This window comes from Cimex lectularius, unplaced genomic scaffold (assembly GCF_000648675.2).
Source record: "Cimex lectularius strain Harlan isolate CLEC.00 unplaced genomic scaffold, Clec_2.1 scaffold209, whole genome shotgun sequence".
Taxonomy (NCBI): Eukaryota; Metazoa; Arthropoda; class Insecta; order Hemiptera; family Cimicidae; genus Cimex; species Cimex lectularius.
The window spans coordinates 25,474-310,168 of NW_019392784.1; the positions used below are offsets into that span (position 1 = coordinate 25,474).

Genomic DNA, 284,695 nt, shown 5'->3' on the forward strand with positions numbered 1-284,695 from the left:
TCCCCGCCCTGGATCTTTTGGTACTTCTGGACGATCTTACCTTATAGACCCTGGATATCTTAAATAGACTCTATAGTATACTTCCAAAATGATGGGACAACAATCCAAATTATCGGCAAAAAACAAACTTACAATTGTAAAAACAGCATATTGGGTCATAAGGTATTTCTATACCTGTGGCAAACTGCTAAACCTTCTGATATCCAACGTCTCCAATCCTTTCAATCAAAGTCCTTAGTTCCAAATGTTGTAAATGCTCCATACTGTGTTGCACTAGGTTTGCAATACTACCCTCCACAATGATCTTAAAATCCCAGTTATCTAAAAATTTACCAAGCTCCACGGTAAGCTCTCCCATCCCCCAATAGTTAACCCAAGCCTTGTCCAACAGATCCCATCCTTACAATCCTATAAGGTGTCTCAAGCAGAAATGCACACATGACCTCCTTTCTGAGAATCGAGATAAACTAGTGAAGTAAAATGGTTGAAATATTTGCCTCCCTCCTTTCAAATCAATTATGTAAATAATTGTAAATACATATGTATCCTTAAATTACATGTAATTTTAAAATTGGATATGTAATAAAAAATATAAAACTTTTACTTACTATTAGAATTTAACAAACCTTATTTTAAACATGCGTCTGTTATGAATGTGTTATTGAACTTAAGCTTTCAACAGGTGACCTGCGTAGTCTTTATAGAGAAGGAGAACAACGCATACGCAATATCAAACACTTGGGGCCGCAAGTGCAATGATGTCCTGTACTACTCAAACAAATTAGTCCCCTTCCTCGATGTCAATGTCTTCACCGGAAAGGATTCATGGTCCTTTCTCTGCGAGACGATAAGGACTTTGGTTTCCTTCGATTGGGTTGTCTTTGCCAACGACGATCTGTTTCTAATTCCGGAGAATCTTAGGTACGCCCTCATCAACCTAGATCCCAAAAAGCCATACTATTTTGGCCATAACCAGATTTTCTGGGGGGTGGTTTTCAACACCAAACAGACGGCTTATGTCCTTAGCAAAGGTGCAATCTCACTCCTATCAGCGAGGTTCAATTCTTCTGCTGCTTGTCTTTCAAGTGGGAAATACAAAAACAATGAAGACTATTTATTAGGTAAGCGATATTACATTTCACATTCTTTGTCTAATTGGGTAAATGCGAAATAAAAGAGAAATGTGTGATGATTAGTGACTGTTAGTCGATGATTATTCGGAGATCGTGAGATGCGGTCTGGTGTGACGTAGGTTTTAGAAAAATATTTTCTTTATCGTTCTAACGTTTTGATCTTTATTGAGATCATCTTCAGGGCCTGGGATTTACAAACATTGATTAAATTTAACAAATACATATAGGATGTGGAAAAAAAAGTGAATGCAAAAAAATATTTTTTTATATTCACTCAAAGTATTTCTATATATATATATTTTTTATTTTGCATTGTATAAATTCCCTTTTTTTTCCACATCCTACATGTATTTGTTAAATCTAAACAATGTTTGTAAATCCCAGGCCCGGAAGATGATCTCAATAAAGATCAAAATGTTGCACGCTAGAGAAAATGTTTTTCTAAAACCTACGTCATACCCAACCACATCTCACGATCTCCGAATAATAAAAGAGAAAGGTGGAAAAAAAAACAGTGTATATAAATAAAATATTCAAAATTGAATTTAAATTTTTTAATGATGATGATCAATGATCATAAAAACTAGATTAACTAGGCACTTTTATAGCCATAGAAATAATCATCTCATTTGTCTAACTATTTAGTTTTGCATTTTTTAGATTTTTATCTTCACTTCTTATTTTTTCTAACCAATAATCCAGTAGTGTTTCCATCATATTTTTAATGATAGCCTTTTATTCTTGTCACTTATCTGGCATTGTGCTTAGTTTTTACATTTATGAGTAAGATTTGATTGCAAAAGAGTATTTGTACAATTTAACACCTATAATGTTTTCAAAAAAATGTTTTAAAAAAATCCCTCAAATCTTGGGTAAATACTTCTAAAACATTATAAAATGATTTAATTTTAGGGAAATATTTGCGAGAATTGGGTGTTTTGGCATCAGACTTACGGGACGACGAAGGCTTGCAGAGATTTCATTACTTCACTCCCAATCAGTTGATGGCCCCTGATTACAATTCGGTAATTGAAAAGTATTCAAGGAAAAGTTTATTCCCTGTAATCCAGGTAATAATTAAAAAAATTATATGTCAAACTCAAAAATAACTAGTATTTTATTCCTCAGGGTGATAAGTGTTGTAGTATAACATCTATCAGTTTTAAAGGTACAGAAGGTGATAAAATGTTCTTTTACCGTTATCTTTTTTATAACGTTCAAATTTTCAATCAACTTGGGGGACTTGGCAATAATATGACAAAAGCAACTAACAATACGGATGAAGTAAGTTTAACAAAAATTATAAGTGAAAAAAAATATATTAATTAATTTTTTTACCAGGTGTGGAAGGAGTTCATATTGGAGAAAATGGGTTCTAATTTCAACCTGTCTCTCATGACCGACAGACGATACTACGAACTGAGCAAGCTCATTGAAAATGCCAAAGATTATAGTTCCCTTATCAAGATGGAAAACGGAAAATTAAAGAAAATCAGTATCGACTCTCTCGGTAGGACTTAACAGTGCAATTATACTGTTTGCGTTGTACTTAACATTGTTCAGAAAAGTGCTTTCTGAAAGAAAAAAAAAATAGGCATTGAATCTCCTATTGTTTATAAACATTTCAGTGCCAAATTGATATTTAGTATTACAGGAACGTTATTCTGTTACTGTTGTTTTTGTTTCAGTATTACTTTAAAAAAATCTACTCAAAAATCACCTAAAGAAATTATTTGAACTTATTTTTGTAAATAGTTTTATCAGAATAAAAATCTGTCATAGATAATGTAACGTGACATGCAGTAGTGGAAAAAATATTTGTACACAATTTTGCAAAATTAATCAATTTAGCTAGTTCATATTTTATTTGTAGCTTCATCATCTTTGATCATCCTTGAATTGGTATTCTTGCCAGTATTGTCTGTCAGGTGTGTTTCAGCATTTTGCCATTTTGTTCTTAGAACAGAGTCATGGCTTCGCAGATCTCAGCAAAATGTATGGCCGTCTTGTCGTTTAATTATAATCACATTTCTAATTTTGTCGTATTCACTTGTATTTTTTTATCAAATCCTTTTCTAACATCACACTTTTGGTTCGGTAAACACTATGCTTCATTTTTTTTCTTCTTTCAACTAAAAGCTATCTATACCTACGTTTTTCTACCACTACCCAACTTCACTCGTAACTTTAGGTCCATTTGTGTACTATTATGACTTTCCTGGGTCCGTCGCTTAGTATGTTCAACAGCCGGAGTGAAAAGCTTTACTCTCTTTCCCACAGACAGAGGATCTCAAAGCATTTAGGATTAAACAACTGCCGAGATCTCTGAGCATATTTTTAGTATGCTCAGATATGCACCTTTGCTCTCCTACTACTACAACAACTGCTTTAAGAAATGTATAGTTCAATCAAGGCTTCCATGCCTTGATCCAATGCACCCGCGGTTTCATTCCCAAGTCATGTAGGCTGGCGTTTAGGTAAATGTCATGTTTCAGTAGATTTAGGTATCTTCTAGATGCTGTCATTTCTGAAGTTTCTTACAACTTATTATATTATATATTTATAATGGGAACTACAAGCTCTAGGGTGTGCATACATTATTTTCTCCTGTTGTACTTTTACTACGATATTATATTACCAAACCACTTTTAAAACATAGGAAGAAAATAGAGTACTAAATTTTTCAACTTTTTTTTACCATTGTATTCTTAGGTACTTCCTTCTGTAAAAAATGATAAAATCAATATAAACTGGTCCAGAAGTATTAAAAATATTGAGTTTAAAATATTGGCATGTTGTACATAGCACGTTTTGAAGAAAAATCTAGTAAAATAAAAACTGAATTTTCAAAATTTTACTTTCTTAATAAAAATTGCTTTTATTACTAAGTAAATTAACGTGTGTGCCACTTACATTATTTTCCTTTTGTTTTACACCACGAAAATTTGTTTCCTGAGTAAAACAAATCATTTAGTGGAGAGGTGCATTGTACAAAGGAAATGAAAATTCAGTTGTATTAATGTAAATATGTGTTTCATCATGCATTAAATTTCTACTCCATTGTAAAAGAAATTATAATTAAAAAAAAAAAAATTAAATAAAAAAAAAACAATTTATGCTTGTAAAAACAAATCAAACTATTTTTAGATTCAATCTTTTTCATAAGTAATTGATAGTTAAATTGAACCTAACAACCTTTTTATTGTAATTAAAACAACACATAAAATATAAGTGAATCAATAAATAAGTTAGTCCTAGGCCAAAAACTTGAAAAAAAAAGCAAATTAACTGAGGTCATGTAGTATTAAAAACTTTAAAGCTCAATTTCTCAAAAGTATCAAACAATAGATACAGAATTATTTCATAGCAGGGCAGAAGTGGTCCGTAATATAATCCAGCGTAATTGTTAATTATTCACTGTTAGTATAGTCATATTTTAATTAAGTCTAAATTTTGTGCTGTAAGCAAATTTCAGGCAAGAAAAAACTTTGTTCTGCTAACCTTTCTGCTTCTTCTTTGAACCTCCATCTTCCACAAAGGCCAATTTTAAAATGAAGTCAGATTTTTAAAAGGTTTTGGCTGTGATTATAGAAATTTCGTGGATAAGGTTTTTCATTATTAAAATAAGTAGTTTATACAGCCTAATTTCTATTGTTTGATTTTCAAGTAAATTTCTTTTAAGGTGATTATTGAGTTTTTAAATTTATTTTATAAATGTTATGCGCAAAATTCTCTAATTTTTAAACAAATCCAAACCACTTCTTTTATTCAAAAGGCTGAAGGTATTAAATTGAATGATAAAAAATTGGCCTTTTGATCAGTCGTCAGCATTTTTCTCTCTACTTCCATTATTGTGATTATTAAACTATTTAAAAAATATATTTTTTTAAAATTAAAAATTCTAAGGGGATTTTTTTAAAGAATGAATGTCAATGTGATTGTATTATGGGTATACATTTGGGCCTTTTAGTTTTTTAATTTTCCACATTCAAATACCAGAATTTCATTTGCTTTCAAGAGAAAAGAATGTTTTACTAAACTACAATTAAATTAAGGTTTTTAGTTGAGATGAAAAAAAGTTAATGGCACGAGCGGGATTCGAACCCACGATCTTCGGCTAGATACGCCGCTGCTCTACCACTTGAGCTATCGTGACCTCAATCCACTCGGACATCAACTTCCTATCTCAACCCCACCTTATGAGTTTTCCCTCCTTTTAGTTTTACTAAACATTTACAGTATAGTATAGTAAATCTAACACCAAACATTCCAAATAATTGGATGAATTGTTCATAATTATCAACCTGTTTTATCCCTTAGTTGTTAATTTTTTTGCACGGTCAAATTTATAAAAATAACACCTAATTATTGAATACATATCACTGTTTTTTATGTGCCTTACATGAAACCAAAAACAATTATTTGTTTAGCAATACTTATTTGTTATTTTTAATTATTTTCATTGCTTGTTCAATGTTTAAGCAAGAAAAGAAAGGTTTTTTTAACTGCACTTAGGTTGTCTTTTTGATCAGTTGTTAGGTTGAAAGTATTCAAATGGAAGAACGTGTGATATCAATTTCTGTGATTACTTTACAAAGAAATTTGTAATATTTTATAGATAATAAAAGGTTAAGGTTAATAGTTTATTTGACTCAATCCTCTCTTTCCAATTTTCAGGATAAAATTGTGGCAAAAAATAAATAATAGGGGCCACAAATAATAGTTTGATAACGCAGATCATGGAATTTTTTTCATTATAAGTGTACATTTGTAAGTATCATCATGAGTTGTTCAGTGATGATTAAACAGCTTTACAGGAGTTTGACTATTCTCTATAATTTTTAACGTTTTATTACTAAATTATATACAACTATTATAAAACTAAATGAATAAATATAAAATGTTTATATTTTTGTTATATACACTGCTCCACAAAAAAGTGACACAAGTTGAAATTTGGATTTTTTTAAATTTGACACTGTTTTGGCCATAATTTTTGTTTTTGCTTTAAAAATGATTTAATAATTATAATTAAACAAAATGTGTTGGTTTTTGCCGCTGTTTGTGAGGCCAAACTGCTAAACCCCCCCATAACGTAAATCAATTAAAAAAAGCATTTACTAAAAATGCCTTTATTCACTGTTGTTTTGGTGACTCGAAATAAAATGATTATGAAAATGTTCATAATCAGTGAGCAAGTTGCCTGGGCCATTGCACTCCTTTAATATGAAAGAAATCGCATTACACATTTTAGGTTTGCCTGCTGGAAGGAGGTCAAGTGTACTGGGAGATACAAGTTATACTTGGAGACCAGTATCAGATCACCCAAGACCCAGCCAACGACCGATTTATCATATTGCACACTCTGAGAAATCACTTTTCCACTGCTGAAACATTTCCTAGACTTTGAACCGTGCACAATGTTTCTGTTAGCGCTGAAAGGAGACTTGCAGAAATGAGTCTACATCATGAGCAACTTGTCCAGTGCTTACTAGAGACTTTTGTTGGACCCAATTAGTTTGCAAGGAAACACTGACAGTGGATAGAAACTGAATAGAGGAATGCCATGTTTTCAGACAAGCCCGTTTTCTCTTCGTTCACCAGAAGAGGTCTTTCGGAGGTGGTTTAACTATAATGTTGAGTGGAATTTCTTTGAGGCAAAAATGTTACAATTGGATATCATTTAATATGTTTAATGTGATGCCGTTTGTTTGTTATTGGCAAGAAGTTCTTGTTTTTGCATTATAATCCAAGACTGTTGCTACCACAGTTATCCAGTACCTTCGAAAGGTCAATATCCGAACTATAAGATGGCCAGCCCATATCCCTGATTTGAACCCCATTGAGAACTTTTCGGATCAGTTCAGACATTGGATAAAACAAAGAAAAAACCCTCATACAACCTTAGCTGAGCTGAAAGTTTCATTAGACGAGATTTGCGATGAAATTCCTCAAGACGTTGAAGGCTTAATTATGAGTATGCTGAGATGTGTGTAATAATTGTAAGAGGAATAACACATACAATTAAAAATTTTTGTTTTTATTTCTGCACTAACCAAATCTTTTAATAAATACCTGAATTGTAAAAAATTTTTAGCAAAAAGGAAGAAACTTAAAAAGATATGAAAATTCCAAATTGCGCTTTTTTGTTTGAGCAGTGTTTCAGCCTTAGAATGGTTTTAAAAACAATTGTGATTTACATTTATGCCTGAATTCTTCTATAAAGAATGAGTTTTTCATGAGCTAGGCTACTTCCTTCGAACTCTTTCTTCCAGCTCGGCACCATGTCTGGCCAAGTGCGGGCTTCGACTGGAATGCTGAGCTTGTCCAGAAGTTTATTCGTCAACATCGGAATCACCGGCGTTAACGCGATACTGCAAATTCTCAAACATTCCAAAGAAAGGTGTAGGACGCAGTCCAAGTGTGCACTGCACGATGGGTCTTTGCGTAGCTCCCAAGGCTTCATGGATTCGACAAAGCAATTTGCAGTGTGAAGGACTTTCATGACCAATGCGATTCCTTTGTAAAAGTTTAATTCACTGTAATATTCTCCGACTTCATCTAAAGGGCAAAAAAAAAAATTATAGTGATTTTTAATAATGTTTTACAAAAGTTTTTATCATCACCTTGTAAAATTTCCAAAAGAGATATCAGTTCAGAAGCTTGCATTTTGCAGTATTTATCAAAATTGTTTCTATCAAAAGGCGGAAAAACTTGTTTCTTGTTGACAGCTGATCCTGTACTTCGGCTTAAAAGATTACCAAATGTGTCTGCCAACTCTGAATTCAATACTCTGAATATTTTCGTTTCACTGTAATCTAATTAATTTTGTTTTTTAAATCGACGACAATTTTACAAGGCATGTAATTAATTTTAAAATTATTTACTGCTGTCTGAATGTGGTGTTCCTTCCCTTAGTAAAAAATATCGTACACCGGAGATGCCAAATTTTTCTGCACAAATTCTGGGATTAATGACATTTCCTTTTGATTTGGACATCTTTTCCCCTTCTACTGTCCAATGTGAATGGACGAGAAATGACCTCGGCATGTCTAACTCAAGTGCCGCTAAAAATGCAGGCCAATAAATTCCATGGAACCTAAAATAGAAAAATATTTCGTTTATTTATTTATATTAAATTTCATAAAATTGACAGTTATTACTTGAGAATGTCCTTTCCCAATATTTGACAAGTGGGGGGCCAAAGATGTTCCCTAACTGTTAAGTAATTTAAAAGAGCATCAAGCCACACATAAATGGATTGTTCAGAATCGCCAGGCACTTCGATTGCCCAATGGACCCTTTTCTTAGGCCTCGAGACTGACAGTGGTTGATCCATAAGCCCCTCTTTGAGCCAGGTGTTACAGAGATCTTGAAACTTTTTTGGCCTGATGGATTCACCTAGATTTTCAAAATTACACTGACAAAAATTGAAAAACAAGTAAATTTTTTTTACCTGAGTTGATCCAAGTTTTAACTCTGTCTTTGACCCTAGGAAGGTCAAATTCATAGTTTGCCTCTTCGACCCAATGCACTGGCCTCCCGGAATCAACACTGTAAAAGTATTCGCTGTAAAATAATGAATTTACATCACAAAACACATTATCAAACCTGACAACTGAATTTTCCCCGTTTGACTTTACATGAGTCACTTGAGCTTCGGTAAGAAAAGCCTCATCAGCATCACAATACCACCCTTTATAAGTGCCTTTTCTTATATACCCTTTTTTATCAAGGATTTTCTAAAAAATTAAAATTATACATGTACTTATTTTTAACTGTAAAGTAGGATGAAACATGATCATGAAAAGTTATTGTAATATGTGAATAATCATAGATGATAGTGTATATATTCTAATATTTAAAAAAAAATGTATATAATGAGATTGTACATTAATAAAATTGTACTATGCACAAATAAGCTATTCAAAAGAATTTAGATGAAGAATTGAAATCTTCCACAATAAAAGAACAAAGCTGATCAACCCTGAGTGCAATTTTTTAATCTAAACAGTAAGAAACTAAAAATACAGAATTGTGTCGCTCCCAGCATGGGATAGTTTGCAGAATGTACAAAGATAATTATTTTCTATTTATATTTTTTTAGGGAATTTCCTTGCTGTGGTGGTCTGCCACACACATTTCACCATACTGGTCTTCTTTGAGAAGTCATCGCCTCGTAGACCTCAACACAATGTTTGACCCTCTTTGCCTCTAATTGCGATTAAATTTCTAATTGGTTGCTATACATGAAACAATATTTGTTTACAAAGCTATGACTATTGTCTGACTGTCAGATTTTACTGTTATTTTCCTGCATGTCTATTATTGAAGTTCTCTAGATATAGTTCTGATGATGGTGATAATTAGACCCTCTATAACCCTCTTTTTTACTTTTGAGTACGAAACTGGTCTACCATTTCATTATCTATATTTTATATTAATAAATATATAAGGTTAATGTTAGAATAGAGGTATGCTGGGCGGCAGTGCAGCATATCATCTCAAGGCTCTACCACTGCTCCGCCAAGCTGGGTCGGGGCAGAATATCTAGTACCCTCTGACCCGGATTCTACACAGAAGATATGCATGTGTGATTGGGTTTGTATGTAGGAGTATATATGTATTTATTGTGCGAGTGAGTGTGAGAATGACTAGTTTTAGGGAATGGAAGGGCGCCGAAATGACCAAAGAAATCATTGGCGCCCGATCAGAGCCGCTCAGACACCAAGGTGGGTGCCTCTGATCCATCAGGGAGAGGCCAGAGGCCTCCTAGGAGGTCTTGTAATTCTAATTCTAATAAATATATACCCAGTAATGCTGGACAGTATCTTTGTGCTTTTGGTCCGACGTCCTTATAAATTGATTGTACCCGATTGCAAACTCGTCGAATAGATTTCTATATTCCGCAGATATCTGGAAAATAGTTTTGTAAGCATTGTTTCATTGCACCTTTTTATTTATTTATTTTTTTGTCATTTACTTTATCACAGTACTCGAGAAGAGGTAGACCTGAAGCTGCAGCGGCCTGTTGGACCTTTATTCCATGTTCATCAGTTCCCGTTGAGAATACGCCTTCTTTGTGACCGAGCAAGAGTTGAAATCTGTAGTATGCATCTGCCAACAACGAACTGTACAGGTGACCCATGTGCGGAGCTAGAAATTGACATGCGTTGAACAAGACAAGGATCATTTTAGACCTTTTTTAATGATTTGACTTTGGTTTTTCTTCAAACATCATACTTATTTAAAAATACAGTTATTAACAATAAAAATATATAAATATTTTTTTAGTTAAGAACTTAGAAAAATAAATTTAATTTAAGGCTCACAAGCGTTGACATAGTAAATCGGAGTTGTCACGAAACAGTCTGATTTAAAACGTCTGGGGTAAACATATAAATTTATTTTTTTCAGTAAAAGTAATGTTCTCATGTTCCTTGAGAAGAATAATAAACAAATATGACTGGTTTTGAGGCTACTTGGACGTAAGTTTAAGAAGAGGTTCTATCCAGTTGGGGCATCAATGATCATGATGACAAAGCAAAGGCAAAAACTACACTATAAATGCAATAAAAAGTAAAATTGAAGCACTTGATTAAGGATCAAGGATTAAATTACTAAAGAATGTGTACTACACAAGTTTGGTTGCTAGTAACTAAAAGTAGTTTTGTAATAAAATTGTAGTATTGCAGCACAAATAAAAACTGTGGTGTTTGTTTTATTTTTTTACTATCAGAAAATTGTATCTTTTCATATTTCAATAAAAAATACTAATAATAATGCATTGATTTTCTGGTCTTCATCTATAATAAAGCTTGGACAAATATTGGCTATTGTGATTAATCCTTTTTCTCCCAGTTATGGTTGAGTAAATAAAGCATTTTCTTACTCTTGGCAAGAAAATTCCCTGATTGGATTATAGCTTAAACAAAAGAACATAATCACTATAATGGAAAATGTTTAATATTTCAAAGGGCCAACATAAGAAGGATAGTTAAGTTCAAACAGGATGTCTAGATTCAACTCAGAAATAATGGAAAATTCCAATTAAATGGAGTAAAATTCTCAGCAACAGGAAAGGTACAATCATCAATGCAAATAAGTACAGGAAGCGTTCGATGGCAATCCGATAAAAGTTGATGACTATGTATATTCTACAAAGTAGACAGGGCTGTACATCCTTTAATGTATGAGTATTAAAGGACCTAGTTGTAAAATGGGCAAATAGCAAATTCGTAGATTAATTGAACACCAGTGTGTCATGTGAGTACAGAACAGAGAATTCAAGAGCTTTTGAAAATTGCAGCAGGATTAAATCAGTTGAATTTTACATTCATTATTCATGAATTTTATTTCATTTAAGGTTTATTTTCCACAAATTTTACTTCTCTTCTTTTGTATTTTAGCAAAGCATAGTCATAAGATGTCACATCAGGGTTATAAGCAGGTTGTGGCAAATCACTGATTTCTACCATTGCAAAAAATATTCTTCTTCCTTGATACAATAGATTTTTCCTTTGATTCTTTATAACAGTTCCCTGTGTGTTATATGTGATAGAGATACAACAGAATGAGTTGAAATAAATAGACAAAAATGATTGTATAAATAGATAGAAGGTTAGATAGATTACTAGACAAATATATAAGTAGATAGATGGATAGACATATAGATTGATAGATAGATAGATAGATAGAGAGAGATAGATAGAGAGAGAGTGAGAGAGAGAGAGAGAGAGTGAGAGAGAGAGTGAGAGAGNGAGAGAGAGAGAGAGAGAGAGAGAGAGAGAGAGAGAGAGAGAGAGAGAGATTCTGTAAGGAAGGAAACCCAGAGTTATGTATGACGTATTTGTGTGTTTTGTTTTATGTGAATTTGCATGATTTCATGAGTTAGGAACTTGCAGAGACCCAAGCGATTCTTAGCGTATATCAGCGAATTTGTTTTTCAAATTGCTCAAAAATAAAATATTTTGTATATATCTCAAAGTTAAAACTTTCGTCACCAAATGACAAACACGAGCTATTATTAAATCTCTAGTTTAGCCACTCTTTTGGTAGCGTTTTTCAAAAAATAGATGCTTTTCAGTATGATTTTGCACAAAAATTAGTAAACTTTGGGATTTAGAGGTTAATTTTTGCATGTTGCTTGATTGGTGGCATTAGATGCACGAATTCATAATATTTGACCAATGAAGGCATCTGATCGAAATTGCTGAAGCAATGTAATAGAGACTAAACAATTTCATTAGTATCAGAAGATAATTGTTTTCAGGCAGAATCGTAGCAAAATATAAAACAATTTGAAATACACAGATGTTTCAAGCTTTTTTTGCGTTTTTAGAGTTTAATGATTTTAACGATCGTGTTATGATGATAACAAAAACAGCATGGAAAATACTATTATATTTCTAATTCTGTTGTTTAATGGCTGAGTTTTTGTTATTGTAGTATATAATACTACTGCTTACAATACTTTTTCTTAGATCTATGAAATTCTGACTACAATCTTATTACTTTTTTTTGCAGGTTTACTTAGCCAACCCAATTTCTTCAAATAGTCGGTTCAAAGTCGGTTTCGAAATTTATCTAGAAGTAGGTCATAAGACCATAATTATATAAATAGTTTTAATTTTAGGCCGATTTGAACTAAAATAATTGTCGCAGTATTGACGACTTCCTTTTTGGATTGTCAACAATCTTGAACAAACAAGTAGGCAAATATGGCCATTTTATCTCTTCGACGGAGCGATAATGACGAAAGTACGAATTGTGATAGAGCCCGTAATCGGACATCCCGTTATGTCAGAATTCCTCAGTACTGATGATTTGAATTTTGATGAAAAGGGACAAAAAAAGAAAAGATATACATCAAAAAATAAGATGAAATATTAAAAGAACCAAAAGGGAAATTTATAATATACTGATTATGGCAAGTTCTCTTACCAAAAATTTCAAATTTGAGACATTTATTATACAAATTTTTTTTTGCAAAGTCTTCGAATCACCTTTTCCTTTTAATATTTTTGCCCTTGGTTGTTCCCACCTACATTTGCATCACTTTTATGTTTGTTCTCACATGAACATTGTCATTTTATCGTAATTATACCCCCGAGTTCTATAGTATACCTAATTCTTGTTTCTACCTTTACACGTTGTGCTTTTACACCCCAACACGTATTGACTGTTTATTTTTCTGTTTGCTAATTATTATACATCTTGAAGGGGGGGATTTTCTCAGGCGGTTGTTTCGAGAAAGAGAGAGAGAAAGAGAGAGAGAGAGAGAGAGAGAGAGAGAGAGAGAGAGAGAGAGAGAGAGAGAGAGAGACATAGATAGGAAGAGATACAACAGAACGAGATAGAGATAGATCGAAAGATTCAAAAGGGGTTGATTGTGTAAAAGAATGTGAGGATTGAAAGATACGGGTATTTAGCTTAGTTGCTTCTAATACAGATTTCGTAATAATAAATGCATACTGGTTGCGACTGATAAAACTTGTAGACCTACGGCTGAAGATTGAGACATGCTGAAACGCGGTTGTCAGACATAATCAGATAAATGAAACATATCAGAATGATTAACGCGCAAAATTTTAAGATTTGCTAACTAAAGTTAAAATTCAATTGTGTGATCTAACTTGTATTATATTTAATAATAAAGTGGAGGTGTTGTCGGTCTGGGAGTAATCGTCTTCAATCCTTTTAAAAAGATAGTTCCTACTCACAGTAAGTTGTTTTCCAACGATCCGGATTTCGAGCTTTTAGCTCATCATCAGGTTGAGGGAGTTCTACAACCTGATGATGAGCTAACAGCAGGGGTTTTACTAACGACTTTTCTCAGAAACTTTACCAAAAACTTTACTGGCAGTTTAAGCAAAGATTTAATCAAACCTTTTTTTTGTGTGGAAAGTTTACAATTAATGATGGATTAACGAGTTACTTTATTCGTATATTTAGCAGGTATTTTACAAACGACATTTTCAGAAACTTCACGAATTACTTTACTGGTAGTTTTGCAGAAATTTTAACAGCAAATTTTTAAGAATTTACCAAATACGTTACTGGAAGCATTCGCAGGGGTTTTACTAGCGAATTTTCTCAGAAACTTTACGAAAGACTAGGGTTTAACCAAAGAATTAATCAAATCTATTTTTTGGAAAGTTTAAAGTAATGGTGGATTAATGAGTTACTTTACTCTCTTTACTCTATGCTTAGAAAGCATTTTACAAATAACATTTTCAGAAACTTTACGGAAGTCTCTACTGGTGATTTTGCAGAAACTTTATCAGTGACTTTTTAAGAATTTACCAAATACTGTACAAGTTCCGCAGGGACCTTTGTAGGCACTTTATAAAAATACTTCCTCAGGGACTTAACTTGTCGCCTCACTTACAGTTTCTGTCTTTTTCCTCAGGGCAACAGATACTTAACGAGCCATGAGAGTTCAGTATACCAAGGGATGTTTCAAATAATTAATTATGACTTTCTAAAAAGGTTGAAGGAGTTCTACAACCTGATGATGAGCAAACAGCTCGAAATCCCGATCGTTGCAAAACAACTTACTGTGAGTAGGAACTATCTTTTTAAAAAGGATTAAACACCGCACTCACGCCACCATTCAACATTTCTAGTAGTCGTCTTCTGTAAGGAAGTGTTACATCTATATAATACTTCAACTTTGGTTTTGATCTTTCTTTATATTAGATTGAAAAAAGATTTCGTGGGTCTTCAAATTTTCTGAACTAACTGCATTTTTTTTCCACGGTAAAGGAACCCTGGAAACATTTAATTCTGACAAATGTGACCTCCGTTGCGATATATCAGAAAAAATAAGGTGTCGATTCTGAATTAGGCTTAAGTGGCTGGTCCGACCCGTATTATTTCTCCACCCCACGTACGGGTCACATGTGGGCGCCCATTCAAAACTAGATTAAGATCTACGAATATTTTCCTTCTGGGCACACACTCAGAATCTAACGCTAAAACAAGCAAACTAAGTTTGAATATTGTCGCTATTTGTTTTAAATACAATTAAATTGATTAAATAAAAAAATCTTGTGTTAAGCAAATCTCTCTCGAAGATTCTGGAAAAGGTTGTTTGGAACTATGGTTTATAATTTTTTGTCACCTCGATTTATTTAAACGGTAACCTTTTCCAATCGTGAAAAAAATTGACTCTAGGGCTTGCAAGATGTGCTAAAAATTGAAGATGTTATAGGAGGAGGTCTTGATAGAAAGGTAGTTACTGATTAAGTTCTAACGTAGATGTATTCAAGTATTCATTAGCCATAAGAAAAAATTATATTAAGTTTGTAATTTTCAGCAGTTGTCAATTAATTTGAAGGTTTTTGTGAAATGCACACGTTTAGAATTGACCTAAAGGATGTTTACCTCATGACCAGAATAACTTTGAATTTTAAATAATAATTAATTAATTATAGATAAACCGATTAAAATACGGAAGGCTATTACAGGGTTTGCGGGGATTTGACTAACGATTTTTTAAGAAACTTCACGAAAGACTTCACTGGCAATATTACAATAATTTTGCCAGTTTTTTAGAAACTTTACCATTTCGTACTGGTGGTTTTGCGGGGATTTGACTTATTTAGAGACTACTAATGACTTATGGTGAGTTTAGCAGAATTTCACCATCGATTAATTTAGAAACTTTACAAAAGACTTTAAAGGTGGCTTAAATAAAGACTCGTCAAGATATTTTTAACAAACTATAACAAGGCCATAGATTTTTTTAACTGTGGAATATTACAAGAATTTGACCAGCTTTTTTAAAAAGAAACTTTACCATTCTTTACTGGTGGTTGTGCGGGAATTTCACTGATTTTACGAGCTTGTTTTTAGAAATTTTACCATTCTTTACTAGTAGTTTTGCGAAGATATTACCAACCTTTTTTTATAGATTTTACGACTCTTTGTTGGTGATACATTAGATACATTACTCGTAGGTTCATCAGGGTTTTTAGAAACGTTAACTAAGACTTTACTGGTGGTTTTGCGGGGATATGGGTAACGTCTTTGTTAGAAACTTTACGAGAGACTTCACTGGTGATATTACAATACTTTTGCCAGTTTTTTTTAGAAACTTTACCACTCTTTACTGGTGGTTTTGCAAGGATTTTACTAGCGACCTTCTTGTTTTTTTTAAGAAATTTATGAAGACTTCACTCGTGATATTACAAGAATTTTTCCAGCTTTTTTTAGAAACTTTACAATTTCGTACTGTTGGTTTTGCGTGAATTTGACTAACCACCTTATTTAGAGACTTTAGAATGAATTTATGGTGGGTCTAGCAGCGATTTTATTAAAGACTTTACTGGTGCACTATATGAAAAAAAATATTAGTTCGCAATTGTCAGCAATGGTCGATAAATTATTGAAAGTTTTTATGAAAATCGCACGTTTAAATGTTTACCTCATGACCGGAATTTCTTGAATTTAATTGGTTAGAATAAATTTTAACAAAACAGTCATTATTATTTCAATAAACATAACTTTTTAAAGACTGAGCATATTCATATGTTACTTTCTTTTATTTTTTCCATTTGTCCATACTGTAGTTATGCCCTGAATAAATCTCACTCACTGATTTAGTTGTCATTCATCTACGGCTGAATATAAATGTTAAAAATAATTTCGAACACGCCTGTTAGAAAATAACAGCTCAGACTTAGAGAAGAGACTTAGCTGGTGAAAAAAAATGTAACGCTCCTCGTTTGGAATCGTCGGGTTTAAAAGGAAGTCACGTAGAAGGAAGGGAGGGTGAGATGGTGTTTTATTAAGTTAGATTACATGTTAAGAGCCGTCTATCCTCTCCTCCGCGGTAAATGGAAGCGTTTACTCCCGGCTACTTCAATCCTCAGCTCTGCCAGCAATGAAAAACTGTTCCCACATTGTTGTCTTGTTGAGGCCCCAACCCGGAAACGGCTCGTTTTCTATGTAGGACCCTTGTTTTGCCAGATAGACAATCTCACAGCAACAGCTCCCATCCAAAACTGGCTTCCTGAAGGGATCATCTGCTAGCATAATCAAAGACTTGTCAGGTCCTTTTTTGGGAACTTTTCCAGTATTGGCGGCTTAACATAAGACATTAGTGGTGAACTTTTAAGAATTTTAGCATCGATTTTTTTAGAATCTTTACCACCCTTTACTGGTTGTTTTAAGGGGATTTAATGGGGATTTTTTGTAGAAACTTTACCACAGACTTCATTGGTGATATCAAAAGAACTTTACCAGTTTAAAAAAAAGAAAATGTAGGGACTGGCGGTTTTGCGTCCTTCTTTAGAGACTTTACAATGATTTTATTGATGGGTTCAGTACGAATTGTACCAGCTACTATTGTACAGATTGTACAAAAGACTTTACAATGGCAGGGGGATTTAATGAATTTAGAAACTTTACAAATAAAGTACAAGGCCATACATTTTTTTAAACTTTAGAATATTACAAAAATTATACAAGCTCTTTTTGGAAACTTACCATTCTTTACTGGTGGTTGTGCGGGGAATTTACGGACTTTACCAGCCCTGTTTTTAAAAACTTTATAACTCTTTATTGGAAGTTTTGCAGAAATTTTAACAGCGACTTTTTAATAATATACCAAATATGTTACTGGAAGCTTTCGCAGGGGTTTTACTAGCGACTTTTCTCAGAAACTTTGCCAAGGCTTTACTGGCAATTTAAGCAAAGTCTTAATCAAGCCTTTTTTTTGTAAAGTTCAGTAATGGTGGATTAACGATTACTTTATTCGTATGCTTAACAGGTATTTTACGAACGGCCTTTTCAGAAACTTTACGGAATACTTTACTGGTAGTTTTGCAGAAATTTTAACAGCAAATTTTTAAGAATTTACCAAATACGTTACTGGAAGCATTCGCAGGGGTTTTACTAGTGAATTTTCTCAGAAACTACGAAAGACTTTACTGGTGGTTTAACCAAAGAATTAATCAAACCTTTTTTTTGTAAAGTTTAAAGTAATGGTGGATTAACGAGTTATTTTACTTTCTTTACTGTATGCTTAGAAAGTATTTTCAAACATTTTCAGAAACTTTAGGAAGGCTCTACTGGTGATTTTGCAGAAACTTTACCAGCGACTTTTTAAGAATTTACTAAATACTGTACTAGAAGTTCCGCAGGAATCCTTTGTAGGAACTTTATAAAATTAATTATTCAGAAATCGTGAGATGCGGTCTGGTGTGATGTAAGTTTCAGAAAAACATTTTCTTTATCGTGCCAACGTTTTGATCTTTATTGAGATCATCTTCAGGGCCTGGGATTTACAAACATTGTTTTAATTTAACAAATACATGTAGGATGTGGAAAAAAGTGAATTTATACAATGCAAAAAAAATATTTTTTATAGTCAATCATTTTATATAATAAAGATGATCTCAATAAAGATCGAAACATTGGCACGATAAAGAAAATGTTTTTCTGAAACCTACATCACACCAGACCGAATCTCACGATTTCTGAATAATCATCGACTAACGGTCACTAATCACCACACATTTATAAAAATACTTCATCAGGCTCTTAACTTGACGCTTTACTGACGGAAGTTTTTTTTTCACCCAAGGGCTACAGATACTTAACGAGCTATAGAGAGTTCAGTATACCAAGGGATGGTTTAAAGAATTAATTATGACTTTTCAAAAAACTCAATCAGAAACATCACCAGAATTATGAGCATATAAACTCTCTTGATTTTACGTTAGAATTGCACATTGGCTCTTTTCAATACTATTAGACTTTTCCAACATCGCTATTATGGAATATTCCAGTCGCTTTATCATGGAATTTATCAAGGATTCCCCACCATGAAATATTTAAAGTTGAACTTAGAAAAAGATTTTACTAGATTTAAAGATACTATACCAGCGATTATTTAATTAGTGGTTAGTTTTCTTTAATAAGCAAAACATAAGGCCATGTTAATAATGTTAATTTTTTTTTTACTTCATTGCCTTAGATCTTTATTTTGATTTAACAAATGATAATATAGCTTATAAGCTAGCTGTAAATTGTAATTTTTAATCGAAAAATAATTTTAATAAGTCATTTATTTTTCCATTGGCTCAAAACTATTTCAGCATAATTAAGCAGCGGTTAAATCATTTATACATATTTTTTGCGAATCTAACCAAGTCATAAATAAATTTTGTAAGACAGTTGTAAATAATACAAATAGTTCTATATTTGGCAGATAAGAAAACGCCTTTTGAATAGTCCAATTGGATTAAGGGTGCCTTTCTCGTCCTCTTTTGATAAATAGATAAAGTCAACAAAGGCTTCAGGACTTATTGGCCTTTATAAAAGAATAAGGACCCAAACGGTGACTCACGTTCTCGTACAATTGAACAATAATAACTACGCTTACGGAATGTTTATACAATTTTTGTACTCCTTTTTGCGTGAAAATAATTTTTTTTTTTAATTTAACCTTTAAAGTATTTTAGAATAGTATTGGGAGGTTAAAGATTGTATATTTTAATCGAATTAATTATTTATATATTTAATAAAAGTACTAATTGGTTGTAGGTCTTGAAAACTCTGATCTAATAACGGCTTTTGATAAATTGAGAAATATTTAAAATCTTGGCAAATAATACACAGTATTGAGAGCTGTGCTTAGATCACACTTTGCCAGTAGTTATCAACGAAGTTTTTTGATACTTCTCAAACGACTTTTCTGCTGATTTAATAATGTACTTGAAAGAAGATTTTTGTGGGATTTCATCAGCAACTTTTTTTAGAGCTTTAGAAAGACATTAAGCCAAACCAGTAGTTTTTTGGTTAACATATATTTCACCAGCGACTTTTTATGGACTATTCATACATTACTATTACATTACAGGTAGCTTAACCACAGTGGCTTGTATGTATATCTCCAACTACTGAAGATGTCGGAATGCTAAGACATATCTAACAGACAAAATTAGGCAGAATCATCAGACATGATCAAGGTTCCCCTTCATGGATATTTATTTGACAATAATGAAAAAAGTGATGCAATGTTGTTCTGATCCCTACTTACCCAATGGTTGGTTGGAGCTCTCCTGTTATTAATTAATAATTATTTTACTTCACTTATCTTCGCCCTTGGGTCAAAACTGGCTAATTTGAATTTTGGTTAAACGACATAAGTCAATATTTGAGTAAGTCTTTAGGTCATCCTCCTCAAAACAGCCTCTTAGTCTCAGCTTTTGTCTGTCAACACCTGTAAGCTGCACCAAAATAGAAATAAGTAATTTGGCCGTTTTTGATCATTCGGGTATTCTTATTCTTGCAAATGATAGGCCATCACCTCGTATCAAAATAAAAATCTGGAGTTGGTTTTTTGCCTGGAAGATTATGAATTACGTCATTAATAATTTAGGTATTATGTTTATATCGCTAGTATGCAAAATGTAAACTATTTTTCCCTCTAAATAAAGTTTTTTTAAAAATTTGATTTGATTTGATATAGTGGAAAGATGCAACAACAAAATTCCAATCCTTCTCAAAGAACAAGAAAATCCTGAACCTGACGGTAGGTAACGGAAAAGCAAATCTGCTAAAAAGCATATACAGTATAAGGAAAGTTTAGAATCTGCAATGGGCTTATGTAAGCTTGATTAAAAGAGAATGTAATGGTGGCTTATTGGGGAATTGAACCATCCAAAGTTCACTGCGGTGAATAGGAAGAATCAGCCTCAGTTATCTTCATCCCCGATCTTCATCTTGGAGTAAGCAGGAATCATTTACAATCGGCATCAGCTTTAATCTAGATAAGAAGAAATTTCAGTAAAATTACTAACTTTCGTTCATTTTAAAACGGAGACAGTGCCACTTGACGAAAATGTGAAGGCTTTTCGAGATAAAAAGATTTACAGGATAAATACAAAATTGGATTTCATATATTTTTCATTTATCACAATAAAATCAATACAAAATTCCTTAACATTACCATTACAAGTAATTTCACCTCGCCAAAATATATAATTTTGGGGTGACACTCCCAATAAGAAGCCACGAAGAATTGAGGCTTCCCAAAAGGCTGCTTTGTAAAGTCACGGTCTTCGGAACCGAATTCATAATATTTGGCATACCATAAAATGTAAAAATAAAGATAATCAAATATTTAAAAATTAATCAATAAATTGATAATAAAAATGAAGGATCAATAATAACGATATCGTAAAAAATTAAAAGCTTTTAAAACCTCTCAAACTAAACAATAATGCGTAAGATTTTTTTTCAAATTTAGCCAATTTTGTAATTTGATAAGTGCATGTGAGACGAAATATTTACACGGTTAGTTCTGGAGATGACAAATATTCCAAAAAGTTAAAAATACTTTTGACCAAAAACAAAAGGGTCTTAAAGCCCTATTTGTACCTTTAAAATAAATAAAACTTTTATTAACAACTAACCCAAATTCTAGTTTTTACCTCTGAAACACTAAATAAAAGTTAAATAGGGTAAAAATGAAAAATATATACAATTTATGTTCGTGTAAAGTCTGGTAGATTTCGTAGTTAGTAATTAAAGTTCACTATCCCGTTGGGCTGCTTTTTTAAATAATACCAATGAATGTTTAAACAAATTTTATTTTAACGATTCTTTGAACATTTCCAAACAAATTAAATCAACTGAACTCATGTTTGGCCTTTTTTTCGTGTTTCTAGTTGGTTAACAGTTTGATTAATTTTATTTTGAATTAATTTTGTTTTAAAATCCGGCCCGGAGGACCAAATCGGCGAAATAGACACAAACGTTCCGCTAAAAAAATATTTGCACTTTTCGGTTTTTTGTTTGTTCTTGTAATAAAATGACCAAAAATAAACTAGGTAAAGTTAAAAATGGCCCTCTGGGAAAACTTCTTGGCTGTTTAGGCCATCCTAGATCATTTTCAATTTGTATTTACTTCATAAACGTCAATTTTTAACGGTAAGGGTAAATAGGGTCAAAAATTAAAATTTGAACAATTGATGCCAAAATTTTGGTAGATTTCATAGTTAATAATTCAAATACGCTATCCACTGGGCTGCTTTTTTACATAAAAAGAAAGAATCCTATTACAAATCCTATTTTTACGATTCTTTGAACATTTCCAAACAAATTAAATAAACTTTACTCATGTTGACCGTTTTTATTGCTTTCTGGTTGGCTAACAGTTTGATTAATTTTTAATTTTTATTGAATTTTCAAACATTCCCCAATATGAAATATTACTATTTTTGGTTTTTTGTTTATTGTTGTAGTAAAATAAGCAAAAAAATAAATGAATAAACAAGCACAAGCTAGAAATAGCCTTCTGGGGTATTTCTTGATTACTTAAGCCAACGTAGGTAATTTTCAATTTGTATTTACTTCAAAAATGCCAATTTTAAACGGTCAGTTAAATAGAGTCAGAAATAAAAAAGTGTGCAATTAATGGCAACATCTAGGTAGATTTTGTAGTTAATAATTAAACTATTCCTTAGCTGGTACTTTAAATAATAAAAGGATGTTAATGCTATTTTATTGATTCTTTGAACGCCGTATCCAGGCAAATTAAATAAACTGAACTCATGCTTTGTGTTTGGTTGCTTCTAACAAAATTTAAACGCGCATGGCGTACTTCTTGGTCGTAAAAGGCCCATCCTCGATGATTTCCAAGTTTACTTCCAAATTTCTAACGGTATCTTGACCGTTCCATACAAATAAAAGGGCCCAAACAAAGGGCGACCCTTTCTGATCCGCCAATAAGTCATTATCTTTTAAATTTAGGTCAAACTGTGTTATCTCTGATTTTTCCATCCCCTCAGGCCCCGTATATAAGAAGGGGGTGCAATTACCACCGGTAGTCAGTCGTGGAGAAATTAGCAAAGAAGCCACCAGGAAATTAGTCGAGGTAAACCGGGTGCAATTTTATTTTCTAATTTTCAGCTAAGTTGACTTTTTTATTTTTGAAGTGAAATTAAATTTGTTGCTTTAGTTTTACTTAATCGGTAATATTTTAAATCTGTTCTAAATTAAAAAATGTTAAATCATTATTTCATCAGAATCTGTCCGATTTTTGTAGTATAATTATGGTGTTCTAACTTTGTGTATATTCAAAATGTACAATGTAAACTTGGTTTTAAATTATTTGTAGTTTACCATCATACCGAATACCAGCATCCAAGGTGTTAAGTAGTACCACTCCGGTGACTTTTCGACTATGGTCACCGCGATGGTACTACTGGCCACCCCGGATTTGTCTGTTCTCCGAGGGTCCTTCATCGACATCTTCGACCTTTTCAATCGGCGTTCAAAGTAGTGAGAATGAACGAGTGCCACTCAGCTTCCCTCTTCATGATTACTACTTTCAACGACGTTGAAAATTCTCGACAAAAAAAAATAGTTTGAACGAGTGACCGGGTTGTTTAAAGTAGTACATTTGTTGGGACGTTTTAACAACCCGTTCCTCATTTTTACTGCTTAAAACAGGCCGCTGTTATACACTGGCTAATTGCCATTTTATAGTGGTAAAAATTAAGGATTTATCTATTAAAAGTATTACTCATTATTGCTTATTATTACTTCTTGAAATGACTTACCAAAAAAACAAAAAACAAAAATTAAATCAGGAGGTATAAGTTCACAGTGCTTCAAGCTTGACAAAAACACCGAGTAAAAATGTTAATTTTTTAAACGTATCAAGTTCAAAATTGTAGCAATTTTCTTCGCCAGATTTGAGCTGCAGCTTCATTTAAATCGTCGTTGAAAGTAGTAAAAATGAAAGAGGATTTCGATTACCCTCTTCGTCGTTACTGCTTACAACGACTTTTAATTTTGACAACAGAAGACGGATCAACATCAAGTTTTTTTGGCTGACTAAGGTGTTAAGTAGTACCGCTTTGGTGATAGTCAGATAGTCACCGCGCAGTTACTACTTGCCACTTAGGATATGCCTGTTCTACATGGATTCAGACCAAGAAAAACAACCTTCATATAAAAGCAAACATCTGGACAGCGAATGATGTTGATATCTTTATTTATGAAGTAAATAAAGTAATACCTGTCATACAAGAGGGCTAACGTCCAACTACCCGATGGATAATTAAAAATCCATGGGCTGTGCATTCGAACTCAGGACCGCTAGTGTCAAATACGAGCCGGACACCCTAGCCATTCGGCTACCGCGGTCCTCAATAAAGTATTTATGAAGTATATTTATTATAATGTAAGATTAATATACTGATATAGTCAATAAATTGAGATTTTTGTATTGTCATTTATTTCAATTATTAGATTCAGATTAGAGGAAAAAGGTTATTTGAGGTTGAAAGGATGTGAAAAAAGATAATGATGATGATTATGTTAACATAGTATTTATATATTTATAAGATTTGCAAAATCTGTTTGTTTAAATTATGAAATTATCCTTAAGTAAAATGTTGAAGAGTTGAAAAATTTGGAAAAAAGATACTGATCACCAGGATGCTGATATCTTATTTATTTATAAAGCATATATGTTCTATATCTATAAGACTACTACTATATTTTCTATGAAATTATCTTATAATATTTAACATTGAACGTTTACCTCAATTATTAAAACGTCAAGAACAAAAATTGGTTGAAAAGTTTAAAAATTTGGAAAAAAGAATACTTACCATAAAGATATTATTTATTTTAAAAATATATTTGTTATAAATCTTTAAGACTCCTATATTTTCTATGAAATTATGAAGAAATATTTTATATTGAACTTTTACCTGAATTGTTATGACGTCAAGAAAAAATTTGTTGAAAAGTTGAAAAAAAATGGAAAAAAGAATACTGGTCATAAGGATGTTGATATCTTATTTATTTATAAAGCATATATGTTATATATCTATAAGACTACTGCTATATTTTCTATGAATTTACTTATAATATTTTATATTGCACGTTACCTCAGTTATTACAACGTCAAGAACAAAAATTTGTTCAAAAGTTGAAAAATTTGAAAAAAAGAATACTGATCATAAGGATATTATTTATTTTTAAAATATATTTGTTATAAATCTTTAACGCTACTATATTTTCTATGAAATTATCATGAAATATTTTCAATTGTCTGCTCACTTCAATTATTGGAAAGACAAATAGTTTTTGTCTTATCAAATTTGTAGGTTGGTTTTTACATTTACAATTATTGAAATCAAAAGATTATGTGTTAGCTAGATAAAACAATGTTTTCTTTCAAGGAAGTTTAGGGTGTTTTGGAATTATTATTCCCTCTAATTGGTTTATTTGTAAACACTTTCACCGTACTGTTAGACGGTGATTAGCCAATTCATTCTTACCGTTGCCAAGATGCGACGAAATGTCTATTTTTCCTTTTCTCAATGTTCTCCATTTCATAATGCTTTATTTTCGGAAAGGATAATAAGGAAGTTTTTCAGGGATTGGATCAATTTTGTATTTTCAAAGCTACGGATGATACAGCTTATCAGAATATTCATAAACAACAAAGTTAATATTTACAAAAAAATGGTCAATTTTCGAGGAAAAAGTGGTATCAACTGGAAGATTTAATATGGATTCAGAAGAATCAAGTTTGTAATCATATAAATTGATTTATAATTTTTGTGTAAAGTGTGGTTGGGATGAAAAAATCTCCTCCGGCTCTATACCGGTTGTGGGTTCGAGTCCCGCCCGTGACACTAATTTTTCATCTCAACCGCACTTTGAATACAAATTATGAATCAATTTACATTATTATTTCGGTTAACTGGGACCGAGTAAAAACATATGGATTTATATGTTAGGTATTGGTTGAGGTGAAAAAGTCAGTGTCACGAGCGGGATTCGAACCCACGACCTACGGCTAAATATGCCGCTGCTCTACCACTTGAGCTATCGTGACTTCGATCCACTCGGACACCAACTTCCCATCTCAACCCACCTTTTGAATTTTCCCTCCTTTTTGCAATTTTTCAAGTAGAGCAGCGGCGTATTTAGCCGAAGGTCGTGGGTTCGAATCCCGCTCGTGACACTGACTTTTTTATTTCAACCAATACCTTACATAGATTAATTAATTGAAAGAGGTTATTTGGTCAATCGGACCACGAAATCTAATTGATTTATATTATTACATTACAATTAATTAAGGTTTTTAGTTGAGATAAAAAAGTCAATAGCACGAACGGGATTCGAACCCACGATCTTCGGCTTGATACGCCGCTGCTCTACCACTTGAGCTATCGTGACCTAGCGATCCACTCGGACACCAACTTCCCATCTCAAACGCACCTTTTGAATTTTCCCTCCTTTTTGCCATTTTCAAACTTTATATTATTACTTTAATTCTCACAATTTAATTTACCTTTTTTTAAAATTTCTTCAATTTAATCTCAGAAATGTTCCACTATTCAGAATTCTGATTATTGGGTGAATTTCCCTTGCTTTTCTTTTCCAAAGCAAGAATTTTCCAAAGCACACAGAAGCACAAAAAGTTTTGACGGAACAAGATTTCAAAAATATCTAAATAGTTTGTTTTTAATTTTCTCCTTAATAACAATACAGAATTTGCTCCAAATATGCAACGGTTTTTTTCGTGATTTTCAACTCTTTTATCAAGAATATTTTATCGGAAAGGATGTAATTAACGTATTTTTTTGCCTTATAGAGACAAATCCTTATTTTGAGATAGGGTGATTTTTAAAAATGTGAAAGTACAGATTAACGAGATAGACACAATTATGCAACAATCATCGGCCCTTGGTATTAGTTTTATTTTGGATTTTTTGGCAAATATTTTCGTAATGTTAACACACATTTTAGAAATTTTGGATAAGCTTGAAATGTTAAAAGTTTATTTATGCTTAGGACCAAATTAATCAGGTTTAGTTTCATTAGCCCAATTAGAAAAACAAAATCAAAACCGGGAGGTTGTGTTTTTATTTTATTTTTATGAATGTTAACTAGGGTAGCTGTTGGGGCTGGTAATAGAATGAATTCAAAAAGGAAGCTTTAATCAGGAAGTATCAATGTTGGATATACTTGGCTAATATTAACAATTCAAATGTGTACAGCCTTTAAGCCGGCTTCGGATAATCCGGAAAACCGGACTGTTTGTTAAACAGTGACAGACGTTGTCGAGAGATTAATTCAGATAACATGGCTAACGACCGACTGACGGATGATAAATGACTAATGACAGTTCGCCATTTCACGTGGGAAATTTTCAATAGTTTTCAAATTGAGCAAGGTAATAAAATAAAGAAATAATAATACGAGGTGAAAAAGTGAAAAATCGCGATCTAAAAATCTGTTCGGTGGTATAATTTTACAGTACGCCATTTTGTTCAAGAAATAATTTTTTTTACTCGAAGGATGAGCAAAAACGGTCATTGATACATTAAAAATAAATCCAATATGAGTTTTAACAATAAAATAATTTAAAAAATAAATAAATATTTCACTTTCCTCTACTTCCTTCTGAAGTGTCTTAAGTACTTTATACATAGAAAAGGAGTTTCAAAAACACATCCGTTTACTATCAGCAGAAGACCTTTAGGATTTGGACCTTGGACCTTTAGGACCTTGGAATTTCGTTTTATCTAACCGAAATGGGATGAAGCATAGAAAAAACTTCACAGACTTTATTACTGAGCGAATCCGTTCATCAGTTGATACCTCACAGATCCAGAAGAAAAAGAAACGGCCCCTCTGCAAAGTAACATCAAACACTATTTACCTCTGACATATAACCGCTGAAACAATTAGACAGTGTCCTAATATTAAATTAAATAACTTGAAAATAACTTTGGTTGTCATGGATGGCGACAAAATTGCGGATATGATGAACAGACAGGCGCAGAGCTTCAGTTCGCATCAGAAATCTACTTTAAATAAATTGTGTAGTTAACCTAGTTGCTAACAGCGTCAAAATGTCTAGGCGTCTAGCAGATAAAAAAATATATAAATTTAAAGTCACAATTTACAAAGGTAAAGTCTCTGAGTTAGAAAATACAAACATGAACCATGTTGACACTATACTGGATTGTTCCTAAAGGTCTGAAGTCCTCAGCGTACTTCAAATTCCTCTCGCACACAAATATAATTTACTATATTAAACTTTAAAAATGCGTTATTAAACTTCTTTAAATGGAAAAAATAAGAAAAGTGTTGGAAAGTCAAAAATAATCGAGAATGGTATTTGGAACTAGGCTGATTACCCAATAAAGAAAAACATGTTTACAACAGTTTCAAATTACCTCTTAAATCTTTCACTACGATGAAATATATACATAAAATAAATGCGTACTTCCACTTGAACGAGGCGTAATATTTTTTAAATGGGAGGTTCTTTTCATTAAGAAAAAAATAATTAATTTATATATGATTTTTATTAGACGACATTTTGTTCGTCCTATTATAACCAATTGCTGTACAATCGACTAGTTTGTTGGATAGTTCAAGTAATTTTATTTAAATTATTTCTGTTTAAACTATGATCCATTTGTAGAAAATAAAAGACAATAGTCAAGTCGTAAATCATAAGAATGATCTTGGTGTGATAGCTTTCGACAGTCGATGTCGACAATCATACGCTCGTTTTCCTCTCACTAAAATCTCAACACCAAGAGATAAGACAAATGAAGATCATCCATTAATCAAATCCCAGGTAAGTCTCATCCCTCTCGAAATAATTCTGTCCCAAAAATAAATCCAGGGAAAATCTCTAATAATTTTTAAAATAGTTTAAATTATGGGTTATTTTAATGTCGATTGATAAAGTATAAATAAATATAAATAAATGATAGCCTTAGAAAAACATATTTTTATTTACACTGGCATGAAATGTTGAAAATCTCGTTCAGATTTAATTTCTTCTCATTTAAAAAAAATATTATTACTTAGTTTAATTATAAAATTGCTAATATGATCGATTATAAAGTTTTTCTATGGTACTGTGTGCAATTCGGTGTTAAATTATTTGTTAAAATCGACCGTTAAGTCAGTCGAGAGTTTTTTACTAAAGTAGATCCTCCAGCCTGTAAAAACGATGTTGATGTATACTTACTAATAAAGTTGCTGTAAAATGCCATAGACAAGTTGACAAAAAATTCGCGAGTAAAATTTTAAGAAAATTCCTTTTGTAAATATTATCCGCTTCTATAACGCCTCCGACTGGGATCTGGCGAAGTTCTTGAATAGATGTTCATGAAAGTCCCTGATAAAGTCGTTGGTAAAATAGCAGAATAAGACTCTTATACTGAATGTAGGTGCAAGTTCTTGCTACGACAGGGAAAACCACAAGATCCTACACTAAGCAGCCGCTAGCGAGACTATGGGAGGACTATGGTAATTAACAACTTGAAGCTGGCCAGTGTGTTATAAAAAAAACAGGGGGAGCACACTAGATCTACTCATGTCGAGGTGCAGAAGGCCTTGTGACCGCCTCTTTTATCCCTATCCCTCTAATACAGACGTTACTATAGACTTTGGTATTGTCATTGAAAAAATTGCTGATACTACTGATACGGTAATATCGCTGAAAAAAATCTAATGAAGTCATTGGTAAAGTAGTAAGTCTATGTTAGCTGAAAAGGGCTTTCATAAAGTCATTTAATTGGTAAAGACACTGCGAAAGGCGTTGGTAAAGATTCAGGTAATATTTATACAAAAATCCGAAGAATTCATTTAAGACGTTGCTAAAGACTCTGATAATGTCACTGCAAAAGTCACTGATACAGTCAGTCATTGAAAGACCTAGATAATATTGCTGAAAAAATCAGATAGTCATTTTCAAGAAACTGGGAAAATAATTATTATAGGTCAAAATTCCATGTCAAGTCATGGGTAAAGACACCGGGATAATAATTAATAAGACCTGGATAGTATTGTTGGAAAATTCTCCGATTCGTCATTCGTAAAATCCCTGAGAAAATCATAGGGCAAGGGGTAATACGCTGGAAAAAACATATGTAGTTGTTGGAAAGTAGCTCGTAGATTCAACTATAACTGTCATTGGCATAGACTCTGGTAAAGTCGCTGGAAAAGACCCTAGCAAGGTCGATGCAAAAGACACTGTTAAAGTCATTGGTGAAGTAGCAGAAAAAATCTTTGATATAGTCATTGGTGACGTCGTTGTTTAAGCCCGGGGTTATATCGCTTAAAAATCTGGAAAATCGCTGGTAAAATAGAACAGAAATGATCTTATAGTCAAAGGTAAAGTCCCCAGGCAATTCATCAGTAAAGACCTTGACAATGATGCGGAAAAATTCTGTGATAAAGTTATTTGTAAAGTAGATAGAAAAGTAATGGTAAAGACACTGGGAAAGTAATCATTAAAGACCCTGGTAATGTTGTTAAAAAATCAATAATCAAGTCATTAATAAAGTCCCGGAGGAAATCAAAGGAAAAGATCATGTTAATGTCGATAAACGATTTCTGATGTAGTCTTTGCTAAACCAGATAGAAAAATCATTGGTAAACCCACTGGGAAAGTAAGTGGTAAAGAACGCAGTAATGTTGCTAAAAAATTCTATGATTAAGTCATTGGTAAACATACTGGAAAAGTAATTAATAAAAACCCTGATAATATCATTGGAATTCTCTGATTCAGTCATTGGTAAACATCATAGGAAAACATCCTGGTAAGTAATACGCTGAAAAAATCAGATGCAGTTGTTGGAAAATAACTAGAAGATTCAACAATAATTGTAATTGGTACAGACTCTGGGAAAGACGCTGGTAAAGACCCTGGCAAGGTCTCTGCAAAAGACACTGTTAAAGTCATTGGTAAAGTAGCAGAAAAAGTCTTTGATATAGTCATTGGTGACGTCGTTGGTTAAAGCACAGGTTATATTGCTTAAAAATCTGGTAAGATCGCTGGTTCAATAGAAGAAAAAAATCTTTGAAAGTCATAGGTAAAGTACCTGGGCAGTTCATTGGCAAAGAGTTTGGTAATGGTGCTGAAAAATTCTTTGATCCAGTCATTGGTAATGCCACTGGGAAAAAGTTATTAAAGACCTTGGAAATGTCACTAAAAATTTTTGTGATCAAGTCAGTAATAAAGACACTGGTAATGTCACTGCAAAAGTCTTTTATAGTCGTAGGCAATTCATTAACGAAGAGCTCGGTATCGATGCTGAAAAATTCTATAATCAAGTCACTGGTAAAATAGATAGAAAAGTCATAGGTAAAGACAATGGGGAAGTATTTACCTTGGTAATGTCAAAAAAACATTTTATGTTCAAGTCATTGGAAAAGTAAATAGAAAAGTCATTGGTAAAAACGCTCGTAATATTACTGCAAAAGACTCTGGTAAAGCCTTTGGTAGGCAATTCATACGCAAAGAGCTTGGCAATGACGGTGAAAAATTTTGTGATCAAATCGTTGATAAATCAGATAGAAAAGTCATTGATAAAGAGACTGGGAATGTAGATAGTATAGAACCTGATATCATTGGAAACGTTTTCCGACTTCTCAAAAGTTGAGTATTTTTGAAAATACTCGATGGTTTGCTGGAAAATCCTTCGCATGATCATTATTGATGGTCTCAAGTTATAGTCGGTCTAAAGGTTGATAATCTAATTTGCAAAATCGACTTATTGGAACAACACACGTTAATTTTTTCGGTTTTTTTTTTATTTTTAGTTCCAAGGGTTATTTTTTGTGTGATTTTGATTTTTGGCCATTAAGGATGAGACAGTTCGTGATCAACGTGCCCGGAGGCGTGAAGCACATGTTGACAGAATGCGGGTGGGTGGAATAAAACGAGTTGCCAGTTGAACAGACTGTACAACCAAGGGGGACCGGCCATTGCTTAAATGACCTCTTCCCTCCAATGTAAATTGCTCTTAGGTTTTTTAACTGACGTATATTAAGCTAGTTAAACCGACTCCATGCCCTCAGTCGTCTCCCGCACCGGCTGCCCTCCGGACGCTCCCTCCGACCAGCAACAGGTAAGCAACGCCTTCAAATAACTGCTGGCACGAGTTGTGTTCCCGCGAGTTCCACCTCTGCGACCCGAGAGAAAAGTGTTTTCGTTGTGGATTCCAGTGGACAATTTGACACAAAGGAAGGTGCCTGATTTACACTTTTTTCGTCATTTTCGTCTATCCCTTAACGAACTAGGAACCTGAAAAATTACTGATTTCTTAAGGTGAGATGACATATACAAAACACGAAAATTTTATATACACTTTTAAAAAAAACAATAGGTCGGTTCATATTTTTTAAATCTGCTAATTTCATTTAGCACATTACGAACAGAAGAAAAGAAAAAAGCCTTAATTAATTATTTATTAAATAAACAGTAAGGAATTGTGCCTTTTAAATGACCCACATTTCGATCATTATGAATTCAATTTATAATTAAGAAAAAAAATCAGTTTTAGCTTTTTGCATATTTATTTGTAAAACATTTATATTCTAATTTTTTTCTAGACAGAAAATAGCTATTTTGTTTTAGATCTTTACCATTTTTATTCCTGCTCGTTTGAACATCATTGGCTTTGGCGAGAAAAACAAAACAAAATCGTATTAAGTACTTGTATATTTTCAACCTTTCGTTGCCAATTTTTCACGGCTGATTTTTTTTTTTTTTTTGAAAATAAGAAAATTAAACAGTAACTGTCGAATAAAAGGCTGTGGAAAAGCGCAGCTTACAATAAAAACACAGAGGTTCTTAGGGTTTTTTTGTCTTTTCCAGTCAAACCCATAGCGAAGTTTCATTTTCCTAGATCAAAACGTCCACTTTTATTGTTCAAATTTAGACATTTACAAAGGGATTCTTCTGAACATTGTAGATTTAAATAGAATTAAAAAGCCGAAATTTTCGAACGGAAACACTTATTACTAAATAATCGCTCTATTCCATAAATAAACAAGTCTTTCGTCAATGTGTGAACAATTTTTTTGAAAAAAAAATTACAATAGATAATTACAGGAACATTAAACCCCTATTAACTCGTCAGCCTATTTAGAAGTTCTCCAAGCTCAGAGATCCTTATAAAATTAGCAAGATAAAATTTTTGAACTGACTTAAAATACATAAACAAAATCGTGGTAAAGTTTAAAATTAAAATAGGGTCAAGTTTTTTCGCTTTTTAATAATTCAATAAAGCATCATTATTTGCAATTTAACTTAATTAATCTTGCTTGTTAAAAAATAATGCTTAAGTCTATATAGTTTCTTGGGTTTTAAGTCTTATAACTTCGATTAGGTTTTAATAAAACTTATAAACTTTTAGATCCAAATTCTTTTCAGCTATGTATGTAAACAACATAGTTAAATTTACATACATCACGTCCTATTCGTTTCAAGTTTTTATCAATTATAACTATGCATAAAACAATTTGGCTTATAGAAAGAATTATTTTAAAAAATTCCAATTTATTTTTTATATTAAAATATACATATTAGTGATGTACTCACTGAGGTTTTTAAGGCAACGTCCGATTCTTGGTTTTTAGTTCTAAATTTTCAACAGTACATCATCAGTGGTAATCAGCGCTATTGTATCTTCCCAATGAATGCCATAAAATCAAACATGACTGAGGAATTAAAGCGAAAATATACAGTGACCCGATTCCCGTTTTGATTCAATGACCCTTTGCTAATAATTCACTCGGTTCTTCTCCCCAAAGATGTTTCTTTTCACAACATGTCGAAGATGAGAGGGATTTAAATTCTTCTGATTCCCATCTTTTTTTCCGGATCGAAACGGAGATTGAATTTTGGTCAATTTGAACTGAAAACCTCTTCTGACTGGTTCGAAGATTCATCATCCTGGATGAAGTAAAATGTGAATGATATTCTCTGTTCGAAATCGTTAAAACTTGACAACTGCTTTAACCGTCCGTCCATTGTATATTCATTGATCAAAATTCAATCTATTTTGATATTTATATACAAATAATGTATTTTATTTAGTAAGTTACGTAACAAAGGTTGTCACTTGCTCGTCAAGACATCAAAATGTTCCACTGGAGAATTTTTTTCTCCCAAAGGTTATATTGGAAACATTAATTAATAATTAATTTTCTATTTTATAATTATTAACAACATATGTCATTTTAAAAATAAACAAAAGGGAACAATATTGTTTCCTGACACTATTTGAAGACATTTTTCTACTTTTTTAAATTAAAGGGTTAAAAAATTGTTATGTGATTTTTGTGTAGATCTGGTATGCTTAATTTCTAACTTATATGCTGAAATGCAATGTTGTAAAGAGCCCAAATCTAAAATTTTCATAAAACCATTTAATTGGGCACATTTTACATAAACATTCTATAGACTTTTCCTAGAACAGGATTGATGATTCAATGGAAGATTCATCCGCCTGGGCGACGTAAAATTTTAAAATTTTCCCCGTTCTAAGTCATTAAACATTAAGTTTATTCATTGCTATTTACATTTTAAAGAGCAACAGCCTGCGAAGGAAAAAAATTCCTGACGCTATTTTAAGTCATTTTTCTACTTTTTTAATTAATGTGTTAATTAGGGTTGTATGCTTTTTGTATGGATATGATATGCTTTCATGCTTGCAGGCTTTTAAAGTTTAAAATGGTCCAGGTCTAAAATTTTCCTAAAACCACTTCATTGGGCAGATTTCAAGCAAAGATTCTCGGAATTTTTCCTAGAACTGATTGATGGTTCTGTCGAAAATTCACCAGCCTGTCCCCTGATGTTTCCGTTCACAACATGGCCAAGATGAGACGGATTTAAATTCTTCTGATCCCCTTTTTTCCAGATCGAAATGTAGATTATCAACGATGAAAAATTTTGGTCGATTTGAAAAGAAAACCGTCCTGACTGGTCGATTGATGATTCATTGGAAAATTCATCAATCTGGATGACATAAAATGTGAATGATTTTTCACTGATCTGTGGGTCTACCAAGATGAACATTGTTAATATAATTTATTTAAATATATAATAAAAATGCTTATGGTAAAGATCGTACAAATTAACTTGGTCACACCACAACTGTGTATTTCTGGTCCATAGCAGAAACAATTTCTTCTCCTCAACACTTATACCAGAAACAGCATTTATTGATTAATTTAATTTGTATTTATTAATTATTATTATTAACAAATACAATACAATAACAATAAAAACAATAACAACAATGAGTTTCGTTGTAAAGGGAAACAGCCCACGAAGAAAAAATGTATTTCTTTGACACTCTTTGGCGGCAATTTTCTACTTTAATAGAAATGTTAAAAAGTAAGACTAAAAACTTCATTGTCAATTTGGCGACACACCTTTTTTGTATAGATGATCTGATTAATGTCCCGTTTACAGGCTTAAATTTAAAGATTTGGAGGGTGGAAGTCTAAAATTTTTGCTAAAACTACTCAATCGGACACATTTTAAACCAACATTCTTGATATTTTTCCTACGACTGGCCAACATTCAGCTTAGAAATTCGTAAATCGTACATCAAAAATGTCCAGGAAACACTTTTGGAAATGGTCAGAATTATAGATTTTATAGTTGGTTGTTATTGCCTTAAAAAAACACGTGAATATCTTAAGACAACTTGATCAATATGAGGATTTCTATTAATAAGACTTAAGTAGTTAAGTTCCATTGCTAATTATCAAAATTTACTACTTACAATTTAGTTTTCTTTCGATAAATTTTTCTTAGAATAAGTCGCCATGGTAGCAAGCGTTACAGAATATTGTTTAATGAGTCTCAAAAAATTTTCTTTAAAATCAGTTTTTTTTATATATGTTCTTGGCATACATGTTTACAAACAATGTTTCATAGAGAAAAAAACTTAGTGGGAAAATATGTACAAAAATGCAAAACGTTTGATGAGACCTGATAAAGATTTGACTTTTGAATATTTCATCTTGTTATTTCAAATGCCAAAATTTTGTAATAATACAAAGATGATGATGTACTTTATTTGAGAATTTCTTGTAGATACTATTTACGCGGATGTTTCGAGCAAGAAAGAGATGAGCTTGGAGACTTTAATTACCGACTTTTTCATGTTTGGCTCTTATTTACATTGACTGTTATACAGATTATGTTAAGTTATTTGGGTGGTAAAACCTCGTGAAATTTTATTCGTGATTATATTTCTTTCTTTGAGAAACTTACGTTTTTTTAACGTAGGACAAACAAGAAGTGCTTGTTCCTTCTACTCGATACTGACCCTTCTCCAGGGAGCAGACAATTTTTTTCCTCACGAACAAACGTCCGATTGTTTGAACTCGCGAAGCGGCCTTGTTTCTTCAAAATCACGATCCACATAAAGTAAACTCTGTCCGAAGTGGTTCTTAACAAATATGGCAACGCCCTGTTCAAAAGTGGCCATGCCTGGGTACGATTTTTCCCTTGTCTAGGTTTTTTTTCTTCTCTTTTTTAGTGTTTTAGACAAATGGTGCAATTGCAAGGCCGGTTGTGCGACGAGGAAGCTTTAGATTACTCAGTACGCCGAATGAGGAAGTGGGCGAATTAATAATAGACCTTCGCCAGTCTGGAGGGGAAGACTTGCAATTACAATTCATCAGGGCTGCATGCGCTTTATGACTTAAATGTGAGTTAAATCAATGTGATGATTTAAACTTACGCTTATTTCTTTTTACCTCGTCTGAAAAAGAAAAATACCATCACCTATGCTACAGGGCGTTAAAAATAAGACTGGCAATATAGACTATAGACCAATCAAAGATCACATATGGACAAAGAAACAGTAAAAAATAGGCCGATCGCTCTCTTTAAAAAACTATGCCTGACTAACCATTTGGCTCTAATCATAGTAATCATTGAAATATGATCTATTATGAACGAAGCGTTTAAGATTTAATCATAAATCGACTGACAGATAATTAAAACAACCTAGATCTTCTCTAAGATGACTGACAACTTCAAGCTACTGTCCATGATTAGAATTTTTTTAAAATCTACAATTAAATCCTAACCAATGAACAGTTTTGTCGATCGAGATTGATCTGTAATAAAATAAGATAAACTCATTTAAATCGCTGGACCGTGCTACGTAATTAAATATAGGCTCGTTTCCTGCCGAGAAAATTACATCTCAAGTATTGAAATTACTATTAATTAGTATTTCCAAGTTGACGATTTTATTTATAAGTTGATAGGACTTTTGGTAAATAGAATCGCTGAGTATTTTTATAGACAGGACCCTTGTTTAAACGTCATTTTATCTTCCTAAGACCCCGAAAAAAGTGGATAGTGGCTAGATAAAAGCATGCTTCCGTTATCGTTTAAGTAGATAATTTTTCAACACTATACGGTCTCCCGGGTATGAATCGACTCGTAGACCGTTTGAAACTCGCTAGTTTTATATTTTAAAAGAAATTCTAATCACTTTACTCAACGTTCCGAGGTCATAAAGATCAGAGATGGAGAGCGGAGGTCAGAAGTCAAATGGGCTGACGAGAACACATCACCTAAAACGAGCCATGCCCACTCACATTTACAAACCCCATCTTAAATTTTTAAACTAGAAACAATTGCCTGCCATTAAAAAAAGACAAAAAAGAAAGACAAAAGAAAAAATTATAAAAGATCTAAAAAAAGCTTCCCATATTTATATGAATATGACAAGTGTGTCTTATCATTATATCACGTTTTGAGTGAAATATAAATAATACTAATATAAAATATCAGAATGCACGAGTTGATACCGAAAGAGAGAGTGTAAATGAGTGTGTGAGGGGAGAGAGAGAGAGAAAGAGAGAGAGAGAGAGAGAGAGAGAGAGAGAGAGGAGAGAGAGAGAGAGAGAGAGAAAGAGAGATGTAGAGAGAGAGATATCGATCTATATCTTTTCAAATTCAGTAGAATATTTTTTTCATCAATTCATCACTGGCGTAAAAAAAGATGAAACAGAGTATATGTGAGAGGAAGATAGATATAGATAAATGGATTAACAGATTGATATATTAATAGATATTTAGAGATACAACAGAATGAGTTGAAAAAGATAGAAACATTAAAAAACAAACATATATATAGTATAGTATACATAATATACATATCTATAGTAGATAGGTAGTGAGAAAAGAGAGAGAGGGTGTGTGAGAGAGAGAGAGAGAGTAAGAAAGGGAGAGAGAGAGAGAGAGAGAGAGAGAGAGAGAGAGAGAGAGAGAGAGGGAGGGATGGAGAGAGAGAGAAATATACCTGTGGAAATGCACTAGTTGTTATATCAATGGTGTGGATAAAAATAAATCAAAGTGTAAAAGGGAGGTAAATATATAGATAGATCAATAGATGAATGATTACTGTTCGTTTGATTTTTTTTTTAATTTTCAACACTGAACAAAATAATCTGTTTCCTGGTTTATTTATGCATTTATGTGATAAATAAATCATGATAAGATTGTAAATAATATATTGCATTTCTGTATATCCTTCTTGATAAGCGTTTTCCACCACTCTATCATAGAAATACACTCAAAGTAAAGAATTTCTTTAAGAACCAAAAACAAAGAAATTATTTACAAGCTTACAACAATCTCTCACTAAATCTTTAGTATAATCAATAATCATTGCAACTGTTTTGTCAGATTTTTTTAAAAATAAAGGATAGTCCCTCAGACGGTTTTAAACCATGAGGATCGTCTTTCTTGCTCTGTAATATATACTGCCGATCTGTAAACTTTGTATATATATTAAACAATAAAGACATATAGTAGTATAAAAGATAGTCTCACGGAAGCTGATTATCTTCCTGCAAAAATATCTTGTATTGCCAATGTGCAATATTACACATTCTATTACTCTATTATAGAGAATTATAAAGTTTTTTTTAAGGTTACTTCTAAATAGTTCTATTTTTACTGATTTTAACTAAACACTATTAGCCTTGTTTTTTAGTTTTTAGCTATGCCGCCAAGTTTTAGAAATTATTGTTAACTGTTTATATTGTCTGAAAATTAAGAATGAATAAATGAAGTTTAAATTACAATTGTTATCAAATCCAGAACATTTCCTTTTATCGAAAATACACATTTCTTGTCCTTGTATCAGATATTTTTTTTATTTTTCCAGGCACCTCCGACCTCCGAGGTTCCAAGATAGCGATGGAGTGGTCATGAGTCTAAGTACTAGTGCCGCAGGAGATTGCATTTGGAAGTTTAAGAAACGTTCCTGCTGCTCAAGTGCTTAACTTTGTGGCCAAATCCACACACCCGCCCCATCATGGAGCTTTGTCCGAGTTGACAAACATGTGCAGTGCTAATAAATAAAATTGTGTCTTGTGTGTAAAATATAATTTGTATGCTTCTATCAAATAGTTTTGTGGTAAAGTTATCAAAATATAAATAAATAAACGATTTGTTCAATTTAAGAAACACCATTCATTTATTAACTCTAAAATATAATAATTACACGGAGAAAACATAAAAAAATAAAGGATCACATAAAACACTTAGACAACCATGAGTCGCGGTGCGATATTCATGGACATCAGTTCTTGGAAAAGAAGTTTCGCTGCATATGGAAGCCTCACTTGAGATATCTGCAAAACAGAAGACACAAAATTTAAGTAAAAAATAAATTATATAATTAAACTAAACTTATAAAATATTTTTTTCTTTACCGTTGACTGGTAGTCTGAACAAAAAGAACTAACTGGCATGCAAAAAAAAATAAATAAATAAACAGATAAGGTTCAAAATCCACTAATCTATCAAAACCAAAATGTTGGGAAGGAGTCGTCTGATTGTAAAAGTTGTAAAAAAAATTGCCATTAAAAGGAAAAAAATTAACACTATTAAGTATAACAACTGAGTTGATCAAATAGGTAAGTAGTATAATCAATTAATAAAAAAAGTGATTAGTAGGGTGTTGATAGAAAGGAGAGACTTCTTACTGTCCCTTAACGGAAGAGCAGAGATGAAGAACAGTTGAAAATACACAAGGGGAGACAATTGGTCGACATTTCCTAGGCATGTAAGTAACGAAGTGTAATTGGCCTTTTCCCCTCTATCAGACAATTGCGTATAATGTAAGTTGATCCTGGAAAAATTGTGTTTAATGACGAGCTACGTGATGGATCTGACAGAAGTGGCAACCTTCGGCCCAATTGAATTATTACGACCTACGCCTTGGAAACTCTGGTGGATGAGTACAAGCATCCAGTAGTATATTGCTTCTCATCTTATTAATTATTTAATTTGGAATAAAACTAGGGATAATACTAATATTTTGAGGGATAATTGAGAGATTTGACAAGTCACACAGGATTAACCCAATAAATTCTTCACAAATTAATATATAACTCAAAAATTATACACCGCATGTGAAATATTTCTAGAAGATAAAAGCATTGAAGTCTAAAGAAAAACAAGCAAACTTATCAAAAAATTTATAAATAAAGTAGACTTGGTTTTAAGTTTAATTTTTTTTTAATTAATAAAATTCCTGATTGCCTAAACACAGTTGTTGGTTTGCCAATCTTTCCTAATTTGTTGAATTGTTAACGGGAGCTCAACAGTGAGGATAAATGTATAAGGGGTTATCATTTCTTGAACAATATGAAGATAAAAATTGATATTGAACCATGAGATTTATCGGCAATGAGGTGTTTCTAGAAAATGCTGAAAATATCAATCTGATAAACTGAGTTGAAAATTTAATCAAGTTAATTAAGAAAATTAATTCTGTATTTGAATCAGTGTGTTTTGGATAAAACAAAGGGGTTTCAAATATTTTTAAATGTCGATCCTTAGTTGCCTGTTTAAATTATTGGGTAAATAAAAAGGAATAATATAATCAAAATTGGGCTGTAGTATAAAGAAACTACAGAACCAACATTGATTTTCTCTCTCTCTCTTCCAAAATACTACATAATGATTGATTCTTAAAGAACAAAGATTTTATTTTAAATTGCTAAGTTTTTAACTTAATTGTAAGAGGCGGAATGATGAACGTGTAGTTTGATTGTTTTCTATCATTTTGGTCTGCCACACATGCAACCACTGAAGATGACAACAAGCCAAAAGCACATTTAACACATCAAAACAGGAAGATGAACAAGTCAAAATTATTGGAACTACAGTTTTAGTAGAGTAAGAAGCTTCGTCCACCCTGCAATATATATAGCAGGGAAGTAGCCCCAGATAGAGGTACGTGAAAAAATTCATCGAAGGACCATTGTAGAAATTAACAATAGATCTAAATCTCAGATGTTTTAGAACTAGAATGATAGTCAGATTACTAATTGAACACTGCACTCAGAGTGGCATAAACCTGTGCAGATATTGCCAGGAAGAAGACGAGACAGTGGAAAATGTCTGTTGGTTCATCAATCTTCCACCTGGGAGAGGAAAAGCCCAAGCCTGAAAGATACACAAGGGTCCTTGAAAATTTTTTAGGATCTGGTAAAAAGCCTTAGGCTTTACTGGGGCATTCTAGACAACAATGGAGATGCACAATAGTCCAATACTGGTTGTGGTGCATAGGTCGTAAATAGACCAATATTGCAAGTGAAAAATAAGAAGGAAATTGTTTTTTTTTTTTGCACTCGGGGTGACCAGATTCAGCTACTAGGAAGATTGTCAGCAGTCTGAGGAGGATCCAGAAACACCAACTACTACTTTAATTTAATCTACTCTAATATGCCAAACAAACTAAATTTTAAAAAATTAACAGCAAACTATTTCATTTAGCATTTCGACTAATCAATTCAATTATAGAAAATTAAGTAAGTAGTTGGCATTTTACCACTATATTTTTCTGTGGTATTTGTGGTTCAAAATGTACATGCCACTGTTTAATCTTAGATTTTGAAATATCACAATGAAATTACGTACAATTTATAGAAATGACCATCAATAATGCAACTGATAAACAATCTGTTAATTTTTTGGTTCCATAAAAACAAAATTGCAAAAGTATGGTATAAAGGAATGAATAAATTTGTTTTAATACAAGTTTTTCGACTTACTTGAGTTTTGTTTTTGCATCCTTTGCATTCAAAGGTGTTGTTTCTTGTGTTGGCAATAGCAATCAATCCGCAGAGGTTACACACGTGGATCCTGTAAGGGTCGGACACTTCAAAAAGCCTCTCTCTCAAAAATTGAGCTGCGCCGTGAGATATTTGGCAATCCCGTTCCATCTCTCCAAACCGCAAGCCACCATCCCTAATTTGTTGGAAATATAAATTTAAAATAAAGTTCATCATCAATTAAACATAAAAAATAGAGAGTAATTACCTCGCTCTTCCTTCCATAGGCTGCCGAACGAGGATTTGCACAGGGCCTCTTGCTCTAGAATGAATTTTGTCATCCACCATGTGTTTCAACCTTTGATAATATGTCGGGCCTAAAACAAGTCTAGCGTGAACAAACGACACAATGAAAATTACAAAACTTAACTTACCAATAAAAATCTGGGCATTGATTTTTCTTCCGGAAAACCCATTATACATTACTTCATTTCCTCTTAGCTGATAACCGTATTCCTGGAGCAGAGTAGAGATTTTTTGCACGTTGACAGCATCGTTGAAAGGCGTAGCATCACCGATTTCACCTTTGTTTGAAGAAACCTAAGCAAAAATTACATTAGTACAAGTATCTGAAATTATATTTTAAAAAAGGACTTACTTTGCCTTGGAGGCACTCGATCAAGTGACCAATTGTCATACGAGATGGAATAGCATGAGGATTGATGATGATATCAGGTGATATTCCTTCACAAGTAAATGGCATATCCTATAACAATAAAATTCAATTGAAAAATTGTTTATTTTATATTATAATACTTCTTATAATTGATTTATTTAAAAAATATATAAATATTAATCTCACTTCTTGTCTGTATTGGATTCCGCAAGTTCCTTTTTGCCCGTGCCTTGAGGCAAATTTGTCACCAATCTGTGGTATTCTCACAGACCTCACTCTTATCTTGCAGAACCTGTATCCTTCAGCATTCAGCGTCAGCATAACTTGGTCAACAATTCCAGTCTCAGAGTTACGAAGAAATGTAGAAGCGTCTCTTTTTGTGAATTTTTTTGTTGTTCCTTCCAACTACAAAATAAATTTTATAATTTTTCTTATTTTTAGAATTCATTTTCTCACATAAATTAAAAATACCTCGTCATCATTTTCAGGGAGAGTCATCGTTTTTCCAATGACTACATCATCACCTGACACTCTGAGACCTGGAGCGATGATTCCATCATCATCCAGCTTGTCATACATGGCATTTCTCATACCCTAGAATATTACAAATAACGAGACATCTATTATGCAATAATTTTAATAAATTGAACTTAAAAACCTACTTGACATGTTTGCCGTTGAGGCTTTTCGAATTGTTCCTCCTGATCACCTATCCTTTTTGATTCTGAATCTTTATAAGAACGGAAGAAGACCGACCTAAAGAATCCTCGCTCCACAGCTGAAGCATTCAAGATGACAGAATCTTCCTGGTTATAACCCGTGTAGCATGCGATCGCAACGACGCTATTGATCCCAGCTGGGAGTTCTCTAAATCTGAGGTACTCCATCGACCTCGTAGTCACAAGAGGCTTATGTGGATAATAAAGTACGTGGGCCAAAGTGTCCATCCGGACGTGAAAATTTGTAATGTAAACTCCCATGGCTTGCTTTCCCATAGCACTCTGAAATATTTCAAAATTGACAAACGCATTCAAATGCAAAAGAAAAAAGAACTTACTTGGTATGTATTCCTAGGGCTCTGGTTGTGATCAGGGAATGGTATGATGGATGCGCAAACTCCGAGTATCATTGCTGGGTGGATTTCACAATGAGTGTACGTATTACAATAAGCGAACTCTTTGTCTTGCCTTAAATCTTCTGGAGAAATAGCAATCATGGTTGTTTCTTCCTCCAAAGTGTCAATGTACTCAACGACACCACTTGATACTAGCACTTGCCATCTTATAAAACAAACAAAAAATATTAAGACTAGCTAACAATATTAAACACAGGTATAAAAGGGAAAAAAAATTTACCCGTAATTGTTGTAATCCCTTTCTTTAAGATTTTCAATGTGCCTTTTTTTGAGAAGAAGTGATCCTTTCTCAACAATTAGCAATGGTCGACAGATCCGACCAGCATCAGTGTAAATCTTAATTTCTCGATCCCTAATATCTCGAATAATTGATACCTAATTGATAATCATTAATTATTTTGAATTTATAAATTTCCTTAGAGCAATTTCAATGAACTTACTTCAGACACAATGATGTCCATCTGACGTCTTAGTTTGCGAAGGGTCCCCATCAACTGTTCTGGGTCCCTGTGGATTCCGACCCAACATCCGTTCACAAAGATTTTTGTAGCATCGGCAATTGCAGATGGGGCGATTTCTTCCAAGTTCTCCATGGACCACTCTTCCAAGAACTCAAGAATGGGGGAGGGCTGGGATCCGACAGATATGTACGCCATAAGGGCAAGGTTTTTCACAAGCCCTACAGCTGCACCTTCTGGAGTCTCAGCAGGGCATATCATACCTGATTGTAACAAAATAAATAATAGTAAAAAATAGACGTTAAAATTCATTTTCACTACTAAAGAAAATGTATGTTTAAATTTGAGTATGAGTAACATTTATTAAACCTACCCCACAGAGTATTGTGCAATTGTCGTGGTTTGGCCAATTTACCATCTCGGCCAATTGGAGAATTTACACGTCTCAAATGGGACAAAGTGGAAGCAAAAGTCAATCTGTTCAACACCTAAAATAATACATGTTTAATAATTTAATACATCTTGAATAACAAATGCTTGTAAGCCTACCTGAGAAACACCAGCTCTGGCTTGATGGGCCTTTTTCTGATCTCCCCAATTTCCTGTTGCCAAAGAATATCTGAGTCCGTCGGTGATAATCTTGGTTTTGATCGCAAGTTCCAGGTTGAAATCTTTCCCTCTGTCGATAAATTTCTGAGCGTACATTCTTACTTCCTTCATTAGATTTTTAAACAAACTGTAAAATTTAAAAGCAATAAATTAATTGAATAAATTTCAACAAATCTTTAATTTGTGCGCACCCTCTAAACAAAAACGCTAGCAAAGGTCCAGCAAGGTCAAGACGTTTGTTGCCATAGTGATCCCTATCATCCAACTCTCTTCGTCCCAAGGCAGCTAATAAAAGCCTATGTACCATATAGCTACCAGATTAAATATAAAATTAGTCAATTGTTATTTTTCATTTTTCAAATCAGTTTAAAAAAAATTTATGACCAACCCTAAAAAGTAAGCCTTTTTGGTCTCGCAGAAATCAGAGACACCAACGTGAGGCAGCATTTCTTTCTGTAAAATTTCCCTGGCATATTTGACTCTCTTTTCTTTTGGGATACCCGCTCTGGCACCTCTTGTTCCAATGAAGCTGAGAGCAACGTTTTGCTCTTGGATGACAAAGGCCTCATCGAGTGACGGCTTGACCATCTCCATCATTTCAGGATCATCAAAATCATAAATTATATGCTCGAGTATATCTCTGTCGGCAACAAACCCGAGCGCTCTGAATACAATCATAATTGGAATTTCTTGCCTAATATAAGGCAACACGGCAATAATACGCTGACCAATAGCAGACTTCTTGATGCTCTTTAAAAATAAATAAATAAATCATAACATGAGCTCATATTTAACAAATAAAATTTAAAATAATTATTACCTGTCCTCCTCTTGCCATCATGTTAACCCACAGAGTAGATGTAGGCCTTGACGAATGTTCTAAACAAGACCTGATCTCTGCTTTGTAAGCAAATTTTCCATCTTTCATACTGAATACATATACAGTGTTTGTTGCCATTTTTTCTTGAGCGATCAACACCTATGGAAAAATTTTTATAAAACAAAAAATGTTATGTATTTTTTTTTCTAAAATTGTACCTTTTCTGAACCGTTAATGATAAAGTAGCCACCAGGGTCTAAAGGGCACTCGCTTACTTCAGTAAGATCACGATCAGTGAAACCATTCAGGAGACAGTATGTGGATCGCAACATGATTGGGATTTTTCCTGGAAAAAAAAAAAAACAAATTTCATGTAGATAAAACAAATATTACAATTCATACTGGGAATAATAATATAAGCATACCTATAAAAGTCTTTTGATGCTGGGTTTCGATTGGGTCTTCATTTTCTTTCACTATGGTCTTAGTTATATCGACATACAAAGGGGCCGAATATGTCAAATTTCTAAGTCTAGCGACATTGGGCATCATGGGTGAAGGTGAGCCATCCTTTTCCCAATGAGTCGGTTTGGACAAGTAGATTTGTTCAAATTTCAGAAGGTATCGTGGCTGACAACAGTTAATTTTTTATCGTTAAACAAAATTTTACAATTAAAACCAAAATATTACATATTAATATGTCATAAAAAAGTCAAATTTATCCTGCAATAGGAATGTCTTACAACTACTCTCTGAGCATATCTAATAAGTGATTTTCGGTTAATCTACCTCTGTACTGAATAATACTGAACTTGTACACACTTTTATTATAAAATTATCATTAACGGAGAATAGCATTAATTATATACTGCTATTTATTACTGCATTATTATAAACTTGATGTTAAAGATTTAGATGCAGACTCCTACCTATCTCAAACAAACTGATTCCTACATTTAGTTTGGCTTAAAGCAGGACTTTTCACCGAGTCTCCAAATTGAGTGAGGATTCAGAAAGTTCATGATGAAATAACATACAGTTGCCATATTCCTAGACCTCAAACAGCCTTTGACAGAGTGTAGGTGCTGACTCCTAGTTTATCTCTTTAATTGAGGCTTTGTGGGTACTTTATATACACTTAAAAGGGACTGCGGTAGCCATGTGGTTATTGTGACTCTTATTATATACGGGGATTATTAGGGAAAGGAGAGACAAATTGTTGAAAAATTGGACTATGTAAAAATGTTTGGAATGAAATGATTGTTTTATATGTTGCATTATATGTTTTGTGTGTTATATGTATATTAATGACATTGAATTTGATTAATGATATTGTCTTAGCTGCGACTGGATTTACATGTGTGTGTTCTGAACTTGATGCTCTCTAAAAAAGAATACAACCTTAAATTTCTATCATTGTATACATTCATTTTTACATCTTACAGGCATTTGTATAATTTGAACAATGTTTAAAAAATCCCAGGCCCTGAAAGTGATCTCAATAAAGATCAAAACGTTGGCACTATAAAGAAAATGTTTTTCTGAATCCTACGTCATACCAGACTGCATCTCACTATCTCCAAATAATCATTAATTAATGATCACTAAATACCACACTTTTCCAGCAAGTTAGCCCTGATTTTATTAATCTTCAATTATAAAAAAAGAACAACAAATTAACCATAATAAGTTTAAATAATTGTTAACAATTGTATAAAGTATTTTGTTTTAAATAGACAATATTGACCAGAAGCTCAAACTTGCTTATTGTTAGGAAGGTGAGTCAAAATGGAAAAATATGAATGAATTGATATGTTTTATTTGAGTATGGTAAAACCTGCTGCTTGCTTTATGTAGATAATCAAATGTGGTTTCATCATCCGAAAATACAGGTTTAAACGATCAGAATTTTCTTCCTTTTCTAATGTAGAAATCAATGTATGATATTCGCCAGAAATATCTCTAGGAAGGTTCACTTCATAAACCCAAGTATTACTGTTCACCATTGAAAGCAAGCAGGTCGCTACTGCTGCCATTTATTCTACGTATTTCTCAGAGCTATCCAATTCGCTGTCCTGTGACTGACTGTTGCAATCTATACCGTGTGATTATCACATGGAGTGGGCATCATGCGATAAGGCATTGGGTAGCATTGGGTCACATCATGTTGCATTATGTCAGGTGTGTTTCTCGCTTTATGAAATTACTGTGAGATAAGGCAACGTCTTGAATTGACAAAAGCATTCTTTAAGTTCTGTTATAAAGCATACCGCCATTGTAGTCATACAATGCATGACTTTTTGTTCGGTAAATACAATAACTGGCTTACAGGCGTTTCGACTTCACCGGTGTTGTGCTGCGCCTCGGCCTGGAGGTCGATCTGAGGCGAATCTTCTACGATCCTCTGAACCGACATCTGGATGAACTCATCGAAAGAGTCGAGCTGCTGCCTGACGAGACCCTTCTCGTCGAAGTAGGCGTTTATGACAATCCAACAGGCCTCCTGCCACAGCTCGGAGGATATCTCCTCGGCCTCGTCTTCCTCATACTGGTCTACAATTAACACAGTCAATATCGGATAGGAAGGGGTACAAAACAGAAATCAGGTACCTTCGTCCAAATCGTACATATTCAGAAATATCTAAATTCTTCGGATGATGGGATGAAGTTGTGTAAACAACGATCAACTACTTGTAACAGTCGACCGTTGTTATAACCTCCCTGAATTATCAAGGTCATTGATTAGGCCTCAATGTTCAGTTAGTACAGTATATGTATTTAATTAAATTCAAAAGCTATAATTAAAATTGTTCATAAAACATAAAAAACTAAAATAAACAGTATTAAACAAGTAAATTTTTTTTTAAAAGATTTCTTTTTAGTAACAAAGAGCTGCTATGTCAATGTAAAATCATTACAAAATGAAACCAATTATAAACAAAAATAACAATAAAATTACTAAAAGTGGAATTTTTATTTTTTTATGATTATTAATAATAAATGATAAATAGAGCCTTCCCGCCAATAATTTCCCGCCGACCGCGTAACAACTTGATAACCTTTCCTCATTCTTCACACCTTCTTAGTGTTAATCGTAAAGTCTTTTGTCTGCTGTTCTTGAACTTGTATTGGATTTTTATTTTAAATACATAAGTATGTGGCAGATAACTGTTGAATCGTACAAGTCCAACCTGGAAAACTCTCTAAAATACATAAACGACAACTGGGATAAGGTATAAAAATAGTACACTTAACGAGTTAACGATAGACTTAATGGTACACAATTATCCACCAAAGAAAACACATTATGAACTGTGCATGATGATGATTTTTGTATGGGAGGAATGTAAGGAATATTCAAAAATACAATAAACATTTGTTGTTACACTGGCATGTCTTTATAATATAATAAACGAACAAAAAGTGGAACAAGGCAAGTCAGCCATAATTTTTACTCTGGGGATGAGCTTATATACGAGAGGACTTACCCCAAATGATGTTTGCCAACACCAGGTTCCACATCCTTCAGTGACTTCCAGGATTTTCCTGCAACTCCCTGGATCCTTGAGAGTCAACTCTATTCGACTTGTTGCAATGGCTGGGTCTTTCTTGGTTGTGTCCCCGACTGAAAGTGGCTACTTGACAATCCTTTTCCTGTGTCGATGAATTGTGCCTATGACAACCCTCCCAAATTAAATATCGGGTTGTCCGGAAAATAATGCAGGATTTTAAGTTTTCATTAAAAAAAATCTATATAAAATATTCTGTTTACGTTTACAGGATTACTCATTTGTATGAATGTCANATTTTGATTAAAGAACATTGCTTTAAAGTAACTAGTTTCTTTTTTTTTGTTTAATACCAAAATCCTGCATTATTTTCCGGACAACCCAATAACTCTTTGACATTATTATTTAATGGGGTTTAATGAGATCATCTGTCGTTTTCTATGAGTTCCAGGTTTGTGGAAAATATCTCTTTGTTCCCTATGAGGTGGGCGACCTGTCATATTTAAGTCCTTATTTCCAACATATATTTAAAATTCCTTACACCTATTTTTAACTTATATTAACAACTATTCCCAACTTATGCTAAGATTGGACTGCTTACATACTCATTGCCTGGTATTATTTCGTGAGTCCTGATTTGCTTCAAATGTTACTAAATAAAGGTAGCATGTACTACTCATTTATCCAAGTCCTCTGCCTCTCTGTTGTACTGCACTCACCTGTCTAGCTCCTCCAACTGACAAGGTTGTGAACTCAATGCTTCATTTTCTGCAGTCCAGAAAGGCCAAAGGAACCAGAAAACCCACATTGACATTTAAATACAGTTTAAATCCTAAAATAGATAAATTGTCAGAGACAAATGAACAAAAATTTAAGCAGTTTTAAATTATATAGGCAATTGGAAGAGGAAGAAAAGTATGATGTTACACCTGCAAATAGTTCAATGTTCATCACAAATCGTGCAAGCAATTAATTATGGTGGTACCAGGATGAAGCATAGGAAAAATGCCAAATGGCATTTACCATTTTAAAAGCCACATTATAATCTTTATTTAACTGTTTTGTTTGTTATAAATAGATACAACTTATAAGAACTCCATCGGATATTGTTGAGGGGCAGATTTATAAATTTAGAGGGATGGTGCAAGACATGTTAGATCCTATTTATTTTTATGCCACTTATGAAGTGCGTAATACAGCAACGGGTGAAACTCAACAGCGGTGTGGAAAATACGTTGACTTCCTTGATTGTGTGGTAAGATTTTTGTATTTGCTGTTTAATTTTGAAATGTTTTTATCAATTTTTATTATTTTCAGGAAGGAGAGGAGTTGATAATGGATTCGGCCAATTGTGTCAATGCACAAAGAAAACCGTATTATTGCATCACTATTCCTGGACTGAATAACTGGGCACAACTTGTATCCTTTCATAGAATATGGAAATTTTTTATATTTGATGAATTATATTTGCCTTAATTCAATATTAGAATCCAAATCAAGAGAAAATTCTGCCTGCAGAAAGTTCTAGCAATTTGGTTCCTGAAAAGCGTAACATCGAGGCAATGGAAACTGATGAAGAACAGTAAGTATAGTTTGCCACAAAGATTAAATATTTTAATGCATTACACAATTTCTCAGTGATTCAAAACGGTACCGAACAGATCGAGGCCACAGTAAATTGTCCGGACCCGCAGAAAAATCGTATCCAATCCCTGATCCTACGAACATGAGTTGTATAGTGCATGTAAGCATTTGTACAAATTGATTTCAATTTATAAATATAAAATAAATATTTTTACAATCTGTTTCAGTTTTATGAAGATATTCCACAAAATATAAAAGTTACAGATACAATCGAGGTTGTCGGTTTTGCTTACCGCAATGAAATTCCTCAAGATGATGCAGATGATCCACCTGTAAGAAATATTCCAAGGCTCCATGCTGTTGCTTTCAGAGAGTTAAAAACCTCTAATCCTTTGTATACCGAAACTACAAATTCAGGTATTTTGTAAACTGAAGTAAAACTAAATTCTGCTTTAATATTGCTCAAATGTATTGTTTTTATTATTTTTCAGATGAAGTGTTGAGTGAAGCTAAAGCCTTGAGGTCAGAACTCCATTTAGTACTTTCTCAATTATTTCTAGGTGATCATCTCGCAGCAGATTTTTTTATATGTTACCTCTTAGCCAGAATGTGAGGTTTAATTTAAAATGAAAATTTTGTATGGTTTTAAATAATTTCTTTTTTATAATTTTAGATATAAGAGGCAAGACTGTTTAGCCTTAGGGAAAATGTCAATGAATTTATTTAACATACCAATGAACAACGGTTTGAGTTACCCTCATCATTTATACAGAGTTTTGGAAAAGCTTGTACCCAAGTCCTATTTGTTTCCGATGACGCTTAGAAATATGAACACAACTAATATGTCACCAAGGTTTGACAATTATTTAAATATTTAAATATGTTCATACTTATTTTGTAATGATTATTATATGACAGGAAAAACTACGATTTAGATAGATTAGAGTCAGGGTTGCTTCAACTAAGCAGCCAGACTCACTTAGTCATCGATGAGACAAAATTGGAAACAGGGAAATTAGAAGAAAAAGGTTGAAATCCTAAATAGTATAATAATAAGATATGTCGATTCAATTGTAAAATATTTTAGGTGTGCAAAACTTTAAAACTATGATGTATATAATATCTCAACAAAAGATCAACTATGACTTTAAATATTACAGCATCGAGTTTGATACGGACATTCCCATACTTATCCTATCTGAGGGAAAATCTGCTTTGCCTGTAAATATACTATTATTTTTCATTTTATAAAATATATTTGTGTAAACGGTTTTTTATTTTTAGAGCGATTGCAAAGTATCATTAAAACCTGATCCAAGTTGTTCGGTAACGACTGAAGTTTTCGACTCCATCTTGATGTATCTCCAAGAGCCCTTGCTGTCGAAACTAAGGCTGTACCTCACAGTAGCTTCCATGGCCGATTTTGAACTACCTGAAGATCTTCTACAGGTACTTGTTCTATCTTGCCATAGAAATAAATAATAACTAACTTCAAACAAAATTCCCAGCTGATCCAAGATGATTTTGTAAAACTAAGACAAAGATTCAATGCAACGGCTGATGACCTCCACAACTTGATAATTCTTGCCAGATGGACCTCGCTCAGTTATGGAGAAAAGAAATTAACGAGGGAAATGTGGGAAAAAGTGGGCAAAATGGATTTAGCAAGGAGGGAAAGGTTGACATGAAGGTGTGGGTTAAATTTTTTTAAGCATTTGTATATTGAATTATTTGTAATAAAAAAATTGTACCCAACTCAAAGAAAATGCTTATAATTATTATTTATACCTTTGTCAATTATTTAGTTTCTCAGAAGGAGCATATATACTTTTCACCTTATACATTTGATCAAATGTTGAAATCATAGATGCCAAATAGCCTTTTTTCGACCTCCGCATCATGACAAGTTTTGGTCTATTGTGCATCTCAAGCTTTTTTAAGGATTCCTATGTATATCCTGCAATTTTCTATAGCTGTTCTGTCTAACCAGAATACTCTGGGATCCCCCCCCCCAATGCGATATATTGTCTAGAAAGAACCAAAATGATGGGACTCATCCCTTGACATGATTAATATGCCATTTTAGTAATACATAACAAGAAAACTTTATTGTTCTCATTGCCCCCTCAAGCACACTAGCCTGTGAACAGTACTGAGGACCTTCACTCTGTAATGTCTCTGTCCACCCGAAGAACTGATCTGTAGGCTATCAGGGAGTCTAACAACCGCTGTGTATGGCCATAGGGATATTTACATTGATTATCCCAATATTTGTTGCTTAAACATCCAACTTTGTGATGCTTGGAATCGTGACATCATAACTACAATTATTACAGCCACTAGAGTCACTAATTAGACGTTCATGCAATACATTTTTGAAAACCTGTTTATTCCAGGTTAATTTTACCTTTCAATATTATATGGCATAATAAAAATAAACAATGTAAATTTATTATGGAATATTCTTGTTCTTTGTCCGTGTCATTTCGGACTCTAGAAACTATTGTATAAATTAAATAGAAATTAATAAGAACAAATACACTGACTCAAGTAACTGTATTTTTGAGAGCCGTAACATTACGTGAATTTATAATATCTGAAAAACCTATTTGATCAGTTTTAAAAAAAAATTAAATGTTTGGATTTTGTAAGTTGTAAACTTAATTGCTTAAGTTCTTAATTAATTCTTTGACAGAGTTTTCAGTTCCATATGAATTTATAATAATAATCATCGCCTTATTATTATTAAATTTATTTTTTATACAAGACAAAAGCAAATTAAAACAATTGATTTGTGGGGTGAGGATAATTGGCTGAAGAAGAAAACCACTAGTGGATAGCTTTTAACTAGCATCCTAACTTTATCAGAATCAATAGTTAATTAATAAAACTAATAATTTAATATTTGTATGGCCTAAATGGGGCAATCAATTTTTAAACAAACCATTAGAAATTGAAGATACAAAGGTACTTCAAATTAATAGTTCTTAATGGTAGAAATGAAGGATAAGCTCAAGTGGTTATTTAATCTTAAAAACTAGTAATAACATATTTTTTTCTTTTTGCATATATGGTACACCTGGAATATGGATTAACTAACAATTTTTGTCTTTAATTTTTATTATTTATAAAGATAAAAATGACTAAATTTATAAGACCTTTCCAGGAATTTTGAGACTGATTATTTTGATGTGATTAACAATGATGTCCTAAATAATGCTAACAAATATTAAATAAATTTCAATTTTAAAGCAATTTATTGAAATACAATAGCTTTGTACTAGTCGAAACTCATTTCGGTGTCTGAGAGAACATTTTTTAATTTGCAAAATGTTGATTATTTTGATGTAAAAATGAAAATCAGGTAAAAGTTGCTAAGTTTTATTGCTTGTTTAAACTAATCAAACAGTCTTATTGCAGTTATTTGACTTATTTAAACAGGATTCAGTCCCAAACTCCCAATTTTTTTTAATTAGTGGGATCCAACTGTATTCTATGTAATTGAATTGTTCATATTTAATAGTAAAGCCCACTAACAAAACCATACCCAAAACCAAGTTTTTTCCCATACTTGAACTCCTATGAGCATTTTTTCAGGATGGAGCCACATAAAAGGACTTAGAAGCCACCTTCAGATTCAGATTTATCACCTGATCGGCCAGACCTCTGGACAACTGAGCTTCATCTTTCTTTGCAGGACTGTCTTTATAAACGCTGCCATCCTCACAGATGTTGTGAGACCCAATAATGATTGGGAAGACATTTTCTGGTGTGATATGTCCTATGACTGCATCGAGTTCAAGGCGTTGTGGTGCTCTCCTTCACATTAAAAAAAGTATGGTGAGCGTCATCCCACAGGGAGTCGCTGAAAATACACAAAGGTTCTTCCATCTTCTCCTTCCTGCTACAAGCAGAAATACCCGAGTCCCATCAGGAATTGAGTGACAAAGTAGTCGACCTCTGAACCATAGGGTGGGATCTTGTGTGTAGGAGGGCCTCCTTTCCTTCCATTTACATGAGGTATTCCTTTTGACCTTTTTTCCTGCCTCGTCTATGCCAAGTTTAGCCCTGTGGTCATTGATTCATTTTTTATCCAGAGCCATTAAGTCAATAGGGATCACTTACGCAACCACCAGGTCTGCTGGCTTGAAAACCTTCCTGTAGGATACTGCTATTCTTAAGGCTCCCCTTCATTGGAGCCATTTTTTATTCAATATTTATATTTTTTAGTGCTTTGGCCTAACACACTTGTAGTGCATGATTGAAACTAGTATTAGCAGGCACGCATACTCACTAATAGGCCCCCCAATATTGGTCATCAATCTACCAAGAATAAGTGTGATTTTGGAAGCCATTTCAGAGGTACTCTGGATCTACATGTCAACATTTTACAGTGGATGTATTACACATGTGATACCTACACTTAATTCTAACATATTAAAAGCATGACTTCCTGCAGTATGACACATGGGATACAGACAATGGTGACATCCTGTGTCAAATGTAACTCACAAGTGATACGACCCCTGATGACATCATTAGGCAAATTTATCACTCATGTGATAAGTCAAATACTGGCTTAATGAGTAAAATATGGGACATAGGCAAATGTATCGCACATTTAATATGTTTAATGGTTCTTTAATGTAGGAAACTATCACAAAACCTAATAGAGTAAAAAATGCATAATTATATTGAAAATTGTTGTATAAAATGATATTTTGTCATTAAGGTAGTCTGGTTACCAAAATGAGGGTGAAGTCTTGATTAAATAACTAAAAATGCTCAATTACAATTAATAAAAAATAGTAATTTTAAAAAGCATAAAAACACCATTTATGACTAATTCATTATTACCACATTGTTGTGTCTGGAATGAGGTGTGAAAATGTTTACCATTGAAGTGGATTCTAGTAGATATGCAATTAAACACTTGAATCAGGGCAAAACTCTTACCTGTCTTTATCGTTCAATTTGAAGTATTAAGGCAATCTAAAACAAAAAAAGGTTTATATAAGTGATTTAGCTATGATCTATCAGTTGCTAGACCTCCTCTTTAAAAGATAGTTCTTTTACTATTACTATCAATTATTATTTCAACAAAATGTATTTGAAAATGTGGGTTTGTCAAATTTTGATTTTGTTTTTTATCATATTGCTGTTGGCTTAATTTATTTTGAAAATTTCAGATTTGTTTTCTCTTTAGCTGTTTTCTCCGCCTCGGCTTTGCCATTTCTAGACTGGATCAAGTATTTCAAGCCACCGTACATGCCGTTGAAAATCGGAAGTTGCAAATTCAACACTTATAAAACTGATTTTAAGCCGGATTTGGTGAGTTTTCGTTAATATTTTCAATTATTCTAAACTGGAGTTGATTTTGTTTTCAGTTTTTCACAGGGAAATGGCATGGGCTGATGAGCTCAGGAAACTTCTTACTACAGGCTGGCGGCATATGTGGTACAATGGTGTCAGAAATTAAAGGAGACGAGGCTAATGTTTTGAACTATCAGTATGAACCGATGTGAGTGCAGTACTATTAAACAATTAAATTAATTAAATTCACTAATTTTGTGGTCCGCTTGACCAATTCATATATTATAATTAATTAAGGCTTTTAGTTGAGATAAAAAAGTTAATGGCACGAGCGGGATTCGAACCCACGATCTTCGGCTTGATACGCCGCTGCTCTACCACTTGAGGTCATGATAGCTCAAGTGGAAGAGCAGCGGCGTATCAAGCCGAAGATCGTGGGTTCGAATCCCGGTCATGCCATTGACTTTTTTATCTCAACTAAAAACCTTAATTAATCATAATTAAATTAATTATGGTCATCGTTAGAAATTTTATTAAACAATTGAGTTTCATGAGTTGAAAGAGTAAAATTCATCTCACAGTGAATTTTTGACATTATTATATTGAGTGTAGTGATTAGTAGATTTGTAAGTGGTTTTATGATCTTTGATTATCCTTGTCCTTACAACTTTTGGATTCTGGTAGGATAAGAAAAAGCAGGTCAAGATGATCAGGAGTGACAAAACTGTAAACAAATGTTCAACATAGTCATCCACATTACTTCACAATATTAAATATTATATGAGAGTAATTTTACTTGAGATACATCTTCCTTATTATTTTTGTTACAGGGTTGGAAAATATATTCACCTTAGAGGAGTTGTCAATGTGACAGAGATACAAATGTCCAACTACTATATCAAATATGATTTTATAAGTGGTATAACGCAAAAATTAGTTTTAAAAAAATCAAGTTTGAGCAATTTAATAATTTCAGGTCTGAGAAGCATTGATATCCCTATTACAGTGTTGGGCACAGATTATAATCATTTTGCAGTTCTTTACTCCTGCCAAGAAGCTTTTGGGCTAGTTGCAGGTACGAATTTATTTTTTTACAAATAAAAACAATTTATTTAATTCATTTTTTGTTTTTATTTTTGCAGAAAGAAGTTGGATAGCGACTAGATCACCAGGGGACACAAGGTCTCTGGACCAAATAAAACACATTGTTGAAGTAGCCGGCCTCAATTTTAACGACTTTGAGAAACAAGAAGCCATCAAATGTCCACCAAATCCACCAACGATTTAATGAAATGATAAATTTTAACCAACATTATGCATTATAGATCAATAAATGAATGTTGAAACTGTGCTGAATGAAATAATATTATAAATTTATTTGCGTGCATTTGTTTTGTATAAAATGTCTTACACTTTGACACTTTGAATTAAAGTAGAGAAATTTAAGTTGTTCCCTTTGCTATGTTGTAGAGAAACTCATTCAACTAGTCACTACACTGGTCATCACTAGCCCTCAATTATTTTTCTTTTTTTCTCACATTTTAATCCTTCTAATTTCTTCATTTAATTCATCTAATTTCTTTTTTCAATTCTTCAAGCATATGATGATGTTGTTTGATATAATTGTAATCAACTCTTTCTTTATCGTATTGCTAGCCTCTCTGTACCTCAGGGCATTGTCAATTGTGGATAAAATAACACAAATTAAAAATATACATATAACCAGATAAAACATAATAATATAGTTAGTATACACTGTACCACAGGGTACTCTACACCCTTGGGGTAATTGGGGGTATGCCACGATGCCAGATAATTTGTACGAATTGGCCAAAAGCAATCTATTAACATTAGCTCAGTAAATGTTGTCCAAAAGCAGGAGAACTGCTGTCCAGTGTCAACAGGGGTTATTTTGTGGGCCGGGCTTTTGGAACATAATGTAACTAAAAGTCAATTATCCCTTTAAAGTTGAAGTCTTTGCATTTCCTGATGATCTTGTTTGGAAAAATCAGCAATAAACATAATAAGAGTAAATATGAGAGTAAACCTAGTAGAAAATAGGCTCACTTCAATAACATCTTGTTGAATCCCGAAAAGTCAAAAATATGGCAAAAATAGAAAAATGCTAATAAATTACATTCACATTACCCCAGAGTACCTGATATACCTTAGGATAATTGGTGATAAGCCTCACTTCCGTGCTAATAAATTACATGCACACATTACAATTCATTTATAATATCCGAGAATACTCGATATTACTTGAGGTAATTGGGGATTGGCCCTTCCATTCATGCTAATAAATTACATTCACATAACTCCAGAGTACTCAATATTCCTTGGAGGTAATTGGGGAACAAGCCCTTCCATTCATGCAAATAAATAACATATATCACATACCTAAAAGAACGAGATATACAATTAAAAATATTTATGGCCCAAAGATATTTGATATTAGCGATAGACCATTCAGGTTCAACATAATAGAATGAATGAAAACAAGAAGTAGGTATAAAGGAAAAATATAAAAGAGAGAAGAAAAAGAGAATAGCGACTACATCACATTAAATCACATTCATTAGTTTGATTGAAGTTGAAAGCTTCACTCCTGAAAGCCCAAAGGAGGTGAGGCGACCTAATATACCGCGTAAGGGAATTCCACAGATGCACCCCAGTAACTCTAAAAGAATTTACTTTTTATTGCGAATGAATTTAATTAATTTGAAATTCGTAGATTATTATTATGTGCTCTCCCGAGACCATACAATGGACCTGCACGGTCTCACCCCAAAAAAGTGTACTTGATCCTATGTGCAATCTTGTAAGTATGGCCTAAGACAATGTTTTTTCTTTATTGCAAAAAAGAATATATTAAATATCTGAAAAATTTTGAAACTTTTTGACAATGGCAGGTCCATCAAAGCTAAATTTAAACGATGATATGATTTAAGTTTCTGTTAAATTTAATAAGAAAGCTATTTATTTATTTATGAAATAAAGTGAACTAGACAAACTAAATAATATATAATTTTTGTTAAATATATTCTAAAACATATGAGCAATTTTTATTAGCTTGTTAGCTTTATGTTTTATTTTCTTTATCATATCTATAAATGTTTATTAACATTATTACTATTGTATTGTACATTGCCATGATAAGTTTGTTTTATTTTCTTTACAATATCATTATTATTATTATTAATTGTGTGTTATACTGTATATAATGTCAGGATAAATTTGTCTTATTTTCATTACAATATCTAAAAATGTATATTGTTATTATTACTGGTGATTTAAATCGGGTGTAATGCTAGGATAAATATGTTTTATTTTCTTTATATTACCTATAAATGTTAATTATTGCCAATGTTACGATTGCATTTTATTGTATGCCATGCTAGGATAAATTTGTTTTATTTTCTTTACAAATGTATATTATTATTACTCCATTTATGTTCAGTGGTTTGATTGACCATATTAATTATTTCAATTAATTAATCTTTTTATATAAGGTTTTGGTTGAGATGAAAAAGTTAGGGAGACGAGCAGGATTCGAACCACAACCTTCGGCTCAATATGCCACTGCACCACTTGAGCTTCGTGACTAGTCTAGTGTATAGACTTGCAGTATTGAGCCAAAGGTCATGGGTTTGAATCTCGCTCATGACACTAACTTTTTCATCTCAACTAAGACCTTACATAAAAAGAATAATTAATTGAAATAAGTAACATGATCAATTAGACCATTAAACATAAATGGAGTAATAATAATATACATTTGTAAAGAAAATAAAACAAATTTTTCCTAGCATGGCATACAATAAAATGCAGTAGTAACATTGGTAATAATTAACATTTATAGATAATATAAAGAACTTTGTCATCTCAGCCAAGACATTACATAAAAAGAATAATTATTACTATTGTGTATTGTTGTATGTAATGAAGGCCAACCCCCATCTGTATGTCTGAGACTGTAAGAGATTAAAATAAATAAATTTATGAAATTATTAATGTTTTTGTCAAACAATTATATGAAATATGTTTTTTTTTTTTTTTTCATAATCTTTTGGTACTTGAATTAAGTATTTTTATCTGCAGAACTTTTCAGATAACGATTGACGATAGGTGGTTTTTTTTATGAAGAAAATCTTTTTAAAAAATGCAAAAAGAAAAGTGGGAATAAAGAAAATATTCTAGTTTTCATAGAACATTGAAAAATTAAACAATTAATTTATTTTAAATTGTTTTGAATAGATTCTAGCAGCGCTAGAATCGATCTCCTTTCCCCTCCACACAGGATCATTTGCCTCCACACGTTGTGGTCCTTCTCCCCTCCCAACCACCTCATGTCAGTCGACCTCGCCTCGCCTGTTACACGATAAACAATAAAGGGAAAAGAAATGATTTCATACAAAAACAAGTGCTTTGTCCGGCCCTGCTTATTCACAATAAACTAAATCTATATTTAAAAAGTATTTCACGATTTTTCTCTCGGTGACTTTTTTATGCAATCCTCATGTTTTGACTGAAAAATGACCAATTCATGGAGTTTGACAAACGATTCAGAAAGATTCGCTATTGGTAAGGTTTCCTTTTGACTATAATAATAAAAATAAAATATTTCACTGTTTTCTTGCATTATTTTAACATACATAATATTAATTAGCTATTTTTTGTGCTTTTTTAAAAATTACAAGTTCCACAAAAAATATATTTTTGTTACAACCCAATCTAACATTTTAACATTGATTTTGTTCTTATACCCTTTATCACATTGACTTTAAAAAATACCACATTCGATTATTAACAAAAATGACTTAAAAAAAATAAATATAACATTAAAAATATATTCATAATTGTAATAATATTTAAATAGATAAGATAAAAACAGATATTCATTCCGAGGAAGGATAATGTATCTGTTCGTGCCCAAGGCGCTGGTGGATTTTTTTACCCCCATCGTCATCTTTGTTTTCCAAAGGTTTACCTCGGTTCACCCCAAAGTTTGAAAATTTTCATTATCCCACCGGAGGTAAATGATGGTTAATTGCTGTGAGATCTTTTTTTTGGTTAATTAATTTGTCAGGTGGAAGAGGAAGGCTGAACTAACATAGGAGGGAGTAGGATATCCTCATTTATATTCACTACTCATAATTTATTTGCATTCGGCTCATCAATAGCAAGCAGAGCGATTTAGCTAATGCCTAATTTTTTTATCACTCATAAACAAACAATTGCAATGCTTACACACAAAACTTAACGCTATGAAATTACTATACATGTGTGGCTCTGTATAATTTTTTGTGAACTGAATATGTTATTCTTTTTTCAATCATATTCAACTCTCTTCAGCTGTGCAACAACTTGTTTTGTAAATTCAATATGAAAGAATCTTTTTTACATACAAAAAAGGAAAAATACAACTTCTTTAATTATACATAATAAATTTTTTTTTTTTTTTTTTTTTTTTGACAGTGTCATAAGCCATTTGTTGGTTTGCCATTACATGCATGTACATATTACGCTTGCACAGTTGAATCTATCGCTTCTCACAGTCTGCAGCAATTCCTACTTTTGTAATTTACAATACATTATCGGCATGCTTCGAGAATCGCCCACCCTGGGTATTGGTCAGACCTCGGTCTTATCCATTCAGTCACGAGGTTGGGATCCAGGGGCTTTCAACAGTTAGGTCATTTCAGCCCACAATGCAATCAGTTCCTTAGAACTAAACCCATCTCAGTCACTCTTAAATACATTGTTTTGTATTTACATATTCATTATGTTGGCTAGGCACAGAACTTGATATTTCTCCATCACCTTTTACAGCTATTATATAACTAACCTAATTGAAGGTTGATGAGATACTCAATATTCCTCCATTGGCCTACTCACACTACACACCAATAAATACATTCACTTCCAATGCTAGGGGTCATAAAACTATCAGTGCTATATGCAATAAAACTGCCTTATTTCCTCTAACAATTGGAACAGAGGACACAGATATTTGCTGCCACAATTCTTATATTGAATGGCATTCCTGCACGCCCTCTATATCGAGCCAAGGAATTGTACCCTTCAAGTAATGGGACTCATCGAGGTACATGCCGAACACATATGCGGTGCAAAAGTGCCCGTATCAACCTTGACCTTATCAGGTGAGATGATCCTTCATCTATGAGACCTCTGAGAGCTGTGTATCATCAGTGGGATGTGAGATCTCTGCTGATCCGGGCCACCGAAGCTGCTGCTTCCTTTTAATCATATTTTTAGCATCAGAGGGCCGGATCGTGGAGATTGGGACGTCCCGGCTGCTCTTGCAATATATACTTTTGCTTTTCTTACATACATTTGCTTTCTTTGTGCTACCATTTAGTAAGGGGTCCTTTGACCACCAGCATTTCACCATGTGATAGGACTTGGCTATTCAGAGCATATATATGTAACATATAGCAGAATTGAATGGGAAACCATTATAATTAAATTATTGGAATGTGCAAGAATTAATCAATTAACAAGACCTTAAGTCATTCACACCTCTTTGACAATTTATATTTAAAAAGGAATTTATTGACAAATAATGTGTTGTGTAATCTCATAGTATCCGCTAAATAAATGAAAACTTATTTTTAATTAAATATTCTAGTTTTATTTGATAGAAGATTTAAGAAAACAACATTAAAAATATTTAAATTAATATGTAATTTTCTGTTGTTGTTTTTTTCAGTAGAGGAAAAACGCAATTCAACAATTCTAAGTTTAAAAATAGAAATCTTATGAATTTTCATATAACATAAGCAAAAATTAATTTCATAATTTAGTAATCTATAATATATCTACATAAACTAAATATTTGCCCATAATTGAATAATTGAAGAAATTAGTATTAAATAATCCTTTTTACAATTGTGTTCAGCGAAACTACGACTTGTAGATATTTATTTTAAACAGTTTTTTAATTCTTTTATTTGGAATTTGGAAGATAATGACCAAAATATTATAGGGTTAGCAGTCAGTTAGTTCTATGTAATGAAGTAAATATTCCAAAATGCTTTAATAAAGATGAATTATATATGTCCAACTTGTCAATCAATTAGTCATTAAGATATAAAATAATGTATTAACTATGCTAATTAATTTTACAAGGTATTCACATGTAACAAAGTTATCTATTTGGAATGAAAGTCATTACATGGTAATTTGTAATGTGTACTGATTCATATTTCTTGAATGAATCTAAAAAATAATATTTCATTCATCATTATATGTTATTTTTATTCTCCATTGTTTGCTCAGTTGTCCAAAATTTCAATCAAGACGGCTTGCACAGACTGAAGGTTACACTCGGCGAAAGTGTAGTCTTACTCCAGAAAAGCAGCGACTGGTATTATGGATTTTCAACAAAAAACAAGTTAAACAAAGGCATATTTCCTAAAAGTTATGTCAAAGTCAAAGAGGCGACCATCGATCGCAGTGGGTGCGTATCAATATGTATTTATAAATATATAAGAGCCAATTAACATCAAAAGGTTGAAAATAGGCCCACTGAGGAAATTGTTCTCAACCAGCCCCAAATAGTCCAAGAGGTCACATCAGTATTAAGAGAATGGGGGTCTTTAATAAGAAACCTCTATGTGGTAATTAATTAGTTATTATTTATCTCTAAATAGTTATTATTATTATTTTTTTTACAACTGTTTCAATGAAATACACTTTTTAGAGGAACAGCAAACATTTTCGACCTATAAGGTCAAAAATGTACGAACTCATGGCTTACCGAAGCCAAATTATATCGGGAAAATTTCCAGTAGACGAGCTGAAACAAATAAAAAGAATTCTTACTTACAAAATCGACATTGGAAACAAGTAAGCAGCATAATATTTCAATTTTACTTACGTTTAACGTAATTTTAATTTTTTAAGGATACTTGGTCTGGATATGGTGGTAAGGGATGAGCATGGAAACATACTGAACCCTGATGTAACATCCACAGTACAACTTTACCGCCATCATCAACTTGCCAATGAAAGAATTCTCAAGTCGATGGTATGCAGTATGTTCATTTGTGCCTATTCTGCAAAAGATTTTGACACGAATTTGTTGCAGACGGAAAGCGCTCCATCTCATGAAGAGAAACGTCCACAAATTCAACAATTCTGTCATGCTCTTTTTGTCAACCCGACCAAACTGGAGTGTAAGGTAAATGAGGAACTTGAACTCCTTCTCTGCCTCTACGATGCCAAAGAGAACAGACCTTTTACAGAAAATCATGTCTTTCGATGGGGAAAACTTGAAAACAATCGGGTCCTGTACACTGTAAGTTATAAGAATATATTAAGTTTAACAAAAATGTATATAGATGATTTATGATTTGATTAATCTTTATTATATTTTTTCAGGATTTAGGAACTAGAGATATTAATAGGGAAAAGGTTTATCTTGTATGCTATATTGTGCGAGTTGGAGGAATGGAAAACAATATTAAATCCAATAACAAACCTAGCAACAATACCACACTACTCTCATCTGATTTTATGCGAAGACCTTTTGGTGTAGCTGCAAAAGACATTACACTAATTATAAATGGAAAGTTAGGTCAAGCTGAAGAAGACCCTGTTACCCTTCCTCTTCTCATGTATGCAAACAACATAACCCTTTGTGTGGCGGTTGTTCATATGTAAATATTTCAGGTGTGAAAAAGACAGCTTGGAAGGTACCTTAAAGAGAATTTTAACAACCAAAGATTTAACACATAAAGATCACAAAGGGCAAGGATTGAATGTCATGTTGAAGATGCACCATGGAGACCTGAAGCAGGTAACTTAAAACATTTGCTGTATTACAACTGTGTTTTTAAATACCAATCGTTACAGATCAGGGAGGAAAATCCACACCTTGTCTTAGGGCAAGTCTCAGTTGCTAGGAAAATGGGATTCCCTGAGGTCATCCTGCCTGGCGATGTTAGAAACGATCTCTATCTCACACTGGTTGGAGGAGAATTCTCTAAGGGCTCGAAAACGACTGATAAAAATGTCCAAATTTCAGTTAGTGTCCATAACGATAAAGGAGAAACTTTAAAGGTAGTTAAACAGTACTTTCAATTGCTTAACACAAAATGTATATGTTTACATATTTAACTTTAAAAAACTAAGGGCGAAATATGATAAAAGGTTTTTAATTTTGGTTCTAGGATATTGTAGTGTTGCTCAAATTTGGTAAGTCTAAGAATAAAAGTAACCCCAAAGATTAGTTTTGTAAATAACTTCTTCATTTTGAGCCTTATTTTTTTTTCTTGTTTTGCTCTGCACCCTTCTTTATTTCATTTTATTCTTTCATATTGTTTTTCCATGAGTTTTAAATTTACAATAACAAACTAAAAGACGTTTTGAACATGTTCTACTCTGAAAATTAAAACTTAGGTATGAAAGTGGTTGATTTAACAATTTGTAATTAGATTCCCACTTTTCAGGCATTCTTCACATTTGAAAACTTTATTACAATAAAATATAAACCATATGTAAAATGTTTTAAAGGTACCTTTGTTTTTCCTGAGTAATGTACACCTGTATTGATTTATATAGTGAATTCTGGTGCAATAACCGACAGAACTATGTAGTTTTTTATCAGCACATGTCATAAGGCAATATCATTGTCTAACTATGTTTAAGTAACTGTTTGTGTGTTAACTGTGTAGTGTAGCTTTGTAGCTTGATTATTATTTTTTATTTTTTATTATTATTATTTTATATAAAAAACATATTATGGTGAGGGTTGTTCGACAATGTCCCAAATCACCTTTGTCTTTAAAGAAAAGAAAAATAACCTACTCTATGCAATTTCATATAGGAAAAAATATTACAACAAAAAAACGGTACATTGTCAAATATATTTCCCACCCAAAACCCTGACATATTCCACAAAATGTTGGCAGAATGCTGATCAGTCCTTTAAATTTTACAAACTTTTACAACCCAATTGACAGAATTTTTTGTTAGATTACAGAACATACAACAGACTGTAGGTTAGAGTATATATTTAAAAGCAACGCTAGTGAAACGTAATTGAAGATAATTCATCTTATATCTTTCATCATATATTTATCTAAAACAAATTAGATCATACGTGCTATATATTTTACATTATTAAATATAAGAAATATCAGTTTTAAAATAATAGTTTTTTTTACTCATTACTAAAGCTAAATAGAACTAGTGAAACATCAAACATTCATTGATATTTGATTGATTATTCATCATGAAATAAATTAAATCATACATGCTATAAGTTTTGTATTATTAGATAAAATAAATATCAGTTCAAAAATAATAGTTCTTTTACTCATTACTAGAGCTCAGATTTATATGTAATAAAAATCCTCAAATATAACATATAATATGTGCTACCCCCCTCAAATATGCAACATTATATTGCACTAAAAAGACCCTCAAATAAGCCATATAATTTGCTAATATTAAAATAACCCAGGATGAATATCAGAGACATTACCTGACTAATGATTAACTTTTTTCTTTAATCTAAATATTTTTTTGGGGTCTAGTACATACCTATTTATTTTAAAAGGAAATAGAATATAAACATTTCTGTCACCCAATAATCATATTTTAATTTAAAATATTAAACAAAATAAATAATTGGGCTTTATTAAATGAATGATCTGAATTAATTAACAATTATGTACATTTCAAAGTTAGTTTTTGTAAAACTACAGCGTTTATCACACAAAAAATATTTGTATCTTGAAAAAAGTTCCAACGTCAATAGAAGTGATGGGAGCATACTTGTGGGAACTTAAAATAATTAGATCGTCGATTCCCTGTATAACAACCTAATTGTTTCCATTTAAGGTTTCATTCATTCAAGTCATAATTTAGTCAATCTGGTATATTTGTCAAAAATGTTTTAATTTCTTTTGTGATATAATTCCTGCATCAATGGGGATTTATGTTTTGCGTTGAAAGGAAAAATCCAGCATGCTATTTTAAAAGACGTTGAAGTTACCACTTTTGGCTTTTTTTTAGGTTTACTGACTTGGAAATATGAATGAGGCACACTTACTATTTTTGTGTTTAATCAGGCTCCTTTTTCTTTCCACAACACCACTACTTCAGAAAAATTAATTTTTCAGGAATGGCAAAAAAATTGCACCCTGAACTTTTGGGAATAGGGGCTTCAGATAAGATGCCGATTATTCCAAGAAAATTTTATTGTGTCAAAATCCAACTAAAATTTGAGGCTCTTTTGTTTTTCCTCTCATATTCTTAGTTATGTAGTTTATTTTTATTTATCTTAGTAATAAAAAATGTTTCAAATTTGCGATATTCTTCAAATATGCAGATTTATGCAATTTATTCTTCCAATTGTAGAATAAATTTAAACCACTGAGATATGATTTGGATAAATATTTGCTCACCATGGTCATAAGGTTTAGCAACTTGCAATTGCGTACAAGTCCAAGCTCTATTTATTACACTTATTTGTAACTTTAAATTGATTTTTATTGCATCAATCTAACATATTGCTTTGGTTAGATTTATCTCAATGTTAAAATCATCAATATGATTTTTCATTGATCTAATTGACCTGCAACACATTCTTGTTATTCATATATGTAGTAAAATTTCACTTAATTGTTGGTCTGTCACCAGGTAGGGAATGCTGTTTTATTTTTCTCACAGAAATTGAAAATAACTGCTGTAAACATGTTTTGTCGATTGATTAGCAAAGTTTATTTTATTTGTAGGCATAAAATCTAATTTGTGGTTTATTTTTAGACAAACAGCAACACTTTTCAAAAAGCAAAATAGTTTTTCAGTAGTTCTTAAGATTTTCTTTATTGTACCTATCAATTAAGAATGAAAATATAAATTAATTTTTTTTTTCAGGGAGTCATTCAAAATGGTGGAGAAGAGAGTGAATACAGATCCGTCGTTTATTACCATGAGGATAAACCAAGGTGGGCTGAGACATGTAAAATAGCAATACCAATTGAGGACTTCAAGATCAGCCATCTCCGGTTTACCTTCAAGCACAGGTCGTCCAATGAGACTAAGGATAAAAACGAGAAACCGTTTGCACTCTCTTACGTCAAGCTTATGCAAAAAAATGGGACAACACTTGCAGACACGGTACACGAGTTGCTCGTGTATAAAGTAGACCATAAGAAGTATGATCCTAAAGATATCGCTTATCTCGCTCTGCCCTCAACACGTTCTGAGCTTGAAGATGGTACTAAACCAGCAACAAATGGGCTCACTCTTACAAATAAGGATTCTTTTACAATACAAACAAATGTCTGCTCTACAAAATTAACACAGAATAGTAAGTTTTTTCTCTATTTTAAAATTGCTCTATAAAGAAACATTTTGAAAAATAATGTATTAAATTTACTCCTTATAAAAAAGAAATATTTTATTACACTAAAATTAAAATAAAGACATAAATTTTATCAGAATTTGCTTTTGACTCCTAGTGGAGACTACATTCACATGGGGGGGGGGGGTCACTGATTTCAACGAAACGTTTTTTGTGATACTAGATCAGAAAGTATACACGTGTCTGAGGGTTCTGTCTAATGGGCCCCAAGAGCCAAGAATTTTTTTTTTTTTTTTCAATGAGCATATTTCAACTACGAGGTTACATGAACCCTCAGGGAGCTGATGTTTTTGGGAAAAACAAATTGTAAGTATGTCAGGTTCGAATACAGGGTTGCTGAATACGAATCGGGACCTTTACCTTACAGTGATGAGCGCTATGTCAACAGCTAATCCATTGCAGCCACCTACACCCTGATATTTTAGGTATAAAAAAAAATACTGCCAATGCTCACAGCTCTTCAATTAATTTGAAATAAATTTTAAAGGTTGTTAGTACATAAAAAATATATAGGGGTTTGGTGAAATTAATATAGTAATGAGAGACTGTCAGTTGAGACTTGAGTCTTTATAGTTACAATTATATCTACAATACTATTGGCTTGTTCCAATAACTTGATATGAAAAATCAAAACAGCAGTAGCAGTTTTACGAACACAATATTTGGTCACCTAAAAAAAAATTCTTGACTCCTGGAGCCCATTGGATGGAGCCCTCAGACACTTGTCCAATATTTTTCAACCTAGTATCACTAAAAAAAGTTTCTGAAATCAGTAACAAAAGGATTAATTTACTTTGTCAGTGAATGAATGTTACTTGATTGTCAAGAATATGACTCAAAGGTTGGTTATAAATATATTTGTTTGGCAATTTTAATTTAGTCAAATTTAATTATATATTACTTGTATACTTGTAAATCTTTAAGAAAAAAATTCTTTTTAGTTGATCTGCTTAGTTTGCTTAACTGGGCAAACGAGCCGGGTAATGTTAAAGATAGCCTTCAAGCTCTAAGCAATGTGAGCGGGGAGGAAATAGTGAAATTTCTTCAGGATGTGCTCGATGCTCTTTTTAATATAATCCAGGATTCAAAGACAGAATCATGCGACAATATGGTTTTTGAGTGTTTGGTAAGATATAATCAAAATTGGAATTATAAAAATATATATTAAAAAAATTAATTTTTTATATGGATTTGAAAGACTAAAGACTAGTTACATTTCAGCTTTACATTATTGGACTGGTCTCAGATCGTAAATATCAACACTTCCAACCTGTACTTGATCTCTACATTCAAGAAAGCTTCTGCGCTACCCTAGCATACAAGTACATTTTGTTAATTAATCATTAATATTAAAATGAATTAATTATTTTTTGTTTGTTTTTAAACAGTAAGTTATTGAAAGTGTTAAAATATCATGTGGACAATTCAGACTTTATCAACCCCCACAATAAAGATATTCTACTTAAAACTATGAAGTCCCTCCAGTATATCATGAAATTTATTGTTAGATCCAGAATATTATTTTCTGAGTAAGTCAGTTCAATTACTGCAGTAACAAAAACATTTAATTTTAATTTGCCTTTTAAAAAATAGATTGAATGGGGGAAAAGACGAAGATGAATTTATGTTCGCGTTGAGAGATGTCTTACAGAGTTTTGTTGCTCTTATGTCTGATAACTCGGATGCAACTCTTGTGCTGCAGGGCACTTGTTTAAAATACTTTCCTACAACAATACCAGATATTATTGAAGTCTTCAGCCCTACTCATCTTAGGTATTTTTTATTGTTGAATTGATGGAAATTCTTAAGTAACATTGTGAATTTTTAAAGCGATATATTGCGAGATTTGATCGGCAATTTGTCACCTCAGAGGCTGATGAAGCAAAAGATGATGACTCTGAGTGACATCATCCACAGCCCTCTTTTTGCTCTTCCAGAATGCCGGCACATACTTTTACCTGATGTATTGCTTCACGTCAAAGATTTACTTGAGGCAAAAGACGAGGTAAGTGCATTGTTCATTACTGTCATCCTCTATGCCTTGAATGTTTCTAATGTTTCATGTTTTTATGTATACAAAAATGTCTGTTGTGTTAAAATAAAATTCTTGTTTATGTTCCTTGCATGCGAATTTTGGATTTAAAATTCAAAACAAATTCAGCCGTCATTTAAACATGTGAGTAAAACTTTCACCTTTTTGGTTATTCGTTTTTAATAATTAATCAATAACACCCAAGGTAAGTGCCCTAAGTTTGTAAGATTAAATGGCATGTTTTGTTTTTGTTTAACAATCAGATATGTTCAGAAAATTTGTTTGTCTTTGTTTATTAACAAATTTGTTTGTTTGGTTAACTTTGAATTTTCATTCATTGTTAACTGTGTGATAAAACAAACAATTGCTTTGTACGCTGCCAGCACTTTATTGTTTTTTGCTATTTCAAAGAATAAAAATGATAGTGAATATGCACTCATCATGCACACAAAGCACTCAAGAAAAAATGGCTTATCTTCAATCAGAAAAATATTTCAACATTTGTGATCTTTTAACTTACCAATACATCCCACTTTATTATTATTTACTTAAATAGCTTACCACTTTGTATTTAACTTCGTAAGCTAACTTCATAATTAATTTAATTGAATAAATTATAAGCACTTACATAAAACAAAAATAATAATCAAATTTTTTATATAACATATTAGCAGTCTCTGGTAAAAAAAAGCTTTAGTCGTTTTTTGTGCAGTTATTGTATGAACTTTCAAAGCCCGGACGTTGTTGGTCGCGACAGTTTTGGTGTGACATGCGATCATCACTGTATCATGGTAAAAGTTCTGGGTTTGAATCCACTGGCCCTGAGGGCTTTTTTTTTTACAAAAACACCCTGGGGTTGGTATGACCTCTATTGTTCAAACCTGGGGGTCCAAACTAAGAAAACAGATTGAATTTTTGAGAAATATTTAATATTTATTCATATTGTTGAATTAGTATTCTGGAATGTGTTGATTCTTTTTCTTTTCCCTTTATGCTCCCTGATGGTATCCGAATCATTACCATTTTTGTCTATTAGGATGAATGAACAATGGCTTTAACTCGTTGACTGCATCCTATGCTTGGCCATTTTGGTTGCTCACAGCAGAACTCTATTTATCATGTAAAATAGCTCTCTGGTACTTAAACATATTAAAAATATTTTTTTATGTTGTTTGTCTAAGCAATAATTATGCAACAATTGCACTATGTGCTAATTAAATGAAGTAGGCAACCCCAGAATGTGTTCAATTTGTGTGTAGTTGAATAAAATTTGTTACTACTTTCTACAATAATTGATATGCGTAATCATACAAAATGGGTAAATAATTAGTTAAAATGACACAACACGTACACATAAAAGCAAATTATGTACGCAGGATAAATAAAAAAAATCACTTCTAGTTCAAAAAAATTGAAACGGCGCTGTAGCAAGTGGTACTCTTGCATTTTCTAAAGGTGGCCCTAGGAATTTTTAATGGAACTGTGTAGCGGGTGAAGCGAAGGGAGAGTTTAAAAATATAAATGAGAGGATATACCCAGAAGGACATTCAGCATGATGCACGAGTTGCACATTATGCAGTCAGTTAAGGAAGTGGGCCATCAAAAGCAAGAAGAATTAGTCTAAAGGAGCCGGGACAACAGGTCCATTTTGGAATGTTTTTGCTTTTTGTCAGAAGGTGTTCAGCCAGGAATTGGAGTTGAAACAACCTTCTTTCTTATTTCTTACTATTCTGATACCTCATATGTACATAACAGTTTTGAATAAAGGTGTTGAATTGACAAAAAGTTCTTCTGTTCATCATGTGTAACAGTTTCAAAATTAAAAGAAAATACTGGTAGAGTAGCTAACACATTGCATGTAAAAAAAATTTATGAAATATTTCTAAGTGCGGTTACAAGGAGACAAACTCATTTGGAACTGCTCTATAAACCTTTTTCATTTTTTTCTAAATAGTGTCAGACAATTTATAGTGTTTTGTAAAAGTTTTGGTCTAAATAGTGTCTTATAGAGGTTAGTCACCCAAACCTAGTTCCCTTTATATGCTTGCATTGTCTCTTTCAAATTTGTGAACAGATGTGTGGTGTTTAGTGACCGTTAATTAATGATTATTTGGAAATCGTGAGATGCGGTCTGGTGTGATGAAGGTTTAGAAAAACATTTTCTTTATCGTGCCGTTTCGATCTTTATTGACATCATCTTCAGGGCTCAAAGTGTTTGTTTTCTGTGTAGATGTGTCATTATTTTGTGTTGTGTGAGAGTATTGTTTCAACAGATGTAAATTTTCTTTTCCCCAGGTTTGCAAATAGTCTAATTTTCATGGTTAAGTTTGTACCTGTTCCAGAGATTTATTAGTTTGTTCAATATCTTTGTAATTTATATTTGCTTGCTTTTGGCTTCCTAAGAAATATTAATTACTCTGGTTAAAACATAAGAATATATATATGGATTGCATATTTAAATAGTGTTGTAGAGATTATATAACTGAGGCACTGGCCTTTTACAATATTGTAAACATCCTATCAGCCTTCATTCAATCCTTGACAATTTACATAGAAAATGGATTTCTTAAATGTTAAACAAATCAACAACAATTAATAACAGAAAAAATTTATATAAATGCATGTCTAAGTATAGGACATACACAATAAAATTCAGCTGTCTGACAAGACGCAATTTTAACTTGTCATTGTCATCCACTTTCAGGGATTTACCATTTGCATGTCCTAAATATAAATTTTTATAATCAGGGATCTGCTTTTTGTCTGTTGTGATGAAACATGGAACAAAGCTTACAGGAAGAGAAATCTGCGTCATTTTAAACGCTTTACTATGAGCATGGCCGTGCATTTCTAACAGTTTTATAAATATATATATATATATACATACATACATAAGGAAAAGAAAAAGTACAGCACATTTTACAATGAAAGTTTAAAAAAAAGACATTTAATTATAAACAGATAAAATAAAGTAAATTTTTTGAGCTCATTTTTCTCTAAAGAAAATATTCAATAGTTATATTGAGTATATAAATATTTGCATATGCACAAAAATATTGTAATGCAATACATATTAATCTTAACTTATTACATTAATTTAAAATCGCACATTTGTTTCTAATGAGCTCATAATTCACGCTTTAACTTTTGCAAAAAATTAAAACCGTGTATTTTTGTTATTAATTTTGTTTTTTATTAAGAATATTTATAAATAGTGTATTTATTATTTTTTCTGAGTGTTTTTGTTGTGCCGTTTATAAAATAGGAGTTTAGGAACAAAACAAAATCAGTTGCAAAGGTCGCCAAAGTGTTGGGAGAGTCTGAGGCAAAGTTACAAGACTTACAAGAATCTTCTGACATATCTCAGGCAAGTTCTGTTATTGTTAAACTCATATTCCATTTTTTAATATTTTAGTTTATTTTTTGTAAGCTGAATGGATAAGTTAGAAATTATGATAGTACGAATGTTTTATTTAGTAAATGAAAAAAATTTCGAGTGAAATTTTTTTAAGCACAATGTTCTAGATCCGCTAAGATAAGTCGCACAGAAGAAATAAAAAGGCTGATTTTACCTTATAGGTCACAAGATAAACAGTTTGATGAGATGCTTTATAGAATGTTTCAAATTGGTTAATCAAAAAATTGAATGTAATTTTACTTAAAATACTTTCTATTTTCCATCAAATCAAGAAAATCATTAAGACTATTACAAAAATTATAAAGTGAAATATTATTTATGTAATTAATAAAATTTTACATGATAACTTTTGTCTGTTTTTTATATATAGGAACTATATATTTAAAAATTATTATTTATATTTCATTTGTATATACTGTATAAATATTTTATTTAACATTTTGCTTTAGTTTGCACTAATGTTTATTAATATTTTAATCTATACATTTTTGTCCTTTTTGTAAAGTAACAGGTAGTAATGAGAATGCTAAGTTTATCAGTGTACAAAAATATGTTTTGATTTTTAAATAACAGATAAAATATGCATTTTTGTTTTTTAATTATTGAATAATTTGATATTAAGTTTTTGTAACACACTCAAAACAAATTGAACTGTTGATTAAGTGGGTTATCAACCTATCAGTTGGACATAACAACTTGTCCACTGAACTGTCTACTATAATATTATGGTATAATACTACTATGAAATATTAAAACTATTAAATGTTTGATACAAAAAAAGGATAAATAATTTAATGGATGAAAGTATATAAAATATATTCAACCCTCCTTTATGCAGTTAATATATTTCTTAACATTAATATATAAATTAACTTTAATTTTCAAAATTTTGATTACAGTAAAATCCTTTTTAACTGAACTTGGCTTAACTGAAACACAGGTTAACTTGTCATGTCCATCTAGCCAGTGAGGTTGAGCTCCAGGATGTATCAACAGCAGGTCATTCCAGGCCCGAATTCAATCAGTTTATTAATCCAAACCCATTCATTCAGTTAGAGTGGTGAACTTGATATTCCAACATCACACTCAATCTAATTTAGGGTCGATGGGGTACTTAATATATTCTGCCATCAGCCCTACAGTAAAACAGCCCTTTTCCTTTAAAAATAGAACAGAGACCCCAGGTAGTTGCTTTTTGCATTCCTACATGCTCTCTATATGGAGCCAAGAAGTGGCACTCTTCAATTAAGTGGGACACATCGAACAACCTGTCTCCAATTGCTGGACACAAATGCAGGCTTTGGCCCAAAACTAAGTGTACTTGGGTCAACCTTGCATGGCTTATCCTTAATTGGGTTAGGATGATGATCCTTCTTCTATGAGTGCTTTTGAATGAGAGCTTTTGTGCCAGTCTGGCCTACCGACTATGCCACTTTCTTTTAATCATATTTATATAATAAACATATTGTCAGAGGGCTGGATCACGGCGGTTTAGTCCCGGCCTCATCTCCCTTTTGTGTCCTCTTAAAAATCACACAACTAAAGATGTTGAGAAAATATTGCATAAATGGATGTTAGTTGAATGTATACAATATACTTTCAATTTAAAGTTAATAATTTTTTTATTCAGGCCATTAATTAATTATCATTTGTTGAATGTAGGATTTAGAAGAATATACTTATTTTTCATGCACATTTGCACATACGCATGCAGATGACACTCACACACACCACAGACTCATTCATAAATATAAATTATGAACTTACATAACAAACACAAACTCATATACACACTAGATAAAAAAAAGTAAATTCTTCTTACGATCATTTCTTATAGGTCGAGCTTTGTGTTAATATCTTAAGTGACATTATGGATCTTCTATTTCGTGATAATATTGGGATGACATCTGATGATTTGAGTGTCACAGCTTATACGATATTAAGAACAGTTACACAAACCGCTATTGCTATGGATAGGGAAGGGGCCCTTGTTGTAAGTTTATGATGGTTCATTTTAAATTTTTGTATTTGTTTTTCTGTTACAAACTCTTGTGTCACTCTAGGGGAATCTTGTTGCAATAATGCTATCAATTCTACGCCAAATGGGTTCTATCCATTTTACAGAGTACATCAGGAGATTCCCGACCAATATAGATCTTCTGGATTTTCTCATGGAAATCCTTTTGGTATTTAAAGATTTAGTTTCAAGGCCGGTCTATCCAAAAGATTGGTCAGAAATGATCATGCTTCAAAATAGGTCAGTGTTTGTCTTTTTTTTTCTATGTGAATATTTTTATCTTCTATGTTTGTGTTTTTTGTAGTATAATCTTGAAATCCTTGCACTTTTTTTCTCACACCATTCGGGACCACTTTTTTTCAAAGAACTTCGAGCATCAGGCTTGGAACAATTTTTTCCATTGTGCCATATCTTTCCTAACACAGCCTGCTCTACAGCTTGAGATGTTTTCTCCCACAAAGAAACGCATGATTGTTAAACGTTACAAAGATATGCGAATGGACACCGGATCTGAGATTCGCAGAATGTGGTTCAACTTGGGCCAACACAAGAAGCAATTTATTCCCGGATTGGTCGGGCCTTTTCTTGAGATGACCCTCATACCCGAAAGCGAGCTGCGAAGCGCTACTCTACCTATATTTTTCGACATGATGCAATGTGAATTCTATTCGCAGAAAGACTGTAACGACAATCAAAAGGATTCGACTAAAATCAAAGCTAATTTCCATGAGGTAATTTGTGGTTATTTTTTAATGGTTTCAGTTTTTGACATAATTTTTTTTTCCAGTTTGAAAACGAAATGATTTCTAAATTGGACAATCTTGTTGAAGGGGGTCGTGGTGATGTTGAATATAAAGAATTATTTTACAAATTAGTTGGAGGTCTGTGTGAAAACCATTCAACTTTAAAAGACCAGGTACATTATTTTTGCGTTCAGTTTGTGTAATATAAAAACTTATATTCTTTCAACTTTTTAAGGGGTTGCGTTTTGTCAAAACTGTGTCACGATTAATGGAGAGACTTTTGGAGTATAGGTGTATCATCAATGATGAAAACAAAGAAAATAGAATGAGCTGTACAGTCAATTTATTAGTAAGTTATATTTTTATTTCAACTTGCATTATATTCTTTTAATTTCATCGATCTCTTGCAATAGGACTTTTACTCAGAGATCAACAGAAAAGAGATGTACATAAGGTATCTCAATAAACTTTGTGACCTCCACCTTGAATGTGACAACTTTACTGAAGCCGCGTACACCCTCAAGCTGCATAGCAATCTGCTCAGTTGGTCTGACGATTCCCTCCATATGTTGTTAAGGAGCAGCCGTTACCCAAATTGCACAACTCACCGTCAGCTCAAAGAAGCCCTTTATACTAAAATTATTGAATATTTTGATCAGGGAAAGGTATGTAATTTTTGGTAGGTTTTTCAGCTTTTTTGTTAATAATTTTTTTAACTTTTAGATGTGGGAATGTGCTGTGGAAATATGCAAAGAGTTAGCTGACCAGTATGAGAATCACTTTTATGATCTGAAACGCCTTAGTTCACTTCTTAAAGACATGGCATCGTTCTATGATAAGATAATGGGCAAGTTACGCCCTGAGCCTGAATACTTTAGAGTTGCTTACTATGGAAAAGGCTTTCCACATTTTCTTCAAAACAAGGTAAAACTTTTTTTTTTACTTGTTGCTTGATTCTTTTATCTGCCAGATGCGCAGAATTAGAGAGAATAAATTGACCAGATCATAGACATTCAAGCTAAAAGTGTTATTATTTATCTTCTCTACAGTTTCTTTATAAATAAATCAATTTTCAGGTTTTCATCTACAGGGGAAAAGAATACGAAAGATTAAGTGATTTCAGCACACGTACGTTAAACCAACTTCCAAAGGCCGAGCTATTAAGTACATTGACAATGCCGGGAGATGACATAACACAGTCGAATCACCAGTACTTACAGATAAACAGCGTTGAGCCAATGATGGATGAAAAAAGGCAGAGGAAAATGGGCCAATATGTCAGCTCGCAAGTTCTTAAATATCACAGGTTGATTATAAAATATTTAATTTTTTGTTTTTGAACAATTTTCATAAAATATTCTTGAAATTCTAGAGTAAATAATGTCCAGAAATTTCGATTTTCACGTCCAATATTTAAGCGGGATTCAATAGCTGATAAAGAAAATGAATTTGCGACTTTGTGGGTCGAGAGGCATATTATGGTTACTTCATATCCTCTACCAGGAATCTTGCGGTGGTTTCCAGTTACAGCAACTCAAGTGTACACATTATCTCCTCTCGCTAATGCCATCGAAACTATGCAGGCATCAAATAAGTAAGAACTAGTTTAAATTCTAACTATGATTATAGCCATTCTGAAAACCTGCAGCTTGATCATCTCTTGATTATCCTAGTTATATTCTGACTGACTTTTGCCTGTCAGAGATGTTTTAGAATTTTTTGCTTACTTCAGTGTAGGATGATTGGAGATGTGCAGCTAGGTACACCACCTGCAAACATACCTAAATATGTTATTTTCCAGTTCACTGCGTGAATTGATTCTGGATTATAAAAACGATCCAAACTTGAATCTAAATCCCTTGAGCATGAAACTAAACGGTATAGTGGACCCAGCGGTTATGGGCGGGATCACAAATTACGAGAAAGCATTCTTCACATCAGAATTCTTAGAAAAACATCCTGAGAGTTTAGCACAAGTGAACCAACTGAAAGAGCTGATAGCATGTCAGATTCCACTACTTGACGTTGGGATAAAGACCCATCGAGATGTCGCTCCTCCACAGCTTCTCCCTCTTCAACAAAAACTTGAAGAGTGCTTCACATCCATGCAGGCTCATGTTTTTTCTAATTATGGTGTTAAAGTAAGTACAAAAGTTGACATTTTTTATTAAAATAGTTGTAGGTAAGCGTTGTAAAGTAAAAAAAAAAAGTTAAATAAAAAAGGCAAGTCAGCCACAAATATAACTCTGGGGATGAGCTTATTTACTGGAGGACTTACCCCAAATGATGCTCTCTAACACTAGCTTCCACATCCTTTAACAAATTTCAGGATTTTTTTCTGCAGCTTCTTGGATCCTCAACAGTCGATTCTCTTGAACTTGTCGAAATGGCTAGGTCTTTGCTGGCTCTGGCTGGCTCAGTCCTCAACCGAATATGGCTGATTGACTGAGTCCTCCTATTGATTGAGAATTTCCACTGCTTTCTAGACACAACTGTCAACTCGTTTGCATTGGGTCACTCTTGGACAGTTGAATTTATTTGACTAGTCTTGGCCCTGGACAGTCGACATATCTCAGCCGGGTGTCTTCACTCACCTGTCCAACTGTCTCCTCGACCTGATCAAGTCTGTCCTCCTATCTACTGTTTTTGAGACACTGGACAGACATCATATCTCAATTGGGTCTCTTCATTTGTCTGGCTGACTTCAACTGATGGCTGCTTTTCAAATCATTCCCTTTTATATTGGTTTTCCAATAAGGGTGGAGGAGGAAAAGAAAAGCAAAAACTGTTAGGCCAGATGGTCAACTCCCTTCTTGCGTGGGTTTTAATTAACGAGGGCAGCTGGAATCATAAGTGCAATAACATAGGCCACTCGAAAATCTCACAACTATTGAGTAAGGTTAGTGATAAAAAGATTAAAACCCCTTCGGGGAAAAAGCACTTTCAGGTAGTCATCCCTTATAATTATAGTCTGGATGATGACCATCGTAACATAGACTGCCACACAGATGGATCACTTATCAAAGGTAGAGGGAGTGGTGCAGGAATCTACATACCAAAATTAGGAATCAGCATCTCCTCCTCTCTTGGCAATAACACCTCCGTTTTTCAGGCAGAAATCTGGGCCATCAATGTGTGTTGTAGAACACTTCTGGTAAATAAAATTAAGGGAAAAGATATTAGAATTTTTTCTGACAGACAGGCTAGTCTTAGGGCATCCTCCATATATATATATATAATCTTGCATGTGTTGGTCACGACCTGGTCAGCCGCAGTACAACCCGTAATTCGAAAAAGTTTCCATTATGCAGCCACCAAGTCCTTTGTTGAGGGCTGTTTGTCTATCATGATTTATAGTTAATATGATAGTTTCGATGCTTTCCAAGTTTTTGGGAAACGTTTCTTTTCTCCCTTCTGGGTGGATGACCTGCCAGATTTGCAAAAATGTATTTACTTTACAACTATTTTAACTTGTATTAACAATTATTTCTAACTTATATTAAGATGGTGATTGGGTTATACATTTTATAACATGATATCTTTTTCTTCAGAACTGTGATATAAAATATGAACCAGTACAAATGAGACGTCAGGCCAGTCTGCCAAACAACAGCACCGAAAATCGCCTCTCTGGGACTAGTTTCGGCTCCACCGAGTGAGTAATATTTTCAGTATCAACAGTAATTCAATATTTGAACTAAGCTCTCTTAAATGGAGCATTAATTATTTAATTTTGCATGTTTGCTTTGAATTCTTTGAAAAATTATCCTGTGTGGAAGTAAGTTATAAATGCACATCTTTCAGTTTATTTTTCCACTTAGCGTAAAGTAATTTTTATTTTTTAAAATTGTTTGTATGTTGAATTTCCAGTATTTGTGTAGTCAGTCAGTTGTTTAGCATGTTTTATTTTTTAGTGGAATCATAGGTTCATTAAGCATGACACAAAGGTTTTATTAAAATTACTTATTGATTGATGGTATTATTGTTTAGAACAAATGAAATAATTATGTCAAATAGTTATTTAATAATCAATAAAATCCAGTGCTGGAAACTCAAAATACGCTGAAATGAACTAACAAGAACTAAAGAACACTGAAACTAAAATCTTTGTGTTTTCTTTATTTCATTTACATTGCTTGCGCATGCCCACGAATGTTGCGCCATGTTTGCTTCTATTGTAGGGGGAGTAGATCACGTGTATCCAGCCTGACGAGATCACAGGTCGCGAGCCTGAAGACATTTGTAAACTTTGCAACAATGTCACCCTCGTCCACTTTAAGTAGGTAAGTCACAAAGTGGTTTCCAAAGAAGAAAATGTGCTTTCTGTCCAATTTGAATTTACAGTTTTGGAGTCAAAATTTAAATAGCCCATTTTCCCCCTATATCCCATAAATCATTTTAATAACCTACGTTCTTCAGTAGGCGTGTTTTATTAAAGTTTGAACTGACATTTGCCATAATTAAGAATTTATCATTATATTAGTTCTTCTTCTTGATATTGCTTTCCAGGGGTAACAGCTTCAAGGATATTTGTTTATTTTTTTATTGTATGTATAAATTCTTTGTGTAAAGTACGACATTCATGATTGTAGTTCACTTAATGTTTGCATAATGTTTTAATGTTAACTGTTGAATTGCTGCTTCTTTAAGCATCTTACTAGTTACTCATTCAATATGCCTAGTTGCATGCATTGTTTTTTGATAACTTCACTCAAATAACAGGATGATAAAGGAGGACTATTTTATTGCTTGTCCACAGATGCTTACTCGCTCAGAACCATCGTCCGAATCGCTGCGAATATAAACCAAACATATTATCTGCATTCATTCAGAATGGAGTTTTTTGACAGATTAACGCAGCAATCTCCCCCCAAAAAATTTTGTTTCTTTTTTTTTATTTTATTTTGTTTTTATTTTCCATTTTTTTCGGTCAGGGCAAGTAGTGTTTATGTCCGTTCGACTTCAATGGCCATGACGACACCGCGGAAAGACAAGAAGAAGAAAAGAAGGCACACAAACAAAGAAAAGGACGTTTATAGTATAGGTTCTTCATCAACTCTTGACAGTTCAAACACACCGAGGGCTTCGTCACAATGGTACACGGGTTCGTTGGTGCTGGGCAATACATCAGTTTCTACACCTTCGACTCCAACCACGAGCATCATCTCCTGTGACGATGTCAGCATTTCTCCAAATTCCATACCTGTCATAGAACTTAGGCAGCAGGTAAGCTTACAAGTTTGGCATGTTGACAACACACTGCCAATTCTTTTTCTAATAAATGAGTAGCTTAAATTTGGGGTTTTTCTAGTCGCCCAATCTTAACGAACACCGTCACGAGATTTCTCAAGGAACTAGAGAGAAGATAAGAAGATATTTAGAACAAGTCAAAATGGTCTGTTTTACCCCCTTCAGTTAAAGTATTCAATTTTTGACCCTTTACCTCCAGTCCTTGCTTTTGTTCTTGTTTTTTGAATTAATGCTGTACATTATGGGAGCTTGTAATCTCATTATAACCCTGGGTATGATCAAAGGATTACGTTTATATTTTAAAAATTTCAAACTACAGGATGAGTTTAACTTCTGTTCCATCCTTCTTTTTTTTTAAATTAGAGTGTTTTTGTGAAAAACCCCAAGACACGTAAAGTGATATTTTTTGTTTAGTTTCTCATGCGCCAAAACGTTTTGATCTACCTCTCCAGGAAATGAGTAATAAATAAAAAATTAACTATTCAAATGGCAAGATAATCATCAATGTACCTTTTTAAAGGTTTTTGCAAATGGTTTTTAATTTGGAGCAACTTTACTCAAGTTATTCGCAAAAAAACCTTTTCAAAGAATGTTTTTTGTATAAAAACAAAAACTAACCTAACTTCTTTAACCAGTTACCAATTAATTTATCATTTGAATCAATAGTAAATTACTTGCTCGTGGTACCAAAAGAAAAAAAAACTTATTTCCTTAAATAACATCAATTAACAAGGTACTGGATGTAGCTGGGATTCAACATGGTGCAAATTTCAGGCCAATTTTATCATCAGCAGAATCAACTCCACTTTGTTTTTGTAATGTACAAGACATTTTTACAATCTGCAAAGTAAGTTAAATAATGTAAAAACTTGGAATTCTTCAAAAGCCTCAAGCTTCAACAAATCAATTTTTATTTTTTTATTTAGGTTTTGTTTGTTAAACATTAATTCCTTTAAGTTTAAGTTTGTATTTGTGGGCTGCAATTTTCACCAGGTTGCATTGAACTATAATGAACTACATTCAGTGTCCTGTTAATCGATATGATTTGAGGAAATTGCAAAATTTTTCTTTCAGTACGATGAGGTGAATTAAAATAATATTAATTAATGATTAAAATAATAAAGAAATAAATTGGTGATTGGTTGGAGAAAATTTTGTTTATACGGAAAAACAATGTTTGAAAAGAGTTTTTGCCTTGAGAACTTGAGAACAGTAGCTCCAAATTAATACCATTTGCACCATTGAATCCAGCGCCATAAAACATTTAAAAAATGTAAAATGAATGATGAGTATTTTGCCATTTTGAATGGTAAAGTTTCTATATCCCATTATTCTGGAGAGAAAGATCAAACCTTAGAAACAAAGCAAAAAATAAAAATATAGTGTCGGGATATTTCCCAAAAAAATGCCCCAATATATAATTTAAAAAACAAAAAAATAAAATAAGGGGGGAACAAAAGTTAAACTCATCATGCAGTTCATCGTAGTAAAGGATGCTTCCAATAAGTCCAATTCCTAATTATCAAGTTAACTCCTAATCATAGTCCCTTTCTGGGTTGGAACAGTCATTTATTACTTAGAAGATAATATATTTCTTGTAAATAATCTTTTAATTTCAAATGGTATATTTTTTTAAAATTAAATGATGCTTGATTGTTTGTATCAGAATGTTTAACAGATTCAATACAGACAAGGTAAAATTATCTTGATAAGAAAAGTCAATGTATCTATATAAAAAAAAATCTAGCTTATACCTCGTCAACTGTACAAACAAAATAACTTTATTTGGACACCAATGTATAAAAACAGTTCTCAACTCATTTTTTAAGTTTGTTGTAGTGATGACAATAAAATACAGTAATATTTTTTAAATGTATATAATAAATCAGCTTAAATGTTACACTGTTCGCAATACAAAAAAAAAAAAATCTAATACAAACACAATAACCGACCAAAACACACATCAGATAAATATCCATTTTAAAAAATGCTGAAAGAGCTATGACGATGGCGATATCATTGAACATACAAACCTGGCAAGAATAAGACAACCAGGATTAGTTAATGATCAAGCTAAAGGTGCATTACCTCGCAAACCTCACTAAAATATCTCACAATTTAAAAAATTTTAAATTTTAAAAATATTGTTACTTTTATCTGTTTCCAATTATTTATGAGGCCTATTTTACCTGACTCTAATGTAAATTATTTATTCCAATAATATAAAATATTAAATATATTTGGTATCTGTCCAAGCAACAATAAAAAACACAACTAAGCATATAAATTATTGTAGCTTGATCAATTTCTATCATCTGCATATCTTGCAGTTTTTGATGGTCTGCCATGTTTTGGTATATATGATGTCATATATGATGGAATGTCAAGTTGTGTCTATCATTAAAAAAAAGAATAGGCAGATCAGGAATGATTAAGGTACAGGTTTACAAACTCGTAAATGTCACATTTTACAATCCTAAATAGTTCGTTGTTTTCAATCATCCCAGTCTGCCTATCCTAAGAGTTTTGGCATTTCATCATCTCCAGTGGTTTTCCTGCTTATTTTCTCGTTTGTATCTATGTTTTGAACATATCACTCCTTCGTTGTCCAATGAAGACAGAATAAGATGATTGTAAACGAAGAAAAGTACAATTTGTACATTTAGTCATCGCTTTGCATACAACAAAAAATTCTCACAATTTAATCTAAAGCATTTTATAAATTAGAAAACAAAAGTTAACAAATAGTACATAATTTACAGCTTTTTGTTGCTTTTGCTTTTATACCAGTGTTATTTTATATAAGACGATTTGAATATTAAAGAAATATTTTTTTCAGTTAACCCCAACAAGACCGCTTAGGTCAGAAGTAGAAAAAGAAAAGCGTCTGAGTCGTCCACCGAGTGGGCAGTTTTCTTCAAAGCTTTCGATATCGAACACAAATGGAAATAGAGATTCCATTGGGGGCTCTTCAATAGGTATAGGGACATTAAATATTTTTAATTTCTAGGAACAACTTTATCAATTTAACAATGGAAAATTATATTAGTTTCAGGTTTGACAGATTCGACAGCTAGTGAGGAAGAGCCTCCTCCCCTACCGGCAAAGTCTAGGGATGCTGATTACTGCAATCTCCCTGACGAGGTTAGCTCAGGTGTAGTTTTATCAACTCCATCCACACCCAGGGTGAGAAATAAGGTGAGCAGTTTAAATATTTAAACAAAACTATAATAATGAAGTAAAAACTTTTTCAGCCTATACCACCTGTGCCGATTGATGTCAATCATCCACCAACCCCTCCTCCGAAACGATCATCGGGTATGAAACCACCAGACTAGTCTTTAAGCTTACAAGTTACATGCATATCAATATTTTATGAAGGAAAAAAAGGTTAAGTGTGTTAATGTACGCTTTCCCAGGGTTTTTGTAGGTATTTTATTTTAAATATTTATTACTTATTATTTTTTTAAATTGTGGCAACTAAAAAAAGTGCTAAAATGCATAAAACAGTAGTAAATCTTACTACATAAAAGGGAACTATATTGAAATTTAAAAAAAAATATATTTTTATAAATTAAAAGTTGATTTATATCCAAAATTTATATGGTTTATACAAGCAAAAAAATTTATATAATGTCCCAAACTTCCATTTTTTTATGCAATATTGTTGTTCATTGTCCAACATTGTATCACAATTTATNTATACAGGAGGAAGGAATTAGGGACCGTTACCCCAGTACTAAGTATGACCTTTACAATTTCAACTAAATTTCAATTCATTATAATGAATAAGTTCTCAAACATTATTTTTCTATTTTTGCAACAGTAACTTAACCCTCAATTTAATATTGTATTACTCTAATTTTATAAACACCTGTGGGTTATAATTGTTTAAAAAAATGCAACACCTGCAAAACCTTGATAAAGTACAAGTGCCACAACTTACAAGACTCTAGTCAGGATATTATTTGTAAATAAATTTGTAACAACAAATTGTATTCTTTATAAACTTTATATATATACAGATTGAGCTATGTTTAAATAAATGTAATATATTTATTTTATTTCTGTTTTAATTTTTTTTAAATATAAATTTAAAAGAAGAAAAAAGACAAGACGTATCAATTGAACATGGAAAGTGAACTGATGCATATTTTATTGATGTAATTATTATACCAAAGTTTAATATGGCCTATTTAATTTCGTATCCTACTAATTTACTCAGTAATTCCGTTCAGTAATGGCCGAGTGGTTAGGGTGTCCGATTCATATTTGCAATGCTAGCAATACTGGGTTCAAATCCCGGCAGAGCAATGGCTTTTAATTGGTAATGGCATGAAAAATGTTTTGCTGTGGTTTGACCCATCGTCTGCGACACCCAACGGGTAGCTGGACGTTAAGTCCAACATGACGAGTTATTTCCATTTTATACTCATTAATTCTACTATTCATTAATGTATCGAAGGCAAAATATACGATTGATATGACTAAATCACTGAGAATTGGCGGATCACAATGATCAAAGATCAAACTACAGGTTTGTCATCTTATTTCTCAATTATTTTTTATATTTTTATGAACATATTTCAACTACAAGATTATATGAACCCCTCAAGGTACTTTTTGAAAAATATCTCATTTGTATGTTGTGTTCGAATGGAGGGCTACTGGATTCGAACCCAGGACTTTTACCTTACAGTGATGAACACGGTGTGTACACCTAAACCATTGAGGCCACTAACACGTCCTATTTCAGTTTTTTTTTTTTTTTTTTTTTTAATTTTTTTAGGGTAACAAATTTAAAAAGCAGAAGATATATAATTCTATAATTATATTTATTCATATTGACATCAAAACATTTATTTATATTTGGATGACTATTAACTTTTTGTTTTATAACAATACAATTTTTTTTAGACACATATTTTGTCACACAACATTTAACATTTTGGGATAACAATAAAACTGTGATAACAAACATTTACTGTTTAAAAATAACAGAAAAGCATTTTACAAAAACGCCTACATACAATGTAAGTTTATATCGATAAACTTTATTTATGAATTTTTAATAATATATCAACAACCTACAATAAAAAGGGGACTAGACTTCACCGAACCTATTTTTTAAAAAATTTCTGGTGTAACTTTTGTACCCTGTTCATTGGTATCTTTGGAAAATAATTACCCTTGTTTTCCTCTTAATAAAAGTTGAGGCGTATAAAAATGGACAAGATTTTTCCTCAGCAAAATAAATATACCAAAAAGACTAGATTTGAGATCAAAAGTTATTTTTTACACAAGCGCCTTAACTATGGAATCAACCTTTGACTCAATTTCACAACACATTTTCCAGAGGGAATAATTTTTTAAAATGAAAATAAATTTAGACATTTGACAAAATAGAATGTTGTTAATAAACTTTTTAACCAAATTTTTCTAAAAGGAATTTTAATACATTTATCATAAGCAACTTTTTTTAAGTGAAAATTTTGGTAGATCATAACTTACAAGGTTTAATGGTAGCAATTAAAGTTTTACAGGCTTATTAAAAGCACCACATCTGTTCTAAAAGCTAAACAGGATCTAAATATAATTCAATTTGATCCAACTGTACTCTCATGCACCTTACCTCTCTAGGCATAAAATTATGTCCACATGGTAAGAATTTTATTGTTCTTTGTTCAGACACAAAAAAGGACCATTCCCACATTTTGAAAACATCTAAGATTGTGAAGAAAACAATTTAAAGGGAAAACTGACCACAAACTTTTTTTAAGCAATAAATGGATTTTAACTATTTTTATTTTCTCTTGAAAAACGAGCTATTCTACTTCTTCCAATATAAGCAAAAATATTCTTTGCTAGTGAGTGTTCCAAATAATTGCTGAAACTTTAACAAAGCTCCATTTAACCCTCTATTACATTGTTCATAGTCATAATCAATTTTTATGTTTTTTAATATTTATTTTACATGTGAAACGTAAAACCAATGTACCTTACATTCAAATTTTGGCAGTTTTTTAATTTCAGATGTTGAGCCAAATTCTCAAGTAGTACAAAAAAAATGCTTCCAGTCTGAACTATATTAAATAGTTGTATAACATGGAAGACAAACAATTATATTGACTCAAGATAACTGTAAAGTGTATTTTTCCAAAATAATCCTGTTATAAAATGTTAAAACGAAGAATGGAAGAAAAGTGTTCTGATGCTTTTTTACCCAAAAAATGAAGCAAAATAGCAGTACCCCTAACAATTTTTTAAAATTAGTTACTGCTCTTTCCTTTAATGGCAGATACTCTAATAAAATATCAAAAAATCTTATAATAAATAAAGAACGAAATGCATCCGTCTGAGTTTGTATTGTACTTCAGGTCTTGGAATCCTATATGTATTTGACTTCCTGAAATAAAATTAAAAGTTATTATACATAATGAATTGACATTAATTATATTTTCCACAAGGGGTTAAAAATAAAAATCTATCAAGGTGAAAAAGGATCATGCTTGATTTAAACAAAAGTATTCAAAAAAAGCAAAATTAAAAAAAATCATAATTTATTTAAAAAACAAACAGAACGTATTACACAACAAACAAAAAAAACATGCACACAGATTGGTAACATTAATCATTACTTTCAGTCTAAAAATTAAAAATAAAACAATAGAAAAAATATATATGAGGAGTAATATAGCAATGACTAGTCATAAATTGGCAAGAACTAATGAATTATGTGAAGAAAAATTATGAAGTTTGTTTAACACGGCGTTACGATTCAAAATGTGATTTCAGTTAAAATATTAAAGGATTTACGATGTTAAACAAATTCGTCAATTTCGTTACTATGATACAAATAATATTAGCATTAAAAAAACAAGCTGACTAAAAAGAATCACGTTTCAAATTTAACAATAAAAAGTGTAATATTTAAAACAGATCTATTTTTGTACTTTCAATTAATAAGTACGTTTATCCCCACATTGAGATCTACTCTGTATATATCTTATTTTTTTAAATGACATCACAGAGATTCTATATAAAAAATTAACAAATTTGAAGTTAATTTTTTATCGCGAATCAATATATAAAACTTTTCTGGAATGAAACAATGATGTATATTTTTCTGTTTTTTAATTAACATACTGTTGAAATAATTGTGTAATGAAATCAATAAAAAAAACAGCATTAATACTGAGAAATTTCTGATTAAAACAATTTTCTATATAATAAGACAGCATTTTTTACTCGTTTTCTTCCGCTGGCAGGATTTATCATTAATTTTGAAAATATCCTCCTCAATGGAATTTCTATCCGATTTTATATTGTAAACATTTGGGTCTAAGGAGTCCGGAATGCCATTCTCCTCCTGGAACCACTCCTCTTCCGAGGAGCTATGGTGGCTTTGGAGCCTGTTGGACGAACTGTGAAAATCGTCTGAGGAGATGAGGCGAACTCGGGATATCGGTTTGCCCCCTGACACGGAGACAGACCGGGATCTCCAGTTGCCAGAAGAGCAGTTTCCTCGCACGAGACCGATCTTCACCTCGACAACCGACGCCGAGTTGACCCGCTTGATGACAAATCTTTCAGTCAAAGCCCGCTGACTGTTTTCAGTTTTCTTTTCATTAGTATCAAAATTCTCCCCAGGGAGTGATTGCAAATCAAAGCTAACAGGAGAATTAGGCTTGTGACACTCACAGCAAGACAGCCGGCCGACTCCGTTCTCTATTCCTCCTTTAAGGAAGACTGGCTAGTTAAAATAAAAACAATATTATCAACATAAGCTATTTTTTATATATGTTTTAAAAAAACTTCATCAACATCAAATCAACATACTAATAGTAATAATAGAAAAGATGATTTTAAAAGATGGACACAAAATTTATCAATGTTTTTACCTTTCCATTAAGAAAAAAAGTAGAACTGGCTGCATATTTTAAAAAGGAAAGCATTTATCAATCTTTAACCTCTACATACAATTTATATAAAAATAAGTGTTATAACTCAATTTTTACCTTGTGATCACCCATACACGAACTCTTTCCAATAACTCCATATTCTAGATTGCTCTCTCCATCCTGTAAAAAAAATATATATATATACAATACTTTATTTACTTTTTTATATTTGAAAAAAGATAAAAAGGGATACGGCTAATTAGGAAGGACAGTCTTTTCACTCAATATCTCATCAGAAGGACTTTTAAACTATAATTAATTTCACTAATTTCGTGGTCCGCTTGACCAATTAATATATTACAATTAATTAAGGTTTTTAGTTGAGATAAAAAAGTCAATGGCACGAGCGGGATTCGAACCCACGATCTTCGGCTAGATACGCTGCTACTCTACCTATCGTGACCTCGATCTATCTCAACCCCACCTTTTGAAGTTTCCCTCCTTTTTACCATTTTTCAACTTTTTGACTTTTTTATCTCAACTAAAAACCTTTATTAATTGTAACTATAATTAATATTTACACGATTAACAAAGAAAAAATGAAGTAATTCCTGTATTACAAGAGGGTTTAACTTCCAATTAAGCAGTCAGAAACGAGGTAAACCTATATATAATATTTTTTTCAAACTATTATCAATTAAAAATCCGTGGGCTATGCTGGGATTCCAACCCAGAACCTCTAGAATAGCAAATACGAGCCAGACATCCTTACCACTCGGCCACTGTTGTCTACCGGTATTTCAAATTTAATTAATCAATTAAATTTTCTATGAATGAGATCAAGTATGACCCATCCATTCTATATAAAAAATATAACTCATCAAAGCTGATAATTAAAAGCTGGATTCCTGTCCAATTGTATCATTTTATTGGTAACTACGATTGCAGTGAAACCAAGAAAAATTTGAATCATGGAAAGGATGTTCTTTTAACACTACTCTTAATTTGCACTATTGCATGATTTTATGGTTTAAAGCATTTTAGTAATTTTTTAATGTTTATTATTTTTTTATTCATGAAAACAAAGTGAAAATACATCGTTTTTATGGGTTAACTGCATTGATTAAATGAATTGAGGAGAAAAGATCTTTTTTGTAATCATTTTCGATGCTAAGAATTTTTCAAAAAAATGTTTTGTGTTCAATATCTGCAGATCCACTCTGTTCTATCATGTGTATCATTTTTCATTTTTAATTTCTCAGTCTTCCTTTGACTTCGGAGCTATGCAGAACCACGTAAAAAAATAAAATTAATAATTAATTAATCTTTATGTAAGATATTGCCATGCCATAATGCCAAGATCGTGGGTTCGAATCCTGCTCGTGACACTAACTTTTTCATTTCAAGCAACACCTTACATAAAGATTAATTAATTGAAAGATGTTATTTGGTCAAGCAGACCACGAAATCTAATGAATAAATTAAAATTAATTAAGGTTTTTAGTTGAGATGAAAAAAAATTGGTCAAGCGGACCACGAAATTAGTGAATCTAATGAATAAAATAAATAATGTCCATTAAGTTCGTAGTGTTTAATGTTTACATAGTTGCAGGGCTCCCTAGAATTGAAATCAAAAAAGCAAACTGTTAAAAGCAAAAAGTCAGTCTTTTCTCTTTTGAAACACATTCTGGATTCTTCTCCTGAAGGAAAAAAGAACTTGGCAATGTATTATTGTTATTAATATTGGCTTCTTAATTATTAGTCAGTATCTCGAGGACAGAAGTTACGTTAGTTCATGTGGTAATCCAGATGTGGGTTCGTGTCCTGTTTGTGACATTGATTTTTTGACTCAACCACACTTTTCATAGAAAATAATGAATAAATTAAAATAATTACTCATAGGACCAACTAACACTTATTGTTATTAATTTTTTATTATTTAAAGTTGATTATTTATTCATTTGTTTATTGCATATTTATTATTTTAGGCATAGTTTATAAACTTTAAATTTAACTAATGACTTTATTGTCATTATCTAGTATGTTATATATTTTTAAATTTATTTATTTGTAAGTATTAAGTTTAAAAAATTAGTATAATCGATTGATTATAAAATACACAATCAAATAATATACAATGTTTAAGACAATATTTGACTTTATTAGGTAAATAAAATTTTAACTATCTGGGCTTTTCTGATCAAAAAAGCTTATACGAACTCTGATACAAACTACATTAGAGAAAATAATATTTAAAAATATTTATCTATGCAATTAAAAAAAAAATATTAGTAAATATTCAAGTATCAGCAAATAGTAAGTAATTTGTATACATTGTTAATAACTTTATTAATATTAAATTTATAAGAATTGCTGAGTTGGTATAAATAACTTAGCTAGTAACAAAGTTAATGGTTTTACATTCTTTGAAAGTTCACGTTCAAGAAGAGAAAGCTGGTTTTCCCTAACTCTGGATAAGATTAGTCGAGTTGACTTTTTTTCCTTAATTACACACCAAGGTCATTTATGTAAGAGATTTAGCCTGTGGCATTTAAGTCCTGAATATCAAATTTGTCTACTTACACCATGAACAAGTGGCCTTGCCGTCTGGCTCAAGAGAACACGGTCGCACCAAGCGGGGCACCTCGTCTCCATATAATCTGACACTGTTGTTGAATCCTCAATGAAAGGATAACTTGGCGGAAAGTGGATCGGAAACTCATACAGCTGGGTGCAAAAGTCGTCCATTTCCTTGTCAAACTCTTTCAGCTGAAATTTGACACGCTGATGCAGTTGAAAATTTAAAATAAATAAACGAACGGACTACATACCCAAAGTTGATCAAGGAACATGGCCTGGTGGTTGTTGTGCCGGAATTCCTTCTTGCCCAGTGTAAAGACGATGGAGTTTTCATCATCCTTATATTCGACAGTCCTGTTCTTGTCACCTGTATTGTGCACTTCTTGAAGCCCTTCGCAAAGTTTCTATTGGATATTTTGAGAGAAATGTTAAAAATTATCCATTATATAATGCCAAAATAATCAAATACCTTGATTACTGCTTTGGTATCAGTCCTAAAATTAAAATCTCCAAACAAAAAAAATGGCGCTGTTCCAAACTCATCATTATGAAACCTTAAATAGCATAATGTTTAACAAAATGCAAACTATATATATTATAAAATTTATTAATTAAATAATATTAAATTAAAATTAATATTATAATAAAAATTACCTGTCTAGAGTGTATTCAAGTGCTCTTTGTCTTGTCTTTGAATAAACCGAAGGATACTACAACAAAAAGAAGTTTAGAAGAAATTTTTTTTTAACAAGTCTTAATTGAAATTACAGCTTCAACTGCAATGAAATTGGAAGCATCGTGAAACAAGTGTATGTTGATGAGATCAAAGACAGTGCCGTTCAAATTCCACCTTGTCCTCATGAAGCCTTTTCTTGACCACTTGCACTAAAAATCCCCTTTTAATTAGTCATTTACAAAGTATTTAAAAAAAAAACTTTTTACCTCAGGGAAGAAATCTTGAGGGAATTTTGATTTTTCTTTTGTAGAGACGGTTTCTATTTCTCCAGCGAAGACCTCTTTACCTTCCACAGCCATAAAACACATCTCTGAATAAAGGGTTAAAGGTAAGTACTTAGTTATATATACAGTCCATAAAGCTCTAACCTTTGAAGTCCCATATTAGAACGTCGTCGATGGATTCATGGATAAAATAAAAGTTGCCTAATGCCTAAAATAAATATTTCATTTTAAAAATTATCTCTTTTTTTCTTTACAAAAATACAGAAACAATTCAAATAATTGAATTAAGTTGTCTAATGTAACTTTATGTAGAGCATATATACATTTAAACTAAGCATTATATCATTCGTATTATTAATTATTACAGTCTAAAATGAAGCCAGAGTCCTAAGCTAATTAGTAATATTTACTCAGAACTAATATTTAACTAATTGTTAAGATTACAATTATCTAAGTAATCAAATGTCTCTTCAATGGGGTCAAAACAGTCTTCCATTTGGTGAAGATATTATGTTTTAATTCATTAAGGTTTTTAGTTGAGATAAGCGGACCACGAAATTAGTGAATTATATGTTTTAAATGTAAAACCTAATAAACTGTTTACTTTGTGAAGAAGCTGTTGTACAAAAGTTATATTAAAAATTAATTTTATTAGTTTTACAATAAATAAATAAAAGTTCTGTTTCTATATTAAATAAAGTAAGAAAGTAATACATATAATGTGAAAAAGAACATTCCAACGCGTTTCCATTAAACAGCAGCATAGAAAATATCTTCCAGAATAAATAAACTATACATAGAAAATATTAAATCCCTGTATTTTAAAAACTGGGCAGGGAAAATATCTTATTCAAACGGACTAGAAACTCAATCGAAAATATTTCCATTACATCTCTTTTCAATTTCCTTTCATATTGTACATCCTTCCCCACCAACTGTCCCTTCCACCCAATTCGATTTGTTACATACGTGGAAAGTTTAATTAACTCCAGCCTTCAATGGGCAAAAGAGAAATTCTACACAAAAGTCTATTATGGAAATGCGTATCATTCAGAGCCTTTGGCTCAATAAACGTTTGAAGGGTCCACAGTAAGCGAGATGAGGTTTTATCTTCAACCAAATGAATAATTATGAGCACCTTTTCAAACAAGAGGGAAACTAATTTTGGACCTTTAAATACCAAAGAAACTTTGAATATTCATTACTGTTTTGAAAGAAAAAACAAAACAAAAACATTTTTAATTTTTTTTTTAAATTTTGCTTACTGTGAATGTTTCCGCTGATGAATAATCCTCATCTAGGTAAATCCTGACTTTGTTAAAAAGCCTCAGCTCTTCACTATCCATCAACAATCTGTAAACAAAAACAAAAACCCAGGAGAAACACAAATAAATAATGTTATCAAGGCTTAAAACTCACTTTACAAAATATTCAACATGCTGCATGCTCAGCTCGTAGTTTTTCCCACCGACCTCCTGGCAATGCAAGGCTATGAATTTTGGGTCTAGCCTGCTCACTGTCTACGAGTAAAAACAAGTTATAAAAATTTAAAATTAATTATAAAACAAAAATTACTAAAATATTTTTACGTACTGCTAAAAATTCCTCTGTCCATATTTTCAGCATAACAGATGGCTAGAATGAAACACGAATGTAATATAAAAACATATTTGTGTGTGAGATTTTTCAGTAGTCAAAAAATCAAACCAGTGCATCTGCTAAAAGCAGTAAAGTACTTTGATGTTTAGATGGTGGAGAAAGGTAAACCTAGTGTTTCCTTGGCATAAAAATCTCTTCTTTATTCTTTATGTTTCGGGCTCATAACAAAGTAGATTTTTATTACAAAGAAACTGGTTTTCCTTTCTACATTAAAAAACTGCATTAACAATTATTCTTAGGGAAATCCTCTAGTTGAATAATGCTAATCAGAAATGTAATAAAAAACAAATTAAGTATATATTTAATTTGTAAAATTAATTACAACGGTAGCCTTAATATATATGACACAGGTTATTGACCAATCATTTGACATTTCTTAACATTATTCATTAATTTTTGAGTAAACAAATACATCAATTAAATAACAGGACTTGGCAAAAAAATTAAATTATTAATAATGAAATATAATACAATAATTTATAGTCTTGTTTTCCAATATTTAATACCATAAAATCCAACCGATTTGGTTAAAGGCACCATGAATTAAAATCAAGGTAAATTAAAACACTTTAGAGAGAAATACCTGTCAAACAGAAGGGTTTACTGTCAAACTATGTGTTGGGTGTTGTGGATGAGGGGTTAAACCTCTTTACAATAAATTTGTCTAATAATTCTCAGATTCAAACGCAAAACCACTAGCATGGCAAGTCAAACGCCCTTTATTTGAAATAATTCCAAAGTTAATACCTATATATCCAGAGCGGCTTACAGGAATCAACTTTGATCAACAACTCCCAATTAAAATATCTAACTATTTATAAAATGAGAAAAGTTTTGGCAAAAATTTCTTTTTTATTGGAGAACGGACAAAGATTTGATTCTACTCCTAAATTGCAATTATTTAAATAAATTAATTCACATCTTGACTTTATCGAATTAATTTTTTCACCTGTAAATCCATGTAACTATTGTTTAACTCAGGTTGCTTGTAATATAATGTGTTTCAAGAAGTAAATATTTGCTGTTCATATTTGTCCGTTAATGTATTTTCTGACTTTACACAATATTTTTTTCTACTTTACTTTTTCTTAATTCATTTTCAGTTATTCCATGTTCTAATCTCAATTTCTCGCAACAGCTAAACCAGTAGGCATTTTCCTGTTTTTAGTTTATATTCAAAGAGATTAGGCCTACTAAGTTGAAGATCAAAACATCTCCATATATAATTTTATATAAGTTAAGTGAGCAAAAAAAAAAAAAATGGAAAAACTCAATTCCACGTATAGCAATAGTGTTTTTATACATTCATTATATTTTATTTATAACGTCCAACAACCCTTTAAGTATCTGGATGAGGGGGGTCAAAGAATTTGTAATACTTTTTCATACTGTGATGAATTAAAAACCATGGGCTGTGCCTGGATTCAAACACAGGACCACTAGCAAAATAAATATGAGTAGGATGCTTTAACTACTGGCCATGACAATCCCCTATATTAAATTTATTTAAAAAATTATTTATTTATATTTTGATATATATTTTTGTTAGTATAACAAAAAATTATACTTTTACTCTTTAAGTTTAAAAGTGACTGAGTACACCATGAAATAGAAAAAATATATGCTCAGATATACAGGGTGGTGTAATTTTCGATGCACTGCCTAATCGGACTGTGGTATTAAATTTTCTTAATTTTATAATTAAAATGAATTTCTTGGTAACAACTGAAATAAATTATTTACAATTTTGCAATGTAAATGTCAAACTAAAAATCATCCTGTAAATAAATAAAGCTTATCTGGATGTTATTAATATCAGGTTCATATTATAATTGAACATAAAATATCAGGGATGAGATCTTAAAAAAAGAAAGAAAAAAATTACTTTTTGAAGAATATATTCTCTTCACAAGGACTTTAAAACTATTTCCAATGATTTATAACAGTTGAATAAATCAACTGGTGCAATTTTCTTAATTTTCAAATTAAAATGATTTTTTTAATTTGTAACAAGGGTTCGCACAGCAATCCTACCAACCCTCGGGTGTTGGTGTTTTTTTTTGAAAAAAAGCCCATTTGTAAATATGTTGGGTTCGAACCCAGACCTTTACCTTACAGGGATGAGCACTATGTCAACGCCTGACCCATTTACCCACCAATTTCATCTCCCCATCCAAATTTCTTTATAGATACTGAAAAGTATATAATAGCAATTTTGCAATAATAAGATGTGAATAAATTAATTCTGTAAAAAATCTATATTAAATAAATGAATAAAGCTACAACTGATGAAAAATGAAAATTGAAAAATGAAATAAAAACAAACCTAAAAATTTTGAAGTACAGAAAAACAAAGCTAAAATAATTGTAATATTATTACAAATTAACAAAGTCAAATATGGAGACTTAATTTTCATTCAACTTTGAACACCTCATTTGACTTTGTCATAATATGTACATCATTTAGGATGCTATGTTTTCTTCTTATATTCCCATTAAATGGGGTGTCCACCCAGGGCAGAATCCTAGGGCCCTTCATATTCACAATATACTCAGCTGACATTTCTGTTTTCCCTAAAAATACTATATGCTCTTTTGCTGATGACACCCAACTCCATTTAAACCTTATCCAGGTCTCTCAAATGGAGATTAAAAATCAACAAAACTAGATCCACCCACATTACCTTTGCACTCCGAAAATCTACTTTTACTGTCTATTTCAATGGAAAATCCATTCCAACCTCAGGTATTGTGGGACAAAAGACTAATGTGGAATCCCCATACATGACTGAAAAGACAGGGAAATAACTGACACTGAAAATTAATCCTTAGATTACTTGACCTTACTAACAAACTCACAATTTACAAGACCCTCCTGAGAAGATATGGATTTACGGTATATAAATTTGGGGATCAACGAAAAAATCCAATTCCAATAAAATCCTATCCATCCACAATGACCTCCATTATTAAATCCCAATAGAAAAACCTCCACCAAAATTTAGAACTTCACCCCAATCAACTTTCCAATAGCTCTCATGCCCCAACTTTCCTGGAAATCCCACATGTCGTTTGAACCGGCTGTGGCTGAGAATCTCTTGAGAGATATATTGACCCAATGCTAGGGACTGTCATTACTGCGTGACTTCTATTGTGTGTAACAAGCTAATTTTTTCACTATGTCAGTTATCTTTTGCTTTGTGCTAGTAAAAATCAGTTATAAAAATTATAATACAGTAGACTCTCGTTATCTGTGGTTTCACTCATCCGTGGTTGCAATTGTTAGGCCCCTAACAATTTATTCTCATTTGTTTCAATATCGTGCGTAGGTTTATAACCTGTTGATGTATGTATGTACATATTGTTTTCCTGTGGGGGATAAACTTTATGTATATTACAGAACATTGTATTTTTCTAATGGAAAAAAAACGAACTGTAATATGTCTAAATAACATTTTACAATAACAATATGTGACACAGAAAGTATCTGATTGGAGATGCTTTTAAGACTGAATTTCGAGGTTCTCATTATCCAAGGTGATGCTTGGTACATATTCATTGCGGATTACAAGAGTCTACTGTACAAAACAAAAAATCTCAAGTACAGAAAAAATGCTTAATGTTATTATTACAATCAACCTTGAAATTAAATGTGGTGAATTTGAATTTTCATTAATTAAAAACTTCAAACACCTCATTTGACTTTATTCGCCATAATGTAATAAGCTTTTTTTTTTAACTTAACTTTTTTTTTTATTTAAGAAAATATCTGGTATATTTTCAGGTATATCAGTGCATTTTGAACCTTTATTTATTTAAATACATTTTGTTTAACTTAATTCATTTATTAACACCTTAACATTGATGAATTTCTTTTTAAATACTTTTCCAAGCTTACAAAAAATTCATTTGAATTCGAAAATTGAGATAATTGCAGTAGAGTCCATTAGACAGGTGGTGCATCAAAAAATGCTAATTATACAAATATATGTACCATCATGTTTATGCATAAATCTATTTTAATGTAGACTAAGAAAATAACATATTTTTACTTTTTACTATGTAAGTTTAAAGTAAATCCTAATATAAAAAATAAATTTTTATACATTATAGTATTAAAAATATTGTTTATTGAAGCCTTTCACACCCCATTGATTATAATGTAATACTTATTAAAATATAAGTTTAACAGAAATAATGTCATTTTCAGCTTAGATTCATTTCGCCTGATCTCCGAAAAAGTTTGAAAATAAGTCAATCAGTTCAAAAATGTGACAAATAAGAGTAAATATCAGAAAATATAAATTGTATGGGGTACTAACGTCTTCGAATATCGAGCCAACGTTGGCCGTCACGAGAAGGAAAGGGGTCGTTTTGGCGGCTGACATTTTCGCCGGAATCTGTGACCAGAGGGTGAGCCGGGGCGGTCAGGCGGTCAGGGCGACAATCCCGGGGCAGGGGCGCATCCTCCCTTTCGTCAGACGAGACCCAAAGACGCAGCTCTCAGGAGAGAAACGGCGACGGCCCAATGACGACCGACCTTCCCCGTGTAACAAGTTCAGCTCGCGCTCTGACTCCGACGACCGACTCCCTCGGGCCCCTTGGCCACGCCCCCCGGCCTCCCACCTATCCCCAATTGACGTCAATACCAACTAACTAGCTCAAGCCTCAAATCGAATGCCCTCCTGGAATCGATTTGATGACATTCCTTACTAAAATCTCACTGATTTTCGTCATTGAATCAACTCATTTTCATTTTGCATTCCAAAGAAAAAAAAAATTATATAATCATTTTTTTACAATTTTTTTTTGACAAATTCGAAATGACACTGAAGATAGTATCTTGGTACAGAAATGAAGATCTTCACCACAATTTCAAGCTGGATGACGCCTTATAGAAATTTGAACTAAGCGTAGTATTGTTCCTATTAGTAATTGTTTCAGTCTAAAATGAAGCCATGACCCTCAGCTAATTGGACACATTTACTCTGTACTAATATTTAAACTAACTGTTAAGATTACAGTTATCTAAGTCAGGGGGACGGGAAAATAAGGCCCGCGGGATATTACAATATTCTCTCAGTAATCCGAACTAATTGTTGCAGGGGGTATTCTGAAAAGTTCGGATTTCAGAGGGTGTTAAAAAACTACATGCATATGTACAAAAAATTGTTTTTAAAAATCCGTTAAAAAAAAAGTATTTAGCGTTTTCTTCATTGCTTCGTCCTCTTTTTCACTCATTGTCAAGTCATATGTAGATCGTTCTAACATTTCATTTTTTACTAGTGAAGGAAGGTGAGGGATTCACCGAACAAAAGAAATTCTATAACAATATATTATTTATAAAATTATTAAGCCATGATTTCATCTGAAATATACATACAGGCTTTTCAAATCAAATTTCCCCTTTGGTTAATGGATTTTACTCTTTTGCAAATTAAATTCACCTTTTTGAACATCAGTTTCACCATTTTAAAAATCAATGTCACTGTTGCAAATTAAATTTACCCTTTTGAAAATTAAATTCCACCATTTGGAAATCGGTTTCACCCTTTTGAAAGTACACGAATTTCACCCTTTTGCAAATTAAATTCACCATTTTGAACATCAGTTTCACCAATTTAAAAATCAATGTTACTCTGTTTCAAATTAAATTTACCCTTTTGAAAATTAAATTCCCTTATTTAGAAATCGGTTTCATCCTTTTGCAAATCAAATTCACCTTTTTGAAAGTTCACTAATTTCACCCTTTTGCAAATCAAATTTACCCTGTTGTAAGTACATTTAATCCTTTTGCAAATCCGATTCACCTTTTTATAAAAATTATTTAAAAAAGTAAACGAAAATCGCGTTTCCATTGCCACGTTTTTTCTATATCGATTTACAAACGTTTTATGGTCTTTTTTTTTATAAAATCGAATAGATAGATGAATCTGGAAACAAAAATGAGGGCTACCGTTGAACAACAAAAATTTTATTTATAAACTATTTTTATAAAAACGAACAACCTGTAATTATTATTGCAATGTTTGAAAGTAGAGCTTATACTAATAAAAATGTTGTATACATATGTACTTATACACACTCTGTTGAAAAGTAATGGGTGTATACACATATTAAAACAGAAAGGAATATGTCCTAAGTTTATAACGTGAATAAGAAAACTCGCGATTTTCAATCACTTTTTTAAATTTCTAATCGATCATTCGTAATACATTTCTTATTTTATATTGATGTTTATATGGTATTTTACGACTATTTAAAATATATGTACAAATACAAACAACATATATAACAATATATATTTATAATAGACATATATACAGGGTGTCCCGTGAACAGACGTCAATACTTCAGAAGGTTATTCTACTTATCAAATCGGACTAAAAATTCCCTATTATATTGGGTTGTCCGGAAAATAATGCAGGATTTTGGTATTAAACAAAAAAAAAGAAACTAGTTACTTTAAAGCAATGTTCTTTAATCAAAATNAAATGAGTAATCCTGTAAACGTAAACAGAATATTTTATATAGATTTTTTTTAATGAAAACTTAAAATCCTGCATTATTTTCCGGACAACCCAATATATTGTCTGATTCTCAATAGTATTAGAGATATTTCACTTTTTGTGTTAGTTCTACCTTTCAAAACTTTTTCCCATGAAACCCCGGTATCTCATGAAATATTAATTCTACTGTAAATCTGATTACGTTAATAAAATATTAACAATCCTATAAGATTCTTTTTTTAAATTGTAACATTAAGCAATCAAAGTATAAAATCAGAACGTAACCATTTATTAAATTCACTAGTTTTCGTGGTCCACATGAACAATTAAATAAACGTAAACCTTTACGTTTAAGTAAATTTTACTGGCCCTGTAAATATTGATAAATATGACGTTTACGGAAAATTTGCCCCTACTAATGAGCTTTAAATTCAAGTACTTAATTTCTTAAAGGTCAGTTATCACCAGAAAAACAACCAGTCTCTTTTGATGATAAGACCTCTGTCTTATAAAAATATTTTTATATAGTATATGGGAAAAATCATAGCTAATTATGTTAAAAATGTATAAGCGGACTTTTATTTACGAATGTAATTGTTATTTTAACTGCAGCATCTCTATGTATAAAGAAAAAACTGTTTGTTGCAATGAAATAAGTTTCTTTTGAAATTCTAGGAAGACGTTTAAGTAAAACGTAAAAATTATTGAATACAAAACTAGATTAAAAAATACAGTAACTTTTAAATATTTTGTCGATTTAAATAAGATTCAAATGCATTGTTCCGTTTTCTTCTTTTAATTAGAGTAATAAAAAAGTTTTATTTCTGTATGGAGACAATGTTGTAACCTCCTTAGTTCCTATTTCCATATTCGCCCTTAAATAATGGTGGGCTAGAGAGTAATTTTATGTTTAAATGACTTTATTAAAATACTCAATATTTATAAATTTACAGACTATCACTCTGGTGGGATTTTCGATTTTAGCCCTTTTCACATTCGGGACCGCACGATGTGCGGATTTGTGGACGAGGAAGGTGTTCGTGATGCAGATAGGTCCGGAAATATTCAACTGGACCACAGAGGGTATGTTGGAACAATTCCGATTAATAACGATTGCAGTTCCATCGAATAATGTTTTATTAAACGAGGGGGGAAGGTAGGCTAAACACGGACGACACTAAAGTTGTTCCGGTTTAGGCTAACGATAACCCCTGCAAGTGGAGAATAAATTCAGCATTTTTTACATTTTAGGCACAAAATTTGGGTATTGGTTCCGAGCATCCCTTGCCAACTCACCGGATTTACCAAATTGGATGAATTATTTATCCAGTAAAAATTTACCGATTGGTTATCTATACGGTGTTCCACCTGCACATACTGAAGATGTCAAGGTTTTTGTGTTCATATTTTTTTAATAGTTTCTAATGACACAACAACAATGGTAACAGAAACATTTTTAAATTAGCTGGAGCTCGTTGGCCTGAGGAAAGACAACTATGAGACCAGGAGGAAAATCATAAACATTAACATTAGAGAAAATTCAGGTAATACAGAAAACAGTCAACTTATGAGTTTGTATTTGCCACACTAGTGGTTCTGGCTTTGAAGCCTGGCAGAGCTTTTAATTTATTATAGTATACAAAATGTAGTTTTAACATTTTGGAAAAGATAAGTTCTTAATGCAAATTGTAGGATGTTGGATATTGAGAAAAGTGTTTATAATCTTCAGCCTGTTGACTTTAATACTCAAAATCCAGATAGCTGCTTAAAACAGACTACAAATAGAACTATCTTTTCCAAAAAGTGAATTGATATATTCACCCCACCTCAAATTATTTTTACTGCAAAATATATTGTAAAGTGGTTTGTCCCTTCATCCATGACACCCAACAGGTAGTTGGATGTTAAAATCTCCTGTATAACAAGAATTATTTTACTTTACTCAACTTTCTAAAAATCCTTTAATACAATTCTGATTCAGATCCTGCAAAGTTCTTCGTCGTGCTCAAAATAGATAATCTCAACTTAGAAGACTTGTTTGACAAGGACAGGTTGAACGACTTGCTGAAAATCTTCACGGATGAACTTTGGACTGAGAGCAAGTCAGACCTGCAGATGACTTTAATTGCTTCTGCTCTGGAGATGGGAGGGAGACTGCCATTGCATCCAAATGATGGAGAAGGGTAATTAAATGATAAAATTATTTTAAAAAAGTCTATTTTATAAAATTGTTTTTGGTTTTTTTTTAGAGTTGTTGTGCATCTGGGAAGTACTTCAAAATATTCACAGGTCCTTTTAGATCTCCAAGACGAAGTGAAACCTCTTTACAAGTTCACTTCATGCCCTAGGGACTTTAAAAGGTCGACAGTTGACCGCCGCTTCAGGCCTAAGAACTTCCTAATTGACTGGTGTTTCTTCCGTCTGGTTTGTTTGTATTTATAGATTATCATGTAAATTAATTTGTTTTACTGTAGCCAGCACATTTTAGCTTACCTACACTACTAAATTACCCTTAAGATTTAATTTATGTTAATAATAGTACATATTGCAGGAGAAGAGTGATGACAGTTTCACCGACAATGCTCAGTACCATGAGCCAGAACGAGTTTCAGACAATGTGAGCTGGAATCTTGTGAGAAGGGAGAGTCTTCCAAGGAGGCATTTCGCAAGAGAAATGCTTACGGTACTGGTCATCCCGTTTCTCTCACTTTTCCTATTCATCGTCCTGCTCAGCTTTGTATTGTGTTTCCATTATGACAAAGTGTAAGTGTGCGTATACATATCAATAGATTGATAGACATAATATATTTTTTATCATTTAAACATTTTTTTTCTAAACTTGACCATTTGCAGCACTGATGATAAATCAGATGATTTCTTTGAGTCTGTTTTTTCAATTTGTGAAAATTACTGGAGGTAATGAGTTCAGAGCTCGTGACTAACATGGTTTTCTTTGGTTTTATGAGTAAATTTTATAATGCGATATAGTTGTACCATATATATTCAACAATGCCTATAGAACATGGGTTTTGATTTGTCTAACAATAACCACTTTTATATATTTTTCTTTTATATTATAAACCAAGAGTGTGTTATAATAAAATGGTTTAAAATTGAGTGTGTGTTTATTTTTTTGAATAGAGTGTAGTTTTCTCATGGTTTAAACAAAAATTCTCCGATGGGTTGTAGATTATATGAACAATATTGTCTCTAATACGAAAAACTGTTTTTCAGCGATAAACAAAGTGTAGAAGACGATGTTACACTCATGCAATACGAGGCTGTACAAAGGGCAACGACCAGTTTACGATCGTCTGGTTTCAAGTCAGAAGATAGCCCGAGGTATTCCTTTAAGTTAGTCAAAATATGATGACATTATCAACAATAATTTTTATTTCAGGCAAAGAATCGACAAAAAAGATAACTGCAGACCTAGCCCACCACCGTATAACTCTGCCATCAAGAGAATGTAAATTTAATATTATAATTGAAATAATTCTTTAATTGACTTTATATTTTTCAGAAATTATAGAGAATCTTGACATCAGGAATTTGAGGACGAACCAAAGACGTGGTATTGTTGAAAACTGAAAAGTTTTCCACAATGAAATATCAGACACCAACTACTTTTCTTGGCAAAAGTAAAATGAATGATATTAAAAATGAAGGGCAGTCTCCCAAAAAAAAAAATAAATCTAGAAAACATATCTGCTTACAATAATCATATCAATGCGATAATGATAGTAACCTCAATGTTTTTATGGTAATAGAAATAAAATTCGAGAGAAACAAACTAAAACAATTTACAAATGTTTCCTAGAAATCACTACAATTTTAGAAAACTAGAAAAATATCCTAAACTATTATATATGTAGTGTAGTGTCACATAATTATCCCTTTTATAAGCTTATTTTTTGTTCATCAAAGCTCAAGATGTACTAATATATCTTGTTTGCATTTATTATTTTGAATCTGATATTAGAAAAACAAAACAATGTTGAACTATATATAATTAGGACTGTATGAATAATTCGAAAACAGTTTTATAATTAACATTAAATGTTATCATTGTTGTATGTACACTATGTTGTAAAGAAAAAAGTTGATAAATTTGAAGTTGAAAAAAAAATTATTTATTCTTCCAGCCTTAAGTATAAATATATACTGTGAAGTGTCATGTACTTGTATGTTGATGTTTTTGGAAAAAAAAGCCTATTTGTAACGTATGTTGGGCTCAAATGCAGGGCCACTGGATTTGAACCTGGGACCTTTTTTACCTTTCAGTGATGAGCTCAACGCTTAAACCATTGCAGTCACAAACACCCCAATCATGTACTATTTATATCATTTTTGTTGTTATTGAGATTATTACATTTACAAATATTAAAAAAAATGAAAATGAATAACTTTTTATCTTAACCCACTCTTCATTTTTATGAAAATTCATGCTACTAATGACTTTATTTTTATATTTTGGCTTTTGTGTCATGATCAAATTTATTTGATCAATTTAAAACTTTTTAAAAAAATTAAAAATTTATATTTCAATATAAATATATACAAGGCTATGCAGATGACATTGTTAACTAGTCTTACCTAATCTGAGACCCCCACCCCTTAACTACACTAAAATTATATACAACCTACATGTAAGTTGGGGTGCCGGCAAGGCGTTTTTCACCTTGAACCCACGACAATTCCACCTTAATTCACAACAATTCTTACACAGTAAAAATCATGCATTCACTATCCTAAGTTAACCTAATTGTTCGAAAGGTCTGTGTGTATTCAATTTTCCACATATACTTGTCCGAATGTCATCATTATCATTCTGACTTAGCGATTGTGTCGGCAGCATAGCTGGTATGACAATGAAAGCGAAAGAAACAAGCAAGCTTAGGAACAGAACTGGTCATTCTGTCTTGAAGATTTATCCCGACCAGACCTCATACCTTCATTTGATTTTCACTGCGTCAATAAATTTTTTTGTTTTCAAATTGTATCCTTTCTCTATTTTCCTACAGTACATACTCAACCATTCATGCAAATAAATACATTCACACAAATGGTAGTCACCAGAGTTTTTGTCTTTTTGATATTATGGCAGTGACTACTTATGTACAACTAAATACCTAGACTACTTTGGTGTGTTTATGGGTACTTGATGTTCCATCACAAACATACTATAACATTCATGTTAACAAATTCATTTGCTCAAATTAAGGATATTTTCTAACCAATGTGTGAAAGAGCTCCATTTATGCGACCAAACGTTTGTTTCAGGTATAGAATCAATTTCTTGCTTTAAAAGTTGTTTAAAGTCTAGAGGCAGGTCACAACTTATTTTTTTTGCAACGTTAATTTCTTATACTCTGTAAATATATTTTACAGATACTTGTGCTCTGCATAAAGTGCATTTTCTTTGCCGAAAAGATGCCCATGTGTCAGCCTGGAGTGCCTTATACATATGTTATTATATATTGTAATGCTTTTATGGTTTATCGAAAGCTTGAAACTTCAATACAAACCATAGTATATTATTTACAAGGTGATGAATAACACAACTAGAAAAACAAAACAAAAAACCTAATTTATTTATTTAAAAAGTAATTTTTAAGTATTTACACACTAGCAAGGGGAAAAATTATATGTGTATTTCCCATGATTTTTCAGGTCTCTCGATATCAGAAGGTCTCGGATTAACGTAGGCATCAGGTTCCTGGAAAGAGATCCCATTTTTTTCCATTTCTTCATAAAACAATTTCAAATTGTCACTTTTGACCTCCAAATTGTCGTTGATCATTTCAGTTATCCCGCACTGTAAGCATCGCTGTGACATGACTCTGCCGAGGTTCATGTATGCCGACTTATCGACAGTCGAGTAGAGGAACTTCCGTATGGCCCACTCTTTAGTCGAAGCTGTTAAAACAGTGCCATTCTTGAAGTGAACCAGTCTCGAAGTCAGGTGCCTACTAGTCCTCTCAAAAGTAAGCTTGTGCCAAAATGATTTTCCAGGTTTTTCCAGGTGCCAACCCTTGGGTTTAAAAGCTATGCGCAGTTTTTCAAGACTTCTTGGGTTCCGGTTGAAAACAAACTCACCGACATTTGATGAAACACTCCTTTGTAACACCAACGAAAACATTGTTTCTAGACAGACAGAAAAAATTATTACAATTATAATTTTTTTTTAAATCTACCAGATAACCATAAACGGATAGGGTTTTTCATTTGTTATTGTTTTAATACAGTAAGTTATTAATCAACATTTCTATTTACATTGGAGGATAAGTTAGGTTGGGTGATTATGTGTCAGTTCATAAAGAAAAAGTGTCTCCAACAGTTCACTGGAAATTATAAAATATTTTCTTTCTCATGACTTCAAAAGTGATAATTCGTGTGTGCTTATTGTATGAATTTAAGTTCCAGACTAGAACACCCGAGACAGGTCCTAAAATCGATATGAAGGTGGAAGTCATGCTAAATAAAACAAAGAACCTACATATGTGGAACTAAACTTAAAATAAATAATTACATGATGCAAAACTATATTCATTCATATGAAAATATCATTCATTGACAATGAAAGCCCTCAATTTTACTGCTTCATAAATAAAATTAAACACATCTATTGAACTGGTTTCCTGCTTCAAATTTGAACAAGAACTCAAGTTTGTCTGAATTGTTATTATTACACAAGTATCAATGCATTTCTTTAAATAAAATGATCTTTGGGCTTTGTAAATTAGACAATTAAAAAAAAAAACATATTCCAAGTTCTCCTCTTCAAACAGATTACAGACAGAGCATATTGATTGAATGTGAATATTTGAGCGCATTGTGAAACAATTTTATTTCTTTAGTATTAAACAGCCTATATATATTTAGCAACTGCATGGTTCAAGCTTCATAGGTGTAGTTGTGAGCAAATAGTGAAGTTGCTTAAAACACTGTACTCGTAATTTGTCCAATTCAATAAAATAGCCAAGTGACCACAATTCCTCAGAATACACAGATGAAGCAGCAACAATAGATTCAAATAGCTTCTTTTTAGTTTCTAATGAACGCGATCTACCCTTTATTAAGTCGTCTCTAACTTCCCAAGTGCTCTTAAACCTTCGTTAAATGAATTTTTCACTGCTGAGTTGAACTTTTCAACACAACTAAATGGTACACGAAAATATGTCAATATTATATGATGTAAACACCTAATCCTCCTATACAATTAGAAATGGTGATTAATGATATTAAAACATTAGCAAATGAATGAACCTGAGCAGGAGATGAGGGATCGTCCTCACCCGACAGGTTGGCCACACGGGAACGTGCTTTTGGGCCAAAGCCCGCACAGGTGCCCCTTATGCAGAGAAAGGTTGCTCGATGTGCCCCACATAATAGAAGCGACTCATGCCTTGGCTCCATACAGAGAGCATGCAGGCATGCCATTGGATTTAAAAATAGTTCTTGGACATGGTAGCGAGTTTCAGGTATCACTTTTTTTATTGTATAATATAATTTTTTACTTCTTCATCATTTGTTTTGTGTTTCTGTTTTGTATGAGTGAGTGTATTTATTAGAGTGAATGGGGAGGGGCTGATGGTGGAATAGCATCCCCATTGCCTCTCAAGCTGTGTACATGACATGGGTCGATGGCGGAATATTTATAAAAGTACCCCATCGACCCCAATTAGATTATTTTGTTATTGTATGCAGATGGATGGAGGAATAATGAGTACTCCATCTACCAAATAGAAGAATGGAATGTATGTAGGTGTGAATGTTTTTATTGGTGTGAATGCATATTGAATGTATTGTAAAAGCTGTCAGATGCCCCTTTAAGAAGACAAAAAAGAGCAAACGAAAAACCGCAACTTTTCTGGTTACCTGGAATATAGTACTATGATTAAAACAACAAAAACTGTCTTGTTCTTAAATATAATATTTAAATTTTAAGTCTGTTGTTAATTTCTATCGAAAAATACATAATTATTTATCACTCATATTTTTTTTATTGCTACAGATCCAAGATTATGTTTGAAAAATAGTATTTTGGTTGTGATAGATCATCTTTTATCTGCCTATCCCATTTTTGTTGGCCTGTTGTCATATGCTTCCGAGCATATAACCGGCAGTGATGTTTTATAATGAACATAGAGGTATTAATGGCAATATATATGATTAGTAAAGACTGAATTGCTGAAATACTTACGGTTTTATTTTTTAATGAAAAGAATATTGATTGTAAATAAAGAAATTTTCTTGTATGAAAATATAGCAGTTCGTTGAAGCTTATAACAACAATAAGGTTACTTTTACCTTCAGTTTGTTTCCCCAAGCATGGTTCTTATACTTATGTTTTAGTGCTGAGGTTTGTTTTTATTTTATACAAGTTATTGGCCTTAACATTATTTATGGTAAATATTATTTAGATTTTATCATTATATAATGTAAATTGCTCGCGTTGTGTAATAAAAAATTGTGTAGTTTTTTTCGAATCGAGGCGGATTTTTCATATAAATACCAAAAGCGAAGGTACAATGAATAAATCAACAGAGGAAAATATATCAGAAGCTGTTTTAAAACAGTTCGAAAACAATGTCAACAAGTGGACCCTGGATTTGATGGATCAGGAAAAAGACTTTATTAACAAAGCCACACAGATTAACGAATGGGACAAGATAATAAAGAAAAACGGCAATTCCCTCAACGCCATGTGTCAGACGATAAAGAATGTCATGATATGTCAAAAGCAAATAATCTGCGATCTGGACTTTATCAAGTCTCAACAGGCTGAGCTGGAGAAGGTGGTCGTCTCGATGGAGAGCGACCCGAACAGGCTGCAGACGAACAGGAACGAGGACCAAAGGAGGCAGTTGTACGAGCTTGCAGAGTCGATCGACACCAACATGAAACGGCTAAGCGAAGATCTCAAAGAGGTGATTGAGACGATCAATGAGAATGTGATGGGCGGCTACAACCCCAATGACCCCATTCTTCAAATCGGCAGGATTCTAAATGCTAATGTCAATTCCCTCAAATGGATTGATGATTATTCTAATAAAATTAAGCATACTTTTGAAAAAGTGGCTAAAGAACAGGAAGAAAAAGTCAAAGAAGAAGAACTCAAAACTTCAAAATCTCAATAATTTTTTTATTTTATATATTTGCTACTAATACCTGCTGTCATTATTTACATACCTTGTAAATACAATTTTTTTCTAAATTGCAAAAATTGAGAATAGAATCAACAATTTTATAACAATAATTTTCAAAAAGTTTAATAATAAAAAACTGTTTATTTATTAATTCATTTTTATTCATCAATTAAATATTATTTTATTTGGGAAGTTAGTGTCCGAGTGGATCGAGGTCATGATAGCTCAAGTGGTAGAGCAGTGGCGTATCTAGCCGAAGAACGTGGGTTCGAATCCCGCTCGTGCCATTGACTTTTTTATCTCAACTAAAAACCTTAATTAATTGTAATTATTTTATTTGTTACATCCCTGCTTAACATTGTGAATTTAACCATGCAGGGGGTCTGACATTTTAAATGAACCATTTATAACTAAAAATAACAGCTCAAACTTAGAATTATTTAAAATAATTAGTAATTACTTACATATAATATACATAACTATCAGAATCAATATAATTATACCCGATTAAGAATAGGCCATGTGATGTTGATACATGGACACTTACTTTTGGACCAAAGCTTACATATGTGTTTAGCATGTAGAGGTTGCTCGATGTGTGCCACTTAAAAATAGTTCCATCCCTTGGTTCAATATGTGGAGGTAGGAATAGGAAGGAATTCTATATAATATATAGGAAGCCACCCAATATGAGAAATGTGCTTGAGCACTGAAGCGAGTATCTGGAACCCCTGCTCCAATTTTTAGGGGAAACAGCTTTTTTACTGTACATAATATTTTATATATATCTTGTATTGTGTTTTTTGTGTGAATGTTATGGCCTTATGAACTAATGAAAGCATATTATCCAAGGATATGTGTATGTATATGTATTTTTTGGTAGGTGGAAGGGTTTTGCGAAAAAAGGGCCAGGGGCGACACTGGGAATCAAACCCACAACTGTGGAGTCTACGAGCCAAGATTATTACAGTAACCACTCCCAAAATGTATTTATTAGTGTGAATGTGTAGTATCATGATTAAGTACCCCATCAACCCCTATTAGATTAGTTATATAAGTACTCCACCATGTTATCTGTGTGAATGTCATGTAAATAGGAAAGAATTTATTTAGAAGAGAGTGAGAGTGTGAGTGAATTTGGATCTAGAAACTGATTGCGTTGTGGGCTGAAATGATCTAGCTGTTGATAACCCCTAGAGCCCAAACTTGGTGCTGTATGGTTTAGATAGGTCAGACTCCTGACTGCCAACACCTGGCGTATTTCTCCAGGCCTGATAGTTGTAAAGTACAAAAGTTGGAATTGCCAGCGGACTGCATGAAGTTGTAGGCTCAGTTCTATACATGTATATGTGTACGCCCGTTTGCAAAATAGAGCTTATAAGTAATATATAATAAAATAGGTGCTTTGTTCAGTGTAAATGGCCTAACTTGTAAAGCTATTGACATAAAATGTGTATTTTTCAAAAATTTAACTGAAGATTTACTCAGTTGCTTTACCCTTCAATAAAATCCTTGAAAGCATATCGGAAAGGTTCATAAATTAAGCAATTAAAGAAAATATGAAAAAGGTCCTTATTTTCAGCTAATCGGCAAATGGAGTAAAGCAAATTGGGTTTAGTCTAGTATATCTGCTTGGTAATCCCAAACTTTAGGCAATATTTCCTGGAAATACTGGCCTGAGAAAGGACATTAGATATCTCAAAAGGAACCTGTCTAATAGGTAGAGACTGGCCACTGGCGTAATGTAGATTTTGTTTTTATGTATTGTTTGTTCCCTAAATTTGAAAAAAAAAAAATGGAAAGACTTATCTTTTGTAAATGCTATAGACTATACTTATTATTCTTTAGAAAGTGAAATCATCTAATTGGAATTCTTGCTTCACTTTTTTATGAAGTGCTCAAGTTAAAGACTAATAAAGGAACTATACAACATTTATTATAGATGTTCGCCTAATAAATGTATTTATTAGAAGGCACCTACAATTTTTTCAGGGTCCTTGAGGTTCACTGTTCACTTCTGAACCAACAAGTTGTAATGGCAACACCTTTATGTGAGTTACTTCATTGAATTTATTTTTTTAAGGATGCTTTCTTCTGTGTTTTTGATTCAAAAATTATTGCAAAATTAACATGAGTTTGTGATATTTTATGACATGCCCAATAAATCAATGACTAAAAAAAAAAAAAAATTATCATTTATCTATTTAGAGATATTTGTAGTTATTTTTTTAAGAAAATATTTGAAATGTTGGAAGAACAAAATTTACTATAAAATTGCAAGGATGTAATATTTTATTTTAATACTTCAATTTTAAAGTAATTAATCTAAATTAATGTTTAATTAGTGCAAAAATCTCTATACTGTGGACATTGTAAATACGCTGTAATCAGAAATAATACAGCCATCAATATGAATAACAATATTAATTGACGCAATATGAACAACTTGAAAATTACGAATCTAGATTACCAATTCACGTGGAGTGGGCATGAACAAATAATTGAGCGACGAACATCCATTGTTTAAACAAAGCTGTCAGTGACGTGTAATCATTGATTTGGTGCAATTTTTTTTGATAAATTCAAATTAATTATATTGGGCTGGTTTTAATAGTATACGGTTTTATGCTGAAAAATGACTGAAGAATCCTCGCAGGATGCACATGACTGTGCGCGCTATGCAACATAAAGGAAAGCAGATTAAAAATGAAATTATGAATGCAAATGATTGATATTGGTAGCTGGTATTTAATTTTATTCCTTAATAAAATGAACACAATTGGAACTTTGTTTTTTTAATACTACTTAAATTTAATTGCATCAAATAAAATTGTAATGGAAGGTATTATAATTCATTTGAAAATTCATTATTAAGCAAGTTTAATTTTATTAAATCCATTATATTTAGAGGTCTATTGACCAAATTACTTCTTTCAATTAATTAATCTTTTTATATAAGGTTTTGGCTCAAATGAAAAAGTGTCACGAGCGGGATTCAAACCCACTTTAACCCAATTTAATTTTATTATTTCTTTACATTCCTCAAATAGTATAACATGTAATAAAGATACTTTTTTTAAATTTGAAAATAAGATTAAGTTCATTACATATTATTGGAGTGGGGGGGGCTTCAGTGGTCGCAAGAGTTAAGGCACTCATCACAGTAAGGCAAAGGTACTGAGTTCGAATCCCGCAGCCTGGAACTCAAACTCGACATACAAATGGGCTTTTTCTCAAAGACACCCCACTGTTGCGAACCTTCATAGTGGGGATTTCTTATTTCCACTCTTTCATTGACCTACTTAATGCAAGATTCTACATTTTAATGGACTGATTTTATCTAATTAGGGTTGAGGGATATCTGTTATAGACCACCAGTAGTGGATGCCTTGGGCAGCTTCCTTAGCCGATAGATCTGCTTTTTCATTGGTATTACAAACTTCATGCAAGTTTAATATATTTTTGTTTATGTCTATTGTTAATTTACATAACTAGTTGTTTTATATTTTTGTACTTTACTTTTAAACATTTTTTTCTCTAGAAATGATGAATTGTGGAGTGAGTGCAGTGTTCAATCCTTTTTAGAAAGATAGTACTTACTTGTATGAACACATGTACTTACTGAGGGTAGGAACTATCTTTTTAAAAAGGATTTTTTTTCTCTTGTAAATTTGTAAATTTATCAGTGATTCAGCAAACTCCAGTACATGGGTTATTGTCATTAATTGTATTTTTTGTGTAAATATATTTATATAGTGGTTAAAACAAAAAATATTTATGCAATCTCGTTACATAAAAATAGTAAATGATGTTTGACTCTTAAAATGTAATTAAGAGAGCATGAAAAAATTCTTGATATCGTTCATAATAATTCGTAATATGTATCAACAAATATAAATTTTTGCAGCATTAGTCAAACAATTCTTAGTCTTGAAGTAAATGATGTACAAAATTAATTTATTCCAAACGAAAATTAAACTGAAGATTAAAATGTGCATAGACTTTACTTATAAATCTATATTTTATTCAGGCTTGAAATAACATCATAGTTGGATATTTCGTCGTATGGTCGATATAAATTCGTAATTACTTTTCCAATTTTGAAAAAATTTATAAATTGAAAGATAGCTATAACGTAAGATAAGCCTGATAGCATAAAGTGCTAAAAAAATAATAATTTCGTCATACTAGAGGTGATTGCTTAATAGACACCTTTTCCAAATTTACCAATCCTCGAAAGTTCCTCTGCGCGATAATTGGTTTTCTCTAAGAACAAATCTGAAGTGAAGATTCGGTCCCGATAAATTAAACGTTCTTCACATGGAAGAATTTGATTCTTGGAAAACGAGCGGCACTATTAAGATTTACGGGCAAATAGCCCATTGAGCGTGGTTTTGTTTTGTTTTTAATTTAAAAAAAAAGGCTCATTATCCATTTTTTGTACGCGGATGATGGTTTCACCCGGATGGGACGGTTTTACAGAAGGATTACGAAACATTTCACGAGAAAATAAATTATCCGCGGCGTTAATTGTTGAGTATTATATCCTGAGTGGTACAGAGATGGAAAGAATAAAGTTTATTAGTTAACTGTTAGTTCCTTTTTCTTGATTTACATGAATTTAATTTATGCAATTAAAGCATGTGTAAAGATAACATTTTTATTTTACTATGGTATCATACCACCATTATGTTTCCCAGAAAAAAAAAATATATTGTTATTTTTTGTTTCATTTTCCTAACTTGAAAGCATTTTTATTAAAAAGTCATTTTAGTAATAAAAATAAAAGAGTTATTTGAGCTGGTAAAATCCTCTTTAAAACAAATTTAACGTATTTATTCCTTAATTGCTAGAATATGCTGAGCTCCTCGATTGTTTAATACTATACCCATTTTATTTACTATTGTTTTTTCACCCTTTTTGTTTTATCCGTTGTGAAGATATGTTGTCAACTATGGGAAATTGTTGCAATTGGCTGCGTTTTAATCTTTGACCCGGGTCGCAGAACTATTGAAAAGACAGCTTCCTTGCCAAGTGGTGATCAAACGATGATAACTTTCTTAAACTTTTTGCAATCCTTTGAAGATTTCGCTTGGTATTCTTCGGCCGAGGCTCGTAAATGATCATCGAAGTCCGGCCATGACTTTCATGATTATCAAGGCCAAAGTCGGCATAGCAAAAACTTTTAAACGATGATTTCATGCACACATTAACACTACCGGGTCTCGGATCAACTTTTACATAAAAATAAACATTGTTAAACAAACCTTTAGAAACCTTGGAAATATATTTATGCATATAAAATAATTTGTATTAAGTATTGTTAACACAGAAATACACTTATTTTTTTAAATTCTATTTTCCTGTCGACAAGAAATAATGTTCAAAATGGTGCATAATGTTTCAAACTTTTATTCGTTTTAAAGCAAACGTGGTTGATTACGCTCTCAACATAAAAAGGTTATCTACCTGAGAAGATGCTAAAAGGACGGCGAACGTTTGGACACTGACATTTTAAAGTTGAAATAGTTTTGTTTGTATCAATGAAAATCCTCTGAATGGCATTATTTGTACAATGAATTCGCAATGTTAGTCATATTAACTCAATAAGGAAGGACAAACATATTCGATGTTACAACATAACAGTCGTCCTTGACGAGTGTGTTTCTGATTTGAGAAAATTGTGGCTTAATGAGTTTTGTACTCGATGCCAGTGGTGAAATTAAACATCTCAGTCATTGCAAAAATAGGTGATTTTAAAATTAAAGTAAACAAAATATATTTAAACCAGTAAACAAAATTATTGTACTGTTTTATCCCTATCTTTCTGTCAAAAATTTGGGCAAAATTTTACGCATCATTCTAAACGTTTGTTATTTAATTCCATTCTGATTTCCTTTTAAATTTTATACACAGTACCAATTAAATAACAAAATAAAAACGGAACAAATTAGCATAAAATGTTTAAAAATCCTATCTAAGAGAAAATCGACATTTCTATTACGACATTATATGTTTTCAAAGCGCTGTTTAGCAATTCTAATAGGTTGTGTCATATAATTTAAATTCTTACCGAATCCTTTGACCAGTTTAAAGGGAAAACATGCCAAAGCAGAGGGATATTGGACAAAAATATAATACGATAATAATAATTTATTGATGTTTTATAGAACAATAATTCCTGCTCACTGCCAAAAAAATGTTAGTAATTTTCTCGCTTCTCAAAACGCTAGAACAGAATTTGATTATTCTAGTAGTTTATATATTTTTTTCTCAATTAATTAATTCCCCCGTGCAAGTGTTTTTAATTTTTTTCTCCGGAGTCGTTACACATATGCTAAATGTAATGTTACGCTTCCAAAATGTATAATGGCCCTAGTCATTTTTCCTATTTGTCACTTACACGTGTACACTGTATATAAATTTGAAAAATAATGTTCGTAAATAGTAAATTCAATGGCCTCATTGTTAAGTGAGGAACAGTGACTGCGAAATTCATCCACAAAGTAATATTGTACAAAAGTAATCAAATTTTGTTTTAGCAATTTGTTGGTAATTGATACAGAGAAGTAAAATTTTTGGGCATTGTTTTAATTTTTACATAAAAGTCAGCTCAAAATTTATCAAAAGCTCTGATTTTTTTTGCGGAATTTCAAATCAAAAAATTTTATTTATAGGCAAAAAGCAAAACACATTTTACATAGATAAAAGCGTCATCTTTCATAATTGGTTAAATACATATATGTGGAAGTAAAGTTACTACGAGACCGTTTTAATACTTTTTAATTAACGGAATAATAAAAATACATCAAAACTTCAGATACAATCATGTACTACTTCAACAAACGACTCGTACACGAGTTGATGATGGGTTTTGGTCTGCGAATCGGTGAACTTATGCTGAACCGGCACAGGGACACTTACTGGGTGCTCCACTTGCTGGTTTTTGAGTTATTCAAACGCGTTTCGACAATCAATGGTTATTGGTGGGGCAGTGCCGAAACGCGTTTGAATAACTCAAAAAACCCGCAGTAGAGACAGACCCAGAAATTGACCCTTTGCCGGTCCAACATATCTTACATATGCTCGTTTTCCTTTGTTCTCCTTTCTTCCTTTCTCCGACGCTAGGGGTATCGACGCTGCATCTTCTTCACTCGCCACCTACATATATATATATATATACACATCTATACAGAATAATTAAAATAGTCAATTACGACCACTAACGATATATATTTATAATATTTATAAAAACTATGTATATATGTTCCACTCTGTGGTCTCCACGCATATGCTCAAGATGTGTAAAAATTAGAGCAAGTACAAAATAAGTTTTTTAGATATGTAAGCTTTAAATTTCACATTCCTAGGGATCCTCATTGCTATACACCGATTTTGTTATATATGAATCTATTGACACTAGAAAAACGGCGAAATATGTTAGATCTTTTATTTTTGTATAAATTGTTAAATAACTGTTTAGATTGCCCTTATTTATTATCTAATGAAAATTTTAAAGTTCCTAGTTTTAATTCTAGAATGAAGTCTATTTTCTATGTTCCTAATCTTAGTAATAATTATACAAAGAACCAAACTGTGATAAGAACTGTGCTATTAGCAAATAAATTAGATTTAGGTATTGATTGTTTTTTTTTGTAAATTTTTTGCCACTGAGCATAGAATGAAGTGCTCATAAAGTGTAGTGTGGTGCTTGGGTCGAGCGAATTTGTCCTTGTGCCTAGTTCTGTAGTCATGACATGGTATAAGAGTTTATAACTTGTCAAAGTGGTTATTGACAGTATTTATCGTTTGTAGTGGATAGCATGTAGGAACTGTAAGTGTACTGAGCTTAAAGCTGTAACTTAAAGGAACGTTTAAACTATGATCCAACATTCTTGGGAACTTGACCCTTTTGACCTCGTCACTAGCCTATATTGGCGTACAACTGGTTTCAGTCTCTTGAGTTCAAAACACGCAACAGCAAGGGAAATTATGTGACAGTCAAAACGAAGGCTATCCAAAATGTGCAAATTCCCATCCGACATCAACAAAAAAAGGGGATTTCAAAGCTTCTTCTTGTCCCAGTCAATAAGCCAAGCTTGTTAATAGTAAACCACCGGCTTGTTCTATTAAATAATGCAATAGTTCGATGTAAAGCAGCGTGGAGAGAATGAGCTCGAACCACGAAGTTGGAGTCATAAGCGTGAGGCAATCAGGAGCATTAAGATATTAAATGTTTAATTGCTTAGAGTATGATTTAAGGTATTTTGTGTTATATATAAACATAATTGTAGAAATTGCAAGAATATAGATAAAAGTCGATGAGAAAAATATTTTTATTACTTGTCCAAATGTGCCTATGTGTCATGGACAAGAGTGAATAGACTTCTTTTTTTAATTTGTTTATTTTTTTAAGTAAATATGCAGTGTGCAGTCAAAGTTTGAGAAGTTTTTTTGGCGTGAAGTATTATCTTAGCATATTCGCACCGACCCCATAACAGATCAATACCGTGCGAGAAGGTCGAAGCTCCCTTTTATCCCAGGACTTTAAACCCGGCTTTATCTTTTTATCTAACCTTGTATATTTCTATCGGAAATTGTTCTTATATATTGAAAAACATCCCTTTGGTAAATATAGAATCATGATCATAGTCACGTTGGCCAAACTGGCCTCCCCTCTCACATACTTTCTCTCTCTTCCGATTGACCCTCTCCCTTTATTTTTCTTGACCAACTCAACCGGAGTCTCCTGGTTCTGGGTTCAGTCTCGGCTGGTCGTTCGAGGTGGAAGGTGTCGATATTTCCCCCGATTCCTGCCCAATTTGAAGAAAAAGGCCTAAGGAGTCAAGATTGGTATCAATTTGACGACACTATTTGGATGCAACTGAATTTGTTCCTAGAGGCAGTTTAAAACGACCAAGTAACAAGTAAGTCACTTTTCTGCAACTATAGAATATTAAGTTATTAATGTATTTATGCAATTTTTAATACTACATAAGTAGTATGATCTACTAGGTTATATATTATATCAGGATAAACCGGATTGACTATAATACATAGTTTGATACAAATAATTATCTATCAATATAAAATAATTGATTCATCTCACCATTCCTTGGTTTCGATCTAATCATTCAAACTTAAAAGCACATATAACAAAATATGAGCATGCCCCCTGTTCAACTAACATGCTAGAATAGGCTAGCATTTAAATAAAAAATCAAGAATAAAAAATTTTCATGCCAGCATCCGGCAAATTTCCATTTTCAATTGCCGGCTGAGACATGTGTCATTTTACTTAGACGCGTTCGTAGGCTGAAATGCTTGATTACTTCATTCCGCCTGTCATGATTTCTTACAGATTTTTCGGCTTAATAAAGCCAAATCGATCGAGAAACTTAGTGAAAAGTCGAGGGCTATACTTGAATTTTTTCTCGTTCGATTAACTTAAATAAAGCACTTATAAATCTTACCTTCGCTATCTTAACCCTTGAGCATTCTTTAATAAATAAAATATATGGCTAGAATAGAAGCTAAATGGACTAAAGTAGTAAAAAAATATATATATATCGACAGATGTACCACTTGAAGTGGTAATTTGTACACTTTAAATAAAACACGATATTAAATTTTTAATTATTTTATCAGCTTCTACTTAATTATATAAATACTCAATTAATTATACACAATTTTTCATTTTGAAAAAATTATTTTATCAGCTTCTACTTAATTATATAAATACTCAATTAATTATACACAATTTTTCATTTCGAAAAAATTGTGTATAATTAATTGAGTATAAAATAGTAGTTGTGTATAGTAATTGAGTATGGAATAGAAATATATTTTCACTTTTGGATAGATTGATGATTTATTGAGTGATTTTTTTTTTTAATCTGTCTCCTCTTACCGTTTAAAATATCAGTTTGGGATTTAGTAATTTTTCACTTTGTGCAAAAACGTATAAGAAAATGATAAACGTTTGCAAATTGGCCAAAGTTTTACGCACGATGTACACAGGTACGAGGCAAAATTGGCCCAGAGTTTGGGAACTTACTATTATAATGGTCAGATAGTTACAGTATTAACTCATCTTTTTCATCCATTATGCGTCATTAAACTAAATATATTTAATTTTCCCGATTATTCTTACTGAATCACCTGCAAAAGGAAACACAGGCAAGGGTCATCATTATGCGAAAAATTGCAGTTTTCAAAGCGCTATAAATTGAACTTAATAGTTGATTTATTGCGGAGAAAAATGACATAAGTAGTTTAACCAAATTTAAATAATGATAAGACTCAAAAATGATATGAAATTTGTTAATAAAGAGCAATACATAGGTTTAAAAGGGAAGAAAAAGAAGAAAACCGAGTTCAACATTTTAAAGTTTTATTAAAATTACAATACTTGTTATCAACTTGATTTGAAATATGTAAACATGGAATAAGCATTTTTTATGCTCTTGTGCATTCTACGATCAATTTATAATAGTAAATAAACCCAAAACCAAATCGCTTTCAATACAGGTCGTTAATATGTAGGAATACACTGATTAAAAATTTCTAAACATTAAATCACAATAGGATGAAAATTTTAACTTTTGAAACCTTTGCATGATGCTTTCGTTACTTTTGTATGTTCTTCTTCATGTCGTCTGATTTCGTGTCTCCAAAATGACATGTCTATAATTGCACGATAATTAGTTCTTTACCCTTTTCAGAAGATTATTATCTTATAAAAAAGTGTTCGCCAAGATATCATTTATCAAGTTGTTTATTTCAAACTCGATGGGGAGAAAAGGTATCTCGAAAGGTTAAAGTAAATATTCGTCCCCTTTTGGCCAACTGGAAAATAGTGTCACGAAGGGCATTTTCTGTTTTAATGATGTGTGACCAGGTGAATTGTGCAGAAAGGATGTCCAGGTATGAAAGGGAAAAAGAAGCCGATTGTTCCCACTCGGGCTAAATGTGTTTTTTTGAAAATAAAAACACCGGCGAATTTCCAATTTGTTATGAAAATTCGACCCGACTTTTTTCTTCCTGGAACACCTTTCGTGCCAACTGGTAAAAATATGTGTAAGAAAAAGAAAACATGCTCCAATCAAATGATTGGAATGGTTTAGGTTCATAATAAAAGTTATGGCATCGTGTTTGATTGTTATTCTAGAACACAGGATGTCAGTTATCGTCACAGAAAAAATAAATAAAAATCTTGATAAAAGATATTTTACAGTTATGGAAATTGAATAGGCCAGAACGATATAAATTTATTTTTCACATGTGACCAAACCTCTCGGTGTCGAATCAATTTTTTAAGTAATGCCAAGTTGAAATAATCGTATTAATAGAAAAACTTTTATTCTTAATATAAATTTCTCAATATTCTTAAAATGTCGTTGCATTTAATTTCATTGTTTCATATTTATTTTTAACCCGTTTGAAATATTAAAACTCAGTCGATACCAGGTGATAATTAAGTTGTTATATTGATTAATTCGAATTACTTGCAAAACTAATGTAATTGTATGAATAATAATTGATTTACACTGTGTAATGTGGGATTCAAATCAATTTAGGGTCTGGGATGTTGAAAGACAAATATATAAATCTAAAAGTTCATTTAAAAAAATTGTTTTTTGTTAGCTTGTAGTTCAATTTGTGCAGTTCCAGGCATTCTCGGTAAAATTATCAGTTCCCTTTGTTCAAAATGTCAGAATAACCGTGTATTCTCATTGTTAATTTTTTCAAGGATTAGCTTTGACGGTAATACATACTTTCTTAAAACTCAACCTGTGTTAGTTGGTCGGTAGATCAACCTCGATCGTTTGTTTTACTGCCGATTGAACATCAGGATGATCAGGTTGCTGGCAAATTTAAAAAAAAAAAAAACTACATTATTGTATGTTTTGTCCCTAAAAGTGTTTGTTAAGTTTCAATTATATTTAGTAGGGCGAGGATAATTACTCCTCTAATGGATCCGCTGTGTTCCATTTGACGAGGGGTCAGGGATTTGTTTAAACTGCTATTTATGCCCTGTTATTTCTAGTTAAAGCTGTATTTATATTTTATTTTAAATTTATTTATAAGGAGGCATCTTATTAAAATCGTCTCACTCTTTCGAACAATACTTCTTGTTTGTGTCTCTTTATTCTGACTTCTATGGAAAGATAGAGATAAGAGATTTATGTGGCCTATTGTTAAAACCGGTTCCAAAACCGAAAACTCTTATCTAAAGTCAATCAGTAACGATGTACTTATCGTCCGGCAGTTTCTAATACTAGATGTAGATCAGGGATGTGGTCAAATGAACACAACTTTTATTAGTTTGCCAAGCTTTCGTCGTATATATTTCACATTTCTCAGAGCAATGGTAAGTTCCCAAATTGTTTTGTATGCCCAAGTAGAATGGCATGGTGGAGGTATAAGACTGCTACACGGCCTTGATAAGCAGTAAAGATGTAGATGTACAAAACATGTTCATTGGACCACATCCCTGATCTACATATAGAATTAAAAACTGCTGGTCGATAACCACATCCTTACTGATAGACTTTAGATAAGCATTTTCGGTTTTGGGACCGGTTTTAACATGAGGCCTCATAAATCTCTTTGTGTCTCTCTCATGTCCGTATATCACTGGATGAATTTTGGTTATGCTGTTTTAATTATTAATCAAATAAAATGTTAAGTTAAATAAATACATATGACTAAATAGGATGGTTCATCATTCATTTAGACCACAGTTAAAACTGTCAATAAATCAAACAAACATTTTAAAATAAAATATAGAATAAAAAACAGAATGGCAAGCTAGTACTGGTCATATTCCTATATCTAATCTAAGTGGTAGTTCTAAAAGAATCTAGGATAATTAAATGACTAAGGAGTCATTCATAATAATTATGATACAAATATAAAGCATCAGCCAAATTTGAACTGTCATCACAGTTATAAATATGTTTTAAACTGATTCTCTCACGAGATAAGTCATGAAACGTCTGCAAAACAGACTGGCCAGAATAAGTAACCCGAAATCAAGCTTGTTTGCCTTTTTGACCTCTGGTTTTCTCTTTATCTTATCTCACCCCCTGGGGATTTCTTAAGCAGATCTATCGGTTATCTTGTGATCACGCGCAAATCGTGAGAATACTTGCAGTATTATCTTGGTACGAAACAAAAAAAGTAACAAATTTATATTCATTCTGTACTTGGCCAAAAGATGTAATATTTTTTTTAATTAATAAGATAAGATTTGAAAGCATTTCGATTTTAATTTACATTGATTTAATTGTTTTGCGATTTGGTCTCTTTAAAGTGAACCTCTTATCTTTTTTAATTTATTATTTAAACAGATGCCCTCCCCTGGCAGTATTGTTAAATAAGCACGATCCTCTACGGAATGAATGCGTAACTAAAAATCATTAAAGTTTCATTGATTTTCCTTTCATTTTCCTTAAACCTCCAATAACAAAAGAAATTATCTATCGTATACAACGGTGTTATCACAAATACGGAACATTCCACATGAACTGTAATAGATTGTTTATCAATTAGAAATGCAGTGATTAAAAAAATTCCTTTCTTTACGATAATATATATTGTTTAATTTCTTAAGATAATCCTAGAATTAAAAATGAAAAAAAATATAAAAGCACACCCAATTTGTTTGAATGTTTATTTTTATTGATTTTTTAAAAAATAATCCTTATTTGTTTAGTGATCATAATTGGCCATATTAATTATTCCAATTAATTATTCTTTTCATCTAAGGTTTTTGGTTGAGATAAAAAATTAGCGGGATTCGAACCTCACTCAACTCGTTCAATGAGCCGCTGCTCTAACAACTTGAGCTATTGTAACTTTGATCCCCGATTTTTTTTTTAAATTAAGTTAAGCAAACAAATATGTGCTTATTGAAACCAAGCAGGAGGATTATCAGAACTGTCTATGGCCCAAGACTCAAGAATATAACTATTTTGCAATGGGATTCTGTAAAAAAAAAATTTTTCTTCAACAGAGATTCCGACAAACTGTTTTGATCTATGAAGGTTATTGGACGATTTGTTGCACGTTGTAAGAAAAGAAAGTAAGAATAGACGGTGGGGCAAATGGCCTAAATCAAACGTGAACTAAGACTGCAGGGCCATACATTTTATTTCGAGTTTTCGATTTTACACAGATTTTTAGAGAGTGAGAGAGAGAGAGTGGTAGAGAGAGAGAGAGAGAGAGAGAGAGAGAGTGGTAGAGAGAGGGAGAGAGAGAGAGTGGTAGAGAGAGAGAGAGAGAGAGAGTGANAGGTAGAGAGAGAGTGAGAGAGAGACACAGAAAGGTAGAGACTGGGGCGAATTATGTGATATGAATAAATAAATATAGTTATTGACAGAAATTGTTAGACAACGACACCCAAAGTGTGTATGTGGATGTGGTGGTCCATAAGGAACGTATACATCAGTTTTTATTTAGTTTTAATGTTTATATATTTAAATGTATACAATGATAAACCTCGGATTCGCGTCAAAGAATCCCAAATTTGGGATGCGAACAAATTTCTAAAGGGCTATTATTTTTGAAGTATGACTCCCGCTGACGGTATCAATGGAGAGGCCGTAGAGAAAAATTAGTAATTCTAATTAGTTCAACGATTATCTAATCATTCTTTCCCTTTTGTTTTTCATAGGTATCGCCGAAAAAATAGTTTTTTTTTTGGGGGGGGACGTACCAAAAAGTTCCCAAATTGCTCAAGATAATTAAGGAATTTTTCTCTGTATTTTGTTTTTCTTGCGTTACCTTGTAACCATGTAACCATATCATTCTCTTCTTTCTCGCATATTTAACAGTCATGGCTACCACCCTTTTAATTTGTTATTATTTTCTTTTAATTTTTTTTAAATTAAATTTATCCTAGCCTTATCCTAGAAAAAATAAAGAATCAATAAATTGGTAAAATATTTTTCCTCAATTTCCGAGCTCAAATATCGTATAATTTTAATCACTACTGTTATAAACAAAAATTGGAACATTAAGCGCTTAAATCCTCAAAACAGCTGCCAAATAAATTGGAATATAAATACAACAATATCGATGAAAATGAGATGCGTCGTTGAAACTTAAATCGAAAATTTTAATTACATGCTATCCCCCGTCCAACACGTCTTCGTCAAAGGATATCCTGGCACAAAGTCAATATAAAACTTTTGATTGTGTAACAAGTATCAAAGGTCTTATATTGATACTAATAATAAAAGAATTGATCCTTTTTTACACTTTCTGTTATCAAACAACCAAAAATCTTTAAAATTTTCTAAATTATAAGTTTATTTTAGAGTTTTTTCTAAATACAAATTTGAATAAAACATTTTAATTTGCTATTTTTATGACAGGAAAATTCATTTAATTTATTGTGTGTTCGTTAAAACAGAAATTATATGTTAAAACATACAGGAAATAAATTGTTTTATCTGAGTAAAAGGTGTTAATTTCTCTATTGATTATGATGTTTATTAAGAAATAGAACAAAATAATTATAGCTAAACATATAAAAAATGTTAAGAATCATGTTCTATTTGAGTTTGCACTGTGCGTCAAAAGATCCTAGAAAACCGCCTAATTTTTTTCGTAACGATGCCACCTGATTAGAGAATATAACTGCGCCACTGACCATTATTGCGGCATTTGTATGATCGTGGCTATGAGGTGTTCTTGTGATGAGCAGTCCGTGACTCTTCTTTTAGAATCTTAAATCTGTTGACGTCAACAGGACACAATTGAAAAGCGCCCGGCTCACGCTTTTTGTCGCTAACTGTCTTTTCCATGTCCCATTTGCACCTTTACGCATGTTTTGGCCGGTCCGACAGTTCCACGGCCTCAGAATGATATCGTGGTTCCTCGATCACATCTAAACTAGATTTCCTGTTTGTTTTCCGCGTTTTTTTTTAATACTCTGATCTGTTTCAACAATATCCACAAAAAAAAAAAAAAAAAAAATCCTCGTTCACATTATTTCTAGTGATACCGTAATTATTTCTCTATGTCCCCATTTCCTCCTCTCATTTCAATAACACGTAAAGGTCAATTATGTTTTTTCAATAGCATAATGTAAATATATTTTATTGTATCTGGTCTGTAAGTCATGAAATATATTGTGTATACATTTATTAATGAATATAACAAGTACCTGACAAATGAACGTATATATTTTTTATATATTATTGAGCAAAAACGTTATGATAAGGATTTTAAATTTATAATATCATAATATTTATTCTGCGTACAATTTTGCCGTTTTTACTACATAAAATTTAACGTAATTCATTTAAATATAATACCGTAGAAAAGTCTTTCTTTAACTCTACAGAGTCTCTCTCTCTCTTTCTATCTCTCTCTATCTATACCTTTATCTCTCTACCTCTCTCTCTCTCTCTCTCTCTCTCTCTCTCTNCTACTCAGACGGAATTAATAAGTTACCAACACGTTGGGAGAAATGTATTGAGAGTATGGGAAATTATTTTGATTAAAGAACATTGCTTTAAAGTAACTAGTTTCTTTTTTTTTGTTTAATACCAAAATCCTGCATTATTTTCCGGACAACCCAATACCAACGAGGAGGACCGATGGACATGTAAAATATTCGCAAATATAAGTTTAATATTCATTTTTTTCCCTTTTATGATGGTGTGGAGTCAAGGAATAATTCTTTCTTTTTTATTTGTGTTTGTGTATTTCCACAGTGCAACTGTTATATACGCAGTGGAGGGACACACACACACCAACAAAAAACAAATAGTTTAATATTCTTTTCGCGCAATATTATTGCGAAGTATCTGATGAAGTATCTTTCAAAGTGCGATTTCGACATAAGGACTTTTAAATTATACGTAAAGAAGATTGACGGAATAACCCACTTCTTAATTGTTTTGAGATAACGGAAATTGCATTTGAAATAATTTTTTTTTTAACACGATGTTAATTTTTGTTGTTTATCTTTGCCTACTCGCGTGACGGAGGACAACCTCGAACCTAAACGCTTCGCTTCGGAATGACTTGAATTGCGTGAGGGTATTTAAAAAATGCTTAAAACTAATCTTTATTGCATTGAAATTGGGTCAACGGAGGAACAAAATTGTGTGCCAAATCGAAGGCAAGACATAACTGTCTGTAATTTATCAGGATTTTAGGTTTTATCCTGGCGAAAAACAATAATCTCTTTTCAACTGGTGATTTTATGGGTTTATGTATAAAATGCATAAAAACTGTTAATCGATTATAATTAAATAACGAATCGAAATGGCGTCAATGAAGATAATTTATGACTATTTGCTTCTATGTCTTACTATTTGTTAAATAATATTGTACAATTTACAACTGAATTTGTATAAAAGTTATTTTGAAACATGTAAAATCTGAATCATGTAAGTAAACATTAATTGACAGATATGTAAGTAATTTATCTCCTAGTTGGTTCGGTACGGAAATTTGATGTAGCCATCGCCCTTACGAAACAATTCATATTAAAAATTTCCTCTCCTTTTCATAGTAAATGCATAGGAAAATCTTTGTCTCCTCTGATCGCTTTCGAGCTTATTGTCCTCTCAGTAATCTTTTCTCCATCCCCCGTCATTGACCTCCTAAGAAATGTTATCTTTGTTCTTGGAATGAGGTCGGAAATGTTGTTGTTTGGCTTATTCAACTTGGGTTCCATTCCGCGGGTGGGATACATTGAATTATTTTCGTTTTAAATTTACGAGTTGGCCCTTTTTCTCGGCCTTCGTGGGCGTCGTTTGTCCTCCAGGGGAAAATATCTAAATCCGGCTGATCGTCCTCTCCAGCGGTTGGGCTCGTCAGTCAACCTTACCACACACCGTGCAGTTGTTTTTCCTTCGCGCTTTGTATTTTTCCCGCCTTTTCCGAAAATAAATCGCCTTAACGAGCGAAAATAGAACCGACTGTGATGAAAATACGACTGACCGAACAAAAGTGTATCTAATATTAGAACGAAAGTATTCACAACAAATAAACATGATTAAATAAAAATACAATTAATTCAGTGAATAAATAAAAATGAAAGTCTTTAAATCTGTCGGCTTTAAACTTTGAGTAAGGAAAAATCTATTATTATCGTTCCAGCTGTAATTTATTTTAGTTCTGTGTTTTTGTTGATTCATTTAAAGTCAATTGTGTAATACAGTGTGGGCATGATTAAAGACTTCACCAATTGGTTCGTTCATCATAATTCTTCACAAATGTCTCATAATTTTGGAGTTGTTTTTTTATCTGTGCACTTCAAAATTGCACCATTTGAAAAAAGCGACATTATCGCCGTAAATTAAAGGTATTTTAGGGTACATTTATTTACTACGTCGACAGATGCAATTTGAAGAATAAAAAAAAGCCCAGTGTTAGTTAACGGATATGGAAACTGCAAACGAAGGTCAAAGTTTCCTAATGGGGTTTTAATTTACACACGAAGCGCAGTTTTTGAATGAAAGCCAATATATGATGTATATTTAAACAGACTGCTTATTCTCCTTCACTCTTATTCAAGTTTTCCACTCTAACTTCCTTGTTTTACGATGGTACAAAGGAAAAAATCCCGAAATTAAAACGCATCACAACCATTTTGAAGTTTTACTCAATTCTTTGAGTGTAAATCTTTTTTACATCCCTTGATGGAAAAGTAAAAGCATACTGTTCAAAAAATAATAAACAGATTCCTATTTAATTTTTTTTTAACAAAACTACCTTGTATTTCTTTAAATGATAATTATAGATTTATGTTTATGTATATATATTTTATAATAGAAAAAATGTTTTTCTATTTGTCTGTTGAAACTAGGGATAAGCCAAGGGTTAAAAATAAAGAATCAAGGTTATAGGGTCACCGTGCTCAGAAGAGCTCCGGTCAATACTATAATCTCATCCTATCAGCATCGACGATCTTTATGTTAAAATTATTTTCCCATTTATTGTATAAACAATCTTTATCGAGATGTAGTAGTAGTAGTAGCTTCTCGTATCAGGAAATTTTTGGATTTCGTTGAGTTACACTACGATAATACATGTGAAGTTAAAATAATTCCTAGATATAAAAAAAAATATTAATGTATGTTTCGATTATTTTGCTCATGTGCACTCATAAAAACCAACAAAACGAAAGAAAAACATTTCAGCCATGTTATGCAATGAAAAAACGTGTTAGTAACAACAAACAAACCAAAATTCCTAACAAGGTTCTCTTCAAAATAAAAACTGTAACAATATTATATCATTCCAATTGTTTTTCGATAGAATTTGAAATATTTATGTTTTATTTTTAACAGGATGGATTTCCTCCCTGGAAACAATTTTGACGATCAAGTTAGAGGTTTTTTTTATAATAGAAATCAAAAACAGTTGTAAAATTAAATGGCTTCGCACTGACCTAATTCACTAATCGTTATTTCATTGCGGACAATCTTTACAATTAAACAAAACGAAAAAAGATTTTTTTGGGTTATTTTATTTAATATTTTTAAAACTCTTTTAAGCGATCTGACATGTCTAAGGGGAAGAACCCGTTTTTCTATGCCCTTGATTTTTTAAAGGTAGCTAGCAATGAAGGTCAATCAGGTTGATTGTTTGTCCACCTAATGATACAGATAACAATAGTTCAATATCAAAAATACATTCCACATAAATATGTTGTGTGTTTGAGTGTGTGCCTTTCCATCATACATATGGCACATGCACATAGATATGTAATACATATACAAAAATTTACATATTTATATTTTTATATGTGTATTTATTTGCGTTTTTTCTCCCTACAGTATCCCTGTTTTAGCCAACCTATAAACTGAAGTCACATTATTTGTTTTTCTAATATTTCTCGTGTGCTCTCTCTCTCTCTCTCTTCTCTCTCTCTCTCCTCTCTCTCTCTCCTCTCTCTCTCCTCTCTCTCTCTCACTCTCTCTCTCTCTCTCTTTCTTTCTTTCTTTCTCTCTCCCCCTCTTTTCTTCACTCTCCCCCCTCTCTCTCACTCCTTCTCACCCTCTCACTCACTTCCTCTTTCTCTCTCCCTCACCCTCTCTCTCTTCCTCCCCCTCCTTCTCTCTCTCGCTCTCTCTCTCTCTCTCTCTCTCTTTCTTTCTTTCTCTCCCCCTCTTTTCTTCCCTCTCCCCCTCTCTCTCACTCCTTCTCACTCTCTTCCTCTTTCTCTCTCTCTCTCCCCCTCTTTTCTTCCCTCTCCCCCTCTCTCTCTCTCACTCCTTCTCACCCTCTCACTCTCTTCCTCTTTCTCTCTCACTCCTTCTCACCCTCTCACTCTCTTCCTCTTTCTCTCTCTCTCCCCCTCTCCCTCTCTCCCTCCTTCTCTCTCTCCTTCTCACCCTCTCACTCTCTTCCTCTTTCTCTCTCTCTCCCTCACCCTCTCTCTCTTTCTCCCTCCCCCTCCTTCTCTCTCTCTCTATCTATCTATATTTATTATCTATCTCACACACACCCGCGCACCGAAAAATATATATTTTTATTTTAACGAAAGCATGATGGATCTTTAATTTAGAGCAAACTTGATCAGAAATCATGAAGTAATAAATATTAATACACATATTTTATTAGTAATCAAAATAAGGAATTTCATTAACAGCAGAATTGTAAACATGAGCGCAGAGTTAGTATTTTTTCCTGTAGCCATGTGGCCTTTTTTGCCCTGGGAGCATTAAAAATATCACCAGCGGTTATCTGGCATTTCGCTGATTACAAAGGTCAGATTTAATCGATTATTACGTCAAAAGTCAGCGATGACTCTTTTAAATCAGTGCATACAAATTCTGCAAGGAATGTTTACATTTTCAGACAAACCTTCGTCTTTTGTCGAATAAACGATTTTTCAATAATAAAGGGAATATTAATTTTTGTAAACAAACATGAGTTGTAAAAAAGATGTAGTTGTTTTACAGAGTTTCAACATTCAAAAAGTCAGTTGATAGAAATCCTAAATGGATTGCTTTAAGATTTAAACTGTTAGCTTTTATAAATAAAATTTTTACGTGCAGTTCCATTTCAAATTGTACAGATATATTTTATATTTAACGGTTAAAAGAAAGTTTTTGAAATTGAAACGGCAATTGTAATCTTTCCATGATAATGTGCTCATTGATTGTACGTTTTTCAACGACCCTTGATGGTATTAAATTTAAATTATTAGAAGCCTGTATTTAATGTTGTATTTTATAATGTTTATTGTCAGTTTTATGAAGGTTAGTCCTTTGAGTCATCCAATCCATTAACAAGCTTTTTAATCATTTTGAACAAAGCGAAATCAAATCATTTAATCATGTTCTGATTATATAAATCGCAACGAAGTTCTCGGCCATTGTCGAGCTAATCATTGTCAAGGTGTCAAGAAAAGACGTAATGCATTTTTATATCCTTTTTAAAAGACATTCTCCTTCCAAGCTATTCCATCTAAGACCTATTTAGAGTTCGTTAAACCCCCATCGAGGAATTTGTTTTTTTCTTCCCATTGCGAAGTTTTTAACGTCTTCGCCCAGCATCATTTATCTCACGTCAATTTTGAAATGAAAGTCCAATTATGTTATTGAGTGATTTCACTTTAATACCAGGGGCGATTTATATATTTTACAACTTGTAACTCGGCTGTTGAAAAATTAAGTTGTTTGTGCTTCCTTCTCTAAAAAGAACGTTGCAAGAAGGCTAATTGCCATATTTGGAAAGTTTTGCTTCTTCCCTTGAGAAGTGCAACATATTTATTACGTGTATACATTTATCTCATGCTGGTATTAAATAGTTTCTAAGATAGCCCACGATTTTCTACCCGGGCTAGTTCAAAAACGAATGTTTCAATAAATCAAATATAACAATTTTTATTTCAGCGTTATCATTATTATTTTTTAAATGTGGACAACCCCATTTATTTGTCGAATCTCTTGAATTAAATTTACTTTTTAAAAAAAAATTATATTTTACTTAACGTGCTCATTGTTTTTCCCCTAGTAATTTAATTTTTTTTGTATTCTGTACATGAATTATACATGTATGATTTGTTCTTGATGCTATAAAAATCCCGGACAATACATTTTGGCCAGTGCTGCACCCCGAGATGTTATGAGAAGCTGCTCAGTTTGTTATGTTGTTATAAGTTTAAGGGCAAAGATGTCTTGAGGCCATCGTCGTTTGAGGCGATGTTGATGGTTCTTGGGATGGGAGGCAGTGGAGTGGGCTTGAACAGTAGGGTTAGCACAAAGGGCTTGAGCTCAAAGATTGGAATGAAACTTGAGGGAGCGGGAACTGGTTAAATCTTTGACGAAGGGAATATCCCCTTGTTAAGGGGTTTAGAGAATTCTTCTGAGGATTGAAATGCATTCGTTGGATATTAGATGGCTTGGTTGGTACCCAACAGGTCTGTATGTCCAAATAAGTCGAGGTAAAGTTATGTACCGTCATCTTCTTTACCGTCATGGCTGATTTCGGTCCTGCATTTTTCGTCGTCCAAATCGTCTCTTTAGTTCTTGTCGCTTGAGTTGTGTGTGAGGATTCCACGTCAGTCTACTGTCTAAGTATAGCACTAAGTATTTTATTTGTGTAGTTACTTAGTTTTTGTTTACTGATATCAAGCACTCAGTACATGCATAGAGGTAGGGATGAGCGCGATATCACGCTCTCAAGACATATGTAGAGGTAGAAAATAAGCGCGATATCATGTTCTCAGTAACTGTGTAGAGTAGAAAATAAGCGCGATATAATCCTCTCAGTGCTTCTCTTGGGGAACGTCGGGCGTGATATCAGGTTTACCGTCCAGAATTTATTCCCTCTATCTTTCTAATTTTAAACTACAAACCCGTTTCTGTCGTACATGGGAAGTAGGGTACACAAAAACAAGTAGATAAAATAACAGTAGTATTGCTAATATATCTATGTTGAAAGTTACTCATAAGCTTTATTTTGGGGTTTTCTGCGTGACGCGAAAGTTTTTTTTTTAATTATTGTATTCATGACAAATTCAAACCTATAAATACAATAGCTTGTTTGATAAACAGACCTTGTTAAAAAAAATCCTCTTTTCAAACAACCAACAATTAATTTTTTATTCTTTGTGTTTATAAAAAGAATTTGATTGTTTTCAGAGATACCTTTGTTTACAACGTTAAGTGGTAATTCTTCTTTTCTTCAACTTTCTTTGTATGTAGTAGAAATTCCAAGCACAAAACCGTTTAACAATAAGATTCTTGGATAAAAACGACTATAACGTACGTTTAATAGCAGAAAAGGTTTAGGTCAAGATAAGTGCTCATTAAAAGAGTCAATTGCTTATTCCTTCAGTTTATAAAAATTGTCTTATTGTGTTCAGAGGTACAAAGTTTCCAATGTTAATCAATTTTCTTAAATGTTCTATGTAGTAAAACAATGTGAAATTGTCCCATAATTTTTCAATTTTTTATATGTAAGCAAAAATGGCACCATTTCAAATCTTTGCACTACAAAGGAAGTTAAGTTAAAGTTAGTTAAGTTAGTTAAAGATTAAGGGATTCGTTTATTCCTTCGTTTTATAAAAAGAATTTTAACGTTTTCAGATTCAACAAGAAGGTTTCTTTGTAAAAAAATATTATAAATAGTGTCATAAAACTGACAATTTTTAAAATTTCAATCAAATCTTTGTACTACGTACAAAGTGTATTTAAGAAATTAAAAGCTAAGGTTAAGTTTAAAATGCATTAAGGGAATTTTATTCCTTTACTTTATGAAAAGGATTTTATTGTTTTGAGATTCGATAATTTCAAATCTTTTTAGAAAGAACGCATAAGAAAATAAAAATTACCATTTATTAACATTAGAAAGTATGATTTCTCTGAACGGAACGATTTTTTTAACCGAATGTTTAAATCATTAACTTTCTTAATGAACTTTTAACTTAACCTTAAGTTTTCTTTACTTAAGCGTTATTTGTAGTGAAAATATTTGAAATTATGTCTTCTGAGTGAGAAGGCGATTTGTTAATTGTAGTAAAAAATAAACCAATTATATTATATCGTACAATCGTAAAAACATATTTTTACTTTGTCGCATTTTACAAAAATGAATTTATTTCATTTTAAAACCAAAAATGGATGGATTTATACAAATAAAATCATCTTAGTGGTAATTTTTCTGCGCCCTTCAGTATTGTAGTCTGCAAGCAACAACCTTGAACGGACCTCAACCAGTCCATTTGTAACGTGAATCTTTTTTTTTTTTTTTTTCAGAATGGAATGGGGAACTCTGATATACGACTACCTAGTCTTCGCCGCTTTGATCCTGTGCTCTTTCGGCGTTGCTATCTATGGAAGGTTTTCTGGGAACAAGGAAAAAACCAAAGCGGACTTCGCGTTTGCAAAAAGCAATTCCATATCCATGCCAGCGATGATGCTGTCGATAGCGAGGGGCTTCCTAGGAGTTAGAGTATTTTTAGGTGCGTCCAATTTAGACTGTTTTATCCCGCAGGAACATCCCACAAAAATGAGACCATTTTAAAATCCAAAAGATTTTACGTATTTACTTGCTTTATTACTTTATTTACTTTATTGTTGCTTTCCAGGCTATCCCTCTGAACTTTACTACAGGGGGAGTGCCATGTGGGAGACGTTGTACGGCATGATAATAGCTTTTCCTATCGTGTGCTATTTCTTCGTGCCCGTTTATTACAGCCTGGGTATAACTTCAGTTTATCAGGTAATTATTGCGACAATGTTAGCTTCATGTAGTACAGAATTATTTAAATATACCGTACAATAAATATTTATAAATTGTTTTGTTATGAGGTAAAACTGGGTACTTAAAGGTAGTAATTACCAAAATTATACTTTCACAGTCCTCAAGTAAATTAAGTTGATAAAAATACAAATAGATAAATATAATAGATTTTGTTTGCAATAATACTCAAACTTCCAAGACATTAGATTAAATCTGTCTGTCGAGATGCTAAAAATACAAAATAATTACTGTGTATAGCTTTTTTCGCCATGAACATTTTCCCGTCAAATTAATCCTTTTTCGAACAATCTTAACCCTTTTTAATCTCAAATTAAACCCTTTTTTAAAACCATGTAAAACAATATTCCTGCATATTTGCGAAATTTTCTTTGTTGTAAAACAATATGGCTCTTAAAAGATCATATGAAAGTTAATTAATTACAATTATAATTAATATATTTTTTTTTAATTTTGGCTTTTAATTTTAATTTTTATTTAAAATAATTTGGATCTTAGATGACAATATGAAAATCAATTAAAGTTAAAATTAAAAAATTAAATCATACATAAAAATTCCCCCTTTTTTAAAGCATAAAAAACTTAAGTGGCGATATGAAATATAAACATGTAAAGTGAAATTCCTGAATATTTGAGAATTTTTTTATTATAAAATATTGGTCTCTCAGATCATTTGAAAATTAATTAATTGCAATTAAAATTGAAAATTATATAAATGTAAAAAAATCTTGTAATTTGAGATTTTTTAAATATAAAATAGTTGGGCCCTTAGAACACGATATGAAAATTAATTACAATCAAAATTAAAAATTATATAAAAATAAGTTCTTCTTTTAATTTTTCTTTTTTAATATAAAATAATAGGGCTCCTAGCAAACAATATGCAAATTAAAGATAAAAATTATATAAAATAAAATATAAAAATAAAGCTTTTTTCTTTTAATTTGTTGTAATTTTTGCTTGTTACTTTTGTGTACAGTGTACCCAAAATTCTTGTAAAACCAGGGAGGTTGACAAAAAGAATGATCTTCACGTAAAATTTTGTAGGTTATATCCCCAAAGCATTTTTCAGTTCAGGTCAAAATACTATTTTTTATGACGTAAGAGAAAGATACAATTCCGATAATCAATGTAATCTGATAATGTATATTTTTTTCGAATAGCTTGAAAATATATCCATTGGCATCATGTTAGCAAACAATGTATCTAAAATCAATAAATCATTTCAGTTGATGTTAAATGTAAAGTGAAAAGAGAAAATCGATGTCAGATTTTTTAGATTTAGTGTCCAAAATCAATACCCCGAAACGTGTAGCAATAGCTAACAAGTCAAATAATCATAAGATAAATACCGTTTTTAAAAAAATCAGTAAAATCAAGGTCTAGACAAATTCGATAACCGGTCTTTTAAAGTCGTTGAAACGTTTTTCTTTCGAAACATTGGGTCATTTTTAATGCCCCTGACTCCCAATGTGATGTTAAAGGAGGCATTGATTGTGTTACCATGTTATTCTCAATTTTTTTCTTACACCACTGTTGTATCGTTAATAAATATTATTCATGGTCTTTCGCCTTGTTTGCCAACTTTAATAACGAACGGTAATTTCAGTAATAATACGATTTTGATTACCACTTGCGAAAAATTTACTGATTGCATCAAATCATTCTAATTAAAGGGAGGCAGGCTAATGTTTTTTATTAAAACGATGGCTTTGGACTAGGAACGTGTTGAACACATTACTCAAGACTCATCCAAATAACTTCTCGGCGGTTTTGTGAACCTCAGAGTGGGGAAGGATCGATTAAAAGAAATACCGTAGTGATGTTGCCTCTCTGCCATTATTGACTACGACTTTTTGATAATCATGCTGAAACATTACGGAATTAAATATAAACGGTTGATAAAGCCTGGATAAATTCGTGGCATGTTGTTTTTTGTGGCTTGTTTTGCCAAATATGTCCTACGTTTTTGGCATCCGAATTTTTTGCTGTTGCGATTTTGTATCCTGTAACACTTTTTTATGTGCTTAACATAACTTTAAATGTAGATTAATTATTTCCAAATTAGTAGTTAGGAAAAAATTGATTTATGACTTTAAGTTCGATAGTAAGCAAATAGTTACAACAAATTAAACAGAATTATCGAATACAAAATGTATTTTTTAATAAAGGAAAAAAGAAAAGCACTACGTTAGAAAAAATTATAAAACGATAAAAGATGATTCTGTAGAAACTTTGCTTATACAATGTTCCATATAGTTAAACCTTTTTTTATCGAAAACTTTTGTGTAATTCGTTTTTACAAATAAAACTACGTGGGAATGTACACAATGTAAACAAAACTCATTTTCCATGAACGAAAACTTTTAACAAAAAGCTTGATTGTCGTAATCGACGTCCCACTTCGGCAGAAACGTGTTGTGCGTCATCAATGTATAAATGTGTAGCATTACCGATTTCCTGCCAATTACATACATTTTTATATATTTTTTCCCCTAAAGTGGAGGAGAAATGAAAAATTATGATAGGGCCTACTTCCTGAAACGCGATGCGATCGTGTTATTGTGCAGTATACAAAAGGAAGCGCGATGTTTTCTCTTTCTGCTGTTGTTGCTAATTGTAAATCATTTCCTTTATTTATAATTCACACATGTCAAACAATACCAATTTGCTCGTCGCGCACAAGACAGTTTCAAGGTTGCTAAACCAGACAAAATCAGTTAACATAAAATCATAGGTCATCAGCCTACATCCTAAAATAATTATTTCATCTGGGCTATCAATTGAACGGGAATAATTTGGCAAAACATTTTCTTTTAAGTATAAATTTCCGGAGGTGTATTTTTACCAAAACCAAAATTATTTCAATAATTTCCCCTGGTACAGTTAAACTTTCATACAATTTCAAAAAAACTTTCATGTTAATACAAATTGTTCCAGATAAATAAATAAAAATCATGTTTTAAAGAGTTTTCTCATTTCTTTGAATGATTCTTCAACCTGATTGTTTTGAATGAAATTTCTAATTAATTTGCATAAAGATTACCATTTGAATGAACTTCGAACAATGCATAGAAAAAGCTTATTTAGCGTACACTTTATTAAAGTTTCTTTGGTTGTTTTTGCATTTTAAATTCTTCATTTAGTTTTACTTTTTTTTAAATATTAAATTAAATCAGTACCAACGATAAATGTTCATTTCCCATTTGCAAATTTCCTTTTTTCCAGTATTTAGATTTGCGATTTAAGTCTCGTTTGGTTCGTTGTTTGGCTTCAGGGACATATTTGCTAAGAAGTGTCCTCAACCTTGGTGTCACCGTGTTCACACCATGCGTCGCCTTGAAGACCATTATTGGAATGCCGTACTGGACATCAATCACCGCAATCGTTGGAATTTCCATTTTCTTCACAATGATGGTATGCTACTTAATCGATAAATTAAACTTTTTTTACTTTGATATTGTCTGTTAAACAAATTGGATTTCAGGGAGGTTTGAGGACAGCGATTATCGCCGATGTGACTCAGCTTCTTGTGATGGTGGGTTGTAGTGCAGCTATTATAATTCAAGGTACCATTACTGCAGGAGGTGTTGTCAATGTCGTGAATGCATCGAGCTCTCATGGAAGACTACAATTTTTTGAGTATGTTACAATCTGGTTTAAATTTTAGTGCCGGTTAATTAAAAATTTCTCCTTTTTTTAGTTTTGACATGGACCCAACAATAAGAGTTAACACAGTGTCAGCCATTATTGGACAGTTATTTATGTCTCTTTCAATATTTGGCTGCCAACAAAACTTTGTACAGAGATACTGTTCCATGTCCTCACAAAGCAAAGTTAATAAGTAAGTTTTTTTAACTAAGAAACAATATTAATGTTTTGTTTATTTAAATTAACGTCTACATTTTTTATAACTGAGGATAATCAATGATTCCTTTGATCATTTAAGTCTGTCTGTTCTTCCTGGTTTGCCTTGGTTTTCTTATGTGCTGGGTATTTCGCCATCTTCTGCAATTAGATATGTGTCATTCAAGTAAAAAAAAAAGTTGACAAGAGCAATCAGATCTTTTTTAAAGCATATAAAATGACACAATTGGCTAATAGCACACAAAACTACTGAATATGGTGAAATATTGACAAAACCAGTGAACATAGAAAGACCGGGATGAAATACAATCAACAAGTTCATCACCTCACAAACTTCAATGTTACACAATTAATTAATTTATACAAATACATATTTATGTGGGAAAATATGTTTCTAAGAACTTATTCTTGCAGGACTTTAATGGCAAACATACCGATTATGACTGTACTCTTCTCTTTGTCATGGGTCGTCGGGATGGTGATTTTCGCCAATTACATGTCATGTGACCCGAAAGCACTTGGGTACATTTCTGACATTGATGAAATTTTACCATTTTATGTTGAAGACAAATTCTACTTCCTTCCTGGATTTCTCGGACTCGTAATGGCCTGCCTGTTCAATGGAGCTCTCAAGTAAAGACTTAAATTTTGTTAATTATTTGTCGAAATTATTCTAGTTTGACTGATTTTGTTTATTTTTAGCCTTATGGTATCAAATCTGAATTCTTTATCAATTGTAATGTGGGAAGATTTCTTCTACCAAATTCCAGCATTGAAAAATACAACAGACCGAACTCAGCTTGTACTGATTAAAGTTTTGGGTAATATTTCCACTTTATGTATCAAATAAGCTTCTTTGACATAAGTTTCTAATGTATTGTACCTAATAAAAAATGTTTTTTGTTTAAAATCTATTCATTTTTTTATTACAACTTGGTATATTTTAGGTGCTGTTTGTGGTGTGATGATTATGGGTGTTGCTTTTATTGTTGCGATGCTTTCTGGTGTGATAGAGGCTTCTCAGTTGATGACATCAGCAACAAGTGGACCACTACTCGGGGTTTTTATCCTAGCTATGTTCGTACCACCTGCAAATTGGAAGGTAAAATCTATAAATAAATAATGTTAAATATGAGTTAATTCTGTATTGGTAAAATTTTAGGGTGCTGCATTCGGTATGTTGGCCAGCCATGCCATAGTATTGTGGATAACATTTGGAAGTCTCACAGTCGATAAACCTTCAGTTCCATTCCTACCAGTCTCTGTGGATGGATGCACAAATACAACATTTTCACCGAATGTACCTCCACTACCACCAAAATCTGATCCTGTTTGGACAGAAGATTTTGACGTCAACCCTGTCATCGGACCTGCTCACCATGACAAGTAATTACATAATAAAAAAAGATTATATTTTGGCATTTATTGAAATTTAATCGTTTTCAGCGATTTTTTGACATCCTTATATTCAATGACATACATGTATTACTCTCTTATTGGGACGGTTATTACTGTGTTGTTTGGAACAATACTAAGCTACATCACAGGTATTCTTACTTTAATACATCATTTAATGTGTATTTTATTCTGTTGATTATTTAAATCACATATTTTCATTCTTAGCTTCAGAGGAGGACTGCTATGATGAAAAACTCGTACACCCTTGGGCGAGAAAGTTATATAAATGGCTTCCAGGCAAACAAAAATGTTTTGTCAACTTAGAACAGAGCTCAACAGAAACCATTTCTTCAGACAAGGTTGAAAGATACAAAACAAACAAGATCTGATATTTGTATTACCTTCTGGATTCTAGAGTTTCAAAGAGAAAGAAACAAAAAATGGGATATGTACCCTGTTGATTTCTGTGATATAAACAAATATGTATATATATAAATATATTATATATATATTTAGGTATGCTGGTTAAAAATAGATTAAAATTCTTTTAAAATAGTAATCAAATGTTATTTAAAAATAAAGAAACTGGCATAACATGTATTAAATATAAGTACTTTATTTTTAATGTCAGTTTTAATGTTTTAAAAAACATTGATAAGGAAAAGACTTTTAAAATACCAAAATGTAAATAATAATAGTTAGGAGGGCGTGAAATGACCTTAGCCGTTAAAACGCCCTTAAAAATTAATAATAATAATAATAATAATAATAATAGTTAGGAAAAAAGAAAAATAATCAGTGAAGTACTTTTTATTCTTAGATAAAAATGAACTTTCGTGTTTAAATTGATTATATATACAAAATATTTTTCACTTTTGACTGAAATTTCAGTTTTTCAGGTATCAAAATTTTTTTACTTATATTATTCTTATTTTTTAGATACTTTTATTATGTTTTCTTAACTTCCGTATTTTTATTGTTCCTTTCTTTTTCTTTTTATTTGTACTTATTTCGGTTAGAAAATAATGCAGCATTTTCAAAACTTTGGCTTTAAACGAAGATTACCTCTTAATAATATACTTCAAATAAAATTGAGTATATGAATTACTAGTTTTGGAGTTCTAGTATTATTATTCTCCCATTTTGAAGATGCTCCCTGCTATAATTCTAAGCATGTGCAATATTGTTCACTGTATTATTAGATATAAAATATTTATAGGGAAAAATTAAATCACTTGTTTAATTTGGATGTTTATTGTTTATTTTTCCAATGTTGCAATCACATTTAACAATAATTATATATTACAATAAATATTTTTTAACAACTGAGCAGATTTTACATAATTTGTATTATTTTATTAGTCTATTTGTGTGATAACGTAACATACAAATATGATATTGCAAACTATTAATAGACCTTTAGGTTTTGGAGTTTGGAAACTATAAAACATTTCATTAACAGGCTATCTAATTTTCATAAATAAGAGGAAAATCAGAAAGTCTCACATTTAAATTGTATAGAATTTTAATTTGTGCAGACATAACAATTATAATGTGCTTATTTATAACTACCATTTAACTTTCTCACACTCTTGCCCTTATTATACCATTAACTCTTTAAGAAAGTATTTATTCCATTTTAGTTTTCTAATCATTTTCAGTTTTATTCGATATTTTATTAATTCATGTTCAAAAATGAAACAGAGAAAAACCTAACATTCAAACTATGTTTCTCTTATTTTTTCACATCTTTATTTAATAAGTAATAAAATTGTATTCTTAAAATCTGAAAATTAAAAAATATTAGAAGGACTGATAAAAAAAAATACTATTCTAAACGTGGTATTTACTATCTCACAACCACATTTTATACATTCCCCTCTTATAACAAAGTGTTCGCACTTTATAACTAGTTACATTCTAAATTTTAAGGCTTTTAACTTATTGTCACTTGTTTCTTAATTATAGTTTCAATATTGTTTACTTCCCCTTTCGTTCACTAATAATCCAAGTTTTTTTACACTTTTTACTTTTATTATATAAGCACTAAACCTCTAGGAATATGTACACATTTTTTATATTTAAAAACCTTATTATTTTTTGTTTTATTTAACTTTTTTCTAAGATATGCTAAGCTTTCTCACTAATTGATTTAACGTGTAGTTAGTTTATTTATAAAAACAAGTTATTTGCTTTATTTTAACAAAACAATGTAAAATATTTGTGTTTTTAAGGCTTTTTTATTGGTATGTCAGAATGGTAGTCAATTCTTCTAATGAATGATGGAATAAATTGTATCACTGTTTTTATCATAACTATTATGAAATAGTGGTAATAAGCATCAAATCACTATATTAATTATGTAACAAATATGGGCACATTAATATTTTATTAACTGAAAATGTGCTGGGTAAGTAAAAGTATGCTCTTTATTACTGGGAAGATTGTGTAAACAGCCATTCTATCCTTATGATAAAAAAAGGGTACTATATAAAATACAGTTTTAACATTTAAAGGTATTCTTTTGCAGAAAATAAAATACATTGATAATGTTGATATCGAGGCGCATTCTCAACACATTGCTAGATGAATACGCTTATAACAATAGGAAGAAAAAGAGACAAAGAAAAACAATTTTAATAGTCAGTTGAACATTCAGGAGGGTTCATGTTCCCAAATACGTTGAGCTCATACAGCGAAGCAAAACAGATGAAAAATATATACCATAATATCAACGTTATGCCATATCTCTTGTCCATTTTCCAACCGTTCAAATGTGTAATTCCAACCAGAAATACCACTGTTGATAACAAAGTTAATGTTGAATACGTCAAACCTAAAATCAATTAGATGCATGTTAAATTGCTTAGTTTATACAAATTAAGACATAACTTAAAAGTACCTTTGCTGAATACTTTAACATAGCTTCCAGGTTTGATAATTGCTGTTTTTATAAACCATGGAAGACCTAGGCAGATTAGAATATCAAAGACGTTGCTTCCTACGGCATTTGAAACAGCCATATCCCCATAGCCTGAAAAATTGTTGTCATTTATTTTGTGATTAACTTCTGATATATGATGAATTTACCTTCTTTTACAACCGCAAGACTTGAAAGCGCATCAGGAACACTGACTCCCGCAGCGACAAATGTAAGACCCATTACTGTATCAGGGATTCCAAGAGTACTTCCTAAAATAATCATAGAAATTTAGTCGAAAATTTCAATCTCTCTTAATGAAACGTTGTACAATACCGATTATCGTTATCATCCAGACCATGATGTAAGAGTAGAACGATATCCATATCATCGAAACTAAAAATGTAAATGGATACCAGTTGGCGTACTTTTCAAGGCGGCAATCTGGCATCGTTGCCTGTGCGGTATAGTGAATGGGGTAACAAAGATGCCACTGAATCAGAGTCATTCTGTCATCGGTTTCAGGTTTCAGAAGAGGAGAGACCTGACATTGAAAATTTCAACATATTTAATAAAACCATTTCTATATTGTAAAACATTATGTTGAGGTTTACTAAGAGATGATCAACTCTGAACATCCTGTCTAGTCTTGCTGGTTTGTTGATTTGATATTCAGTGTTTCTCCTGTATGAGAGAGCTAATATTGAGTATACCATCGACCCTCAATTAGGTTATGTAGTACATAGTTGTAAAGGAGGAATCTCAAGAACTTCACCACCCTGAGAGAATGGCAGCAATGTAAATAGGAAAGGTATTTAAGAGTTAAGTTAAGAGGGTGAATAGGAGACTGAATGTGGGAGGCTGAAATGACCTATCTGTTGATAGCACCTGGAGCCTAACCTCAGTGGCTGGACACATAAGGCCGAGGTCTGACCCTGCACTGCGACACCTAAGGTAGTTTATTGTCCTGTTGGTAATTTATTGTAAATCACAAAAACTGGAATTGTGGATGTACTGTGAGAGAAGTGATAGGCTCAACTCTGTACATGGGCATATATATGTACGTAAATTTGAGGTTATATAAATCAGTAATAAAAAAAATTATAATCAGCCAGAAAGTTTGAGGATGAGCAACAAAATAGGCTAAAAACTCATTTTTGATGTTCCTCATTTTAATTACTCAATCAAATTATTTTAAATTTAGGGAAAAATCATACCTGAGTTGTGGTTGGTTCCTTTGCTCTGTAGTATTCCGGTTTGTTCTGCCCATTCATATGCGACGGTCCAACATCATGCATCTGTACCACTCCACTCTCACCGTTTGCCACATTTGAAAATCCACCATCTTGCCTCGTAGTAGAGTATCCTTCTTTGTCATCTAATGTCTTGTAAGAGACGAGCTGCTGTTGTTCATTTAGCCCTTGTTGTACAGGCTGTTGCGGCTGCTGGTAATTACCTCCCAATGTCTCGTGATGGATGTTTTTGCACGGAACGGGTAGAGTCTGTGCCCATTTCTCAAGAGGCTTATTGAAAGCGAGTACAGTACAGTATGCAATATACATCAGTAACATGAAAAAGCTTTCACCCCTGTAATAAAATTAAATATTACAAAGCTGCATTGATTCTATTTTATTATTTATTACCAAGTGATTAGGTCGTCAAATATAACAATGAGCATTACTAATATGGAAAGCAAGTAGAAAAACGAATCTCGGCATAAGGGCCACCAATTAAGATAGGACACAGTGCCACCGAATAATGCACAGATACCAATGACAAACATAATATTGAATACAGCCGAACCTGAAATTACCATTGTAGTAAATTATAAATTTAAATTTAAATTTATAAATACAAACCGATCACTCCAGACACTCCAATGTCATCTTTAGCAAAGAAAACAGCTATAACGACAGTAGCAAGTTCAGGAGCTGAGCTACCTGCAGCCATAAATGTGGCACCTGCCACATCCGGTGACAATTTGAGTACTGCAAAAGATATGATTGTAGTATTATGCTCTGACTCAGCAATAAATCGAAATAAATACCTTCGCATATCCTGTCAAGAGAAGTGACAAAATAATCATCACAGACAATAGCTAAACCTATGAAAGAATAAATGCAAACTAGGACGTGTATGATGATAGCTCCGTGCTTCCGACTCGAAGGGCTGATCAGAGGCCTAGGAAATTGTTCTATCGCAGGTGGTGTACAATTCCTCTCCCCTTCATCTATTCAATATGAAACTTTAAAAAAATCTGAACTTCATTTGTGATAAAAGTTACAAAAATCCACTGACTTACTTAAAGGGACAAAATGCTGTTCATTAGGCGTCATCGCTGTCGTAAATTTCTCTTCTTCCCTTGAAGTCATCTGAAATTTGTTTTTACATTCGAAATCTAATCAAAATGAAACATTTAATTAAATGTTGTATTGTTTGTGTTTAAATATTATTGTCCAAATCAAAATCATTGAAACTACATATAATGCAAGTCAAAAAATTTGCATATAAAAAAATTATATTTAATTAAAAATATACATGAAGCTAAATTTAAAAATAATAATAATAATAATTTGCAGTTTTATTATTTTTTATAAGCATTTATTTTGTCATGGCCAAACATGAATAACTCATTAAAACCTAATAAAAATGCAATTTATTGAAAATATAAAAGATTTTTTTATGGCTCCATTATTTATAAAAATCTATTATGTAAACACAGTACCCACTGACAATATTTTATAATATAGTTGAATCATAAAATTCTTAGATTGTGTTTTAAGAAGAAAAAATACACCATAGAAATTGAAAACATTAATCTTATAAATTTATCAATCTGCAGTGGTATTGACTATAATTTGTTTACTTTCATTTTATTTATTATAAATAAGCATTACATCACGTTTAAATAAATGTTATGGTTTATGATGATTTTTATGTATTGATGCAATTTTTTAATATAATTTTTTGATAAACTATCCAGGATCAAGTTTTTTTGTGGTTTTTTTAAATTAATAATGCACGATTGATATAATTTCATCCTAAATATTTTCTCAATGTTAGATTAGGGGAAGAAAAATGTGTTATTGAATTAATGATAACGTGTTTTTAATTTATTACGCCTTATTAAACAAATAAACAAAAACACAACAGCCCAAAAACATCTGATAAAAAAGTGCTTACCGTTGGTGTTAAAACTGTGGACCTTGGCATTGTACTTGGTATTGATGTGCTTGGTATTGATGCACTTGGTGTTGTTGTACTTGGTATTTTTGTGGTTTGTTCTGAGGAAGACTGTACAAACGCATACAAGATGATGCTAATACCCCAATATATGGTGAAAGTCAGCCTTCGCTGTCTGGCCATCTGTCAAAAACAAACAAACGACCGTATTTATCTTTTCAATATATTTTTGAGCTTTGAGATTGAGTTTTGAAATGGACTTATGACGTGTTTTAACTGTCTTTTCTAGTTTGGTCTTTCATTTTTGCCGTCTTTCTATAACATGTTTCTATTATTCAAGGACATTTTTTATTATAATAAATTGTATAATCAATAGAATTAAAAATTAGAAGAAGTATTTGATACCTAAAAAGACGAATTATTTTAAATTCAGCGTCTGAAAAAGTTTGAAACTGAAATAATTAAAAAATGATTAAAAAAATCTTAAATAACTGAAAAATCATGAATGTTTAAGAACAAAGAACTGGGATCATATGGCTCAATATTTTATATTTAAATTTAGGTTATAATTTCTGTATTCATCATTTTTATCAACATCAATTTTTTTAATAGGAATTACTTGAAGATTTGTCATTTGTTTTTTACAATACCGATTAAAAAGATCCGAAAAAATTTTAATTTTTATATTTTATCGGTTCTTTTCGTTCGATCGCATCAAGTTTTTAATCAGAATTCTCTTTTTAGCATTAATTTGCGTGAACGAATCAATAATTCCCCAATCTTCCCATCCCACCTCCCACATCAAAAAAATACCCTTGTAAGGACCCCCTCCAAGGACATAAAAGTTAACATTTTCACCAATTTTATTTTTAATTTAATGGTATTAATAATAAGTATATTTTGGTCGTCTCCGGTCATCCTGGTCCGCCTATTCTCGCTGTTTCGGCCGGTAAGACGCGTTTCGTCATTTCGCCATGTTCAGTAATCAAAAACGGCCGAACAAAACGTTCATCCGCAGACTTTAACAAAAAAAAAATAAATCTAATGATTTTAATTGGTATGAAAAATGTATATCAAAATCTTTTTTATATTTAACTTACTCAAATTTTAAATAGGGTTTGAAAACCTTAACAGTCATTTTGAGTATAATAGTTTATACTTGATAATTAAAAAGGATTTTTTTTTCGTTTAAATTGCCTTGGCTAATGATGAAATATTTATTTCAACACTACCCGAATATTATTTAGTCATGGCCCATCTCTCCGCCAGGGGAAAAGGCATCATTATCGATTCAAAAAACAGCTAATATACGATACATCTAAATTTATTTTCCTTTATTGTTCGGATAAGGAATGAGCGTGTGGGCAGATCGTGCGGGGTGGAGTTGGGTTCAAGATCAATATCCGTGACGTCGGTTAACTCATCCACTATTGTCGGTCAGGGTTTAAGTATTAATCAGAGCCCATTCATAAAACGCTTTCTGTCTAATTGAAATATGAAATTTTCTAATTATAAATGCAAAGAAGAGAGCTTAAAAAAGATAACCTAATTACTTAAGTAAACCTATCTTTATAGGTCATGTCTGATTATATTCAATGTATGCTGGCCTAATTGCCAAAAAAACGAAACTATTCTTTAATTTTCTAGTTTAAAAGTTTTATTAAGAAATAGCAGCGATAAATGTAAAGAAATTATAACTTTTTATCTTACTTAAATGACGTATTTCGCAGTGAATCAAATCAAATATCAATCTTCAATAAATGACAGTATTGCTAAAACCATTGTTATATTTCAATTGCATTGCTGTTATTATCAGCAAGAAAGGTTATAAAGTCGTAAAGCAGGGGCTGAAAATCGTTGATGTAAAACTGGGGCGGCAAAGGCGTTTAGATAATATTGGTTTATAAAATCCATATTGACATGCCAAAATTGCAGGTCAAAACACCCCCTCGCTATGTTTATATAGAGTAAACGAGAAGCTCTTCAAAAGGATTACTTCGCTTCGTCGATCCGAACAGTCGTCCTCGTTTCCGTTTAACTCGTCTTTTCCCAAAGCTGGATTTTTAAACAACCGAACTGATTGTTTCAATCAATTATACACAGTGAAAAGTAGGCCAAATATTAAATTTCGTGTTGTTTCAAGGCCGAATAAATGGGTTTCCACACCGGCCCCTTTCTATAGACCAATCGTTTAGCAAACCTGCTACATCAATAAGTAGCAATATATCTCCAACCATTACACATTACATTAAATAAATAATTTAACAGCATAAACAAAAATCATTTGAAATTATTTAGTAAACTGTGACTGCATTAACGAGGTAAATTAACGTATTTTATTCTTTAAACGCCCAATATATTTTGCAAATTTAATGCCTTTTCAAATTGGATTTTTATTTTTTTATTTAGAAATGACGCGCTGGAATTTTTCTTAACGTCATGGAGATTGATTCATCGATTAAGTATTCAGAGTGAATCGTCACGCATTGCATATTTTGTATTTTTAACCCGAAGGAAAACCGTCTGGTCCTTCTTTAAATAATTAATATTTGGGAAGAATTGTCGAATTGAAATTCCCCGAGGTTATTTTGTTCCTTCTACACGATGAAAAAAAGTTCAACACTCGCTTACACAGGACTTTTTCGTAATTAGAAATGCGTAATTTAAACAGTGATAACCAACGCTTAATTCTGCAAAAGTTTTATGTAAGATAAATTCATAATGAAGCTTTTCAAATTTAAACCGTTGTCTTATTTCAAACTTTTATAAACGCTGTTTGGCCTAATTAAATTTTAACTGGGCAAAAAACTTAATGCTTTCTTCTTTTTGTAAATTGAATCTCATTATCATTGTTGTTTTTAATGTTTGACAATGAATTTTCTACGATTGGCTGAATGACAATTTTAATAATAATAAGCTAACCTTGCGTTGACCCATGATAAACTGCAAACTTCACCTTTTTTTATCTCACTAAATATAGAAAGATTTTATTTATTTTATTGATTTTTATTCTTATATTATTAAACTCTCAGTCAACACATTTAAATACACAAGGGAACAAATGGCTATTCTTCTGTTTTCAGTCAGAATACGACAAGAATAAATGCCTTACAAATTTACGAACAAATCATTGAAGAAAAGACAAAATATTCAATTTATTTAATTATTGAATATTAGAAGAAAACCTAAATAGCCAACACGGCTAAATGATAGATTATGGAACGAAATAATAACACAAAACATCCAACATGCAATCGAACACGGCAAAGAAAAACGCGAACAACAGTTTATAGTGCAATCACATCATGCCAAGCTGAAATTTGAAACAAAAATCTTTTAAAAATAAAATATATAAAGTTTCGAAAGGAATTTTTAGTTGTGGTAGACATTTAAAGTCAAATATCGATTTGAAGAAGAGAACAAAACTTAAAAAAAATATCAATAAGAAGAACTTTCGAGATTTTACTTTAAAACTAAAGATTTATTTCTTCGTATAAGGTCGAGACGAAAATATGCAACATTTTCTGATAGAATGTGGCACAAAGCCAAGAAACTGTATGACCAATAATTTGCCCACGAACTAAGGGTCAGGACGGTGTAACAAAAACTGGTTCACTTCATAACGATACCATCCTAATTCGATTGTAGTTATTGTATTGAATACAAACTGTTCTATAAGTTTTCCTATTTCACTTGTTTTATACTTTTGCAAGTTTGAGAAGTTCCATGTAATATTTTTCCATGTTACTTTAATTTATAATTAATTTTAATTATAAATTGTTAAGAAAGCTTAAAATGAAAAAATATATAAAACAAAATATAAAATTAAAAGATATTTTTTGTAATTTTAAAAATGTGAGAAATTCTGGCTTTGGAGAGGCCATTTTTATAGANTAATTAATTATATATATAACTTAATTATATATAAGCTTTCTTAACAATTTATAATTAAACTTAATTATAAATTAAAGAAACATGGAAAAATATTACATGGAACTTCTCAAACCTGCAAAATTATAAAACAAGCGAAAAAGGGAAACTATAGAACAGTTTGTATTCAATACAATAAGTACAATCGAATTAGGATGGTATCATTATGAAGCAAAACAGAAAAATAGTGTTAGTACTTTTCGTCCTGGTAATAAATGATAAACAAAAAAAGTTAGTGTATTTTTAAAAAGTCGATTAGGCTAAACCGGCACGACCGGACAGCATTGCAGAACTGTTGACCTTTTTTACGAATGAATTTCAACTACGAGGTTATATGAACACAAGGGGTGTCGATGGTTCATAAAAAAAAATCAACAGTTCTGCAATGCTGTCCGATCGTGCCGGTTTAGCCTAATCGACTGTTTCAAAAATACACTTTAACTTTTTATTATTTATTATGAGGACGAAAAGTCCTAATACATTTACTGTTGACCTTTTCGGAATAAATTGTTTCCAAAAGGGAAATTTCTCTGAATCGACAACTAATAACACCAAACTTTATAATATAATTCATTAAAAACTTCCAACCCAATAAAATTAAAAAATCAAACAAAAAATAATTGCTCGACTTTTTCCGTTACAAATCGTTTAAACCGATAACTCGTCACTCTTTAACGGCATCTAGGTTGTTTGATTACGAAAGGAAATCTTGAAAGACTTTTCAAAAAGATATGGCAGACTAATAATGAAAAGGGACCGACCAAGGGAACTTCCCAACCACTTAGAAAAGTCGGGAAAGGAGAAAATTAGAGGAGCCTCTTGAAACCACTCAAATCTTGATGTGATCCAAGATTTTTCCCATTTGTCCATTCCTTTTCTTTCCCTGTCATGGTACGTGACATAACAATCCTATTTTCCCTATTAACGTCTTCTGAAGGACGCTTTTTTAATTTTCTCTAGTACAAAGATAATCTTCTGTGATCATTTTTTTAAAGCTTTAATACTTGAATAAAACAAATCAACTTAATTGAAAAATCATAATTAAAAAGATCATATTACATTATTAAAATTATGAAGTTAATTAATTTAAAATTAAAAATTAACCATAAAAAAGGAAATTGAAATTACTGAAAACTTTGAACTATATAGTAAATTCAGTTACGATTCTCTACCATGCTTGATTAAAAGTTTTGATTTTTTAAGTTTTATCTATTACCTACTATATCGGTTATCTTTTTTTTAGTTTAAAGAAAATAAATTATAAACTTATTTTACGATAAAAATTTGTATCATTCAATATGAAATAAACTGTCCATGAAATGTGACTCAATAAGAAAATTATTTAAGGTTCAATCATGACCTACATATATGTGTAGGTTACTGCATAAAAACTTAAACTAGTTAAAGTAACATGGAAAAATATTCTTCTCAAACTTGCAAAAGTATAAAACAAGCGAAAAAGGGAAAATTTCAAAAAACTTAAAGGAGAAACCCCCAGTATGCAAACGTTTGTATTTAACTAGTGAAACTATATTCAACTATAGGTTATGCAAAAAACGATTATTTACTTGACATATTATCATTTCAAATATAAAGAATTCTTTATATTTGGAATTATAATAAATTCATAAATCGTAGTTCATATCTTTTCTTCTCAATTTTCGAATTGTGGAATTCACTTTTCGATCCATATTATGAGTACAGTTTAAAATAGCCAGCTGATTTAGTTTCCTTTCGTGATTTCAACGAAAATGTTGATCAAATGATTCATTTGTAGTATATAGTACGGGCGTTTCGTTGTACTATGTAGTGTATAGTAATGTAGTATTAACCATAGTAAGATCTTAGTACGTTTTTCCCTTGCAGTATTTGCTTACTATATAAAAAAATAAATAAATATTTTTAAACCATTTTTCTGGTAGCGTATAAACATGTTTAACTCAGAAATATGATCCGTTTCGAGATCTATCTGAGTTCATTATTAAAGAAGAAACAAATTTGTAACTTAAATAATGCGAATGTACAGCATAAAAATAATTTTTTTTATATTACTATAAAATTTGATAAATTAAAAGAATGAAAAAAGGCCTGTTATTACAACATTTAGCCTCAAATGGTTCAAAACTAGTTCAATTATAAGCGTTTAAAAATTACAAGAAAAATCTCTTATAAAAAATGATTGTTGATATCTTACCTTTTTTTATTTATAAATCAGACGCCAGTAAAATTTGGGGGGAATTGGTAAGTCAATTTAAAAAAACATTACAATATATTTACGTCTTTTAAACGAGCATATTGAGGAAAAAAGTGTCGGAAGAATACTTGAAAAGGAAGAACAGGCGAATTTTTCCCCAGTCAACACACACGCACACCCCGAAAACTGAGTGAAATCCTGAGTCTTGTTCAATGCTGGGCAGACATGCGCTCGGGGAGCCTTTTGGGCACGGAGCAAGAGAGAGATAGAGGGAGAGTGTGCAAGGGAGAATCAAATACCTCTCTCCTATACAGTTACGACCCCGGGCCCTCCCTCTTTCCAACGACCCCCCCCCCCACTGAAAACACCCACTCGCCCCTGTGGAACATCCCCCGAATCAATTGGGAGATGAAGGGTTAGCAGGCTCAACGGATCTCACAAACTTGCGTCCCGACCCGGCGTACCCACCCCTTCCTGTATCCTTTCCACCCCGTGCCGAGCAAATTAATTAATTGATGATTTATTAAAAATAATGAAAGATCGTGTTAGATATTTTTGTGCCGTGCTGTGTTACAAGATATGCTTTTTTAAATTATTGTCTCAAATAATGATTACTTTAATTATTTTGCGTCAAACACTTCATTGTTCCTTTCTTTTCTTGTCAAGAATGACACTTAAAATCTTTCACTTTAAGACCAAAGCAACATATATTTAAAACAAATATAATTTTATCCTAACACTTTAGAAAACTTATTTATCAGATTTTTTTATTATTAGCAAATAATGCCAAAATGTAATTGTAAGATTTTTATTAGCTTATTTGACAGATTTTTGGCAAATGTGGCCACAAATTTCATTTCAAAGTTTCTTTGTCAATTTGTTTAATAATGGCAAATATAGCAACAAATGTAACTGTACATTAACATTGTCAAAAGCTTCTTTAACAGATTTTTTAATATTGGAAAATATAATTGCATACTAATATTCTCGAAAATATCTTTGTCAGACTTTTTGTAATATTGGCAAATATAGCCATAAATGTAATTTTATATTAATATTCTCAAAAGCTTCTTTGTCAGATTTTTTTTATAATGGCAAATAAAGCCACAATTGTAAATTTGTACTAATATTCTCAAAAACATCGTCAGATTTTGAAATATTAGCAATATCGCTGCAAATGTAATTGAATACTAATATTCTCAAAAGCTTCTTTGTCAGATTTTTTGTAATATTGGTAAATATAGCCACAAATGTAATTTTTATATTAATTCAATATATTTATATTAATTATATTTATTATTTCTTATTATATTTATATTAATACAAAATTAATTTTTCAAAAGCTTCTTTGTCAGATTTTTTTTAATATTGACAAATAAAGTCACGATTGTAATTTTGTACTAATATTCTCAAAAGCATCGTCAGATTTTTAAATATTAGCAGTATCGCCGCAAATGTAATTGTATCCTAATATTCTCAAAAGCTTCATTGTCAGGTATTCTTATGTTGTCAAATACAGCCACAAATATAATTTTATAGTAATATTCTCAAAAACTTCTTTGCCATATTTTAAAATATTATCAAATATAGCCACTAATGTAATTTTATACTAATATTTTCAAAAGCTTCCGTCAGATTTTTTAAATGTTAGCAAATATAGCCACAAATGTATTTTTATACTCTCATAGTCTCAAAAGCATATTTGTCAATTTAAAAAAAAATTATCACATCATTTTTTTCCATTTTCTTTTCTAGAAATCAAAGTTACATTTATTACAATTTTTAGCGCATAACAAAACGCAGCATAAAATTTTTAATGGTTTACCAATTCGATCGGAGCACAGAGCCTACAGTTCGGCAATTCCTAGAGGGCGTGCGGGTTTAGCATAACCGAAGCCCCCTTTTTATCGTTTTAATTTTTAGTTTACCTTGTTTTAATTGTAAGTAATTTATTACCTTGTGGAAAAATCAATATGTTTAGTCTTTAGAAGATTTTAATAATAAAAGATACCAGGGAGAGTTAAGGCCAAAAAGACCACTACTTTTTTAACTTTTTTCTCTACAAAAATGAAAAAATTCCTTAGGCAAAAACTTTTAGATCTCTATAATATAATTTTTGAGACATGTATTGTGCCAGATAGCTCTATGACGACAATAATATTTCCATTGTGTAAAAAAGGCACAGGTGATTTGTGTGGAATAAGTTGATCAGAAATTTTTGATACAAACACAGCCAAAGTCAGATCAATCAAATCACAAAATAGCCTGCATGTCTAATCGGTAAGTCCATACACACGCAGGCAGTTTATATGTAACTTCAAGGCATAAACAAACACATTTAATTCTAAATAAAATATAAATGTATATGATGGTAAATCTTGCTGTTCAACATTATGCCCTGAAGTGATCCTATTGCAAATTTGGATTTAGCTTTTTTTATCTTCAAAATATTTATTTAATAATGCCTTGAAGAAATTGTCAAGCATAGATATTTTGTAGCTCCCCACTACTTCTATCCAGAAGTATTATACCACCATTTCTCTTTCTTTTTTTTTTTTTTTTTTGCCGATTTACCTCTATTTCTAAAAACAATTATTTTTGATTTGTCTAAATTCACAAGTTCCATATTCTACAGTATTCTTCAAACAGATTTATCATTTTTTGCACTGTATACTTATCTGTTACCAGTTTTACATCATCTGAAAACACCAGTAGTTTAATTCTTTTGCCAAATAAATAGGCATAAATATGTATAAAAATATATATAACTCTTATGTATAAAAATAGCTGATACAAAAATGTTTACATTAAAGCCCAAAGTACCTGAATTGTATAAAAGCAATGTGATATACAAACTAAATTGTCTTTTAAGCATTGCCACATATTATGGCCAAACAAATCAATTAATTAAGAATATCTTGGCTCAAATCTGACACGAAACCCAGCTAAGAATGGAACTGCTTTGTTTAATCATGTAGAATATATAAGTCACAATTTTGACAGGGATAGTGCAAAAGCTATGTATTATGTCGCTATTAAAGATATGTAGGCTTATCAAAGAAACGATCTGTACATATAAAGAGAAAATGTTTGTAATTATAGAAAAAAGATTTTTTAAAAACTTGAGTGTTGTATATAGCGCAATATTAAATTATTCGAACTAGTCTATTGTTGACTGTGATATATGTAATAATTATTACCTTATGTTGTTAATAGTTATAACTTCATATTATTGCTGGCTTAGGTATGGGTTAATTATAGTTAAATGGGTATGTGGCTGGACTCGGAAAGGATAAATGTATGGAGGTAATTGGTGATTATAGTCAAGTTAGTTGTTGAAATTGTTATTATTGAACCATAGTTTAATAGTAAACCTAGTAAATGGAACATACTTTTAAAAACTTTTATAAATATTAATGTATAGTTTCACGCAAGTACGACAAAGATTACCTGTATTAGATTGTTTTTAAACTTATTAATTGTAATGTTTCAAATATGATCCTAATGAAGGGGATATATTCCTCGAAAGCTCGATAATGGAACGGAGTGTTGATTTTGTCTAATTGGTCTCAAAACTGATCACCTTTTTTACATAAATTCATAGTGTGGAGGCTGATCACAAACTACCGTTGGAGATTACTTTGTTTTAATTTACAAAGAATCTACAGTATGGCTTATCGCGGTCTGCTGGAGGTCGAGACCTTAACCTTACATTAACCTCGGAATAAGAAAAAATTACCATTTTAAATATATAAATAGATAAAGGACATATTTGTGGAAACAATATAATGTACAAATTAGTAAAACTACATTATATAGATTAACTTCACTAATTTCGTGGTCCGCTTGACCAATTAATACATTACCATTAAGGTTTTTAGTTGAGATGAAAAAAAGTTAATGGCACGAGCGGGATTCGAACCCACGATCTTTGGCTAGATACGCCGCTGCTCTACCACTTGAGCTATCGTGACCTCGATCCACTCGGACATCAACTTCCTATCTCAACCCCACCTTATGAGTTTTCCCTCCTTTTTGCCATTTTTCAAATGTCGTGTAATCGGATTGGATTCTCAACGACAAATGTATAGACCTTTTTCATCTCAACTAAAAACCTTAATTAATTGTAATATAAATTAACCTTAACTATGAAACATATATTTTTATTTTATTTTTTTATTTTTTTAAGGCAAAAAACTGCTAGTTTATCATCACTGTATATAATATTGTTGATCTGAAAATTAGGTAATAGAGAGGAGAGAGAAATAAAAAGATAATAGCCTAGAAAAGAATTGATAATATGTACATAATAACAATATATGTAGAAGTTTAAAAATTTAAGTTTCATAAGAAATTTAAGTCTACCCGCCTTTTAATAAATTTGTCCTCTAAATATAAATTTTTGTTTGTATTTAAATTTATCAATTTTTTGACCCCTAAAATTTTTCTTATTTTTGAGAAGTGATTATTGGAATATCTGATTGAAACAGTTTTAATTTAAACATAGCCAAAAAGATTTTAACATCAATCAGACCATTTAAAATGAAGAGGAACATAGCATAAACATAACAACAATATTTGTATAAGAAAATACACAAAAAAGCAAAATTATTTGTCATTAATTAACCTCGTTTTTTAAATGGAAATAATAGTCCGTTTTTAATGTTTGATGGAGTTGTATAATACACGATAATTTCTGTAAAATGAATTATCAACCATTAAAATCAGTCCATGAGCTTTTGAGAAAAATGACATTAAAGCCTGTTGCACTGAGAATGTCAATCATCCCTTAGGCAGAAGTCCTCAAAATTATCACTGAAAAAATTAATTTACTATGATTTTCAAGAAAGTTGATACCTAAGGGTGAGGTGAAATCCAAGTTTTGAACATTTTCTGACCTACTCTGACATTACAGAATGTTAAAATATAAAAAAAAAACATTATTTTGAATTTTAAATCATTCCAAATTAGAATATTCAGCGGCGTATTTGTAGAACATTTTTGTTTTTATGTTAACCAACAATGAAATTAATATACCAAAAATAATATTTTTTTAATCGATTTTATACTTACAATTTTTCTCAAAAACTAGTGCACCGATTTTCATGGTTGATAATTCATTTGAAAGAAATTGTAAAGTGCATTTTATTACTGTATTCAAACATTAAAATCAGGCTATTATTTCCATTTAAGAACCTAGGCCAATTTTTGAAAATAAATTTGCTTTTTTTCTATTTTTTTCTAGAAATGTATTTTAAATTAAATTAATATATTTAATGGGTTATATGTCATTAAAAGCTACTTTCCTCCTCATTCAAATGTGTGTCACATACTCTGTTTGACGTTAAAATCCTGTAAAAATTTTAGTGGTAGAAAAATTGATAAATTTAAAATCAAACAAAAATTTTTGTCTAGGGATCTCTAGAGATTTTATTGTGAAGAGTGAGTTAGAAATATAAAAAGCTCAGGATGATCGAAGGCAATGAAATTACATCTTGCATAACCCATTACAACTTCAGTTTGTATTTGTTCTGTTAATTATTGTGTGGTTTTTCTTTATGTTAACCTTATTGTATTTTTGGATATATAATAAAACACTTATAACACATTTTAGTTATATTAAGAAAACAATACAAATACTACAAATATATAAACAAAACTACCAAAATTAGGCAGCATTTGAACTACTCTGTCTGTGGACCAAAGCTTTATACTTTTTGATCGCATTCTGGAGCTGACTATCCGGGTACGTTTTATTAACAAATTCCTTGAAAAAAAAAAATGCACATTATAATTATATACAGTAAATAAAATTTAAAAAATGAAAACAGACTAACTTCTATATAATTCATTTCTTCCCCTTCTACAAACATTACTTTGAAATTATTCTCTGGGTGGAGTAAGCAATGTAATTTGATAACTTTCACTCCATGATCAAGCCTGAAATTTAAAAATAATTATTATTTAATATACTTTAAAAAGTTTAATTTTTTCACATACCTATCAGTGTTGATGTATGTTTCTAAAATGTTATTTATATTGTTATTTAAAGCTAGGTAGAAAACCATTGGTCCAAAATGTCTGGTCGATCTGTAACCAAAAAATATAAATATACATGGACGTTTATTACGAAAACAAAGACTAACCTCAATTTTAAAAAGTTTCCTTTTTTATTGATATCATCGAATGTTAAATTCCTAATATTGATAAAATCGGGATCATCAGGCTCATATTGAATGCACGCCTTGTCTAGAATAAATTCGTACTCTTCTTGTTCCAAGAGTCGTGTTAAATAATTTGTCTCAAACATTTCAGGTTTTTTCACCGACCTCCCTTCCCTCGGGAAATACATCTTGTTCATACGATCCCTCTCCTCCCAGTTGGCCTTGCGCAATGTCCCATCCGGATCTCTCACCACAATACACCTGTTCTGTCAATGTTTATTCAATATGGAATAAAGTACATTTTAATATACATATAAGACATACTTGGTCTGTTTTACCAAAAGAAATATCAGTAAATACAAATTTGCTATCTGAATAACCTTTGAGATGATCATCCTTCACAAACACATAATCGATTTCCTTCCTTGGTGGAATTACAGGCGGCATCTGAAGCATCCGTTCACTTTTCTTTTCAGCTAAACGTAATTCCTGAAAAATTAAAAAATATTCTGAATCAAAAGAACTTAGAAAATCATTTTGAATATGGCCAAGTATAAGTTGTGAAACAGTGAGGTCTGCAAGATGATCAATGAATGATTATCATTTCTCTTGCTGTCTTTATCTGTTTGATCGTTATGCAGCATGTCTGCCAAGCCTGACACTGAAGGTGTGAAAATGATTAAATGGATCTGAAAAACAAATCCACAAGACAGATCAGGGTGATCACGTTTACAATTAACTATGATTGATTTGATACATGCAATTTCTGGCAATTGATTAAGAAATATCAAGTTGAGATAATATCTCGAGAAGATTTGGCAAAGATCTAATTAAATTAAATCTTTCATTAGCCTCTCATTCTAGAATGAGCCCCAATGTTGAGCTCACCATCATAAAATCTTAAGCCTTACTATCATAAAATTACACAAACCAAAACTGTGCCTTTCAACCAGAGTGCTTCATCACAAAATGCCATGGATATTTTGCAGGCAGGCTCTACTTTATTTATAGGCTCAATCACTTGAAAAAAAACCATTTGTAAGTATGACCTTTACCTTACCATGATATCATCGTATCAACTCTTAACCGTTGCGGCCACCGAAACCCCAGCTCAATCACTTTTAAATCTAGTTTACTCTCGTAAAGCAAAACAGAGTGAATTTGTAAGTCACCAAATTATCTACTATTTAAATGCTTAACTCAGATTGGAATAGAGTTTAATGCCACCTTTATAAACAGTAAAGTGGAGTTTGTACACCATGAAGCCAATAACAAAAATACTGCAGCCCAACGAAATACAAAAGAGCATTTTTGGAGTACCTGGTGTCAACCAAATAATCACACCACAAGATCAGGAGCGATCAATCTACAAGTTCTAATTAAACTTAATTAATACAACAAAGATAATTAAATTAAATATCGGTAGGTTATAGGTTTTTCACTAAGTTAGGCTTTTTTACCTAAACCCAAAAATTTGCTGTCAATACCGAAACAATACTGAAATAATTGTAAACCTAGTTGTAAGTAAAGTGTCAAATAACTCTGTAATTACATTTAAAACCATGTACAAACTGAAATGTAAAACCAACAGCAAATAGAAAGATTAAATTAAATTAAATTAAATTAAATTGATTTATATTTTTTATGTAAAGTAGGTTAAGAGGAAAAATTACTCCAACCCATTTTTCATCAAAACTACATTTTAGATAAAAATTATTAATTATTATTATTAAATTTAAATAATTAATTTGGGTAACTAGGACCAGCTATAAACATGGCTATTTATACAAAAATAAACACATTTTTCATTTTAAAAAGCATCAAATTAATCTAATAAACAACATAAAGTTAAACTTCATTTGGTCAATGGATTACACCATTATTTTTAACCTTTCCTAAACAATTATTTTCCCTCTGAAATTTACATTAAGGGCACTATTTATATAACATGTTTATTATAAAATGCAAGAGCTAAGAAGAGAAATCCCTATGACCTCAAACACGGAAGGAAAAAACATTTAATGGTATGCATACCATTTTTATTGAAACATGTGAACAAAAGAAGATTCCAATCACTTTCAATCATGAGAACACTTCTTCAGTGGATTTTGTACAGAATGATTTTTGGTTTGCCGAAATTCATTTATTAACACCTTTTACATTTCAAAATTGCAGTGAAATTCCTTCAGTCTTTACCAAGAAATTCATTTTAATTGGAAAATTGCACCAGTTCTTTTAAGCAGGTGGTGCATTTTTCTTGTACATCGAAACACTTACAAAATGTGAAATCACCTTTATAAGCGTTCCTGTTATCTTGCAAGATCTTAAAGAAAATGTTAGTTATAATAATAACAATAATGCTTTATTTGACAATTATTATAAATAACAAAACATACCCTTTAAAAAACAAGTATTTACAGAAATGGAATATCCGTCTGCTTGTTGTCGAGATTAATGATAAAATATTGACAAAAGGTATAGCCAATAAAATATAATAATATTTTGTGTTTTTTAACATAATTAAAAAGAAAGAGAAAAAATAAATAAACAAAAAATAAAATAATCTGGTGAACACAGAACAAGATAAATTCATATACCATTAATTAAGTAAAATTTTATTTAAATAAATCAAAAATTGAACTCTTGTACCAGTTTCCAGCAGTAAAACCATGCGTGATGAGCAAATTTGATTAGCTGCAGGCTTGGCTCGTTTAAAAGTTTGACTAGGCTTTCTTCCCAGAGCTCAGCACTACCCAAATGTGAAGCATGCATTTCGGACAAAATGGTACATTTAGCCAAAAAGTGCACGATGGTTTCCTTTCCCCTTGTATTGCACAGAGAGCACATTTCTGTATCCTTCCGGCAGCCTATCAAGGGTTTAGAGCTAAGGAACAGAAGTTCACCTCGGAGTTTGAAGAGCCAGCAGAAATCCCTCAGTTTTAGTATTAGTTTTAAATTTTAGTTAATGGTAAAACCAAAAAAAAAACATTTAAGGATCACTAGCTGGGGGGGGGTCAGTGGCCACAAACGGTCATGCTGCTCATCACTGTAAAGTAAAGTAAAGGTCCCGGGTTCGCATCCAGCGGCCCTGCATTCAAATTCGAACATACTTATAAATGGGCTTTTTTCAAAAACACCAGCACCCCAAGGGTTCAGGTTACGTCATAGTTGACCCCTTATTAAAAAATTTAAAAAAATAAAAAAATCACCAGTTGGAAAGGATGTTCAACTCACAAACAGTTAGTAGCTTGTCTGCAACAGTTTGTGAACAGAACTACCCTTTCCAACCAGTTACTTATGATATACTCATTCCAACTCAATTATATCTATTGTTTATGGAAGTTTGAATATAAAAATACCTCTTTGTACTCTTCGTCAGTCATGAACTTGAACTGTGGTGCCTTTAACCTTTTACCCTCTTTTTTCCGTCTGAACACAATAGCGTAATCTTTATCTGTGACATCTTTCAATATTTTCTGCACGCTTTTGTCAAAAAAAAGTAGTTCTTTCGGTTTGCCAACACCTTGGAAAAGGAAGTTTTTTGGTGAGTTTTCAACAAAAGGAAAAGTGACAAGACATACTTACTTTTGCAATATGCGGCATTCAACTGTCTAAAACCCTGGGGTATTTCTATACTGAAACACTTTCTTAAAATATTCATTTTTCCAAAAGTAATATATAAACAAACACGTTATTTCGAAAATTAAACCTTCCAACTAAGTGATAAGAAACGATACCGCTCTCTGCTTGTGATACTCGAAAAGTAGAATATTATGTTGGAAAATGAAACAAATGACTTATGCAAAAGTTAAAAAGTTAATTGTATATTCATAAATATAACATGCTTTATAAATATATTTAAAGATTGTATGATGAATGATCAACTTAGTCAAAGAAATATTTGTTCTTTATTTTATTGCAAAGAAGGCTTGGAAGCCTAATATAATAAGGCAAAATATAAAACAAAGAAACACAATACAAAAGTAAATAAATTACTAAGTAAAAATAAGAGGTTATAAAGAAAAAGAAGAAATTTTAAAAATGTATTTATAGATGCTTAAACCTAAATCAGACTAGGGTAAATAAGGAATATTAGACATAGAATATAAACTGCTAAATAATGAATAAGGATATATTGTTAGTTAAAACTTATGGCACCTGTTAGGCATACTGTTAATAAGGTTGTCCATGATTTCATAAGGAATTTCACTCCAAAGATGTAATGCCGCACTCAGTTGATGCAGATCAACTGGCTGCGGATGGTGATCGAAAAGCCTTCTCTGCAAGGCATCCCACATAGGCTCAATGTGATTGAGATCTGGAGACAATGAGGAAAGGGGAAGATCGCAAATTCCCAGGTTTTCTAAGCATTGATGAACAACTCAGCCTCTATGAGGTCTGGCATTGTCATCCAGAAATCGAAAATCCCTGCCAATCGCTGGTTTGAAGGATGTATTCCTCGTTAATTTCTTATTATATATACTATATTATTTAAACACCAAGAATGAAGATAATTTAAATTATTTGGAATAATTAAGTAGTCAGAATAAAACGAAGCAGGTTAAAAATCTTTAGAACATCAGCAAAGAGAAGAAAAACAATTGTGTAAATGTCATTTATGAAAACAAGAAACAAAAGAGGCCCTAAGCGGGATCCCTGTGCAACTACTGAATTACTGAAAATTTTAAAGATTCTGAAAAATTTACTTTGCTATTTGGAACCCATTTTTCAGATATGAGTGAAACCACCAAAGAAGAAACCACCATCACCAAAAGCGTATGCTTTTCAATTAAATTTTATAAGTTAATTTTTAAAAAATTATGCCATTTATATATAAATGAACAGTTAATAGAACACCAAAAAAATACCTGAATTGTCCGCAATATTAAATCCTTATTTTTTTATAAATTCCAAATTTAACTTCCACCTTTATTTATTTTTGAAGTTTTAGGAACAGCAAACTACATTGTTCATTTCCAGCCCTCTCTTCCTTATTTTTCTTTTATTGTCTTTCTCAACCCAAATTATGGTGTATGATAATACGGTAACCAACTCTCTCTTTTCTTTATCCATACCTTAGGGCCTTGATTGTGGATAAAATAACACAAATAACAAACACAAACAAATACACAGAAACAAGATAAAAACATGATAGTCTACTTAGCATTCACACTACCCCACAGTACTCAATATTCCTCGAGTTAATTGGATATATACCTCTTCATTCACACTAATAAATATCATTCACGCTACCCCAAAGTACTCAACATTCCTCATGATAATTGGGGATAAGCCCCTCTATTCATGCAGATAAATACATATCACATACACGAAGGTACAAAGATCTACATACAATTTAAACATTCATGGCCTTGGATATTGGATCAGAAATCTTTGCCTGTTGCCATTCCTCAGTGCTGCGCATAGATCATTCGAGATGTCATATTTCTTTCTTTGCAGACTTAGTTCTTTGAGAAGGTCTGAAGTATTCGTGTCGCATCTATTGATACACATTTCAGCTGTTTTCTAAAGTCCAGTACAATAGGCAAAACGAACTTATTCTTTGCAGTCGGTTATTACATTGTTTTCTGCACAACAGGCGTGATCTCACCACCATTAGAAGGTGTACATTTGTGATCTTGGTATGACCTATGCACATTACAACATTTCAATTTTTCTTTTGTATTTTAATTCAAGATCGAATCACACTTATTCAAATCAAATAGAAATTGCATGGATTCAAAGTTTATTCTTAGTTTAGTGTTTGGTTGTTAATCTGATGTTTTTGTATTGTTTAAGTCCACATTAGACAGAAATTATTTATAATGATAAATTTACTCCTTATTTCTTTAGTCAATTGTTTAAGTTTGTAAAAGTAATAATATTAGTAATTATCCAGTTTGATGACTTCATTTTGTGTGAAAAGTAATCATTAACGAAAGGTAAAACCTGCCATTCAAACAATACAAATACAAACTCACAATTCCTTAAGGTTATAAGGAGGTCATTGTTATTAAAATTTTTTTTGTTTAAATTATTATTTTTATTTTATCCGATAAATTAAATTAAGGGTAGATGGTGGATGGTCGTTCAGTATCGAGGTGGAGCAGAAGCGCGACACTGTGGTGAAGTACTGAACGTTCGTTCAGTTTCAGTATTCAGTAACTCAGTTTTCAGTTCGTCCTTTTCCTTCTTCTGTTCTTCTACATGCGGTTGAATCCTTTGGACGAGAAAATGATGAGAGTTGTCAGAAACCAGGCAATGAAGACGTTCAAGAGTCAAATTGGTTTCGAAGAGAACTTGAAAAAGCTGGTTTCTGAAATGAACAAACTCACCAGTAATGATGTTAAATTTGACACAAAGCTTCTTGAAAAGAGCAGTGAGAATTCAGCACCTGTCACCTTCATAGGTATAGAAGAGAACGAATATTTCAGCATGTCAATGTTCGTACTGAAGGACGGATCGAGGCTCCCTTTGCACGATCACCCGATGATGCACGGCTTGTGCAAAGTCATATTGGGCAAAATACACATTAAGAATTATTCGTTCATTGGTGATCCGCTTGCATCGCACGACAAGGAGGAGGTCCTTGTACAAAAAGAGGACGATAAGTTTGTCACCCCGGTAGACGAAACTGTACTTCTGACACCAAACAAAGGCAACATTCATGAACTTTCTGCTGAGCAAGGGCCAGCAGTTTTCCTCGACATACTCGCACCGCCTTATTTCACCAACATTCCTGGAGTTGGCGCAAGGAAATGTCACTATTATAAAAGAACTTTGGAGAATGGTAAAAGTAGCAATGCATTGCAAGAGACTCTAGTTAAATTGAAATCTCCACCCGGCTATTGGACGGATGAAGCTCCTTATTTAGGGACACTGTAGCATCCATTTCATAATATAACTACTTTTTCATTTTATTTAAAAATATGTTATGTATTTTATTGTAAATAAAAATCTGTTTTTATTTGTTTTATTAATATTTATATTTCAATCATCCATTTATTCAGTCAAATTTTCCAAGCTGAGACCCATGCAATAAAACTACAGTTAATAAAGAAAAATATGAAGGATGCTTAGTTTTACAGAATCTCATTTGGGCAGCTACAAAGGCGCTAAATGCATATGCCTTCAATACTTGTCTGGGAGCGTCTAAATTGCCTAAAGGCTTGAGAAAGAAAAACCAAACACCACATATGAAACAAGCTAAGAGATTTATAAATTCTCAGAAACGAAGGAAAATTATAGGCCTCTATACCAGCCACTGCCCTCTTAACTAGCACCAGGAGATAGGCAAAGCAGGGACAGAAATATGCCGACTGTAAGGAGTGACCAGAGACAGCAGAAATCATTTGTGAATGTGAAACTTTAGCCTGGTTACGATACAGCCACTTCAGCAATTTACACTCCAAAAGAGGTGCACGAAGAGGCACCGACTGAGGAGCCTGGGTTGGCTGGCTCGGGTTTTCTCCGGGGGGTGCTCCAATGCAAAGGGCAAATGGTCTCCGGGGAGGGGGTGGACTTTTCCAAGGGCCTCTGTTACCGCCATGTATGGTTTTTATCCACATCCTCCTAATGCTGCCGAAATTAAGTGTATACCTGAATGAGAAGCAGGTGTATTGGGTAGTGCCCTTTGGGGGTGGCCGGTATTGGTTGGCATAGTAATCAACAAAATGACAATGAATGTCTGTAGGGCAGTCAAAAGAAAAAAAAAAGAAGCACTGAGGAAAGTACTTAGTCTTATAGGAAAAAGTGCACTTTCCAAGGTATGGCTATAATTTATATGGGTTCCATCATCAACTTTATAAACAGCATGAGCTTGCAGTTTATCATTATTTCACACAATTTTTTTTCAGCTAAAACTTGTTATGTACTAGCAACTTTATTGAAGCATAAATGTCGTTATTTATTATATTTATAAACACAGCATGCTACCTGATTTAATACAATCTAGCAGTAAAACATATTAATATTCTAAACCTGGAACTAAAAAGCCGTTGAATAAAGCTTCAAAACGTACATTTTTTATGAGAGTATTTCAACGAACTCTCAGAGTGCCAGTATTTTGGAAAAAAGTCCATTTGTAAGTAGTAGCAGGGCCACTGGATTTGAACCCCGGACTTTTTCCTTGCAGTGATGAACGCCATGTCAATGATTAAACCATTGAGGCCACTGATGCTCCCCCCCCCCCAAAAAAAAACTTTAAATACCAAGGTGTAATTCATGGTTCAGAAAAAGTACCTTTTTGTTAAGCCAACTTTAATAAGCATCATTGCTTCATATAGTGCTAAACACAAAAATCTTGAACCAATAAATCAAGAATTTACAGCCGAACTACTTTAAAGATTTTCAAAAGCATATTTATTATACCCCCAATAAAACCAGGAATGCAGAAGGAGGCTAACATAAATTAAGAAGACTATGGCAGTATGGTGGCATATGTACACATCATCAATTCCAGATCTGGGAAAGCATACACAGCTATAACTTTTAAAATGCCCAGAAAATAAAGTTTAACTGACTAATTATCGTGATATATAAAGAGAAAAATAAAATGTAAAAGTAGCGCTAGACGTAATGCTGATATATAAAAAAAGCTTCAAAACATTAAAACATTTATTTATAAAAGGTAATAAATAGAAACCAAAATATTCTCATATTATTAATTAATAAGTAAGGTTTTTCAAGGAAAAAAAGGTAAAGAAAACAATGACTAGTTGTTCATCTTCGAACCATATGTTAATTTGGAGGTATGTTTTCCCTGTTGGAGCCGAATTTCCTTTGAAAAAAACTTTTCCTCCTCACTTTTGGAGATACCTATAAAAAATAATCATTTTTATCACAAGGCCTATACTATAAATTTACAAAATATACTAACTTGTACAGGTTTGATCTTATTCTGGTTTCTCTTGTTAAAAAATCTGCTGAAGCTCAAAGGCCCTTGTGACTCCCGCATAATTTTCTCGTTCTCATTGACAACTTTTTCCATTCTGTCTAATCCCTGTGTGTAAAGAAAACATTTATTTATAATTCAATAAGTTATGACTGAAAGAAAATAATACCTGAAGAGAGAGCCTGTTTCTGACTGGTGTCGGGGGACCTGGTCGGCTATAGCTTATCTACGAATAATAATTTCCAAAATTAAAAATAAATATATAATTAATTAACTCACTACAAAAATATAATGCTAATTACTCCAGTTTTGATTTTCTTTGGTTTCTCATTTATCAACAGGCTCTGTCGATCTGATGTTTTCCCCATGCTCATCTCTGAAGTCTGAAAAGAGTTAACTGTTACATTTGTACAATAAATACAACAAAATAAAATGAAATATCAGCCCTTAACTAAACCCACCAATATGACTAATAGTACATACACAACCGCATTAGTACAAAAGGGCATTTTAAACTGTGTGACATATTGCAATGAATTTGTTAACAATTAACATATAAACATAAACTATATTTGTACTTGGTCGTCTTTATAATTTTGGTCTGCCTTGTGTTTTACCAAAATGGCCAAGCTATAGGATAATCACTTGTAGTCCTTGAATGAAACATAATAATGAACTGTGTTGTGTAGATGTGTCTGATAGCACATTAAACAGTTTTTTTTTGTTTTTTTTCAAAAGATTGGTCAGTTGATATGATGCCACAATGTGTAACACAGACAATAAAAAGAGATTATTTGGAGATCGTGAATTGTGGTCTGGTGTGATGTGTATAATTTAAACAATGTTTACAAATCCCAGGCACTGAAGATGATCTCAATAAAAATAGAAACGTTGGAACGATAAAGAAAATGTTTTTCTAAACCTACATCACACCAGACTGCATCTCACGATCTCCATATAATCATTATTTAATAATCACCACACTTTTCTACGCAAAAATAAAAAGAGAATTGCACAAAATAAGCTATGTGTTAGAAAGGTCACTAAGGTGGTTATGGCGTCAGGGGACAGTTCTGAAGACTATGGGTTCGAATCCCATCTATGAAATTGGCCTTTTTAAGTCAAAAATTTCATGTACCAGGTAAAAGTTCATGCGGTTTTTCATTTATCACTGTTTGAATAGCATAAACATTTCTATTTAAAAAAAAGAATTAGGTGTTTACATGTAAAAATCATTAATTAATTTAATCAGCTACGTTTAAACTAGATTTTAATCATAATGGTTTTCCGCCAAAATAGAATGGATTATATAATTTTTGGATGGATAACTGTAATACCCTTGGTACTGGATATGAAGCTCTTGAAGCGAGTGGAAGTGGATTGGTGGGAAGGCGACAAACACCAGCTTTCAAGTCTTCAAGACATGCATCATTGAAAACTTCATCATCATCAATATGTTCTTGGTCGTTGTCAATTACACCTTTATTTGATGTAAACGAATATCTATAAATAAAAATTAAAGGAATTAAGTTCAGAATCTAAGACATAGCCGAAAAATAAATACCTTCTTCCCCATATTTCTCTCGTATAAGTAAGCCTCTCATCAAAGTTTTCTTCTTCTAGCCAAAGGCAGGGATTGCTCCTCTGACTCGTCATGGGTTGAGTGTTTGTTAAAAGCTCGAGAGCAGCCCTTGTCCTTTGTAGCTGCCCTCGTAGTGCCTTACTCTCCTGTGAGGCCAAAAGGTACCTATCACATGTCTCCCAGAGCTCTGAGCTCAATTCTTCTATGTGGGTCTTGTCTTTGATCATCTTCTTCTTCAGATGATTTATCTTTATTGCATATTCACTAGTCGCATTCTGCAATGCCTCTTCGTACTTATTTTGCTGAAAAATGTAAATTATTTTATGTAAAATTAAGATTTTTTTTTCAATAAAGACCATTATTACCATTTCTGTTTCAAGACTGGCCAGCTTATTCTCCATGAATTTACACGACTTCTCCTTCTCTTCAATTTGCACTTTTAGCTGTTCTTTTTCAGTCCTTTGGGATGATAAGTCTTCGCCTAATTTTGCAATTTCCTTTTTTAACATTTGAATTTCAGACTTCATTCTGAAATTAATTGAATATTTGTTGAAATAAGACTAAATAAAAAACTGCAGGTTAATAAGACTGATTTCAAATTGTTAAGAGGAAATAACTACCATTAAACACTGCCATCCATTAATAAAATATACAAAAAAATCTAGATTAATAATTAAAACAACAAAAAGTTTGATTGACAATAAAATAAAACTTACTGATTAACTTGATCAGCATCGGCTTTCAAAAAGCAAATTCTTCTTTCGAGAATTGCTTTCTCATGATCGTGCATATTTAAATTCTGCTCCAGTGCCAAAACAGTAGTATCTTTTACTCGTAAATCTCCTTTCAAATTCTCAGCTTCCAGTTCGACAGAACGAATTCTACCTTTTATCATAGAATTTTCAGCTTTACATTTTGAAATTTCCCCGTTGAGCTGGCTGATTTCCATGTTCTTTTCCATAAGCTCTTTATTGAGTTCGCACACTTTTTGCTGGGCCTTTGAAAGCTTGGATTTCGTCAGACTGAGATCCTCCATGAGGGAGGACAACTCACGATCACTCCTTGATATTTCCCTTTTGAGTTTGTTGATGTATCCTTTTGTCTCTTCAAGAACGCATTGCTTGCCATCGAGGAGCGAGTTCAAATGTGTAATCTCACTTTGTAATTTTTCCTTATTGGGTTCATCGTGAAGCATGTCTGTTTTAATACCAGAATCTGAAGAGCTCTTGAAGTCCACTTCATTTGAAATTACCTCACTTCCTTTTAAAATTTCTAAATCCTAAAAAAAAAGAAGTTTTAACGTTTTTAATGAACAAATACATACAACATACCTTTATTAGTTGTTCATTTTCAGATTTTTTCTCCTCCAAAGATAACATTAAAAATTCATTTTCTTCTCGTTGTTCTTCTAAACTATTGGATGTTTCCATTAGCTTAGTCTTGAGGCGTATGAACTCTTCTTTATCCTCATCTTCTCTGCTGTTAATCACCTTTTGAAGATATTCCACTGTTTTAACTAATTCTTCTTTTTCTTCTACACATTCCCGCAGTTCGGCTCTCAAGCTGCAAAGTTGGCTTTCTGCCTCTAGATACTTCATTTCAACAACAGTTGCTAAAGTTTCACCATCTGCCTCGATGCTAGCCAGACTTTCATTCAGCGTTTTGTAACTTGTTTTTTCAAGTAGAAGTTCACTCTGCTCCTACACAAAATACAAAAAGTCCATGTTACAATTGACTGCACATTCAAAAAATAACTAATAGATAATTACTTTAGTAGTCTGTTTAAGATTTGAAACCATCGACTCTAATTCCTGTACATACAAAGTCAACATTTCCACCTTGGATTCTAGTTGCATACAGTTCTTTTCAGACTCCTCTTCCCGCTCTTCACTCCTTTCCAACTGTTAAAAAATGAAAGGATAAAAATTTAATCTAATATCACTCAGTTTTACCTACTTGTGATTCAAGAGTAGAGTTGCTCGTTAATGCTCTGTAGAGATCTGTCCTTATCGTCTCCATAGCTTTTTCCATATCACAAATTTGAGCCTTTAGCCTATTTTCCTCGTGTTTCGCCTTTACCATGACAGCATTCGCCTCAATAGTGTCTTCATCTTTAGACTTGCAAATATACAATTCACTCTCCAGCTTCAGAACATCTTGCTCTTTGACATTATATTTCTTTCCTGAAATTTTAAAAATAATAAAATCAAAAAATACTCATACAAGCATGCATGAATGAACTATCTTATCTTCAAAAGTGCAAAAAGTGAGTCACTCAAAAATTAAAATAATTTCTACCCAAAGACCAACCAATCATACAAAAAAGTAAAAGGAAAATTAATTCAGGCAGACATAAAATTAGGCAGGAAACATTCTATTTTGTTAAAACAATGCCATGAGGATAGACATTTGGATTTAGAGGATGAAACATTTATTGAGTCGCAGATGTTCAAAAGGTTTCACAGTAATAAAAATGTTATTCTATGTTTACCTTTCGTTCTTACAAATTAGAACCCCAAAAGAAAATTACCAAAACCCTTTCAGCAAACTCGAAATACTTTATTGTGAAATCTCTCTTGAAGAGCCCTTTCAAGATCCTGGAGTGTATCAGGAAGAGCTGTGCGAGCTCTTACTCGCTTCCCGAGGATATTAAATCCATGTTCAATGAGATTTAAGTCTGGAGAACATGCTGGCCAAACTGAGATCCTAATATTATGTTATTGTAGAAATGTTTGGACTATGTTGGCATTATCGCACATTAGAACAGGATTTTCGCTGATTTTCTCTAGGACAACACGTGGTTTCAAAATTGCACCCACAAGGCAGCCTTCAAAGGCCCTCCACGAACAGCAATCAACTCTGTGCGATTCTCTATTGAAAATCCAATTTGTCAAGCAGTTTGGACACTTCATATTTTCTGATTTTTCTGAGCTGATGAATAGCTTGAACCCGTGGTCTGGTTCTCTAGGGCATCCAGAATGGAGATGTCTAGGTATGGTAAGGCCCAGTTTCACGAAAACACTTAACTGTGTCTCACAGAATTTCATAGGGAACCCTGATGGCATTAGGCGCATATCTAATGGAACATCCATCATCGAGAGCTAAGAGGTACTGTTAAATTCAAAATTGAAATTAAACCTCGGATGCACAAAACTATACAATCAATTTAATCAGAACTTAAAAGAGACTGAATACATTTTTTAAAATTTTATCAAAAGTAAACATAAGCAAACAAGTAAAATAAACAATAAGGATTAAATGTATTCGCCAATGCACAAATAAAAAACAAAAATAAAATAAAACTTAAAAAACATCAAATTTACTTAGATCATCCAAATCTTTTTTTAAGAGCTCCACTTCTTCTTGTAAATGCTGTTTTTCCCATTCAACAAGGTCTAATTTACACTCTAAAGACTTCACCTTAGCACTCTCATGTCTCTTCCACTCAGGAGTCTGAAAATAATAATATAGTAAAGCCAAAACATCTTCATTTTGTATTTAAATAAAAATTATAATAAAATACCTCTTGTAAATTAGATTTGAACCGTAAAATCGGAGTTTTCGGCAAACTGTCTAGGACATCGTTTTCATCATCTGGAAAATAATGTCACTATTATCATCATAAATATAGAATTAACTATTAGGTAAATATTTCAGGCAAAGAGTTAATTTTAAAAAACAATTTCTTCTATCTACTAAGAACATTTCATTCAATACACATCATAAATGAATCATATTAAAACCTCGTTTTGCTTTTAATTTTTGTTTATTAATTTTATAACCCAGATCATTAAGGACTAAAAAAATTTGATTTTGTTTAATAATAATATTTTATATTTTAACCAAAGTCATTCCAAAAGTCAGTCTAGAATAAACTGTGATGCATACATATTAGCAAATAAAATTTATTTGAGACATTGCTTGGTATATGAGTTCGATTTCGCGTACAGAGTGGAATTTACAGTGATAATGCAGTAACTGAATGTGTAAGTCAACAGTGATTCCGATGTTTTCATAATAGAGAGAGAAGAATCAAAGACCAGCCTCGTTGACCTAATGACGTTTAAAAAAATTTAAACTCCCTTTAACACCTGTTAATTACCAAAAGAATTACAAACAATTAAAATATCTAAAAACAATGTATATCAAGAAATATTTATGGATAGGTTGCTAGTAAAAGGAATAAAAAAATTAACTTTAAAAAAAGCAACAATCGGACTCAGTCACCCCACCAAAAATGAATCTTTAGGTTTTCGTTGCTTGCTTTACATTGGGGAAATATCATAAAAAGTACATAAAATTGTTAAACAAGAAGGTTTTAGAGTAGCCTTTAGAACTTAGAAACATCCTCTCAAAACCTAAGGTAACAAGGCCGACAGATTGTCAAAAAGTGGGGTTCACCAATTTAATTGTCATGATTGCAATATTAAATGTTGGACAAAACAGCAGAGAAATCAAAACGAGAGTAAAAGAACACTTGTTAAATCAAATTTTCTGAATCCAAGGTCCCTGTAAATGACAAAAGACAATTTCAATTTCAATTCAAACCCAACAGTGTTACACAGTTTCAACAACAAGAGGGGACTAGATTGGTTTGAGAAATTTGAAATAAAAAAATGTAAAATTAAACATGGAGATAATTGCACAAATAATATAATAAATTTGATTTACCGCCTATTTTACACATGTACCCTAAATAATATTTAACATACAAATTAATTACTAATTTAAAATTATTTTCTTACAGTATTTTTAGGATAATATTTAATTGCATTGTAATTCACGTTTTTCACACTTTCAAAATTGAGTGGCATTAAAACCTGTTTCTCATTGGAACGTCACATTGGGGTGGATTGGCAGGTTCATTCTTACAAATTCATGTCGAGAGACGTGTATTAGCTTGTTCAACCTGATGATGAGCGTTTTACGCTTGAAATCTGGATCGTTGTAAACAACAAATCTGTGAGTAGAACCATTATTCAAAAAATGAATTTAAGCAAAAGCTTTACTCGTGTTTTAAGATTTTCAAATTAAATAACAATTTAAACATGTTTTACAGACTTTTGGTCAGCCCACTTCCTAAATGTTGCTGAAATTCAGTCTTTCATCAAAACCTTTTGAAGAATCAGAAGGTAAACCATCGGTCAAGTATCAAATACCAAAATAACTCTTAAAAAAAAAGTCTAAACATAACATAAACAAATACCTGATATATCATTTATAACTTCCAGCAGGATTTCATTATTGACTTCTTGTGTTGGTTTTGAAATCAACTTTTGAAAAAAGGCCTGGATTGACAATTGGGTTGTTCTGGGTAGTTGGAATAAAGGTGTGCGCAAATTGTGAGATTTGAGCGAAGCAGAAAACAGCACAAGCGATGTCACAAGGATGGTCTCCACATCACTCCAGGGATTTGATGTCACCTCAAACCCTTGATATTCATCTAAAAGAATACAAAAAAGAATTAACAATTTGAAATGAACATTGAGCAAAATTGTTTACCTTTAAGATATTCTTCAACAGATTTAGACAAAGGTTTGTCATCTTGGTAATACTCTTCTTTGCCCCTGTGTCAAGAATTATTATTATATAATTACACATTATATTTATTGGCTTTCATTCAATACTTACAGCTCTTTAAAAAGTTGTAAGTAAAATTCATTATTGAGAACAGACCCTATATCGTTTACCGGCTCTTTTGTAAAACTCCATGAATTCATCTGTGGGCATAAAAATATTTAGATTAAATTAATAAGGATGCACATCAAAGCTGTCGAAGTTCATTGCAGGATCGATACATGTATTTGTCACTATGCATGGTGGCAGGCAATGAGACCCTACTGAAAGTACTCAAAGCATTGCTCTGCTCAAGACTGTTCTATGGCCTATTCCTCGACCTGGATAATGCATCTTGTAGGCTTATCGGCTCTACTATCAGGGCCTTCAAGATGTATCAGGCACGTTTAGCTGTTGCGAGCTGGGTGTGCTGTCTCCCAAATCCTGGATAAAGCGGCTTATCTTAGCAATGCAGTTTCTTTCTTTTTTCTCATGTTGGGCTACCTCTTGACCAGGCACGATTATGAAAAACGAGCAGGAATACAAGAGACTTTGAACTTAAAACTGGGTATTCACTTTGGAAAAGTCTTAAAGAGGGCCGTTTTGACACGAGGGACAGTACTCAAGGTAGGAAACTGGTCATAGCCTGGGTTCCCTCGTTCAGACGATCTTGCAGTACTAGCAGAGTCGTGTATAATGGTACACCTCTACCGAGCTGTATTCCTAGAACTCTGATCAGGATTTGCTGGTTTTTGCCTCGTCTAGAACCAACAAGAGTGTGGCTGCGATGTGTATTGCAGAGGTTCATCCACTTCAAGAAGCTGGCATCAAGAGCACAACTGAATTCCCCCCCCCAAGAGTCTGAAACGAAAGGAAGGATTCGTGCTCACCCGTTTGAGGATAGGCCCTTCCTGATCCACACATAGATGCCTGCTTTTGGGACAAACCCCACGCAGGCGTTCTGCTTTTAGAGACAGGTTGCTCAGTGTGTCACACTTATCGAGGAGTGTCAAGCCTTTTTCCTTTAGCAAGTAAACGTGGCACCCGATAAAGTAACAGTCCTTGAGCATGAAAGTAAGTTGTTCGGTACCGTTTTGATTTTTGTATGAATGAGTAAGTAGAGTAAGAGCCGATGGCAAAATATCGTGTACCTCATCAGCCCTCACAGGGAATTGGAGACTGATATGACTCCATTGTCGGTAGCCTCCATAAAAAAATAATAATAAATACATAAAGAAATTAAAAAATAAGGATGCATATGCTAGATGTGAGTACAACTTTGCTAACACAAACTTACCCATGAAAAAACAATGTTTTCCCAATTTTCCAACTTCATGTTAAGCTATTTATATACTTTAAAGAGACTTCTGTCATACGATTGCAAGGCTAGGAAATAAACTGCAATAAAAACAAACCAGATAAGGATATCAATAGCCGATTTGTCCCGGTCTAAAAACTATTTTGTTCAGAAAGATAGTTGAACAAAAAGCCATTTCACGGCTTGAAAAAAAGTAAGCAGCAGTCAGTTGGCTAGGGTTAATCAAAAGCATAAAACAAATTTTAAGAGCAGAGAAGAATTTGAACTGTTAAAGCAAACCGCAACTCCCCAACGAACAACACATAACCGACATTCGTCAAGGACCATTCGTCTACAATCGATTCTTACAAAATTAACAATAACACACAAAAATGTTTACACGCTTAAATGTTTTGATTTTAAGTAAATTATTAATAATTAAACCTAAATCGACAACAACGAGAATCAGACTTTATGAGCATTGCTAATAATCGTAAAGTTTTGGGATTTTTGACAATACTATTTTTCAAATAATCGATACAGTTGATTCATTCGATAATAGTTCAACTATAATAAATTTTTAAAATCAAGTTTGCTTGAATGAATTTTTTGCTTGACAATTCTCACTGAAATCGAAAGTTTTATTGATGATTCTTACCGAAATCATACTTGACTTGACTTATTATATTAGTTTCAAATTTTTACAAAACAATTCATTTTCAAACATTCTTATTGAAATTAATGTTATACTTAATTTTTTTTAATGAAAATCAAGGATTTAACATAGCAATTTTTATTAAAAATCAGTTCCACTTGACAATTCTAATTTAAATCAAACATTTCTGTGACATTTAACACTAAAATAATGAAAATTAAATGAGTAATGTAATGTAAATTTCATGTATTGATTGTCAGCTCATTGTTATGAGTAGAGCTCGGATTTATATTCAATAAAAATGCCATATAATATGCAAATAAAATGTCAAACATACAATATTATATGCACTAAAAAACCTCTAATATGTCATATAATTTGTACTAAAAGTATTATTTAATTTTAATTTTTTAAACATATTTTTTTACACCTATTAACATTTCAAAATTAGTTTCTGTAAAACTACAGTGTTTATCACTCAACAAATATTTGTACTCAGTAAAGACTTTTCCCTAAAAGACTTTTCAACATCGTTAGAGGATGTAAGAGCATACTTTTAGGAACTGAAAATAACTGGATCGTTGATTCCTTATACAACTTTTTCCATGAGGTTTCATTACTTTCCCCCCAGTTCATTTAATCTGGTATTTTTGCCAAGATTTTTTTTTAAATTTCTCTTGAATACAATTCTTGCATCATTGAGGATTTTATTTGAATATACTTGCAATAAAATGAAAAATCCAACCTACTTATTTAAGAAGTTAAGTTCCCATTTTTGGGATTTTTTAGGCATACTCAGTTGACAGTATGAAATAGTACAGATACTATTCTAGTGTTTCCACAATCTGATTACTTCAGAAAATTTACTTTTTCAGGTATGGCAAAAACAGCTCACCTAGAAGTTTTGGAAATAGAGATTATAAGATGCTGATTATTTCAAGGTAACTCTATTGTTGTGTCCGTTTGTTTTTGTCTTTGTTTGGAGAAGTTAACTGAATTGAAAACAAATTTTTAGGCACACGTTTTGCAAAATTTATTTTTTAAGTACCCAATCAAAAACATTTCAAATTCGCAATTTTCTTTAAGTATGCAAAAATATGTAGAATCAAATTTGAACCTCGTACCATGGGGATATGATTTGGATAAAAATCACCAATTCTTCAATGTAATTATTAAAATTAATAATTTGTATGGCAATGTTTATTAAAAGCTAGAATTTATTTATCCTTGTTTTATGTAAAAATGGAAACAAGTCATGATACCAAAATTGAGGTTTTATCTGCAATTATTACAAAAATCAACATTTTGTTGCTTTTACTAGAAAGTAAGAATATACTGACCTAATGTTATTAAAATATTATTAAAAATGAATAATTAAAAATTAAAATTATATTTGAATTGAGAAATTCTTATTAAATTCTCCATTTGCTTACAATTTTCACTAAAATTATAGTTTTACATGATTATTTTTGATGATGGGTCATCACTTCTGTGAGTCATCACTTATTCTGTCTGTCTTCACTTGTGTCTTTTTTTTATTTTTTCAAATGTATTTGTCGATCACATATATAGATTATATATTTCACACTATAAATCATTGGATAATTTAACTTAATACTAAAGCCAATACATTTTAATAAGCATGTTGATAATTTCTAAAGGCCCAATTTTAAGAAGTAAAACCCTCAAAGCAGTCAAAAACATGCAATAAAAATTTCAAAACGTGCAAAAATGTGTAATAAAGATAATAGTTCTCATGTCACACAGTGAAAATTATATTTATATTAAAATTATTTCTTGTGTTAAATATTATTTACGGTGTAATTGTTTATTCTATTGATTACACCCATTTTTAAAATACAATACAAGTACACACTCAAATTCAAAAATATATAGCAAAAATATAAAGTAGGTTTAAAAGTATAAAACAAATAATAAGCAATAAATAACTTAATTAAAACATTTTTTCTGTCAGTTTATCCCTCCTATCATCCAGAATGCGTTTCAAAGGAAGAAAGTCATGCTCTACATAATTGTTATAGGGGTTTTGCGATGAATAAATAAAAAATTACCATCATTCTTCAATTTCAGGTAGCCCTGTTTTGAGCGAGTAAATTTTGAACTTATACTATGGATTTTAACTTTACTATTGTTTTTCAAGTTGTTCTGCTCTTCTCCCAAGTTGAAGAATCACTTCTTCAATCTGTTACCATTAAAATTATTTACATGTTGTTTTCATGCATAAAACCATTGAAAAAAAAAACCAATAAAAATATAATTTTGTGCAGTAAAAGTAAAACTGCAATTTTATGCAAAATTCTGAAATGCAATTGTATAGGAATCCAGTCTTTAATAATTACTAATTCTTGAAAGATGTCCATTCTAAAAAAATAAATAAATTAGTACACAAACTAAGGTAAATGTGTGAGAAACATCTGGAGAGACGAACATTTTCTCTTTCCAAAAGTATGATTTTTTTTTAATGGATCCTCCGGGAATGTCCAATCATTATACTGAAGAAATGAACGAGTAAGAGTATGTCGAAAATGGAAATAGTTTAGATTTTGTACCAAAGAATTAAAAATACATTTTGCCTCATTTAAAAACAAAAACAACCAATTGTATTTTAAAAATTATGCATTCCCATCATAAAATCAAATAATTTTGAAATTGTTGACAGATGTTAGTTTTCCTTTGAAATGTCTTTTGATGAGGATTTCGTGGAGAAGTTTCAAAAATGCCTATCAATTTGTAAAAAAATACTTATTTTAAAGGGATGTACTGAGTTAGATTGCATCGACAGGCTTGAATCGTAAGTAATTGCTTTAAAAAATACCATTCATAATCCAAAACTTGTTCTAGCTACATCAAAGTGTACAGAAAGAGCCGTTTAGATGAGCCAGAGCACACAAAAGTTTCAGAAGATAGATCTGATGAAAGTTTAAAAGAAATTAAAGAAAGATTTAAGAAACTTACAAGGTTTGAATATAAGGCTGTAATACAAAATTGTAAATTCAGTTAATACTATTTTATTTCACAGTGAATTCAATAAGAGTTATACAAATTTCAATAAAGAACAGTAAGTTTTTTGTTTAATACTTTGCTTGAAATTAATGATTCAATTGTAGGCAGAATTATAAACAAAAACGAAGAACAAAAGAGAAGACATTTTCAGAAGGAAAAACCTGGTGATTTTTTTCTTTTTTAATTCTCAATACTTTCACTCAAAATATTAAACTCTTGAACTTACTTTTTTCATTTGAACTTTGATTACTTCGTATTTCATAAAGAATTTTGTTTTATTTCCTAGGAATATTAAGGTTAATGTAAAAGTAACGAAGAGGTAAAAATGAATAAAGAAATTCTTAACGCTTAATTGTTTTTCTGTAATAATTTTTAATATCTTTAAACAAAATAAAAAACATATGTATTCGTGAAACAAGCCAAGACACATCAAAACACTTCTTCCTGTAAGAACTATTCGCCCAACACAAGATTACATTTCACACCCACTTTTCCAGTCTTTCAAGAAGCAGTTCAAGTGCCCAGTTCACACGTTAAACCATGAACCAAAAAGAGTAAGTTTTTTTTATGAATACAGGTGATTCTAATCTGAGACCTTATGTTGGTATTCCATGCATAATACATTTTATGATAATATAAATAAAAAATAAAATAAAACAAGAAAGGAAATTTTGATTCATAATTGAATGATTACGGAGTTATGAAAGCTATTATGAAATATGTAAAATATACCAAGAAAACGAAATAAATTAATCACTAAACAAGTTGGTCCTTTTGTATTTTAAAATATATGACTGTCATTACTGTATAAAAAACTTTATTAATTATTTGAAGAGGTAAAACATGATTATGTAAAATTATAGAAGATTTTTGTGTTATATATAATATAGTTTAAACAAAATTATGGAAACAAAAGATATTTGATTAATGTTTTGAACATCAAGCACTTTAAAGGTTTTACCTTATAACAAACAATCAAGTTTTGTAAGATGGAAGAAAAAAAATGAAAATATTTATCTTTTACAATAGACATGTAGCAATACAAATTTAAAAATTTTGTAAACTGTGACTGTATGTGTTTTAAAACTGCAGGGAAACCTTGATGCAAGCACAGGCTGAATTAAAAGAAAAACGAAAACAGAACCGGGAAAATAATGACCAAAGGTACAAAAACAAACAAAAAAATTTTTACAATTCAAAAACAATTTCTGACCTTTTTGTTTTTATTTTTATACTTTCAGATCAGAAGAAGGCAATGCAGGAACTATAACGTAAATTATAATTAAGTAATTGGCAGAAATTTATATTTTTTTAGCTGTCTTTTAAGTTTAAACTGAAAAATAATGTTGCAGGCCAAAGGAGGGAAATGCCAGCAACAAAACAGAGTGAAAATTATATATATAAATATGTTTTTATGAACTTTGAACAAGTACAACAATTAATTACTTTATTGATTTTTTTTACAGCGAAAAAACTAATGATGATTCTGAAATTAAAAAAGTGTAAGTTTTCAGTTTCTTAATTCCATTAGAGATATTTCACTTACAACAACTTCACTTAAGAAATTTAAATAAATCTATGTCAAAATTTTTGTTATAACAATCAAACAAAAATAATCCAATTCTATTTACATTCTAGTGTGTTAAAAGTTAAATAGTAATGACTGACATGTTTAAATTTAACTTTTTTTCTTTTATATTTACGATGTTAGTTGTATTGAGAATGTGAATTTTTACTCATAAATAATCAGGATCTTGGTATGGCCTGTATGAAAAAACAATTTCAAGTTCTATCAGCCAAGCTTTCAACCTACTTTAAGGTCATAAACAGGGCAAAATAATCTTAAAGACATCCACAAATTGACATAATTATTAAGTTTTTACTAGATGGTTTGAAATTTCTTCGAAGACATACCCAGTCCCAACATTGCCATGAACTGTAACACTGTTGGATCTATTAAAAATTTAATAATTATGTAAATTAGTATGCATCTTTAAGATCGTTTTGTTCTGTTGGTGATCTACCAAAAGCTTGGCAAATAACAATGGAATTTATTTTATTTTATTTATTTATTTTAAATCCAGGCCAAACCAAGATCCAGATTATTTTGATTTTTTGTAGGTTGCTTTAATTTCTAATTATCTTTTTTGTATAATTTAGAGCAATAAGCCATGATTCCCTGAAATCCAAGCAACCAACAAGGTAATTTTAACAACCTAAGTCTAAAAACATGCATAATTGTGAAACACTGTGTTTGGGTCTGCGAGGTTCAATGCACACTGTCCCTGACATCCTGGTTTACCTAGTTTAGCTGGTTTTCTATAACCCAAATAATTCAGCATTTCCCTTGGCTCTTTCTGACAGGTTCTTAGGCAGACCAGGTTGATCAAGCTACAAGAACATCTATACACGTAAACCATTAAAACTACAGTCATAAAACTATTTTCTCCCTGGGCCCCTCAAGAATTAAAAATATTAGTAGAATAATAATCGTTATACTGTTCTGTACTGTTTGTTTTGTACTGTAAGTTTTGTACTGTTCCTAAAAAAAACCTGTTGGGTCGCAAAATCAAAGCCATGAGTTTTTTCAAGGCAATGAATTGGCATTGCATGACAAATTAAATTTTATTCTAAGATGAAAGCTACATATATAAAACCAATAGTGAATTACAAATAAACTTTACCTTAGGAAATATAAAGACACGGTAATTAATTAAATAACCATTTTTTTGTTCCATTATTAAATAAATGGTATTATGAATTTAAAAAAAGCATTTTTACAATATTATTAAAGAAAAACTATACATAATTTATACTAAAAACCTTGTTTTACATATTTTAGATCACAAAATCCAACCAATGATTTTTTTTTGTTTCAGTGAAAAAACTAATGATGATTCTGAAATTAAAAAAGTGTAAGTTTTCAGTTTGTTAATTCCATTAGAGATATTTCACTTACAACAATTCCACTTAAGAAATTTAAACAAATCTATGTCAAAATTTTTGTTATAACAATCAAACAAAAATAATCCAATTATATTTACATTCTAATGTGTTAAAAGTTAAATAGTAATTTCTTAAATGCTTCATTATGAATGACATTTTTAAATTTAACTTTTTTCCTTTCTATTTAGAGTGTTAGTTGTATTAAAAATGAACTTTTACTCACAGATAATCAGGATCTTGGTATGGCTTGGATGAAAAAAAAAATCATGTTCTATCAGCCAAGCTTTCGACCTACTTTAAGGTCAAAAACAGGGCAAAATAATCTTAAAGACATACAAATTGACATAGTTATTAAGTATTTACTAGATGGTTTGAAATTTCTTTTTTTGAAGACATACCCAGTCCCAACATTGCCATGAACTGTTACACTGTTAGATCTATTAAAAACTTAATAATTATGTAAATTAGTATGCATCTTTAAGATCTGGTGATGATCTTAAAATAAGCCAAACTCTTGGCAAATAACAATTGAATTAATTTAATTTAATTTATTTACTTATTTATTTTAAATCCAGGCCAAACCGAGGTCCAGATTATTTGAGATTTTTTGTGTGTTGCTTTAATTTCTAATTATCTTTTTTTGTATAATTTAGAGCAATAAGCCATGATTCCCTGAAATCTAAGCAACCAACAAGGTAATTTTAACAACCTAGTCAAAAAACATGCAGCATTCAATATATGAATAAAATTATATTCATAGATTTCTTTTCATAATTTTTAGATCTAATCAGAAAATTGAACCTGTCAAATCTAAGGATTCTTCCAGGTATACACTTCAACTTTGTCCATCTTCATAATGAAAACAAATTGTAAAACACTGTGTCTGCGAGGTTCATTGCACACTCTCCCTGACATACTGGTTTACCTAGTTTAGCTGGTTTTCTATAACCCAAATAATTCAACATTTCCCTTGGCTCTTTCTGACAGTTTCTTAGACCAGGTTGATCAAGCTACAAGAACATTTATACACGTAAACCATTAAAACTACAGTCATAAAACTATTTTCTCCAAGGGCCCCTCAAGAATTAAAAATCTTAGTAGAATAATAATCGTTATACTGTCCAAAACAAGTTTTGTAGTGTTCCTAAAAAAAAAAAAAAACTGTTAGGTTGCAAAATCAAAGCCATGAATTGACAATACAGACAAATTAAATTTTATTCTAAGATGAAAGCTACATAAATAAAACCAATAGTGAATTACAAATAAACTTTACCTTAGGAAATATAACGACACGGTAATTAATTAAATAACCATTTTTTTGTTCCATTATTAAATAAATGGTTTTATAAATAAAAAAGCAATTTTACAACATTATTAAAGAAAAACTATACATAATTTATACTAAAAACCTTGTTTTACATTTTTTAGATCACAAAATCCAACCAATGATTTGGCTAAAGGTAGTGAATCACAATCAAGGTAAATTTATAAAAAATGCAGTAACTATTATTTTTAGAATAATGTAAAAATTAGAGAGAATATAAATTTACAAATTATTCTACTTATTTAATATAGTAATTGATATGTGATCTGCAGTGATGAACCTGTAATTTGATCATTACTGATCATTTTAGTATGCCTATTCTCGCTAGATTGGTTTGTCAGAAAAACACTATGGATGGGGAAATTTTGAAACATGTTTAGCAAATCAACTCATTAAGCAATAAGCAGACCAAAATGATTGGTAACAGCCAAATTAATATAATAATTACTAATCCATATATATTTTAATTGGTTATGTAAAGTGTGGTTTAGATGAAAAATTAGCAGGACTCGAATAATAATTACAATACTAGTTATCTAGTCAATACGTAATCCCGTATGTGATTTTGAAGCCATTAGCAGGATATAGTACGACCACTTTGGAAAGGCAATTAAAAATTCCTGAAATAATAAGCAAAGTAAGACCTGGGAAAGTGCTTTCCAAAGGGTAAGAAATAAAAGTATGACTGATCTGCATGCATGACAGAACACATTTCACATTAATGTACCCCTGATTTAGAATAGGACATTCAAGGTTGACAAACAGACCATTTTGGGCCATGTGTGTCTGCCATATAGAAAGTTTCTTGATGTGTCTCAAATGAAGGTTGCCTGCCATTACATGGCTTCATATAGAGAGCGTGTCAATTATTGTAGATTATATTAAAGAATGAGTCAGCCTCTTTACAACCTGTGCACCCTGACTAGTATTGGGCTATTGTGCAACTCCATTTTTTTTAATCTAGAGCACCTTATAAAGCTTAAGTCTTTCTACCAGATCTCAAAGCTTCTTCAAGGTCTCTTATGTGTATCCTTCAGGCTTGGGCTTTACTCTCCCAGGAGTAGGAATCTCAACAGCCTCAAGCCTTCACACCAACAGAGGTCATATTCCTTTTTGTCCCTTTTCCTGGCAATATTTGTAGGTTTGTTTCTGTCATGCCAAGCGTATAGGCCTCCGGAGTGTATAATGTACTGTTAGCAGTCCAAACTATTATTCTAGTCCTAACACGTTCTAGATTTAGTAGTTCTACAATTAGTCTCTGCAATGTGATCTTTATGAACATTTTTGCATGCCTCTGTCTTGGATTACTTTCCTATTGAACAGAAGACTTATTTTAATTCATGTTTTTTGCAGTTTGATACAAGAAAAGTGTTCAGGCCTAATCGTTCATCAAATTTTCCTTGGCCAGTTTATTGGGTTCTACCTTGCCCCCTCTGCCCTCTTTGCCCTGGTACCTAGACAAGGATAATTTTGTTGTTTTCTACAATATCTGACAGGGCATTAATGCAATCCCAAACGACTCTGGACTTTACTACTGATGCAGTAATTGCCCTCAATGCCACCTAGCAGTCTGAGTAGACGGCTATTCTTCTGTTAATGATATGTAGCCTGATTTTATTTTCATCTTAGCCCTCCAAATAGTATATTATTAGACGTTAATGAACATAGAAGTTTCAATCAATAGTCATTGTGTTCAGTATGGAGCATTTGAATTTGTTTTATTATTATTATTATTTCCATTATATTTAGTGGTCATTGACCAAATTACTTCTTTCAATTATTTAATCTTTTTACATAAGGTCTTAGTTGAAATGAAAAAGTTAGTGTCACGAGCGAGATTCCAACCTACAACCTTTGGCTCAATACGCCGCTACTCTAACCATTTGAGCTATCGTGACTTCAATCTACTCGAACACCAACTCCCATCTCAACCTATAACAATTACTATTATTATTACAATTTTTATTTTTTTTAGATCTCAAAATCAAAATGCTGAATCCGTTAAAAGCAATGAATCAAGGTAAACTTAAACCAGAAAAAAATTGTCTACATAATGCTTAGGATGTCGACAAATTTAGAGAATTATCCTTTATATAATCATTTTTGTTCACAATGTATTCTTTTTTCCGACAGATCCGGCCAAAAAGTTGAACCTACTAACGACAAGGATTCCGACAGGTATTCAATTTAGTTTATTAGTCTTGATAATAAAAACATTAATTGTGAAATTTGATCGTTGGGTCTGTGAGCTATAGCCTAGTGGCCAATTTGTATATTGAAAATTGATTGAATTAAACTTAGTAATTATATGATGTTAGACCAGCATAAATAATGTAAAATCCTCGTACTATTTTTCAAATGTTTTGAAAAAAAATTTATTGACTTATTACAATTGTTTTTATAGACAGGCTATAAATGGATTTATGATCTTAATTTTTACATCGCATCTTGGTTTAGGCCAAGGGGGAGACAATCAATCATCTAAGTAAACACAATAGTCATGATAATTATACAAAACAATTGTATTGTTCTTAAAAACAATACCTGTGTTGTAATGTGTACTAATTATGAAAATATTTGTTGACATACATCAAATAGTAAGGAAGCTCAAAATGGCAAAGAGAGACACCATTTGAAATGAAACACAACACAAAACTTTTATTAAGAAGCCCTTTTATTTGGAATAGTTGATTAAATAATCTTTACATCTCTTGATGTAATCTTTCACCAAGCTAAATCCCCATGTTAAACATCCTATTATTAATGTTCCAACATTTTTGAGTAGCCTTTCAAAATTGGCTGTAAAGATACTCTTGCATTACTTATCCACAGTATCAATTACTTTAATGGTGTGCAAAGTTTCAATATTAAAATTCAGCATTCAAAGCATTGGAAGGAAAGAGTTTTTACCTACATAAATCAACAAATATTTCAACTACAAGCTTTTACATACTATCAAATTCCTTAAATAAGCTCTTATTGTGTATCATAATAATTTAATAATTTAATTGATATTAATTCGTATAATTATTGCACAAATTATTTTTTTGAATTTAGATACTCTAATGCTAAGATTCTATTTTGTGTGTTACATTATACGGGGTGTCCCAGTTTCTTCTGACAAAACTCAGGGAATCGATTCTACTCTTCATTTGGAGCAAAAAATGCCCAGGAGAAAATTTTTGGAAAGTTCTCTATTTTTAAGATATTCGTCAATTTAGGTTTTTTCAATTTTTCACACCTTACCACATAAAAATGCTTACAACTTCCAAAATGTTGAGACTACAACAAACCAATTACACCATTTGAAAGAATGCTAAATTTGCTGTAAGATACTTCTATTTGCAATAATCTGAAAGGCATAAAATCTTAGCCAATATCAGTTGGAACATGTCAAAATTACAAAATTTAGAATTTTGGTCATTATTGCATGTTCTATTGAGGTTACAAAAAAATACCTACAACTTGTCAAATTTCACAAAAACTTAATAACGTTCTAGTAGAGTTGAAAAATAACAACTGAATGTTCGAAAACGTGAGATGAGGTAAATTTGAAGGGGGGTAGAAATAAATCAATTAGAACTCGCTTTGTAAAATAAAAATGACACTTGTTTGACCAGTTGAATGAAAAATGCTGGATGGGATCGAAGTTTAACTGATATTGGCTAACATTTTATGTCATTTAGATTATTGCAAATAGAAGTAACTTTCAGCAAATTTAGCGTTCTTTCAAATGGTGTAATTGGATTTGTTGTAGTCTCAACATTTTGGAAGTTTTAAGCATTTTTATGTGGTAAGGTAGTGAAAAGTTGAAAAAACCTAAATTGATGAATATCTTGAAAATAGAGAACTTTCCGAAAATTTTCTCCTGGGCATTTTTTGCTCCAAACGAAGAGTAGAATCGATTCCCTGAGTTTCATCAGAAGGAACTGGGACACCCTGTATAATGAATATATTGGCTAGTTTTTAGATAGTCTGACTTGTAATTATGCCAGGGTTTTTATTCCTCTAAATATCTTTTGTTCTTATTTTTATTTCAAAGGGTCTATCAAAGTTTTCTTTTACCAGCCTTTTGTCAGACATTTTTATAACAATCTTACTTATTTTATCTTTGTTAGAATTTTAAGATGACTAACTCTTAAATCTTTAATTTAATTTTGTTTTATGAGCCTGTTGGCCCTTTTGAATGCCATCCTCTGGATGTATGTTTACAACATTCATTACTGAAATAGGGCAATTATGTTTTGCTCCTGTTATGTTAAGAAATGCCAATCTTTGTAAATTATTTAACCAATCCTGTATCTTCTTTTCTAAGGTTTTTGGCAACCATACTAAGCTCCATGAGTGACCAGAGGTTGTTGGGTATTTAGCCAGTAGGCTGTTTGTAGGATATTTTACTAATGACTTTACTTTTACTTTTTTTTACATATAATATATGATCATTGCCCTTAGGCAATCCTTTCAATCATATGGTACCCCAGATATTAAATTTTACAAGTTATATTTACTGTAACTATTCTGATTGATTTTATCGGGTATTTTTTTTTTTTATATTTTACATAACCAGCTTACTGGGGATGGGATTAGAAGCACTCTGTTTAGGTCACACAAGCTCTGACAAAACACAAAATCAAAGCAACATTTCTGCTAAAGGGAGTGAAACAAGGTAATTTTTAAAACTGTGCATTCTTCCTAACGTAATTGAGGATATTAAAAGCTATAATAATGTCAATAATAACTTAATGGTACTGTAGTACAAGTTGCTCTGGTACACATGAATATTTCAAAACAAAATATTTTATTTGATAACATGCTACTTTCATTTTTTTAGATTAAATCTGAAAAAAAGTGAACCAAGGTAAATTTAAAAAACCGTTCATTCTTCCTAGGATAATTGAGGATATTGAGAGCTATAATATATCAATAATAACTAATATAGATATTGTTATTGATACTTTATTGCAAGTAGTTCTGGAAAAAATGAGTATTACAAAACAAAATTCTTCACTTAATAACACACTATCTTAATTTTTTTATAGAGAAAATCTGAAAAAAAGTGAATCTACCCGATCTAAAGAATCATCCAGGTAACTTTAAGGTCTAATAAATTGAATCTTGTAGCATTAATTACAAAAAATTTGTCATTTATTTAATTGATTTTTTTAAACTTCATTCTATTTATTAAAATTAAAATTGAATAAAATCTCATTTAATTATGAGTTTCCATTATTTCATAATTGGCACAATGTGTTATTGTAGTTCTTGTTATTGTTTAGAGATAAACGAAAACAGCAAGTGTCTTCCAAATCAAGGGACCGATCCAGGTAAATTTTTGTTGTATATTTAATCAATATATGTATCAATAAATAAGAGAACAACAAAAAGACAATTTGTTTGTATTTTGGCCATCTTTACTGGTCAGCCCATTTTCGCTGGTTTGGTCTGCTCGCCATCTTCAACGGTGGGTTTGTGGTGATCAGATACGACCAAACTTCAGGTCCCTTTGCAGACCACTACAAAATATCTCACATAATTTTTTTTTATATATTAAAATTATAACAATTTTTTTTTCTAATGTGATTTTACCAAAATTTAAGAATCAATAAATTCAATTATCTAAAACTATTTGTTGAGCATCAAATTAATAGATCAACACACTCCAAATAATTACTTTCAATATTTCCATGCTTGTCTTCAAAATAATATATCTCAGCAGTTAAATAATAATAAAAAAGTATTAAAATGATAAACCTTTTGACGTCTAAATATTAGCTTTTCAGAGGTAACTTTAACAAAACAAATAATTCATTATCCTCAGAAGTAATATCTTTAGATAGCCAGGTTTTGAGAACTGAATACTGATTTATATAAGCTCAAATCTGCACATGCATGTACATACATATGTGTGAATTAAGAAGAATTACAAGAAATGAGAAATTGAGTCAGCAGTGTCAACAAATTTTCAGAAAATCCATGTTGACTAATGTGACCTCAGCTCGCAATTACATTGCACTTTATGTAAATTTTTCCTTTTATACCATGTAAAACATTGGGAGTTACTTCAAATAATCTGAAGCCGATTATGATTGTATTTTAGTTTGTTAAATAATACTTATAATTTTATTATATTTTATTTTGAATATTTTCTATTAAAAAGTGTAGGACAGAGAAATTGTTCAAAATGTTTAGCAAGTCCTCTAACAAACCTAAGCAATGGTGACTTCTAATTACGTACCCCCCAATAAGGATACTGCTTACGCTCTTGCTCAATATACAGAAAGTACATAGGACACCAAATGAGATATCTGTAACGTTGTAATGTGCTATGTACAGTAAAACAGTTATGTCCTCTAAACTCGCGAACAGAGGACTTGCTGCTGTGCTCATGCACAATTCTGCTATTGGGTGGTATTTATACATTCTCTCTATATGGATCCTATGTAATAGTGTATGTTTATACATGAACTAATATTAAAAAAAAATGTTTTCTACTGTTTAATTCCAGACAAAAAAGAATGCAGAAGAACAAGGACTCAATCAATAAAGGGTAAAACCTATGTGGACAAGAACTTTTCAAATTTACTCATAATATGTATTATTTTACAGAGATAAAATGAAAATTCAATCAGAGGTTGGCGAGGATGCCAAGTTGTAAACTTTTAATTACAAACATTTTTATAAGTAAAATATATATTAATTGTTTATTTATATTTTCTAGTAAAAAAGGGAATGAACTGGACAAAGAAAAAGAGGTAAAACAAGAAGCTCAAGAAGCCTCAAAGGTAAATGACACTGAAACTGATGAAAAGGCACCCCAAGAAAGAACAGATTTACAACCTCCTATTGACAAAAAGAAAGACGATGCTGAAAGTGAAGCAGCATTCTCTCCTCAGTTATACTCTTTCACACAGATGTCTAAAACAAGTGGTGTAAGATTGGCAATGTCACCACCGTTCTGGCTTCTCATGGATCACCTCTTGGCAGTCACGTGGAAACTTTATTCAAAAAAAGAATCAGAAAAAAAAGGGCTAGGTAGATATGCTTCATTTGTTCATTGCCTTCATTAAAATGTGGACATGTTTTTAAGGAATTGCACAACTACAGTGGGCTTATGAATTTTTGGCTGTGATGAAAGATAAAAATAATGAACTGAAGCAACCTATGAACTCTCTATCAGCACTCTTGGAAGATGCACTTATAAATGCTTACTCAAAACTAGGTTTTGTTCCTCATCATCCTTACCATTTTAAATATATTATTTTAATAAATTTCTTCTGTTAGGGGATATTAATAAAATATCAGAACAAACAGATAGTCAAGGTTTTAAAAATAATAAGGCTACTAGGAAAGATGACACTGAACACGAGGAAAAAATGTCAGTAGAAACTGGCAATAAGCAATGGGAACCACAAGAAAAACAAGTATCATACACACTAAATGATATTTTAATACGAGCACCTACTCTACAAAAAGATGTAAATCAAATAAAACTTGCGATTTCAGTATCCATTAATTTTAGATTTGTAAAATTTTCAGTATAGTAAAGAAAGCAAGACCAAAGAAGACAAACAGATTAAAATGCCTGAGCAAAAAAGTATTTTGTTAATTTAACCTCCATATTGTGAATCTAATCATTTTATACTTTCAGAAACTCTTGAAAAAGGTGAAGTGTTAAAATATCTTGAGCATATAAAGAAAGAGCAGAGGGATAGAGCATATAGAGAGAAGATACACTTGGAAGAAATTGAAGAGTATGTTTGCAAATATATTCAGTTCTTATTACTGACTTATATAAGCTCAAATCTGCACATGCACAGAGTTGAGCCTATCATTTCTCGCAGTCCACCAGCAATTCCGCTTTTATGATTTACAACAAATTACCAGTAGACCTTGAGAATTACCCATCCCGAGTTTTGGCAGTCAAGAGTCAGATCTTAGTCTTATCTATCTTAACGTAGGCGGTTGGGCTCCAGGGGCTATCAACAGCTAGGTCATTTCAGTTCCTAATGTAATCAGTCGCCCATTCACTCTTAAATACATGGCATTCACTCAGGGTGATTGAATCCTTGATGTACGTCAAACCTATTATGTAACTCACCTAATTAAAAACAATGGAATACTCAATTGCACCATTGGCCCTCACACTAAACATTCATGCTAAAATGTACATTCACTCTCAACACCTGCTAGATACACAAAACTATCTGTAGTGTATACAATAAAACAACCCTGTTTCCTTAAAAAATATGAAGATAGCTTCCGTGCTCAAGCACAATTCTCATATCAGTTGGCATTCCTACACACGTCAATATGGATCCAAGGAATTGCACCCTTCAACTAGGTGAGACACATCGAGCAACCTTTCTCTACATGCCGGGCACATATGCAGGCTTTGGCCATTTGGGGATACAATATATTGGGATACAAATGATAAATTAGAAATAATTTATTTATTGTTTTATCTTGATATTACAGGATGTTAGACATTTTGGATACAGCTGAAATGAACCAACACATTTGAGTGATTAATTTAGAAACTGTTGACAGTTCTTTATTAAAACAGAACTGTTGTATACTATGGGGATATGAAATAGTATTGTAAAATTTCTTTGATAAATTCTGAACCAATTAATTGATTGATCAATAAAGTACAATAAAACAACGCTATTTCCTCCTTAATTCTTATTACTTTGGAGCATTATATGCTTTAAAACAGTCAAAATTGTCTCTAGACAGCTTGGTTATTTAAAACCTAATTTTTAAAAAAAACCTATGTATAATGTCTTTTTTTTTTTCAGAGTAATAAAATTAGTACAAAAAGATAAATTTGAGAATGAAACTTGGCGAAAGTCAGCTCTCAAGAAAGAAGACAAATCGAAAAAAAGAATGCATGAAGACTTACTGGCAAATGAAAAATCTGAGGTCCATTTTAGTGCTTGACTTTATAAATGCTTTTTTGAAAAAAAAAAAAAAAATTAATATACATTGCTATATAACTAGTTTTTATTTTATATTTTAATGTATTAGATAAATCGCTAAAAGGCCTGTCAGATGGGGTCCTATAATTTTTAAGTTTTTCTTTTACTTTTAGAGACCAAATGTGACTTTTTATATATTATCCAAGACTTTTATTGGCATGTTGTTTTTTCCAAAGTTATTTTAATGGGGAGTTTGCAAACTGAAGATTTTATATCAACCCCAGGGTTTCATTGTTTCGGACACAAAATAAAACGCCCATTTGGAAGTACTTTGGATTCAAATTCAGGGCTGTTGACATTTTAATGAGAGACCTTCCAAAGGTGAGTTGCCATGTTAATGCAGGAAACATTGTGGCCACCGACGCCACCAAATAACCATTTTCTTCATTTTGAAACAGATTCGCACATTCGCTTTCCAGGTCAAGTGAATCAAATTGATTAATTAACTTAATTACCAGTTTATTTCTCACTTTGAAGTAAAAACACTGTACATATGCAATCGAAAACATTCTACATATATTTTTTAATCAAATTATGGACATTTATTATGTTTTGGAGATAATGCAAGAGCGGGAAGAAGTTGATTTGACTGCTGGAGCTCCTTTACTACATCAAGCCCTCCGATAAGTTCTCCTCTCACGTACAACTGAGGGTAGGTTGGCCAGTTGGAGAATTTTTTGAGGCCCTGCCGAATATCTTCATCTTTGAGGATATCAAATGTTTCATAAGAAACCCTAAGAACCCAATTTAAATTTTAATCTTGAAATAATTTTTTAAAAATCTGAAATTTTTCAAAATACACTTACTTGCAGTCATTTAATATATGAACCATCTGTCTGCTAAAGCCACATTGTGGTTGTTCTTTGTTACCTTTCATAAATAACATTACTGGAGCCTTTTTAATTAAGAATTTCAATCTGGAAAAAAGAAAATTTGGCTTTGAATTTTCCATCTGATGAACACACAAAATTATTTTACAGCACTTGAGACCATCCCACCGAGACTCTAAAGCCATCTGTGTGTTTTTATTGTGTATTAACATCTTCATAATATTTCATTTCAAACAGGATTGTATATTCGTATTACACCATCCATTATGTTACATATTAAATGTTTTTAAATAAAAGGTATGTAAAAAAGAAAACCAAGAAAATCATAATTACAGTAGTTCAAAATCAGAATACTACGAAATGACTGAATTTGTAAAAAAGAATAATAAATAAGTACTCAATTCCTCAAATATGTATATGAAAATTTATACCTATCTTCGAGATTATGAATTCTGGGCAAAATATCGTTAAGTTCTCCTGAAGCATGAAGTTCTTTTACCACATCCAAACCACCTATAAGTTTTCCATTGACATACAACTAAAAACAAAAGAAAAAAAACATTGTAATCATACAAGTAATTATAACATTAGGTCTAAAACAAAACCTGTGGATATGTTGGCCACTCGGAATATTTTTTTAAACCTTCGCGCACTTCATTGTCAGTCAAGATGTCAAATGTTTTGAAATCAGCTTTTACCGATCTTAGAATATCAATGATCTGTCTTGAGAACCCGCATTTTGGTTCATCCACAGAGCCTAAAATATTGTATAAATATGTTAACTTGTTTATTGGATAATATATCCTTTTACATAGTATATATAATAAAAGAATAAAGGCTAAAACAATCATGACATCAATACAGAAATTAATCAATAATTCAAACTAATTCACATGTTCAAGTTGATATCATGAAAATAAGGAACAATAAAGGACCCTCATGGAACCCCTGAGGGACACTGAACCAGCCTTAAGAGGCTAAAACAAACAATTGATATGAATATTATTTACATAATATCCTTTTTTTATTATTCAGAATACCTTTCATAAAAAGCATCACTGCAGATTTGTTTATAAGCTTTTTTAATCTCTCATTAAGCTCTAATGGTTCTCCACCAGCAGGTAACGATTGAACGCCTTCAGGAAATTTGTCCAATTTTATGTTATTGATCTAGAAAAAAATACACACTATACATGGCTATCTTTCTACAAGAAATTAAGACCAAAGCCACCTGTTGTTTCAACTTGCTGATTAAAGTCCCAGGATTGGCACCCTCGACCCGGTCAACAACTTGATTACGCCTGAGTATCAATATCGTCGGGACGGCTGCAATCCCATATTTGTGAGAAATAACGGGTACATCTTCAGCTTGCAGTTTAGCAAATTTAACACCCTGAATGGTATTTTATTTTGATTATTCAAGTGGTATCTTAAGTAATAAAAAATAAATACTTTGTACTCAGGTAGATTGGCCATTTCGATAAGGATCTTTTCCATGTGGCGACATTGGTCAACCCAATCGGCATAAAAGTGGCAAACCATCAGGCCGGCACTCCTTTAATTGAAAATAATTGTAAGCATTTTGAATATATATATATAGAAAAAAAATTACTAAGGTTGGAAAAAATACAAGTCCTAGGACCCTACTATTGAAAAAAAAACATGTGGAACTGAAATAGACTACACTGCTCCACAAAAAATGTGGCACACTTTGAAATTTTGATTTCTCTTTAAATTTGTCAATGTTTTGGCCAAATTTTTTGTTTAAAAACTTTAAAAATTATTTCATAATTATAATTAAATGGAAAGTATTTGTTTTTGCTGTTGATTGTGAGGCAAAACTCCTACTCCTAATTTGTTTTAAAATTCCTACAATGTGAATCCTCAAAATCCTTTTTAATCCTTTAAAAATGTGTTTATTCACTATTGTTTTATAGTGGCAAACGATTATGAAGGTGCCCATAATCACCAAGCAATCAGCCCTTGCTACTGCACTCATTAAGGATAATAAAAACAGTGTTATTCAATTATTATGCAGCAGCTGTATATCACTACAGCCAATGAGCCGTTCGGAGGTGGTTCAGTTATGGTGTGGAGTGGAATTTCTTTGGAAATAAAAATAGAGTAACAGACTTTTAATAGACAGTCAGTAAATGTAGAAATCTACATGACAGACATTCTTGAGAAATATGTGATGCCATTTTTTCCTGTTATTGGTGAGAAATTCTTGTTTATGCAAGAAAATGCATGATTGTCGCCACCAATGTTATGAAGTACCTTCATGAAGTAACTATTCACACTTTAAGATAGCTAGCTTGTATCCCTAATTTCAACCCTATTGAGAACTTTTGGGACATGTTTAGGCTTTGGGTAAGATGAAGAAATACCTCTCCTACAACCTTAGCTGAGTTGAAAGTTACGTTTAGATTTGGTATGAAATTCCTCAAGATGTGGTTAAACGCTTAATTATGAGCATGCCAAGGAGATTTAAGTGTGTTAAGATCAAGAGCAATAACACACCCTATTAAGATTTTAATAGCATTATGAACATACAAAAATATGATGTTTTCTTTATAAATTGTTTTGTTTTTGAGAGGTAGTTTTATTTTTTCATTAACCAAATCTTTTAATAAGTACCTGCATTATAAAAATTTAGGTGGTAATATTACTGAAATGGCAATACATAAAACATATGAAAATTGGATTCAGCAACTATTGCACCACTTGGATTCGGCTACTGGGTTGTTTGATCCCCAGAATATGGGAGGGCTGCGGATCCTGACACACCATTTGCTGCCTTCTGATGAGTGAACCACTGTTTTAACCACTAAGGTCTTGAGTGGCTAACAGCTGGTTTAGGTGTCTGTTTCTTGTCTGGTGTTTTGGTGTCTGGTCTACTGTGGTGGCTAGCCAGCCACTAATGAGTTTTAGAGTATCCTGGCAACTCGATTCAGTTATCCCCCTTTCACCACTTCTTGACCCTTCCTAAGCAGTTTAAAGACCGAGATGTTTGATTCTGATATATTTTTATAATAGACAAGTTAGAAGCTGTAGCTCTTTGTTATTTAATTAGACGAGAAATATGTGGGAATAGAAATGTGTGGTGTTTAGTGACCATTAGCCAATAATTATTTGGAGATCGTGTGATGTGGTCTGGTGTGACGTATGTTTTAGAAAAACATTTTCTTTATTGTGTCAACATTTCGATCTTTATTGAGATCATCTTCAGTGAGAGTGCCAAAACACAAGAATGCACTCTCAACACGTCATACAAGAATGACACATCTACACAGAAAACAAACCTTTGAGCCCTGAAAATGATCTCAATAAAGATCGAAATGTTGGCACGATAAAGAAAACGTTTTTCTAAAACCTACGTAATACCAGACTGCATCTCACCATCTCCAAATAATAATTGTGGGAATAGATTAATCCCAAGTCTCAATTTCCTTCTCGTATAGCGATTATAACACATTTCATCATGTGTTTTTTTATCTTTATCCACGTGATCCCAAAGTAAATTTCTATCCAATTGATCCCACGTGATCCCAAACTAATGGAGGCATATGAAATGTAAATGATGGTTTGGACAAGCGATCTGCTCGATACAGAATGAAATATGTGTAAGATATGCTGCACAATGTCCTGTCAGTTGGCTTCGTACAGAAAGAGTATCAATCGACTAAAAATCGGTATCTAATTCCAGTCATTAATACGGGGCCTGACCTGTTACCTCCATCCCCTCGATACCTGTCTCCCATACGGATCGCCTCCGTGTGAACCAGACCTAACCAAATCTTTTAATAAATACCTGCATTATAAAAATATAGGCGTTAGTATTTCTGAAACGGCAAGTACAAAAAAATCAAAATTTCAATGCGCCACTTTTTTATGGAACAATGCATTTCAGCACATGGTAATTAATAAATTGAAAAAATATACTAAAAACTATAAAATTCAATTATAACGCTAATTGAAAATCACCTAAGGACTGTGTTGAATTCATCAGCGGATGCTAAGTTGAGAACGCCGGTCATCGTTCCGTGAATCTGCTAAATTATGAAAAATTTTCGATTGTTTTTTCTTTTTTTATTTTGTTTTTTTGGTTAGCTGAAATTGCCAATTGTCTGATGTTAGAACGGCCTGATGAGGTTTGAAAGAAATATCAAAAGTTTAAAACCTTCAAAATTTCTGAAGTCTACTGCTTTACAGGTTACTTGGAAGAACGGTCGATAGTTTTCTATAAAAGCATATGGTTGTTATGCATCGATTTTAAGGCAGAAATTTGTCTAGCTGGCTAGAAAAGAAACAACAACGGTTTGAATTGAATTGTCGATTTAGTTGGATTATATGGGACTTTTCAAGAATTACAGCTTAAAAAAATCGTTGGGCACTATTTTTGTCTAATTTTAAACATATAAACGTGTAGTAATTTTATTAAACTGTTTGTTCGCTCTGTTTAACAGTTAATTTTACAAATATTCCATGTTATTTTAACATAATTATATATGTCGTTATTTATAAGTTTGTAAGAGTGGAATATTAATGATTGACGATTCAAGTCGATTTTCCTCAAAGAATTATATGATATTGCAATCGATTGATGAGGAATACTATTCTTCTTTTAAAATGGCCGATTTGTCTTGTGTCTTATCTTTTGTATTTTGGTGAAGGTTCTTTTTTTGGTGTTTTCGTTTTCCTTAGATAAATATAAATCCAAGTGAGCAAATGTAAAGAGTTTGTGAATGTCTAAGGGGCAGTAAGTGGGTATCAGTCCGACGTGTTTCTTGTTTTTCTTTATATTTTCGTTTTTTCAGTACAGCCAACTGGTAACTCAGTGGTGACAATAGACAAGCAGATATCAATGTTTAATATGTATTTTTATTCGAAACAAAATGCTCTAATGGGGTGTCATGTGTATTGTTGAGAGTTTTGTGTCGGTTTGTTGTTGACTTATTATCTGGAGTGTTCGAGAAGTTGTTTAAGTCGTTTCTGAATAATGTGGTTTACTGGAAAAGCTGATTTGTCGAGTCACAAGGAGGCCCTGTTTACAGAGTTGATGGTTGAAATCAAATCGGTCGTACCAGGTGCCCGGCTGTCCTTCAGTCTCAGGACTAAGTTGGAAAGGTTCACGAGGGCAGACAGGAGGGAAATCGCCTGCAGGGTGAAAGACGGTTGTGCGCCCCTTTTTATCGCTTGCAAGAGAGGTCACGTCGAGATTGTCGAGTACCTCATAACGACCTGTGATGCTGACATCGAACAAAAGGGCCTTTACGAAGTCCCCGACGATCGCTCGGTCCATAACGTCACACCTCTGTGGTGTGCAGCTGTTTCTGGGAATCTACCTGTGATACGTTGCCTTGTACACTATGGGGCGGATGTCAACGCAGTGTCTGATTCGGGTTCGACCCCTGTGCGGAGTGCCTGTTTTATGACACATCTTGACATTGTATCGTACTTAGTCGAATGTGGTGCCGACATTCTCAAACCGAACTACAACGGCGGCACTTGTCTCATCAATTCCGTTCAGTCTGTTCAACTTTGCCTTTATTTGTTACAACATGGTGCTAAAGTCAATGCTAGGGATATACAGGTATTATTTTTCAGTATAACTCATCAATATATGCTTTCTATCTAAATAATATTTAAATCTAAATAATGCTGCTTTCTTGTATAAAGACTAAATGTTTAACAGTTAAAGAAAGTTAACTATCATACAAAAAGCATGAATATACCTTATAATTTTTAAATTGTAAAATATCATGCCAAACAAATGTTTCAGAACAAAACAGCTCTCCATTATGCGATTCAAGAACATAGATTTGAAACGACAAAGTTGCTCTTAGAAAATGGTGCTGACCCTTTTGCTAAGAGTAGATACAACGATGACGCTTTGGAGACTGCTTGTCTTAAAGGGGCCGATCAGATATTCTGCTACCTCACCGAGACTATTAATTATACACCGGAGCGTCTGGCCGATGCCCATGAACTGATCGGTTCTACGATTCTAGATGAACATGTAGACACGCAGGTAATTTATTCGTGGGAATTTATGTTTTACCGATTGCAATTTAACGTGTTCACCGTCTTTTTGTACTGAAGCCTACAGATGAGTGAGGGAGAGAAGAAAAAAGCCGAGCTCAAAAATATTACATACAGGTTTTTGTTATAAATTAAAAAAATCTATATATTCTTTTAATTTTAACATACAAATTATAAATTTTGTATGTTAAATAATTTTTTTATATTTTTTTATTTATTTAGAACTATGAAATCCATATATTGAACTTTTTTATCTTTATCTTATTGTACAGAGGAATAAATATTCATAGTGTCAAATTAAGATTTTAAATAGCCTTTACATTGCAACGATTGATCAATAAGATCAATAATTCCTATTGTTGTTCACCTTCATTCTTCTCTTTTTTATCCAAATTCTAAAGAAACCTTGTTAACGGCACTGTCACAAAACCTTTTCAAAATAAAACTTCTACTGGTTTGTGTCAAATTAACTGTACTTTTTGTATACTTGTTATAAAAGTCAAAGTAATTTTTCTACAATTATTTCTGCCATTACTAGAAATTAACTTACCTATTACTTTATAAAGTTATTTCTTATGTTTAAATGTTAAAAATAACTTTTGATGTTTAATTGTTGTTTAATAAAAAGATTATTTGATTTTTCTGTATGAATATATGAAATAATACTATTCTTGTATTACTAAGAAAACAGTGACTTCTTTAAATTTTATTTGTATAAAATTTTCTTTTTTTCTGATCTTCTTTGATTGGTGTTTCTTATTTTTTACAGTTAGCATACAGTCATTGGGAAACTGCAATAAGAATAAGAGAATCAGCCAATCCTCCAATACCAAAACGGCCTAAGGTAGAACCAAGAGCTGCATTTGGACATGCCACTGAGTTCACGACTGAGGAGGAACTCAGAAACCTTGTACTAGATTTAGATGCGATGAGAACTCAAAGTCTACTGGTGTGTGAGAGGGTCCTTGGCCCGTACCATAAGGATACGCTGTTCCGCCTTATGTATCGTGGAGCGGCTTACGCCGACGACCTGAGGTTCCAGAAATGTATAGATTTATGGAGGAGAGCATTAGAAATAAGAGTTGAAAAAGATTCTGTAAGTTAATAAATGGCGAATTTTGTTTTGTTAAATATTGAAGAAAAAAAATCAATTAATATTTCAGATATTATATAGTGATACGTGTTTTACGGCACAAGCGCTGGTTCGCCTTTTTGTCGATTTGAATCTCAAAAGTGTGGCGATGGTGGCAAACAGCGGTTTGAGATACGAGGAGGAGCCCAAGTTCAAAGATGTCCATGCTACCTTCAACCTCCTGGCCGATAAAATCTCATACTGCAGGCAGTTGCTTGATGTAATTATCAATAATCAATATGCAAGGAAGAATCTTCTTTTATGATAAAACCTTTTAGATTCGTCCAGTGTATAAAAGACAACAGGAGAGTTTCGATCGTATTTTAAAATGTTTAACTCACCTCATTTACTTAATGGTTGAAACTGCCAAAACAGAAGAAGAAAAATCTTTGGTGAAAAAAAGTGTGAGAGAACTAGTCAAAGCCAATCCTCATTCAGCTTCCACTGGTGACACCCTACTCCACCTTTGTGTTTCTAGACTAAACACGATCAAAAGCAGTTATTTTACAGATGATAATCTTGTAAGTATCGAAGTATATTTGTGTATCCTCATAATAGCTGAATTTGCTTATATTAGCATTTTAAAAACTTATTGCACTCGTGGGCCTTGCAATCATGAGTTCAATTCCCACCATCACCCCGGGAATTTTCTTTCCCATTCCCCAAAAACTATATATCATCAATTCATCAACGAATGTACTCTGCCTAATATGAAAATCATAAGGCAAATTGATTTTTTTTTTTTTTTAATTATCATAATGAGCATGGAGTTAGAGGCAAAAATTAGACCTATTTTCTAAATAAACAATTTATTAACAATTAATTAATCTTAGGGGTGTTGGTGGCTGCAACAGTTTAAGCATTGGCACAGTGCTCATCACTGTCCTGGGTTAAAATCCATTGGTCCTGCATTCAAACCCGACGTACTTTCAAATGGGCTTTTTTTTCAAAAACCTACACCCCAAAGGTTTATATAACCTATTTATATAAATCCCCCCCAAAATAAATAAATAAAATTTAAAAAATACTAGAGGTTATATGTATACCTATAAAACATTTAGTGATAATTAAATTAACAAATTTTAAATGCATGTCTTACTTATGCTTGTCTTCTATGGTGATCATGTCTAAACTTTTTCACTTTGTTTGCCCGATGCATTTCACATTTTTCCATCTTCAGTGGTTAGTTTATGTGTTATTTTGTCAATAGTATCCTTTTGTTTGTACTTTGTAAAATGTTGAGTGGGTTTTGAGGGAGCCAAATAGTATGACGATAAAATTATGATCAGGGATCATGAAGTTTCAAGTTCATTATATTTTGCCGTGATTTTCCACAAGAAACAACAACATAACAAATTAGTTTAAAATAGAAAACTTATCTAATGATTTTTTCTTTTTTAGTTAATTTTTCCAAGTTTAGAAGTGATAGAATTGCTTTTGGAATGTGGAGCTCCTGTAAATGCTAGGAATGAATCTCGCTCCACTCCTCTCCATGTTGCGGCAAATCCTTACAATTTTTTTAGTAATGTAAGTTTTTTAAATAAAATTTTAATATTTTTTTTTAAATATATATTTCTTACAGTTGGTACAACTATTATTGGACCACGGTGCACATCTTGATCAACCGAACAGGAATAAAGACAGCCCATCACTTCTAATTGCAAGCAATCCAATAAATACAATTTGCCTCATAAATTACACAACTCTAAAATGTCTATCTGCTTCGGCCGTTGTACGGTATAACATCCCATATCAAGGGCAAATCCCAGTGACGCTCGAAACATTTGTGAACTTCCATAATCCCACTTTTTAAAAAGAATATGAGAGCATAAATATGAAAAATAAGGGAATTTTAAAGATAGAGTCAAAAGAAATAACGACTAGCCTGTCTCACAGTGATGTAAGTCAGCCCTTCTCACACATGATCACAATCTCCTCGTTTCTCACACGATCACAACAAAATGTTTAAAAACTTTTAAAAACAATTAAAATCCAAAAATTCATATTTTGTTTATTATTTCTAGCTTTATCCATTATTTAGTAAGTTTGTTTTTTGTCCTACTCAGGGATTTTTGTATCCTATTTATTAAACTTTTTTTGTAATATATACATATTTTTAAAATCTTTTATGCCTCCTTGTCCTTTGTTCATATAATAGATAGATCCTTTCGTTTAGAAAAGCAAATTGAAAAATTATGTTAACATAATACATTATTTTTTACAAGAATTTATTGACAAAAAACAGACTTGCATAAATAAAGTTTAGTTGTGATTGTTTCACTGTGTCGATTGTTCCGAAGTGAACAATATGTTGTAAGCAAAAAATATTCTATTTATAAATTCAATAGCTTCTATAAATTAAATAATACTTTTTTATTAAGTTAATCCATATGCATATTTTTAGACGTACATAATAATAGATGGGCTGGCAAATAGCTAAGGTTCGCTAAGTCGTAGTTAATTATGTTCCTTCTTTTTCAAAATGCATTTTATCATATATTGCAGCCTACGTTCATTGTAAAGATACTTAAAAAACTGGCTGAAGGGATTTATAAAAAAATAAAATAAATACATACTATAAAACAAGCAAACTTTAAATAACTATAATTGATGTAAATATAACTATGACATTTTACTGCTCCACAGTAAAAATAGAATTCTATAAAGTAAAAATAAGCAGTTAGGTTGTTAAAGTTTGTCATTAATAACACGATCGGTTTGTTGTTAATTCACTAAGTTTAATTTATAATTTCAATTGTGAAACTTGTATAGTTAAAAAGTAATTTTCTATTACAGAAGTATTGACTTAATTTCAAATTTTTGTCTAGATTTAGAAAAAACGATTGAATAATTATAAAAGAATGATTATTTATCAGTTTGTTTCCTTTGTCTCTTGGAATAAAATAATAAATGTATTTAATAGATAAATCAACATATTGTTGAGTTATTTGTATGATTTTTTTTTAAATTAGATTTGCAATATAGCTAAATCAGTATTATGTATTTATGTAAATAAATATTGTTGCGTACACATGTATGTAATATTGTATTATTACTGTTATAGTATTTTTCTTCTTAATGAAATAGCACATTAACATGTGCATACATATAAACAGAATATTTTAACAAAATAAATTTTAGCCAAATTACTGAGTGCTAATTTTATTTACATGTAGCTGATTTTGTTTGGTCTTTCTTTTGTTGTTTAATCAACATTTAAGTTCTGATTTTGTTTTAAATATTTTTATTAATTATTTAATTAATATTAAATTATATTAAATTTGCCCTCCTTTTTGCCATTTTTCAAATTCAAAAAGTGGGGTTGAGATGGGAGGTTGGTTTCGAGGGGATCGAGGTTACGATAGCTCAAGTGGTAGAGCAACGGCGTATTTAGGCGAAGATCGTGGGTTCGAATCCCGCTTGTGACACTGACTTTTTTATCTCAACCAAAATCGTAATTAAAGATTAATTAATTTTTTAAATTTATACCTACCTACATGCAATTCAACTGTTAAATGTTGTGTTTTTACATACAAGAAACAAGAAAATTATGATCAAACTATTTTTTCTTTGAACAATTTTAAACGAGTTGATAAAAATAATTTTTTATTATTACACTTTATTAAAATTTTTTTCTAATAATCAATCAAATATGTACAGGGTGTGTCAATGGAACTTTATTATGAATACCACAAAATTTCAGCAAGCATAGGAGTTAGTAGCGATCTCCGAGGCATAGATCAGCTCCTTGCCCCTCGCCCTCCAAGCCAAGCTGTCTGGCAAATCTAGATCGCGGAACTACATTCTGCACAAGCTCCTCACCATATGGACCAAAATCTATCAAATTGTCGTCTGGCGGTGGTACAGGACGCATTAAGTTTTCCACACGTACTCTGCCTTCTTCATCAACTTCATACTCTAAAATAATATGTCAAATATGAGTTTTACTTAGCACTTTTTTTTTAATAATGTTAAATTCTCTTGATAACAAATAAATTGATCTTTTGATCATACCCTCTTCCAGCCCTGGTGGCACTGCCCCAGCTTTAGCCCATAGTTCTCTTCTCATTCTAATTAAGGAAGCTTTCTTCTGCCTTTCGAGTTTTTCAAGATCTCTTTCCCTCCTAGAATTAAAATAGAAAATAATATAAAATTTTCTTTGTAATTAATTATTACATATATTTTTGGGTTACATTGCTTGCTTGTGTCGCCTTCGTTTCCTTTCAGATTCGGGTGTTTGCGGTTTCATACAAACAATATTGCCCTCTTCCGTTTCAAAATCTCTTAAAGGACTAATTGGCCTGCCTAGTCCATATTCACGGTTGTCCTCCCATTTGGGGGCCCGGATTGTACCGACCACTTCTCGCAATTCTTTAGTTCCTCTATCATCAGCAGGAGGCCTTAGATTTTCGAGTAGTTCGCGCAGCTCAGTAGTCATCTCGTCTTCATCTTCCTCTGGCAAAGTCGGCAGAGCAACAGATTCCTGAATGCCTGCTAGTGAGTTGGCTTGTTGTGTGCTATAAGGCGATGGCCTAGCCTGGACCACTTTTACCATATGTTCTTCTGAAGGACCGCATGTTTCCTCAACATCACCTGACCCGGTAACTTTGACAATAGTCGTTGCATTTGGGTCTACGTCGCCTGGTCGAAGGACTATCTGCTCAGGCAGCATTGCTAAAACATTAAGTAATTTTTAAATGCTTAGTAGTAAAATTTCTTTTATTTATTATTTTTATATTTAATTAAATTCTAACTTCAGTGTATGATGTACTACCTATAATCTACCTTTTTTCTTGGTTTTGTTTGTTGACATTACTGTACTTTAGTTAAATAATATTTACACGACATAAATATTGCAAACTTACATTGAGAATCAACTGGCTCAGAACGTCCTTCTTTTAATGCTGCAAGTAAAATGAAAATTACAACAAAAAAATTATAATTAAAAAAAAAAACTATACTACCTCTTTTATAGAGAGAATGGTAAGGAGTGCCTGGTACAAAGCCAGCAGCAAGTCCTATAAGGACTTTAGCAGCCCTTTTAACATCATCATTAAGAAAGTTAGGGCACATCGCCTCTATTCTTCCGAATGATTTGTATGCTGTTTCCAAAAGATATCTTGTCCCTTCAAATGTAGGGTCTGTTAATTCTCTTTGTTGAGCCATGTACGTCGGTCGCGGAGGTGCCTCTCCAGGGGGCATTAGGCAAGCTTCTTGTTTAACTGAACTCATAAATTTGTGTTATTTGAACGTAATTAATCACTGAATTTTTTCTTACCATCTGCAAGCATTTGCTTGAGATCTTCAATTTCCGCTCGTAGTCTTATAATTTCATCTTGCTCCGCTAAAAATTACGGGTAATTTATATTAAAAATTTAATCTGGTATTATTTTTTTTTTAATTACCTCTACTAACAGAAGCATCAAACTGCCTAGTTGGTGATTTACCAGTCCTCGGCCTACTTCCAGGGCCTGTTGTCGTTTTAGGACGGACACATTGAGCTGTCTGCGATGCTGTACGCGGCCTTGCACCCGTTGTAGCTGGTCGGGGTGCGACATCCTCCCTTTTCTTTGCCCTCAAATGTGGAGGAGTTCTTGATGCAACTTTTTCCTTCAGTCTTTTTTTCATCTCTAAATTTTTTCTTTTCAATTCGGCTAGAGTCTCCCCTCGTGGCTTGGCTTCCCGGGGTTTGTAATCTGTATAATAAAAATTATTGTAAAATTTGAATTTAGAACGCTGATTTGAATTAGAATTAGAATTAACATTATTGAATTAAAAGTAATTTCTTAGTGAAACAAGTGTATATAATCACCTAGAGTCCCTAATTTGGATTTAACTTTTTTCAATGCTTGCAACTCCTTTTTCCTTTCTCTATCTCTGGCTTGTAGCTCAGCAAGAGTTTCTCCTCTGCGTTCTGTAACATAATTTTCATTAAAAATAATTCTTTCATATTTTAATTTGTTTTATTAACCTGATGTGGGCCTTTTGCACGGTTCAGCTGAACCAGTGGCAGCTGCTTGTACGGATGGCCTGCTCTTTAATTTCTCAGCTAACTCCCTTTTCCTTTCTGCCTCTCTTTTCTTCAGATCTGATAGAGTCTCTCTTGGTCTTTTTCGTCCTGTAAGCGAAAGGAAAAATGGGTAGGTAAAATTTCTTTTTGAAACGAATATTTATTACCTGCAGTATCAGGCCTGTCTTCGTCTGCTGAATACGGTCGTGGACAAGTTGACACTGGCTGACGATTTTTCAACTTCTCATTCAATTCTCTTTTTCTTTCTGCATCCCTTGCTTTTAATTCTGCTAGGGTTTCTCCCTTAGGCCTTTTCAAAGCTATTAATTCATTTTTATTAATGAGAATTTATTTATCTGAAATCTGAGTAGTTTCAAAGCAAAATTATTATCTATTTGTTTTCTTTTTACCAGCACACGCCTCTGCATCTGCTCGAGCTGAACTTGGATCTGTATCTCCTCTGACGGATGGGCGATTTTTCAGTTTCTCAGCAAATTCCCTCTTCCTTGCAGCATCCCTTGCTCTTATTTCGGCTAAAGTTTCCCCCTTTGGTCTTTTCAGCCCTAATAATTTGAAACCAGATTTTGTTTACAACAGTTTATTCAATATGATATAGCTTGTATGTACTTATGACTGTAGTTACATAAATGAATGTTTTATATTTATATACATATCACTATGTCCTTAAAACAAAGCTATTTACTATGAGTTATGGATACACAAGACTTAAAGATACCTCAGACGGACCATGTGTATGTTTGTCATACAAAATTTGTAAATATTCTGTATTTTCATTTTGTATTACTAATGATTTTATTTTTTTATTAAAAATTATTTGAATATAATTTAAGGACTATGAACCTTAAAAATTTTAATACAAAATTTGTAGCATTACCATTTTAACTATTTTGAACTGTGAACTTTAGCATTCATCAGACAAAAATTTTGTTAAATTGGTCATGTAATAATCCTATGGATAAACGAACTTAAGTAGGTCATGTCTACAGTTTAATTACCCATTTTCCACTTTTGTACTTTTTTTCTCTAAGGAAATTTTGTTAATATTGTGTAATCACCCTGACATTTCCCTTTGTTACTTGTTGTATTTTTGTCACTGAGAATTTGGAATTTAAAAATTTTGATAGAAAAAAAAATTGGTGTCTGAATAAAGTTAAATTTACAACATGTGTAATTCAAAATAATACAAATACTAAGAAATTACATCTGTTATAGGGATTTTAATTTTAAATTTATATACAGTTGTCAGAGTAAATGCATAAATATCTATATATATATTTTTAATATCTTATATCTACACATTTTCCTCTACTTAATTTGTTTTTGCATTAGCATAAATTTTGTTAATTCCTAATGCACTACTTCTACTTCCCTAGTTTTCTATGTTTTAACTCATGTTGTAATTGCCTATAACAAGAACTCAAGCAGACATTTCAATGAATCATTGCTTGTTTTTATTCATAATGGATGTTTATAGGATTTTTTTCTTTCTCCGGCTGGTTAGCAGCTAGGGCTATTGCAGGCTCATCCTGTTGTGTCTATCTTGCATTTTTTTTATTACCTCTATCTTTGATGTTTAACACTTTCATACTGTCCTAAGTCAATACATATTCATATTATATGTGTATAGGCATATATATACAATAAAATCTGCAGGAGGTCACACCTTATTCTTCAAGGCGCTAATTCTTTGCAGTCTATTTAACAGATACTTATGCGCCACATAAAGGGCATCTTTGTAATTTTTCTTTGATAAGAAGCTGCCCATGTGTCAACCTGTTGTGGCCTATCTTCAGGCAAGTCAACATGATTCTTTCTTTTTTCCCTTTTCCAAGGCCCACAATTTGACTGACAATTTTATTTTCAATAATGATTATAATATTTTTTTTAAAACTAAGTAGTAATTTTATGCTGGATTCTACACCATGGCAGTATGCCTCTTTTTTTTAAAGTTATCAATTCATTTCAGTTAGAATATTAAAAGTTTATAATATCGCTTGGTAGTTTTTCAAATGTAGCCAAAATGATTGAAAACGACCAAACTTGATTTCAAACTACATTTTAAAGTAGATTTTGTCGATACTGTATGATAGTATTCTGTTTCTATATTATATAAATATACTATAACAATAATTATTTGGAGATCGTGAGATGCACACCAGACCACATTTCACAATCTCTACATAATCATTAATTAATGGTCACTAAATACCACACATATAACAATAATACTGTAACTCATTTGTAGAAAAGAATAATAGATAAGGATCCTCGATACAAATCCACAATCTACATTATATTTTCACTTTCCTCTACAACGTATTACACATATGAAATAATTATATTTGATATATTTTTATTTATTTTATCAATTCAGATGTTTTGTGAAAGAAGAACATTTTAAACATAACATTAATACACAAAAAAATTAACTCTTTTTTTCACAGCGCCTGTAACAAAACATAAAATGAAAAGATGAAAAAGTGTTAATTTATTTATTGACATAACATACAAAATCTTTATAATAGTTCATATTTGTTTGATTGGCTGTTCTTCAATATAGCAACAAATGCACAGTCCTGGAAAATATAACAATAAAAACATTTTTTTTTAAATACACAATTTGAGTTTATTAGATAATTGCATTATTCAAATTTCAGTAACAAAGGGGCAGTTTTGTCAATTAAAAAACTGAAAAATTTCTATCTACAAAAAGTCATTGAATGTTTCATGTTATATTATAGTTTTGTTCATTTTTATTTTTCCTTAAACTTAATTTAATTAACAATGTAATTTCTTTGTGAACCTTTGCCACAACTTGTGTTCAGTTATATTATTGAGAAGAAGATTTACCTTTATTGAAGGCTAAAAAGTTTTATCAGATCGGACTCGTTCATCCAACCATATCATTTCTGAGACAATCATGCCCAAACCAATACCGACACCAAGTAACACCGGCCATTCTAATATAACAGTTTATAGAAACAATATGATTTTTTAGAAATTATGTTAAATTCTATTAAAAATATGTATTTTAAAAAATTGCTGCCTTACCATCTTTACATATTGTTGCTAAACCAGTCCCAATCAACAAACTCGAACCTGCAGACAACAATTATTAATACACAAATTTGAAACAAACTATGTATAAATTAAATTAACTAAGTATTAATTTAAATAATGTAAAAAAATATATTTTGTATAATGATTTGTTTCATAGGATGATAATTAAGGAGGGCCTTTATATTTAATGTTGATGTTTTTGATGAACAAAAATCCCAACGTTCAGTATGTTTGCACAAATATATATAAAATAAAAAAAGCACTTTATACTATTTATTATTATCACTTTAGTGTTTTATTAACTTCCAATTTCCAGTTATTGAATCTGTTAGACCATTAATATTACTTTAATAGTCCAAATTTAACCACTGCAAAATGGCCCTCTGATGCTAAAAATGCATTTAAAAACTTGAAAATGGCAGCGTCGGTGGGTTGGATTGGCAGAGAAGCTCTCACATCTTAAGAGCACTGACGATAAGTGATAAATCTCACGTGAATAAGGATAGGCCTGTGTGGCTGACACTCAGACACTTACTTTTGCGCTAAAGCCTGCACAAAAATGGCTGTTTAATGTTCCCACTTAATTGAAGGGCACACTTGCTCCATATAGAGTGTGAAGCTGTTCTTGAGCAAGATTGCGAGTATTTTGGTCCCCTGTCCTGATTAAGGTTAAAATTTACGGTTGCATACATAATCAATTTGGATATCATAAGTAACCAAAAGAGGAAAGAACAATTTTTTTTATCTATTTGCCATTATACGGCATCATTAATTATAAAAAATTGATCTTTTTCTTCTCTGGCCAACATATTGACTAACAATCAACTGAAATGAAATCTAACACTGCTGACAAAAGCAAAAACAAGAATGGAAAAGTTTTAATAAAAGCAATTTGTCTAATTGCTGATCTTTAAGTGATGATATAATTTTTTACTAAAGTACACCTTGGTCTTTCAAACTGATATATGCCATTAACACTAGTGCCTTAGAAAATCTTAAAAGAGGATTCACTGAAAAAAATCCTTATACCCTGAACCTATTCTTGGTATAAATAGATCCAAAAAAGGCAAAAGGAGAAATGGATAAATTGTAGAATGGCAATAAGCTTAAGCCTAAAACCACGCTCACTGGCAAACTCAGTCACAGTTAGAGCTGAACTCAGAAAAGTAATAGGATTAAATACTGGTCACTGGTATTTGATATCTACCCATGGGCAATGATGTCCTCATTTGTAAGTTATGGAGTAAGGAGGAAGACACAGCCATATCATCTTCGCATCCAAAGCAACCACTCAGTGTAGACATAACAAGGAGTATAAATAAAACCCAGGGTCAGGAATTGTAGCAAGAACAATCAATGACCTAGTATTTCTTAGGAAAAATGTCAAGTAGATTGCACTGAACTGAAGAACTGGGAAAGTACATAAGACGGGAGGCTGCCTTGCATAAGGAACAAAAACCCACTTCCTAATATCTACCAATATTATCCTAATTTGGAAGAGGCCATCTTTCTTCTTTAACACTTCTTAAATTTTAACACACACACTTTTCTATTTTTTATTAAATGTTAAATTGAGTGTATTAATCTAATGTAAATTTAATTACGTAAGAAAACAATGGAATAAGTTGAATTATCCAAAATGTGATGTAGGTAATGAAGCAGGACGTGTTTATAGCAACAGTAAAGCACGTCGTTAAATCGAATAAAAATGCAATTATTATAATAAACATAAACACGAAATTTATAAACCATAGTTAAACCTAAAAAGAACACTGAAAAAATATTCACATAAGACGCCGATCTTCCAGTCGTCAATAACGCAACCCTTTTTCTTGCTGATCTTAAGCATCTCTGTGCATGTTCTGCGAGTGTCTTGTGTGTAGTGTTTGTGTCCTGTGTTCGTATGTTCTTAACTCTTCCTTCTTACTCTTGTTCGAACAGTTTTTAAACAGATGTTTTTCCCAACGGAAATCCTAACTTTTTGAAAACAGAAATGGATTCGCCCATCCAGTTATATTCTCAAAAGAAATCAGTGTCGTACTAATCACAAACTTACAAATTAATCGGGGGTAGTATGGAAAATGTGCGGTTGATCGTCGACGGGCAAACTCCAATTTCGATTAAATGGTGCAATAACCCCGACACCAACGATTTTTTAAACACAAGTCTTTTTTACATCGGTCAGTAATCAAAACATAATTATGCACAGAACACAAATTCATTCTATTATCGGACAAAACTATAATTGTATGCATTTTCCAGGAGGAGGTATCGTTGTTGGATATGTACTGTCTACACTCACTGCTTACAAAGGTATGTTTATCTTAAATTTTTTTTTTGTCTAATAAATTTTATCCTGGTCTTAAGGATGTGTAGCATTTGGAACCACGATGGGTTGTGGCATGACATTAAACTACTGGGATGGCAAAAAACAAACTCCTTCCAGAAAAGTCTTGTTCAACACTGACGGTATCCACGCAGCAGAAAATGAACCACTAACAGAAACTACATAAAAAACTATTCCATTCAAATTAACAACAAAATTATAGTTTTTAATTGTGTCTATATTTTATTTTAGTTATTATAACATATTTATAACAGAATGTTTTGAAATCATAGAAAGAATTGAGTTATACATCAATAGCAAGATTTCAAATGATATAACATGATGTGGAGGATGAAGGCACAACAAAAAATACAAATTTTTAGGTAAATATTATCTAGCCCTGACAAGCATTAGGGAAAAACAAAATTTGGGCCTTGTCTGGGCACAACAGGGCAGAGACATGAACAGACCGGTAAATTGGCCAAAGAAAGTTCAATGACAACACCTATTGGCCCTGAACCATTTTGTTATGGATCCATCAGACAATGAATTAAAAATAAGCCCTCCATTCAAAGGGGATGAAGGACAAAGGCATGTTCAAAAGTTCATCAAAGGAACATCACAGAAACTGTTGTAGTAGCAGTCCTTCCTATGTTAGCAGCAGAACTACTAAATCTAGGATGTTAGGTTTGAAATATAGGTTGAACTGGTAACTGAACACTGCAGACATGTAGACTCAAAGAGGTAGAAAGCTGGTCTCAAACTGTGTCTATTGAACATTAGAGGAGATTAAAAAGGTAGGTATCGTTAACAGAAGACTAGCCATCTGTTCGAACAGCCAGGCGGTACTGAGAGCATTACCACATAGTTAGTAAAGTCCAGAGTGTTTATGTTTACAGTAGGGCTAGATATGTTTGGCCTTTCTACGGTTTTCATTGTTCATATCAAGTTATTGGAACAATTTGTGTAGCCAGCAGTATAGTAGTCATAACCATCGAAATGTTAAGTTGCAACTCACATCTCCGGATCTTTTACCACTTTAAAATTGATGAAAACTACTTTTTTGATATTGTACAGTATGTTTTGTTTGGTCTTTCTACAGTTTTCATTGTTCATGTAAAATTGGAAACTGCCTATCTTCCTCAAATACCAAATTTTACCTGTAACTTCCACTTAAAGAAGTTTTTCAATATAGGTGGAAATTATATTAACAAATATTTAAAAAAATTAAATATAATTAATTAATATAAAATTAACATTTATGTTGTATTGTTTTCTGTACTACTTGATCCAAGCGCCTTTGGATTTCATATTTCACTGCAAAGTCCAGGACAAATATTCCCCCCTCATCGTAGCAAGATATCAGGCCGGGGTATAGTTCCATCTTGTGCTTAGAGGTTTCAACAGCGACCTGGTATCCCGAGTCACAGGGACCAGCGATTAGGACCTGGAGGCACTTATTTTTGTGTTTTGAGTTATCCTCTGAGCACGGGGACAGCATCTCCATACCAGCCTCACATCAGCTAGTATACTGCCGTCCACTCCTTATTGCATCTCTTGTACTCATTGAATTGGTCCTAAGGCAGAGAGCACAAATTAAAAATCTGTCAAGGAGACCATTGGTTGCCCACCATGCTACATATGCTTCACTAATTATGGTGTATATCAAATCATACATTGTATGGAGACTCAGATTAAGGAATTGACCAATTGGGGTTGCTGAGGGTAGGCCAATAAGCCCAAATACAACGTACAAAATTAAGAAATATTTATGCTTCAAAACACGTGAGATTTCTTTTTCATTTAAATAAAGTTTCTCAGTAAATGTATTTGTATAACATGCTGCAATTGGTTGGTTTTAATTTTAGATGGCCCCCACAGAAAAAAGTGTTGTTCTTGCTCACACCTTATTTAGCGACTTCCTCAATGAACTACTATTTTCCACTCCCACCAGATTAGAACTATGGTGAAGGGCTGGCTGCCCGAGTGGTCTTTAAATTTTTCTGGCATGCTGCAAAAATTTAAAGCACCGTAATATTGTGAGATTTCTTCGTGTGGTAGGGCTGATAACCATAAAATTTAATAATCACTGATAGTTTTGTTATGCGTTATATGTTTTGATATATGTTATATGTATGTTATGAGAAATCACACAGATACACTGAAAATGCTGAAATACATCTAATAGACTAACCCTGAAAGTATAAGCAGACCAAAATGACCAGCAACCACCAATTTACACCGTAATGATTATTTGGATGTAGGTTTAGAAAAAAATTTCTTTATCGTGCTAACGTTTCGATCTTTGTTGAGATCATCTTCAGGGCTGATGTGAAATTTTTTTACAATGATGTTAATTTTAGATTCCATCAAAGTATTGAGTGAGTACAAATACTTTGACTACTCAAATATTATACACTACTCACTTTTTGGATAGACAGTTCTTCATACAGTAACAGGAGTTACTTCCGTTAGTAGAACTACCTTTTCCTGAATATTTTGAAACAGAAATGGCATATAATTTTAAATTTTACCTTTGAAATTATGTGCTCTACTTAATTATTCTTTATTAACACTCAAAATATCAAAATTTATAGCATAAGTATGTTTAAAAAAACATGAGGAAGTAAATAATGAATAATTAAATAATTACATAGTATAATTTATATATAAATAATGTATATACAAGATTGTTTTTTCAATATAAAATAAAATTACACAAGTTTATTCAAATATAATTAACTTATTAAATTCTTATTATTTTAGCTGCAATGTGGGTATCTGTTTTCCACTCCAAGGACTCCTCTTGAGACTGAATTTCAATACATGAAAACGTCCCGCCCACCATGCCTTTTGTAAGCCGTCCTGGATTAACAATCAAACACCCAGCGGTTTCCTGAAAAATAGAAAACAATGAAATATCCACGATGTTGCAATAATTAATTAGCAGTAACTAGTAAAAAATACTTTGAGAAAACAATGCAAGTCTGATGGCATAATCAGGATATGTGGAGTGACAGGTAGCCTTGAATATTTCTGCCAAAGGTTAAGTTCAAATACAAAATCACTTTCGTTTGGCCACAAAGGGTAGAATGAACGTTGATTAATTAGCTGCCCAGCCAGCACACCAAGACGATTCGATTGTATTCTAAAAATAAATTACTTACAAAATGTTTTAAGACAATCTGTTTTCTACTTACTTAGATAATTCATATTTTCCTAAGTGAAGTAATAAATCTGTTGATGTGATTCCAACGATCAACCCATTTATATCAATAATGCAAGGGTCTGGATAGAACTTTATATTATTACTGAAATTGTTGGACGATGGTACTGGTGTTGGATAAACTGGTATGTTCATAGCATCTTTTGAATTTGATATTATAAACACTTGAATATTAATGCTAAAATAAACATAAGTTGGAATATTTATATCTTAAACACACATAAATTATTTTACTTTTGAAAAGATTCTTCCATTTGTTTTATCAGCCTTGTGAAATAATCTGAAAATGTTTCAGCAACTCCATCTTCAGTAATTTTGACATGATTCGAGTCCAGAATCGGTCCGATAATTATCAATATATTAGGCTTATTTTTTATCACATAGTTAACAAGATCTTGAAATGGTTCATAAGAGAGAGTGTCACTAAGAGTCATAGGACCAGCCGCAACACAAATTTCCAAGTTACCTTTAAAATAAATCATGAATCAAATAATTATTTGACATTATTAGGTTAAATAAAAACCTGAAAACGAAGGCGGAGGAGGTAGAGGCAAAGGTGCTGAATTAAAGATTTCAGTTGCAACTACTTTATTACTAACTGCTGTTCCTTTAATGGCCACGACTTGACCAGGAAATAATGTAAATTCATTAATATTAGTTAAATCAAGCTCTTTTGTACTGTCCTCTTTTCCATCATCACTTGAGCATAAATCATAAATAAAGACTGGTTTGTTCTTTTCAATAAGGCAAATGCGACCAATAAAAATTGTTTCTTCTGTTTGATTGGTTATTGGCGAAGGATCAGGGAGTGCATGATGTTTAAGTATCGCTTGAGCAAGTTCCATTGATGAGTCTTCTATAATCAGGGACATATTTCGCAGTGTGCTATAAAAATATTTCCAATCTTTTGAATTTGTCTCTCTATATTCTTTTACATTCATGTTTTGGCTTTTAGATTCCCAGCTGAACAGCGATTTCCCGACTGTAGCCAAAACTTGTCCACTGTTTTTTCTGCTACTATATTTTGTGGATGGTGTATAACTGTAAATAGAGATATGGTTATTAAATATAATTACTTTTAACCATTGAAGAACTCACATGTCAGGGGAGAATCCAGCGGGCGAAAAGTTCAATCGGAAGTTCTCCTGGGAGTTTTTATACTGTTTGAACATTTGAGTAAATTACTGCAAGGTAATAAAAACTACATTTTTATATTAAATTGAACTTACATTCGGTGTCTTGCATTTATTGTTGGATGATGAATTTCTGATCGGTGAATTACTATATAATTAGTTAAAAGAAACATAGTGAAATAAAATGATAAGGTATGTGAGATGACAAACCTGGAGTTTCATCTGCACATTGTCTATCGTTTTGCCTGAACTGAAGACAGGTTTCAGTTGTTAATGTATTTTGTCATATCCTTTTATAACTTTGCAAAATATAAGGTGACAGGAGGGCCAGCCAGGCCACTGGGAAGTCACAGGCAGGCTTAAAGGGGTTTCAAAAGTCTATGATACCAATCTTTGCCAATTGAAAGGTTAGTTGGTTCTGACTGAACTGAAGTCAATTATCTAACTTCCATCCATTAGTATAGACCACTTGTACAGCACAATACGTGGCTTCATCGCAGCTTCTTATATTGGGTGTGGTACCTATTTTTTTTTTTTTTTTTAATTTCTACTTTCACCCTTTATTGCTTGCTAGTCCTGTTCGCTCTAGTGTGGGAAAAGACCTATATACATTTATGTTGAGTTTACAGTGATAACATAGTAACTGAACATATGAACCAATAGTGGTTCCAATGTTTTCGTCAGAGAGACAAATCTCTGATCAGCCTCATTGTGGAACGCCTAATGAGCTTAAAAGCAACAACTTGTTAGTGACATGAGTTCAAATTAACTGAAGAAGAACTATCAGAGAGATTTCAGGTGCATCAAACCACAATAGAAAGAAGACTGAACGCTGGGTTATATTGTGAAACTCCCTACATGGCTTGTTGTGTTTCATACTCGAATAGGAATAAGTAAATAGAAAGGGCACATTTCTTGTTCGGCCACTGGGGTGAGAAGTGATTTCTTTTCAAAAATATTTAAACGCCAACAGACTGTTTTCAAGAAGAATAAAGCACTGCCATTGACATCAAGAACAGGATTTCCCCTTGTAAGACCTGTTGTCTGTTTAGAGGAATAGTCGAGGAATACTTTATTGGGAATGCCCAGCCCTAGTAAACTGACTCAACATGTTTCCCCATGACAAAACTAATAGCTCTTACTCAGAGTAAAATCACCTAAAAGGCTGGAAACAAATGCCAAACTCTCCATACTATCAGACCTTGCCCCTTTCAATTTTTTTGTTCTACTCCTTAGCAACCTCTTAATTTTATAAATTGTTGAACCAAAACCCTCTGAAAATTGGACTTACAGATTTCTTTCTTCTCGTCTAAGTCTTTAGACTTTTACAAAAAAGAGATATTTCTGTTACTAGTACAGTCCAACATTATGTTGTAGAAAACTAATTAAATTGCATTTTCGAGTAAAAATAAAATATATTTTTATTTTAAAAGTTTGACCTTTTTTGCAGAAAACTTATTCACACAACCGATATTTTTAACTAAGGGTAGGGATCGACATAATATGGCAAAATGCTGAAATCTGTTAGCTTGATGAAGCTAGCAGGGAATAGACAGACCAGGATGATCAAGTTATAGAAAAAATATGATATTTTGGAGGCGATTACAGAACTTTTAAAGCAGTTTATAAGGCTCTTCAGACTGATAACTCAAAATGATTAACAAAAAGTCATAAGGATACTTGTCAGCTGCACTGAAGATTGGCACGTAACTTGTTTTAGACATTGATGGTTTCTTCTTATTTATAAATTCAACTCGCTCAAACGCTCTTATGTTGTCAAGTGTCGGCAACGCACCGTTGGATGTAGAGAAGCTGTACGCAATCCATGATTCCACCAGATCAGCTTCACCCAGACCATATTTCACACAAAGTTCATAACCTGTAAATATTTAAGAAAATTTATGATCTAGTGATCCTGGGCAAATCCACTACACACATACCAATAGGGTATACAGACGTTAAAAGAATATTGCTTAAAAAATTATCAAAATGTTAATATAAATAAAACAAAAGCAGTAATGTTTGGCAAAGGGAGGAAAAAATATTTATCAGAAAATTCTATGGAAACAGTAAGATCTTATCTTCCTTGGAATCCCTTTCTTATGCTCTGGGTCATTTGCCAATGTTTTAACATATGCAAAAACAGAAAGCAAATTTGTCTTTACACTACATATTAGGTCTCATAGTATGCAGCAAAACTTCCTCCGTGGGCACACTTAATATGCTGCTGTATGAAGCCTCAATATGGAGGTTTGAAGAAATAGAAAACTACCAAATCAATTACTTCAAGAGAAACTTTGGAATCATGTGAAACACCTCTGTATTCATGGTAATTGAATGTGGACTAGTATCTATGCGGTGCCACTTTTGGAAATGAGCAATGAAAAGTATCCTAAACTATATTATAAAAGGCTCGTTGCTCTCGATAGATCTGATGATTCAGGCAAAAAGCTGAAAAACAACTGGGCTACTAAAGAAGGCTTAAAGAACTGGGATATCAGGAAACATGGAATAATAAAGATCCCAAAGAAATCTGAAAAAATATAGAAATTATCTTATTTACTTACAAATGAAAAACTCAGAGGTTTAAACCAATAAACTTTTCTTGTATCAAGGTTTTCGCACACTCTTCAAAGAATGCAGAATTTTGTCTGATGTAGCCCAAGATTTATTTCAAGGGATATGCTATACATGGCGTTCATCAGAATTTTGCTTTATCGGTGATATGCAAGAAGCCGAGGCTCTCACGTATTTTTTTATAGATTTACTCTTTACAACAGCTTAAGACCGAAGTGTTTCTTTGATGTGTTGGTTGTGACTTTCCGTCGCTTCTGACAAACTGTTCCATAAAAGTGTATTTTGAAATACACAAAACAACAACAACATACAACATTATTATTTACAACATTTTAAAGGAGACACTTAAATTAATAAGTTTTACTTTGATTGAATGAAAATATATTAATCACTTAAACACACGCATTAAACAAACAACACACATTTATTAAATATACTTACAAACATCAAGCACATCCTCATCAATTTGAACACCTAGCTCGGTAAACTGTACTTTAAGTTCTTCTCTCGACACAGTTTCCATAATTTCGGCACGACAGTTGAGACTTGAGAGAATTTAAAATAAGGCTGATGACAACAAATTCACTTTGTTGTTATCAGAAACTTTTATACAATGAGCTGGTCTAAAAAGGCGGGAATCACGCACGTAATCAGTACTTGTTATAAGAATTTTTAAAAAATCATTTTTATTTACCATTGGTATAACTAAGCCAAAAATAAACTACTGCATTCTTTAAATAAATATTTTTTGCGTTTATACATGCACAATTTTTATTTTTTGTTAAGTTATGATTATCTGGTTGGTAATGTGTGAAATTCTCTTATTGCAAATTCTCTAGAAATTTATTTTTATATTTATAAATACTAACTTACAACAAATTACAATAATTTGTAGCTGTTAATTATTATTTTATATTGAAAATAAATGCGTTTTTATAGAATTAGAGGGCGCAAGTGTCTTTTGGGTTCAACCTATACAACCTACAAATGTTCTGTGTGTACCTGCTATGTAGCCACGCCTTTTTTTTTTTATATGACGCTCTCAAAACAAATAAGTCACTTGTTGAATGTTGTTTTCAAAAATATTAATAAAAAAATTATTTTTATGTTTTGTTAATATAAGTTTAGTTATTTAGTTATGATTTTTTTTAAAGGCCAAGCCTTTTATTTTATAGTTCTCTCCTGTCTATTAGGAATCGTTTCTAGTAAGTTGTACCATGATTATATTCATGTTTTCTCATAAAAACACTGACCTAAATTAATATTAAGATTAATAAACCAAATTCTGGTCCCAAAGTACTGTGTAAAATCGTAAAATAGTCACTGATTAATTGTTTTGGGAAATTGCAAACAATTTTTAACCTGTGCTATTGTATTTTAGGTACTGTACTAGAACAGTTCCTAGAGAAGCAGGGAAATAGAGAAAATATTCTGAAATGGTGTACGATAGGACTTGAAGAATATAAAAAATGCGCGACTTTTGCGAACGTTGTATCTCAAGATTACCGCCAATTTGACACAGATTACTTTAACGTGAAATGTGTAAATGTAAGTTGGTAATTATTTTTACGGACTTTATGCAAGTTTCAATAACGAACTCTCCTAGGGGTCGGGCAAGGAAGACTGCATGGCGATGATCGAACAAGACAAAGCAGATATTATTGCGTCTGATGCTGGTGAGGTTTTTACAGGAGGAAGATACTTTTCACTAGTGCCTATTCTTCAATTCATGTATTCAGGTATAGATTATAAATTTAACCCATTAAGAGTAATAAACCTGTAGACGTCTGGTCTGTCTATTCTTGCTGGTTTTGGAGGTCACGCACATTTAAGCATTTTGCTGCCTTCACTTACCAAACTTATTGTCATTCTATCAATCATGTTCTTTTATAATTTGTTTATATGTGAATGGTAAAAGGGGCGTGTTAGTAGAGTCTCTGTTTTGATACATTGTGAAAATCTAGGCCATATTTTACATGCATAAAAAAAGACAATATTGCACAATTGAGAAGATTTTTTTCCAATCCTCAGAGGTGAAGAGACTTCATCAATAAACTGAAATTGTACTTTGAAATTTTCGTTTTTTTATGAACTTGCCTTTTCAGTAATATTACCAATTACATTTTTATAATTCATATATTTATTAAAAGATTTGGTCAGTGTGAAAACAAAAAACAATTAATAAAGAAAAATCACTTTCGTTTAGAAACATAAAACTATAAAACAAACTTAAAAATCTTTAATAGGATGTGTTACCTCGTCTTACTAGTATATAATAACATCTTATTATACATTAAATCTCCATGGTATGCTCATAATTAAGCCTTTGACCGCATTTTGAGGAATTTCAACTAACTTTGCTCAGCTAAGGAGTGTTATTTCTTTGTCTTGCCCATCGTCCAAGCTCATCCCAAAAGTTAAATGGGGCTTAAATCAGGGCTATGGGCTGGCTATCTCAGAGTTAGAATATTGACATGAAGAAGGTATTGCATAGCCCTGGCAGCAACATGTAGTCTTGTATTATCATGCATAAACAAAAATTGCTTGACAATAACAGGAGCAAATGGTACAACATATTCCTCGAGAATGTCTTAACAAGTTGATATCTGCTTTGTGACAGCCTGTTAAAAACTTGTCACTCCATTTTTTTCTCAAAAGAAATTCTACTCCACACCATAATTGAACTAAACAACCCTCTTCCGGTAATGTTGCATTGACTGTAGTGCTCCTCATCTGCTCAATAAACTTTAAGACTTTTGTTTGGTTAAATGGAGAGAAAACTGGAACTTGCCCGAAAACATAACATTCCTCCATTTTAATTTCTGTCCATTGTCAGTGTTCTCTTGCAAATTCTAAGTCTTTAGAAAGCACTAGACCAGTTGCTGGCCTTTTCTGGGATGTACTCTCCAAGTATTCTTCTTACTGTTTCGGTGCTAACAAACACAAACTCGTTCAGATGTTTCAAAAGCATTCGATACAAGTTGTATCCAAGTTTGAGAATATGGTACAGTGTTTCTTCTCATCCAAAACCAGCTAAAATAAGCAAACCGGGCGATCAGAGATGAATTAAATCAACATTCATCACCTCGTAGATTTCAATACATTAACATGTTTTTGCAATTTCAGAAAATAAAAAGACCTATTATACAGTGGCAGTTATAAAAAAGGGGACTCTAAAGGATGTGACTAGCCTTTGGCACTTAAGAGGAAAGAAAGCTTGTTTCACAGGAGTTGGACATCTGGCCGGGTGGACTGTACCACTTGACGTGGTAAGCTGTTAATATTTAAAACATCTTTTTTTTTTTTTTTTTTTTAATTTGCATTTTCATTTAGCTTATGAAAAGAGGGGGTTTACAAACTGTTGATTGCAATAATCAAGTTAAAAACGCCATCGAATACTTTGGACCAAGTTGTGCCATTAATTCACTGAGAGACAAATACAATCCAGTAGGCGACAATTCGGATAAACTTTGCAAACTTTGCATCGGTAAAGTAACAGGAGGGAAATGCACCAATACAGATCCATATGCAGGATTTTCAGGGGCTTTCCGCTGCCTTGTGGAGGCTGGAGACATAGCATTTTTGAAGCACACGACTGTTGCTGAATTAACCAATAGTAAAGTAGATTTCCGTAAGTATCTGCCTATTATGATATAAATTTTTTGAATGAATTAATAAAATTGATAAACTATTCTCCTTTCTTTTATTTATTTTTCATTTATAGCTTCCTTGTCAAGGGATGATTTTGAACTGATTTGTATTGACGGTAGTAGAAAACATGTAGATGAATACAAGGTATGTAATTGGGGACTGATTCCTTCACCTGGTATTATTACTTCTTCTGCAAAAAGTACAAAATTAAGGAGGCGTTATCAGAAATTTTTACAGGTATTTATTTATTTTTTGTATTGAAGTTCTTATATTAATTTTTTTCTCCTCTGTTAGAGAGCTATTCAGCTTTACGGCAATACTGACCAAAACAGAACCAACTCTGACTTATTGTCAAATAATGGTTTTAAAACAGGAAGAGAGCAAGATGTGTATAACAGTGACAACGCTCAGTTCGGAAGAGAGCGTGATCAGTATGGAAGAGAACGTGACCAATTTGGAAGAGAGCGCGATCAGTATGGAAGAGAACGTGACCAGTTTGGAAGAGAGCGCGATCAGTATGGAAGAGAACGTGACCAGTTTGGAAGAGAGCGAGATCAGTATGGAAGAGAACGTGACCAGTTTGGAAGAGAGCGAGATCAGTTTGGAAGAGAGCGAGATCAGTATGGACGAGATTATGATCAAAGTGGAATTTACAGATTAGACAATCATAATAAACCTGACAAAGGATTTAATTACAACTCTGAAAATAGAAGCCCTTTTAATTCAAGTGAATCATACCAGAAGCAGAACAGTTTTAATTTTTTCGAGTCTGTCCCTAGATACGGCATTGTCCACAACCTTTTAGTTGATGTGAGCCGAATATTTTTATTTTAGAAAATATTATAAATTCTGCATTCTACTGGTTTTGCTTTCAGGATGCAACAGAATATTTAATAGCTTTAGAAGAACAGAGTCAAACCTATACATCATACCTTGGCCATGCTATGGATTGGATCATGGCATTGCGGGATTGTCCTGTGAGAAAAATGACGCTCTGTGTCACCTCTGAGCCTGAAATGGAAAAATGTCTTAAAATGAGGGTATATTTTGTTTTATTCTATCATTATAAATGACGACATAATATGATGACAAGTTATACAGCATTTTTAAACATATATTTCTGTTTTTTAGACTGCTTTAAAAGCACAACTTTTGAAACCGGAAATGTCATGTTTCAAAGGACATAGTCATATTCATTGCATGCAAGCCATAAGGAATGGGTGAGTTTATTTAAAATAGGCATTACTTAAATAAATTTTAAAAATTGTATCCATCGTTTAATATGCTCTTCATTAATACTGAGAGGTCAACAGATTAAAGGTAATCAAAAGTTTAAACAAGAACTGTCTGAAATGTACACACAATACACTACTTCGTTTACGAAAACAGTGGACCTGTAAAATCCTGTGATACAAGGACACCACTCCCCCTTTACATGCCTTGGAGGTGTTGTTAAACCTTCATCTGCTCCATATTCTAATCCAAGGATAAGCCATGTCAACGAACAATAGAAACTTAGGGAGGAGATACACCGAAACACAACTTCACCAACAAGTACAAGGTTCACCCCTACCAGAAAGGGAAAAATGGGTCAAATAAATACCCCTGAAGATTTAATTCTTACTGGTATACTGACGGCTCAAAAAAGGATACAGGCTGGGAGCTGTAGTCTCGGGTGAATCCAAAGACTAAACTGACTTTAAACTGAGATAAGTACTCTACAGTTTTTCAATCTAAAATCATAGCAATTGAACACTGTGTTAGGGAAATAAAAAGACTTAAAAACCCTCACCAGACTAAAAAGACAACAAAATAAATAAAAGCACATTTGTACATGACCTTATGAAAATCCACTGTAAAAAAATTCATCCATCCACAATAATCTATAAGTTTGACAGTTATCACTTCCAACACTACCAGAAAATCCTACAAGATTATTGAAGCAAAATTGGACCTTAGACCTTATCAGCGAGTTAAGAATGACATGTTTCAGTGTAAAGGAGTGTTGTCACTGGGCAACTTCTCCTACAAGTGGCTCAAATGACAAATTCAGTATATATAGAAAATATTTACTTAATACAATATTTGTAGTTGTAAATAACGAGTAAATGCAATTTAAAAAAATATATAATTGATTTATTTTTACAAACTGTACACTTTTTATCAAAAGACTTAATTTAATGGGTTTGCCCCTTCCATACTGATTTTTTTATTTCACTCAATTTTTTATTTAATTTTAAATACCTTAATTTACCTCAATTTCAGTGATGCTGATATATCAGTATTTGACGCTGGTGATGTTTATACAGCTGGCCTAAAATACAGTTTGGTACCTTTCATGTCAGAAGTTTATGACCTGCAAAGTCCTGATTATTATGTTGTGGCTGTAGCTAAAGAGGAAGACCCATATACTGAGATAACTTACCTTAAAGGTAAGTGAATACTCTGCTTTTAATATATAATTGTTTTAATTGTACGTACATTCATTAGGCAAAAATACATGTCACGGTGGTATCAATTTTGGTGCTGGTTGGGTAGTGCCAATGGCTTTTATGTTGTCCAATGGCTGGTTGAGGCCATATGGCTGCAATGCGATGCGAGCTGCTGCTGAGTACTTTTCAAAATCATGTGTGCCAGGGGCCATCTCAACAGAATATAATACTGACGTTCCATATGATAACATGTGTCACCTTTGTCATGGAAGTAGTTACACATATTGTCGAAGGGATGCTTCTGAAGATTATTACGGTCATACAGGTAGGAAGTATTAATTTTTCAACCAAATAGCAGGACTAAAGTTATTTCTTGTTAGGTGCTTTTCGCTGTCTTGTGGAAGGTGGTGGCGATGTGGCATTTGTAAAACATACCACAGTTTTAGAAAATACAGATGGTAAAAGGAGAGAATGGTGGGTGAGGAATGCACTCAACGAAGACTTCCAACTTCTATGTCCAGATGGTAAATTATAATTTTCATATTGAAATTTTTTTGAAGTTAATGATTTTAATATTTTAGGCACTAGAGCTGCTCTTAATAAATTCCGTGACTGCAACCTTGGCAAGGTGAGGGCAAATGCAATTGTGACAAGAGGCGGAGATGCATATAACATCACTGAAATAAATGCGTACATCAATTTATTTATTTATGGTCAGCAGTTTTATGGAAGGCGAGATCAAGATGATTTCAAGTAAATATATATAATTTTATATGCATTATTACTTACTAATTTTTTTTATTATCCCTTAGCTTTGCCATGTTTTACTCGCATCCACCATATTCAGATTTGATATTTCAAGATGCCTCGACACATTTACACGTCATTAAGCCTGAACTCCGTTGGTACTCAGACTACCTTGGAAAAGATTTTATGAGAGCTAAAAGAATTGTTGACTGTCACGCTTCTTCAAATTCAAATCTACCATCAAAACTATTATTATTTATTGCTTTACTTATATTTAAATATTAGAGAGAAAAGGGAATGAGCTCTTCTCAAATCTAAAGCCATTCAGAGACATGATATTTTTATTATCAAATTTTCAAGACAAAATCGCAATGAATTTTATTTTGTAACATTTTTTTTTATATATATAATGTTAATCACTAAGTGAAGACTGCACAGATCTGATTGTAAGAAATTATCCGTCCAATTTGTTATAAATTATTTTTTATAGTAAAGTCATTAAATATATTGTTTTTATATACATGTTGTTTTTGTAACTGTACATTTTAACATGACCATTTATATATTTTAAGAAATAAAGCTAACAAAATTTTATTAAAAAAAAAAAAAATAGTTATGTACATTTTCCTTTAATGATAAGTTTAATTGAAATATACTACTGTATAAATGCATTGTTTAAATAATCTGAAAATAGCAAGTCTGAAAAGCTTTACTATGATGTGCTGTACCAATCTTTGTTGTTCATGACTGCATCTCTCCAAAAGGCTGAAAATCAAAATTAATGATTTAGCAGAAAATGTACGTCGGCTATTTTTCTGACAAAGAAAATTATTTTACCTATCAAGGCATCAAGCTTCCCACCTTCTCCACCATACTCCTCTGGAAGAATACCTCTTTCAAAACGTTCGTATAACTTGCTTGTATCTTTTCCATGAACATAAACCTTTCAACAAATTAAATATAATATTAAGTTTAAAAAATTACCTCTTTAAAATATTAAATGTTGACATTATTTTATATTATTATTTCTCAATGTTGTTGATTACTGATTTATATTGGGCCAAATCAGTTGAGCTTATTACTTCTTGCAATACACTGACAATACCAGCTCTTGCAATTTACAATAAATTTAATGACAAGCATCGAGAATCACCCAACCTAGGTGTTGGCAGTCGGGGTCAGGACTCAATCTTATCCGTCCAACAACTGAGGTTGGGTCATTTCAGCGCCCAACACAATCAGTTCCTAAATCCAAAATCATTCACACTCACTTTTAAATATTTCCTTTCATATTTACATACCATTCACTCAGGGTGGTGGAGTACTTGATACCCTCCATCACCCTTTACACCTATTATATAATAGCCTAATATGGTCAATATTCCACAACCAGCCCCCTCAAACTACACGTTCATGCCAATAAATACTTTCACTCTCAACACACCCTATGTTCACAAAACTACTACAAAGTACAATGCAGAATTAAAAAACTTTGTTTCCTCCAATAATCAAAACAGAGGATCTATTTTTTTTTTTTTTTTTTTGTATGGGAAATAAGTCCTCAGGATTTTATTAGAAATCTTTTCCGAAGAGTGCAAAGTATGTAATTCGTGCAAGAAGTGGAAATACTCTGTACTAAAGGGGACAAAAAAGAGGTTTTACATTTTTTAAATTTACTTATTTATTTGTTCTTTATTCCATAATTATTTTTTAGTAATAAACTTTTTTTTAATGTCATTTTTACAACCAGTCCTATTTTTGATATGCAAAATATGAATAAACTAGATTAAAATTTAAGGGTGGTGCATTTATTTTGTCCACCAATGTATATTGGAAGTTGTCAAAACTTTAGAAGAAGAGTTTTTAATTAATGTTTAGTTGCTTCCATTGAAATTTCAATTCTCTCAGGTTTCACTATTTAATGGAGCTTTACCAGCCAAGAAAAACTCCTTACAATAGTAAAATTTGAGAAAGAAGAATTTGTATAATTAAAATTTAAGTACTGTAAGAAAATTAATATCCAGCTTATAGATAGTAATTAACCATCAAGTATGACAAATAATACTGTCTTACTGAAAATTAATTGGTTTGAAATACAAAATAATTAGATTAACTTTTGAAACTCACACAGCCATAGAAGGACAATGCAAAAGACATTAAGTAAATAAAAAATTAAAAAGCCTAAAAGAAAACCTTACCCTTTTCTTTAACTTTTGATTCATGAAACTCCTAAAAATGTTCAAGACAACATTAATGTATGTTGGAGTATTGACCCAATCTAGGGATTTAACTCTCACTGGATAGCATTCCTGAAAAGTAAAATGAGTTGTAACAAGAATAAGTAATAATACAAATATATTTTTACCTGCCATGAATGAACAGCTCTTTTTATTATAGATATGGATAGTTGTTGAGCATGGCCCAAACAGACTCCGTCCAAATCAAAAATAACTTTGACGCCATAAACTGACGTATCTTCAAATTTATCGAATAATAGATCCAAAACCATAAACCCAACCTTATCAAATCCAACATAAATAATTTAGAATAATAGTTATTTTTATTAAGTTTTATCACCTTAAAAACACTATCAATTGAGTGAACTTTTGGATCGTGTTTGACAGATCTTACAATTATTATACATCTCCCTTTGCTGTCTCTCTGTAATACAGGCAGGAATAGTCTACGAGAAGAAAATGTTTACATCTCTTTCAATTGCAAAAATGTAAAGTTATTACCCAATTTCAAGTAAAGCACTTATATCGTTTAGATTTGGGTTTCGATCTTTAAACCAAGCGTCACATTCATTTCGAAACTTGTAATAACAGCTAATCTTTTTCTTTGCCTTTTCTATGTCGTATTTTGCAGCTCTTAAAAACCGTATCAAATTGTAATCATCTGCAATACAACATTTGTAATTATTCAAAAATATTTTTATTTATTACAAGCGCAGGCTTGGAAGCGTAATATCACAAGATAAAAAAAATCTTTTCAAAAATATAGTTCCTACTCACTGTTAGTTGTTTTCAACAATCTGGATATAGCTCATCATCAGGTTGTAAATTTCTTCAACCTGATGATGAGCTATAAGTTTGAAATCCGGATCGTTCAAAATAACTACTTTTTAAAAGGATTGAACAACACACTCACTCCACCATTTATCTTTCTAGATACAACAAGGTAAACACAATATAAAAATAAATAGAACAGTAAATAAATATAAGAAAATACAAATATAAGTGGATATAAAAAGAAAGAATATTTTTAATGTAACTACAAGTACTTAAAATTATATGATATTAGGTTAAATAAAGATGACTAAACTTAGAATATGTAAACTATAAAAAAGATATAACTAAATATTTGAAAAAAAAATTGAAACGGAAGTTAGTTTTTTTTAAATTTTATGATGAAAAAAGTCTATGCCAATGGAGTTGGGCTGTCATTGAACCCTATTGATCAGAGAATGAAAAGTGCAATTGTTCTTATAGAAGGCTAAGTTGAAAGTTAGAGGATTTCTGGTGTTAAAAAATGCCATGGATTAGTTAATTAATTGGAGTAGTTCTGGGGGATTTATCTGATTGTTTATTAATTTATGGAGAAATATACAATTTTTTCACATCTGGTTTCAAGCGAGTCTATATTTAATGTCATTAGAACTTTTGAATAATTTACAGCAAAATTATGTAAAAAAAATATAATAAATGATTATAAATATATCAATTTTAGCACCTGAATATTCTGAAAATCTTTAGAGAAATGAATTCTAAATCCCAGAAGTCTTAGAGCTTTAGCAGCTAAACTTAAATGTGGTTTTTAAACATTAGCTGTTGGTCAAATAAATTGCCTAGGTCCTGAATAACGTTGACTGATGTGAAAGAGGTACCATTGATTGTATAAATGTAGTTATTAGAATTATTGTTAAAATTATTGCTCATTGAGAAGCATATATGGTAACAATTTGAAGTATTAAAATTTATATCATTATTTAAACTTAAATAATTTGAAAGAAGTGAGTGATTGGAATAAGAAGAAACAGGTTTAAAAATCTTTAGATTGTCATCAAAGAGAAGAAAAATTATATTAAGCGCAGCATAAATGCCATTTAGTAAAAAAAAAAAAAAAAAAAGAGGCCCTAAGTAAGATCCGTGAGGGATTCCTGTAACTGAGAATTAAAAGGTTCAGAAAAATTAACTTTAACCACTTGGAACCTATTTTCCAGATATGAGTGAAACCGACAGAGAAGACTGTCACGAAAACTACATTTTTTCAGCTTTGCAATCAAAATGTGATGATTGTGATGATATCAAATGTTTTCATGAAATCAGTGTGAATTGAACCTTCATAACAATGTTTATCAATGCAACAAAGTTTTTGATAGATTAAAAGATTGATGGATACTGACTTATTGTTTAAAAAACATTATTGCTGCAAGATAATAATCGCAGACATAAGTGGACATCTTATCACAAATAATTGATTCAAGTACTTTGTCTATGATCCAAATTACATTGATGAGCCGGTAGTTTTTAACAATTGACTTAATATAACAAAATTGTTGAAATTCAGCTAAAATTTGTCATTGGACTTTTGATTAGAATAATAGATAATATTGAAGTAATATGTACATATAACAAATAGTTTCTAATTACACTCATTCTGTATAATTAATAAATTTTGAATATTTTAAATTTTCCGATCTTTATAATTATTTTATTAAACTTCTTTTTTTTCACATTTTGTATGTTAAAATCAAAGTTAATAAAATTAAATCTTCCAGCGTAAAAATACCACAATTTAAAGTTACTCAGTCGTATCTTTGAACATGATCATTTACGAACATGTATTACATCTTAATTATCATTGAGGTTACTTGTTGCTTTGTTGAAACTTTGACAGTTGACACTTTGACAGTAACCTACTTTCAACTTAAATTGTTGCTGTTTTCTCCTGTGAATTTGTTTTAACAAATAAAATTCACTTGTCCTCGTTTATTATAAATTTACCTGTTTTTGCCCGAAGTTCTTCTTTCCCTTTCAAAAAATCCCTCATCTGTGCCAAGTACAATTCCAATTTTTCTGGACTCTCGTTCAGCCTGTCTGCACAGTATTTGAGGTCGTTCTCGTTTATTTTGACTCTCTCCATCGAATCCTTACTGTTCACAATAATAAATTAAATAATATATGTATACGATAAATGTTAAAACGCCGACGTTGCTGATACAGAAACGATGATACAATAAAAATCTTGTCTACCTCCACCACATAAAGTAGTTGTTTGACTGATAAAAAAATCTGCCAAGGTCGTTAAACTAATAAAGACAAGTTTTTTTTCTAGTTCGAAGAGAGATATTCGATATCAGCATTTTTTATTATTATTCTTTAGTCTGTGGTTATTGATAGGATTCATAACATTCAACAATTTTGTAACTTGAATAAGAAACCACAAAAATGTAAAAAAAAAATGGAAATTTTCTACTGTAATCAATATTGTGTATACTATACATGGTAAGCTGCTTGAATTTGAAAGATGCAATTTTCTCTCAAAATACAATACTAATGTAATTGTACAAAATACAATACTAATGTAGTTATTCAACTTTCAATATTCTATTCAAGGTGAGATGAAGATGAGAGTATTTTAACATAAAGCCCGAATACAAGTAACACACTTAAAAATCACTACAGTAAAAGAGGAAATGAAAAACCTCAAAATTATTGAAGTACAGTTTAAGTAGTGGAGCAGCCAAAAAAGATAAATTTGGCACCTTTAAAAAGGCCTCAGTAAAGAATAAGCCAGATTAAATTCCACGGAATGGCATTCTCCAAAATAAACCTTGCAAGGAAACAACAAAGGTCTGAAACCACCACAGAAATAAAAAAATAAAGAGAACAAAACTTTCAGGCAACAAAAAAAAGTGCCAAAAGCCTACAAGCTTTGCAAGGAGTACAAGGCATCCTGTATAATGATCTCCCTCAAACTCTTTTGAGCACTCGACACCTGCAAGCAATACAGAAGCAACCTTCACAGCAGAAAGAAGATGATGTTAAACCTCACTTTCTCAACTTTAACTATAATAGTGGTTCACTAGCTCTCATGTATGGTGACGGCACACTATGAAAGATCCTCTCTAATGTAGGGAGCTACATTGATTACAGTAAAAGAAAAAGATGCCTTGCCCAAAGGTAGTTTTACCCTACCGCCCAAAAAGTGCTGACAACAATAAAAGAAATTCTTCAACTATGGGGGGGAGGGCAAAGTAAATGCCTGTCTACTGCTGACTGAAGAATCAGTAAAAGGAAAAATGAAGGGAAATAATTGTCTACCCTTACTATCTTTGTATAATGACCATCAGCCAATTTATATATATCTTCTTTTTTCACTTAATATTTATTCACATAGGATTGTTTAACATTCAACTACCTATAGTGCAGCTAAATTAGATTAGATTAGAGAAGGAGTCAGCTTCTTTACCACTTGCACACCGTGACCAGTATTGGCATATTGTGCTTCTTTGTTATAGTAATGAGTTCCTCATTAAGCTTAAGGTTTTTCACCAGATCCCAGAGCTTTTTCAAGGACTCCCCTGAGTAAGAATCTCAGCCTACATAGACCAACAGAGGACATCTTCCACAGATTCTACACACACCTTCGGAGTCTGCAGCCCAGTTAGCAGTCCGACTATTGTTCTAGTCCGAACATGTCCTAGATTTAGTAGTTCTACTGTTAGTTTCTGCAATAGTCTTTTGATTGATGAACTTTTTTGCGTGCCTCTTCCTGGGCTATATTACCATTGAACAAAGGAGTTATTAGATCAATATTTTTAGCAGTTTGGTTGCCACAAAAGGTCCACAGCAACAGTGCTCAGCAATAAATAAAAATAGCTGTGGGAACATTTTTGGCTTTGGCCCCCAACTTTTCTTAAAAGGGGTTTACATCTACCATGTGTTTCTCTGTGATTTTATTTAGTTGTTCAGTTGAAAGTCTTTGTTCAAAGCTGAATCGTTGATATTTTGCCTCTTTAGAGAAAAGAATTCCATTTAGCACAAAAGGGTGCTTCTCCTCACTCCTCCAGTGTCAGTCACGATGATTTGTTATGGCTTACAATCCTTTCTCTCTGACAAAATAGAATGTATATTAAAAATAAACACCCAAATATTGAAAGCAGCTTTATTTATCAAAACTTTGTTACAATCATCCAACTTATAATTTAAAAAAAAATATAATACAAACAAAATTATTTGGTAATTATACACAAAACAATTACCTCAATTTACTTATGGGTTAATACTAATTTGAATTAAGTCTTGGTGTATGATATGATTTTCATACATTTAATAGCACTTTATCGATCAATTATATTTGATTATTGTTGCCATAGTATTCGTTTAAGCAGAACTAATAACTAGGAAGTGCCACAATTGAGAGAAGTATTGCTGACTCACAGTCTAATCAAGTTTCATAAGTCCTTAATCACAAAGTCATAGAGTGAGTAAAAATGTTCTTATTTATCAGCATTGTTTGGCAAAATAGCGAAATTCAGATAAGTAGATATTATAAAAAGTCAGCGGAGTAGTGGATAATTCATTTGCCGAACACTTGCAATTACAAACCTGCAAAGGTAGATCTCTACAATATGAGACTTGTATTTCTTATTTCAACATTTATGGCCAGTTGTTCTTTTGCCAAAAAATTACCAGGTATTTATTAACATTTATTTTTCTTAATTGATGCCAAATTATAAGATTCCATGTGTAGGAAATGCTTGCAAGATGGACTTAGATGAGATGACAATCAACACACCCTTGTTTCGGAATGCCAAAGGAAGAGAACTGATGCCTGATGGCAACGACTTGTCAATTTTTGGATTAAAAGATGGTGAAACAGTTGAAATTAGTTGTTTCAGCTCTGGTAAGATTTTTTTTAAAGCAAATAATCATTATTTAAAATAACTATGGATATTTTATTTAAAGGGAACAAACTAAATCGTTATTCAACAAAGTCAGTGAATGGTACTTGTACAGCGGGTGGAAAAGTAAAAACGAGGAGAGGTGTTTTTCCATTGAATTCATTTTCATGTAATCGGCCAATGTATCCTATTACAATTTATAGAGGGAGTTGCAACGGCCCAAAGCGAGGTCGATTTATTGATGTTGGATATAAGGTAAAAAGATTTCTAAATTTAAAGTTTTATGTTATGTTTAAATTATATTTTGAAAAAAAAAAAGTTTTTCTTTACTTTTAGGGAGACAATGGAGAGTTTATAAAAGGAATGTCGATTTGCCACAGCAAAGAAAGAGGTGAAACATACTGGGTATATTCTGTGGTTTTTCCAAAAGTGTATAGGCACAGGGTAAAACATCTTGGCATAGATGGTAGGATTTATTATGATTTAGATCATAAATATAATAAATTGATGGACCTTTTTTTAGAGGAAATAAAAATTGGCCAAGTTATTGATATCTATGGGTCCATTGTCCGTAATATTTCTGAGGTCTACAATGCAGTAAGTACTTGAAATAGGAGTTTTTAAATAATGACTGTATGTATGTAAAAAGTAATATAAGTTAGGATCAAGTTAATGACCTTATATAATGATTAAACAAAAGCAAATAATTGCAGTAATTTTAGGTCAGATAACACCATTATTCGGTAGTTTAATGTTTAATTATGATTACAATATCTCTTTGATTAAGTACTATAACAATCTAAAAACCAAAAACGAAGATTCTTATGATTTATACAAGTATTTATTATTATTTAAGTAAATTTTTTAAATTATAAAAATAACACTTTATTGAATAAATAATGCTTAATACAAGAAAAATATACTACAGCAATGCAATTTTATCCATATGCTTTGTTAAATGATTGATTGAATGGTTGAATTTTAGTCAAAAATGTATCTGTATTTGTTATTTTTCTCTTATTATTTTTATTTTGTCTAACCGATTATGTTTCAGGAGATCACAAGGCTTGCAAAAATGCCAGCGTTACCTCCGACTTATGTTGAAGCAATAGTTCCAGGCTTCTTGATTCCGCCTGAAGACTTCATGAGCTACAACATGCAAAAAATGTCATTGTACTATTTAAATACAGTCCCACAATGGAATTCGACCTACAACGGACCTTGGAAATTAATTGAACAAACGATTAGAAAAAAATACAGAGACGTCAGTTTATACTTTTATAAAGCACTTTTTTTTATATATTTAAAATAAATTATTTTGTGTGTAGGATTCAGAACCGATAACAATACTTGCTGGAACTTACGGTATAAAAACTGGAAACCGTAAGGACCAGGAACTTTGGCTGACACAAGGCATGGTGCCCTACCCTAAATACCTATGGAAGGCTATTTTTCGTGAAGGAAAATCACTCGTCTTTTCTATTGAAAATGGGCCATCGACGAACAAAGCTGGGACTCCTGCAACACCGTTCACAGAAGGAATCAGTTGTACTAGACGAGGTTGGAATTTTGGTAAACTTAGTGACAAAATAACATGCGGCTCAGTGAAGAAGCTTATATCTGTGATCGGTCAAGGAAATCTGCCTCATAACTTTATCTACATGGTTGAATCTAAAGAAAAAATGTCAAGGAATAAACACAGGAGTTATTAATAGAAGAAAAAAAGTGTTTTTATTCATCTAAACAATCCTTTATTAATATGTTATCTATTTAAAATACTGAAAAGCTCAGTCAATGCCACAATATTTTTATTATATAATTCAATTAGTTATAAGAGAAAGTATTTATTTGAGAAAATATTGTATCAATAAAAATAGCAAGATATGCTCCCTCAGAATCAGTAGAATAAAGCAGGTATTACTTAATGTCTGCTACATCTTAAATAAGATTTAGCTTAATCCTTTTAAGGATACTTAAAATTTTGAAGTGTGCACTGAAGGTAAGGTTTACCCTTGTTTAGTCAATTCTCCCAAAACGACATGTAAATATATTTTTATGTCAAAAAATAATTAAACTATTCAAAAATACGATCATAACATTCAGTAGATTACATTACTATTATATTTTATTACAAGTTATTACAATATAGTAAAGTTTGTATACTTATGATATGAGTATATTATAATGAAAATACTTTTGTTTCTTACCCCACAATCATTGACATTTTTTAATATTTATATTTATAAATTAATTATTATTTCTATGTAAGGTCTTGGTTGAGATAAAAAAGTCGTGTCACGAGCAGGATTCAAACTTTATCTTCGGACTTTTCGAAGTTTTATCTCAACCAAGACCTTACATGGAAATAATAATTAATTGAAAGATGTAACTTGGTCAATTGACCACTAAAATGTAAATGAATTAATAATTTATATTTATATTGATTCCTCTGATAGCCATATGACCCTGATCGTATTCTTTAAATATTTGTTTAATTATATTAATTATGTAAATATGGGTAATGTTTTTATTCTGTTTAATTTTATTTTTTGTATTCTTAATTTTTTATAAGGTTAATTTTATTGTTTATAGTTATTTATTTTTTCTCAAGATTGTTATATTTGTTAGTTTTCTGTAAATAATATAAACAAAGATACTTTATAATTATTATATTGATCTTGTACAAAAGTTTCTTGAATCACTATTTGTTTTATTGAACAATTAAACATAATTATTAAAGCGGATGCTCCTTGACTAATAATTTAGCTTCTAAAAGATTTTTTTAATATATATTTTTATAGAATAACATTGATCAAAAGAGAATGTTGAACAATTGTACGTACATTGGCATTAATCTTGTCAAACCAAAATTTGTTGAATGTGATTCAAGGGGAAAATGTAAAACACGTAGTATGTATGTCAAGTTTTTTGTCCCACCGCACCAGAGGCTATACAGTAGCTCTAGTCTCCGCCCTCGTAATCAACCTCTTCATCCAAGGCTAACGGGATGAGCCTTATCCTCAGTACATTTTGTATAAGTCTCCCAATTAGTATTGGCCATTATTTTAATTTTGGTAATTCTAGCATGTAGGATGCTTTCTTTCAATTCAATTGTTTTTCTTGATTAAATCTCTTTTCAATGTACAGGTATAATAATTGTACCTACTGTAGGCTACATTGAAAGTTTAAGGATTTCTGGTGTATGAGATGGAATATTAAAGTTAATTACTTTGAGAAGTTCTGGACAGTCTATCTGATTATTTAATAATTTATAGAGAAATATCATTTTTTTACATTTGATTTCAAATGTATCTATATTATGGAATAAAACCAAATGTACATATTTGAGAAATTTTGCTGAACACGTTTAAGAGAATGTTTTAGATACTTACAATGTGGTGACCAAACTACAGAGGAGAATTCAATGATGGATTTGGCTAAAGAAATATATAACTCTTTTAACATTTGAATATTCTGAAAATCTTAAAAAAACTAATTATAAATCCGAGAAGTTTTATAGCTTAGCAGTTAAATTTAAAATGTGGGTTTTGAACGTTAGCTGTTGGTCAAACAAGATGCCGAGATCCTTAATAATGTTAACTGAATTGAGGGGATGTCATCGATTGTAAGTGTAATTGCTAGAATTATTGTACCTTGAGAAGTGGATATAGAAACATTTTGAAGTATTAAGATTTGGATTATTATTTAAACACCGATATTAGAGAAATTTTAAATTGTTTTGGAGTTTGGAGGATTAAGTGGTCAGAATAAGAAGAAACAGGTTTAAAACATTTTTTGATCATCAGTAAAGAAAAGAAAATTTATATCATTAAGCACAGAGTAAATGTCATTTATAAAACCAAGAAACAAAACAGGCCCTAAGTGAGAGCCCTGATGAATTCCTAAAAAAAACTGTAAATTTAAAACATTAAAAAAAATTAACTTTGACTATTTGGAATATATTTTCCATATAAGTGAAACCAACAGAGAAGACTGCTATAAAAACCATATGCCTCCAATTTTGCAATCAAAATGTCATGATGGACAGTGTCAAATGCTTTTGCAAAATGTGTGAATTGAATTGACTTAACAATGTTTACCAAATGCATCTATAATGTGTTTATGACAGATTAATAGATACTGATTTATTTTTTACATAAAACATGTTGTTGCGGGATAATTTACGACACAAATGGATATATCTTATTGTAAATAGTAGATTCACATACTTTTACTATTGGGCAAATGATATGTATGTTATGCTTGTATTTATGGTAGTTCAAGTCTTCCATATTAAGAAAAAAGTTTTTTTTTTATATGCTCAAAAGAGCTACTTATGCATGAGTTATAAAAATTGACAATTTCAGTATAGATGTGGGTTCTTAGGTATGTTTAAGTTCACATAAACATATAGTCTATCATAGTCCAATGTGGAAACCCTCCAATAATTCTTAAAAAAGCATTTTCTACTACCTGGAGCTAGTAAAATTGGTTTTAGACTTTTTTCTATATGTTTAGTTCATAAATCAGTTTTTTATTTTTACTGTCCATAGAGTACATCCCTGAGTACTACCAGATATATAGGAGGATATAAGATTTGTAAAAGTAGAAGTTAAAAAAAAACAAGATGTGCCAGTTTCCAGATATTATAATGTTAGAACCACTTTTTCACTCACAAACACTCTGCTTCAAGGCCATTTTTTTCAGTTATTACTGCCAAGCTTTTGACTTATTTTAAGGTCATCACCAGAGCAAATATGTCTACAAATTGACGTTTTTTATAGGCAATCTCAAATTTCCTAGAAGACTGACTCAGTCCAAACATTGCCAAGCCTTTTATCTTGGTTGATGATGAATAGGTCAAAAGCATGGCAGTAAAGGCAAAGAACTGAATTTGATTTTTTCTTCAAGTCAATACATTTATCCAGAGTGTCCGTGGGTGTCCAAATAAGCAAATTATGATATATTATATATTTGTTGAATATACAAATTCTTCTGAAGATATGAATTAAGCATGGCATTTTTCTTGAGGTCAGTCACCTGATTCCTAATACAAATCCAACAAATCTAAATTTTCACTCTATTGGCCTCAATTTTTTTCTAGTGTTAATGTGAATTGTTCACACTATTAATTTACGACTCACTAAAACATGGACACTCTAAAATAAAAATTCATTAAAAAATTTACAATATATCAGTAATAATGGTGGTCCAATTAAATTTGTAAGAAAGGTCAAATAAATAATAATTCTTTGATAAATTTCTTTCAATTCGATGTTGGAAAAAGTTGTAAATTCTCGTTAGAAGTTAATGTTGGCAACATGCGTCCTTGGGTGATTTTCTCCCTCTTCGTCAGGCGATAGGAGCAAATCAGCTGATTTCTGGGGGACTGACGATTGACGAAAAGGCAGGGCACCATTCCAGTAGGCGCTTGCAACTTTACAGACGGAGTGAAAATTTGGTCGACTCATAAAAAGGCACAAAAAGGGGAAAAAAATCAACAGGAAAATGGCTTTTACTAGCGTCGCCGCTGCCAAAGAGCACGTTTTGGCCGTTTCGAGGGACTTTGTGTCCCAACCGAGGTTGAGTAAGTAAACTTAAAAAAGTGGGCGTTGTCTCTCTACAACTTTATTTACTCTTTTAACTTATAATCCCTACAATTTCTAAAATTTATCACATTTTCCAATTACGCGTTTGTTTCTTTACACAAATCTATCTAAATATTCACATTTTATTTTTTTATTTTTTATCCAAATAATGCAAATAAATTAATAGACAAGGACTTATGTAATATCTCGAGTTTTTTTTCTTTTTCTAGCTTACAAGACTGTCCGAGGTGTCAACGGTCCTCTTGTTATTCTCGATGAGGTTAAATTCCCAAAGTTCGCTGAAATTGTCCAGTTGAGGCTTGCCGACGGGTCAATCAGGTCGGGGCAGGTTTTGGAAGTTTCTGGCTCTAAAGCTGTCGTGCAGGTAAATTTTTAAGAATAGTACCCAAATTAAGTAAAACAACTGAAACCTTGTTTTTAAAGGTGTTCGAAGGCACTTCTGGTATCGACGCGAAACACACTCTGTGTGAGTTTACCGGAGACATCCTCCGTACGCCTGTGTCAGAGGACATGTTAGGCCGTGTCTTCAACGGAAGCGGAAAACCGATTGACAAGGGACCTCCAATTCTGGCTGAAGACTATCTCGACATCCAAGGTCAGTTGGTTTTTACATTAAAAAATAAATAAATAAATAAAATACATTGTAAAAAGTGTTTCAATGAGGATTTCTGTTTTAAGGTCAACCCATAAACCCTTGGTCACGTATCTATCCTGAGGAAATGATCCAAACTGGTCTCTCAGCCATTGATGTAATGAATTCAATTGCCAGAGGACAAAAGATTCCGATTTTCTCTGCTGCTGGTCTTCCTCACAATGAAGTAAGTTTATATTTACAAAATATTTAAGGTTTTTCTTATTCTAAACGATTAAAAAAATTTAAACTCTCATATAAGTAAGCAATAGCCAATTAGTTCTAAGTATTATTTTAAGTTATACCTATGCAATTCGTGTAAATTAATATTTAAATTTGTGTAAAATTTAGATTGCAGCACAAATTTGTAGGCAAGCTGGTCTCGTCAAACTGCCAGGAAAATCCGTGTTGGATGATCACGAGGACAATTTTGCTATTGTTTTCGCTGCTATGGGTGTCAACATGGAAACTGCTCGATTTTTCAAGCAAGATTTCGAAGTATGTTTCTCTGGTATTATTATTTAATACAAAATGTCTAATTTTGCCAATTTAAAGGAAAACGGATCGATGGAGAATGTATGTCTGTTCTTGAACTTGGCCAATGACCCGACAATCGAGAGAATCATCACTCCGCGTCTCGCTTTGACTGCGGCTGAGTTTCTAGCATACCAGTGTGAAAAGCACGTCTTGGTTATATTGACCGACATGTCTTCATACGCTGAGGCGTTGCGAGAGGTGTCTGCTGCCCGTGAGGAAGTACCCGGTAGGAGAGGTTTCCCCGGTTACATGTACACTGATTTGGCCACTATTTACGAAAGGGCTGGGAGAGTTGAAGGCAGAAATGGTTCCATCACACAGATTCCTATCTTAACTATGCCTAACGATGGTATATTATTTGATTATTTCAACATTATCATTTGTCTATATTTAACTTAAAATTTGTTCTAGATATTACTCATCCTATTCCCGACTTGACTGGATATATTACTGAAGGGCAAATTTACGTTGATAGACAGTTGCATAACCGTCAGATCTATCCACCTATTAATGTGCTGCCATCACTCTCTCGTCTTATGAAATCTGCTATTGGAGAGGGAATGACCAGAAAAGACCACTCTGATGTCTCTAACCAATTGGTGAGCATTAAAAAATAACAATAAAGTACTTTATAAAGGATTAAGTAAAAAATATTCAGAATTCTTTCTGTTTCAGTACGCTTGCTATGCTATTGGAAAGGACGTACAAGCCATGAAAGCTGTAGTTGGTGAAGAGGCGTTGACACCAGATGATCTTCTTTATCTAGAATTTTTGACTAAATTTGAAAAGAATTTCATTACTCAAGGTTAGTTTTTGATTTTTTAAGTAATTATTAGACATAAAGTTAATTTTGTTCTTTTGTTTGTTAAGGTACTTATGAAAACAGAACAGTCTTTGAGTCACTTGATATTGGATGGCAGTTGCTTCGAATTTTCCCGAAGGAGATGTTGAAGAGAATTCCAGCCTCGACGCTTGCAGAGTTTTACCCAAGGGATTCAAGACAACACGCCCAACAAGGTTCAACAAGCCTACCTACCAAGTGAACACAAGGTCTGTTTTTTGAAATGTAGTCAAATAATACTGAAACTTTACTAAATTGTTTGATGTTTCAGATGCCTGAAGACGTTGATAGTTCAGTTTTGTTTTTGGTATACATTCCAATGTGTCGCCTAAATTTTATCAAGCAAATTATTTTTGCTTGTTTTAATTTTAGCCGGTTACTCATTTAATTATAAATAAAAAAAATGTACATAAAATAAATACATGTAATGTACTTATTGTGTATCTTGATGAAATATCTGTTGCATGATGTGTACTTGTGAAGGTAAAAAAATGTAGTAATCACAATATCAGTATTTCTTTTTTATCTATCATGTTTTTAAAAGGTGGTGGAAAATCCTTTATTCCTGATTCATTGATTTTTTTTAGGCATTTAAAAGAAAATAGATTGAAAAATTGTAGCAGCCTGTTGTAATTTTTTTTGATTGTTAGAAATTTATCATTATTGTTAAATGTATAAATAAATGTTATATAAGAATTTCATTTTTTTTCTTCTTTTAATTATATCATAAATTGTCAACAAACATTTTCTTATATGGTGAAGTAATTACTATTTAAACACATTTTAAGCAACTTGATTTAACAGTCTAAAGGCTGCTCTAAACATTAACATCAAAACCAATCTCGTGTTTAATGTTTTTTCTCCATCTTAAAATAACTTGATAAACTTTATTTTATCTAAACATTAGGAATTTCAATGTATGACATACTTTTATAAGTAAAGTAATTATTCTCTTACGTCCAACTACCTATCATATCGACTGGGATCAAACTACATCACAATACATTTTTGATATCAATTAATAAGCCATGTGCTGTGTTAAGGACAAATAATGGAGTATTTGTTCTTTTAAACCTAAGATTATAGAAGCAAAAAATAAAAATACATAGAGACAGTAAGAAGGTTTAACAATGTTTTTCCAGTTTCATTGATGAGATTGGAAGTAGGTCAATTGTTTGTCAATAGTTAAGGTCACGATACTTTTCTTCATCAGAGAACTTTTAACAAGTAATTGCTAAAGTTGTATAATGTTTGCAGAGAAGTGAAAGTGGAAAAAGGACTGTTTTTATTTTTACCCAAAATTTCTATTAGCAAGTATTTTTAGCATTCTACTACTTTCAAACTATCTTGGTTACTTACATTTTGAAATAGTTATGAGGTGATCAACCTAAAGCTGATTTTGTCAGAATGACGGACGATCTAGCTGTGTCCGAATGGCCAATTCATCAGCAAACATTCAATTTGGTTGAAGGAAATTTTGGGTTATTTACATAAATTATGTAAAGAGGTGGCTTGGATATGTAATAGTCTAGTTTAACTGTTTGAAAGAGACTAGAAATGATCAGTTCACATGACTTATTTTAAATGATTATCATGATCACAAAAACTGGTTCAAGAGCAAAAACTTTAGTAACCCAAAGGGGCTCTAGTGCCTCCTTCTTTCCCACAGCATGTGATATCCAATACCTTTCCATCCACCATGCTCTACCCTATCCACAATTAATTTAAATACTCTATCCCATCTCTTCCCCCAAGCCGCAAGGGTGGGCCAGCATATGCCCATATTGCCGCATGGTCAGGGGGTGCTTAATTCACTAGTATGTGAACATTGGATACCAGAAGACCTCCAGCAGTAGTTTCCCAGGATAAATTCTCAACTTCTGAGGGTCTTAGTTCCTCTGGGCATAAAAGACACAAATCTTAACTTTCCAGAACTAACAAAAATGAAAGAGGGTGAGTCTTCTTTCAGTCCTCCTAACTTTACCATAACAAGAAAGTCAGCTGAAGAAACAAACTTTAAGATTGCTAAATTAAAAGAGAATGAAACACCTCAAAATTAGTGAAGAACATTTCACACTGGAATGGCCAAAAAAAGATTAATCTGGCACCTTTAAAAAGGCCTCAGCAAAGAAGGGGCCAGATTAAAGCCCAAGGAATGGCACTCTCCAAAATAAACTTTGCAAGAAAACAACAAAGATCCAAAACACTCCAGGAAGAAAAAAGTAAAGAGTCAAAACTTTCTTGTAAGGAAACTACTTGAGGGGCCAAAATAAATGCTTGTCTACTGGTGAGCGAAGACTAAAGGAAAAATGAAATGAAATAAATGGCTACCTCACTATATTTATATAATGACAATCAGCCGTTATATATCTTCTTTATTTTTCACTTAATATTTATTAATAACTACCTACAATATAGCTAAATTAGATTAGGGAAGTAGTCGGCTTCTTTACGACTTGCACATCATGACCTTTTGTGCTTCTTTTCTATTGTGCTTCTCCATTATTGTCGTTCCTCATTAAGCTAAAGGGTTTTTTTTTACCAGGCCCCAAAACTTTTTCAAGGACTCTCGTGTGTATCCTTCGGGGAGGGCTTTTCCTCTTCCACAAGTAAGAATCTCAGCCTACATGAGCCTTCGCATGAACAGAGGACATGCTTTGTCTCTTCATCTTCCTGGAATATCTGCACAAGCTTATTTCTACCTCTTCAAGTCATATGCCTTTGGAGTTTACAGAGTTCAACTTATATTCTAGTCCTAACATGTCATAGTAGTTCTGCCAATAGTGTCAAAGATGGTCCAAAGTCTGGCTGATGGATCCATGTTTTTGACAGTTTGGTATACAACAAAAGGGTTCAGGGCAAATAGATATCCTTATCGAACTTTCCTTTGCCAGTTTATCGGCTTCTTTTTTGTCCTTCTGCCCTGTGTGCCCTGGTACCCAGACAAGGGTAATTTTGTATTCCCCCTAATGTCTGATAGGGCCTTAATACGGCAATTGCCCTTAGTGCCACCTGGCTATCCAACCAGATTGACATTCTTCTGCTAACAATACCTAGCTTTTTAGTCTCTGCTTGAAAGAGTGCAATATGTCCAATATTGTCCTTCTAGTTGTTACTGTCTTTCAGTCCTCGGGATCGATTTTGAAGTCATCCGTAAACCAGATATGGTCAGCATTAAGAGAGAACATATTGCTATATATCGGGAATTGAATCCATGACGTACTGAAAATCCACTCAGCCATTGCAGTCCCCCAAAAATACAGATTTTACTTAGTAATGTTTAAAAAAATTATCTAAATTTAAGAAAATAAATAAATGTCTTTTTAAAAAGAAAATAGAAAACAGATAGCATAATTATTTGTTTTATTTAAATTCTGTACCATTTTTTAAATTATAATATTGAGTTCTCCTTTTACTTTAGTGCTCATCATATTATAATTGTTATAATAAAAGGTGACAACCTTCAAATTCATGAATCAGAGGACTTTAATATAGAATAAACATTAAAACTTACTAATATTTAACAGGAATTTGTTTTTATAAGTGTTAAGTACGACATTTGAAGACTTTAAACAATTAGTTCCTCTTGTGTATTTACAATTCAAAATATTTAGGTTTTATCTTTAATTAATACACCATTTTACTTGAAAATATTAACTTAATACTGAGATGTACATTAATATAGATGTTTCAAAATAATTACAATGCTGACAATTTACAAAAGAAATGAAATATTGTAAATGCACACATGGTGTCACACCCATGCTTATATACATTTTTAATTTTAGTCGCCAATTTATGGGGAATTTACAAATAATTACATTCATATTTACAAAAAAACAATAACTAAACATCTACACCTAATTATCACCAACAATGTACTAAGGTTGATACTTTACCCATTCTAAAGGAAAAAAATTAATGAGATAATTATAAATTTTGGAAAAATAAAAGTTGGAATGTACATCAATTTATCAGTCGGTGCTCAATTACAGAAATGCCGCTGAAAAATAAAAACAACAAAAATATGATGAATAATCTATTTATTAATTTATATTTGAAACCAAATTATACTTACAGAATTAATTATCGCCTGTGTTTACTTGAATTGTTTTACCTTTGGGATCATCAAACCTGTCCATTGTTTTGATGTCGGACAGCATAAGAAATCCGTATGTTAGAATCATAATGAGAAGGAAAGATGTAAGAAGGCCGGACCAAATCGGAGCGGTAAAGAATACCGCCTCGGGAACATCAGGTAAAGAGAATTCTTTGGCACCATCTTTTTCAGCAGCACCTTTGTAAACTTCAGCCTGAAAACAATCAACATAAGTGTTATTATTATAGAGAGAAAAAAAATAAATAAATACCTGTAAGCCATTGAAGATCAGAGTAAGGTTTCCACTTTTGTTTTTGAATATGACCTTCCCAGTAGATTTAAAAGACCTTCCAAAGCGAGCTGAAACATCCATTGAACTGACGAGGGTATCTGTCTCTCCATTAATAACAATTTCAATGGAGCTCATTGTCCACCTGCCATTAGACTCATCAAATCGGTTTCTAAGTGTGATACCTGTCGAGTCTGATTCATTTCCTTTTTTAGAGAATTTCAAAATCAGTCTCAAGAAAGACTCTCTCGTGTCAGATTTCTAAACAAAATCATTAAAATCTTCTATTAAAGAAAGGTTCTTCATATTAAAGAAAGAATGAAATTGAAAAACTGTACAGTACTCACTGTTTCTGTCGGATTATCTAGGTTGAAAGTTTCAGTAGTGGTTTTTAAAGTGACTGGCTTTGGTGTCTCCATCTTAATAGTTTTAGACTCATAGACAAAACTAGTTGGTTCAGCATCTCTTCTAACTCTGTTTAAATCGACTTCAACCCATGAACTGTGTTTGCCGGTGAATAAAGCAACAATTCTAGAATGCGATGCCAGAAGTTGAGAATATATCTCGGCAATGTCGGTATCATGTCTGCGAAGAAGGTCTGGGCGGTCTTCGTTGGGAAGAGGATCGTCGAGCTTCACCTCAAGGACAACATTCGGTTTGACGGGTAAATCTTTGTCGTATTTCTTCCAAACGTAGTCGTGGCTGGCGACCAAGTCTTTAAGCGCGTTGAGTGGGTTTACAACCGATGAGAGGAACTCGACTTTGGAAGACATCCCCGTGAGATTCTGAAGCTTTGGGAATGAGCCTCTTTGCTGTGAGTCTTTCCAGCTGAAATCCTCTATACTCAAAGTCTCTTCTTCGAACAGGACGATGAGCGGTTTGTGAACGTGCACCTTCTTGACAAGGTAGTTGGAAAAGTCATCGGTGTCCAATTGTGAGAGTGCTGGGATGATCTCAGCCTTTCCGATGGATGGGCTGGTCTCCCAAACCAGTACTGGTACTCCGCACAGGGCATTTGTCGCTAAACTCAATAATATGAATAAAAATACCTTCATTTTCTTCTATATTCCTTCCTTCACTATTGGTTTACTGGATCTGAATGAAAAGTTATCATCTGGTAAGTGGGCGTGTCCGTTTTGGAGAAAAGTCAAAAGACTATTATCGACATCACATCGATTCCCTTATGTCCAAGTATCATATAAAGTTTAATGTAGAAAAAAGTTCAAAACATTTAAAACATTGAATTATTGTAACTTAAGTCGCAAAACAATGCATTTATAAAAAAAATACATCAGAAGTTATATCAGAAATATTTTATTGTAGACGTAAGAAGTAATAACAACTACAAACTTATTCAGTTGCCAAAAAATAAAGGTGATTACCAACTATCTCAACGCCAAATAAAATTTATTATGTGTAATATATTTTATTTTTCGATTTATATGATTTGAGGGAATTTTCTTGAAAATTACAAGGGAAAATTTAGTGACGATTACAGTGAAGGTTACTGATTTTTTCCAGTGCTACTGTCTCACTAATTGTAAAGGTTTTCGCGACTCCTGAGGTTGAAAGCTTATTGCTTGACCCAGGGTTTTTATTTGATTTCCTTTTATTTTCCTTTTTTCGTTTTAATTTGCACGATAGCCGCTTGTTTTGCGTTTATTGGCAAATTCTTGAAATGCTAGCTTCCCAGTTTCTCAATGTTATAATTGAAGAAAAAACGGAGAACAAAGTCCAAGGCAATGAGGACAGGTAAAAAAAAGTAGTTTTGGTGTTTCAATCAATGTCTGTTGTATAAAAACGCCTCTCATTTTGTTTAAACAATTATAAATTAATATTTTTAAAATTGTTTTAACCTTTATTCAATATCAAAAAGTACTAGAATCAAATGAAACAAACCCAGTTTAAAAAAAAAAAAAAAAAAAAAAAAACTTATTTGACCATATGTTGTTTCAGGCCAAAAAATGATGATGATGATGATGATGCAAATAACAATATTCTGAGCAATTTTTCTTTCAAAACCAACTTGCCGAGTGTACTTCTTTCTGAATGTACCATCGAACTATGCAGTCAGGCTGAAAAGTAAGACTATTTTCATTTCCGACAATGATATTATGTTTAATTATAAATCTTTTATAGGAAAAAAATTCCAGAATTACGTTTTGAAGCTAGTGTAAGTTTATTTCATTCTCTTAAAACGATATACAAAATAAATAAATATTGTTGTTTTAGCTAAGTCCTTCAAAAAAGCCTAGATTTAATCATCTGGATGTAGATGTAAGTTGCAAAAAGATAAAACATTTCTAATTAATCTTGTCTAATTGCTTTATTATGTTTTGTTCCAGATTTTGCCTTATACTGTCAAAGAAGCAAACTCGAAGGAAGATAATAATATTGAGGTAAATAATTGGCATATACACAGACAAAAAAGTTCATACACCCCATTTATTTTTTTAAATTACAATTATTTTAATTATTTTCAAAACGGATTGTGGGTAAAATACATGTTTACAGGATCAATGTTGTATCTTTTTTGTTTAATTACTATTTAATGAGTGATAAACTTTTTTTCAATTAATTTATTTAACTGTACCAATAACCATGTAGATAACCATTTTTTTTCCTTTGGGCATCCAGCAATTTTGCATATAGGTAAAATAATCGACAAATAATTAACATTAAAATCTTTAATAAATATTAAACAGATAAATATGGTAACCAAATAAAATCTATTCCACAAGTAAAAAATCAACAAGTTAGTCATCGGGGCGCGGAGAGGACCCACATGCGAAATGCAAATCACTGCCCCCAGAAAAGCTCTCGTTCACGCTTTTCTTTTTGACATTTATTTTCGAGTTTCACTCTCATTCTTATGGGTGTATCAGGAGGGTGAGAATAAAAACCATTTACAAAGCTCAATAAATATTATAATATACCAGGGTCAAACTGCCCAATATGTTTAGAGAGCTAATCCTAAACACATCCTCAATTCTACCAAGAAAACCCTCCGATCCACCCAGGGATTCGACCTTAAAAATACTCACAGTTCAGGAACATCTGTTCCTGTTACTCAATGCTATCACAATCTTGTAAGAAGGCATAATTCAATTTGTACACCTTTTCTCATCCTGACACAAGCAGATGCTCCCAGCCAAGTTGCTCACTAACCTCCCTCAACTGGTACTCCATATCAAACAGGACTTTGCTACTTTTTTTTGTAGTGTGTGGCCGATTATTTTTCCCTAATTTTATTGAATATTGTCAAACATCTACAACTTTGCAGGAGTTACTGCAAGGTGTTGAAGCTGTTTACTCTGATGATGAAGACAGCAATGAAGAAGATGAAGACAGTAATTCTGGTTCCAGTGAAGGTTCTCGATGTCCTTATTGTGGCCGGGTGTTCTACAGGTGCATATTATTTTACATTCAAATCGTATTTGTTTGACCTGTTGACTGCGGAACCAAAATCCGCCCAAGTTCTAGTGCTTATTTACTGTATTAGTAAATGGATAGTCTGATCTGCCTATTAGTTTAAATTACCTCTTTTTATGGCAATGCCTTGAAAGTTCATTTTAAATTTTTTAGTTCATACTTTTTTTTAAATGATTTTTTCCCCCCTATTAGGAATTGTTCATTGGCTTTGCATTTAAAATGGCACTGTTCCAAAGCACCGAAGCCACATTTGGCCCAGCCTGAAGTAACACTGCAGCTCCATCCTAAGAATACTGCAGCAAACGATGTAGCGGCTTCTGTGGCGCCGGCACAGATACGAGCTTACAAATGTGAAGTCTGCGGCAAGTCATATGCCCACAAGAGTGTCTTGAAGAAACATTCTGTCGTACACACAGGGGAACGGCTGAAGTGCTCTCTCTGTAGCATTGAATTCACACAACGTTCCTCCCTGTTGAGACACTGCAAGCGTATCCATAAGATGGGAACAGAGCAGACTGACGTCTAGAGATAATACAGATTTAATTTGAATTGTTTTGTATGTAATTAACTAAACACCAAAGACAAACTTTATATACCAAAGAGGAAAATATTTTCGTAAAGCTAAACACAATGTACAAGAGTAGTGCAATATTTTTTTTTATTTGAAAAGACATACTCCTTTGAAACTGATATATTTGTAGAAAAAATCACTATTGACATGTGAACATTCCAAAATTTTAATAATTGTTGACATACTTGTGTTATAATATTTGTTTAATGTTAATTAGGGTTTACTAGTGAAAGTGGTATGAATGTATTTAGTTAAATTAAAATGTAAGAAAAGACATAGTGTTTTAACTTGTGATTGAAAAAAATTTATATGTTAAAAAATTTAAGAAGTTGGTGAAGATCATTAACAGCATGGACTGTTGTTTTTTCTGATATTCAGGATGCCTTAAATTTACCATGGAGATAAAGACTGATGGTAGATCACTTTTCAGTTGTTCTGAGATTTGATAAATAATCTGATGTTCTTACCATCATATTTTGCTAGTAAACTTTAATTTTATAAATAATATTTTTCTCTGTTATATGTTGAGCATACAAGTTTGCAATATTGTCAAATTATAATTTTCAAGCGAGAATGGACATATTGACTTTCTTCTTTGTTTTTTCTTCTTTTTTTTTTTAAAGCAAGTATTTGAATCAATATGATGTTCTTTTAGTTAGAATTGGTTATTTTTAGAATATTTAAAAGCACAAATTTATAACTACACATTGCCTTGAAACAATTCATGCATAATATTGGTTATTCACATTTGTGCCTTTTTCACCTAAATTTTTTTCAAGTGCCTCTAAAGAAATAAACGACCAATAGTTTTTTAATTTTTGTTCCCTTGTCTTCCAAAAACTGTCTTTATTGATTTTATTCGTTGAGTTTAATACAGTTATTGTAAAAGTTGAAACTTTTGTTTATTTTGAAACAACCCTTAAGAATTTTCTCATCAAAGCAAAATCACTTTTATATGGCAACCATTTATTTTATTTTTTTTAGAACATTGGATTTCTATTAAAACCAGATTAATTAAAACCAGGCTCATGTTTTTCAACAAACAACATTAAATAAATCCACATAGCTTGCTATGATTTAATAGAAATTACCAAATAACCAGAAAAATTTGTTTGGTATTGTTTTATTAACAGTATAATCTACATTTCTATGTTTTACATTGCTTAGATACAACTTGTAAAATGTGTTGGTAATGAAACTGAGCGAGTGCAACTAGTTCAAAAATTTACTACTGGGAATGAGGGGATTGAAGATGAACCATGTTCTGGAAAACCTGCCTCAAAGATGAATTGAGGGAAGCTAGTGAACTTGATTCGAGTCAAACTGTTGCAGAATCTTGCCAGTGTTCAGTATAACTGATGAAACCATTCACTCTAGTTTACCTCGACTTGAAGTGGATGTGAGGAGCGAATTGGCTCCTTGTAAATTGACCAATGGCAAGCTTGAGCGTCTAAACATTTCCCTTTCATGGCACAAAGTAGATTTTTTTACTGGATTTTCTCATGTGATGAAAAATGGATCGTGTACCGGCCTCGCATCAAGAGATCACTACCAAATGACCCTGGCCCTCCGACCAGAAGTCCATATCCCCTTTACCCTTAGTCATTATGTTGTACAAGAAATTCTTGCTGAATAAAATATAAAACACTATGATCCGTTACACTTGCTGTGGTTTGGTAACGAGTAAAAACAACCTTGAGTATGAAAATGGTAAGTATATATATATANTATATATATTTTTTATAAATTATGTGAAAGATTTTTTCAAATATACGACACCAAAAAAATTCATTTTCCAAAACAGGCCTAAATGTAAGAAAAATTAAACCATCCATAAAAATGTTATGAAATAGTTCTGGATATAATATTAGTCTGACTCCATTTTTGTTACCAGTTTGAATTAAACATAAATTATAATTAATTAAGGTTTTTAGTTGAGATAAAAAAGTCAATGGCACAAGCGGCATTCGAATCCACGATCTTCGGCTTGATACACCGCTGCTCTACCACTTGAGCTCGATCCACTCGGACACCAACTTCCCATCTCAACCGCACCTTTTGAATTTTCCCTCCTTTTTGCCATTTTTAAAGGATAAACATAAAACTAAAATCTTTGTTCAAAAATGAATATATAATTTTTTTTATGAAGTAGTTATGGATATAAGATTAGGATGATTGCAGTTCAATTATCAATTTTTTTATTTGAAACAAAAATTTAACTAGTTTTTGTTTAATAATAGCAAAATGGCAAATAGGAATGAATTGTATCATTTTATTATGTAAATGAAATGTAGGTAATAAAAAGTAGGTTCACAAAAGCCCTTTTATTTATAATAATAAGGAAATTGTTTTTCCTCAAAGGCCATGGATGGTTGTTTTCTTATTTTAGGGTTTTTTGAAGGTGGTTAAAATTTTTTTCAAATATACAAAGTTTTGCCATCCTGTGTCTTTTTCAAAAGCATGGTTTATGTGGGTAAATATTTTAATTTTACATTTTTTTCTTAATGTATTAAAACGTGAAACATTAAATGTAAAATTTAATGGCACATGATGCCAAAACATCGTATATTTAAAAATTTCTTTAACCATCTTTCAAAAAAAAGTTTAATCTTTATAAATTTAATTGATTATTAAATAATCTAATTTTAATTACTTTATACATTTAAGTTTTGTTATTTGTAGGTCTATTGAATTTGGTTAAAGAAATTTTCAAATAAATGACTCGCCATTCTGTATCTTTTTCAAGCACATGGTTTATTTCTGGAAAATATTTGAATTTTTCTTTTTCTTAATGCAAAAAATGTGAAACATTAAATTTAAAATATTTTATTTATGACTGTTATATTCAACGATGTTGTGTTGAGGGATGTGCATTCATACAGAAAACAGCGTAGTGCACAATTCTTTAATTTCCCAAACATTATATGTGAAAAAATTATTTAAATTGGCAAATTAAAGAATTGAGCACTACGCTGTTTTCTGTATCCACACCGTAATACACATCCCACAACCCAACATTGTAAAATTTAATAGCACATGTTGCCAAAACGTCGTATATTTAAAAATTTCTCTAACCACTTTCCAGAAAATTTTAAAAATAAGAATTAAACATGTTTTTGCTTAACCATATTAAAAAAGAACGATTTTTTTAAAAGGGTTTAGTTTAATTTTTGTTATTTATAGGCCTGTTTTGAATGTGGTTAAAGAAATTTTCCAATATACGTTTCCCCTTCCTGTGCCATTTTCGAGCACATGATTTATATCCGAAAAATATTTTCATTTTACATTATTTTTTCCTTAACGTAATATATCATTGATTAACGACCTACAAAAAAGTTATGAATTAAGCCATGAAATAGGTCTGGATTTAAGATTAGCCTGCAGTTTTGTTATCAGTTTGAATTTAAAATAAAAAAAAACCACTTCCTTTTTTTAAATTATCTTTTCTTCGATGATAGATTCGAAATCTATCTAATCTAAAAGAAATGTTTAGATTTTGTTTAATCACAGGAAAATAGCAACTAGGAACAAATAGTATGGTTTTATTAAGTAAATAAAATGGAGGGAATATAAAATAGGTGCACAAGAGCTTTTATTTAGGAAAAATAAAAATTCATCATTATGACGATTTGTCATCCAACAGGTTTGACTAGGGATCGTCAATCCGTCGGTGGGGGCGAGATGTAGTTTTTTCCAAGAGCCGCGGGGTTACGTCAACCTGGGTGACGTCAATCCGAGATGACGTCATCGACGAAAGAACGCAACAGCCGAACCGAGCACCAAGAGGTGAATCAGATTCGGACGAAAGGGCGTCTTTTATCCGCAAACGGCTTGACGAAGTCGAAAAAGTCCGATTTCCTCCATGCTTCACCGTCTTACCATCGGGAAATCGGCTTTACGGAGTCCAGACGGCGGCACCCTGTAAACTGTGAAGCTCTCCCCCCCTTTCCGAGTTTGCCTGATCCCCGTCGAGCCTTGACGTGGCAGCTACGTAGTGTTTGGCCCCGTCCAGTCAGGTTGCAGGAAAACTCCGTGACGAACCAACAGACGTAACTTGGGTAAGTCGAGTCTCATCGTCGTTCTTCCACTCTTTGCACTGACGGGATCCTCGGACGCTCCGACTCCACCGGGGGATGGATTTTTGTCGGAAAACGACCCGGCCCGAGTTGATCCTGTTCAACCGCCGCTCGCCCTTCCGCCTTCCTTAACCGCTACCGCACGGGCCAGTTCTTTCTAAACTTAGAACGAGTTTCGTCCCTTACGAGATGCTTTTTCCTCTCCCATTATCGAAAATTTTCACTCCGAATTTTTTTTTAATGATTCGAAAACTTTTGCCTTCAGAGTAAAGAGCCTCTTTTCTTTTATATCTTTTTAGTTTAGGGAAATTGTATTTAAATAATGGCCGACGCCTTTTTTTTTCTTCTTGAAGATGAATTTAATGCGAAACCGAATGAAAACACGATCACAATAAGGTTAGAATACCATTGTATTGTGGTTCCGGACCTAATCCGCGCCAACGAACCCTATAAACCGTAATAGCCCGTTACCATTGTTTTTATTACAACAACGAAATCACAAACAAAAAAATATTACATAAACAAAAAGATAAAATATTTTATCACAACAAATATACAATAACAAAACTAAAATCATTTCCCCAAATTTAATTTAAAAAAAAAAGATTACAAACGTTTTAAGAGTTTGTTTTGTTATCAATAGGATTTATTTACTTACGAAGGTCAAATATGTACTGAATATTCATAGATGGCTTACAAGTGTCCTTTGTCTTTCTATCATAGAATTTAATTGCAAACTTTTCTTCTTTTTTTTCATTTTGATATCGTATTTTACATTTAAAACACCAAATACGTTAGGGATGTTTTATCCCGTGGACTTCTGTTCTGCTTCAAACGATACACCTATCCGAATTTAATTTTTTCCTGCACTGACTTAAACTCTCTATATACCACCAAGGTACATCAGAAGAACAGGGTTAACAATAATCCAACGTGAAACCGAGTCTATGGGATTTCATCTTGATTCAAGCAATGACTCATTTTAACATAAATCAATATTTTATTGTCGACAGAAGGTTTCTATACATAATTATATTGATAACGTTTGCCTATAAACTGTGTATTGCAGAGATTATATATTAAACGTTAGGAATGTTATATACTAACTTTGGACTTCTATTCTGATACAAGCGATACACCTATCGAATATAATTTTTACCTGGACTGACTTAAACTCTCTCTTCTGTATGATGAAAACAAAAAATATATTAGTTAAACATTATATATCACCAAGATATCAGAAGAACAGGGTTAACAATATATCCAACGTGAAACCAAATCGACAGGATTTCTTCTGGATTCAAGCAATGACTCATTTTAACATAAATTAATATTTTATTGTTGACAGGTTTCTTTGCATAATTATTATATTGATAACGTTCAACTATAAACTGTGTATTACAAAGATAAAATTATTAAATGACAGTATAAAAACTACTGATTTATATAAGCTCAAATCTGCAGAGTTGAGCCTGTCACTTCACACAGTCTGTTTGCAATACAAGCTTTTGTAATTTATATTAAATCGCTGATAGACCTTGAAAATCACCCACCCCTGGTTATGATCTGGGGTCAGACCTTGGTCTTATCGTCCAGCCGTCGAGGTTGGGCTCTGGGGCTATCAACAGCTAGGTCATTTCTGCCTTCATTGCAATCCGTTTCTAAAACCAGACCACATTCACACTCACAAATAAATATATTGTTTCCTATTTACATACTATTCACTCAGGGTAGTGGAATACTTGATGTTTGTCCTTTACACTTAACTAACTTAATGTCAATGGGGTACTCAGTATTCAGCCATTGGCTGTCTAGCTACACATTCATGCTAATTAAGTCACAAGATAAACAAAGAAACACAAGAGGAGACCATAAAATATTATAGATGTTGTGCAAGTATAGGAGAGGACGCCAACATAGAAAAACAAAAATTCTCAAGCTTTCGTAGGTCTTCAATCTATAATTTAAGTTAAAACAACATTAAAGAAATTGTGTAGGCTCTAAATAATTATTAAAAGAATTTTTAGCCTTGTTTCATCTCCAAAGTCAGAACAGATGCTAAAAACTATTTTAATACTCATACAACATACATGACATCAGAAGGGTGATAAAATATTATATACACAGTGAAACATTCGTGTTGGAAGAGGAGACCTAGATACTTGTTGCCATTATCAGGCATGATTCTCAAATCAGGTGGCATTCCTACATGCTTTCTATATGGAACCAAGGAATTGCACCCTTGAGTTAAGTGGAACACATTAAGCATTACTCTACCTGCAGGATATATACATGAGCTTTGACCTAAAATTAAATATCCATGGGTCATAATCATGTGAATGACTCCTCTTTAAGAGTTATATTCTCTGAGGGCCATCTATTGACATTGCTCTTGATGTTTCTCTGCCGATCCGGCCCACCGATGCTGCCATTTTCTTTTAGTCTTGTTTTTATTGCAATTTTAGCAACGGGGGCTACATCACAGTGGTTAAGTGGGACATTACGGTCTTAACACCTCTTCCATTTTTTCATTACCCTCCAGCCTTTGTGTCTGGTACCCAGACAGCCATTGTTTTTCAGAGACGCTCCAGTTCGTGGTATTACTCCAGTATAAAAATACAATTTAATTATGAAAAAATATTCAGTACTTACTGTTTGGCACACAACTTATAAATATTTTTTACTTCAAGACATGTCTTAGTAAAAAACAAAACTTTAGTTGCAGTAAATATGTGGCCATTTTAAACTGTGCAAAAGTAAATAGGAATATTTGTAATTTATTCTTATTCTATTAATCTTAATTAAATTAACCGATATATTCTAGTTAGTTGGATAAAACAAAATAGAAAATACAAACCAAAATAAACAAATGTTAATCCTCATTTTTACTAACGGATTTACTTAAGAATAGTAAACTTGAAGTGAAGATTACTCATTTTGTAAACAAACACCTTTTCTCATCTTGTTTCCATTTTATTCTCTTTAACCATGGAAAGACATCTTGAACCAGAAGTTTGCAATATTTTTGTGAGAATGAGTCATTGAGGTATTAGCAAGTGGATATCGCAGAGGCAGTTGGTGTTTCTCAGAGCGTGTCTCTCAGGCTTTAGCCCGATTCCAAGAGACTGGATGTGCCAAGGAGGCCTGGTAGTGGATCATAGTGCATAACGGTGCTAAGGGAGGTCAGAAACAATATAAAGTACAAGATGTTTTGGCAAGCTGTTTATCAAAACAAACGATTCGTAAGCGTTTGTAGGAAGTTAGCCTCACATCGTATATCCCTTTGATACAACCTGCAGCAGCAGGCCACCACCAGCAACTTAGAAGAATATGGTGCAGAGAGTGTCTAGAAGGGAACAATAATTGGAATGCTGTTATTTTTACTGATGAATCGCATTTCTGCCTGTGAGTTCCAGTGACAGCAATATCAGAAGTGCAGGAATAACAATAATCCAACATCCAACATGAATCAGAGTTCATAAAGGGATTTCTGCTCAATTCAAGCAATAACCTACAAAAATATTTTTGTTGTTTATTCTTGACATAAAAAATTTCTTTACATTATAATTACATTATTAACATTCACACATAAACTTTATTACAGAAATTAATTAAATATAAAATAATATATATGATACAATGGAATTAAAATAATGAAAACAATAAGAACTGTAATCAGTTTTTACTGTTTGGTACATAAATCATAAATATTAATTACTTTGGGGTATGTACAATAAAAAACAAATAAAAAAGTTGTAATTATGTAACAAGTTTATGCTCAATAAAAATTACTAAGTACATAGTGGCAAAATTTAATGCTGTTCATAAGGTCCATACTTTTACATGTATACTGTGCAAGATTGACTATAATAAAATCAATAATTAATTCCTGTTGTAATATAATAATGTTTCTAGTTGGGCCTGAAAGACAAGAGGCCTGAAAGCTTTACAATTCAAATTCAAAGAAAATTTCAAAGATGACTCTTGGATTCAAACACTGGAAATCTATGACAAGTATTCCATATTAATCTCACAATCGCTATTATTGATATCAAGATTTCAATTGTTATATTCCCTACTGGTGTCAAGATATTAAATAATTCAGCATTTATTGTTTTTTATATTAACTATTATTGTGATATTTCAAGTTACATTTTATTTGTTATTTAATGAACAGTAATTGTTTTTGAAATTACTGGTAAATCATATGTAGAGCATGTTTTTGTTTAAAATTGTATTTTATTATTAATAATTAATAGGTAAATGAGAAGTTTTCCCCAATGTGCTAAAAGTGAAGCACCAAAGTATTGTTCGTTTTAATGCTTATTTTGCATAATTACTTAGTTCGACATTAAACGACTTGTTCGTTTTAATGCTTATTTTGCATAATTACTTAGTTCGACATTAAACGACTTAGTTCGACATTATGATCATAATACATAATATGATCATTATGTACTATGATCCAATACATCATTGATTCACTGAGCTAATGGTCATGTGTTGAACATTCAGTATAATGAGTAGTCATTACATAAGTCAAAGCTTAATGGCCTTAATACGCAATGGCTGTAATTGATAGGCAGAAATGAATTATTGTATTTACGAGTAGTTACCAGTGGAAAGACAATATAAAAAGCATAATACATGATGACTATCCAGTGAACACGTACAATGAATTTATGATTCATTATGGTGTTAGACATTTTGTAAAATGTCATTACGTGTAATGTTAAGTTCGATGGTCTTTAATTAAAGCAATTAAAGCCAAGGTAAATAAAAAATAAATAAATTTTGAAGAAGTTGAATTTCTTGTTTTAATACATTTTCCATATGCAGTGAACATTATACACAATGATTGTTGAGCGTTTGGCATTATAACAATAAAATTTCCTTACCCTACATTGATAATTTCAATTATTACATAATTAAAAAGAGTTTGTTACTTAACAAGTCGTTATGCATAATGTGTAAGCTCAAATATATATATACCAAAAATATATATGTATTTCTCCATAATTGATGGTTTTTATTGATACACTATTTTTGGTATTACTTTTTAGATTTTGAATCAACACATACTTTTTTTACCGCTGCAATCTTGATATTCTCCATGTACAAAAACTTAATGCTGATTGCATAATTACTGAACTTCTTAGGCTGTCCTTATATAAAATGAGAATCGAACATTGAGCATTATGTATCAGCTGTATTTCTTTTCATATTTTTGTTTCATTACACTATATGCATGTGTGATGAACATTATGTAAAACTGATTATTAAACATTAAATGTTTTGAAGAGAATACCTTGATTTTAATAATTTGGATTAATTACTTGGATTTTATTAATAACTGTTTTAATAAAGATGCATTTAACTATTTGATTAAATAACAATCGGAATGTAAATATTTTTTTCTTTAAATTCATGTTAATAATGTATTATTTATATACATATAATGTACAATGATGCTTTGGAACTTTTAAAAATATTTTTTTTTGTAATTAGGGATAGAGAGAGGTGTTAACGTGTTATGGACGGTATGGTTGAAGAAAACGGTACTGGTGGAGGTGGTGGAGTTCCTGTTGACCCCTTGGCCACAAGCCCAATTGCAGTAACGTCTGTGCAAAGTGTAATACAGGCAAATCAGCAGAGTGTTATACAGAGCGCCCAAGGTTCTCTCCAGCCTGTCCTCACAAAGGGAAACGTTATACTTGTCTCAAAACCAAATTCAGTCATACAGACAACCCAAGGTCAACTCCAGGCTTTACAAGTGGTACGTTTTGATTTAACATGTGAAGTTTCGTTTATTTTTTAACATTTGTATATTTTTCTGGCTTTGTTTAGGTGGTCGAAGCTGGTACTGATGACAGCCTTTCAAACGAAGAGGAAGGTGGAGGTGGGACCCGAAAGAAAAGGAGAGACATACTCACAAGAAGGCCTTCATACAGGAAAATACTCAACGATCTTGGTGGTACATTTTATTATGAGATGGAAAACAAATTTTTTTTTTCAAATTCAATATATTCTTATTTTATATTCAATACTAAATAAATTATGTTTATTTTTAAATATCCAATTATTCAGTAGAAAACAAATTTTAAGAACAATAATGACAAGATAAATATAATGGTAGAAACATAGCTAACATAAAAAATATGAATATATTAAGCATGACATTGTAAAAAAAGTGGGTCAAACATGACCTATCTCTACTTCCTAAAAGAAAATAATTTTTTTGAAACAATTTTAAATCCTTTTCAACACATTTTCTAAAGAACATTAGTTATGATCATGTATTGGTTGTGTGCTTAAGTTTTTGTTTTTCGCAGAGCTATCAGAGAGATTTCAGGTACATCGCACAACAATAGAAAAAAGAATCCGAACAATGGATTACATTGTCAAATCGAAACTTTCTGAATAGGAATAAATCGGAAGATTGTTATTTCCTATGTGGTCACTGGGGATGAGAAGTAGGTCCTTTACAAAAATATTAATTGCTGAAGTACCGTTTGCAAAACGAATGAAACACCGCAGTCATTGTCAAGAGCAGGATTGCCCCTTCACAATATCCTATATTCGAGGAATAATTTATTGGAAACTGTTACGACCATAATACTCTTACAGCAGATGTATATTGTGCACAGCCAGAGCGTCCTGAGCCAAAGTTGAAGGAAGAGCAACAATCCTGGTGAATAGACACAACATTGTGTTTCATGATGACAATGCCAGGTCTCACACAGTTGCACTAACTCAGAGTAAAATCACCAAGTTAGGCTGGCTACTAATGTCCCACCCTCCAAACTTTGCTCCTTTCAATTTTTACTTGTTCTGCTACCTAGACAACCAATAAAAAGTTAGGAAATTTTCAAACAAAAACGCTCTGATACTCAGACACAGATTTCTTCTCATCTGTCATCAGACAAAAAAAAGATGAGAAATTTCTGCTACCAGAAAGTTGGCAGTATGTTATAGAAAACAAAGGAAATTATGCTTTGGATTAAAAATAAATACTTGTATATTTTGAAAGTTTGACTTTTTTTCTTGAACAGGGAAAAAACTTATGCACACACCCAATATCTTGATCATCATGGTCTGCAAATTCTTGCTCTTTTTTCTGGTGGAACATGTTTCTTGATTGGTTGATCTGTGATCTTTTTTTAAACTTAAAATTTTAAATTGGCTCAGAATTGTCTTAACATATTTCACTAATCTTGTGTTACAAATAAATGAAACAAAATGACTCAGACAGAGAAACATAAGGTTAATGGTGATCAAGCTTAATAAATAATTCTATTTTCAGGAAAAATGGAAATATTAATTTTCTCTTTTAATTTCAAATACTTTCATCCTTTTTCAAATTAACTTTTCAGTTTTTTCTTCCCTCCAAAAAAAAACATTTCTTTTTATTATACAAATTTGACATTTAAATGCAAGTGTAGACTTAAATTTTGCTTATTGAGATTTTCATATTAATTCCTATCTTTATCTTGTCACAGGCACAAAGGTTGAATCTTCTGGTTCGGACTGTGATTCAAATTTAGACAGCGAACTGTCATCTCATTCTCTACCCACCCACTATCAAACAGGTATTGATTGAAAAATATTCTTTCAAAATTTATCTTTATACCTTTGTCTTTTTTTTTCTTTCTAGTAATACCAACAGGTACTCTCCAGTTGACGAGCCAAGGTGAAGGCATTCACACGCTGACGATGACAAATTCCACAACTGCTGGGGGCACCATTGTACAGTACACACAGGGGCAAGATGGAGAGTTTTATGTACCAAGTGAGATTGGTAATTTTTCTGTTAATATATTAGTAGGTGAATTTTTTCTCAAACGAAAATGTGTGCAAATAGCACAGTTTTGAGAATTTATTAGTAAAAATTAAATACACTTCGACACTGATTTAGAATAGGAAAAAGCGATCATTTGGTGAATATATTTTGTTCAGCCCACTTTGAAACTTTTAAGAAAAACTAGCTTCTTACAATAAAATCGAGAATGTGGACACATAGAATTTTCATCAATGCAACTTTGCTAAGACTGATTAAAACTTTTAAATTAAGGCAATTATATATACATCTACTTTATTATTGACATTTTAAAATTAATATCAAATCAAGTCTCGGTGAATTGAAACTCAATAAAGTAACTTTTTTTTTCAGTTGTTACCCAGAATGCAAGCCTAGGTGGGAGCACAATAATTGCCGAAGATCAAGCAAGAAAAAGGGAAATGAGGCTGCTAAAGAATAGGTTTTTTTTTGTTTTGCATTCTTTGCGATAGGATAAAAAGTTTAAAATTTTTTTTATATCTGCTTTGCAGGGAAGCTGCAAGGGAATGCAGAAGAAAGAAGAAGGAGTATATTAAATGCCTTGAAAATCGAGTAGCTGTATTAGAAAACCAGAATAAAGCCTTGATAGAAGAATTAAAGTCGTTAAAGGAGCTGTACTGTCAGCAAAAACAAGAGTAAAGGATTTTAACCGTAAAGAGAAAATCTTAAAATATGAGTCATTGTAAATATTTTTAAACCAAGATATCCCTCTCTTTATTAATTTTTATTTTTTAATGTTTACGGTTGTACCTGTTTTTTAATTAAAATGAAAACTTTTTTTGTTAAAAATCAATATAATTTGTAAATATATGTAGCTTTTAATTTGACAAGTATATTTCTTTTCTCATAGATATCCTTTACTTTTATTTTAGCGGCCAAACTAATGACAGTTACCTTTTTCCTTCTAAGAAAAAAAACTATTTGCCAATAATGCCAATCAGATCTGAATCAGAATTTGCATTAGTTACCAAGCTAAAATAAGTGTTATGGAAATTAAGTAGACCACCTAATTTGGCAGATAGTAATTATGAATAAATTTAACTATAATAGCAATTGTATAAACAAGAGGGAGGTTTTTTATAATTTTTTTTAGGCTGATAATTTTGTTTTTCTTTATTTTAATTATATTATTTGCACTCAAGTGCCTTATCGCTTTGAATGTTTTTTTGTTACATCTGCTATGGTTATTAAGAATATTCCAGAATGTAATATATTTTATAATATATGTGAATTATCGAGAAAAGCGGACAGTACTTCATTGCCACTTTTTCTCCAAGCTTGTTACCAATTAACATTTTTGTTATATTTTACAGTGGAAAATCGATTATCATGTCAATACAAGTTTTATTCTTGTAATTCTCAAATTTCTATATTTTAAGGAATGATTCAAATCAAAATGGGATTGATTATTTAACTTTTTAAAATATCCATGGTTTTTTGCTGTCATGTCAATCAACGATGAATAATTTCCTACTTAAACAATAATTTGTTTAGAGATAATCGGTTCTCTACAGTATTGTATGAAAATTGAACTTTGAATTGTATATTTAAAAAAATAATTGTAATAACACAACTATTTTGTTTTATTAGAGGAAACATTTTTTGAAGATCGTAATTGTAAAGCTGTAAATAGATGAATGATGTAATTTTGGTTTCCAAAGTATTTTTTAGTCCAAGAGTTTGAAAAATAAAACTGTACACAACTGTATAGTGTAATGAAGGAATAACTTAAAAATACATTTTAAATGTACTACAAATGCAAAGTAAATATATATTTTATATAATGATACATTTTATGTTTTTGTTCCATTTCTGTTTTTTAGAAAGTAAATTACAATGTACTCCCAGGAAACTTTTACATACACAAGTAAGTATTTTTTTATTTAACAAGATGAATTTTTATAAATAAAATTCACTGAAGAATTTTAACAGAAATTCTTATTAATTCTCCTTTATAAGAACAAACTTGATTTCCAAAAAATATCTGGCCACAATTTTAACAATTTCTTTTTAGAATATGCATATCTTTTTATTGAAAACAACTATGATTTTTTTTAGTTATATAAATGTGAATTTTGTTTTGTCTTCAAGTATTTTACAACATGAACATTTTGGAACATTTTATTTTCAAAACAAATTATTATTAACAATTATTTACCAAATACCCCTATGGACTTTATAATAAATCCAAAGATTACAAATATGCGATGTTACAATCAAACAGATTTATAGAAGAAACACTATCACTAATAAATAAAGTTTGTTAATAATAATCAACTCTTTGCCAAATACCTATAAACGATAGAATCAAAGATCACATACTTGTGATTTTGATGTAACACTCAACCAGGTAGAAGTTATGAACATCAAATTAAATTCATTCCACACTGGACTTGATAAATTCCAAGATCTCACTTAAACTTATCAAGTACTCGTTAGAAGATAATTATTAAATTCCTTGCACATATAAAAACTAATAAACATTTTTATTTTTATGTTAATTTTTTAAAATATAAAATGGCTATTTTAAACCGTTTTGTATGTATGAAATTGATAAGAAAACAACCTTTAGAAGATTAGTAAAAAAACTTCAATCAAGAGTAAATTCTTGTCAAAACCTCGTGACATTCAGAGGCGAGGATGAACTCTCATAGTTATCATATGGATTGTTTTCAATCCTGTCTTCCATCTTAGAAGTCGATGGGGTTGTCGGTCTTTCTGAGTAGTAATTCGGATTGATTTGCCCCCTTGCTGAGACTGTGTCGTACAGTGCTTGAGTTGAGTGATAATTGACATCAATAACACTTGAGGTGGTATGGGTCAGAGCTGGAAGCGTGCTCACAAGGTGGTCTCGTACGATACCAGTCATCATCAAGTACGTTCGTGGTATAAAAACAACTACTAATATCACTGTAGCTGTAGCCACTAGGCCAGAGCATATGAAAATATCAGCATAAGTAGGAAGATAGAGGTAACCGGAAGCCCAAGTGATCCAGACAAGTACGCATAGGAATGACGAAGAGGCGAAATATCCTCCTTCTTGATAATTACGTTTTGATCTCATTATAAATGGAGAAATAAATATTAAAAAGATGAGAAGAAACATGTCGTAGCCTAGTAAATATAAAAATACAGGACCTTGAGTCATTGCTTGGCATTGTTCATGATCAGTAAAGACCCAGTTTATCGCCCAGAACTGTAATGTTAAAGCTAATTGTACAGCAGCGATAAAAAAACACAGAACAGACTGTAAATAGCCGTTAACATGACTCATAAAACCACCGTCTTCATCACAGCTCGCTAACATGAATGAACGAGCTAGCATTACAGAAAAAATAAAAGAATAACTGAAACTAGTACCAATGACTTTCAACCCGCATAAGATACTTTTAAAATAAAATTGTGGATTGTCATGTTCAATTTTAAATGCAAATGGTAATATTGAAAGGTACACGAGAATCAGAGATGTGAGCATTAAAAATGAAAATGACGGGTTTCCTTCTAGCACGTCTTTCTTGCAAATACGCACTAAAATAAATATAGCTATAGCAAGACAAGAAATTATACCGACTGCAGAAATAGATAACAAAGCCGCTACCCAGGCTTCTTCCTTCAAAGCCAAGCTAGGTCTTTTCAATTGTTCTTTAAATTGGACTAGAGTTCGATAATTTGAACATAATGAACAGTTTAAATTTGGTTGATCACAACCAAAACCCACAATTTCAGAACTGTTCTCTGGTCTTGGTTTAACACTCCATTCATTACCTAACATTTTAACTTCACCCATTTTTACAAAGCCCTGGTCGTTGTGCAGGAATACAATAGCACTGGTAAAATCGTTGACATCAATATTTAAAACCTGAGGAAAATATAAATTAATTAAATTTTCCAAAAATAAAGTATTTATAACAAATCAATTTTTTATATATAAATAGTGTATAAGATGTTAATGTTTGTTAAATAATAACACTGATTTTTCTAAAAGAACAAATTTAAATTTAAAATAGCATTTTAAACTTTTATGTAATATTTACATCTAATTTTTCAAGTTGTTAGAAAATACAATAAAAACTTTTTTAACACAATGACTCTGTTCTATGCTTGATCAATCTGATTGCTCATGGCAGAACTGCATTTAATACTAAAATTGCTCTCTGATACTTAAAAATAATGTACATGATTTTTTAAATTTTATTAAATTTATCTAGTGAAATACCTTAAATTGAATTGAGGATGAACTTGAAATTACATAAAGTAACAACTGTATTCTTTACTCAGTCAATGTGTTGTCAATTTATATACTTCAATGCTATGGCTAATATGCAAGGACATAAGGCCAAGAGTCTTTCATATTTGCAAGCGGTACTAGGTTCAAATCCCAGAGAATAGTACGAAAGAGGTACTATAAAGTGGTTTAACCCCTTGTCCTTAGTTTTTTTGGTTTTATAAATTCATAACTGGGCAGGAGCCCTCACATTTATTAATATATATTAAAATATATATCTAAAACTCTTCCTTACCTTCAGTTGGTGTCGTATTTTATCCTCTCTAATTGGTATTGATTTTATCCCTTTATCAAATATATTCTTATTAAGGCTATTGCATATTGTTAGATTTTTGCAAACTGTCTCCAAACGAGACTTTGTGGTTTGTATTAAGTTGAAAACGTCAGATACCAACTGAATCTGTGACAATGACAATGTCGATAATGTTATGGTATTGAACTCATTGCCCTTTGTCTCGTTCGCTATTCCAGATATCAAAAGATCATCAATTTCCACATGAGTTGGTAAAAGGAATATTGTTTTCTCTCCAGATAAACCTATAAAGAAGTTAAAATTTTATTTAAAAAGTTTTCATTATATTTTATATGTCAATGATAGTCAGTGTTTATGGTTTATGGGTTGATACTGGATGATCGAGGACAAATCAAGCTACATTTTCTTGTGTTGCATACCTGACATTTCATTATATAATCCATCCGTTGGCACAATAAATATAGTGGTGTCTGGAAAATGGATTGATATTTGTTCTATTTGTACTAACTTTCCAATGAAAACTATATTTCCTCCATTTTTAACATTCTCACTAAAGACAAAAATTCAAATTAAACATTAAAAAATGCATTGAAAAAAACCAAAAACATACATCTTGTCAAATCTAGTAATGTTGAGAATGCAAACTTGTAGCATGGTCAGTTCTTCAATCAAAAAATTCTTCAGATAGCCCTCATCCACAACAAGATAGTTGATAGGCGATAGCTTAAGGTCATGTATCGTCCTCGCAACCACTTTTATATATAAATTAAATGGTGGATTTTCATCTAGTTTTACAACGGGAAAATCATAAGCTTCATTAACATCTTCATCAGAGTAGCCTTGTAACACATAGCTTCCTGGAGATCAACATTAAACAATTACATTACAAATTCGATACACGATTAAAAAATTACTCACCTTGTTGAAACGATTCCATGCAAAGAGGTTCAAGTTTCTGCTTATATTCATTATTAAAACATAGATCAAATATTGAAAGACCAATTTCGTAATTTGGAATTAGTTTTATTAAGCGAATCGCTTTTACTGACTGAACAAGGTTTTGGGCACTTTGCAGTGCTAGAAAATTTATCTCTGAGCAATTTTCACCAGAATGGAGATTGAAAAGGCCTGAAATTACCATTGAGGTGCAGTAAAACTTGCTAACAATGACCATAAAGATTATACAATGGGTTTATCAAAATATTGATTTAATAAATGATTCTTACCGATAATATTTAACGTCCCAGATATCCTCAACACTTCTTGACTACAAATAGCATTCGAAGGGATTGCGACAAACTCAAGTAAGAATATAAAACCAATCAATTTATACATATTAAATAGTCCAGTAAATGTTGGCGATTGCTAAAGAGATTTCACTCGGTGTAAAAAGCAAATTGGATTATCACCGTTGGCAACCAGCACAACATTCAGACCAGAGGAAACCTACAACAATCCCCAGAGTGTGAGCTGTCTCTATGACCTAGAATAAACAGAAATTCATTACATCTAAGACAGAAATTACAACTATTTCTGTTTTCAATCATAATTGTTTGAGAAAAGGCAGATTGGGAATATGTAGTCAAACAGCTTTTTTGTAAAGTCATCATTACAGCGGCTTATTCATCCTCATATAAAAATGCTATTGTTATCACAATCTTGTTATGAAAGAAATGCTGAAAAATGTAGCGAGATAAAAACATTTCTCGTTTTATAGATTTTTCCCATGCCAAGTGATAGAGGTTGTTTGTAAACAGTCAGTAATGCATTACACAGAAATTAAAAATAAACATCTACAACATAATCAATATAAATAATAGTACAACAGCAGTTTCAAATAAGTTGTAAGTAAGTTATACAAAATGATTAACGTTTTACAACATTTTTGTCAAATTTGGGTTTTTTGTTATTTAAATTAATCATTAAAACCAAAAGAAAACCTCTGAAAACCTTGGTTTTAATATTATTTTGTAAGTTTCCTTTTTCATAACTTTTCTAATATATTTTTTTTCTTATTTATAAAAAGTTTCCATTTTGTGAACTAGTGTTGCTTCTTTCTAAAATTTGACTAAATGCTAATTTCCTAGGTACTTGTAGCATTATATTATGATTCTAATTTTACCATAAAATATCTATTTATATTCTCAATTTTCCAGATCAAATGATAAGCACACATTGATTATTCATAAAGTATGATCATATGTAAGTTTTATTTAATTTTGTTTTGTTTAACTTGTTAGGGTTTTGGTAGACAATATTTAAACTATTGGCACAACGAATCATTATTGTTTTGGTCTCGGGACTTTATCAAAACACGGGCACCCCATGAGTAGTGGAATGTTTATGGACAATTTATACATATTAAATAGTCCAGTAAATGTTGGCGATTGCTAAAGAGATTTCACTCGGTGTAAAAAGCAAAATGGATTATCACCGTTGGCAACCAGCATACATACACACATGTACAGAGTTGAACTGATCACTTCTCACAATTCCAGCTTTTGATTAATTTACAATAAATTACTGGCAGGTCTCAAGAATCACCCAGGTCTAGCCACAGCTATCAACAGCATTCAGCCCCAAACACAATAATTTTATAGATCCAAAACCCACTCACACTGTCACTTACTTCTAAATACATTCTTTCACTCAGTTAGGGTGATGGAGTACTTGGTATTTGGTGATGTCCCTATATCACATATTAAATAACTAATCTAATTGAGGGTTGATGAGTTCTCAACATTCTGCCTACTACACATTCAGGCTAATAAACACATTCAATCTCAGCACACACTAGGGAATAAAAAAATATCAGTACTACATACAATGTGTAGAGATTAGTGACCGTTAATCGATAATTATTCAGATATCGTGAGATGCGGTCTGGTGTGGTGTAGGTTTCAGAAAAACATTTTCTTTATCGTGCCAACGTTTCGATATCTGAATAACTATATACAATATAAAAAATGTGTTTTTCCAAGAATCAGAACAGGAGACCCAAATTCTTGCTGCCATGTTTAAGCACAATTCTCTTTTTGAGTGGCATTCCTACATGTTCTCTATATGTAGCCAAGGAATCGCACCTTTCAATTAAATAGGGCACATTGAGCAACTTTTACATGACAGAAAGTGGGTAATAGAAATGTTTCCGAGTACATAATTTAATCAATTATTACAAGGTAAGTTCATTACATTTTAAATAAAGTATGCATTTAAATAACTATCATTTTTTATAGCAATTCAAATTTGAGCTCCATGTGGTATTATAGCCCTGGAAACAGCATTATATACTTGTAGGAAGGAAAGGAACTTTTTATACATCAGAAATTTAAATTGTTTATTTCAAATTTGGATTGAAATGTTCTTCTAGTAAAATGTTGGATATCAAAATTACTCCCAGGTACTTGTACTTATTTTCCGTAAATATAAATACATTAATAAAATAAAATAAATAAATTTAATTTATTTAAAATTTGAAAGCAATTTTACTAAATTCCAATACTTCATTTGATTATTCACAAGTTGTACAATTTGAATCAATATTTGTTAAAATTCATTAATTCAACTATCAGGATTTGTTATTCATGTCATCTTTGAAAAAGTACACATTTGTAAAATTCAGCAACCTGATATTTATATATTTATTAAAATTTATTTGGTCTAATCCATTTATTTGTATAGGCAGACGTGGAAAATAACATTGTTTATTTATAAATATTGAAGACCAATATATAATTCAACAGGTCTCTTATCAATTATTCTTCATAGTTCCACCTTTTTTTCATATTATTGTTAAATTGATTTATTTACACTGGGAAAAATTGGAATATGAAGTTCCATGTCCTTAAAAAAATATTCTATGTTCCCATGCTTATTTTCTCAAACTAACCAGCGAGAGTAAAATAATCAGAAACAAAAGATTTGAATTATAATAAATTATCTTGATATACATATATTATATATTTATTTATGCTGTGATAATTCTTTACACCATAATTACCTTCGAGTTGTACCACGGAACGTATTACGGCAACAGAAAAGATCTAAAAGCAGGGCATAGTACCATTTCAATACAAAATACGAAACCATAACGGTCGATTATTGCTTTTTGTGTATATCGAGTTTCAAAATTACAAATAAATCGAAAAAAAATGTTTGTCTATGAACGTAATGGCTTAATACTGAATAGTAATTTATTCACTCAAATATTCTTTCCCACTCCACAATAAACAGGCCATTATGTATGCCATGGTATGTAATGATAATTTCTTCTTTTAATTTTTCACAAGTTTAAACTTGCATTTTTTTACCTAAAATTTGTTTAATTGTTTTCAATCGATATTATACAACTGTCGAAAATTGTTTGTAAACATTTATGCCAAAGGAATGTGAAATCCATCTTTTACTTTTAAAACTTAAATCGTAAAATATCTAGAATTTTTGATGGTTTAAATTAAAAATCGAACTAAGTTCCGGGATGGGATAAAAAATTTAAAAAACTATTAAAAAATGACAAAATGACAAATTTCATAGAGGCGAAGAATATCTTGAAAAAAAGTCCTTTTTCCCATTCTTCTTGGATTGTGCGTTTAATCTCTGAAACTGGCCGCAGCCCTGATAAAATTTCCCCAGACATTTTCAATTATTCTCTAAAAAGGGAAACAGGGGACCCACAAACTCTCTACCGTGCGCGAGAACCATTCTCAAATTCGGCAGCATGCCTACACGCTCTTTGTAAAGAGCCAAAGCATGACAAGACTATTATGTGGGACACATCGAGCAACCTTTTCTCTGCGGGGTTATTAGGTGTTAATATTACTGAACAGTAAATACATAAAAATATCAAAATTTCAAAGTTCGTCAATTTTTTGGAGTAGTATACTGTTGATCAAGTTGTTATTATTATTATTATTTTTTTAATTTCGACTTGTTTAGGAAGATGACTGACTGATTTATGAAGAAATAACAAATAATAAAAAAACCAAGTATCAAGTCGATCAGAAAGCGCAACAAATAAAGGAGAAGGTAAACTTTTCTTAATAACAATAATGTTATTACAAAAATGAAACTAATTATTATCATAATATATTTATTACAGTAGAAAAAATGGTAGCTTTATCACAGTTATATTATTTATAAAGACAAAGGAAAATTGTTGACTAGACGAATAGAAGCTACATGTCTAAGTATGAATATAATTATAGTCTTTGGTGATTCAAGAAAAATAAATACAATAATAAAATGCTCATTGCATTATATGTAAAACAATGAGCAATACTTCTAATAACTAATTAATCGAAGAAAAAAATAAAAAAGGATTGGACTGACTAAAATTATTAGCATTTTATTATTAATTAACTTATTTATTTCATGAATTCATTTTTGTTTCTAGTTTTATGCTCAAAAAGAAAGGTTTATCAATAATTATATAAAATTATTGAGACAAAAGTGATATTGATTGTTTTAAATTGTACTACACTTTAAAAATATAAAAATAAAATCGAACAATTTAAAATACCAAACTTCATATCATCATTTGATAGAATGACTACTTTTGCCTCTTTTTAACTTATAACAAAAAATGTTTTGATAAAGAACTAATAGGCTTTAAATGTACATTTTTCTTCGTGATTACTTGTTGCTAATTATTGATTAAACATCCAAAAGTTTCATCTTGCTTCTAACCCGTTAAGATGCCGCAATCGCATTTTGTCTGTTTGCTTTCTTTTTAATTATTCTTAAAATAGGGGAAAAAAGGCTAAGTTTTAAATTGTACAAACTAGATATGTAAAAATTTAATGCATTTAAATGTCAGCAAGGCGCACTGCTGTGGACCCTCATGTGTCTATTTAGGTTCCCCGATTGAGAAAACCTCAGCAGGCAGAGTTTGCATTGATAAGGCTTTTCACCGGAGTGTATTCTGAGGTGTTTCGTCAATGTGCTGGAATCGGAAAAAGCCTTTTTACAAAGACGACATCTGTAAGGTCGTTCACCGGAATGTGTCCTCATGTGTGTTGTGACTGAGCTAGACTGCGAGAATCTTCTTGCGCAAATTGGGCATCTGAAACGAATCGATCGTTATGTAAATAAAAATTATTATTATTGTTTAATAATACCTAAAAGGTTTCTCCCCCGAGTGGGTCCGTACGTGTGCCGTCAGATTAGCCGCTTGGCTGAAACTCTTGTTGCAGTCATCGCATCTAAAATAAATTTGTTATTAGTTATTTTCTATCCAGAGGGATGATCTTGTAGGGTTTTTTTTCACCTGTACGGCTTCTCACCGCTGTGTGTCCGAAGGTGGGTTTTGAGTGTTGAAGGCCTGGCGTAGGTTTTTCCGCAAATACGACACAGGTTTGATTTCGGCGAAGGCGACTTGGGATGACCTCCGTTCGAGTAATCAGGAGTGCCTGTGTCCTGATATTCTGTAAAGGCGGGGTGGTAATTGGACGGGGATGAATAAACGGGCGACGTCGATGCAGACCATCCCAACTGTAAAATTAATTGTTGGAATTATTCAGAGAAATCTTGTTTTGAGGTCTGCGAGATTATGATTAAGTTTGATCGTCTCCGACATCCAACCGGTTAAAGTTAGACAATAAATCATACCATTTCACATTTATATCAATTTATATATAGAGAAAGGTTGCTCGATTTGTCCCACTTAATTGAAGGGTGCCATTCCTTGGTTCCATATATATAGATTGCGGAGTAATGCCACCCGATATGAGAATTGTGCTTGAGCACGGCAGAGATTATTTATTTAGGCCCCCTGTTTCCATTATTGGAAGAAACAGGTTTGTTTTAGTGTATATGGTACTTACAGTTTTGTGACTCCTAGTAAGGGCTGAGAAGAATTTATTGGCGTGAATGTAAAATCTTACAGGGCTGATGGCCGAATATTGAATCTCCCATCGACCCTCATTTAGGTTAGTTATATAATAGGTTTAAAGGGTGATGGAGAAATATGGAGTGCTCCACCACCCTGAGTGAATAGTATGTAAATAGGAAAGAATGTTTATATGTTACGGGTTTGGATTTAAGAACGGATTCTGTTGGGGGCTGAAATGACCTATATGTTTACAGTTCCTGGGCTCATCCTCGATGGATAAGACCGAGTTATGACCTCGGACTGCCAACACACGGCGTGATTCTCGATTGAAGCTGGAATAGCCAGTGGACTGCGAAAAGTGAGTTCAACTCTTTACATGTGTGTATGTACATGTATGTGCAGATTTGAGTTAACAAATCAGTAATCAGTACTAATAAGTCACGTTAGCTCAAGTGGTATGACGTATTTAGCCAAAGGTCGTGAGTTCGAATCCCGCTCGTGACACTAATTTTTCATCTCAACCAAAAACCTTAGATAAAAAGAATAATTAAGTGGGATAATTAATATGCTCAAGTATGAACACTAAACAATTATGGATTAATTTTAATAATCACTACTAACTTAAAGACACATTTGACAAATAATGCATCTGTCAGACAAACCCATCTTTCATATGCAGACAATGATAGCCGGAGACGATCAATCTGTAAATGTAACCATCAGTAGAAAAATATTTGTATTTGTCCCTTTATCTAAGGATTGTTTAAAAATTATAAACATAAAAAATAATCCCAGCTTTTATTAAATAGCCAATTCTATCTAGTGGGCCTTTTTTATAAAACCAAAATTTTTCCTGACGACGTTGTATTGTTTGCGGATTCATTATTCGTAATCAATGAATAATTAATCGTAATCAAATGAACCGCATGTAAGTAGTGGGGATACAATAGTATGGATAGTTCTTATAGCATAAGCATAATAGCCTGAGGATGTAAATAAATAATATGATCTTTATTTTTTTTGGTTTTTGGAAATGTTATTTTAAATTTAATTTTTTAGTTACAGAGACTTTTAATATGATACTTTAGTGAAGCTAAAAATTCAACTCTTAGTTATTTATATTCATTTTAGTTATAATCAATTTAATATAATCAGTGTAAGTATGTTACTATTTTAATTTTGATGCTTGCTATTTGTAAAAATATCTGTATGTAAAAGCTAGGTAAGGCCAGACCTCCTGTAAATTGTACCCTATATAAAAATAAAAAAATAAAAATATATATTACCAAATAACCATTGTAAGTACAACAAATTCTTACAGACTCAAATAAATCGCCAAGTAATTTTGAAATTACTGTGTTTACACTGTATTTATTTGGTACGAACTTTGCTCAATTAATTTGTAACAATTGAGAATTACAATGAGCGAGGGTTGTACGTAAATGAATTTAGGGGGTGGTCGTGCGTTCCATAACTGTTTCCAAGGATACCATCCAGAACCTTTATGGCTTCCCGAGTTCAAGAATAAACCGCCCCTTTTGTACATCGGCAGAATCGATTTCGGATATATCCATCGAGGGGTGAAATAATGCCGAGTCTAGGTGTAAAATGGCTTTCTCTTACCTGGTGGCAAGGTTGGATGTGGTGCTGCGTCGCGTCCTGATAACTTGGCTGGAAGCAGTTCGTCTCGAGGGTTGCGTATCCGCACATCTTAATACGAAAAGAAAAGTGAGCTTTTATTTATATGTTTGGACCTTGTTGAAATTATATGAAGTTTACCTGTTGTAAGTTGGTAGAAAGTGGAGGATAGCTTGGAGGAGGCGTTGGCGGATGGACGACTGCATGTTTCAACGAGAGGAGAACATCGGCTACTTCTTGTGGAGGCCCTTCACATCTAACAATACAATTTAAAAGTTCTTTTAATAGTCTAAAATTTTATGTAATAAAAAATTAATTTACTAATTGCAAATTGTAAAGTTTAATAGTTGATTTTATAAAACTAAAACAATTTATTTTTCTTTAACTTTACAAAGATCAGTAGTAATCAGTACTATATTATAGTGTAAGAGAAGTGAAAATCCATAACTATTTTATCAACAATGCACGTACTACATAACCCTTAGGATCATTATCAAATATTGTCAACTTTCCTTCAAGTTCTGTCCATGTTGATCATTGGTCATCTAATAGGTCAATTTTTGCTTTTATTTTATTTTTCACTGCTCTTTTATATCATTAACATTTTTTTTTCCTTAGAAGTCTAAATGTTTAGTACACAAGCCCAAAATTGTAGTTAGGTGAAACTCTATATTGTGAGATTTCCTACTGTGGTCTATTACCTATCATCTTGGTCTGCCTATCCTGGCTGATTTTTGTCAGTCATGTGTATGACACTGACATAAATCAGCGTGGATATGCTGGCCAAGATGATAGGTAACTATCAAACTATAGGAAATACTTCCTATTTTATAAGTGGATGTTATTTGTCTGATTTTGAAAATATCAAATAACAGATTTAAATATTGAAAGTGTTAAAAGTTTATATATCTGTATGTGTATAATATCTGTATTGTAATATCCCTTATAAACTAATATTTATGTAATTTGTTCCAGCTATTTTCAGACTGAGCTATTTGGCTAGTTAACTCTCACTCTCTCTCACACACACTCTCTCTCTCTCTCTTTCTCTCTCTCTCTCTCTCTCGCAAAGAAAAATTGAATATATTCTCGATTTGACTTGTTTTATAAATAAGTTCCCATTGGTTACAAACAATTGTTTGATGGTAATCAAAGATTTTCTATGACCAGTCCGTATTATCAAGAAGTACCTTGTAAATAAGACATATAATGTTTGTAAGGTTACAAATATATTAGTTTTAAAAAGTTTGTAGTTAAACAATTTTAGAATATTTTAAAATGTCCAAATTTTAATTTTAAAATGTGAAAATTATAAAATTTTAATTTTCTATGTTAAAGTCAATTAGGCGACTTGCCATTTAGTCAGGTTAACTATGCTCACTATAGACCACCACCTCTATATTACGCCTAGTTTCTAGTTACGAACAAAATTGCAAATATACAGGTTTGAATGAATTTAAAACCATTACAATGGTTACAATTATTTATGACAAGCGGTGGAGTGAGTTAAAAAGATTTTACTTATGAACATCCCTTCGAAAAAATACGTGTGTAATATCTTGCAGTCCATGCAGTCAAATAGTCGTTCTTTCTTTTATTTAGATTAATTAAACTTGTGGAATGGGTTTTTGAACCTCTGGAGTTATGTTGGGGTTGAAACCATTATGCTATTGTATTGTCCACGTTTGTACTATATTCCGAAAGCAATATTTTGTCAATAGACGTGATTAATGTCGATAAAACGTCCCAGTTAGCTAAAATGTCCCTTTTTTTTCAAATTTTACCTATAAGGTTGTAGCGGAGGCGGTGTGAAAAGGGGCGGAAGCGGGTCTATATCGAAGGCGGCTGTGAAAGCCGACATTTCCTCATCTCTCCAATCTGTCGTGGCAAGGCTTGGATCCGGACCAGTTTGGTTTTGCCACCAACAGGTCTGTTCTCCGACGCATCCACCCCCGCCTCCGCCGCCGCCTCCGCCGCCGCCTCCGCCTCCGACGGCCAAGGAATTGAGACCGAGCGAGACCACGCCCTCCCCGACACCCCCGCACAGCATCCTCCCTCGCCTACCAAAACCACACCTCCTTATTTACACCTGGAAAAGAAAATAGTAATTATCATGACATGTCAATTTTGAAATAGCTACAAACAATCTTATCAAGTTTTTGGTAAGACAACCACTTTCCAAAATGCAGTTTTTTATATGTATATTTAAAAAGTCTGAAACTGTTTAGTTTTCAGCTTTGTTTTCTTAATTTCAATTTTTAAACTTAAAAATGCCACTTAGTGCTGAGGATGTGTGGCACTTTTTGATGATGGACCTTCCACCAGGTATGCCGCTATTGTCATCCCTTCGAATCACTGCGAGACTCCATTAGACGTTTGAGAGAAGCTGAGTCCTACCATAGAAGGCCCGGTTCTGGACGTCGTAGGGTAGCAGAACCACAGGATGACCGTTTTGTGACATTGAGAATTTTGCGAAACCGGCACCTTATTGAGTTCATCAGCTCCAGGAAGTTCGAGGTGCCCAAATTTTTGAACGCACTGGAAGAAGATTAAATCAGTATGGACTGATTGGTATGGCCCCATAAGAGGACCAGAATTAACCAGAACCGCATTTGTTCGAGAACACAGTCATTGGTCTTTGGACGATTGGTCTGCTGTACATTTTACAGATGAGTGTAGATTTGCACTTCTGATGAATGAAAGGTACGAAGCCTGTAATTTTTCCCAGATCCAACCTTTTCAACGAGGCTCAGTGATGATGTGGGCCGGAATTTCAATGGAGAGTCGAATAGAGTTGGTTGTTGTTCGTGGAGGGTCTTTGACGGCTACTCGCTATGTGGATGAAATTTTGGGACATCAAGCGTTGCCTATCCTCGTTGAATTCAGCGACAATCCTATTATAATGCACGATAATCCCCGTCCACATGTCGCTCGCATAGTGCAAACGTACCTTCAACAGCATAACATCAGGGTCTTAGAGACTGTCCATCCCGTTTTCCAGACTTGAACCCCATCGAACAGGATAACCTCAACAGACGAATAAGAGCTCGTCCATCACTTCCTGATCCACTCCACGATCTTGAAAGAACTCTTCGTGAAGAATGTCTAACCTCTAGCAAAGAGATGTTTTATTTAGAGACGTACGATGTTCTGGGGTTGCTGCTCTCCTTGAGTTCGAATCACGTTTTTCAACCTTGCAAAGGAGATTTCACTAAGAACAGTTCTAAAACATGTTAAAGTGAGTATTTCGTATAAATTCTTATAAAATAAGGCAACTTTTTGGTGAAATCCCCAAAAATGTTGTTGGAAAAGTCATTACACGAGCTACAATTGAGTATTAAAAAAAAAAAAATACTGGTTTTGACATTTGTTATTCTTTGGGCGGCTACTGTATTCGCAAGCGCACATTTTTCAACGGAAATGTTATGTTTTGAAAAATTTAATGTTTGCGAAATGAAGGTCAGATTTGTATTTTAATGCGGCTAAAGTTGAGAAATTACGATTTTATGTGAAAAAATCATATCTTAGACTAAAAGCCGAAAAATATTAATTTCTCGGGAAAGAGTCAAGATAGAAGCCTCGTTCTGGTGGCCCTGAACTACGTTTTATTTAATGATCCACAATGGCAGTATTGACATTTAACCCTGCAACACCCAGTATAGTCGCTGCCTTATTGGACAGTTCGGTTGAACCTTGGAAGCATCCGGTTCAAAACCGATGACGTTAATATAAAAATTAGATTTGTATAAAAAGCTTTTTTTATTTTAAATAAATTAAACCTTTTATACGTATGCGGATTATCACCACAAACTATGCTGAATAATTTAACTTGGATTTAGATTGTGCTACATCACAGCTCCGCAAAATGTCTCATGTATCAGATTGGCAACTATGTATTTTCGGATTTGTCAAGAAAATAAAGAGAAAATTTTTTATTTAATAATGAGATTTATTTATTCTGTAATATATTGTAAATTTTTGTCAATGGCTTTTCACCTTCCAGACATGTTTCCACGTTTGCAAAACTTTATTTTTGACTGAATACCATCATCATCAATAAGACTTTTTTGACCATCCAGAGAATTTTGCAAAGGACGAAACAAACCGTAATATGAAGGGGGCGAGGTCAGTATTGTGAGAACACGTCTCAATCAAGTTTCAATAATTTTTGTGGACTAGCAAAGGATGTTTGTGGCCCAGTTTGATAATTCTGAGCGATTTTTTTTAATCTTTGTATGTTTGTTGTTGTTGAATGTTTCATCTTCTAATGTTACCAATACAAGTTGTCCTGTCAGGTGTACGAAAGAATTAAAACTTCTCATTAGTAAAAAGAGATATGATCATAAACAGTATAAAATTGCAAACTCATTAAAAGATTACTGTCAATTTTCTGATATTAGAAGTAATTGTAAGAAACTTTCAAAAAAGTGTTATATCCATTCACTCGGATGAATCATCCGTTCCCATAAACCATAAAAATATATAAATTACGCACCGTATTACACAACATAAAATAAAAATATAATGAAATAACATTAATAGTACAATCTGTGTGGTCGTTTTTTGTCTTTGATTGTATATGTCAAAACTACATAATGTATGATAATAAAAAATGGTAATAAATATTTATTTTTAAAAATTCCAACCAAACCGTACATTTTCAAATAGCTTGTTGCTTGTTTCATATTCTTTTCTATAGTAAAATGAGATAGATATATTCAACCTAGAAAAATAAAACGAACATATTTAAAACATATTTATTATGGTTGTTTCAAAGTGAGGAAAATAAGCTCACTTTTATTGTTCACCAAGCAGATACTTGTTTCCATTTAAAACTTTTATTCAAAAAGGGTGTTTTTTATTTATCAATTATAAAAATCAAGTGTTAGGATGAACGTTTCGTATGTATATATTAGAATAGGGTCTGGGATGAAACTGTCCTCAAGGGGGTGGAAAATGGCAAGTGTATTTCAACCCCTACCGTTTCGACAAACCACGCCTTCCGTCCAATGAAAGCCCACTCTCGCCTCTAAAATGGTCGAGCTCGTTATCGATTCTCTGAGAAAGACACTTTATTCCCCCAGTCAAAACCTTCGACATGTTTTGAAGATTTCATTCAATTTCCGCCTTTGACAAATTTTGGAAGGTATTTTATAAAATTGTCATTTATGAAAACAATCGTCGGACGATTCTGGCCATATAGACGAACCAGAATCACCCCTTGGTCGAGGAGGGTGCAAGCTGAATAAAACGAACGAATTTCTACCTTGTCCTAACAAATACAAACGTAAATAATTTATTCTTTGATAATTAAGCATATTTATAAACAGAAGTCAAGAGTTAAACTCGAAATTTACACTCAAAATTTCTAACTAGTATTCTAACTATTCTAAGGTACGTTTGGCTATCATGGAAATAATAATAATAAATCTTTATTTGCATAAAAACAATTGGAATAAACGAGGAGTCGAAATGAGAAATTTGTATTTAGACGAAAGTCGTGGGTTCGAATCCCGCCTGTGACATAAATTCTTCATTCGAACTTTCAATTTAAAGTTGTGTATAATTAATTGAGTAATTACATATAAATTTCTAACAAAAAATAATATTTTGGTACATCCCTGCCTGTTGTCAAAATACAAAGCTTGTACTTACAGCACGAGTTTTGGGAGATCCTCAGAGAAATAAACAGAATATATCTTAATAAAAGCATATTGAAAAACAAACAAATAAACAAACGTAATACAGAATAAACGTGTAGTAAGAAGAAAAAAAAGTTAAATGTTGGCATTAAAATAGCTTAGCTACAATTTAAAATTTTTGAAATTATAATTTTTTGCCTTCTTTGTAGTTTTTGAAATTTTGAATAATGATCCTTTCTTTATTAAAAAAATAAATAAATAGATCCCCAGGAAACTACACCATAGGCTAATATGAATTGTGCAAGAGAAAAATATATTACCCTTAAGAGTTCAATATTCATAAAGTTGCGTAAAATTCTCAAATTATAAAAGAGCTTTCTCCGACGGGAAACCAAAGAATTAATAGGCAAATTAAATCTCAAATTTGAGTCCAATGTCACACCAAGATATCTAACACTGTAAGCAAAACGGATAGGCAGCAAGAACACTCATCATTATCATCACAAGATGAAAAGCAAATTTTAAATTATTAGTATTTATTTTCTTTTTTAATGAAAAGTGTAATATATACATTACCTTTTTTTGTGTTTAAAAGTCGAAAGTTTGAGTTTAACCAAAAATTAATAATTTTCATATCGTTATTTATAGTTTTAGTTAAATTAATTAAATTATCACCTGAGAAAATGGTGCAGGTATCATTTGCATAACTACATATTTTTCCGGAGGATTTAATTTAAAAAATAAAAATCATTAATATATAAAAAAATGGGCCTAAGACTGTTCCTTGCGGTACTCCAAATTCAACTCAAGGGCTATAAACTGTTTCCACCTTTCTGGCTGGAGTTCTGTCCGATAAATATGATTCAAGGAGTTTAAGGAGAATATTAGAGACACCAATACATTCAAATATTTTTAGCATAAACTTATGATCAACAGAGTCGAAAGCCTTTTTAATATCCAGAAACAATTCAATAACGTAATTTTACCTTTATTAATTTCTTGTGGAATCAAATTAGTAACATCAAAGAAAGCATGCTCAGTGGATCTGCCCGGAAAAAAACCATACTGTTTTCTGTTACTGGAGAAATTATTCTATTTTCAATAAAAAAAGTCCAATAATTAGTTTTAATTGTTTTTCTAGAATTTTGGATAAGGATAAAGTTAATGAGATAGGCCTATAGTTTTATTAACCTCGAGTTTTGAGTAAACTTTTCTGGTTAAATAATAATATAATTGACCAAATATCGGCTAATACAGTTTTTATAACTAGACAAAGGGCACAAAATAATATTTTATTTCTGGTTAGTTAAAATCCACTGTAAGATCATAACACAATGTACGATTTAAAAGATTAATGTTTATGTAATGTTTGGTGGGACTCTTCATGAGGATTTCATATATCAGTTGAAAGAAATGATAGGCTAGCGTTGCAACGAGTTTGGTATGGAAATAGAAATGCTAAAATGAGAGAGTTAAACCCCAAGTCAAATCTTGGGATCTTCTTTTTCGGTCCTCAAGACATGAAGAGTCCGTTCTAACTCGTTTAAGAATTGGACAAACAAGACTCACACATGGCCATCACACTGCCAAGGAAGATCCCCTACCTGGTGCCTATTACTGTGAAATATATTCTCACAGCCTGCAGAGCATATGAGGACGATAGGAAAAGAAGTAATATGCTATATTGCCTCTCAGAAATTCTAAGAGATAACACCATAATAATTGAGAAGCTGATAAAATTTCTAAGGAAAACTAATCTATTTTAAAAATGTAAATTTGAAATCTAGCCATTAGAATGAAGAAAAAAATGTTTGGCGCGGTCAATACATTACTCGTTCATTGTCGTGCCTAATTTTGATAAAAATAATCAATTTTTCTATTTAAAAAAAATATATAATTTTGCTTTTAAGTAGTATAAATTATTCGATTTCAACTGATCAGTAATTATGTCAAGATAACAATAAAAACTTTAGCTGATGAGGTGTGCGCTATGATAGACTGCTGATGGGTAAGAAAATATTAACTGTTAACTTTGTACGTCTTGAGGTTTGATAGATGTATTAATTTAAGACCTTTAAGAGCTATTGTATCTCGTGCTTAAAGCGCATAAGCACACAGTAAGTTCTAGTTTATCAAGGAATTTGATTAGTAAATTAGTTTCAGTGGATGAATCTCTTCTACAGTCACGTGGTATGTCAAAAAACAGTTCTTTCTTCAGCTTAGTTTGTTAGTAGGTGTGTTGGTATAGTCTTGAAGTTAACTTCAATCGTTATGATCATAAATACATATGTCATTGTAAATCAGGAACCATTACCTTACATAATTCAACATTTAATTATATAAGGATTCTTTCGAAGATTACGTACGTTCGACATTCCTACAGTTTGCAGCACTACAATCGTCAATTTTACGTGATCGTTAAATAATATACATAGATAATATACTCAGTACATACAATATACTTTTTTTGCAATTTTTTATTAGAAGTTAAAACATCGGCATAGCAAAATAGTTAAAAACCTGTTTCTGAGCGAGGGAAGTAGAGAGTGAGAATGATATAGTGTGTGCTCTGACCCAAAACTCAAAATAAAGTCACCGTTTTAAACGATTTTTCCGAAATTTTTCTATTGTTATTCCAACATGATTTCTTAAATTTTGAGCATCAAAACGATTTCAGAACTGTGTTCCTGGCATAACATAAAATTTCAGTTCGATATTGCAAGATATAAGGAAAAGATCAGAACTTGGAAAAGAGAGAGAGAGAGAGAGAGAGAGAGAGAGAGAGAGAAAGGATAAATGGACTTAGATATAGATAGTTAGATACATAAATCGTTTGTTATTATTTTTATTATTATTTTCCTATCGAACACAAAAGCCTATAAAACTATTTAACAAACGAACGATATTACAAATTATTACAAAACTAATTGGCATTCAATCAAAAAAAATGTAATACTAAAAATGTGTAATACATAATAAAATGTAATACTAAAAAATGTAATACTAAGAATCTAATAAAATAGTTTATGAATTTCATAAATTTCTTTATGTACTTCAATACTTCATATTTCAATAAAGAACTAACTCTACATAATTAATGGAACAACATCAAGTCCAGAAGTATAGTTGTACTTGTTTTTAACTAATTCTATGTATATATTTTGAACATAAATAGTACTAACTTTAATATTAGAAAACCAAAACAAACAAAACAGAGTATACTTATTTTTTGTTGATATATTTGCTTTTTGTATTTGATATGTCAATTTTGTTTTCTTAAAAAAATAAATAATAACAATAATATATTTTGACTGCTTTTGGCTGCTAATATATTTTGACATTAACAATTTCTAATGTTGCTAAAGCCAAACAGTTATTTCATCCTGTACCTTCATTGCTATCTACACATTTCTGACTTTCTAATATTTTAATTGATTATTTTGATAAATTATGGATCGGATCATACTTTCAAGGTCCCCCTATTCTGTTTTAATATAAAAATTAAATTTGTAATGAATATTGGATAACCGTGAGTTTCGAAGGTGACTTATTGAAGACTCCGGTCAGGACACCTGATCCTTTTACTTCCGAACGGGTGAGTGTAAAACA

General features: G+C 31.9%; 30 protein-coding genes and 3 long non-coding RNA genes across 60 annotated transcripts in view; 18 read left to right on the forward strand and 15 right to left on the reverse strand.

The window, feature by feature from the left end:
• LOC106668840 (glycoprotein-N-acetylgalactosamine 3-beta-galactosyltransferase 1-like) overlaps nt 1-5,772 on the forward strand; it is an 8,131-nt gene extending 2,359 nt beyond the window's left edge. The window contains exons 2-5 of the mRNA XM_024227819.1: nt 683-1,121; nt 2,046-2,203; nt 2,262-2,417; nt 2,475-5,772. Of these exons, the coding sequence (XP_024083587.1) occupies nt 683-1,121; nt 2,046-2,203; nt 2,262-2,417; nt 2,475-2,654 (933 nt within the window). The 3' untranslated portion in view covers nt 2,655-5,772. The remainder of the gene's footprint in view (nt 1-682; nt 1,122-2,045; nt 2,204-2,261; nt 2,418-2,474) is intronic.
• Nucleotides 5,773-6,113: 341 nt separating this feature from the next.
• Nucleotides 6,114-10,629, reverse strand: LOC106668831 (methionine--tRNA ligase, mitochondrial). The gene is made up of 9 exons (XM_014397967.2): nt 10,466-10,629; nt 10,117-10,289; nt 9,945-10,049; nt 8,745-8,875; nt 8,590-8,687; nt 8,297-8,534; nt 8,021-8,232; nt 7,760-7,951; nt 6,114-7,694 (listed from the first exon to the last, which is right to left on the reverse strand). The coding sequence occupies exons 1-9, from the start codon at nt 10,566-10,568 to the stop codon at nt 7,336-7,338; spliced, it is 1,611 nt and encodes a 536-aa protein (XP_014253453.1). The 5' UTR covers nt 10,569-10,629; the 3' UTR covers nt 6,114-7,335.
• Nucleotides 10,630-31,780: 21,151 nt separating this feature from the next.
• On the forward strand, nt 31,781-39,426 carry LOC106669106. Its single transcript, XR_001340871.2, has 2 exons — nt 31,781-32,259; nt 39,143-39,426. It is a non-coding gene; the product is annotated as an uncharacterized LOC106669106 (long non-coding RNA).
• Nucleotides 39,427-39,435: 9 nt separating this feature from the next.
• On the reverse strand, nt 39,436-48,461 carry LOC106669097 (DNA-directed RNA polymerase II subunit RPB2). The gene is made up of 20 exons (XM_014398372.2): nt 48,350-48,461; nt 48,069-48,292; nt 46,165-46,369; nt 45,958-46,085; nt 45,740-45,898; nt 45,308-45,669; nt 45,111-45,230; nt 44,860-45,046; nt 44,684-44,798; nt 44,293-44,573; nt 44,073-44,227; nt 43,775-43,997; nt 43,380-43,718; nt 43,189-43,311; nt 42,904-43,122; nt 42,700-42,807; nt 42,476-42,641; nt 42,310-42,418; nt 42,042-42,237; nt 39,436-39,611 (listed from the first exon to the last, which is right to left on the reverse strand). Exons 1-20 carry the CDS (start codon nt 48,366-48,368, stop codon nt 39,522-39,524), a joined length of 3,528 nt encoding a protein of 1,175 aa, XP_014253858.1. The 5' UTR covers nt 48,369-48,461; the 3' UTR covers nt 39,436-39,521.
• A 333-nt stretch (nt 48,462-48,794) lies between these two features.
• LOC106670569 (mini-chromosome maintenance complex-binding protein) lies at nt 48,795-52,593 on the forward strand. Its single transcript, XM_014401040.2, has 12 exons — nt 48,795-48,972; nt 50,327-50,503; nt 50,566-50,667; nt 50,736-50,830; nt 50,887-50,992; nt 51,060-51,249; nt 51,324-51,441; nt 51,506-51,685; nt 51,751-51,860; nt 51,920-52,053; nt 52,117-52,281; nt 52,341-52,593. The coding sequence occupies exons 1-12, from the start codon at nt 48,895-48,897 to the stop codon at nt 52,518-52,520; spliced, it is 1,635 nt and encodes a 544-aa protein (XP_014256526.1). The 5' UTR covers nt 48,795-48,894; the 3' UTR covers nt 52,521-52,593.
• A 3,057-nt stretch (nt 52,594-55,650) lies between these two features.
• On the forward strand, nt 55,651-57,813 carry LOC106667004. Its single transcript, XM_014394594.2, has 6 exons — nt 55,651-55,950; nt 56,022-56,163; nt 56,220-56,353; nt 56,976-57,064; nt 57,122-57,220; nt 57,288-57,813. The coding sequence occupies exons 1-6, from the start codon at nt 55,937-55,939 to the stop codon at nt 57,431-57,433; spliced, it is 624 nt and encodes a 207-aa protein (XP_014250080.1). The 5' UTR covers nt 55,651-55,936; the 3' UTR covers nt 57,434-57,813.
• Nucleotides 57,814-60,482: 2,669 nt separating this feature from the next.
• LOC106668758 (dedicator of cytokinesis protein 1) lies at nt 60,483-85,699 on the forward strand. Of its 8 annotated transcripts, none has more exons than XM_014397818.2 (34): nt 60,483-60,729; nt 63,448-63,628; nt 63,692-63,788; nt 63,872-64,017; nt 64,075-64,198; nt 64,259-64,468; nt 64,552-64,787; nt 64,843-64,969; nt 65,026-65,232; nt 68,056-68,491; nt 69,487-69,671; nt 69,767-69,867; nt 69,934-70,074; nt 70,139-70,318; nt 70,376-70,550; nt 70,707-70,721; nt 73,843-73,944; nt 75,833-75,988; nt 76,059-76,252; nt 76,317-76,743; nt 76,800-76,928; nt 76,991-77,104; nt 77,169-77,420; nt 77,479-77,679; nt 77,832-78,061; nt 78,128-78,349; nt 78,557-78,896; nt 80,307-80,410; nt 80,937-81,038; nt 81,690-81,981; nt 82,067-82,150; nt 84,845-84,983; nt 85,055-85,191; nt 85,260-85,699. In XM_014397818.2, the coding sequence occupies exons 1-34, from the start codon at nt 60,681-60,683 to the stop codon at nt 85,341-85,343; spliced, it is 5,919 nt and encodes a 1,972-aa protein (XP_014253304.1). In that variant the 5' UTR covers nt 60,483-60,680; the 3' UTR covers nt 85,344-85,699. The 8 variants fall into 8 exon arrangements, with proteins under 8 accessions (XP_014253304.1, XP_014253295.1, XP_014253322.1 ...); XM_014397809.2 differs by having other exon boundaries at nt 85,055-85,203; nt 85,260-85,698; XM_014397836.2 differs by lacking the exon at nt 82,067-82,150 and having other exon boundaries at nt 85,055-85,203; nt 85,260-85,698.
• A 3,206-nt stretch (nt 85,700-88,905) lies between these two features.
• Nucleotides 88,906-99,726, reverse strand: LOC106669798 (type I inositol 1,4,5-trisphosphate 5-phosphatase). Of its 2 annotated transcripts, none has more exons than XM_024227825.1 (13): nt 99,428-99,726; nt 95,040-95,081; nt 94,866-94,962; nt 94,712-94,799; nt 93,591-93,654; nt 93,429-93,532; nt 93,255-93,371; nt 93,141-93,196; nt 92,956-93,040; nt 92,738-92,890; nt 92,490-92,675; nt 90,024-90,086; nt 88,906-89,758 (listed from the first exon to the last, which is right to left on the reverse strand). In XM_024227825.1, exons 2-13 carry the CDS (start codon nt 95,059-95,061, stop codon nt 89,228-89,230), a joined length of 1,566 nt encoding a protein of 521 aa, XP_024083593.1. In that variant the 5' UTR covers nt 95,062-95,081; nt 99,428-99,726; the 3' UTR covers nt 88,906-89,227. The 2 variants fall into 2 exon arrangements, with proteins under 2 accessions (XP_024083593.1, XP_014255024.1); XM_014399538.2 differs by having other exon boundaries at nt 94,866-94,966; nt 99,428-99,725.
• Nucleotides 99,727-101,441: 1,715 nt separating this feature from the next.
• LOC106670679 (epsilon-sarcoglycan) lies at nt 101,442-105,978 on the forward strand (the record flags this gene model as incomplete). Its single annotated transcript, XM_024227821.1, has 11 exons — nt 101,442-101,465; nt 102,568-102,697; nt 102,866-103,005; nt 103,080-103,158; nt 103,596-103,797; nt 103,864-104,038; nt 104,154-104,377; nt 104,468-104,530; nt 104,849-104,956; nt 105,015-105,083; nt 105,138-105,978. Coding segments are annotated over 11 exons (1,233 nt in total), but the record flags the coding sequence as incomplete, so codon positions are not given.
• Nucleotides 105,979-107,183: 1,205 nt separating this feature from the next.
• LOC106670368 (39S ribosomal protein L18, mitochondrial) lies at nt 107,184-109,008 on the reverse strand. The gene is made up of 2 exons (XM_014400643.2): nt 108,913-109,008; nt 107,184-107,761 (listed from the first exon to the last, which is right to left on the reverse strand). Exon 2 carries the CDS (start codon nt 107,754-107,756, stop codon nt 107,259-107,261), a length of 498 nt encoding a protein of 165 aa, XP_014256129.1. The 5' UTR covers nt 107,757-107,761; nt 108,913-109,008; the 3' UTR covers nt 107,184-107,258.
• Nucleotides 109,009-109,914: 906 nt separating this feature from the next.
• On the forward strand, nt 109,915-110,875 carry LOC106670361 (nuclear pore glycoprotein p62-like). The gene is made up of 2 exons (XM_014400622.2): nt 109,915-110,025; nt 110,096-110,875. Exon 2 carries the CDS (start codon nt 110,149-110,151, stop codon nt 110,755-110,757), a length of 609 nt encoding a protein of 202 aa, XP_014256108.1. The 5' UTR covers nt 109,915-110,025; nt 110,096-110,148; the 3' UTR covers nt 110,758-110,875.
• Nucleotides 110,876-119,498: 8,623 nt separating this feature from the next.
• On the forward strand, nt 119,499-142,024 carry LOC106669464 (sodium-coupled monocarboxylate transporter 1). The gene is made up of 12 exons (XM_014398964.2): nt 119,499-119,693; nt 135,006-135,211; nt 135,338-135,471; nt 138,739-138,927; nt 138,998-139,152; nt 139,214-139,354; nt 139,792-140,010; nt 140,080-140,198; nt 140,325-140,479; nt 140,540-140,763; nt 140,824-140,924; nt 141,001-142,024. Exons 2-12 carry the CDS (start codon nt 135,007-135,009, stop codon nt 141,162-141,164), a joined length of 1,806 nt encoding a protein of 601 aa, XP_014254450.1. The 5' UTR covers nt 119,499-119,693; nt 135,006; the 3' UTR covers nt 141,165-142,024.
• On the reverse strand, nt 141,728-153,332 carry LOC106669468 (probable sodium/potassium/calcium exchanger CG1090). Of its 2 annotated transcripts, none has more exons than XM_014398971.2 (11): nt 153,003-153,332; nt 146,879-147,061; nt 145,998-146,067; nt 145,743-145,925; nt 145,555-145,683; nt 145,339-145,498; nt 144,913-145,282; nt 144,032-144,239; nt 143,866-143,967; nt 143,678-143,809; nt 141,728-143,611 (listed from the first exon to the last, which is right to left on the reverse strand). In XM_014398971.2, the coding sequence occupies exons 2-11, from the start codon at nt 147,059-147,061 to the stop codon at nt 143,412-143,414; spliced, it is 1,737 nt and encodes a 578-aa protein (XP_014254457.1). In that variant the 5' UTR covers nt 153,003-153,332; the 3' UTR covers nt 141,728-143,411. The 2 variants fall into 2 exon arrangements, with proteins under 2 accessions (XP_014254457.1, XP_014254465.1); XM_014398979.2 differs by lacking the exon at nt 153,003-153,332 and adding an exon at nt 147,284-147,302.
• A 5,268-nt stretch (nt 153,333-158,600) lies between these two features.
• On the reverse strand, nt 158,601-162,897 carry LOC106670723 (28S ribosomal protein S22, mitochondrial). The gene is made up of 7 exons (XM_014401294.2): nt 162,752-162,897; nt 162,526-162,689; nt 159,491-159,655; nt 159,149-159,432; nt 159,003-159,092; nt 158,840-158,942; nt 158,601-158,769 (listed from the first exon to the last, which is right to left on the reverse strand). The coding sequence occupies exons 1-7, from the start codon at nt 162,825-162,827 to the stop codon at nt 158,671-158,673; spliced, it is 981 nt and encodes a 326-aa protein (XP_014256780.1). The 5' UTR covers nt 162,828-162,897; the 3' UTR covers nt 158,601-158,670.
• Nucleotides 162,898-165,139: 2,242 nt separating this feature from the next.
• On the forward strand, nt 165,140-166,146 carry LOC106666739 (2-aminoethanethiol dioxygenase). Its single transcript, XM_014394132.2, has one exon. The coding sequence runs from the start codon at nt 165,374-165,376 to the stop codon at nt 166,049-166,051; it is 678 nt and encodes a 225-aa protein (XP_014249618.1). The 5' UTR covers nt 165,140-165,373; the 3' UTR covers nt 166,052-166,146.
• A 1,655-nt stretch (nt 166,147-167,801) lies between these two features.
• Nucleotides 167,802-180,075, reverse strand: LOC106668515 (centromere-associated protein E-like). Of its 2 annotated transcripts, none has more exons than XM_014397369.2 (17): nt 179,986-180,075; nt 175,273-175,361; nt 175,144-175,208; nt 174,848-175,084; nt 173,165-173,235; nt 172,965-173,094; nt 171,598-171,824; nt 171,411-171,542; nt 170,973-171,341; nt 170,358-170,920; nt 170,007-170,169; nt 169,624-169,943; nt 169,397-169,562; nt 168,362-168,442; nt 168,229-168,285; nt 168,045-168,167; nt 167,802-167,983 (listed from the first exon to the last, which is right to left on the reverse strand). In XM_014397369.2, exons 1-17 carry the CDS (start codon nt 179,986-179,988, stop codon nt 167,906-167,908), a joined length of 2,874 nt encoding a protein of 957 aa, XP_014252855.1. In that variant the 5' UTR covers nt 179,989-180,075; the 3' UTR covers nt 167,802-167,905. The 2 variants fall into 2 exon arrangements, with proteins under 2 accessions (XP_014252855.1, XP_014252847.1); XM_014397361.2 differs by lacking the exon at nt 179,986-180,075 and adding an exon at nt 176,495-176,853.
• On the forward strand, nt 180,038-193,753 carry LOC106668528 (DNA ligase 1). 9 transcript variants are annotated; one of them, XR_001340767.2, is made up of 27 exons: nt 180,038-180,128; nt 180,190-180,228; nt 180,278-180,337; nt 180,460-180,727; nt 181,266-181,337; nt 181,415-181,444; nt 181,526-181,558; nt 181,640-181,675; nt 182,334-182,375; nt 183,053-183,088; nt 183,773-183,814; nt 183,901-183,945; nt 184,548-184,598; nt 186,419-186,463; nt 186,577-186,621; nt 189,011-189,109; nt 189,275-189,301; nt 189,483-189,530; nt 189,720-189,767; nt 190,949-190,990; nt 191,050-191,094; nt 191,162-191,475; nt 191,531-191,662; nt 191,725-191,918; nt 191,963-192,037; nt 192,092-192,194; nt 193,242-193,319. XR_001340767.2 is itself a non-coding variant. In XM_024227811.1 (27 exons), the coding sequence occupies exons 4-27, from the start codon at nt 180,714-180,716 to the stop codon at nt 193,381-193,383; spliced, it is 1,743 nt and encodes a 580-aa protein (XP_024083579.1). In that variant the 5' UTR covers nt 180,038-180,128; nt 180,190-180,228; nt 180,278-180,337; nt 180,460-180,713; the 3' UTR covers nt 193,384-193,753. The 9 variants fall into 9 exon arrangements, 8 of the variants coding, with proteins under 8 accessions (XP_024083579.1, XP_014252876.1, XP_024083581.1 ...); XM_024227811.1 differs by having other exon boundaries at nt 191,980-192,037; nt 193,242-193,753; XM_014397390.2 differs by having other exon boundaries at nt 191,050-191,091; nt 191,980-192,037; nt 193,242-193,753.
• Nucleotides 193,754-193,863: 110 nt separating this feature from the next.
• On the reverse strand, nt 193,864-198,518 carry LOC106668558 (glutaredoxin-3). Of its 2 annotated transcripts, XM_014397436.2 has the most exons (9): nt 198,432-198,518; nt 198,236-198,361; nt 195,704-195,806; nt 195,483-195,644; nt 195,292-195,421; nt 194,857-195,008; nt 194,683-194,789; nt 194,228-194,338; nt 193,864-194,155 (listed from the first exon to the last, which is right to left on the reverse strand). In XM_014397436.2, the coding sequence occupies exons 2-9, from the start codon at nt 198,286-198,288 to the stop codon at nt 193,954-193,956; spliced, it is 1,020 nt and encodes a 339-aa protein (XP_014252922.1). In that variant the 5' UTR covers nt 198,289-198,361; nt 198,432-198,518; the 3' UTR covers nt 193,864-193,953. The 2 variants fall into 2 exon arrangements, with proteins under 2 accessions (XP_014252922.1, XP_014252914.1); XM_014397428.2 differs by having other exon boundaries at nt 198,236-198,444.
• A 346-nt stretch (nt 198,519-198,864) lies between these two features.
• Nucleotides 198,865-203,428, forward strand: LOC106669948 (protein fem-1 homolog CG6966). The gene is made up of 7 exons (XM_014399868.2): nt 198,865-199,844; nt 200,034-200,282; nt 201,063-201,389; nt 201,457-201,645; nt 201,704-201,946; nt 202,827-202,952; nt 203,008-203,428. Exons 1-7 carry the CDS (start codon nt 199,251-199,253, stop codon nt 203,236-203,238), a joined length of 1,959 nt encoding a protein of 652 aa, XP_014255354.1. The 5' UTR covers nt 198,865-199,250; the 3' UTR covers nt 203,239-203,428.
• A 1,592-nt stretch (nt 203,429-205,020) lies between these two features.
• On the reverse strand, nt 205,021-208,654 carry LOC106670177. Its single transcript, XM_014400271.2, has 12 exons — nt 208,452-208,654; nt 207,846-207,998; nt 207,603-207,755; nt 207,397-207,543; nt 207,238-207,339; nt 206,831-207,121; nt 206,704-206,769; nt 206,390-206,647; nt 206,291-206,329; nt 205,619-206,099; nt 205,440-205,549; nt 205,021-205,343 (listed from the first exon to the last, which is right to left on the reverse strand). The coding sequence occupies exons 1-12, from the start codon at nt 208,453-208,455 to the stop codon at nt 205,141-205,143; spliced, it is 2,007 nt and encodes a 668-aa protein (XP_014255757.1). The 5' UTR covers nt 208,456-208,654; the 3' UTR covers nt 205,021-205,140.
• A 1,069-nt stretch (nt 208,655-209,723) lies between these two features.
• LOC106670134 lies at nt 209,724-212,610 on the reverse strand. Its single transcript, XR_001341036.2, has 5 exons — nt 212,305-212,610; nt 210,508-210,555; nt 210,307-210,416; nt 209,966-210,032; nt 209,724-209,903 (listed from the first exon to the last, which is right to left on the reverse strand). It is a non-coding gene; the product is annotated as an uncharacterized LOC106670134 (long non-coding RNA).
• LOC106670127 lies at nt 212,143-213,083 on the forward strand. 2 transcript variants are annotated; one of them, XM_014400193.1, is made up of 3 exons: nt 212,143-212,696; nt 212,779-212,829; nt 212,884-213,083. In XM_014400193.1, the coding sequence occupies exons 1-3, from the start codon at nt 212,591-212,593 to the stop codon at nt 213,027-213,029; spliced, it is 303 nt and encodes a 100-aa protein (XP_014255679.1). In that variant the 5' UTR covers nt 212,143-212,590; the 3' UTR covers nt 213,030-213,083. The 2 variants fall into 2 exon arrangements, with proteins under 2 accessions (XP_014255679.1, XP_014255688.1); XM_014400202.1 differs by having other exon boundaries at nt 212,162-212,696; nt 212,893-213,083.
• A 2,505-nt stretch (nt 213,084-215,588) lies between these two features.
• LOC106666511 (DNA polymerase alpha subunit B) lies at nt 215,589-220,403 on the reverse strand. The gene is made up of 9 exons (XM_014393769.2): nt 220,220-220,403; nt 218,882-219,080; nt 217,298-217,349; nt 217,167-217,228; nt 216,592-217,109; nt 216,303-216,534; nt 216,043-216,246; nt 215,810-215,990; nt 215,589-215,738 (listed from the first exon to the last, which is right to left on the reverse strand). The coding sequence occupies exons 1-9, from the start codon at nt 220,299-220,301 to the stop codon at nt 215,589-215,591; spliced, it is 1,680 nt and encodes a 559-aa protein (XP_014249255.1). The 5' UTR covers nt 220,302-220,403.
• A 383-nt stretch (nt 220,404-220,786) lies between these two features.
• LOC106669537 (melanotransferrin) lies at nt 220,787-227,220 on the forward strand. Its single transcript, XM_014399071.2, has 14 exons — nt 220,787-220,983; nt 221,160-221,326; nt 221,385-221,517; nt 222,905-223,047; nt 223,112-223,409; nt 223,503-223,666; nt 223,724-224,239; nt 224,305-224,469; nt 224,561-224,649; nt 225,695-225,861; nt 225,920-226,186; nt 226,242-226,385; nt 226,443-226,614; nt 226,674-227,220. Exons 1-14 carry the CDS (start codon nt 220,917-220,919, stop codon nt 226,891-226,893), a joined length of 2,712 nt encoding a protein of 903 aa, XP_014254557.1. The 5' UTR covers nt 220,787-220,916; the 3' UTR covers nt 226,894-227,220.
• A 5-nt stretch (nt 227,221-227,225) lies between these two features.
• LOC106669551 (retinol-binding protein pinta-like) lies at nt 227,226-231,887 on the reverse strand. Its single transcript, XM_014399092.2, has 7 exons — nt 231,615-231,887; nt 229,347-229,506; nt 229,186-229,291; nt 228,974-229,126; nt 228,807-228,917; nt 227,446-227,551; nt 227,226-227,373 (listed from the first exon to the last, which is right to left on the reverse strand). Exons 1-7 carry the CDS (start codon nt 231,751-231,753, stop codon nt 227,321-227,323), a joined length of 828 nt encoding a protein of 275 aa, XP_014254578.1. The 5' UTR covers nt 231,754-231,887; the 3' UTR covers nt 227,226-227,320.
• A 114-nt stretch (nt 231,888-232,001) lies between these two features.
• LOC106670828 lies at nt 232,002-236,286 on the forward strand. 2 transcript variants are annotated; one of them, XM_024227818.1, is made up of 8 exons: nt 232,002-232,115; nt 232,227-234,308; nt 234,367-234,519; nt 234,582-234,772; nt 234,854-234,983; nt 235,041-235,114; nt 235,572-235,781; nt 235,846-236,286. In XM_024227818.1, exons 2-8 carry the CDS (start codon nt 234,245-234,247, stop codon nt 236,227-236,229), a joined length of 1,206 nt encoding a protein of 401 aa, XP_024083586.1. In that variant the 5' UTR covers nt 232,002-232,115; nt 232,227-234,244; the 3' UTR covers nt 236,230-236,286. The 2 variants fall into 2 exon arrangements, with proteins under 2 accessions (XP_024083586.1, XP_014256950.1); XM_014401464.2 differs by having other exon boundaries at nt 232,002-234,308.
• Nucleotides 236,287-240,025: 3,739 nt separating this feature from the next.
• On the forward strand, nt 240,026-242,826 carry LOC106670053 (V-type proton ATPase subunit B). Its single transcript, XM_014400054.1, has 10 exons — nt 240,026-240,104; nt 240,336-240,490; nt 240,550-240,721; nt 240,805-240,944; nt 241,109-241,255; nt 241,313-241,643; nt 241,706-241,893; nt 241,970-242,099; nt 242,165-242,344; nt 242,407-242,826. Exons 1-9 carry the CDS (start codon nt 240,026-240,028, stop codon nt 242,335-242,337), a joined length of 1,515 nt encoding a protein of 504 aa, XP_014255540.1. The 3' UTR covers nt 242,338-242,344; nt 242,407-242,826.
• Nucleotides 242,827-245,773: 2,947 nt separating this feature from the next.
• On the reverse strand, nt 245,774-247,680 carry LOC106670183 (V-type proton ATPase subunit S1). Its single transcript, XM_014400284.2, has 4 exons — nt 246,871-247,680; nt 246,506-246,784; nt 246,214-246,448; nt 245,774-246,138 (listed from the first exon to the last, which is right to left on the reverse strand). Exons 1-3 carry the CDS (start codon nt 247,576-247,578, stop codon nt 246,218-246,220), a joined length of 1,218 nt encoding a protein of 405 aa, XP_014255770.1. The 5' UTR covers nt 247,579-247,680; the 3' UTR covers nt 245,774-246,138; nt 246,214-246,217.
• Nucleotides 247,681-248,029: 349 nt separating this feature from the next.
• LOC106670338 (zinc finger protein with KRAB and SCAN domains 8-like) lies at nt 248,030-251,341 on the forward strand. The gene is made up of 7 exons (XM_014400566.2): nt 248,030-248,275; nt 248,480-248,605; nt 248,663-248,696; nt 248,756-248,800; nt 248,869-248,922; nt 249,807-249,931; nt 250,148-251,341. The coding sequence occupies exons 1-7, from the start codon at nt 248,202-248,204 to the stop codon at nt 250,479-250,481; spliced, it is 792 nt and encodes a 263-aa protein (XP_014256052.1). The 5' UTR covers nt 248,030-248,201; the 3' UTR covers nt 250,482-251,341.
• Nucleotides 251,342-254,176: 2,835 nt separating this feature from the next.
• Nucleotides 254,177-264,228, forward strand: LOC106668638 (cAMP-responsive element modulator). 4 transcript variants are annotated; one of them, XM_014397599.2, is made up of 7 exons: nt 254,177-254,584; nt 260,111-260,378; nt 260,450-260,573; nt 262,102-262,191; nt 262,257-262,391; nt 262,773-262,860; nt 262,931-264,228. In XM_014397599.2, exons 2-7 carry the CDS (start codon nt 260,136-260,138, stop codon nt 263,076-263,078), a joined length of 828 nt encoding a protein of 275 aa, XP_014253085.1. In that variant the 5' UTR covers nt 254,177-254,584; nt 260,111-260,135; the 3' UTR covers nt 263,079-264,228. The 4 variants fall into 4 exon arrangements, with proteins under 4 accessions (XP_014253085.1, XP_014253067.1, XP_014253076.1 ...); XM_014397581.2 differs by having other exon boundaries at nt 254,178-254,584; nt 262,257-262,400; XM_014397590.2 differs by having other exon boundaries at nt 254,179-254,584; nt 260,450-260,576.
• On the reverse strand, nt 263,796-271,091 carry LOC106668617. Of its 4 annotated transcripts, none has more exons than XM_014397544.2 (7): nt 270,978-271,091; nt 268,204-268,423; nt 267,896-268,105; nt 267,588-267,834; nt 267,397-267,527; nt 266,960-267,261; nt 263,796-266,298 (listed from the first exon to the last, which is right to left on the reverse strand). In XM_014397544.2, the coding sequence occupies exons 2-7, from the start codon at nt 268,310-268,312 to the stop codon at nt 265,051-265,053; spliced, it is 2,247 nt and encodes a 748-aa protein (XP_014253030.1). In that variant the 5' UTR covers nt 268,313-268,423; nt 270,978-271,091; the 3' UTR covers nt 263,796-265,050. The 4 variants fall into 4 exon arrangements, with proteins under 4 accessions (XP_014253030.1, XP_014253020.1, XP_014253038.1 ...); XM_014397534.2 differs by having other exon boundaries at nt 268,204-268,460; XM_014397552.2 differs by lacking the exon at nt 270,978-271,091 and adding an exon at nt 268,485-268,612.
• On the forward strand, nt 270,238-275,674 carry LOC112127222. The gene is made up of 5 exons (XR_002910465.1): nt 270,238-270,377; nt 271,913-272,002; nt 274,061-274,164; nt 275,359-275,534; nt 275,596-275,674. It is a non-coding gene; the product is annotated as an uncharacterized LOC112127222 (long non-coding RNA).
• The window catches only part of LOC106666520 (protein glass), a 13,424-nt gene continuing 1,326 nt past the window's right edge, over nt 272,598-284,695 (reverse strand). The window contains exons 2-7 of the mRNA XM_014393782.2: nt 277,229-277,533; nt 275,586-275,700; nt 275,430-275,516; nt 273,243-273,466; nt 273,094-273,177; nt 272,598-273,038 (exon numbers count right to left, since the gene is read on the reverse strand). Of these exons, the coding sequence (XP_014249268.1) occupies nt 272,789-273,038; nt 273,094-273,177; nt 273,243-273,466; nt 275,430-275,516; nt 275,586-275,700; nt 277,229-277,494 (1,026 nt within the window). The 5' untranslated portion in view covers nt 277,495-277,533 and the 3' untranslated portion in view covers nt 272,598-272,788. The remainder of the gene's footprint in view (nt 273,039-273,093; nt 273,178-273,242; nt 273,467-275,429; nt 275,517-275,585; nt 275,701-277,228; nt 277,534-284,695) is intronic.

Coding starts and splice junctions, on each gene's coding strand:
- LOC106668831 (XM_014397967.2), bottom strand. CDS start 10,568: ATGAGAACATTACTTTTACTGAAAAAAATAAATTTATATGTTTACCCC. Junction 8,233..8,296: donor TTGGGAAAGGACATTCTCAA/GTAATAACTGTC, acceptor TTTCTATTTTAG/GTTCCATGGAATTTATTGGC. Junction 7,695..7,759: donor TCTTTTGGAAATTTTACAAG/GTGATGATAAAA, acceptor TTTGCCCTTTAG/ATGAAGTCGGAGAATATTAC.
- LOC106669097 (XM_014398372.2), bottom strand. Junction 44,574..44,683: donor ATTGCACAATACTCTGTGGG/GTAGGTTTAATA, acceptor TGTTACAATCAG/GTATGATATGCCCTGCTGAG. Junction 42,238..42,309: donor CCTATGGAAGGAAGAGCGAG/GTAATTACTCTC, acceptor CCAACAAATTAG/GGATGGTGGCTTGCGGTTTG.
- LOC106670569 (XM_014401040.2), top strand. CDS start 48,895: ATGTGGCAGATAACTGTTGAATCGTACAAGTCCAACCTGGAAAACTCT. Junction 51,686..51,750: donor ACAACTAATATGTCACCAAG/GTTTGACAATTA, acceptor ATTATATGACAG/GAAAAACTACGATTTAGATA. Junction 51,861..51,919: donor AGGGAAATTAGAAGAAAAAG/GTTGAAATCCTA, acceptor AAAATATTTTAG/GTGTGCAAAACTTTAAAACT.
- LOC106667004 (XM_014394594.2), top strand. Junction 56,354..56,975: donor AACTATCAGTATGAACCGAT/GTGAGTGCAGTA, acceptor TTTTTGTTACAG/GGTTGGAAAATATATTCACC. Junction 57,065..57,121: donor CAAATATGATTTTATAAGTG/GTATAACGCAAA, acceptor TAATAATTTCAG/GTCTGAGAAGCATTGATATC.
- LOC106668758 (XM_014397809.2), top strand. CDS start 60,681: ATGACCAATTCATGGAGTTTGACAAACGATTCAGAAAGATTCGCTATT. Junction 77,105..77,168: donor GCTGTACAGTCAATTTATTA/GTAAGTTATATT, acceptor CTCTTGCAATAG/GACTTTTACTCAGAGATCAA. Junction 82,151..84,844: donor ATTTAGAACAAGTCAAAATG/GTCTGTTTTACC, acceptor TATTTTTTTCAG/TTAACCCCAACAAGACCGCT.
- LOC106669798 (XM_014399538.2), bottom strand. CDS start 99,493: ATGTCAGCCGCCAAAACGACCCCTTTCCTTCTCGTGACGGCCAACGTT. Junction 94,800..94,865: donor CATGTTGAATATTTTGTAAA/GTGAGTTTTAAG, acceptor TTTTGTTTACAG/ATTGTTGATGGATAGTGAAG. Junction 93,533..93,590: donor TCTAATATGGGACTTCAAAG/GTTAGAGCTTTA, acceptor CCCTTTATTCAG/AGATGTGTTTTATGGCTGTG.
- LOC106670368 (XM_014400643.2), bottom strand. CDS start 107,756: ATGTTTTCGTTGGTGTTACAAAGGAGTGTTTCATCAAATGTCGGTGAG.
- LOC106670361 (XM_014400622.2), top strand. CDS start 110,149: ATGAATAAATCAACAGAGGAAAATATATCAGAAGCTGTTTTAAAACAG.
- LOC106669464 (XM_014398964.2), top strand. CDS start 135,007: ATGGAATGGGGAACTCTGATATACGACTACCTAGTCTTCGCCGCTTTG. Junction 138,928..138,997: donor CCATTTTCTTCACAATGATG/GTATGCTACTTA, acceptor ATTGGATTTCAG/GGAGGTTTGAGGACAGCGAT. Junction 139,153..139,213: donor GGAAGACTACAATTTTTTGA/GTATGTTACAAT, acceptor TCCTTTTTTTAG/TTTTGACATGGACCCAACAA.
- LOC106669468 (XM_014398971.2), bottom strand. CDS start 147,061: ATGGCCAGACAGCGAAGGCTGACTTTCACCATATATTGGGGTATTAGC. Junction 146,068..146,878: donor CCACAGTTTTAACACCAACG/GTAAGCACTTTT, acceptor AACAAATTTCAG/ATGACTTCAAGGGAAGAAGA. Junction 143,968..144,031: donor CTGGATGATAACGATAATCG/GTATTGTACAAC, acceptor TGATTATTTTAG/GAAGTACTCTTGGAATCCCT.
- LOC106670723 (XM_014401294.2), bottom strand. CDS start 162,827: ATGAATATTTTAAGAAAGTGTTTCAGTATAGAAATACCCCAGGGTTTT. Junction 162,690..162,751: donor GAATGCCGCATATTGCAAAA/GTAAGTATGTCT, acceptor TCCTTTTCCAAG/GTGTTGGCAAACCGAAAGAA. Junction 159,093..159,148: donor GGAAACTTTTTAAAATTGAG/GTTAGTCTTTGT, acceptor TTTTGGTTACAG/ATCGACCAGACATTTTGGAC.
- LOC106666739 (XM_014394132.2), top strand. CDS start 165,374: ATGCGGTTGAATCCTTTGGACGAGAAAATGATGAGAGTTGTCAGAAAC.
- LOC106668515 (XM_014397361.2), bottom strand. CDS start 176,533: ATGAAGTTGGAAAATTGGGAAAACATTGTTTTTTCATGG. Junction 175,362..176,494: donor AAAACATTGTTTTTTCATGG/GTAAGTTTGTGT, acceptor TTATGCCCACAG/ATGAATTCATGGAGTTTTAC. Junction 171,342..171,410: donor ATCTTAAACAGACTACTAAA/GTAATTATCTAT, acceptor TATTTTGTGTAG/GAGCAGAGTGAACTTCTACT.
- LOC106668528 (XM_024227811.1), top strand. Junction 183,815..183,900: donor AAATCTAAGCAACCAACAAG/GTAATTTTAACA, acceptor CATAATTTTTAG/ATCTAATCAGAAAATTGAAC. Junction 184,599..186,418: donor GGTAGTGAATCACAATCAAG/GTAAATTTATAA, acceptor TATTTTTTTTAG/ATCTCAAAATCAAAATGCTG.
- LOC106668558 (XM_014397436.2), bottom strand. CDS start 198,288: ATGACCGGCGTTCTCAACTTAGCATCCGCTGATGAATTCAACACAGTC. Junction 195,807..198,235: donor GAATTCAACACAGTCCTTAG/GTGATTTTCAAT, acceptor TTTCAATTAAAG/GAGTGCCGGCCTGATGGTTT. Junction 195,009..195,291: donor AGTGATGCTTTTTATGAAAG/GTATTCTGAATA, acceptor ACAATATTTTAG/GCTCTGTGGATGAACCAAAA.
- LOC106669948 (XM_014399868.2), top strand. CDS start 199,251: ATGTGGTTTACTGGAAAAGCTGATTTGTCGAGTCACAAGGAGGCCCTG. Junction 201,390..201,456: donor TAAGAGTTGAAAAAGATTCT/GTAAGTTAATAA, acceptor TTAATATTTCAG/ATATTATATAGTGATACGTG. Junction 201,646..201,703: donor ACTGCAGGCAGTTGCTTGAT/GTAATTATCAAT, acceptor AAAACCTTTTAG/ATTCGTCCAGTGTATAAAAG.
- LOC106670177 (XM_014400271.2), bottom strand. Junction 207,122..207,237: donor ATCCAAATTAGGGACTCTAG/GTGATTATATAC, acceptor TTTATTATACAG/ATTACAAACCCCGGGAAGCC. Junction 206,100..206,290: donor TGAGCCAGTTGATTCTCAAT/GTAAGTTTGCAA, acceptor TTAATGTTTTAG/CAATGCTGCCTGAGCAGATA.
- LOC106670127 (XM_014400193.1), top strand. CDS start 212,591: ATGGAAAATGTGCGGTTGATCGTCGACGGGCAAACTCCAATTTCGATT. Junction 212,697..212,778: donor CACAAGTCTTTTTTACATCG/GTCAGTAATCAA, acceptor TGCATTTTCCAG/GAGGAGGTATCGTTGTTGGA. Junction 212,830..212,883: donor TACACTCACTGCTTACAAAG/GTATGTTTATCT, acceptor CCTGGTCTTAAG/GATGTGTAGCATTTGGAACC.
- LOC106666511 (XM_014393769.2), bottom strand. CDS start 220,301: ATGGAAACTGTGTCGAGAGAAGAACTTAAAGTACAGTTTACCGAGCTA. Junction 219,081..220,219: donor TGAGGATGTGCTTGATGTTT/GTAAGTATATTT, acceptor AAATATTTACAG/GTTATGAACTTTGTGTGAAA. Junction 216,247..216,302: donor ATGGAAGAATCTTTTCAAAA/GTAAAATAATTT, acceptor TGTTTATTTTAG/CATTAATATTCAAGTGTTTA.
- LOC106669537 (XM_014399071.2), top strand. CDS start 220,917: ATGATTTTTTTTAAAGGCCAAGCCTTTTATTTTATAGTTCTCTCCTGT. Junction 223,667..223,723: donor GTTATCAGAAATTTTTACAG/GTATTTATTTAT, acceptor CTCCTCTGTTAG/AGAGCTATTCAGCTTTACGG. Junction 224,240..224,304: donor TCCACAACCTTTTAGTTGAT/GTGAGCCGAATA, acceptor TTTTGCTTTCAG/GATGCAACAGAATATTTAAT.
- LOC106669551 (XM_014399092.2), bottom strand. CDS start 231,753: ATGGAGAGAGTCAAAATAAACGAGAACGACCTCAAATACTGTGCAGAC. Junction 229,507..231,614: donor AGAACTTCGGGCAAAAACAG/GTAAATTTATAA, acceptor GTTGTATTGCAG/ATGATTACAATTTGATACGG. Junction 227,552..228,806: donor ATCAAAAGTTAAAGAAAAGG/GTAAGGTTTTCT, acceptor ATTTGTTGAAAG/GTTTATGTTCATGGAAAAGA.
- LOC106670828 (XM_014401464.2), top strand. CDS start 234,245: ATGAGACTTGTATTTCTTATTTCAACATTTATGGCCAGTTGTTCTTTT. Junction 234,984..235,040: donor AAAACATCTTGGCATAGATG/GTAGGATTTATT, acceptor ACCTTTTTTTAG/AGGAAATAAAAATTGGCCAA. Junction 235,782..235,845: donor TTAGAAAAAAATACAGAGAC/GTCAGTTTATAC, acceptor TTTTGTGTGTAG/GATTCAGAACCGATAACAAT.
- LOC106670053 (XM_014400054.1), top strand. CDS start 240,026: ATGGCTTTTACTAGCGTCGCCGCTGCCAAAGAGCACGTTTTGGCCGTT. Junction 240,945..241,108: donor CTGGTCTTCCTCACAATGAA/GTAAGTTTATAT, acceptor TGTAAAATTTAG/ATTGCAGCACAAATTTGTAG. Junction 242,100..242,164: donor AAAGAATTTCATTACTCAAG/GTTAGTTTTTGA, acceptor TTGTTTGTTAAG/GTACTTATGAAAACAGAACA.
- LOC106670183 (XM_014400284.2), bottom strand. CDS start 247,578: ATGAAGGTATTTTTATTCATATTATTGAGTTTAGCGACAAATGCCCTG. Junction 246,785..246,870: donor TAGATAATCCGACAGAAACA/GTGAGTACTGTA, acceptor GATTTTGTTTAG/AAATCTGACACGAGAGAGTC. Junction 246,449..246,505: donor TGATCTTCAATGGCTTACAG/GTATTTATTTAT, acceptor GATTGTTTTCAG/GCTGAAGTTTACAAAGGTGC.
- LOC106670338 (XM_014400566.2), top strand. CDS start 248,202: ATGCTAGCTTCCCAGTTTCTCAATGTTATAATTGAAGAAAAAACGGAG. Junction 248,276..248,479: donor GTCCAAGGCAATGAGGACAG/GTAAAAAAAAGT, acceptor ATGTTGTTTCAG/GCCAAAAAATGATGATGATG. Junction 248,606..248,662: donor CTATGCAGTCAGGCTGAAAA/GTAAGACTATTT, acceptor AATCTTTTATAG/GAAAAAAATTCCAGAATTAC.
- LOC106668638 (XM_014397573.2), top strand. CDS start 260,136: ATGGACGGTATGGTTGAAGAAAACGGTACTGGTGGAGGTGGTGGAGTT. Junction 260,577..262,101: donor AATACTCAACGATCTTGGTG/GTACATTTTATT, acceptor ATCTTGTCACAG/GCACAAAGGTTGAATCTTCT. Junction 262,401..262,772: donor TTATGTACCAAGTGAGATTG/GTAATTTTTCTG, acceptor TTTTTTTTTCAG/TTGTTACCCAGAATGCAAGC.
- LOC106668617 (XM_014397544.2), bottom strand. CDS start 268,312: ATGTATAAATTGATTGGTTTTATATTCTTACTTGAGTTTGTCGCAATC. Junction 267,528..267,587: donor ATTACTAGATTTGACAAGAT/GTATGTTTTTGG, acceptor TTTTGTCTTTAG/TGAGAATGTTAAAAATGGAG. Junction 267,262..267,396: donor ATTATATAATGAAATGTCAG/GTATGCAACACA, acceptor ACTTCTTTATAG/GTTTATCTGGAGAGAAAACA.